General features: G+C 35.7%; 13 protein-coding genes, 1 long non-coding RNA gene, 1 other non-coding gene and 2 pseudogenes across 27 annotated transcripts; 11 read left to right on the forward strand and 6 right to left on the reverse strand.

Moving 5' to 3' along the window:
* Positions 1-49,339: 49,339 nt before the first annotated feature.
* On the reverse strand, positions 49,340-51,391 carry LOC122301759 (desiccation protectant protein Lea14 homolog). Of its 2 annotated transcripts, XM_043113146.1 has the most exons (3): positions 51,259-51,391; positions 50,023-50,219; positions 49,340-49,731 (listed from the first exon to the last, which is right to left on the reverse strand). In XM_043113146.1, exons 1-3 carry the CDS (start codon positions 51,262-51,264, stop codon positions 49,482-49,484), a joined length of 453 nt encoding a protein of 150 aa, XP_042969080.1. In that variant the 5' UTR covers positions 51,265-51,391; the 3' UTR covers positions 49,340-49,481. The 2 variants fall into 2 exon arrangements, with proteins under 2 accessions (XP_042969080.1, XP_042969077.1); XM_043113143.1 differs by lacking the exon at positions 51,259-51,391 and having other exon boundaries at positions 50,023-50,228.
* Positions 51,392-76,646: 25,255 nt separating this feature from the next.
* Positions 76,647-78,431, reverse strand: LOC122310580 (GEM-like protein 4). The gene is made up of 4 exons (XM_043124575.1): positions 78,116-78,431; positions 77,955-78,029; positions 77,507-77,781; positions 76,647-77,404 (listed from the first exon to the last, which is right to left on the reverse strand). The coding sequence occupies exons 1-4, from the start codon at positions 78,249-78,251 to the stop codon at positions 77,231-77,233; spliced, it is 660 nt and encodes a 219-aa protein (XP_042980509.1). The 5' UTR covers positions 78,252-78,431; the 3' UTR covers positions 76,647-77,230.
* A 3,868-nt stretch (positions 78,432-82,299) lies between these two features.
* On the forward strand, positions 82,300-83,220 carry LOC122301767. The gene has a single exon (XM_043113152.1). The coding sequence runs from the start codon at positions 82,402-82,404 to the stop codon at positions 83,059-83,061; it is 660 nt and encodes a 219-aa protein (XP_042969086.1). The 5' UTR covers positions 82,300-82,401; the 3' UTR covers positions 83,062-83,220.
* Positions 83,221-105,532: 22,312 nt separating this feature from the next.
* On the forward strand, positions 105,533-107,559 carry LOC122310593 (RING-H2 finger protein ATL67-like). The gene is made up of 2 exons (XM_043124598.1): positions 105,533-106,378; positions 107,422-107,559. The coding sequence occupies exons 1-2, from the start codon at positions 105,807-105,809 to the stop codon at positions 107,456-107,458; spliced, it is 609 nt and encodes a 202-aa protein (XP_042980532.1). The 5' UTR covers positions 105,533-105,806; the 3' UTR covers positions 107,459-107,559.
* On the forward strand, positions 107,431-108,974 carry LOC122310583 (probable methyltransferase At1g29790). The gene has a single exon (XM_043124588.1). The coding sequence runs from the start codon at positions 107,431-107,433 to the stop codon at positions 108,919-108,921; it is 1,491 nt and encodes a 496-aa protein (XP_042980522.1). The 3' UTR covers positions 108,922-108,974.
* Positions 108,975-110,700: 1,726 nt separating this feature from the next.
* Positions 110,701-113,030, forward strand: LOC122310600 (reticulon-like protein B5). Its single transcript, XM_043124612.1, has 5 exons — positions 110,701-111,035; positions 111,796-111,976; positions 112,101-112,242; positions 112,430-112,499; positions 112,592-113,030. The coding sequence occupies exons 1-5, from the start codon at positions 110,822-110,824 to the stop codon at positions 112,756-112,758; spliced, it is 774 nt and encodes a 257-aa protein (XP_042980546.1). The 5' UTR covers positions 110,701-110,821; the 3' UTR covers positions 112,759-113,030.
* Positions 113,031-124,305: 11,275 nt separating this feature from the next.
* Positions 124,306-137,670, reverse strand: LOC122310601 (golgin candidate 4-like). 5 transcript variants are annotated; one of them, XM_043124638.1, is made up of 16 exons: positions 137,096-137,670; positions 135,345-135,443; positions 135,102-135,233; positions 130,971-131,168; positions 130,502-130,634; positions 130,353-130,417; positions 129,615-129,782; positions 129,377-129,487; positions 128,988-129,134; positions 127,521-127,817; positions 127,320-127,385; positions 126,225-126,427; positions 125,953-126,007; positions 125,102-125,284; positions 124,622-124,965; positions 124,306-124,537 (listed from the first exon to the last, which is right to left on the reverse strand). In XM_043124638.1, the coding sequence occupies exons 1-15, from the start codon at positions 137,312-137,314 to the stop codon at positions 124,651-124,653; spliced, it is 2,391 nt and encodes a 796-aa protein (XP_042980572.1). In that variant the 5' UTR covers positions 137,315-137,670; the 3' UTR covers positions 124,306-124,537; positions 124,622-124,650. The 5 variants fall into 5 exon arrangements, with proteins under 5 accessions (XP_042980572.1, XP_042980583.1, XP_042980562.1 ...); XM_043124649.1 differs by having other exon boundaries at positions 124,536-124,965; positions 137,096-137,348; positions 137,426-137,670; XM_043124628.1 differs by having other exon boundaries at positions 124,536-124,965.
* A 1,937-nt stretch (positions 137,671-139,607) lies between these two features.
* On the forward strand, positions 139,608-141,657 carry LOC122310614. 2 transcript variants are annotated; one of them, XM_043124680.1, is made up of 4 exons: positions 139,608-139,839; positions 139,977-140,103; positions 140,187-140,274; positions 141,254-141,657. In XM_043124680.1, the coding sequence occupies exons 1-4, from the start codon at positions 139,812-139,814 to the stop codon at positions 141,521-141,523; spliced, it is 513 nt and encodes a 170-aa protein (XP_042980614.1). In that variant the 5' UTR covers positions 139,608-139,811; the 3' UTR covers positions 141,524-141,657. The 2 variants fall into 2 exon arrangements, with proteins under 2 accessions (XP_042980614.1, XP_042980622.1); XM_043124688.1 differs by having other exon boundaries at positions 139,624-139,839; positions 140,202-140,274.
* Positions 141,658-159,802: 18,145 nt separating this feature from the next.
* LOC122310625 lies at positions 159,803-162,038 on the forward strand. The gene is made up of 4 exons (XM_043124700.1): positions 159,803-160,099; positions 160,238-160,364; positions 160,475-160,547; positions 161,650-162,038. The coding sequence occupies exons 1-4, from the start codon at positions 159,856-159,858 to the stop codon at positions 161,926-161,928; spliced, it is 723 nt and encodes a 240-aa protein (XP_042980634.1). The 5' UTR covers positions 159,803-159,855; the 3' UTR covers positions 161,929-162,038.
* An 8,102-nt stretch (positions 162,039-170,140) lies between these two features.
* Positions 170,141-171,658, forward strand: LOC122301774. The gene is made up of 3 exons (XR_006240222.1): positions 170,141-170,252; positions 170,340-170,413; positions 171,447-171,658. It is a non-coding gene; the product is annotated as an uncharacterized LOC122301774 (long non-coding RNA).
* Positions 171,659-181,693: 10,035 nt separating this feature from the next.
* LOC122310631 (delta(8)-fatty-acid desaturase 2-like) lies at positions 181,694-183,729 on the forward strand. Its single transcript, XM_043124710.1, has one exon. It carries the CDS (start codon positions 182,063-182,065, stop codon positions 183,404-183,406), a length of 1,344 nt encoding a protein of 447 aa, XP_042980644.1. The 5' UTR covers positions 181,694-182,062; the 3' UTR covers positions 183,407-183,729.
* Positions 183,730-185,006: 1,277 nt separating this feature from the next.
* LOC122310639 lies at positions 185,007-185,999 on the reverse strand (annotated as a pseudogene).
* Positions 186,000-197,892: 11,893 nt separating this feature from the next.
* LOC122301778 lies at positions 197,893-199,208 on the reverse strand (annotated as a pseudogene).
* Positions 199,209-203,051: 3,843 nt separating this feature from the next.
* LOC122310646 (protein ABIL1-like) lies at positions 203,052-219,811 on the forward strand. 4 transcript variants are annotated; one of them, XR_006242652.1, is made up of 10 exons: positions 203,052-203,577; positions 207,273-207,355; positions 208,269-208,419; positions 208,511-208,610; positions 208,722-208,811; positions 208,929-209,013; positions 209,162-209,214; positions 209,325-209,431; positions 209,672-209,880; positions 219,376-219,811. XR_006242652.1 is itself a non-coding variant. In XM_043124747.1 (10 exons), coding segments are annotated over exons 3-10 (747 nt in total). In that variant the 5' UTR covers positions 203,053-203,577; positions 206,686-206,749; positions 207,273-207,353; the 3' UTR covers positions 209,831-210,148. The 4 variants fall into 4 exon arrangements, 2 of the variants coding, with proteins under 2 accessions (XP_042980667.1, XP_042980681.1); XR_006242651.1 differs by having other exon boundaries at positions 219,389-219,811; XM_043124747.1 differs by lacking the exon at positions 219,376-219,811 and adding an exon at positions 206,686-206,749 and having other exon boundaries at positions 203,053-203,577; positions 209,672-210,148.
* A 38,450-nt stretch (positions 219,812-258,261) lies between these two features.
* LOC122310663 (UDP-D-xylose:L-fucose alpha-1,3-D-xylosyltransferase MGP4-like) lies at positions 258,262-262,108 on the forward strand. Its single transcript, XM_043124759.1, has 4 exons — positions 258,262-259,021; positions 259,724-259,885; positions 260,709-260,924; positions 261,566-262,108. The coding sequence occupies exons 1-4, from the start codon at positions 258,542-258,544 to the stop codon at positions 261,773-261,775; spliced, it is 1,068 nt and encodes a 355-aa protein (XP_042980693.1). The 5' UTR covers positions 258,262-258,541; the 3' UTR covers positions 261,776-262,108.
* Positions 262,109-262,758: 650 nt separating this feature from the next.
* Positions 262,759-262,830, reverse strand: TRNAG-UCC. The gene has a single exon. It is a non-coding gene; the product is annotated as a tRNA-Gly (tRNA).
* A 14,099-nt stretch (positions 262,831-276,929) lies between these two features.
* Positions 276,930-287,557, forward strand: LOC122310671. 4 transcript variants are annotated; one of them, XM_043124771.1, is made up of 14 exons: positions 276,931-277,778; positions 277,956-278,042; positions 279,265-279,374; positions 279,993-280,043; positions 280,803-280,974; positions 281,738-282,055; positions 282,138-282,341; positions 282,993-283,481; positions 283,695-283,904; positions 284,710-284,898; positions 285,546-285,709; positions 285,852-286,004; positions 286,086-286,164; positions 286,841-287,557. In XM_043124771.1, the coding sequence occupies exons 1-14, from the start codon at positions 277,335-277,337 to the stop codon at positions 287,264-287,266; spliced, it is 3,096 nt and encodes a 1,031-aa protein (XP_042980705.1). In that variant the 5' UTR covers positions 276,931-277,334; the 3' UTR covers positions 287,267-287,557. The 4 variants fall into 4 exon arrangements, 3 of the variants coding, with proteins under 3 accessions (XP_042980705.1, XP_042980710.1, XP_042980719.1); XM_043124785.1 differs by having other exon boundaries at positions 277,635-277,778; positions 277,966-278,042; XR_006242657.1 differs by lacking the exon at positions 286,841-287,557 and having other exon boundaries at positions 276,930-277,778; positions 285,546-285,729; positions 286,086-286,165.
* The last annotated feature ends 801 nt before the right edge of the window (positions 287,558-288,358 follow it).

Below are 288,358 nucleotides of genomic sequence, written 5' to 3' on the forward strand. Positions count from 1 at the left end.
ATCGAATTTGAAGAAATTGCCTCACAAGATGCTATTTATTTTTCAGTTCAAAATGAAACTAGTTGGCTATGGCATAGAAGACTAGGTTAGGCAGCACTTGCTTATTACTTGAAATTTCCACTCTTGCTTGAACTGCTATCATCCATTTCAGTTGCTGCATGATGGAAAAAAGAAGAGGAAAGCAAGAGAGGAAGAGCCGTGGACTTTCGGTTGAAGGAAGTGAAGATGATGGGATTTGTTTTGGGGCTTAAGGTGTCAACCGATTGTGGGTGTTAGGGAAATATGTGGTTGAAAACAAAGAAAAAGAAAGAGATAAGGATGAAGATGACGAGTACCTGGTAGGATCACAAAGAAACATTCAAAATTGTATGGACTCAACAGAATACGTTCTTATTGAAGGGTGTGGATGTGCTGAATATTCCTAGCCAAGAGGATGAGCCAAACCAAAAAAGGAATTAGAAGTGGATTTGCATTAAAGCTACAAAATCAAAATACCGCATTCGTTTTCACTAGAAACAAATTATAAACATATATTAATCAATTTTCACTAGAAGGATTGGGGAAAAGAAAAAGTAAAACAATTACTGCATTCGTTTTAGATATGAATTAATTTGAAGATATAGAGGGAACAGAAGAAAAAAAAAAAAACTAAAGATACATTGTAAATCGTTAATGGTAAAATTTTCTCCCATCACCTACACTTACATATGTCCCGTAGAGCCCTTGCAGAACTACGATTGTAGTGGGTCTACCTTGCCGTGAAATCTTTGAGGTGCTTCTCACTGCAAGATAACTAAGGACCTGTGAGGCCAAAAAGAAAAAAAAAAGGCATTAAAAATCATGTAGACCAAATAGAAAAATGTGAGGAATACTTTTAACTAAGAGGAAGACGCAAATAAGAAAACCCTGGATTGCAAAAGAACAAGAAGCGTATGCTCATCAATCCAAAAAGGAGAAGAGAAAGGGCCAAGCATATCGCAAATCTTTAACCCAGAGCGCAAAACGGAGGAGATAAAAAGGTGAACATACCAAAATCTTTAATTCGAGCAAACAAATGAATTCGTGCTTGAGCACGTCTAGTTCCAATGATTCTCACAACCTTGACTTAGATTAGAACTCACAGCTTGCATTCAAAACAATTAATCGAGAGGCAATTTTTTGCACTAGAAGTACACCAATTTAGCAAAAGATCAAACCGACACAGGTGAGGAATAATGAGCAAAATCAAGCTACTGAGATAAGAGATAAGCGATGATCGATGAGAGATGAGAGATGATCGATGAGAGATGAACGATGAGCGATGAGAGATGAGAGATAAGAGCTAAGCAATAAGCCATAAAAAATAAGAGATAAGGGATAGCCGATAACAAATAAGAGATAAGAGACAAGCGATAAATGATAAAAAATAAGAGATAAACGATAAGCGATAAGAGACAAGTAACTAGCGACAAGCGATAAGAGATAAGAGACAACGATAAGAGAGACAAGCGATATAAGAGATAAGAGATAAGCGACAAGAAATAAACAATAAGCGATAAGAGATAATAAGCGATAAACGATAAGAGATAAACGATAAGATATAAGAGATAAGAGATAAGGGATAAACGATAAGAGATAAGAGATAAGCGATAAGGGATAAGCGATAAAAGTGCAATAAGCAATAAGTGATAAGAGATAAGCGACAAGTGATAAGCGATAACCGCTACAAGAGAAGCAATAAGAGATAAGCTATGAGCAATAATAGATAAGAGATAAGCGATAAGCGATAAGAGATAAGCAATAAGCAAAAAGACATAAGAGGTAAGCGAAAAGATATAAGAGGTAAGAGATAAGCGATAAGAGATAAGGTATAAGAGATAAGCGATAATCGATAATTGATAAGAGATAAGCAATAAGTGATAAGTGATAAGAGATAAGTAATAAGTGATACGCGATAAGCGATAAGAGATAATAAAATAAGTGACAAGAGATAAGCAATAAGAGATAAACCATAAAAGATAAGCAATAAGAGATAAACGATAAGAGATAAGCTATAAGAGATGCTTCAATAAGCGAATAGAGGTAAGCGATAAGTGATAAGAGATATGACAGTGAGAGATAAGAGATAAGTGATCAGATATAAGAGATAAGCTATAAGAGATATGCGATAAGCGATAAGCGATAAACGATAAGAGATAAAAGATAAGAGATAATATATAAGCGATAAGAGATTAGCGATACGCGATAAGAGATAAGAGATCAACAATAAGAGATAAGCGATAAGGAAATAAGCAATTAGAGACAATGAAATCAGAGATGATGAGTTGAAAGATAATGAGATGATGAGATGAGATGAAATATGCGATATATGATATATGATATAAGATATAAGATGATATTTGATAGTACCTGGTAGGATTGCAAAGAAACAATCAAAATCGTATGACTCAATGTATGTTGTCATTGTAGGGTGCAAGTGGGTTGAATATTCCTAGCCAAGAGGATGAGCCAAACCAGAAAAGAATTAGAAGTGGATTTGCATTAAAGCTACAAAATCAAAATACACCCGTGGAGATAAACATATATTAATCAATTTTCACTAGAAAAGATTGGGGAAAAGAAAAAGTAAAACAATTACTGCATTCATTTCAGATATGAATTAATTTGAAGGTATAGAGGAAAAAAAACTAAAGATATTTGCATATCGTTAATGGTAAAATTTCCCCCATCACCTTTGCTTACATATTGTAGAGCTACGAGGGTCTGCTTTTTATGAGAAATCTTTGAGGTGCTTCTCACTGCAAGATAGCTGAGGACCCATGAGGACAAAAAAAAAAAACCATTTAAAATCGTGTAGACCCAACGGAATAATGTGAGGAATACTCAAGCTAGATGGAATATCTTACTTTGCATTTTCAGAAGAGCTGAAAGCAGAACAAAAATTAAATAATACAACTATGTTCCAATATGAAGCACACATCATACGATAGAAAGGATATGGGTAACTGAATAGCAACTAGTTAATAACAAGATTGGAGTGAAGAATTCATAAGTTTGAACCAGTTAGGATGGTTCTCAACGTCTAAAATGCTCATTTTATTCTTTGTAAGTATGTCTATAATATTCATATTATGTAAGTAAATGATGTTTATAGTTACAACAAACTTGACTCACACTTTGGCCCAGAGATTCAACTTAAACCAAATATGTAGCCTAAAACTCATATACGGCAAGTAAGGTCTAGCATGTGAAAACTACTTGATCCATCACAAAATACAAGTCTTTACCAGAAGAGAAAAATAAAATAGTAAAATACCAAGAATCTACAGAAAAATATTAACCTCTAGTAGTTTTTAAGCATTGCTTGCTTGCTAGTGATTGGGACCACAAAAAGTATCTTATGACACCAAGGAACATAGGATCATGTCTTCTGTATAGCATGTTGTTGCTGCCGTTGTTGCCATTATGGGGACTGAAGTGGGTGAACAGGAAATGATGGGTATGATGCAGTTTAGATAATCAAATGACCAAGTTAAAGATAATGATAATATGTTTGTAAATGAAAGCATCTTTAGATTAGGGTACCTTTCGGTCTAAAATGTTTTCTTTTATGTTCTTTTTTTATACTCTAATTTTGGTGAACTGCAAGGCTGCATGGCAACTAGTGGTAAAACATGGCTAGGTTTTGCTTACTGGTTACAAAATGTGTAGGCTAATAGCGGTGGCTAAATGAATCTCTAAGAATATTGTTTCTTTCATACTACAAATAATTGAGTTGTGTTGAGGGTCCACCACCCCATGTGTTGTTGTCTACCTATGTGCTTCCATGTGCATTGGAGAGCATCTCCAGCTAAGGTGTCCCTCCACTACATAATGTTTTGTGGAGGGAGGAGGAGCTCAAAAGGAAGCAAAATCCATCCCAAGAAGAGAAGAAAGTGTGTGAGTGTGCCATTTGAGATAGAGAGTTGTTTTGAGAGTATTTGTAATCGTGTACAAACACATTGAATATAGTGTTTCCACTCCAGTGGACGTAGGCAAATTGCCAAACCACTTAAATACTGTCTCTATCTATTTTGTGTTTGATATTTGGGCGGCTTTGGGCACAACAATTGGTATCAGAGCTTCAGTTCGTGCTACCCAAAAAATTTCAATTGATTGAAATAAACTTTTGATGACACCACAATGTTCCTCTTGTCAAGACAGATCCGTTGCCGCAAACGGTATTGAAAATGAACATCGGAGGAGCTCGCACATGCCTCTAGAAGTTGGAGAGTGTGATTAATGCGCCTCAGTCACAGCCAAAAGAAGAAGACGACGCGCCCACGCGCCACCACGCACACTGGAGGTTGAAGACACGTGACTTACACCTTCCCACATGCCCCCACGAGCCCTAGGGAGCTTCTGCGCGTGTTCTGCACGCGCCTCATGTGCCCCCCACACGCACAAGGAGCTATTGCGCATGTACACCATGCGCCGACCAGACGCCCTACGCGCCAGTGATCTACATCGTCCATTTTTTCAAAACCTTGTTGCGCTTGATCTAAGCCATTTGGAGTCTGATTTCAATGATCAAATAGTGTTTTTCAACTATTTGGATCATTCTGGACTCATCCATACGGTTAGAATTTTAAAATTTTTTGTTAAAAGTTTTCTAAATTTATATGAAAGGTGGAAGAAATAGGAATTTTGGAAATCCCAGTAGTTCTGGGTGTAGGTGCACAATGTCAAATGGTAAATTTGAAGTTAAAAAGTTCGATGGAACTAGCAACTTTGGCATGTGGCAATGTAAAGTCGTGGATATTTTGATCCAACAAGAGTTGGATATTGCGTTGGACAATAGACGAGATGATATGACTGAAAAGGATTGGAGAAAGCTTAATACCCAAACTTGTAGTATAATCCGGTTATGCCTTACCAAAGAACAGAAGTATTTTGTCATGAGAGAGACAAATGGTAAGAAACTTTGGTAGAAATTGAGGATAAGTTCATGAAGAAGAGCATTGAGAGCCGTTTTCACTTGAAGAAAAAGCTCTTCAGATTCCAATTTCGTGAAGGTAATTCTATGTTTGAACATCTGAGTAGTTACAATCAAATTGTTGCTGATTTATTAAACTTGGATGTTGAAATCCAAGATGAAGATAAAGCATTACTATTGTTAAATTACTTGCCTGAATTTAACATAAATCATGAAGTGGTCCAGACGGGCATCTTGAACAGTGACGAGCATCTTAAACAGTGTTCTGATAATGGAAGAAAAGGACGATAATCTTTTGGAATTACATAATCTGAGGGTCATAATTTGCCAGTTCCAATTCATACGGATCTTGAGAATCCGTCATCTGTGAGGGATAATATGGTGAGTTGTCATGAGAATGAGAGGCATGTTGGGATGGAGAGGCCTGCTGTAGTGGCGATGATGTTGTCTGCTGTGCTGGAGATAATCTGACTTGATGGTCTTCTTCTTCATCACTGTCTGATACTTGTGACATTGCTTCTGCTAATTTTTTCAAGTCTTTTTTATTGGTAATTGTTGCTAATTGAGCTTGGAATATGCTTCTCTGAACAAGAACCTCAGGAGCCTTGGTAATTTTTGAGAACATTTTTACAACATGATCATAATTATACTTTTCCCACCATTTTACAGAGACTTGGTGGGCCAAGAACATAATATTTTTGAGAGAAGGATGAGGTTTGATGACATATTCCCACTTCATGATCCAATTTAATTTAGTTTTAAGAAAGAAAAGGAGAAGTGGTGAACAGTGTGATAATGAAGGTGGACAATCGTTCTGTAATGTGAAAGCCTGAAGACTCTCCTGGAGAGGTGGAGGAAGAATGAGAGATTCTGGTCCAAATTGATCCCACCATAATAGGAACCATCGCGGTAGAGTCTTAATTTCCTGTAATTTATCAAAATGGAGAAACCAGGAATGGCGCAAATTCTTATTCTATCGTAAGAATGTTTTGTTCCATGCTTGTTGATAATCGTAGTAATCGAAATAAGGAGGATCATATGGCTGAGAAAATCTTCTCGTCAAGTACGGGCTTTTTCCCCACTGTTCTAAGGTAAGAACCTGTTTAATAGTAACTTTGTGGAATGCAATGATCGGAGTTGCAGGTGGAGAAGGTTGAGATTGTAGAGAGCAGGGGATTTCAGAGATAATAATAGAATCAGTGTCTACTAAAATAAATTCATAAAAGTTCTGAGTCTTGGTAATGTTCTGGGGAACATAATGCCAATCTGGTAATAGAAAAGCGTCAAGTAATTTTTGAGGTTCAGATAAATGCTGTAATTCTGATTCAATAGGAAAGACTAGATGCCAATGGGATTTGAAGATAATAGGAGTTACAGAGGGCTAAGATAAAGGTGGAGGATTAATAATTTGAGAAGGAGAAGAGCTAGTAGAAGAAACAGCTTTTGAGTATGTGGGCAATTTTGAAGAGGATAATGATGAAAATGGATTATAGGATGGCCTAATGTTTTGTGGTAATGTCCCTAGTACTGTATAGGGTTTTGGTGTGACGGAAGGACATGGTGAAGGATAAGGAGGAGAAGGTGATTTGGCATAGGAGGATTTGGTTTTCACTCTGGACTTTGAGGAAGACATGATTTTCCCTGTAAGAATTCTCGGGATAGAAAATCAGGAAGAGAATTAGAATCTCCTTTAATATGCTCAATATCAAAATCAAAAATACTTAAAATAGCTTGCCATCTTGCAAAAATTTGTTTAGCAGCCAAGTTTTTAACATCTTTTACTAAAACTTCCTTGGCTGATTTACAATCAATTCTAAGTAAAAACTTTTGATTCAAAAGATCATTTTGAAATTTAGAGATGCATAATACAATAGCTAAAATTTCTTTTTTAATAGTACTGTAATTCTTTTGAGCAGGATTCCAGCATCCTGAATGGAATCGAGTAATCTGTTCTTTTTCATCTGATAATTTTTGTTTCAAAATTCCTCCATAACCAAGATCAGAGGCATCTGTTTCAACAATTTTAAAGGCATCAGGTGATGGGAGTCCTAAGCATGGTAATTTCTTAACATGAGCCTTTATTTGTTTTATAATATTTGTATGTTCCTCTGTCCATGGAGGTGGATTCTTTTTTAATCTCTTGAATAATGGTTCACATAAAGGTCTAAGTGCTTGATAAAAATCAGCAACATAATTTAAACTTCCTAGAAATCTTTGTAGTTGTTGCTTATCTTTTATTTCATCAGGAAATTTATTAGCAAATTCTATAGCCCTACTTATTGGGGTAATAGTTCCTTGATAAATATCATGTCCGAGAAATCTAATCTTGTCTTGGAATAATTTGACTTTAGATGATGAAACTACTAATCCATTTTGTTTAATGATTTGAACAAAGGTATTTAAATGTTTCCAATGTTGTTCAATTGATGAAGAGAATATTAATACATCATCTATATAAACTATAGAAAAATGGGTGAAAGGTGTAAATATTTTATTCATAATATTTTGAAATTCATTAGGAGCATTTTTTAATCCGAAAGGCATAACATTCCATTCATAATGTCCAAAAGGGACTGTAAATACAGTTTTGTATCTATCTTTTTCAGCAATCTGGATTTGCCAAAATCCACTTTTCATATCAAATTTTGAAAATATAGTAGCTGCATAAAGTCGGGATAATAAATCTTTTTTATTAGGAATAGGGTATCTAATCCATTGTAAAACTTTATTTAAAGGCTTATAATTTATAACTAATCTAGGAACACCTCTTTCTAATTCTGCTTGTTTTTGTACATAAAAAGCAGCACAGCTCCATGGTGATTTGCTCTTTCTAATAAGTCCTTTAGTTAATAAATCATTAATTTCTTGTTTACAGAATTCTAATAATTCTTTATTCATTTGAATGGGTCTGGCCTTAGTAGGAATACTCTTTTCAGAAAATTCTTTTTCATAAGGTAATTCGACTATATGTTGTTTTTTACTCCAAAAAGCATTAGGTAAATTAGAACATACTTCGTTTTCAATTATATTTTTGAAATTATTAATTTTTTGGATTAATAAAGGATCTTTTAATTGTTCTTCAATTCTTTTGTATTTTAATTCTTGTTTTAAGAAATTTATTTGTTTTTCTTTTCTTTTGATTTTGACTTTTGTTAAAAAATTAATTTCTTTAGTTAATGATGCTTCTTTTAAGGAATTAATCTCTCTTGAGACTGGAGGGAATAAAAATTTAAATTGAATTTCTTTTCCTAATATTTTAGTAGAAATTCCTTCTTCTGTTACAGAGAAAGGGTAAAGTAAAGCAAGAAATGAATTTCCTAATATTACTTTGGTGTTGATGTTTTTTTACTAGAATGAATGTTGTTTTAAAGCAAATTTCATTATTACATATATGTGCATTTGATAATTTATAATTTATATTTAATTTTGCTCCATTAGCTTGAGATAATGTCTCTTTTATTTTTTCAAAATATTTAGAGGGTATTATTCCTTCTTGTATGCAGTTTAGATCTGCACCTGTATCTAATAAGGCTATTGCAGAAAAAGAGAATTTTTCATTAATGGAAATAGTTATTTCAGTATACCATTTTTGAAAATTCATCTTATTAAGTATGTTTATAAAATTATCTGATTCTTCTTTTGTAATTTTTACTGAGCTTTCTCCTTGTTCTTTTTTATGAGTATCATTATTTTTATCTATTTTTAATAGTATAATTTCTTGTAATAATTGCTCATTAGAGACTTCAAGTTTGGTGTTAGAAGCTTTCAAATTTCTAATTTCTTTCTTTATTTCATTAATTTCTTGATGTAAATCCTTTAAAGTAATATTTTGTTTTTCTGATTGAAATCTATTTACTATTTCCAGAAAATCATATGACGAGGGGGTTGAATTGGGTTCAAAAATCTTGGGATTACTAAAAGTATCTTTTAATTTTTCTAAATATTCTTTTCTTTCTTGTGGATTATTAATTTTATCTATTAATTCTAATATAATATTTTCATGTGACGATAATACGTTAATAGTTTTATTACAGATACAATTATTTCTATCTAAACAATTACAAACATGAATTTCATCTTCTTCTGACTCGTTATCAGAAGATTGTTCTGAAAAACTTGATTCTTTTAATTGGTAAATTTCATCTTCTTCTGAAGAAATTTCATCTTCTTCACTTGATTGTATAAAGATATTTAATAATTTTTCTTTTACTTCTTCAGGTATATCTAATTCATTAATTTCTTTTTTAACCTTACAATTTGATGCATAATGTCCAACCTTTCCACATTTATAACATACAATTTGTTTTTTCTTCTTATTAAACTTTTTTGTATTCTTTACTGGTTTCTTATATACGGATTTTTCATTGGGTTTTTTATAAGGTTTCTTATAATTTCTTTTCTTAGTTGGATAAGTTTTATAAATTCTTTTTCCTTTTTTGTGTCTTGTAGAAGGAGCTAATAATGGAGAATAACCAAACTGTTCACAAAAGGTACCTAATTCTTTTGTAGCAAATTTCTTTTCTTTTTCCATTTGCTTTTTTAATCTTATATCATTACACATAATCAGACCAGTTCTATTAATAGAAGATATTATATCTCCATATGTAAGATTAATAAAATCAATAGTACCATATGATTTTACTAAAGATTCTCGTACCTTTTGGGCGAAGTAATATGGAAGTCCGGCTATGAACTTTTCCTTCCAATATGGTTGTTGGCAATCATCTCTGATCATAACTTTAGTTAGAAAGACATCTTTATACCATCTAAAATCAGATAATCTAGGACATCTTAAATTGATTAATAAATCACTAGTTCTTTCTTTAAATTGGGAAGGATCACCTACAAAATGTTTTGTTAATATAAATATTAGAGTATTAACAGCATCTTCTATGGGTTGACCATCTTCTGTCTTAATCTCCTGCAGATTTTCATCATGTGTGATGACCCGTTTTTTAGTGTATTTTCGCTGAAATAGTTGTTTTTATTTTAATTAATATATTAGTTATTTATTTTAATTTATTTGTGTTTTAAAATTAGTTTTTAATTTATTTGATGTTGTGTTTTATTTCTTTTAGTTGTTTTGTGGTTTTTAATCTTTTTCGGCGTTTAGTTTAGTTTTCCCGGAATGAGGATTAGATCTCCTCTTTTCCCTACATCTCTTTTCCTTTTTCCTTTCTTTTTCTTTTTCCTTCTTCTTTTTCCTTCTTCTCTTCTTTTTCCTTTCTTTTTTTCTTTTTTCTTCTTTTTCTTTTTTTTCTCTTTTCTCTCTCCCCGATCGTCCCCCCCGGCCTCTCTCTCTCCTCCCTCTCCCTCACGCCGAACCCCTTCTCTCTACCGGCCCACCGCCGTCCGGCCACCACTCGACCCACCACCGGTCCCAAAAGTTTCCCCTCCCTCCGGCGCACCACCCCACCCAAGCTCACCCCCAACCGGCCGGCCATTTGGCCGGAAAAAGCCCAACAAAGCCGCACGGTTTTGGCTCCGATCCGCCGCCGTCGCTCCACCTCCGGCCACCATTTCTTCACCACTTCATCACCGGTCCCTTGCCGTCCTAACCCACCCATTTCCGGCCTCCAACGACCACCGGAGCAGCTCCTACGAGCTTGCTTTCCGATTTGGGTATTTCGGCCATTTTCCGGCGATTCCGCCGCCACTCACGGCCGTTCATCACTTCCAATAGTTTCACAACCATCCCTTGAACACCCCCTATCAATCTCGTGTCCTAGTTTGTCCCCGTTCAAAAGTGGATTTTTCAGACCCACGGCCACAGTGAATTTTCACTGTGACGTTGCTGTTTTTCCGCCGTTTGCATCGCCTCGTGTTTTCTAAAATTACCATATAGCGCTGTAAGTATTTTCCAAACCCTATTTTCAGATTTTAATATATATTGCTCATTCAATTATTTAATTGTTGTTGGTTGTTGATTCCGGACTGAGTCCGAGGAGTTTCGGGGGTCGGATGGATTGAGGACGGAGTGCTTTGTTTGGTTGATTGTGATTAGTTGATTTGGTTGTGCCGTGAGGCGTGCGTTGCATTTTATTTGCGTGCGTTGCATAGTGCATACATGTGCATTTTGTTTTATTTGAGTAAATCATGTTTATCGGCGTTTTTGGTTGTTGGGTGCGTGTGTCTCACGAGCCCAAGCCGGGATGGGTTATTATCACGGTGGAGCTCCTCTGGTCACTCGGGAGCGGATAATACTGAGTGACATCCCCTGGGTTGTCGCAGGGCAACGACCGGATCGCACGATATGGTAACGATGTCGTGTCGACTCCGTGGTCCTTCTAGAGGCGGGGACTAGAGAATGGCCCGGCCCGGTACGTGCAGGGCGCGAGTCTGGGCATCTCTCGTGTAGGTGCCACATGCGCAGTCGTTACCTGCGGTGTGGTACAGAGCCATGTATACGGATGATCCCTAGGGGAGATCATGGTGTATGCGTAATCGGAACTCCTCTGGTCACTCGGGAGTGGTTAATACTGAGTGACGTCCCCTGAGTTGTCGCTGGGAGATGACGGGAGCGGAACTAGAGGATGGGTCTAGCCCGGTACGCGCTAAGCGCGAGTCTAGGCATCGCTCTATTCACCGACTCCGTGGCCCTTCGCTGGCGAGGGCTAGAGGATGGCCTGGCCCTGTACGCGCTGGGCGCGAGTCTGGGCATCGCTCGTTTAGGTGTCACACGCGTAGCCGTTCTCTGCGGTGTGGCACTGAGCCAGGGTGTGCGGATGATCCCTAGGGGAGATCATGGTGCATACGGAGCGGATTGTTGTTATGGTTTTCGGTTATGGGCCATTTTCTGGGAAAATGGTGGTTTGGGCCATTATCTGGGATAATGGCGAGGTCTGGTTTTATGGTAATGTTTTTATGGGCCATTTGGGTTTTGGCGTGCGTGGAAAAAAATTTGTTTTGCGGGGCATGTGTTTTGGTTGTTCTTGCATTCATGTTGTTTGGATTATATGTGTTTTTATCTGGTAGTGTTTGGGTTATACTTACCTGCGGAACCATTTTTGGTTCCGTAGCTTTTGGTGCAGAGTTCGAGGACGAGGAGGAGGAGGCTGAGCCCGAGGATGCGGCTCCGCCGGGTTGCTGATGCTGTGTTTTATATTTGTTTTAAATCTGTATTTGTGGTTTTTTGTAATATTTTATTTATGTATGTTTTAAACAGCTTGTATCACATTAAGAAAATTCTGGTACTTAGTTATTGACTTTCTTTCGCTGCGTTATTCTCGTGCACTTTTTGTCTTTGCACACACTGGGCACGCGTCGTTAGGGTGGTGACCCGTGATGTCACCATCCGGACGTCTCGATTTCCCCGTGTCCGTGCGTGGGGATTTGGGGGCGTCACATCATGCTTATAGGCACTCAATATTCTTATTCTTTGTTCTTGTGTAAGATAATGATCCCACAGCCTTTTAATTGGCCAGTGAATCCTGTAACTAGAACATGTGCTACTTGATGATCTGATCTTCTACTGGCTTTATAAACATTAGCTACCATAATCATTTCTTGAAAATGATTTAATATTTCATATTCAGATAATCCATCTATATTCCATTCATATAATGCATCTGATGCAAAAGCAGATCTCACTATATGTTCTCTTTCCTCGAATTGTATATCCGGAGGGGTAGGCCTTGGATACCAATTTTGAGTAGTAAAAGTATGAGTTGCTGATTCCCTAGGATAAAATTGCCCACTATGATTTCCTTTAATTTTGTTTATCTGTAGTTCTTTAAATTGATTTTCAATATTATTAATTTCAGAATCAGATAGATCAGGTGAATCTGTCTTACTTAATACATTAATATGAGATTGTCTTGAAGTGGATGCATTATTATCAATATTTAATTTTTCTAATTTGCTAGAGATCTGTTCTAATAAATCTTCTTTAGTCTTAGAAAAACTAGATTTTAAGTGAGCAGGTATTTCATGGGGAATAAACAAAGGAATTTCTTTAGCTTCTTTAACAGGAGTTTTAATAGGAGATATTAAGTTTTCAATTCTTTCTAATTGTTTACTCATGGTTTTTAAATATAAATTAGTATAATTATTTTGTTGGATTATATTATCAGTATTTTTAGTTTCTGGAGAAGTTAATCTCTTTATTGGTGATGCTAATATTTGTGTATTTCTTTGATTATATTTAATAGCCTCAAAAGGAGGGTATTCTTCATAAATAATTTGATTATTTTCTACTTTAACCCATTGATTAGTAGTCCTATTTATAGTCGACAACTGATTTGATTTATATATTTCAAACCATATGAAGAAAGGTATATTAATTTTTATGCTTTCTAAATATTCATAGTATTTTATTTGGATATAATCTCTTTCTAATTTTGAGAAAGTAGAGAAAAACAAAAGTCTTTTCTGCTTATTTTCTTCTTTCATATAATCTTGTTTAAGATATTCTTTATTGATTTTGAATTCTTCTTTACTCAGGGTAAATATTTGGGCATCATCTCCAACTACCTGTGAATAGGTTGGAGAAGAAGGTTCAGGTTCTTTATTCTGATGAGGATTAGAAGAGGATGCTGAATCAGGGTGATTGACTGAATATACAGGTGTATCAATAATATTTCCAGGAATAACTCCCCGGACTTGTGTATCTAGATTTTGTATTTTATTTCTAGAGATTGAAGTCATTGCAGATCTATTATCAAAATTTTGAGATCTATTCCTACTAATTGTAGATCGTGGTGTATGGTAGCTGGAGGATGCTGGAGAAGAATAATGAGAAAATGATCTCCTAAAAGGTTGGAAGGCAATTTGGACTGTTCCGTCCTGGTTTTGATCTATATAATCTAAATCATCTTTAGAATTATTTTCTACATTTGGTAATGGAATAATATTTTCTAATTGCCATTCATTAGGAAGAGTAACCTGATTCCGATGAATTTGTTTAGGAATTTGTATACTAGAATTTGGTGTACTAGATTGTAATAATAATGTATAGCCCTTTGGACTAGTAATGAGAGCCTGTGGCTCTAATGTTGTTTTCATTAATTTATAATGGATTCTATATACTACAGTTAAAGGATGTGATCCTTTCATCATATGATAGCCATTTGTTTTAATATTTAATGTTAAGGCATGTAGAATATTAGAGTCAAATAATGAGAGTGAATAATTAGGATAACAGTTAAAATATACTGGGCCTTGGAATAAACTAGATTCAACCATGCCAAGTAATGAATCATGGAAATTATAATGTCTTCCATCTCTTAAACAGAGTAATACTGAAGCATTTAGTCCATTTCTGGTAAGTGGTTTTACAGCCACTTGTACTAATCCAATATGTATAAATGAATATTTCTGTTCCTTATGGTGTTTAATGGCTTCTTTTGTTAATAGTTGTAATGATTCGTAATCATTATTTAGGCTAATAGTCTTTTCTACTGTTTTAATTGTATAATTTGTAAGGAATGATAATTTTGAAGAAAAAGTTGAATATTTATATATTTGGTTTTTAGGTACATTAGGAATTGTCCAATCTTGTAAATTTCTTTCTATGTCTATAATACTATAATCTTCTTGATTTACATTTTCAGTTTCTAAGGGTGTGTTAACCGTAGATGTTTCAGGTTTGAATAAAGAATTCATTGAAATAGAATTTTTATGCAAAGATCTCCTATATAAAAGAGAAATAAGTAGATTAAGATCTTGAGGGAACACCACCGGGACCACCCTTAAAGCCTCATTGGCAAGATTGGGCTGACCAACGGATTTTTATGGCTTACCATCACAAGATTCTCAATATACTCTATTTTCTTTTATGTAAGTTACCGTTGATAAAATTCTATACCAACGAATTTTTACTCCTTTTTTTTTTTTTTTTTTTTTTTTTTTTTTTTTTTTTTTTTAAAGCAAGAATACTTAGGTGATTTTTTAAACTTTTAATTTCAGATCTTAAGAAGTTACAGTGATCTTCTAATTCTTCTATTGCAGCTTGCCTACTTCTATATACGTGATATCTTTCCATCATTGAGCAATAATCTAGTTTCATTAATAATTGTTTTTCTTTAAGATGTTTTATCCTTTCTTGTAAATTTTTTTAATTCAAGTCTCAAATTATATTCTAAACAATTTAATTCAAAACGATCACGGAAACCAATATTATGTGCGTAATAATTCATCATGAAATTAAACATAAACAGAATAAAACAACAATAAAATAAAATAGCTATAATAATAACTATATATATAATAACCGTTGGCTCTGATACCAACTACGTATACCAGGATATATATAATATATATAATAGCTAATATAATAGATATATTAACAGATAATAGAATAAATAATAATAAACAATTGCATGAAGTGCAGGAAATAAAGACATAAATAAAAGTAAAGATCAAAATAAGATAAACTCAACTTTATTGAAAACATAATACTTACAAGGAGATTAATTCTCAAAAGTTTGAAAGGCAGGAGACATGGAAATGAGTTTACAAGAGAGAAGTTTTGAGAGTGACGAAAGAAAGGGACTAGGACTGGCTTCAGATGAGAATTTCTGAATGCCTTTCCTCACTTACAAACTGCCTATTTATAGACTCCAAAACAGTACCTTACAATAATATTACTGACATGTACAGTGACTCATACACAGTAAATAGGCGGCTACATATATTAAACATGGGCGGCTAAACAGTAACTAGACAGCTGGATGATTCTGGACTGACGGGCATCTTGAACAGTGACGAGCATCTTAAACAGTGTTCTGATAATGGAAGAAAAGGACGATAATCTTTTGGAATTACATAATCTGAGGGTCATAATTTGCCAGTTCCAATTCATACGGATCTTGAGAATCCATCATCTGTGAGGGATAATATGGTGAGTTGTCATGAGAATGAGAGGCCTGTTGGGATGGAGAGGCCTGCTGTAGTGGCGATGATGTTGTCTGCTGTGCTGGAGATAATCTGACTTGATGGTCTTCTTCTTCATCACTGTCTGATACTTGTGACATTGCTTCTGCTAATTTTTTCAAGTCTTTTTTATTGGTAATTGTTGCTAATTGAGCTTGGAATATGCTTCTCTGAACAAGAACCTCAGGAGCCTTGGTAATTTTTGAGAACATTTTTACAACATGATCATAATTATACTTTTCCCACCATTTTACAGAGACTTGGTGGGCCAAGAACATAATATTTTTGAGAGAAGAATGAGGTTTGATGACATATTCCCACTTGATGATCCAATTTAATTTAGTTTTAAGAAAGAAAAGGAGAAGTGGTGAACAGTGTGATAATGAAGGTGGACAATCGTTCTGTAATGTGAAAGCCTGAAGACTCTCCTGGAGAGGTGGAGGAAGAATGAGAGATTCTGGTCCAAATTGATCCCACCATAATAGGAACCATCGCGGTAGAGTCTTAATTTCCTGTAATTTATCAAAATGGAGAAACCAGGTATGGCGCAAATTCTTATTCTGTCGTAAGAATGTTTTGTTCCATGCTTGTTGATAATCGTAGTAATCGAAATAAGGAGGATCATATGGCTGAGAAAATCTTCTCGTCAAGTACGGGCTTTTTCCCCACTGTTCTAAGGTAAGAACCTGTTTAATAGTAACTTTGTGGAATGCAATGATCGGAGTTGCAGGTGGAGAAGGTTGAGATTGTAGAGAGCAGGGGATTTCAGAGATAATAATAGAATCAGTGTCTACTAAAATAAATTCATAAAAGTTCTGAGTCTTGGTAATGTTCTGGGGAACATAATGCCAATCTGGTAATAGAAAAGCGTCAAGTAATTTTTGAGGTTCAGATAAATGCTGTAATTCTGATTTAATAGGAAAGACTGGATGCCAATGGGATTTGAAGATAATAGGAGTTACAGAGGGCTGAGATAAAGGTGGAGAATTAATAATTTGAGAAGGAGAAGAGCTAGTAGAAGAAACAGCTTTTGAGTATGTGGGCAATTTTGAAGAGGATAATGGTGAAAATGGATTATAGGATGGCCTAATGTTTTGTGGTAATGTCCCTAGTACTGTATAGGGTTTTGGTGTGACGGAAGGACAGGGTGAAGGATAAGGAGGAGAAGGTGATTTGGCATAGGAGGATTTGGTTTTCACTCTAGACTTTGAGGAAGACATGATTTTCTGTGACGCCCCCAATTCCCCACGCCCGAACACGGGAAAATCGAGACGTCTGGATGGTGACAACCCGGGTCACCATCCCATCGACGGGTGCCAAGTGTGTGCAAAGGCAACAAGTGTGCACAAGAAAAACGCAGCAGATAACGAAAGTCATATAACTAAGTACCAGAATTTTTTTCTTAATATAATACAGGCTGTTTAAAACATACATAAATAAAATATTACAAAAACCACAAATACATTTTTAAACAAATATAAAACATATCATCAGCAACCCGGCGGAGCCGCATCCTCGGGCTCAGCCTCCTCCTCCTCATCCTCATCACCTGCACCAAAAGCTACGGAACCACAAATGGTTCAGCAGGTAAGTAAACCCAAACACTACCAGATAAAAACACATAGGACTCAAACAATATGCATGAAACATGCCCAATGCAAAAAAGCCCATAAAACATAATTTTTTCCACACACGCCAAAAATCCCATTTGGCCCAAAAACATATCATTTCCGAAAAACACGCCAAAAGTCACATTTGGCCCAATATCTCGCCAGAAGTCCATCTGACCCAATATCTCGCCAGAAGTCCATCTGGCCCACGCCAAAAGTAACATTTGGCCTCACAAACCATCATCCAATTTTAACCGTATGCACCATGACCTCCCCTAGGGGTCATCCGCACACCCTGGCTCCAGTGTCACACCGTAGAGTACCACCACGCATGTGACACCTAACGAGCGATGCCCAGTTCCGCGCCCCGCGCGTGCGTAGCCAAGCATCCTCTAGCCCTCGCCAGCGAAGGGCCACGGAGTCGGTGAGTAGGGCGATGCCCGGTTCCGCGCCCGGCGCGTTCGTAGCCAAGCATCCCCTAGCCCCGCTCCCGTCGTCTCTCTCGACAACTCAGGGGACATCACTCAGTTTATTCCGCTCCCGAGTGACCAGAGGAGCTCCACCGAGATAATAACCCATCCCGGCTTGGGCTCGTGATACACACGCACCCGTAAAACCACTCACGCCAATACACAGGCTTTTCACATAACTCCACAACACACGTGCATGCACCATGTAATGCCACAACAATGCATAATAAAATAAACCAACAATCATAAATCAAATAAACAGGCAACTCCGTCCTCCATCCATCCGACCCCCGAAACTCCTCGGACTCAGTCCAGAATCAACAACCAACAACAGTAAATAATTGAATGAGCAATATATATTAAAATCTGAAAATAGGGTTTGGAAAATACTTACAGCGCTATATGGTATTTTTAGAAAGCTTGCGGCGTTGCAAACGGCGGAAGAAAAGCAACGTAATAGTGTATTTTACACTGTGTCCGTGGGTAATAAATTACCCACTTTTGAACGGGGACAAACTAGAGCTTAGGATTGATAGGGAATGGTCTAGGGATGATTGTGAAGCTATTGGAAGTGGTGGTTGGCCGTGGGTGGCGGCGAAAACGCCGGAAATAGGCCGGAAAACTCAAATCAGAAAGCAAGCTCGTAGGAGCTGTTCCGGTGGTCGTTGGAGGCCGGAAATGGGTGGGTTAGGACGGCAAGGAGTCGGTGATGAAGTGGTGAAGAAATGGTGGCCGGAGGTGGAGCGACGGCGGCGGATCGAGCCAAAAACCGTGGGGCTTCAAATGGCTTTTCCGGCCAAACGGCCGGCCGGATGGGGGAGATATTTGGTGGGAAGGTGCGCCGGAGGGAGGGGGTTCGAACAAGACCGGCGGTGAGCCAAACGGTGGCCGGACGGCGGCAGTCTGGGCTGAAGAAGATTCCGGCGACAAGGGTGAAAACAGAGCAGGTGCAGCAACTTCCGGCGGCTCTCGAAAGCTAACGGCTGGTCTGATGGCTCTAAAAATTGGTGGGGATGATCTATGGTGGAAGGGGAAGAGAATGGTGGTGACGGCGCACCAAACGGTGGCCGGACGGCGGAGAACCGGCCGGTCAAAGTGGAGGCAACGGGAATGAGAAAAAGAGGGAGGACGCACGGGGAGAGGGAAACCGGAAAGGAAAAGAGAAAGAAAAAGAAGAAAAGAAGAAAAGAAGAAAAAGAAAAAGGAAAAAGGGAAAAGAAAAAGAGAAAAGAAAAGAAATGAGGTCCAGTTCTCACTCCGGAAACCAAAATTGATCCGCCGAAAACGATTTTAAAAACCGTAAAACGACTAAATAAAATAAACACCACATCAAATAAATTAAAAACTAATTTAAAACACATTAATTTAAAATAATAAACTAATATATTAATTAAATTAAAAACAACCCTTCAGTGAAAATACACGCAAAAGCGGGTCATCACATTTTCCCTGTAAGAATTCTCGGGATAAAAAATCAGGAAGAGAATTAGAATCTCCTTTAATATGCTCAATATCAAAATCAAAAATACTTAAAATAGCTTGCCATCTTGCAAAAATTTGTTTAGCAGCCAAGTTTTTAACATCTTTTACTAAAACTTCCTTGGCTGATTTACAATCAATTCTAAGTAAAAACTTTTGATTCAAAAGATCATCTTGAAATTTAGAGATGCATAATACAATAGCTAAAATTTCTTTTTTAATAGTACTGTAATTCTTTTGAGCAGGATTCCAGCATCCTGAATGGAATCGAGTAATCTGTTCTTTTTCATTTGATAATTTTTGTTTCAAAATTCCTCCATAACCAAGATTAGAGGCATCTGTTTCAACAATTTTAAAGGCATCAGGTGATGGGAGTCCTAAGCATGGTAATTTCTTAACATGAGCCTTTATTTGTTTTATAATATTTGTATGTTCCTCTGTCCATGGAGGTGGATTCTTTTTTAATCTCTTGAATAATGGTTCACATAAAGGTCTAAGTGTTTGATAAAAATCAGCAACATAATTTAAACTTCCTAGAAATCTTTGTAGTTGTTGCTTATCTTTTATTTCATCAGGAAATTTATTAGCAAATTCTATAGCCCTACTTATTGGGGTAATAGTTCCTTGATAAATATCATGTCCGAGAAATCTAATCTTGTCTTAGAATAATTTGACTTTAGATGATGAAACTACTAATCCATTTTGTTTAATGATTTGAACAAAGGTATTTAAATGTTTTCAATGTTGTTTAATTGATGAAGAGAATATTAATACATCATCTATATAAACTATAGAAAAATTGGTGAAAGGTGTAAATATTTCATTCATAATATTTTGAAATTCACTAGGAGCATTTTTTAATCCGAAAGGCATAACATTCCATTCATAATGTCCAAAAGGGACTGTAAATGCAGTTTTGTATCTATCTTTTTCAGCAATCTGGATTTGCGAAAATCCACTTTTCATATCAAATTTTGAAAATATAGTAGCTGCATAAAGTCGGGATAATAAATCTTTTTTATTAGGAATAGGGTATCTAATCCATTGTAAAACTTTATTTAAAGGCTTATAATTTATAACTAATCTAGGAACACCTCTTTCTAATTCTGCTTGTTTTTGTACATAAAAAGCAGCACAGCTCCATGGTGATTTGCTCTTTTGAGATCATTTTCTCATTATTCTTCTCCAGCATCCTCCAGCTACCATATACTATATATTACACTATATTTGTAGTATATATACTATATTATATACAAGTAGTATTTATAACATAGTACTAGTACTATGTTATATCTATAATATATTTACTATATAATATATTATACAATATTATATAGTTATTATATATAGATAATATAGTATATAATACTTATACTATATTATAGACTATAATATAGATAATATAGTATATAATACTTATACTATATTATAGACTATAATATAGATAATATATTATATAATATTTATACTACATTATCTAATAACTATATTACTTTAATATAGTTATTAGATATACTATTAAGTATACTATACTAGGATAATATACAATTTTTCCTATATAATATATTATAATATACTTGTTATAACTATAATATATAATATACTTATTATATATTATAGTTATAATATAATATATATTTTATATTATTAGTTTATATAAAGTTATAATATATATATAGTACGTTGTTATATAATACTTATGTTATATATATTATAATTGGTACAAATTATATATTAATTATTATTGTATAATTTATAATTTAATTAATAAGTATATTATGAGGAATATACTAAATATATAATATGTAAATAATAATATTAACGTTCGAACCTTAATGAGAAACGTTCGGACGTTATAATAAATTCGGAGGAAAATTTCCCGCTTAAACCAAATTTGCACAGTACGTTCTAACGTACTATATAAACGTTCGAACGTTACTGACGAATAAGTAGGATGGACAACAATACGTGCGAACGTACTGTATAATTATTGGGCGGGATAATTTTACGTTCGAACGTTAATGCGTAAACGTTCGCACGTAAAATGAAACGTTCGGACGTTCATTAATGAACGTCCGAACGTTAATCGCATAACAAGCAGAAAATAAAACTTTCACGCACGGGAAAGCAGATTCATTTCTGCTTTCCTCCGTGCGTGTTAGAGTGAGAGACAGAGAGAGTTTTAGAGAGACGGAGCTGGGAAGTGGAAAGCAGTGGGGAGAGACAGAGAGTTTTAGAGAGAGAAAGAGAAGAAGTGGAGGGTTATAGTGAGAGGGAGGTTGCAAAGGTATTTTTTAAGCAATAAGGTAAATGGTTTTTCTCATTTTTTTTTTGTAATATACATGATAATTATCAATGTTTTATTTCATATATATTTAACTAACTAGTATTGTGTATTTTTTGAAGGATCATTTGTTGTGAATTGTTGAGAAGTTATTTAAAGCACAAGGTATATATACTAAACTCTATTGTTACATTTTATTGTGGATATAATTTGTGATTAAGTTTGTGTTGTTTGGATGAATTAAAAAGAAAAATTATTGTTATTGAATATGTTTATTCTTAATGTGATAATGTTTTAGTATAGTGTATGTTTTTGAATAATAATTATTTGTTAGTTTATGTGTCTATTTTAGTAATTTGCTGTTATAAAAGAATATATATAACAATTTTTTTAATAAATAAATAGTGTGATTATTTGTGTAAGAATAAAAATTTTAAAATATAATTTATTGGATGATGAAGATTATAAATTATAATATTACAATTATAACTATTATATATAATTAGTTAAATAACTAATATAATAAATTATCATATATTACTAAGTGTCAATAATAAGGCATAACTATATAGTATATATAAAAAATCGTATTACTAAAATGATAATATAAATAAGTATTATAAAATAATAATACTTATTTATCTAATAGCTCAATAATCCTAAATATTTTATCTAATAATATATAGTATAGAGTATATTAGTATTAATCAATAATAATAATTATCATGTAATGTATAGTATTAAAAAATGATTAATAAGAAATAGATAAGTAATTATAATAATAATTACTTATTTAATAATAAAAATTATTATAATAATTATAATAATTTTGACAATAATAGTTATAATTATATAATAACTGATAACAATTAAGTGTTATCAATATATAGTATAACTAGTAATTATAATCTAATTTACTATATATTATATTAAATACGAGATAAATAAGTAAAAATTGTTATTTTATGCTATATAATAACAGATAAAATATAAGTGTTATCAGTAACTTATAATAGTAATTATAAGATATTTTATAGTAGTGTTATATATTATATAGCTGATAAATGACATATAATATAATAAATTAGGAATTATATAAGTCTACAAATAATTTCTAAGTGTTATCAATCATTAATAATATAAATATTATTAGTACATCGGGATAATTCAAACAATGTGCGCTAATTTATTTGTAGACTTTTTTGTTAGATATTGTATAACATTGCATAAATAACCTTAGACCCGTTTGGGAATTAGTGTACATTTAGGTGTACATTAATTCCTGAATTGTCCAGTGTGGACAGTTTGAGATTATATTATTTGTATTGCACATAAACGTTATTCCTACTTTGAACGTTTAGTACGAAGTTTCGGTATCTTCCTCATTTGTTCTTCGGGTATACTGTTCTTAGGGTCATAATCCCTATATGTGAACATGTATACTTGGAGAACTATGGGGAAGTGCTGCCGAAATTTTTACTAACGTTCAAAGTAGTAGAGTGACGGGACTTGTGCAATATGGAGAATATAATCTCGAATGGGATAAGACCAACTACCTTGGGAAAGAGTACTTTGAACATGATGTATCATGACATGCATGTGTATTTAACTTTACCTTAATTACTAAAAAATTAGATGTTTTTAGAAATGGATAAAAGTTGGATGCGTTTACGCGATAGACTTGGAAAAGATTACATACCCTATGCGCGTGGAGTAAGGGCCTTCATTGATTTTGCAAAGGCGTCTGCTGATAGTCGTGGTTACATTAAGTGTCCATGTCGAGGTTGTAAAAATTTGTGTGCGATAGGATTGGATGAAGCTGAAAGTCATATATTTGTGAATGGTATGGATTTGGGCTATACTTGATGGGTACTGCATGGTGAGCCGTATGCTGAATCAGCGGATGACTTATTCAGTCAGTGGGAAAATTTGCACAACGTGGATGATGATTATGAGCGAGATGAGATGGAGGAGATGTTGAGTGACATTGGAGCTGGGATGTTTATGGATGAGGTTGACGACAATGGCTCAAGTGGGCGACGGAATGATTCAGATAATTTTCCAGAAATGTGGGAAGATGCAAAGCGTGAGCTTTATCCAAGTTGTACAAAACATTCTAAAATGTCGTTTATTGTGCGGTTGCTTCACATAAAATCATTGTGTGGAATGTCAACCAAAGCAATTAACATGGTATTAGACTTATTTAACGAAGTGCTTCCCGAAGGATCTGCATTGCCGAAGAACTTTTATGAAGCGAAACAGTTGAGAAAGGGATTAGGATTTGAGTACAAGTCCATACATGCGTGCAAGAATGATTGTGTTTTATTTTGCAATGAGAACGAGGAGAAACAAGCATGTCCTGTATGCGGAGAGTCGAGGTGGAAGGATAAGAAAAGCGTTCCGGTTAAAGTATTGCGATATTTCCCATTGAAACCCCGATTGCAAAGATTATACATGTGTAAGAAAATAGCTCACGATATGAAGTGGCACAAAGAGAAAAGAGTTCAAAATGATGGATTTATGAGGCACCCTGCTGATTCACTTGCGTGGCAATCTTTCGATAATCAATATCCAGAGTTTGGGATAGAAGCAAGGAACGTGCATCTCGGACTCACAACTGATGGATTCAACCCTTTTGGAAATATGAGTACAAGTTATAGCACTTGGCCTGTAGTGTTGATTCCGTACAATCTTCCACCATGGAGGTGCATGAAGGCGCCTAACTTTTTGTTAACTTTGCTTATCCCCGGCCCGAGATCACCTGGGAATGACATTGACGTATATTTGCAGCCGTTGATTGAAGAGTTGAAAAAGTTATGGGAAGCAGGCGTCAGAACTTATGATGCATCCACATCAACAACTTTTCAGATGCATGCTGCGGTAATGTGGACGATAAATGACTTTCCGGCATATGGGAATCTTTCTGGCTGGAGTACTAAAGGAAAGTTAGCGTGTCCGACGTGTAATAAAGAAACTATTAGTGAGTGGTTAAAATATTCTCAAAAGTTGTGTTTCATGGGTCATCGACGTTATCTACCAACTAATCATGCATGGAGAACAGAATCCGCTAAGTTTGATGGACGCGTAGAAGATAGAATTGCGCCAAATGAGTTGTCTGGGGAAGAGATCCTGGAACAATTGGTACATGTGGCAGCGAACAATTTGGCAAAGGTCGGGGAAAGAACAAGAGAAAACGAGGCGTAGCAGAATTGAATTGGACAAAGCGTAGTATTTTTTTTGAGTTGTCGTATTGGTCGTCCTGCATGTTGCGACATAGTTTGGATGTAATGCATATTGAGAAGAATATTTGTGATAATATACTGGGTACATTGATGAGCATCAATAAAAAGATGAAAGATACGATTAAGACAAGGAAAGATCTTGAGAGAATGAGAATTAAACATAATTTGCATTTACGAGTGGATGGTGAGAGGGTGGTCATGCCGCATGCGTGTTTTACAATGAAAAGGGAGGAGAGGATGGACTTCTGCAAATGGTTGCAAGGTGTGAAGTTGCCAGATGGTTATGCTTCAAATATCAGTAGATGCGTAAGTCATGATGACTGGAAAATTGGTGGATTGAAAAGTCATGATTGTCACGTATTTTTACAGAAGTTATTACCGGTGGGAATTCGTGGGAAGCTAACATCTGCTGTACGTGTTACCATAACTGAACTGTGTATGTTTTTTAAGGATTTGTGTGCTCGGGTAGTGAAGAGAAATATGCTGCAGAAACTGGAAGAAGACATTGCTACTATACTGTGATGACCCGTTTTTGAGTGTATTTTCGCTGAAATAATTGTTTTTATTTTAATTAATATATTAGCTATTTATTTTAATTTATTTGCGTTTTTAATGTTGGTTTTTAAATTAATTTATTTTATTTCGTGTTGTGTTTTATTTAGTTGTTTTGTGTTTTTTTAATCTTTTTGGCGGGTTAGTTTTGCTTTCCGGAATGAGGTTTGGACCTCATCTTTTCCCTACATCTTTTCCCTTTTTCCTCTCTTTTTCTTTTTCTTTTTCCTTTTTTTCTTTTTTCTTCTTCTTTCTTTTTTTTTTTCTTTTCTTTTTTCCCTCCCTTTCTCTCTCCCCGATCGGCTCACCCCCCCCCCCGAGCTCTCTCTCTCTCTCCTCCCTCTCCCTCACGCCGGACTGGTCTTGCCCCCGATCTACCGCCGTCCGGCCACCGTGCGGCTCACCGCCGGTGCCATTCGGTTCGTCCACCTCCGGCGCACCTCCCCACCGAAAATCACCCCCATCCGGCCGGCCGTTTGGCCGGAAAAGCTCTCCAAAGCCTCCACGGTTTTTCCTCCGATCCGCCGCCGTCGCTCCACCTCCGGCCACCATTTCTTCACCACTTCATCACCGACCTCTTGCCGTCCTAACCCACCCATTTTCGGCCTCCATCGACCACCGGAGCAGCTCCCACGAGCTTGTTTTCCGATTTGCCATTTTCGGCCATTTCCGGCCATTCCGCCGCCACCCACGGCCGTCCGTCACTTCCTATAGCTTCACAACCACCTTTAGACCATACCCTATCAATCTCGTGTCCTAGTTTGTCCCCGTTCAAAAGTGGGTTTTTCGGACCCACGGCCACAGTGAATTTTCACTGTGACGTTGCTGTTTTTCCGCCGTTTGCAACACCGTGAGCTTTCTAAAAATACCGTATAGCGCTGTAAGTATTTTCCAAACCCTATTTTCAGATTTTAATATATATTGCTCATTCAATGGTTTTATTTAATTAATTATATATTTAATTGATTATTGTTGGTTGTTGATTCCGGACTGAGTCCGAGGAGTTTCGGGGGTCGGATGGATTGAGGACGGAGTGTTTGTTTGGTTGGTTGTGTTTGGTTGTTTTGATTGGGCCGTGTGGCGTGTGTTGCATTTTATTTGTGTGCGTTGCATATCGCGTGCATGTGCATCATGCTTATCGGCGTTTTGGCGTTTGGGTGCGTGTGTCTCACGAGCCCAAGCCGTGATGGGTTATTATCACGGTGGAGCTCCTCTGATCACTCGGGAGCGGTCAATACTGAGTGACATCCCCTGAGTAGTCGTCTGGGCGCTGACGAGTTCGGTACTAGAGGATGGGTCTGGCCCGGTACGTGCTGAGCACGAGTCCAGGCATCGCTCTATTCACCGATTCTGAGGCCCTGCGCGATGACGGAGTAGTATTAGAGGATGGGTCTGGCCCGGTACGTGCTGAGCACGAGTCCAGGCATCGCTCTACTCACTGACTCCGGGAGCGGAAATTAGAGGATGGGTCTGGCCCGGTACGTGCTGAGCACGAGTCCAGGCATCGCTCTATTCACCGATCCCGTGGCCCTTCGCTGGCGAGGGCTAGAGGATGGCCCGGCCCGGTACGTGCATGGCACGAGTCTGGGCATCGCTCGTTTAGGTGTCGCACGCGTAGCCGTTCTCTATGGTGTGGCACTGAGCCAGGGTGTGCGGATGATCCCTAGGGGAGATCATGGTGCATACGGAGCGGGTTGTGGTATGGTTTTTCAGTTATGATCCTTTTTCTGGGAAAAATGGTGGTTTGGGCCATTATCTGGGATAATGGTGAGGTGTGGCTTTATGGAGGTTGGTGGGCCTTTTGGGTCTTGGCGTGCGTGGTAAAATATATATGTGTTGCGGGGTGTGTGTTTGTTTGATCTTGCTTTCTTGTTGTTTGGGTTATATGTATTTTCATCTGGTAGTGTTTGGGTCATACTTACCTGCGGAACCTTTCTTGGTTCCGTAGCTTTTGGTGCAGAGTTCGAGGAAGAGGAGGAGGAGGCTGAGCCCGAGGATGCGGCTCCGCCGGGTTGCTGATGCTGTGCTTTTTATCTGTTTTCAAACTTGTATTTGTGTTTCTTGTAATATTTTATCTATGTATGTTTTAAACAGCTTGTATTACGTTAAGAAAAATTCTGGTACTTAGTTATGACTTTCTTATCCGCTGCGTGTCTCTCTGTACACAATTGCTGCCTTGCACACACTCGGCACCCGTCGATGGGATGGTGACCCGGGGTGTCACCATCCGGACGTCTCAATTTCCCCGTGTTCGGGCGTGGGGATTTTGGGGGCGTCACAGGTGGTATCAGAGCAGTTTGGCTCTGGGTAAAACCACATGTCCCGTAGGTAGTACCAGAATGTTTTAAAGTTGTGTTTTAAAAATTATGTTAAGTATAGTTGTTTTATTTGTTTATTTGTTTGAGCTTGTTTGCTTGTTTTTATTTATTTAGTTATGTTTTAACATGCCGGTTTCTTTTGTTTCTTGTTGTGTTGTGTTGTTTTTGTTTATGTTGGTTTTGTGATGGTTTTATTTGTTTTCTTAAAGGAGGGTCAAGTGTGGTGTTGTGTCAGGAAAATGGGAAGACCAGGAAGACCAAGGAAAAATACTCAGGAACCGCAAGACAATACCTCCAGAGATGACTCCTTAGCCGAGGCAATAAGGCAGATGACGGAGTTTATGCAACAGAATATTAGGCCACAACAGGCAGGGCCTTGGCCACCACAAGGACCTTGGCCACCACAAGGAGGTCCTTGGCCACCACAAGGAGGGCCTTGTCCACCACCCGGAGGGCCTTGTCCGCCACAGGGAGTGTATTGGCCACAACCAGGAGGTCCTTGGCCATATCAGGGAGGGCCTTGGATGTATCCGGGCGGGTCAAGTAGCATGGTGCAAGCCGGATGCACCTATGAGCGCTTCCTAGCGCATCGGACTCCACACTTCACTGGAAATGAGGATCCTCTTCAGGCTGGAAGATGGATCAAAGACTTGGAGAAAACCTTTGAGGTGTGTGGATGCACTGAAGCTCAGCAAGTACTCTACGCCAGCTATCTGTTGCAGGGTATCGCTTCTGATTGGTGGGGTACCAGGAGGGTGATGCTGGAAGCTGAGTTGGGATCTTTCGCTGCAGTGACCTGGCAGCGTTTCAAGAAGGAGTTCAATGACCGCTTCTTTCCCGCCTCAGTAAGAAAACAAAAGGCAAGAGAATTCTCTAATTTGATCCAAGGGGGCGCAACAGTGGAACAATACGCCCGGAGGTTCATAGAACTTGAGCAATTCGCTCCTCATCTTGTTGCCACTGAGGAGTTGCGAGCAGAGCGTTTCCAGGAGGGACTACGCCCTGATATACGCCGTTTGGTGGTCAGCCACCGGATATCCACTTTTCAGGAGTTAGTGGATGTGGCCACCCTTATAGAGCGGGAAAATAATCTGGGTATGGGCTCCCCTCCAGGACAAAAGAGGCGGAGTTTTTCTGGTGAAGGAAGTAGCTCGGGTTCGCCCCAGAAGTTTGTTCAGCGGTCCGGGACTCGATCGCAAGCATCCTCAAGTGTTCGCATGGGAGGACGTGTACCTGTATGTGGAATTTGCAATAGAGCTCATGCGGGCGAGTGCTCTTCTGGTGGAGCTCGATGTTTTACTTGTGGCCAGCCGGGCCACTTTTCCCGAGAATGTCCAAGAATGGTTCAAGGGAACCGTGGAGGTAGGCGCGGTGGAAGAACCAACCCGAGACAACCAGTGCAAGCCCGGGTTTATGCTGTCACACCCGGAGAGGTAGATGATGAGGCACCAGCGACCCATGATGCTGGAGTAATCACAGGTATGGATTAAATTAATTTTAAGTTGGATTTAATTTTTGGTGCATTTGGCTCTTTCTTTGTTTTTTGGATTTCATGGGTTGTGTGTTTGGTTCAGGAAGAGTTCGTTTGTATGAGTTTTATGCTTGTACTTTGTTTGATTCCGGTGCTTCACAATCGTTTGTGTCTTCCACGTTTGCTCGGGTGTGTAACTTGGTCATGGAACCGTTGCCGAAGGCTATGGTAGTGGCCCTACCCGATGGTGAGAGGGTGTGGTGTTCCAAAGTTGCTTTGGGATGCCCGTTAAATTTTGAGGGAAGGTTTTTGGATGCTGATCTGGTAGTGTTCAAGCTGTTGGGCTTTGATATCATACTCGGGATGGATTGGCTATACCGATATTCTGCGACTATTAATTGCAGAAGTTGGACAGTTAGCTTTCAGCTTCCGGATGGTGATTGTCTGGAATTCGCGGGGAGTAAATTGAAAGAAAAACAGATGATTATATCGGGGATACAGGCAAGAAGAGAAATTGCATGGGGAGCGGATGCATTCTTGGTCCAGATGGTATCCACGCCGTCTGAGAAGAAGTCCTTGGCAGACATTCCAGTTGTGGAAGAGTTCCCCGATGTGTTTGTGGATGATTTGCCCGGACTACCCCCCGTGCGAGAGATGGAGTTTGTTATAGATTTGGAACCTGGAGCGGCTCCTGTGCATAAGGCTCCTTACCGCATGGCACCGGCTGAATTGAAAGAGTTGAAGACTCAGTTGCAAGAATTAGTAGAGAAGGGATTTATTCAGCCTAGTACATCGCCGTGGGGTGCCCCAGTTTTATTTGTTAAAAAGAAAGATGGAACTCTTCGTATGTGCATTGACTATCGGGAGTTGAACAAGGTGACCATCAAAAATAAATATCCTCTCCCGCGGATAGATGATTTATTTGACCAGCTTCAGGGAGCAGCCGTGTTCTCTAAAATTGATCTGAGGTCGGGATACTACCAGCTGAGAATCAGAGAGCAGGATGTGCCTAAAACTGCCTTCAGGTCGAGGTATGGACACTATGAATTTAAGGTGATGCCGTTTGGGCTAGCTAATGCTCCTGCTGCTTTCATGGATTTAATGAATCGGGTATTCCAACCTTATCTGGATTCTTTTGTGGTGGTATTTATTGATGATATACTGATTTATTCTCGAGATGTTGAAGAGCATGTGTATCATCTTAGTCTGGTACTTGAAAGATTGAGAGAACACCGGCTTTATGCCAAGCTTAGCAAGTGTGAGTTCTGGTTGGAAGAAGTTAAATTTCTCGGGCATGTAATTTCCAGGGGCGGGGTGGCAGTTGATCCTAGTAAAATAGAAGCCATTTTGTCATGGCTACGCCCGACTACAGTACGGGAGATCAGGAGTTTCTTGGGGCTCGCCGGTTATTATCGAAGATTTGTAGAAGGTTTTGCTCGCCTATCCGGACCTCTCACAGCCTTGACTCGGAAGAATACAGAATTTGTATGGTCAGATAAATGTGAGAGAAGCTTCCAGGAATTAAAGAACAGGTTGACGACGGCACCAGTGTTAGCACTCCCTGAACCGCATAAGCCTTTCGTAGTCTTCAGCGATGCGTCCAAGTTTGGGTTGGGTTGTGTCCTTATGCAGGAAGGACGGGTTGTAGCCTATGCATCTCGTCAGCTTAAGGACCATGAAAAGAATTACCCGACGCACGATCTAGAATTGGCTGCGATTGTTTTTGCACTCAAGATCTGGCGGCATTTCTTGTATGGGGAAGCTTGTGAGGTATTTACTGATCATAAGAGTTTGAAGCATTTGTTTTCCCAGAAAAATTTAAATATGAGGCAAAGGCGGTGGCTGGAGCTAATCAGTGACTATCAGTGTGAGATCAAGTACCATCCAGGAAAGGCTAATATAGTTGCTGATGCTTTGAGCCGGAAGTTACATTTGGAAGATGAAGCTGAGCCGTCGGAAGTGGATTCGTTACTTTGTGGGATGAGAAGGCTCCTACTAGAGAGTTCGCAGCAAGTGAAGATTTTATCATCAGTTCTTGATATTAGGGTAACCGATTTTGAAGAATTGAAAGCTCTCCAAAGAAAGGATTCGAAGCTGCTGAACATCAGGAAAAGAGTTCGAAAGTCTCGAGGGCCGTTGCACTATAGCTTGGATAGTGATGGGATTTTACGGTTCCGAGATCGCAGAGTGATTCCAAAGGACTCAGATTTCAAAGAGCGGATCATGGCGGAGGCTCATGCGGCCCCTTATTCTGTTCATCCAGGCAGTACAAAAATGTATCGGGACTTGAAGAAGAATTACTGGTGGGATGGAATGAAGAAGGACATCGCCTTACATGTTGAAAAATGCCACACATGCCGACAGGTAAAGGCCGAACATCAGAGACCTGCAGGTGTGCTCCAACCCCTCCCTATTCCTGAGTGGAAATGGGATGACATCACGATGGACTTTGTTGTGGGTTTGCCGAGAACGCCTAGTGGGAAGAATTCTGTTTGGGTGATTGTGGACCGATTAACGAAGAGTGCTCATTTTCTGCCTGTTAATAACACCGACTCTTTGGGTAAGTTAACCCGTTTGTATGTCAAGGAGATAGTGCGGCTACACGGCATACCAAAGAGTATAGTGTCGGATCGGGACCCGAGGTTCACATCGCAGTTCTGGAAGAGTTTACAGGCAGCTTTGGGTACTAAATTGAAGTTCAGTACTGCCTATCACCCGCAGACAGACGGCCAGTCAGAACGCACCATTCAGACTTTGGAAGACATGCTGCGAGCGTGTGTCATGGAATTCCAAGGGAGTTGGAAAAATCATTTGCCGCTCATTGAGTTTGCCTACAATAACAGCTTCCATGCGACCATTCAGATGGCTCCCTACGAAGCTCTTTATGGGAGAAAGTGCAGGTCGCCCTTGTGTTGGGATGAGGTTGGGGAGAGTAGGGTGATTGGACCCGAAATAATTCAAGAGATGCAAAGCCAAGTCCGGATCATCAGAGATAAAATGGCGGCAGCTCAGAGTCGCCAGAAAAGCTACGCTGATACCAGGAGGAGAGAATTGTCATTTGAAGTTGGTGATTGGGTTTATCTTAAAGTCTCTCCCATGAGAGGTGTCAAGCGTTTTGGTAAAAAGAGGAAGCTAGATCCAAGGTATGTCGGCCCTTTTCAGATTCTGGAGAGAGTAGGGTCCGTCGCCTACAGAGTTGCTTTGCCAGATTATTTTGGGGATGTTCATGATGTCTTCCACGTATCATCCCTGAAGAAAAGCTTTGGACAGCAAGAGCCACGCTTCGTCGACCCAGCAAGTATTCAGTTGCAACCGGATCTCACTTATGAAGTTGTTCCGTCGCAGATTTTGGATTGGAAGGAGCAACAATTGAGGTCCAAGACGATACCGTTGGTTAAAGTGGCTTGGGGAGATCCGCTAGCACAAGACTTCTCTTGGGAGCGAGTGGCGGACATGAGGAAGCAGTATCCATATTTGTTTGAATGATGAAGGTATGTATTTTAATCTTGGTCTCAGTTGGTTCATGTGCGTTTGTGTGGCTTGGTTTAAGTTGGTGGTGATCTTGCAATTTCGAGGACGAAATTGTTTTTAAGGAGGGGAGGATGTGATGACCCGTTTTTGAGTGTATTTTCACTGAAATAATTGTTTTTATTTTTAATTAATATATTAGCTATTTATTTTAATTTATTTGCGTTTTTAATGTTGGTTTTTAAATTAATTTATTTTATTTGGTGTTGTGTTTTATTTAGTTGTTTTGTGTTTTTTTAATCTTTTTGGCGGGTTAGTTTTACTTTCCGGAATGAGGTTTGGACCTCATCTTTTCCCTACATCTTTTCCCTTTTTCCTCTCTTTTTCTTTTTCTTTTTCCTTTTTTTCTTTTTTCTTCTTCTTTCTTTTTTTTTTCTTTTCTTTTTTCCCTCCCTTTCTCTCTCCCCGATCGGCTCACCCCCCCCCGAGCTCTCTCTCTCTCTCTCTCCTCCCTCTCCCTCACGCCGGACTGGTCTTGCCCCCGATCTACCGCCGTCCGGCCACCGTGCGGCTCACCGCCGGTGCCATTCGGTTCGTCCACCTCCGGCGCACCTCCCCACCGAAAATCACCCCCATCCGGCCGGCCGTTTGGCCGGAAAAGCTCTCCAAAGCCTCCACGGTTTTTCCTCCGATCCGCCGCCGTCGCTCCACCTCCGGCCACCATTTCTTCACCACTTCATCACCGACCTCTTGCCGTCCTAACCCACCCATTTCCGGCCTCCATCGACCACCGGAGCAGCTCCCACGAGCTTGTTTTCCGATTTGCCATTTTCGGCCATTTCCGGCCATTCCGCCGCCACCCACGGCCGTCCGTCACTTCCTATAGCTTCACAACCACCTTTAGACCATACCCTATCAATCTCGTGTCCTAGTTTGTCCCCGTTCAAAAGTGGGTTTTTCGGACCCACGGCCACAGTGAATTTTCACTGTGACGTTGCTGTTTTTCCGCCGTTTGCAACACCGTGAGCTTTCTAAAAATACCGTATAGCGCTGTAAGTATTTTCCAAACCCTATTTTCAGATTTTAATATATATTGCTCATTCAATGGTTTTATTTAATTAATTATATATTTAATTGATTATTGTTGGTTGTTGATTCCGGACTGAGTCCGAGGAGTTTCGGGGGTCGGATGGATTGAGGACGGAGTGTTTGTTTGGTTGGTTGTGTTTGGTTGTTTTGATTGGGCCGTGTGGCGTGTGTTGCATTTTATTTGTGTGCGTTGCATATCGCGTGCATGTGCATCATGCTTATCGGCGTTTTGGCGTTTGGGTGCGTGTGTCTCACGAGCCCAAGCCGTGATGGGTTATTATCACGGTGGAGCTCCTCTGATCACTCGGGAGCGGTCAATACTGAGTGACATCCCCTGAGTAGTCGTCTGGGCGCTGACGAGTTCGGTACTAGAGGATGGGTCTGGCCCGGTACGTGCTGAGCACGAGTCCAGGCATCGCTCTATTCACCGATTCTGAGGCCCTGCGCGATGACGGAGTAGTATTAGAGGATGGGTCTGGCCCGGTACGTGCTGAGCACGAGTCCAGGCATCGCTCTACTCACTGACTCCGGGAGCGGAAATTAGAGGATGGGTCTGGCCCGGTACGTGCTGAGCACGAGTCCAGGCATCGCTCTATTCACCGATCCCGTGGCCCTTCGCTGGCGAGGGCTAGAGGATGGCCCGGCCCGGTACGTGCATGGCACGAGTCTGGGCATCGCTCGTTTAGGTGTCGCACGCGTAGCCGTTCTCTATGGTGTGGCACTGAGCCAGGGTGTGCGGATGATCCCTAGGGGAGATCATGGTGCATACGGAGCGGGTTGTGGTATGGTTTTTCAGTTATGATCCTTTTTCTGGGAAAAATGGTGGTTTGGGCCATTATCTGGGATAATGGCGAGGTGTGGCTTTATGGAGGTTGGTGGGCCTTTTGGGTCTTGGCGTGCGTGGTAAAATATATATGTGTTGCGGGGTGTGTGTTTGTTTGATCTTGCTTTCTTGTTGTTTGGGTTATATGTATTTTCATCTGGTAGTGTTTGGGTCATACTTACCTGCGGAACCTTTCTTGGTTCCGTAGCTTTTGGTGCAGAGTTCGAGGAAGAGGAGGAGGAGGCTGAGCCCGAGGATGCGGCTCCGCCGGGTTGCTGATGCTGTGCTTTTTATCTGTTTTCAAACTTGTATTTGTGTTTCTTGTAATATTTTATCTATGTATGTTTTAAACAGCTTGTATTACGTTAAGAAAAATTCTGGTACTTAGTTATGACTTTCTTATCCGCTGCGTGTCTCTCTGTACACAATTGCTGCCTTGCACACACTCGGCACCCGTCGATGGGATGGTGACCCGGGGTGTCACCATCCGGACGTCTCAATTTCCCCGTGTTCGGGCGTGGGGATTTTGGGGGCGTCACATATACTATATAAATTTGAGCAAATCTTTCCACCATCATTTTTTGATGTCATGGTCCATTTAGCAATACATTTACCCCGGGAGATCATGTTGGGTGGACCAGTACAGTTCCGTTGGATGTATCCAGTTGAAAGATATTTAGGTCGACTGAAGCGCACTGTTGGGAATAAAGCCAAAGCTGAGGGTTCAATAGCAGAGACCTATATACACGATGAATGGTTAACATTTTGCTCTTTATATCTTCGTGGTGTTGAGACACGATTTATTCGTCAAGAACGAAATGCTGATCTTGCTGCTCCGCCTTCTCGTGGGCTATCAGTGTTTTCTCAGAATGTACGACCTTTGGGTGCACAAACGGGTTACGATTTACTTGATACAGAGTTGGGTAAAGTTCGGTGGTACGTACTAAATAATTGTCAGGAGATTGATCACTATCTCAGGTATGTCGTTGTACAAGGTTTAAATAATTCTAAAGATTATATACAACTTTAACTATTGTTATGTAAAATAATATGATAATATATACTATACAGTAGCACATGGACAAACTTAAGATGGAAGGCGTCGAGGATATAGTGGCAAGACACGAGTCAGAATTTTCTGGATGGTTTGAACAACGTGTATGAACTAAACTCTATACTATATGTTACATGATGAAAGTTTTAACTCTAACTAATATTTAATAAATGACATTATTTAAATTGTTAGATATTGGAACAACGTGCTCATGATCCCGGATCAGTCTCTTTTGAATTGTATGCATTGGCCCGTGGTCCATCAAACAGAGCACTTCGATACACTGCATGCACAGTTCGAGGTTATAGATTCCATACTCTGGACCATGGACGTAATAGAAAAACTCAAAACTGTGGTGTCTTGGTCGAGGGGAGTCATGGAACAGATGATATTGATTATTATGGTGTCATTCGTGATATTATCGGATTGAAATATCTGGGTGGGTCTATAACATATGTCTTCAAATGTAATTGGTGGGATCTAGGCGGTGGTCGGGATTCGATATATAGGGATAATCATTTTACGAGTGTCAATACTGCATCTAAATGGTACGAAGATGATCCATTCGTATTGGCTTGTCAAGCTACTCAAATCTATTACTTGATTGATCCAATGAAAAGTGCTGATGAAGATAGTGGAGAGATAACTTGGCGAGTTGTACAAAAATTTGTCCCTCGAAATATATATGAAGTAGGAACGAGTGCAGATTACGATAATAGTAGAGATGAAGATGACACTCTAAATATAGAGGCCTACCAGGAAGATGGAGGAGGGGATATTAACTTATTTGTTGACCTCGGTGTACTCAAGTTGCTCCCCTTATGTAGAGATGACGTCCCACTCATCCATCTCGACCCGTATTCATTAAATTATCACTCATTTGAAGAAAGTGAGAAAAGTACAGAAGAAGAGTCAGAAGAAGAAGACGAACAAGAATCCGGGGGGGAAGTGGATAAGGATGACAAACAAGAGCTTGATGATGATGATGACGAAGATGTTATATAGAGAGATTCTGAAACAAACATGGAAAATACATCTGAAGATGAAGACTAAAAGTACTAAAAAGTTTATTCATATACAGCCATTATAGAATTTTATAATAAATATAAATTTATTCTAATAATATTTTTTTGTTATATATAATCATTTCCAAGTATGCCGCCAAAAAGACAAAGGAGAAATGTGCCTCCTCCACCGAGTCCAAGTCCTGAACCCATTGAGGACTCCCCACCTGAGGAGTCTGTTCCCGAAGATGAAGTTAACATTACAGAGAACGATGCACAGTCGACACCTACCGGTAAGGAATCTTTACGTTAATACTATATATACTTGAAGATGTTTGTTTCAATAAATAATATATATAACCTTCAAAATTATACTATCATCTATTAGTTGATGAACAATTGGCTCGTCGCGGTCGTGGCTATACACGCGGCATCTCACTTGAGAAAAATCGAAGGCATGGTAAATTGAAAATCACAATTCCTGATAATTCCACTGGAGGAGTGAATGATAGTGCAGCAGCGCTTTCCTCCTATATTGGCACAGTAATTCGAGCTTACGCTCTATTTTATGTGCGCTCCTGGAGAGATGTGCCAAATGAGATTAAGGAACACATTCGGAGTCGTGTGCTGGTGAGTTTACTTATTACATCATTTTTTTCACCTACATTAGTTTATTATATTTTTAACGTAATTAATTTATAATTAGGATGAATTTGACCTCGACTTTGGTCGTAGCGAGGATTTGAGAACTGTGAATGAGTTAATGGCTACACTATTCCGACGTCACAAGGGACGATGTCACGACCATTTCAAGAAATTTGAGACGTTTGAAGAGGCTGCACAGTCCCCTTTCCAGCAGATGAAATTAGACGACTGGATAAAGTGTTGTGATCTTTTTGCCTCTCCACAATATCAGGTATTTTAGATTTATTTTCTATAATTATTTACATTTATATTTGTTGTTTATATTATATGTATGTACATATATTACAATTAATGGTGAGAATTATTTTTGTAGCACTTAAGTTCTACAAATGCAAATAATAGATCTGCTCTGACTATTCACCATCGTGCTGGTTCAAGATCATTCCATTGTCTTGCTGAAAAAATGGTAATTAATAAACGCAATAATTCATATTTTTTCTTATTATTCTTTTATATAAGTACTAATATTGTCTTTTTCAAATTGCTAATGTCGTTTTCTTAGAAACGTGATGATCCTGAAAACTTTTCCCTCATTCATGTCTATGCTGCTGCTCACACTAATGAGCATAGTGAGTGGATGGATCCTGCAGCTGCAATTAATTATGTAAGCGGTGTTCCTTTTGTTGAATAAATTATGTAACATGTGATTAAATTATTTTTTATTTGTATTTCTTTTAATATGTTACTTATTGTGTGTTTTGATCTTTCAAACTGCAGGGAAAAATGATGGAGATGCAGTCAGCTTCTGGGGATTCCTCTCCTAGTGACTTGGACATTTTTTCACAGGTGCTTGGGCCCAACTCTAGTATGGCAAGAGGTTTGGGAAGATCTTTCAAGCATTCCGGTTCATCTTCCTCAACCTCATCGATATCACAAATTAATAATCTTACCAAAGATTTAGAAGCTGCACGACGCGAGAATGAGTATATGAGGTCTAAACAGCAAGAGTTGGAGTCCCTCTTAGAGCGACAGTCTCATTTAGAGACGCGTTTGCAGGACCAACAAAGAGAACATGAGGAAAGAATCCGTAGTGAGGTCCAAGAGCAAGTGCAGCGGGAGATGATGATGCAAATGGAGCGTGTTATGTCATTGCAACAGAATAGTGCTGGGCGAGGAAAGAAAAAGAAATGAATTTTATTTCTGTATTACGTTTTAACATCTAATTTGAAAACAGTTTCAAACAATATTGGTTGTGAAATATGTACTGTAATGTGAAACAATTGGTTTGTTTATTAAGTGGATGAGTTTAGCATTTTTGATATGTACGTTCGAATGTAAAAAAAATACGTTTCAACAGTATTAAACGTTCAAAAATACGTTCGAACGTAACCATACAAAATAGTAACAAAACGTTCGAACGTTTAAACCCAATTTAAAAAAACGTTCGAATGTCAAAAAAGTTTAACGTTCCAAACATCCGAACGTACACTTTACGTTCGAACTCTACTCTCTTAACATTCGAATTAACGTCTGAACGTCATGTTACAAACGTTCGGACATTATTTCATTTTCGTTGGATTCGAGATTCGAACGTAACGTTCGCACGTATAAACGTTCGAATGTTTACATTATACGTCCGAACTATAATCAACAAACATTACCTTTTCTCGTTCGGATGTCAGCTCGTCTTATTTACGTTCGAACGTATAATTTTACGTTCGAACATTATATTCTGTGACAGATTCTAACCGTCATAGAAAATAATACGTTCGAACGTTATTTCAAACGGCACATCTCCAACCGTCACTAAAAATATTTTTAGTGACGCTTGTACAGTAAACTGTCACCAAATGTAATCCGTGACGCACATTACGTGACAGTTGTGGTAATGGTCAGAAACCGTCACGAAATATATTTCGTGACGTTTTTTGCATTTCTTGTGACAGTTTCATCTGTCACTAAAACCTATTTTTGTTGTACTGGCGGTGGCTGGCCACCTGTGAGCAGTTCAGATTGATCCACCCTAGGGGGCCACTATCGGCCACCCTACCACCAGCTGCCATGACCTGGCCTTATATATGGTGATTGCTGTTCTATTTATTTACTTTTTTTATGAATTAATGTGTATTTATAAAATATATATATATATATATATTCTTCATACAGAGATGAAACATATATATGGAGACGTGGAGTTTTATATGTATTAATTGGAAGAAGTTGAAGAAAATATTTTACTATAGATCCAAAACATCCGCATCCAAACATGAATTTAGTCTTTATTTAGTTACATGAATACGAAGAGATAAAGTTAAAAGTTAAATAAAATTAAATTGTTAATTATATTTTGTATGAGAATTTCAGAAAATTATAATGATATATGAGATTAGATAGTTTGGTTTAGTTCTAATAATTTTACTTATTATACTTTCTAAGAAATATAATTTACCAAAATATTATAATATTTTAATGGATATATGACATTCCAATTAAAATGGATATATTTTAGTTTTAGAAAAATTTAACTTTGTATCTTTAAAAAATTTAACTTCGTATCTTTAAGCTTTTAAAATACTAAAATGATACATTTGCAACCTAAACTATTATAATTAACATATGGCAACCTTAAACAACAATAAACTTAGGACTAGGGCTGAGTACCAGAGTCGGTATTGTCATCCTCCGACTCCGACTCTGACTTGTTAGAGTGGAGTCGAAGCGGAGTCAGAGTTAGGCTTTTTTATTGGACTTTTTTCTTTAATCCATTTGATATTTTAATTTTACAATTTTGGACTCTAATCAGATTTGAGCTTCCATATCAATTTTAAAAAAAATATAATTTCTAATTTGTAAAAAGAAATCATTCACACAAGGATCCTTCATCTTTAGATCCTTAAAACTTGATACACACATTAAAATCTTGGACACTGTAAAATAAAACAAAATTCAAACTTGTTAGAAGAAATTTTCTAACTATAATACACATTAAAAATACATAATCAAAATTACAAATTAAAATCATTTATACAAAATTACAAATTAAAAACACATAACCAAAATTACAAACTAATTATCCATTATCATCTATCCTCCCAAATTATCCAACCAACTCATGGCTCATCATCCATCAAGTTCTAATTCCATCAATAAGTTACAACTTACTATAAAAGAACGGAGAACCAATACAAATTGCAACGAATTTCATTCCAACAAGTTATTAGAGAATCATAGATTGATTACTATAGTCTATACATTACTACTACATGGTATATTAGGTACATTAGTGTTACATATTATTATAGTAAAAGTGTATTATTTTAGGTACATTTGTTCGTACTAGTATTTAACTCACTATATAAGTTATAGTTATATAAAATATATATGATTAATGTATAAAGAATATAGATATTTTATAATAATAATTAACTCATGCTAGTATATATATTATTGAGTTTAACTAACTATATAAGATATAGTTATATAAAATCTACATAATCAATACTTTAGTTATTATACATTAGTATTACATGTTATTATAAATTTATTATTTATATATTAGTGTTTATCCATTGGTGTTACATGTTATTATGCATTTCGGTGTTTATACATTATTATTACATGTTATTATATTTATATGATTAATATATAAAAAAATACATATATTTTTATTAAATATGTACAATATCGGAGTCAAGTCGGAACGGAGTCAGATTTTCATATTTCAGCTTAGCCCTACTTAGTACATTTCATCCAACCCTACCTAGCCTAATTGGAGGCTTCCGACCCGACCCGAATGTAATCACTTTTGATTGGTTTTTTTTAGCCTAATTTCCATTCCGAAACTAATTCCGAACATGATCGATTTTCTTATATATATATATATATATATATATTAAAGATACCTTTTTGTAATTGCAAGTCCACAAAGGCAAACAAATTCCTAGAAAGCAGTAATACATATACCTAAATGCACAAATTGAATCATAAAAAGCCATCCCGATCCCTGAACAAGGCTAGTAGCTTGAAAGCAAGAAAAATTCCTACTGTTGTTAAACCAAATTAGATGTGCTTCGCATGGTCAACAATTAGTGGTAGAGCCAGCGATTTAATCTGGGGGGGCCAAACAAAAAACTAGAATAATATACATAAAATATTTTTTTATACTTTTATACAATTTTTTTTACAATATATAATATTTTGATAGGAAGATTTACAATAAAAATAACATACGTTTAATATAACTTATGTATTAAAAAAGTATTTGACATGTCAAAAAAAATATATTATTGAAATAATATTATAAAGACATTCATACAAATATATTAAAAAAAAGAAATACAAAATGTCTAAAATTATAATTTGCATTCTTTTAAACAAACAAAATCATTTCCAGTTTTTTGATATCAGGAAACTGGAAATGGGTCCACCGCACCTCACAATCGAGCATGTAAAGCGTCTATTTCTTTTCTTCGTTTTGATGTTGGAAAATAGAGAAAATAAAATGTGAAGTATGATGTGTCGTGTCGTGTGCGAAAGAAATGTCAGTCTATAAATGGCAAATTACTGTAAGCCATAACATGGAGATTGAAATGTTCTAGAAAATCGAAAGAGGTTAGAAATATTACCGGTTATAGTTATAATTTTTTTTAAAAAATATTATTTATAAGAAAAATATGTATTTTATTTTATATGAGATGTGTTTTATTTCTTTCATTTTTATATCAGATTAAATTTTATAGAGAGGCCAAAATAATTTTTAGAAGAGAGGCCAACACATGATAAATTAATATTATTTTATTAAATAAAAAAATTAAAATATATATATATATATATTTCTTTTTTCAAATTTCTTGGGAGGCCATACCCCCCCCCCCCCAACATGGCTCCACTGCTGTCAATGATAACAATCTAATTATAGTTGAAAATTTTAGAGATTATCTTCCTCTTTCTCCTAGAAATCTCCATTTCCACGCACCGAAAAACAAATAAATAAAATTTAACAACAGAACGAATGAAGGAATTTATATATTAGCCAAACATAAACCAAAATCATCTTCTTAACCAAAAAAAAAGGGAGAAATGCTAGGAAACAAAAGCATGATGAGAGATGGAGAAGAATAATTAAAGAATGAGAAAGAGAAATTAAAGAAGAAAACCTTCATAAAGACAAGCCCAAAGTATCTTCTCTAAGACCACAAGGCATGTTGGGTCATCATTGATGACCAACACATGTAACCTGGCCGAGATCTGGCCTAAAACAACATCATCAACTTTCCAAGCTCCATTTGAACTGGCCGTTGAAATAAATTCCTTCTCGTTACTCGAATTCATTTCTCAAAAACAAAACAAAATACCCAAATGATAAATCCCAAAAAATAAAAGTAGAGAGAAAGAAAGAGACAAATGTGATAGAATGAAAATGGAAATCGATTAATAACCCAATTTCAAACCATTTTTTCATAACAGTTATAGAAGATTCCGAATTCCAAGCCAATTCTTTTCGGACCAATTAAGTCAAATCGGGTTGGGGGCTTACTTTCATCTCAGGTTGGCCGATATCAACTGTCCATAGCTTTCATACTAGAGTCTAGAGATGTATATTTCTCTGTCCTCATATTATAAAGAGTTGTGTATATACTTGACATTTCAAATTATCAAAACCCAACACATTGCACCAGCCAACTATAAAAATTTACATTTCTCATCCTCATTCCATTTTTCCCACTTAGATAAAAGAAAAATAACTAAAGCAACACAATTTTAACATGACTAGAATATTAATAGATAGTGAAAAATGTCACTTTTTTATATAGTAATTAGGGAGTATAATGTGTCATCTTTTAAAATAGACGGGTAGGGAATTTAGCCACCACAAGTAAGGATGTAATCGATTCAGTCCGATCAGTGCAAATGAGGATTTTTGGACCAAACTGAAACTTTCTATCCATCCATTTCTCACCCCAAGATAAGATTGATTATACCTATAAACCGGACCAAATCGTTATCTATCGGTCTGGTGGATCCATGTCGGTCTGGACCAATGCAAAATGGGTCACTTTTTATTAAAGGCCATCTTACCTTTTAATGTGTATTTTGGTCCAACTGACCAAACAAAAAAACAGAAAAAAGAAAAAAGGATCAAAGCAAAATAGTATATTTAACATTATATGGTCAATAGTGAAAGGTTAGATGAAAATTATATAATTAATTTATAAAACTATTATACAAAATAATATGTAAAAAATATTTTAAAAAACTATATTTAATATTCAATTGGTCTAGGGTGAAAAAACTACACTTCAAAACCAGACCGAAAATCAAAACTGTAAAATTATATGGACCGAAAATCAAACTTCTAATGTTTTCCATATTTTCTTATTCTTTATCTTTTCTGTGCATGACTTTTCTTTATATCTTCTTAGAAAAATAGTTGGTCTACTAAGAGATCTTATAAAAGAAAATTTACAAGTTAATGTGACTAGATATGATTTATATATAGATATTTTTTTATTATAAGCTAAATATAACACATCGCATTAAAACACGTTAGTTTGTAAACTTCTTTATATAAGAACTCTTTGTAAATCTAGCAATTCTCATCTTCTTATAATTTTTCTTCAAACATCTTTTATTCTAGTCAATGATAAACATATTAACCTCTTTCTTTAAAAGGAAAACTTGTCTATCTCGAATTACTTACTATAAATATGCATGTGCCATGTTTTTGTATTATGCTTATAATAAAAAAAATATTATAAGCAGAATTTGAGGTATAAAGAAAGTATGTATGAAAATAATATAAAAAAATATTTATAATTATTTTAACACTAATTCACCCCTTAAAGAAAATTTTCTGAATCTGCCATTGCTTTGCCAATCATATATACCATGTGCCTCCATGATCCACTATGCGTAGATGAATTAATCCATTTCTCTTCTATGGTTTAGATTTAGTTGATCTCAACTCATCTCATCTCATTATTATAACTTTATCAAGTTTTCACACAGAAGATAATAAACAATTCAACTTTTTCAAATCTCAAAATAATAATAATATTAAAAAATAATATTCTAACAATATTTTATTCAACTTAAATTTCATCTTAACTCATCTCATCTCAACTCAATATCCAAACTGCACTTAAGAAGTTATTGTTTGGCCATAACATCAGTCTTTTTATTGGATTCTAGCTTCGATCATTGAAAAAATTATTTTGAATTTCTAATCTCTTTTTTGGCCTCTCTTTTATTTGTTGGTCAAGGCTCTCTCTCTCTCTCTCTCTCTCTCTCTCTCTCTCTCTCTCTCTCTCTCTCTCTCTCTCTCTCTCTCTATATATATATATATATTCAAATGATCATGACTAGTACTGCTAATTGATGAAGCTGGCATGGCCTGAAACTTAGGGTATAATAAGAGGTTGGAGAATTAATTAGAAATTATTCAACTGATATAGAATTGTAAAGCATTAAAAGTTCCATTAATATAAAGTATTATGCATCTATGGGTTGGTCAAGGGGTATTGTGTAGAATCCTTTAATTACTGAGCTTTTAGCATTGAAAGAGCTGCTGATTTTAGCATTGAGCTTGGCTTGCTGCAGGTGATCTTTGAAGGCGATGCATTTTGTGTGATCAAGGATGTGTAGAATCCAGTGGCTAATTGGGCATGGTATGGGTATAAAGTTGAAGACTTAAAGCTGTTCTTTGCTTCTGAATTTGATGGCTTCCGAAAAGTACAATATACTCTAATTAAGGGATGGGAATCTTGCTACTCATATTGCTGCAAAGTTAGCTGTAGAGTTTGATGTAGAGCATGTATAGATGGAGGAGGGTCCTCCTCAAGTTATGCAATGTATTGAGAACAATTTGTGCATGAGTATTGATGTTAATGCAATGAAATGGAAGGATGTTTTATTTCAAAAAAGAAGAAGGAAAAAAAAAAAAACCACAACCATCACACACGCACACACATCTATATATCAATGCTGGCGACACGTGATGATCATATAATTTTTGCACGCAATTCTCCATTGTTTTGAAAAGTCTGTGTTGCTCTCTCCCTTGTCTTTAGAGTATTAGGTATTGGAGCCAGCCTTAGACATTTCTAAAGAGAGAAGCTCTACATTCTTTCTAGAAAACCACCGAAACCAAAAACAACCCAGGAGAAAGGAGCTCCTCCCTTCCTCCCTCCCTCTTCCCCGCTGCTGCCCCTCCCCTTCTGTGTTCTTGTATTTTTGTGTTTTGGTTTTATTTTAGTTTTTTTTTTTTTTTCGGTTAAAGCATGGAGAAGTGATGTTTTGATATTTTTTGGTGGTCTCGCCCCATAACGGGGTTCCTAAGCCGCCAATCTTTTAGACTGTTGAAGGGTTGGTCAAAAGGAGAGGCACGTGCTCCTCACACACAGGTCAAAGTGCACTTGTGGCCTCTGCGTGCCATCACCCATAAGGGTTCTGTTACCGCCACGCACGACATTTCTAGGTCCTGCGACTTCGATAACTTCAAGATTGACGGTCCTGCACACTCCTAACGTGGTGCATGTCCTTCACGCGCCACTACAACCTCCTTACACTGTTTTTTTCAATTTTTTGTGTATTTCTAGTTGTTGTTTTTGTTGTATTTATGTTTTGTTCGGTATTCCTGTGTATGTATGTTTTGTTGTTTGTGTTTAGGTTAAAATAATAAGAAATAAGCTATTGAGCATATTGTCTACAGGAGGAGAACCCTCTCCTCCTTTGGGTTGGTGTTCACTCTCCTCCATTGGAGGATGGGGGTTTGGATACCCTCTCTTTTTTTGGAGGTTCGAGATAAATTTATATATCTGTTTATACAAAGTGGTGTTATTTTCAGACAAACTAGGATGAACATCTCTATTATTACAAAATCTCGCATCTTACAAGGTTTTTTTATTAGAGAGTTTATTGAAATTAAGACAACACCTACCACAAAGGAATTTGTGTGCGGGGAAGCCCCAACTGGTGAATAGTTTGGTTTGTAGTCTGGATTTTTCCTTGTAATTATCAGTTATAGCTGTAGCTTCATTCATGAATGAAATGAAGTCTATTATCCATAATAAATAAATAAATAAATAAATAAATAAATAAAAATAGAGAAAAGAAAAAGAAAAGCCTATGTCTTACCTAATTAGAAGGATTGAAATTTTCAGGTTGAGACAATTTTTTGTCTATCCAAACATGGGCTAGGTCTAGTTTCACCTTGATTAAAATAGATATGAGAAATATTTTAATTATAAAGAGATTACAAAAGTACTTGAGATATTTGTATCATGTGCATGTGTATGAGTGAAACATAAAATACGGTGTAATTTATAAGTATATTGTATTTGTTCTTGTTCTTATATATGTAATATACCTATACTAGCATGCATATATAAAAATTAATAATAGTTACATACATTAATATTACAACTTCTTTTTGTTTTAATTAATATTATGTAAGCGGATACTACAATGAGAATATGCTATTGCTCTAACTACATGACATGATTAATGTGGTATATACTCTTCTTGTATAAGAATGAATTATGGTACTTATGAATGTATATTTATATATATACTAGTAGTTGGGCAACGTCCAAGGGACGTTCGTCCAGTGTATAGAAATATTATTTTTATTAAGGAAAAAATTTTGAATAATAATATAATATTTTTAGAAAAAAAATATATAAATTCTAACATCAAATAGTAAGATAGACTTAAATCAGTTTTAAAGCATTTAGAATTTATAAAAAACAAAAAAAAAAAAGAATCTTGAAACAAACATGTGCAGCACAGGAGATAAACTGTTAACAGTAAAGGAACGTGCATAGCTCGTTTTCTTAATTTAATAAAGCGATTATTTTTAAAAAGTAACATAATTTTTATAAAGAAATAAAATACTAAGGTTTTTATAAGATATTATTATTTGATTTTAATGTTTCATAATGAATTTAAATTGATAAATAAATAATATTTTATTAGGATAATTGTATTCGTAAATGTAGTTGGTAAATAGATTTAAACTTAATTATTTTACATTTCTCTTTGTTTATATAAGGAATGAATAAAAATTTTAAATCACATAAATAAATTGATATATAAATTATAATTTATATAAAAGATCATATATATATAATAGAATATAGAATATATATTTATATAATTTATATAGATATATATAATAGAATATATATATATAGATATCTAATATACCTCATAAATAAATGATCATCAATGCATAGGTTACAGGATCATGCATGCTGCATGAATTTTAATAATTATGAATTTATTCATAAGTGATTGGGGAGAGAGAGATTAAAAAATTAAGAACTTTTAAGAAGAGAGAGCCACTTTAATTTATTCATATAACTAACGGCGTTAATTTTAACGGTAAAACAACAAAAACCGTTAAACCAATAAAATTCCATTAGATAGCCACTTTATATATATACTAGGTGGGAGTAACGTGCAAAGCACGTTTGTCTAATTTTATGAAATGATTATTTGTAAAAAATAATATATATTTTATAAAAATTATTGATGTCACTTAATAATTTAAGCCATATTGGAGAAAATAAAAAAATTAGTTCAAAATATCATATAATCTAATACATGTTTATAACATCTATAATTTTAGCAAAGATGTATGCGAAAAATTTAATAAAAGTCTAACACAAACGGTAGTTCAAAATATGTGTTGTTTGATGTTTGTATTATAATTCATCAATTTATGTCATCCTGTAGACAATCAATAGAGACAACATTGAAATTCTTATTTTGCTGTTGGTTGAGTCGATCAGGGACAACACAAAGTTAAAACATAATCTTTTTATAAAATTTGTGGTATAATATTTTCTATATATAAATCATAAAATATATTTTGAAATTATTGACCGAATTTACTCTTTCTTGATTAGCTCAAGGATCACGGCCTTTGTCACGTGCCTATCATAGCAAGCCTACGTATGGAATATGACTTAGCGGAAGCTACGTCCTACTACCATGGGAAAAAAAACACTTGATTAAACACATTTGTATTATATATTATATGAGATTTTTAAATTTGGAATACTCAATAATCTAAGTTAAGAAACGTATAATATATGTATATTATACTTAGGAATTCACGTCTTATGCACCTAATACACGTGTATATGTTAAGGAGAAAGAGAAAAATATAATAACTAATATTTAATTACTTATTATTATATAAACTATTAAGTATTATAATTATTGAGATTAATAAATCATATAACAACATTGAATGCTATCTCTCTCAACATTTATGTCTTCATTTTATGTGTCAAACCGTTAAAACAAACGGTGTTAACTTTAACGGAAAAACAAGAAAAATCGTTAAAACAAGATTTTCCGTTTCATACACACTTTTTATATATAGAAGATAAAGAAAAGATATATAAATTATTATTTGTTATTGTAAGTTAATTAATTACTATAAATTATAAAGTGTATATATATATATATATATAGAGAGAGAGAGAGAGAGAGAGAGAGAGATCTTAATAAATAAAAAAATTAAGATCTTAATAAATAAAAAAATTAACTTTTCCGAAAGCATGCATGCATCTATGTTTTGCATTTGAAGCGACGTCGGATCCTCAGAGTTAATATATATTTTGCACATGACCCGTAAATTATTTGCTGGAAAGTTTTTGTACGGTAAAAAACACATATTTTAAGGTAATCATTAATACAACTATCCAAACGGCACACAAGAAGTTGCTGTTTGGTCCAAAAGAGTCTTTTATTGGGTTCTTCGTTGAACAAATTATTTTGAAGCTCTAAACTATTTTTTGGCCTCTCTTTTATTTGTTGGTCAAGGCCCCTCTCTCTCTCTCTCTCTCTCTCTCTATATATATATATGTATTCTACTGATCATGACCAGTAGTGCTAATTGATGAAGCTAGCATGGCCAAAAGTACTTAGGGTATAATAAGAGGTTGGAAAATTAATTAGAAATAACCGATATACAATTGAAAAGCATTAAAAGTTCCATTAACATAAAGTATTATTGATGTTAACCCACAACCATGACACACACACGACATAGTTGTAGACAGAGGCTACATCGAGCAAGATGATCAGAAAGAAAGTACAGACAAATACATCCTGATCATACAGACAACATTAATTTAGAACATATCAGAGATGGTGGGAAGCTTGATTTCTCCCTTGTTGGAGAGGGGAATGGTAAAGTTTCCAATGATGGGGAGGTCTATGGTGAGACCCAATTCCAAGACATAGTCTATGTCCCAGTCTCCAGCAATGTCCCTTGCCAAACTCACCAATATACTGTGTGGCACCTTCATTGACACCTCCAGCAACGTCGTGTCGCTCGCCTTTAGTGACCCTGGGTCAGGAATCGTCCCCGATGCAATCACCCTGATGATCCACACGTACGTAAATGAATAAAAATCACAAACATTATGATCCAAAAAAAAAAAAAAAAATTAAATGCATGAACGGGAAAATAAGGCATACTAGCATTATTCAAACATTATATGCCACCGATCCCAAGAAGGGAATTCAGTAAAAATTGTCGTGTTAAACTTTCTAGGAATTCAGTGGATAATTAAGAAGAAAGCAAGCAAACGAAAAACAACCCAAAAAAGCTAGCGATCAGAAGATAAGAGAAATAAGATGGATGGATCATGGATGGACGAATATTGAAACCTGCCAGCACTCTTGAGGATGTAAGAGATCTCGCAGATGGGGAGGGCATGTCTGTAGGGGTTGTTGACGGACACCTTAGCAACATAATCCACCGAGTCAAGGCTGACGCGTTTCAAATCAACGTCAGTGATGGTGGCCTCTGGCTTCTTGATGTTCACCAACTTCTCTGCCACGAAGTTCTTGGCCTGGTCTAGCAGCTGCGACATTTCGGATCAATTAACGAAGGGATTCAGAGAGAATTAGATGCAAGATCCAGTCCAAAAGTCTTGTTGCACAACGTTAATGGGACATAATATTATTTACACTTCGCAAGACATATGTATACGCAGGGGCGGCTCGTACAAAGTGTGGCCTAAGGCAATCATTTTAAAAGGAGTTGTGCTATTCGGTTGTGCTATTCGAATAAATTTACAAGTCACGCCATTGACATAATTTAATTTATAAGATTCAAATTTTAAAATTTACTTTCAAATCAAATTATGACACGTGGATGCAGGTGTATGATAATACTATATGAAGGTCTTTACACCACAAATTCACGTGTCTTAACGTGATATATTAGATTGTAAATATACTTTTATTATATAGTAAATTCTATATATTTAACGTATCATATAAAAACATATTAATTTGTGAGTTTACTTTAATGAGATTTTTGTAACTGTAACACTTCTCTAAATTTTTATAATAATAAAGATTTCTATTTTCTAATATATATATATAGTAATAGAAATCTCTATATTAAGTGTAGGCCGATACTCAAAGGTTATCTAAAAAATTATTAATATACTAACTTTATAGAGACAAATTAAAGTTACTTATTAGAATTTATTTTCAGATCTGTTAATATTATTTCTCACATATAAACAAAAATTCGGATTTAGATCGCTGTTTATTATTTTCGGATCATCAGAGTAATTAATTATATTTTGCACATGACCCGTAAATTATTTGCTGGAAAGTTTAATTTTGTGAAGTAAAAACAATATTGAGGCCGGGCTGTATGCTTAATTTTCCACTTAATTAAGGTATAATTATTAAAACATTTTTCTAATTGTAAATTAATATTGGGAGAGAGATGGGATCCATTAAATTCAGATTACTCCAACTCTTTCAAAAGAAACTATTCAAAATAGTAATCCTGGTGACAATGATCATGATAATTAATGATATTCATAAAAGAAACATACACATAGGGTAGCACTATTCAAAAGAGAGCGGAAAAACAAAACTGACCGCCATTGATAATAAAAGTGGAGGCCCTTTGTGCAGAAACAAGAGAAGCAAACCCCAAGAAACTGTGTCAAATTAGTTTTCTGCAAGAAAGAAATTATATAACCTCCGGTCTACTACTCGATCCTAGTGGTGTGGTGTGATAATTGACAGCACCCTGCCTTTTATAACAAAAAGGAAGAGAAGTGATTTGCAAGCCTCAAATAGATATTAAGTCTTGCATAAACCTTTGTAAAAAAGTGAACTCCTCCTCGAAAAGTGAGAAAAAAAAAAAACTATTCTTTATTAGCGAGACTTATTTTTTTACACAAATTTTGTATGGAGTTTACTTTCACCACGTCGACTCTCCTTCCGCAGAATTAATAGCCTAAAGTTTTTATGCTGATTCCATGTGTCATATTATATAAATGAAAATAAGATAAGAATGTGATGCTTAGCATTACCCATTAAACAATTCTCTCTTTTGTCTTCAAGTTTGGACGTCCACATCTATAATATTTTGATATTTGTTTAGGAATCATGACATCTCCTTAAAGCTTTTAAGGGAATAGCATAGAGAGGATTTGCTTTTGATTGGATTCTTTCAATCTAAAAAAAGCAAATTCGAACCAAATCAAAATTTTGAAAATCATGAGATTCAAAACCGAAATCGACTGACAAAGAGAACCGGATGGAATCGGTTTGGTTTTGCAAATGAGAATCAAGTTCAAACCCCCACCCCTATATATATACACACATATAAACGTACTATCCAAACTTGTTCATGAGAAATATCCCCATTCCATCTCTAGGAGATGGAAACTTTAGTGGGATCTACAATTAATATTGCTTCGTGTAAGGGTTCTATATAAAGGAGAACGTATAAAACTTTGGGTAGGGGTCACAACAGATCATCTTAGTAAGCCAGGGATGTAATAATATATTTGAAAACAATAATCTAACAAGCCTAGCTAATGGTGAGGAAGGTAAATTTTATATGCCGTTTTTTGTTTGAAATGATAACATGCTTGTTCTGTTGCTATCGTGAATTGCAAACAAAAATATAAAACCAAACCAAATCTGTTGTCACCACAACTTGTGTTGTGGCATCTTTGGATCTTGACCAATTCAAGACCCATCCAGGTTATGGTACAAAAAATTGTATGCGAAATCAAATAAATTTGAGGTTTGGCTTGATCTAGTTGTTTTTCTTGGACACATATTATCTAAGTATGGTATTGTGACAGATCCTAGTATGATCAAGGTCATAACTTTGGTTGAAGAATATTATAAGTAGAGATTAGTAATGTGTTGACTACAACATGATCTAGCAGCGGACCTCTCATTATATACAATAATGCCTCACATAAAAGGATTGGGTTAATGTTGGGCCTAAGCGATGCAAGGGGATTTGGATATGGTACTTTTGAGATGACAGATTCTACATGCATAGCGTTGGATTATCTCGAGAAGACATATAAGTGCAAATATGGCAAGAAAATATGAAGATTCTAGGAATTGGGGCAATATTTCACATGCATCAGTATTTTGAGTATAACTTTGACTACAGATATTGGAATTACGTATATGACCCTAATTCAAAAAGCTCTTTTTGGCAAACATTTCGTTGTAATTGGCTGTTGTCCAGATGACTAACACAAAAGGGGGGGTGAATTGAGTTATATTTAAAAAAAAATAACAATTATAAATCAAATATACAATATAAAATATAAACAAAATGCGAAACAGTAATAAATATAAAGAATAAGGGTAAGAGAGAAGCAAACTCAGTATGTTAACGAGGTTCGGCCTCACTGCCTACGTCCTCGCCTCAAGCTACCCCTTGAGGATCCCCAAATTCACTATTCAACCTCATTCAGGTGGAGATAGAAACATATTACACATTTGAACAACACCGCTACAAAGGATCCGTGTAGAACACCCTCTACACTTACAATCACCTTACACGTGATGATTCAACTATTTCCCATGTAGAACACTTTCTACACTCACAAAGGTTATACACACATTTTTTCTAATACAAGAGCTGATAGTGGATAGGTTATCAGAAAACACTACTCAATGAGTGAAATAAGAATAATACAGCGCAAATTATATCTCTCAAAATGAATAAGGATTAAGGCTCAATGCTTAGAGAATAGAGAATGAAAGTTTTGAATGAATGTTGTATGCTCTGGATATTGTAAATGTGAAACTCTCAAATGATCTATTTATAGGCATATGAGACTTCATATTCAAATTAAAAAAGATTCACATGTCAAAGATAACATCATTCACTTTTTCAAAAAATTCAAATAAAAGGTTCTTCTTTTTCAATTGTTAAAGACAACATCATTCATTTTTCAAAAACTTCAAACCTAATCTTTTACTTTTGGCATATGACAAAAGGAGCATACTTTTCTTTTCAAATAAATCAAATCTAATATTTTACTTTTTGCATATGACAAAAGGAGCACATTTTACTTTTCAAAAAATTCAAACCTAATCTTTTACTTTTTGCATATGACAAAAGGAGCACATTTTACTTTTCAAATATTTCAAATAAAATCATCTACTTTTTGCATAAGTCAAGAAAAGCATCAATCACTTTTGAAAATATTCAAATAAAACATGCACATGTGAAAGATAACAATCAATCATCTTTAATATTTTCAAAATTTAACCCTTTAATCAAGGCATGCACATGTAAAAGATGACAATTAATCATCTTTCAAAATTTTCAAATTTAATTTTCAAAAATATTCATGCACATGTGGAAAATATATTTTAATGCTTTATGATAAAATATTAATTTTGAGCATTAATCCTAATTTCAAATTTTGAAGAGATTTACAACATTACTCTATAACTTTAATGTGAACTTGTTCCCTTCTTGCCCATGCTTGTTTCCTTGATGTGCTTGACTCCATTGTATAGACAACTTGAGCTTGAGACTTCTTTATTCTTTGAATTCATTTGTTATCATCAAAATTCATGTGTAGATATATAATTACACAAAACTTGAAATCTTGGGTTCAACAATCTCCCCCTTTTTGATGATGACAAATACTTGATAGAACCTGAAACCTGTATTAATACTTAAGCTCCTCCTGAAAATGTGCGTTAGTTTTTCAAACAAAAGTATAAATATAATTCCAAGCATATATAATAAGTTTAGCAATTCAAACTGTAAAGGCAAAAATTGACTAGGATTAGATGACTAAATGATAAGGTTTATCTTATCATTATTTGATTAAATTTGGATAAATGATAAGGTTTATCTTATCATTATTTGATTAAATTTGGATGAATGTAAAATAAGTATTGATTTGTATCTAAACAATATTGAGTCTATCTAGAAGTTTTAGGCGTTGTTTAGATAAGGCCCTGAAGTCAAAATCGAGTTCTGATAGTTTTGCCCTTATCCAGAAGAAATCTGAAATAGAGTTTAGTATATATCAGAAGAAGTCATCACGAAATGTTAACAGTCCGTCGGGACGCGTTTTCGCGTCTGTTGCTAATCGTCAGCAGAGTCCTACTGCAACTAGAACTCTTTTCAGACTTTCTATTTAAAGGGATTCGGTTTTGTATTTTCTCAAGGACTTCAAGCCACGAATTTTACAGAGGAGATTCTGAGCGTTTATGAGAGAAAATTCACTTGAGAATTTTCATGGGATTTTTCATATCTTCTTGAGTGTGATCGTGCTTTGAGTGTGAAGTAACATCGATTGGATTTCAGCCTCTGAAGTTCCAAAAGGGAAGTCAACATTTGAAGATCGCCAGAGGTTCTGGCTGCTACTGCGGTAGAAGACAAACGGGTCGTTTGTCTAGGCAAGTAAGAGAGTCGAATTGCAAAGGTTTTGTAATTGATTATTGTTTGTAATTTCTTCAAATAATAAGATTGATTTTCCTGGGTTTGGTTGCCCCGTAGGGTTTTACCTTTAAAGAGTTCTTTAAAGGGTTTCCCTTCATAACCAATCGTTGTGTTTTACAAGTTTGATTATTTATTTTAAAGTATTTGATTCGTTTCATAATCTTAATAATTGAGATCTAACTTATTTGTTCAAGGAAATTGGTAGACAATTTCGTGGTTTTACAGGGGTACGTTGGGAATTTCACAAACAATGTTAATGTTCTAGTCTAACACTTCTCCCCCTTTTGACATCATTAAAAAGGATCCGCAACAAGTAAATGGACATGAAAAAAACGGTGCGTTAGTAGACACTATAAATAGTTAAAATAAATAAATAAATAAATTTGATCCATCCGTGACCCGACAAGTGCGGCTGGAGATTTGAAAAAATCTCCTGATGTTTTTTACAAACGAGATTGAAGGCTCCGAGTTTCTAAAAAATGTCATTTTCACCGATCGGAAAAAAATCACATTGCCCTTTGACTTGGATGATAGCTCGTCTTGGTTCTTTATGCTATCTCTATAAAATCAGTCTTAAAGTTCATCCAATTCGCATCAAGTTTTCTTCTCATCTCTATAACTCATCTGCATTCCTTCAACATTCTCGTTTTAAGCCTTCTATTCTTTTCTCAATGACTCATTCTTCTAACATTTTTCTAGATCCATCCATGAGGCATTCTGCACCTCAACCTCCTGTCCTTTTTGCAGCTGCCATTGGTGCCGTGTTGCAGCAAGAAAATAATACTTTGGCTAATAAGTCAGATTCGGATGCTATCTATGACTTGGTGAGTCTTGGAACTCGCTACTCTTCCTCTATTGTTGTTTTTTCCCAACGGCTACAAGCCAAAAATCATGAAGTTGAAAAGCTTAAAGAACAAATTGTTGTACTTCAACGAATTGTTCAAGAGTCTCATACAAGGGAAGGAATTACTCGACAGAAGAATAAACAGTTGAAATCTTTATTAGATTCTTCATTCTGCTTGCCGGTTACCATGGATAAGAATGACATGATATTGTATGAAGAGAATGAGCGTCTCAAACATGAGGCTAAGAATCTCAAGTTTATGTAAAAGTATTTAAAAAATCTATCTCTATTTTTATTGACTCTAGTCTATCTTTTAAGAGATATTCATAGCATGCATCATATCTATTTCTCTTCTGATCATACATAATCTATCTTCTGGTAAAGATTTTGTGAAAATATCTGCTAACTGATCGTGTGTGTTTGTGAACTCTAGTACTATATCGCCTTTCTGCACATGATTTCGAAGAAAATGATATCTTATTTCAATATGCTTAGTTCTAGAATGTTGTATTGGGTTCTTGGAAAGATTTATAGCACTTGTATTATCACATTTGATTGGAATGTGATTATACATGAGTTTAAAATTTTCAAGTTGTTGCTTCATGTAGAGAACTTGAGCACAACAACTACCCGCAATAACATATTCTGCCCAGCAGTAGATAGTGCAACAGAATTTTATTTTTTACTAAACCAGGAAACTAGTGCATGACCTAAGAAATGGCATGCTCCACTAGTGCTTTTTCGATCTATTTTACAGCCAGCATAATCTGTATCTGTGTAGCTGATTAGATCGAAAGATGTGTGCTTAGGGTACCATAACCCTAAGTTAATTGTACCACTAAAATACCTAAAAATGCGCTTAACTGCAATTAAATGTGATTTTTTTGGAAATGATTGAAAGCGTGCACATAAGCACACACTAAACATAATATTTGGTCTACTAGCTGTTAAATATAATAAGTTACCAATCATACCTCGATATATTTTCGAGTCAACTGGCTTATCGGATTCATCTTTATCAAGTTTAGTTGATGGGCTTATTAGTGTTCCAATTTCCTTAACACATTCCATCTCAAACTTTTTCAATAATTCCTTAATATATTTTGATCGATTGCTAAATGTCTCACTTTTTTCTTGCTTAATTTGCAATCCGAGAAAGAATGTAAGTTCTCCCATCATGCTCATCTCAAATTCTTCCTGCATAGTCTTAGCAAAAACTTGACATATATTTTTATTAGTAGCACCGAATATTATATCATCAACATAAATCTGAATCAAAAGAATATCATTATTTTCATCTTTAATGAAAAGAGTTGTGTCGATTTTTCCTCTTGAAAAACCTTTTTCAATCAAGAAACCACTGAGTCTCTCGTACCAAGCTCTAGGAGCTTGTTTAAGTCCATATAGTACTTTTGTGAGTTTGAAAACATGATTTGGGGAAATATGATTTTCAAAACTTGGAGGTTGCTCAACATATACCTCTTCATTTATAAAACCATTTAAGAAAGCATTTTTAACATCCATTTGAAAAAGTTTGAAATCTTTATAACAAGCATATGCAAGTAGCATTCGAATAGCTTCTAATCTTGCGACTGGTGCATATGTCTCATCATAATCGATTCCTTCTTCTTGATTAAAACCTTGGGCTACAAGTCGAGCCTTATTTCTAGTAATGACTCCGAATTCATCTTTCTTGTTTCTAAAAACTCATTTTGTTCCAATAATAGTACGATTTTTTGGTCTAGGAACAAGTGTCCAGACATTATTTCTTTCAAATTGATTCAACTCTTCTTGCATAGCTAGAATCCAAGATTCATCAAGAAGTGCGTCATCAATATTTTTGGGTTCAATCTGAGATAGAAAAGCAGTATGATTGCAAATATTTCTAAGAGATGATCGAGTACTTACACCTTGTGAAGGTTCTCCCAAAATTTGTTCCACTGGATGATCTTTCACAAATTTCCACTGTTTGGTTGCATCTTGTATTAAATTTTGATGATCTTTCCTGATGGTTCCATGTTGAACTTCTTCTATTGTGTTCTCTTTGTTGAGATTGAGACTTTCCGTGTTATTTATACCTCCTGTTTCTTCATCAATAGATTTCTTGGAGAGTGGAGAATTAGATTTACCAAATACTACATGCATAAATTCTTGTACAGTTAAAGTCTTTTTATTGAATACTCTATAAGCTTTACTATTAGCAGAATACCCAAGAAAAATACCTTTATCAGATTTTGCATCAAACTTGCCTAAATTATCTCTGTCATTCAAAATAAAACATTTGCATCCAAATACATGAAAATAACCAATGTTTGGCTTTTTCTCATTCCAAAACTCATAGGGGGTTTTATCTAATTTAGACCTTAGCATAACTCTATTTATAATATAACATGCAGTACTTACCGCTTCGGCCCAAAAATAACTAGGCAAGTTGTTCTCATTGAGCATTGTTCTTCCCATCTCTTGAAGAGATCTATTTTTCCTCTCTACTATCCCATTTTGTTGAGGAGTTCGAGGAGCAGAAAAACTATGCACAAAACCATTTTCATCACAAAACGTTTCAATATTTTTATTAACAAACCCTTTTCCCCTATCACTTCTAATACTTGAAATAGTATAGCCCTTTTCATTTTGAATTCTCTTGCATAACTTGGTAAAGACATTATGTGCCTCATCTTTATCAGAAAGAAAGATGACCCAAGTATATCTAGAGAAATCATCAACAATAACAAATGCATAATATTTTCCTCCTAAACTTGCAACTCTATTTGGTCCAAAAAGATCCATGTGTATCAGTTGCAATGGTCTAGTAGTGAAAATATGTTTCTTGGTTTTAAAAAAAGTTTTTGTTTGCTTACCAAATTGGCATGCATCACAAATTTTATCTTTAAGAAAATTTGTTTTTGGTAAACCTCTTACAAGATCATTTTTTGAAAGTTTGGAAATAAGTTCCATGTTGGCATGACCTAATCTTCTATGCCATAGACAACTAGTTTCATTTTGAATTGAAAAGCAAATAGCATCTTGTGAGGTAATTTCTTCAAAATCAATTGTATAAACACTATTGCTTCTAAAAGCAATAAAACAAATATTACAATCATGATCATTCAAAATAATGCACTTATCCATTTTGAAAGTAACTGTAAATCATTTATCACATAATTGACTTATACTCAAAAGATTATGTTTTAGACCTTCAACAAGTAGAACATCTTCAATTATGAGAGAAGATTCATTACCAATTTTACCTATTCCCACGATCTTCCCTTTCGAGTTGTCTTCAAATGTCACGTGTCCTTCTTCTTTAGATCTAAGATCAAAGAACATAGTCTTGTCTCCCGTCATGTGTCTTGAACATCCACTATCTAAAAACTACTTGTTTTTGCTTGTAGATGACTTCATGCATACCTATAAAAACAATTAATATGATTTTTCTTGGTACCCAAGTTCTTTGGGTCCTTTATTTATTAGTATTAGAAAAAACAAGACTTTTAGGTACCCATATGACCTTAATAGTCATTGTACGATTTCTTCTAATAGGACAAGTATGATAATTATGACCATTTCTATTACAAAAATTGCAAATAGCATGTGACATATATGAAAAACTTGAATGATTATAATAATATCCTTTTTTGACAAAATTATCTTTATGAAAAGAATTTTGAATATTAGTCTTTGATGTGGAAAGATTATCAAAAAAATTTTTATAAGGTTTGTATTTTTGTTTTGGCATATATTCCAAACCTGCCTTGTCAAAAACACATCTTTGACTACCAAGAAGTTTTTCAAAATTTCTTTTTCCATTCGTAAAGTTTTCAACAATATTTTCTAAATCGGTTTTCTTCTTATTCAATTCAAGATTTTCATATTTCAAAATGATATTTTCTTTTCTTAAAATTTCAATTTCGTTTGTTAAAGAAGAATTTTTCTTTTTCAAAGTAGTATACTTGATACCCAATTTTTCAAATTCCTCATATACCCCTTCTAAAATATTTTGCAATTCTTCATATGAAGGATCTTCAATATTATCAAGATTTGTTACTTCAATGTCATCTTTAGTCATAAGACAAAGATTTGCTAATTCTCCATTGCTTGCTTCACTAACTGAACTACTTGAATCATCATTCCATGTAACTTTCATGTGACACCCCCAAATCCCCACGCACGAACACGGGGAAATCGAGACATCCGGATGATGACATCACGGGTCATCACCCTATCGACGTGTGCCAAGTGTGTGTATAAGCAACGAATGTGCATGAGAAACACGCAACGGATAGCAAGGTCAATAACTAAGTACCAGAATTTTTTTTGGTTTAATACAAAGCTGTTTAAAACATACGTAATAAAATATTACAAAACACAAATATTATTTCAAAACCAAATACAAAACATAAACTCCACTCAGAACTCCGGCGGAGCCGCATCCTCGGGCCCAGCCTCCTCCTCCTCCTCGAACTCTGCACCAAAATCTACGGAACCAAAAATGGTGCCGCAGGTAAGTAAAATCCAAACACCACTAGATAAAAACATATAAAACTCAAACAATATGCATGAAAGAAAACCAATGCACATGTCCCATAAAATCATAATTTTTCCACGCACGCCAAAAAACCCATTTGGCCCAAAAACATTACCATTAAAACCATTCATCGCCATTATCCCAGATAATGGCCCAAAATCGCTACCACCATTTTCCCAGAAAATGGATCAAAAGTCTTAACACATTCTTGCCATTTTCCCAAAAAATGGCCCGTACCCGAAAACCATAAAAACGATCCAATTATGCATGACCATGATCTCCCCTAGGGATCATCCGCACACCCTGGCTCTGTGCCACACCGCAGGTAACGACTATGCATGTGACACGTAAACAAGCGATGCCCAGACTCGCGCCCGGCGCGTACCTGGCCAGGCCATCCTCTAGTCCCCGCCACTCTAGGGACCACTGAGTCGACACGACAGCGTTACCGTATCGTGCGATCCGGTCGTCGCCTTGCGATAACCCAGGGGATGTCACTCAGTATTATCCACTCCTGAGCGAACAAAGGAGCTCCACCGAGATAATAACCCATCCCGGCTTGGGCTCGTGAGACACACACACCCAAAAACCATTTACGCCAATAAAACGGGATTTTCTCGATTAAAATAAAATGCACAAATATACAATATGCAACGCACGCCTCATGGCACGAATAACCAACCAAATCACAAACAAACATAACCAAGCACTCCGTCCTCAAACTATCCGACCTCTGAACTCCTCAGACTTAGTCCGGAATCAGCCAACCAGCAGTTAAATATTTATTGAATGATCAATATACATTTAAATCTAATAGTAGAGTTTGGAAAATACTTACAGCGCTATATGGTATTTTTAGAAAGCTTGCGACGTTGCAAACGGCGGAAGAAAAGCAACGTAACAGTGAAATTTCACTGTGACCGTGGGTTGTAAAATACCTACTTTTGAACGGGGACAAACCAAAGCTCGGGATTGATAGGGAATGGTCTAGGGATGTTTATGAAGCTAAGGGAAGTGGAGTTTGGCCGTGGGTGGTGGCGAAAACGGCGGAGGAAGGCCAAAATACCCAAATTGGAAAGTTAGCTCGTGGGAGCTGTTCCGGCGATGGTTAGAGGCCGGAAATGGGTGGGTTAGGACGGCAAGGAGTCGGCGATGAAGTGGTGAAGAGGTGGTGGCCTGAGGTGGAGCGACGGCGGCAGATCGGGGCTAAAACCATGTGGCTTGATGGTGGTTTTCCGGCTAAACAACGGTACAGTTGAGGATGAAAGTTGGTGGGGTGGTTCATCTGAGGGAGGGGAAGAAAACAGTGGTGGTGGTGTGGCCCATGGCGTGGGCGAGCGGCGGTCCTGGGTGGCTGGACAAAACGGCATGAGGGAGAGGAGAGAGAGTGTGTCACGCAGGAGAGAGAACCGGGGAGGAGAGAAAAGAAAGAAAGAAAAAAAAGAAAGAAAAACAAGAAAAAAGAGAAAGAAGAGAAAAAGAAAAGAGGAAAAGAAAAGATGATGGAAAAGAAATGAGGTCCAGTCCTCACTCCGGAAATCAAAACAGGTCCGCCGAAAACGATATTAAAAACCTTAAAACGACTAAATAAATAAAACACAACATCAAATAAATTAAAAACCAATTTAAAACGCAATAATTTAAAATAAATAAACCAATATATTAATTAAATTAAACACAACCCTTCAGTGAAAATACACGTAAAAGCGGGTCATCACATTTCATTGCTTTCTTGCCCTTGTTTCGATCTTTCTTTAGCAGAGGACAATCTGGTTTGATATGACCAGACTTATTGCATTTATAACAAATTAAAGTGTCATTTTTACCTGAATCTTTTTTAGAAAACTTTTTGAAAGATTTACTCGGAGGAGTTCTATTTTTCTTCAAGAACTTTTGAATTCTTCTTGTTATCATCGCAATTTCTTCATCTTTATCTTCATTTTCGTCATCTTCATCACTTTCACTTTCATGAGGAATAGCTTTAAGTGCTAAGCTCTTCTTTGGCTTTCCTTCTTCTTCTCCTCTTTTCAATGTGTACTCATAGGTGATAAGTGACCCGATGAGTTTATTGACTTCGAGCTTCTTGAGGTCTCTAACTTCAAGAATCGCTGTAACTTTTGATTCCCAACGTTTTGGTAAAGAGTTGAGAATTTTTCTTACCATCTCCACCTTAGAATAAACTTGGCAAGAACTGTTAATCTGTTTATGATGTTAGTAAAACGAGTGTGCATATTAGAAATAGATTCATCATCATTCATCTTAAACATTTCATATTCATGAGTAAGAATATAAATTTTTGATTCCTTGACTTGCAAAGTTCCTTCATAAGTTACTTCCAAGTTATCCTAAATTTCCTTTGCTGTAGCGCAATTCATTATTCTATTAAACTCATTTCCATTAAGAGTATTATATAACAAATTCATAGCAGTTAAATTTAAAGTATAAAGTCTATCGTCTTCACGATCAAACTCTTCTTCTTCCTTTTTGACCTTTACTCCATCAACCACTTTTGTTGGAATATAAGGTCCATTTACAATACATTTCCAGATTTCTCTACCTTGAGCCTGAAGAAATATTCTCATTCTAACTTTTCAGAATGAGTAATTATCTCCACAAAAGAGTGGAGGCCGACTGCTAGATTGACTTTCACTAAATGAAGCTGTAATGTTAGCCATACGATCTTAACTCAAAAGATAGTTAATTTTATAATAGAGCTCTTAACTCTAATACCAATTGTTGCCCAGATGACTAACACAAGAGGGGGGTGAATTGAGTTATATTTGAAAAAATAACAATTATAAATCAAATATACAATATAAAATATAAACAAAATTCGAAACAGTAATAAACATAAAGAGTAAGGGTAAAAGAGAAGCAAACTCAGTATGTTAACGAGGTTCGGCCCCACTGCCTACGTCCTCGCCTCAAGCTACCCCTCGAGGATCCTCAAATTCACTATTCAACCTCCTTCAGGTGGAAATAGAAACCTATTACACCTTCAAATAACACCGCTACAAAGGATCCGTGTAGAACACCTTCTACACTTCCAATCACCTTACACGTGGTGATTCAACTATTCCCCGTGTAGAACACTTTCTACACGCACAAGGGTTATACACACCCTTTTTCTGATACAAGAGCTGAGAGTGGATAGGTTATCAGAAAACACTCCTCAATGAGTGAAATAAGAACAATACAGTGCAAATTATATCTATCAAAATGAATAAGGATTAAGGCTCAATGCTTAGAGAAGAGAGAATGAAAGCTTTGAATGAATGTTGTATGCTCTGGATGTTGTAAATGTGAAGCTCTCAAATGATCTATTTATAGGCATATGAGACTTCATATTCAAATTAAAAAAGATTCACATGTCAAAGACAACATCATTCACTTTTTCAAAAAATTCAAATAAAAGGTTCTTCTTTTTCAATTGTTAAAGACAACATCATTCATTTTTCAAAAACTTCAAACCTAATCTTTTACTTTTGGCATATGACAAAAGGAGCACACTTTTCTTTTCAAACAAATCAAACCTAATCTTTTACTTTTTGCATATGACAAAAGGAGCACACTTTACTTTTCAAAAAATTCAAACCTAATCTTTTACTTTTTGCATATAACAAAAGAGCATACTTTACTTTTCAAATATTTCAAACAAAATCATCTACTTTTTGCATAAGTCAAAAAAAGTATCAATCACTTTTGAAAATATTCAAATAAAACATGCACATGTGAAAGATGACAATCAATCATCTTTAATATTTTCAAAGTTTAACCCTTTAATCAATATATGCACATGTAAAAGATGACAATCAATCATCTTTCAAAATTTTCAAATTTAATTTTCAAAAATATTCATGCACATGTGGAAAATATATTTTAATGCTTTACGATAAAATATTAATTTTGAGCATTAATCCTAATTTCAAATTTTGAAGAGATTTACAACATTACTCTATAACTTTAATGTGAACTTGTTCCCTTCTTACTCATGCTTGTTTCCTTGATGTGCTTGACTCCATTGTGTAGACAACTTGAGATTGAGACCTCTTTATTCTTTGAATTCATTTGTTATCATCAAAATTCATGTGTAGATATATAATTACACAAAACTTGAAATATTGGGTTCAACATTGGCTATGTCTGGTGATCTACATTTCAACCTTAAAATCAGCCGTTTTTTCATTTGAATTATGATGAATGTATGAAAGTATAGTCTATATACTTTATTATTGGACTAGAATGTTAAAATGTGAATAGAAATTATAGGAATTAATTTATTTTTTTGAATGTAGCTTTTATCTATTTTAAGATTTTTCTAAGCTCAATTTTTTTTTTTTAAAAAATTTCAGAGTCCATAAAAGAGGAGGATGCATGCATTTTCACTTGAACAGAACGGACGGAAGTGGATTTTGATGATTATTGTTCTAGACACTAGAAAAGAGGGAATATTTAAAACTGGATTTGGTGGACGCTGGGCACTACATATATATTTGAAGGAGTTGTGGTATGTTGCTTTTTGATTTCAAAGCGGGACACGGACCAGCTTTATTTCTCTTCTTGGTTTAAGGAGAGACTAGGGTTGGGCTCCGACTCCGTCGGAGTTGGAAAGCCCAACTCCAACCTCCGATTCCGACCAAAGTTGGAGACCGAGTTGGGCTCCGACTCCGACTCCAAATTAGAGTAGATTTTGACTCCAATCGAAGTTGTTGGAGTTGGAGTAGAGGGTTGGAGCTCTAATCAAAGTCAAATGAAAGAACAAAAAAGAACAGAACAGATGAAAATCCCAACAAAGAACATTCCACAATTCACAACTTGTTTTCTCTTTTGCAACCAAATATCAAAATCTCCCAACAAAGAACATTTCACAAAGAATAGATAACAGATTGTCAAATTAATAGAAGATTTTTGCATCCTAACAAATAAAAAATAACAAAAATTATAAAAAATAACAAAAACTTCAAACTATAACAAACAAATTCACAAAAGATTTTCACATCCTAGGGTTTTGGATTGCAACAGACTACAGAGGAAGACAAGTGTAGTGTAACAAGTCCACCTTGGAAGCTGATCCTTCATGCGGTGGAAAAGAGGGGGCTGCTGATAGTGAGAAATGGCGGGAAGATGTTAGGGATGAGACCCTAACCCACGTGCAGTGGAACTCGAGCAGATTCAAAACTGAAGTGAAGACTTTAGTTGACTAAGGGAGCTCAACTTCCCTAGAGGAAATAAGGATGAAAGAGTTGCGTACATAAAAGAGAATTTGTGAGAAAATAGAGGAGGAAGAGAGAAACAATGGCAAGAGAGAAAAGAGAGAGGCTTTAGTTTTGAGAAAATGATGGAAGATGAGAGAAACGGCGTAGGGTTTTTAACCTCATTCCTAAAGAGATAAATATATAGGAGGCAGAAACGACGTCGTTTTAAACTTTTGAGGATTTTTAAAATAAAAAACTTGTCAAAAGACACCATTTCATACATGGGCAGGCTCGAACACGGGTCAATTAGTTGGCAAAACACTACATTGCACCATTAGGCCACTCAACTACCTATTACTCATGTTACAATATCAAATATATCAAGTCTTAAGTGTTGGAATTCAGAGCTAGAGTTCAAAGCCATTATAGACTTCGAACTCTGACTCTGATTCTGACTAAGGGAGTCGGACTCCGACTCCGACTCCAATTTCTGAAAACTCCGACTCCATCGGAGTTGGAGTCTTGTCGAAATTTGGCCGAAGTTTGGAGCTCGAAAATTTTGCCCACCCCTAGGTGAGACACAAGCTAGCGAGGGACTTCACTGGACACGTAAGAGACGTAACGGGAATGGATTGGAAATTCTTCTTTTTTTGGGTTTGGGCTTTAGACGCACGAGGAGGCAAGTTGGGAATTTCATAATTATTCTGGACTTGCAAGGGGAGAGAAATTTATTTATTATTATTATTATTATTATTATTACTTTTTGAGTTCTTATATAGAAAACTAAATCTTGAATAAAATCTACGGTAGACATTGATTGATAAAAATACTTTGACTTTATTTCAATTCATAAATTAAGTTTTATTGTTTAAGATTCTAGAATTGAATTCTTTATTTGTTTTAGATTTTTATAAGTTTGAGACAATTATATTAAATCTTGATATGGTTTTTCGTGAGCTATAGGATTATGAATATGAGCTTTAATACATATAAGCCCACACATCACACATCACACATTTATTTTTTCAATTTTTTTTTTTAAATTTTTTTGAGTTTATTTTTCTTAAACTAATTGAATTCTTTTACTCATTGTCCATATACTAAACATTTGGTAAAAGAAAAAAAAAACATATGGTGTGTGGTGTGGGGGCTTATATTTAGAATTTTTCTATAAATATATGATTGTAACTTAAACAGTTATTTTTCATGCCATTGATGTGATCTTTTATTGCACTATTGTTTGTAAATATAGTGTCGTCTCTAGATTTGATATTCATTTTTATATATGAAAATTATAGTTTATAAATGGGGAATAGATTATAGAACTAAATTTGAGAAAGTAGGTGATTATAACGTCATATTTTTCAATTAGGAATTTGGTGCAATAATTCTTAATTGTGTATATAGTTTGGATTGAAAAAGTTAGAGTATTGGATATGGTTGATTGAAGCCCAAAGCTTTACTTACCATTTTATTCGTGCCCTGATCTCATTTTAATTGCTTGCTTTAGGTAGAATTTTCATATTCTTGTCATATTGTCATTTAATTTTTTCCCTTAAGCTTGCATCTTGTAACATTTTTTCTAACTCCCAGTGAATTGACACCTTGAAATATATACTATACCATCGCGTAATAGTTTGGGTGTAATCAAATCAATTTAAGTTATTTTTTTAATTTTATAAAAATATCTCACTTGCACTTTTAGAGATGAATTTGATTATGACTTGGACCAAATTCCTTGGAAGATTCTATTTTATTACGCATTTTATTTTTAAATAAAATTGAGATTTGCCTTTGGGCAACATTCTCAAAATCTCGATTTTCCTTAGTTATTTGAGCTCGGCATGTTTCATAATTAGTTTTCAAATTTTATGAATAAACCTTATTCTCAGTCTCAATTCTTAGTTTCTCTTAATTAACTAGCTACCAGAATAATCTTTATTTTGTCAGGAGTCAGCTGGCATTAGAGCTTTAGCGCTTTCCTAGAGTAATTGATTTCCATGACTGGTGGTAGAGGTTGTCGTCAATGTGGGTAGATTCCAACTGAGGAAGCCCCTCACTGCAATTGTAATGCACATGATGTGATGATTGCAAATTTGCAAAAGCAAATAGCAAAATTAACCCAGCTTCTAGAGGCACAAAACCTAGAAGGATAGATGTATGATCGTGATTCTGACTCCAATTTCAAGAACATGTGTCATAACCATGCTCTGTTTCAGGAGTACTATGGTAGGGAGGAGCAAGGTAGAGACCTAGGCTTTATAGTTGATCTACTAGAATTTTGTATTTTGCAAGCTGAGGGCTTCATTGGTTACTTGCATGAGGTTGAGCATATTTTTTATTACAAGAATATCCAAAATCGTATAAACGTGAAACTAGTCGCCATCGAATTGGAGGGCCGAGCATATACCTGGTGGGAGCAATTGAAGTGGTCTCGAGAGTGACAGGGTAAGGCCAAGATTGGCGATTAGGAGAAGATGAAAAAGAAGATGAATAGTCACTTTTTGCCCTTTGGATATACTCAAACCTTGTTTCAGCATCTTCACACATTGAGTTCGGGAGTGAGATCCATTGATAATTATACTGAGGAGTTCTACCAGTTGGTGGCTCGAAATGATTATTCTAAGATTGAAGAGAAATGGTTTGGGTTTCTTGCAGCAACCTTTGCAAGACGTCCTCAACCCTCCCTCTTTGTGGATTGTTTATAAGGCTTATCAGCGAGCCTTATAAACAACTGCCAAAATGGCTGAATTTTTTTGTATCGGCTCAAATCCCGGTCGGTTTAAGTCCATTCCAGCCAAGTTTTGATATGTCAGCCAGAATGGTAATTTTTTACAGAAATTAAGGTAAATGGAATTTTTTTGGATAACTTAAAAACGGAGGGACAAAAGCATACTTTACCCTCTTGGTCTAGTTCTCTAGTCTTCTCCCCCATTCCTTGCAAAATAAAATCCGAAACCCTACCTTATTACTTTTCTCTCCGACTATCTCCCTCCATTCCAATCACCAACACTAGCCACACTCCGGCAATAGGAACCTACCAAAATCAACAACATCGCAAATTTGCAGCTCAAAGCTCTATCCACTCTAGTCACATATTCATTTTGATTTAACTTTATATTGAAAATATAAATGAAGGAATTGAAAAATAATTGAAAGTATATACAAAATGGTAAAGGTAAAAGCAGTACCTGAAAACTGCTCGAGTTAATATGGGTTTGCGACCGTTAAGTGTAGCACCCTCGAACAGTAAATGGGAAATATGCAAGGAAATTGCTCTCTTCAAGGGGAGCTCCTCCAGAGAGAGAGAGAGAGAGAGAGAGAGAGAGAGAGAGAGAGAGAGGAGATTAGGATTTTTTTTATATTACTTTTCAGATGATGCACTACAGCTCTGACAACACCTCATATAAGGTTACCATCCTTACATTCTGAGAAAAAAAGAAAAGGCCATGGGCCGACTCATTGGACTGGACTTCACATGAAAAGTCTAAATAAAAGACATGCAAATAATAAAAGACATGGACTAAAAATTAACTTAGACTCGGGCCCAAACATAGACCCTTAATCATATACTCTGCTGGACTCAAAGTAACCCGTGACAGGGCCTAAGCCCAACCCAGATCATTTAACACAACAAGTACGTTGACCGAAGCTTCCTCCCTTCAGATTCACTTCACCCCTTCACTTCTTGACTTAGGGTTTCTGCCTCTTCACTCTCTCCTTCTGTAAGCCACTCTCTATTGCTGCTCCTCATCCTTCTTTAATGGCCTTCATCGGCGGTTGTGTTATAGATCCTCTCTGTTTAAAACACTTTGCCTGCAAGGTGTGGGAATTTGTCCTTCAATTAGGAGTACATCTCCCATGTCGTGTCCTCTAGCCCATGTCCCCACCAACACACAAGCAACTCCACCTTGGCCTTGTTGCCAGTCTTCTTCATATGCCGGCTAAGTATCTCTGTGGGTTTTAGGATTAAAACTCCATGCTTGTCCATAGGAGGCAAAGTAGGTAAGGCTGTCACATGGGCTTCCAATTTCTGTTTGAGCTGGGAAACGTGGAAGGTAGCGTGGATCCATGAGTTCTTGGGCAGATCAAGCTTATAAGTTGTGTTGCCGATATTTTGGGCCACTTGAAATGGTCCAAAAAATTGAGGGGCCAACTTGAGGTGGCATAGTTGGGCTACGGATGTCTGTCGATATGGTTGGAGATACAGGTATACCCACTCCCCTACTGTAAACTCTTGCTCCTTCCTTTTTTTTTTTTTTTAAAAAATGTGAATTCATTCATCATAACAAAGTTACAAATGTGACTTATCAATACAGGAAAATCCAGACCATAAGCCAACCTCCGGATTTGTTCTAGAGCACCCCCGCACACGAAGTGGCGGATATTGTCTTAACTTATAAACAGCTCCGAAGAGAGAGAGCACTCTGTATGAAACAGAATGACCAGGCCCCTCCGACCTTCTAAGAATGTGGAGTAAGGGATGGACACTAAAGCCTATTACTAAACTATTACTAATAGAACAACATAAAAACTATACTACAAAACAAAAATAAAACAACAGAGAAACCCAGCAGCGGCGAGAGCTCGGCTGCACACGCACTCCAGACGTCGGCATTAGGAGCCCAAGCACAGCATGAATACCCAGCTCACGTGCGAACCATAGAACCTTCACCAGCCATAACATCATCTACCTTACTCCACAGCACAAGCCTCAGGTTGTGTCCGGTCAAAAAAACTCATCACTCACTCGGTTTAAACAAGGAATACAGAAAAAAAAAAAGCTAGAAAATAACACTGAAAAATAGAGGAAAGAAAAACACAAATCAGTGGTGCATCCTAGAAAAGCCAGGTTTTGAGTCAACAGGTGGCTCCCCGGTGGCGCGTGACAGCCATGCTCTGGTTTCGTCAGAGACTCCATCCCGCGCGTGTAGGCTACGCTCCCTCTCTTTTGGCACCGTGTTCGGTGGTTTTGAAGATCGGCAGCTGGCCAACGTCCTGGTGGGGTGCGTGTTGGCACTCAACAGCTGGAATCAACCCCGTTGGAACCCCCCTTTATTTGCCTGAAAAACACAACACAAACAGAAAAGAAAACAGGAAAATAGAAAATAAAGAGAAAAAGAAGGGGGAAGGGAGGGGGGGGGGGGGGGGGGAAGGAGCCAAAGCTCCCACCCCCATCAGTCACTCTAGTATGTTAGGGTTTTTTTGGGAGAGAGAACGGAGGGTTTTTTTTTTTTTTTGGAGCAGAAAAAAATTTCCATGGCCTTGCTTCTTCCTTTTCAAGTCAACGTATTTTTTCATCCTTTGTTGGGCCTTGTGTAAATTGTGTTGGAGAAGTTTAGATATCTAGTCTCTTGTGCGTAGAGTAGAGTCCACCGTGTCCACTCTAGTTGTTCCAGGTGTATAGTCCATCCTCCTGGGTGGGGGAAACCCATATAGTGCCTCAAAGGGGGTTATTTTTGTTGAAAGGTGCTGAGTGGAATTGTACCACCACTCAGCCAATGGGATCCATACTAACCAATCTCTAGGTCTGTCACCAGTGAAGCAATGCAAATAATTTTCAACCGTCTTGTTAACGGCCTCTATTTGCCCATTAATCTAGAGGTGATAGGCGGTACTAAGAGCCATTTGCACTCCCTACAATGAGAATAGCTCCTGCCAAAATTGACTGGTGAATGTGCTATCTCTGTCTGAGATAATGGACAAAGGCAAGCTATGTAACTCGAGTATGTTCTTTAGGAACAAGTCAGCCACCACCTTAGCTGTGTAGGGATGCTTCAGGAGCACTAAGTGGCTGTATTTAGTCAGTCAATCCACCACAACCCAGAGGCAATCAAACCTATGTGAATTGGATAAACCATCAATTAAATCCATGGTTATGTGGGTCCAAGGCTAGGTGGGTATGGGAAGAGGCTGCAGTAAGCCGCTAGGTAGCGTGCTATCCACCTTGACCCTTTGGCACATATCACAAGCCCTTATGGATTTCTTGAGACTTGTTTTTAATCCATGCTAATAGAAGTCCCTCCTCAACCGATGGATGGTCTTGTCATACCCTAAATGTCCCCCTCAGGGGCTGCTGTGTGTCAGCTCCATGAGTTTTCTCTTGAACTTCTCATCATTAGGGATGTATAGCTTGTTTTTGTAGAGGAGTAACCCTTCCCTTATGGTATATTTCGACCCCAATTTGTCCTCTGAGTACGGCTGTAAGAGCTCCTTGAGGTGTGCATCCATGTAATAGACAGATTTTAGCTCTCCCATCCAATCTATTGTGGGGAAGGAGATTAGCATTAGGGTCCCTTCTTGTTCCTTCCCCTTCCGTGACAAGGCATCTGCTACCCTATTTTCTTATCCCTTCTTACATTCTACCACAAAGTCATAACCAAGCAACTTAGTGATCCATCTTTGCTACATAGGCGTACCTATTTTCTGGTCCAAGAGATGTTTTAGACTTTGTTGATCAGTCCGGACTACAAAAGTCTGCCCCAATAGGTAGGGTCTCCACTTAAAGACAACTGAGACGAGAGCAGACAATTCTTTTTCATACATGGACATCCCAAGGGCACATCCCTTCAAAGCTTGGCTGAAAAAGGCAATAGGTGTGCCCTATTGCATAAGGACCACACCTATGGTTGTCTCGGATGCATCACACTCAATGGTGAAAGGTGTGCTGAAATCCGGTAGCACTAGGATGGGTGGTTGAGTTACCGTCTCTTTCAGCTTATGAAAAGCCACCTTAGCTTCCTCACTCCACTAAAATCCATCTTTTTTAAGCATTCTAGTCAGTGGGGCAACAATCCCTCCTTATACACTAATGAATCTACAATAGTACCCCGTTAGCCCCAAAAATCCTCGTAAGGCCTTTAGGGAATTGGGTAGGGGCCACTCCACCATGGCCTGAAGCTTCTCAGGATCAGCTCTCACTCCTTGGGTTGAGATCAAGTGTCTAAGATAAGCCACCTCCTTGCACCAAAATGAGCACTTGGACTATTTTGCATAGAGTCGGTGCTGCCTAAGGGTCTCCAAGGCAATATGTAGGTGCTTAAGGTGTTCCCTTTCTGTTGACTATACACAAGGATATCATCAAAGAAAACAAGAATAAATTTTCTTAAGTAAGGATGAAATACCTCATTTATTAAACTTTGGAAGGTAGAGGGGGTGTTAGTCAGCCCAAATGGCATTACTAAGAGCTCATAGTATCCCTCATGAGTTCTAAAGGCTGTTTTGGGCACGTCATCAGGCCTTACCCGGATTTGGTGGTACTTGGATATCAAATCCAGCTTAGAAAATCACCGACCCTTGCAACTTGTCCATCAACTCCTCCACCACAATGATAGGAAATTTATCCTTAATTGTAACGTTGTTTAGCCCCCTATAGTCTACACATAGCCTCCATGTGCCATCTATTTTATGAACCAGCAACACCAGAGAAGAGTATGGGCTTTGGCTGGGTTGTATGACCCCAAATGCCAGTACTTCCTTCACTATTTTTTCAATCTCATCCTTTTGGTAATATGGATAGCGGTAGGGTCTTATGGAAATGGGCTTGGTGTTGGGTATTAGGTTTACGGAATGGTCATGGGTTCTAGGTAGGGTTAGCCCTTTTGGTTCAGAAAAAACTTCTTTAAACTACTCAATAAGGGTCATTACGGGTTTGGGTACCACACCTTCAGTTTGTTGCACTTGTGGTTTAGGGGTCTCCATTAACTGTAAAATTAGCCCGTTAGACTCAAGTTTATTGGACCTGTTTAAAGGCCCATTTTCTATCAACTAGACAGCTGCCAAACCTTGTAGCTCTACCTCACTTCCCTTATACAAAAATTGCATCAAGAGTTTCTCAAAGTCCCACAACACTAACCTCAGCTCCCTGAGCCATTTAATTCCAAGTACCATGTCAAAACCAGCTAACACAAGTACCTACACTTCCACACTGAAGGTCGTTCATTGAATAAAAACCTTTACATCACTGCACTTGCCCTCACTGGGAATAATTTCTCCACTTGCTACTTTAACTTTGACTGTTTCTTTGTTATCCACAGCTAATCTTGTTGTTTGGCTGGATCCAGAAAGTTGTGTGTTGAGCCCGTATCAATCAAGATCGTCATCCAACTGTTCCCAATCTACCCCTTTACCCCCATGGGCCATGGATTAAGGGAGCCTGTTATATCATGGAGTGAAGTCTCTGGGTTTAGTTGAGGTGCACATATATCCAGAGTAGATGTTTCTTCTATCTGGTCAAGTTGTTTGTCCTCCACGACCTCCTCAATGCCCTGTTCCAGCAACACATCTTCCAGTAGGTACAACTTAGGAGTTTTGCATTTATGTCTGGGGCTCCATTTAGCATCACAATGGTAGCATAGTCCCTTCTCCTTCCTTTCTTTCATTTGGTTTTGATTAATCTTTTGGATTGGCAAGTTCGGATTCTGGTTGGTTTTGTGGTTTCCTGTGGAATGGTGAGAAGGAGTTTTGAGGATACTTGGTTCAAGTGAGTAGGCCGAAGGGTTTGAAAAGGTTCTAGGCCCTTTTTTTGGTTAAATTTATGTTTTCTTCCTGGAGTTTATCTAAGCTATAAGTTGAAGATAGGTCCATAGGATTGAACATCCTCACAATAATTCTTATATCATCCATGAGGCCACTTAGGAAACAACTAAGTTTGTAAGAGTCTGAAAGGCCCCTCAGTCTATTGGCCAAAGTTTTGAACCTTGCCTTGTATACCTCAACATAGTGGGTTTGCCTTAATCTCGTGAGGGATTCCATGGGATCGTCATAAGCATTGAGCCCAAATCTCATTAGTAATGCGTTAATAAATGCTTCCCAACTAGAAATCTATCCATTTTCTTCCATCCCTTGAAACCATACCAGTGCTTTTCCCTCAATGTGAAATGATGCTAATTTTATCCTGTGCTGTGGAAGTGTATTATGGAATGAGAAAAACTTATTTACCTTGTAAATCCACCCTGCAGGATCCTCCCCATTCAATACAGGAAAGTCTAGGTGCACTATCCTAGTTTGAACCTCACCCATAGGTTGCTGTAGTAGGTGTTGTTGCTGTTGTTGTGGGATTTGTTAATGCTGTTGGCCGGGATTCTCTTGCAAATGGGCATCAGAAAATGATTCTCGGGGACTGCCATGAGAGTTCCTTTTCTGTAACTCTCCTGTCATGATAGCAAGTTGCAGTACCATTACTTCCATTTGTGTCTTAATACTTGTCATTTCAGTCTCAAAATGAAACATTGGGATTCCGTGGACTTTTTGAGAGTCAGTAGACTATTTTAGGGTAGTGAGCCCATCCTGGAGTTGGTTTAGTCTAGTTAATTCTGCAATAAGTTGAAATCTGAGGCACAGAACCTTGTCACTGGATACCACTTGTAACAACCCCAAGCAATAAATGGGAAATACACAGGGAAATTGCTCTTTTTGAGGGGAGCTCCTCTAGAATATATATATATAGAGAGAAAGAGAGAGAGAGAGAGAGGAAACTAGGGTTTTTTTATATTACTTTTCAGATGATGCACTACAGCTCTAGCGGTGCCTTATATAAGGTCACCATCCTTACATTCTGAGAAAGAAAAGGCCATGGGCCGACTCACTGGACTCAACTTAACATGAAAAGTCTAAATAAAAGACATGCAAATAATAAAAGACATGGACTCAAAATTAACTTAGACTCAAGCCCAAACATAGACCCTTAACCATATGCTCTGCTGGACTCTAAGTAACCCGTGACAAGGCCTAAGCCGGACCCAAATCACTTAACATAGCAAGTAAGTTGATCGAAGCTTCCTCCCTTCAGATTCACTTTGCCCCTTCACTTTCTGAGTTAGGGTTTCTGCCTCTTCACTCTCTCCTTCGGTAAGCCACTCTCTGCCGACGCTCCTCTTCCTTCTTTAATGGCCCTCATCGGCGATTGTGTTACATTGAATTTTGACTGTGAAAACCTACAAAAAAACGAAGTTTTGAGGTGAAGAACTAGATAGGGGTCTGGGTTAGAGGAAGAAAAAAGGGGCAACGGGTAGAAATTGCAAAGAACACCATTGGAGAGAAGGGAAATGTTTTTGTCTTCTCCTTTATATATTTTCCTAAATTAGAGAATATATTTTTGTGATTTTTTTGGGGGACTGGACGGTGCTATAAATTTATCAGAAGTTCATGACCGTTCAAACTTCAAATGGTGCCTGAAGTATATCCTATGGTCAATGCAATTTTTTTCCCCTTTTATAGTTAGGGTTGTGTTTTGAGTTTACTTATTTTTTCCAATATATGTAATTTATTCATTTAATGTCTATCCCGAAACGGTATACTGAAACTTATCGGTATTGAAATATTTTGTTCTAATGCCTCAACTAGAACAATTACTGGAAAGGATTTCAAAACTTTGATTACTGCATTAAATTTTCAAAATCAGGTCCTCAAAAGCATTGTTGTGTTAGATGTCAAAAGATAAACACTCAAAGGGACATCGCCATACCATACCTCTCATCACCTATAAACAGATTGACAAGTGCATCTTGTAATCTCTCCGGATTCTAAATTCTCAAAACTATTATCACTCATTTTAACTTAACCATCGAAGAGTTCTCAGAATTCTATACCCCAATCCGTGATATCCTTACAAGTTAATCGTATGACCGAAGATAAGAAGCAATTGCATCATCTGGGTTAAATGTTGATGAAACATGGTAGAGTAGTCACAACATGATAGAGTTGTCTAGTGATGCATAGACAACGGTAAATGCACTTAGCAGTAGATTTTCTAAGTTGATGATTAGTTTAGGGAATCGGAGAAGCAAATCATTTTAGATTTTGGAGGCATATGGCATTGAGCTTGAGTGTTCAAACTCAAGTTGATATAAAGAATAAAGCGGAAGCAATATAGAGCCCCATTAAGAATTATAAAGCAATCACGCAATGGAGAGAAGTTTAAAGTTAGCATGTCTGATGATGGTGTGTTGAGGATTAAAAGTAAACTTTGGCTAATTCAGAAACAAAAGAGTGAGAATTTTTAAAAATCCCTTCTCGTTACAAGGGAAACTTGGAGAGTACAAAATGAAATTGGAAGTAAACAAATTCACATAACAATGTTTGCTTGTCAAAAAGTGAACTTGAGGTTTGCAACCAGTGAAGATGGAACCTCTCTTCCCTCTTTTTCACTGTTTTATTTTCTAACAGTTTTCCCTTCCTCCCTTCATTTTCAGCCTCCTCTGCCTCCTACCCTATTTTCGAGCTCGCCATTGAAGATCTCTGAACACATTTTTAGTTGAAACTCTGCCTGAAGCCGCTCTAGACTGGCTGCCATAGCCGCTAAGCATAGGCTCTGAAGGATTAGAATACCTGTCCCCCATCTTGTCTCTGTGGTCGTTCTGGCTTCTTTACGGTCGCCCTTTTCATCAGAGTCCTCTTCTGACATAGCATTGTAAAGGGTAGCATTCTTTCTGAATCTATCGAGTCAGGGTTTGTGGATAAGCTGTAACGAGAGATTTCGTAGCTGTACATATGTAAGAAGCAGATGGGAATGAGCATTTCCATTCCCATCTGCTTCTAGAGTGACTACCCAATTCCTCTCAAGCTTGTGAAATTGCTTCCTGAAGATAGTTGAAAGCTTTCTTATAATTTAAGAAGCCCATAAACCAGAAGTCAAAATTGTCCACCGTAACTATTTCCATGTACTTTTCTGAAGGTTTCTTCACATTCTCGCTTTGATTAACTCTCTCTATCTTCCTCAGTGGAATCAAGACCTGTACCAGATGGATATATTTTACTTTCAATATTAGCAAAAGAATGAGCCAGGGAGGGAGAGACAGAAGATTGAATGATTTTTTTATTTTTTTGCAATTTACCTTGTAATGGATCCTTTTCATGTCTCCATCTGGAGAGGAGATTTTCATTGATCTCTCACTGCAGAATGCAACCTTTTCCGTGGAGATAAATAGTTGGCCTGCAATAGGACCTGCTGTAGTCGATAAATAGCATTGGGAAACCTTCAGCAATTTCTCTCCTTCTTTTACACTGAAGAACCGCTTGAAGACTTTCTCCACACCACCTACTTTAAGAATTCTAGCCCCCAAGCTCAACTTCCCCTTCACAGTTTCAGAGATCTTGGGTCCATGTCTCACTGCAGATTCACACCAATTAAAAGAAATCAAATTTCTTGATCTTGTGTTATAAAGTAAAACCATCCTATTTATTCTGCCAATTTCTGATATATGCTGCTTTTCCTTCATCTTTCCACCAAACAAATGAAGCAAAATGAAATTTGAACAAAAAGACATAACCAAAACTGCTTACCATGCTCTCTAAATCCATGCACAAAACTATGTCCTTTTTTACCAATCTTGTTCTTCCTTTTAGAATCTGCAGCACCTGAGATAACAAGATTGCTTCATTATTAAAAACAACCTTAATTTTGACTTTTAGTTGATGGATTGAAAGAGAAATTATAGGCATACCCTCGAGTGATGGAATACGGTATTGACAAGCAGAATCAGTCAAGTATCTCTTAGGTGCCCTATCAACTCTGTATGCTGCTGAACGGATTGGCATTCCAGCGACAAGCTCTTGAAGAGAGAATTTCATGTTTGCCATGGTGCAAAAGTTCTGATTGGAATAGCTGGTTGTGTGCAGTAGGGATCTCAAATGAGGAAGAAATGCTTACTTAGGATGATCAAGTATTGTAGTTTGCAAAGGTATTTAAAGAGATGGGAAAATGCATGGTGGGTTAATTTCGTTGCATAAGTCAGCTATGGCTCATCCAGAAAAATAAAGGTGCATCCAAGCACTCTTTAAAGTTGGTCCTTAAAGAATATAAAGCATGTTTGATTGCTTTTAGAATATTAGACATTGTGAATTCCCCAATATATTAGAGAAAAGCTTGTTTTAGGTGTTTTAATTTAGAATGATTGTTCTTCTGCAAGAGTACTTCAACATTGCTCCTAACTAAATTGTCCTGATTAATGGGAAAACCTTTTCAATCGATCACACAATCGTGGCAAGCGTCATCTGTTGCCTCCTTTCTCCTATCCTGACTGTAAGAGGGTGGCCCTTGAAGCTTTCTGAGCTGGAATTTTAGCTTTATGATGCCATGCAGCCTCTTTGGTACCAAGTTAAGGTAAGATATATTATAGATCAAACTTCCCAACAAACAATAATAGACAGACAATATTATAAAGTACTGACGAATTGCCTTGGCTTTAGATGTTTGATAGAGGAATATGAACAAAAACCTTATCATAAGGTTTGCATGTAATAGGACAGCCACCCCATTTGCTGATCTGGAACACCACCAACCTTTGCAAATCCCATGTCAGCAATCAGTATTGTCCAATGAAAATGCAAGGTCGATTTCAACAAAAAATTGTAGGCACATCACAAAGTGTACCATACTTTTGCGTTTCTGGGAGAAAGAATTGCCGCCCATATCCACGTACTCCCTTTTACCTGCACATGCCAAGTTGTGTGGACTCTTTGCAAGTTGTTATAAAGGTGTTAATTGGGGCGGCAAAAATGTTTCTGGGTTTTTGCTAAGGATCTCAGCAAATGTTGAAAATGGCCTTAAGAAAACGTCACTTAACTCTAAGCAAGATCTTGTGTTGTTTCTTGTCGTGTGAACTGGTATTTAACGAAAAAAAGAAGAAAAAGAAAAAGAAATCTCAACAGTAAACACACAACATGTGAGAAGTTCTTTCCCCAATCCATTATTCTATAAATATGAGTCATATATAGTAGAAATTAATGGAAAAATAAGAGTAAGATGTAAGTCTCGTTTGGCTACATAAATTATCTCATCTAATCATATAATTAATTTCTCAAACTTTCACACAAAATACAATAAACAATTTAACTTTTTTAAATTTCAAAATAATTAAAATTATATTAAAAAATTATATTTTAATAATATTTTATTAAAATTTCTTCTCATTCTATCTCATCTGTAGTTTTTACTGCCCGTGCCTAAACCATTTGACTAGGGAAGCAGAATATATACTCACATGCTGGCCACCAAATAAAACCCAAACAAATAGGTTTCTAGATCTAGAAAGTTAAACAATCACGTGCGGTTGAAACTTAACTTGAGACTCCCGACCAGGTAACCAATTTAAGTATTAGTGTTAATAAAAAGTTATGGAATTTATTCCTTGAAAATATGAATTAAATATTGCACGTACTCTTTGATAGGAGAGTGTCAATACTGTTCTAAATAGAGTTGAAGGGATCGCTAGCCTAACCTGAAAGACAAGCATATATACTCCACCTATATATCAAGGCTTACGTCGATATAAACAATTAAATAGGCTAGAAGAACCCTTTGAAAAGTCCATGAAGTGATCGTGTGTTCTAGTCCTCAAGATCTTCCCGTAATTCTTGAACAGATCTTGACTTTAGGTACATATACTATCATGACTGCGATTTAAATACATCTTTTTGTTTAAAGATCTCCTCAAATCTCCAAGGGTAGCTAGCTCACATTCCACCCTTCAATTTACCTTTCAGGCTGGGCTCGATCCTAGCCCATCATAAGATTAATGGTCATCTTTTAATGGTAAACATGCATATGCTTCTTCCATTAGCATCAGCAGTTTAGGACGCATAATGTTTTACAGAGAACATCGAGTATGTTAGGGTAAGATCGGTGGAGACAACTATCCCCAATGCAACACTACATGACTGATCCTCTATATAGTAACTGTATTGTTGAGATCTCACTTCGGATCGGGTTTGAGTTTATGAACCGGACTCAGTTCCTTCGACCCATTGTGCAAGTGAGTCCTTAACTTACTTACTTGGGTCTAATCCAACATATGTCTAATATAAAAAAATCTATTCACCATTTTATGATGTAGTATTAGATGATAAGTTCATAAATTAAATATAATAAATAATTTTTAATTATCTAATACTACATCAGATCATAAAAAGATAATAAAAATTAAAATGATGAATAATATTACTCATCTGATACATCAATTACACGGACTTGCCATGTTTGACAAAGAGTTGCCGGGAAAAGAAGGTTGTTTCCATTTATATTAAATGTGGAGTAGAAATTGGTTAGTGGTTGGTGGTGGGTGTGTCACACTTTATTATGCATTTGTCAAAGTCTAAGTCAGGAAAATTATATTACTCGTGAATTTAGAATGTAAGCAAAAGTAGGCGCCATTCTTGACATTGGCAAGGAGAAAATAGGTTTTATTCATATTATAGAGGCATTCGAGGAGAATATATATGCACTAATAAAAGGTCAACAAGTGTCATTGTATCTTGGGCCCCACAACACGAGCAATCATGTCGCAATTTTTATCATTAAAGTAGGATTGGATGAATGAATGTAATACACTATATATATATATATATATATATTTTCAGATGCTTGAATTTGTCGATCGTGGTAATGTTCCTTTCAGATTGTGGGTGGTTTGGAATGAATAATATCTCAATTCATTTAATTTTATTACATTCTATTATTATAATTTTTTTAAAATTTTTTTACACAAAATATAATAAATAATTTAATTTTTTTAAATTTCAAATCAACTTTTTTAAATTTTAAAATAATAATAATATTAAAATATAATATTTTAATAATATTTTATTCAATTTTCTACTTTTATTTAAAATTATTTTATATTATCTCACTGTCCAAACAACCTGGTCTCTCAAATTTCAACGGCTGCGAAAAACCAATTTCTAACTTTGCTCTGGTCAATCTTTATCCTAATAATATAAATAAGAGTGTTTTGATTAAATGTTTTATCTAAGAAAAGAAAACGGGAAAAAGTTAATAGCTTATTTATCTAAAATAAGAAAATATAATGTTAAATAAAGGCAAAGAATCAAGATAAAAGAAATTAAACTTTAATAAAATATGAATATTAGTCTGCATCGATATTGAATTATTTATTTACTCTCTATATAATAATAAAATATTATTAATTTAACAATTTTTAAATTTTTATTTTTATCGCATTTTATAGTTCTACTAATTAAAATATTAATAATTCTATTCTAATTAAATTAATAATTAATATTATATATTGAGTGTTTTAAGTATTTTATTAGTTAAATTTACTTAAAATTGAATTTTATAATAAAAATACTCTAAAACGTTTTTTTGTTCTAAAGAGTTAAGTAATTTAATTTTTTTTATTTAAAAAAATTGAACTAAAAAGAAAGGAAAATGAGTACATGATCAAAACAAAAAATATATATATATGAAAAATAGACGTCAATTTATGTGTGCTACGGGACTATTAAGGGCCTTTTGATAAAACGGAATCTATTATTAAATTCTACAAGAGAGCTATACGTCAAATGGTCAATAATCTTTTGATAAAACAAGACTTAACAGACTTTACAGAAAAATAATAAAAGTTAACGAAAAAAAAATAAAAATTACTATTTAGAGTTAGATAGCCATTTATTATAATAGAATAGATATATATATTCGATCAAAACTCTCAAATATTGTAGAGTTAAATCTTTGATGTATCTATATTTTTGCTTGAAAAGGATCCGAAATGGAAAAAGGATCCAAAAGTCAACATTCAGCAGCCTGAAAATTGAGCAGGACACGACACAAATTATCATAGCAATGTCAACAATGTATAAAAGTTCTCCCACTAACGACGACTCGCACTCGGTACCATACCATGCATCAAAAACATTATAAAAGCAAAGTAGTAATCAAGCAGACGTTTTCAAAAACCCTCCCAACCTTCTAGCTCTAGCCCAAGCAGCCATGGTGGAGAGGGATCAAGCCAGACCTCTAGCCCCAGCAACGGACCGCTGGAGCAGCGACAATGATGAGGCTGCCTTACACATTCAGAAACTCCGTCGCAAAAGGTGCGTCAAGTGGTGCGGCTGCGTGGCAGCCCTCTTGCTAATTCAAGCCGTGGTGATCTTGATTCTTATATTCACGGTTTTTCGCGTTAAGGATCCGGTCATTAAAATGAACGGGATCACAGTCACCAAGCTCGAGCTAATCAACGGCACGATTCCTAAACCTGGCACGAACATGTCTTTAACAGCAGATATTTCCGTGAAAAATCCCAACGTCGCGTCTTTCAAATACAAGAACACCACCACAGCTTTGTTTTACCATGGCAAGGTGGTCGGCGAGGCACGAGGGCCACCCGGCCAGGCCAAGCCAAGGCGAACCTCGAGGATGAATATCACGGTGGATATTATCACCGATCAGCTTTTGTCCAATCCGAACTTGGCAGCTGATGTGAAGTCAGAGCTGTTGTCAATGAGTAGCTATTCAAGAATACCAGGGAGAGTGAAAATGATGGGTATTATCAAGAAACATGTGGTTGTGAAGATGAATTGTACTTTGACGGTTAATATCACAAGCCAGGCAATACAAAGTCAGAAGTGCAAGCGGAAGGTTAGCCTTTAGATCAATTATAGATCGAGTAGATTATTTGTAACTTAATACATGTGGTTATATAAATTAGCTAGCTAAATGGATGGTACTGTTATTTGTAGTGGATATTTACCTCATGATCTATTCATATATCTTTTGCGAATCACGAATAATATCAGTATATTGTATTTATATATAATATATATGTGTGTGTGTGTGTGTGTGTGTGTGTGTGTATGCCATTCATGAATTATGAAGATATAGCAGCAACATGAAGGCCTTAGGGGTAGCTGCCTCTACCCCACTAACGACTACTCGCACTTAGGGGTGGCTGCCTCTCATACAAAAACCTTACTGCAGTGACTGCAGTGCTAAAAAAGAGAGTAAACAAATGAAAAGGGCAATAAACCGTGAGTTTGGGGTCATATTCAGCTGAGCTAAGGAGAAGACCGCAAAAGATAGACTGCTTTGATCCAATAAGTGGATTGATTGGTTGAAATTAACTTGAAACTATAGCTAGGAAAAAAAATTTTGTAATTATTTGTTTGGGTGCATTCACATCATGAGAACTCTACTTCCACTACCTCCAATATGTAAGCAAAAACATGGTGGATTAACAAAAGACGAAAAAACTCGATCTTTGGTGGGCACCTAATGAACACTGATGATTCATGTACTGGGACTTGAGGCTCAGACGTTGGTGGGAATGGGTGTGATGAGATGCATTTTGGAGCGTTAAGGTTAGGGAGTCCGTACGTTGGTACCACACGTGTGGCTAGTGGAGTTGCGGATTCATGACCGCGTGTGGAACTCATGTGCAACATGGGTGCTGTCTATCCATTGATGAGACGGGAAAGTAACCAAAGTTTTGAATACCATTTCGGTAATCATTTCGGTTAAGATATTGGAATAAAAGATTTTGGTATCGGTATATTTCGGCGTATCGTTTTGGAATTAATTATATATTATATATAAATATTTATATGTATATATAAACTAACAACTAATAAAATAAATACATACATATATATATATGTAAGTGTGTATTATGTATATGTGTATATATATAGAAGAATTGAATATTTATAAAATGAATATATGTTGAAAAAAATCACAAACTTGAGTTAAGACACAAAAATAAAGAAAAAAATAAAATAATAGATAAATTATTAAAAATAATGATATTTAAAAAAATAGAGAATGAGGGGACATATTTAAAATTATAAAAAAAATTAAAAAAAATATAAATATATTTATATTTTAGAATTAATTAAATACCATTTAGATTTAAAATTTACAAAATTGTCATCTAAGTATAAGAAAATTACAAAAACAGTCCGAAGCGGAATGCAGACCGAAATGCTCAATTTTGGCCGAAATAGTTGAAATTTGACCAGAATGACTGAAACGGGATCGGAATGACCTGAAGTTGAAGCGAAACGGAACAAGGTGATAGAGTGGTATATTTCGGCGTATCGTTTTGGAATTAATTATATATTATATATAAATATTTATATGTATATATAAACTAACAACTAATAAAATAAATACATACATACATATATGTAAGTGTGTATCATGTATATGTGTATATATATAGAAGAATTGAATATTTATAAAATGAATATATGTTGAAAAAAATCACAAACTTGAGTTAAGACACAAAAATAAAGAAAAAAATAAAATAATAGATAAATTATTAAAAATAATGATATTTAAAAAAATAGAGAATGAGGGGACATATTTAAAATTATAAAAAAAATTAAAAAAATATATAAATATATTTATATTTTAGAATTAATTAAATACCATTTAGATTTAAAATTTACAAAATTGTCATCTAAGTATGAGAAAATTACAAAAACAGTCCGAAGCGGAATGGAGACCGAAATGCTCAATTTTGGCCGAAACAGTCGAAATTTGACCAGAATGACTGAAACGGGATTGGAATGACCGGAAGTTGAAGCGAAACGGAACAAGGTGATAGAGTGTATTGGACACTACACCGGAATGGTAAATTCTGGCTATTTCGGCCTGAACATAACGGAATTCAAAACCTTGAAGGAACCTAATTGATGGTATAGATAGCAGTGAGGCCCGTTGCTTCACTCCAAGACATTGAGGGAGCTAGAGATGTAGATATGAGAAGAGAGCAATCGAACGGTGTCCAAAATATGACGATGTTTACATTCTGCACAACCATTCAGTTTAGATGTAAGGGCACAATCGGTGAGAGACAGTACCATTTTGTTGTAAAAAATAAGGATTTCTCGTTGTATTCCATGGTATTGTCTGAACTAAAAATCTTGATGATACGAGAAAATTAAGTTTGTACTATGTTGTGAAAGTTTTTATAGACTTTAGAAAATTTAGATCGATGCTGTAATAAATATATTTATGTAAAATGAGAATATTCATCAATAAAAACAACAAAATAACAAGATCTTCTCTTAGTGGGAATGGGTAAGGGTCCCCATATATCATAATGAACAAGGTCAAAATATGTAGAAAAAAATGACTCACTTTATATTAAATGGTAAATGAGTTTGTTTCCCTAAGTGACAAAGAATACAATCAAATTTATGGAAATCAATTGAACCAAATGACTACTAGAAGCTAAGAAGTAGAGACAAGGAAAACTAGCATGACCAATATGAGAATGCCACAGGGCTTGAGATAGTGGTGAGAACAACTAATGAGATAGAGATTGTGGGAGGAAGGTGTAAGTAAGAAAGTTCAAATAGACGTCCAATCTTACGACCGACTCCCAAAAGCTGACCCGTTTGTAAGTCCTACATATCACAACCCTGGTTAGTGAATATAACCTCAAGACCTAGTTCACACAGTTGACCAATAGAGAGAAGGTCAAAAGTAGATTTCAATATTAAATATATGTTTGCTATAGGCTTAGTGGAAGATAAAATGGACCCAATATGAGTGATAGGCATGTGAGAACCATCAGTAATGTAAATAACAGGTTTGGAAGTAAACACGATTTTATTGGAGAGCAATTATGAATCAGGTGTCATGTGGTTGCAATAAGCAAAATCTAGAGACATATTTGGGGTGATAGATAAGGCAATAGAAGAGCCGGACAGAACCTGGTGGATTAAGGTCTCAACATCAACTGCGGTAAGATGAGTAGGCTAAGATGTACTCTTAAATGCCAAAAAAAGACTAAAAAACAGAGGATGTAGAGGAAGTGGTAGCAACTATCTGGTGGACTAGATCATGAGACTTGTTCTTGTTTTGTAACTTACGACAATCACTAACTTGATGACTATGATGCCGCAATATATGCAAAAGAGTGATAGAGAGGAGGATTGTGATTATGACAAGTGTTTGGAACGGCGAAGGAGTGGCAAGCTCCATATCAAGAGTAGGGGTGGGTGGCGGGGCCCCAACTCCCATCCATCCACCCAACCCCCCCCCCCCCCCCCCCCCCCCCCCCCAAACCCCACCTCCTAGTCTGGTCCCTAGCTGTCATAATCCCATGAACACCTATCCATTCTCCCATTTTTTTCATCTTTTTCAATATTACTTTTTGGTAGATTATAGGGGTGATATCCACATGTGCGAGGGCTAGGTAAACCCTTCCTTGCACCCCGTATCTACATCTACGGGAGGTAGTATTTCCACCTTCGCCCCCTGCCCACATCAATGGTATCGATGGCCCATTGGGTCCAAAAATCATTTTTAGAACCAAACTATTGTTTAATTTAAATTATAAATTAAAATTTGTAAATATAACCATAATTTTAAAACTAATAAAATAGTTTTTAAATTTGTTAGACTTGTGTCTACAGGATTATATTTTCTTGACCTCGTAGACCAACCTTTATATAGAAGGTCAATACAATACACTAATCTTATTTAAACAATGTAGAATTCATTATAACAAATTGTAATATATACAATTTGTATAAATATATAAATATATATATATAAGGTGGCCAGCCAGCCCCCCACCCTATTTGAGGTACCAAATGCGGGGCTGGTGGCCTCACCACTCACATCTGGCGGCAGGGGTCCACCCCACCCATGTGAAAGGGGTGTGGGGCCTTGTTGCCCACCCTAGTTGATTGTCTCTTCATTTCTTGAGTCTTGTGCATGTTTTATCTCACAACACCATTTGCAAAGTTCTCAAGAATTGTGGTGGGGTAATGTTATATATATAGTTCTACAGGGTGTAATTCTCACGTACTCCCTTCTAAAAAAAAATGAAAAAAAAAAACTGAGGACCACCGTTAAAAAAAATAATTTTTTATATGAGTTTTAGATTTAGCTAATTTTTTAAAAAAGGGCATATGATGACGGCACACTCTTAAGGATTTCAAATATCATTTTCTTTGTAGTGAGTTGTGCTACTGCATAAACCAGTAAAAATTAGTAGTCATCCGGGCTTTCCTTGATTATTTTGCCTGTACCTCATTCAATTCCCTTTTGTAGTACTCATGACGCGCGATCATTATGCACATAATTAGTTCTATTTGAGAGTAACTTTACTTTCACGCTTCGATTACTTTAATATATTCAGTCTAGGGTAATGCTACATTCACAGAAGAAAGCATTCAAAATTAAAGTTCTTGCCAAACGTGCAATTTTTTTCAAAAAAAATATTTTTTAAACCCTTTATATATTTAAAAGAAAATCACAAATTTACTAAAAAAATATTTACTTAACTATTAAGTAAAAAAAATTATAATTAATGGGTTGTGTCAGTGACTTTCCTCGATAGGAATATCATTTCCCTTCTGTTTATATTGGATATTTGGTTTATAAAATAAAAGAAATGTGATCAACCAAACTCATAACCAAAATAAGTACAAATATTTTTAATTCTTTTAATAAAAAAATGGGGAATCATGTGAACGTTTGACTTAAATGAAATAATTAAATCTTCAGGCCAAGAAAATATAATAAGTAGAGAAAATGTAAGCATTGGACCATTGACTACAACTATACGGGACCTGAAGTGGTTATTTGTGGAGTATGAGGATTCTAGATGCTCAAGTGGTGCCAAAGTAGTCAAGCCATTCACATTGACTTAGAAATACTTCTAAGTATGTGTTTCTTCTCCTTGACATAAATATATATAGTTATATCTTAACATTGTCCGATCCCTCACTACTTATGTGGATTAGACTCTTAATACGTTGAAATATTTAGGCATAATTTAAATTCAGGATCATGTTTTTAAAATCATCACTTATTTTAAAAAAAAATTAAATTGATGTGAATAGATTAATGGAATTACTTCTGTTGTGTCTGAAAAATCTCAGAGTGAATTATAATGGGAATTGTCTTCTAGTTCCATTTTCCCCTATGTAATCAATATGTAATCGTTGAAAACTTGAAGCACGATGGCTGCTGACTGGTTTTAATGAAGTCAACCATCTTGCAAGGACTTTTCTAACATAGGCCAACTTGGTATTCAAAACAATAATGACAACAATACTAGTTTAGAAAAAAATCAACAACATATCTCAGTGCTATATACTCACCCCTTCATCCCAAAATGGTCGTGGATATTACTACCTACCTCCCTTGTTTCGCTTTTTAACTTTATTTCTTTTTATTAAGACGACAATATTTCATTAAAATTTATATTATGTATAATTCATAATATGCAGCGGCATATGGTTTATGAAATATAATAATGTCTTCATTTGTAATGAATGACCATACCAAAATAAGGGAGTTGTTAATGACGTGTTTTGTGCACCCAACCCGAGCTAGGACCTTTTTATCTGCAATCACAAAGACAAAGATGGGTTTTGTGGTGGTCTAAGAAGCCTCCGATGCCAAAGTTAATATTTCTTCTTAGAGAATTCTGGGAGAATCGAAGAGTTCATTCGTACATGGAGTTGGGCTTTTATACAAAGTATTGGGGGAACATCTCGTACTCTATTCAATGGGTTTGTGTCATGCCCACAGTTGCCAGACCACGATCTTTAATGTGGCATGACTTCCAAAGTGGCACCATTAATATGGTGTGGCTCCTCAAGTAGTGTCTTGATGGCAAGCAATCGGTGCGGTTACTTCCCATCTGTATCGTCATAGAATGAAGGGTTGTCTGTGTTCCCCATCCACTTATCGGTGTAGATCTTTAAATGCTAGGTACCACAAGAGGGTGTCATGGTCGGCTTGTCCTATTTGTGCCCCCCTTCCCTGAATGGTTTCTCGTGTGATGTATCCCCTTTCCTCTAATAGAGCTGGTGGAATGGGTTCTATTGATGGTTCCTAGCCCATAGGAAAGGAGTGATCCAGGCCAAGATGGGCTTTAGTGTCTTTTCCAAGCCCAACCCAGGGGCTGGGATGAGAATATCCCCTCTAATTATCCTGCCAATTCTTACCGAACGTGTACTATGGAAATTCTTCTATTTTCGAGGACGTTTCGGCCGCATGTCTCTGATTGGCTAACATGCGCTTGAGTGCACCTGGTTGGCTTCCCTAGTTTGGGTAATGACTGGCAGTTCTCCTTTAGCATCACTTCGTGCGGTGCGTATCAAGGGATCTGTAGTCAATCACTTTGCCTTACGCCACGAGTGTCAGTCCATGCTTAGGGAACTCAAATCAACGTGAATGCTTATTTAAGTCCAGCCCCCTTTTATTCTTAGTCTATTTGTCTTCATTCTCTCTCGGAGCCTTTAAATCCTGTCTTCTTGCTCTCCCGCCTCCTTGCTTTATTCTCCTTTCTGCTCCCTTCCAGCCAGCTCTTCCACTTTCTTCTATGCTGTCAAGAACGCTTCCTGTGCTACTCACCAATGATCAAGCACTACTCACCTGTCGAAGCCATTTAGGACTCCTGGCGGCATAGACCCCCAAGGTCCGTACTCAGTCCTAGCATTTTGAAGGGTATAACTGGAGGTCGGAGGTGTCTTTGATGACCTTGAGATGGCTGAGGGCATCCTACTTGTCCCTAAATCCATCATGTTCAAGGTCCCACTCCCACTCCTAGCCGGACACAGAAAAATCTCCAAGTCCAATCTTTGACCAGGGAAAATCATAGCTCTAGATAGGAAGCTGCAGCAGTTCCCATTCTACCTTAATAGGTTGTGGGTAAGGAGGAATTCTCGAGCAATGAAGTCTGGGTGGTCTATACTAGTCTCCTTTAGTGCTAGCTCCAAATGATACAACAACGTACTAGAATTCTCCACATGTTAGGGTACATCACATCCTAGACTGACCAGCCAAAAGGAGGTCGTAGACTGTTGGAGAATATGGCAGGGTACAGCGCCATCTTCGTAGTGTAACCCTCAGAATCCATGGCTCGTTAATGACCGGCGTATCCCTATGCGCCCCCTATCTCATCAGGACTATAAAATGCCTCTGAGCCTATCGTTGGAGGGGAAGGGGAAGAAGCCCCAGGCCGAGAAGTCTAGAGACAACACCTTTGATTCTACTCCACCTCCCCTTGTTAGGTAGTCTTACTGTGGCAGGCAACCACAGTAAGACTACCAGGACCATCTCCTCTGGTGTTCCTATCATCGTCTCTCGGCCAGGACCATCTCTAACCATTGTGGGGGTCGCCATATCCATCCCGCCATCTTCTACTCCCAATACTACATGCCTCTCGACCCTCGCCGAGCAATGCAGGCGCAATGGGCACATCCCATGGGTTCTAGATCATGCCCAGGATGGCTAAACTTCCCCAGCCCATCGTCCCCCCTCTGGTCTCCCAGGCTGTGTCATCTCCTACCCCACTAAGAAACACAGGGAGGACTGAGATCCTCTCTCAAGCAGAGGAGGAGCTTAAGCTGCAGTTCCACTGGGCTCTTTTGGAGCCTACTCCTAGGGAGTCTTAGGTCGTTTCCGCCACTTGAGATCGACATAGGGATGATTCCCTCCTTGAAAGCCGACAAGCACATTGTAGAAGGTGAGTTGTTCTTAGTTGTTGAGAAGCAGGCATAGATAGGCAAGGGTAAAGATGTCTTCAGTCTCAGGGAGGATAGGGTCTCCATCCCTGAGTCCCCCTTTGATTTCTCTCTTGAGCAAGAAGTTGCCTCGATGGAGGTGCCATTGGAGGTAGCCCTCTCAACTGAAGTTGGGGCCTCAAACGTCCTTCTAATGAGAGGGGGAGTGAGCTCAACACTGGATTTGGTGACCAAGAAGGTGGTCCTCAAGGTGGGCGAGGTTCCTACTGTCGTGCCTAAGGTGGAGGTTGTGGTGGTGGTAGTGGAGGTCAGGGAGGTTTCTACGATCTTGCCTAATACTAGGGTTGTAGTGGTAGTAGTGGAGATTGAGGCTGTAGTTAGAGTGTCGGGGACTGGTGATGTGGAGCAGTTAGCAGGCAAAGACTTAAAGCACGTGTCCAAGTAGGTGCTGACTAACAGCGTAATGGATAAGATGAAGGTTCCTGACAAGTTAGTGAGTGAAGGGGGCGCCGAAGACGTCAAAGTCCCTCAGGAGTATGCTTCTAGATTGGATCTTTGGGATGGTGCCAAGGGAGAGGCTGCCGAAGCACCCAAGGATGACACATCGAGCCATGTTGGGACCTCGTTTGGTCCTCTGCCTAAGGGGCGGTGTTGAGGCGCAAAGGATATCCCAGCGACGCTCCATGAGCCTAGCTGGGGTTCAAGAGGGCTCATGTTGAGCCCATCTAGAAGATGGCCAACAAGCTCAAGGCCTTTTTCTCTTGGGTAAGTTTTGGCATGCCTCTTATCCTTCTCTCTTTTCTCTTCTTTCATTATATTTTTTGACTTGTCTTGCTTCTATGACAAAGGGTGGAGCAACTGGCAACCCTTATCGTGGAAAATTGGGGAGCTCTAGAAGAAGATCACCTTGCTCTACTAGCAAAGGCCCAACCTTACGTCAAGTCTTGCCAAGTCAAAGGAGGAGACTGGGTAGTATCACCTTGAGGCTAAGCTCTTCGAGGAGGCGCAAGATAATCTATAGGGCTTGTTGGAATGGAAAAGGTTGACAAGCTAAAGGAGTGGGTCCAGGAGCTTCAAAAGGATAACTCAAGGGTGATGAAGCGGCACGATTCTGACACTCCGTCTTATGACTGACTTCAAAATAATTTTCTGACTCTCTCCAACTCCTTGAAGAGCAAGTAGACACCTCTCAAATCCTAAACCAAACAGATAAGGGACCTAGATGTCAAGGTAGCCCTAGTCCGGGCCACGATGCATACAAAGAAGCAGCAGGCAAAGGAGTTGAAAGCTAGGCTAGCCAAGATGGAACGTAAGTTGGCCTCCAGCGACTTCCTCGTCAAAGACCTAAAGTTGGACTTGGCCTACATCTAGGACATAGGCCCCCGCTATCCCAGAAGTTGTCATTTGTCAAGCTCGCCTGCAATCGAGCATGATCCTACGGCTATACGAAGGGCCCCACAAGGATGTGGGACCATGTTTTGGTGAACCCATAAGATGACCTGAGGTCCCTCTACCTGAAAACTTTCCCCATAGACTCTACAGCGTTGCAGTATGTGACCTTTATAGGCAAGGAGTTGATGCCGAATGACTTCATTTACAACCCTGTCGGTTGATATTGTGCTTTTAGTTTCCTTGTATTTTTATTCTTTGTGTAAAGAAATATTGTAAAGGAATTCTTTTTCTACATATGTATACTTCAGTTGTGCAATATATATACGTATGGCATTCACCTTTCGTCAGCAATCTTCCTCTGCCCTCTTCTCCTCGTTGCTTGTATGTAGGTTAATGCCTTTTATTTCTACTCCATGTTGCTTTCTTTTTTATTTTCTATGGATGTGTTCAAAAGTTAACTGACTTACCCCCACTTGTTCTCTATGCTTCTGTCTTTATCATGACCTTGTAGTGAGAGTGATAGGGTAGTTAAAAGCCACCTCTCAACTAAAAGGTCAAACAATCAAGAAACCAAACCCACGACTTTGCCACGAGAGAAATCGGGACTTGTCTTTTGTTTGAAAGAGGTGTGTGACCATGCTAAGACAAACCGAATAAGTTAGCATAGATAATCCAAACCATTAATACGGTATTTGCAATCCTTAATTGCTTGGTGAGGTCTGAGGCATTTTGTGACTTTGCCATGAGGAAGGTCGAGCAATCAAAAGGCAAGACCCGCCTGTTGACTCTCAACAAGAAGGTAAGTAATCAGGCAGCCAAGAGGCTGAACTTGCGCTTCGCTATGAGGAAGGTTAGGCAATCGAAAGCAATGTTTTGAATACCATACCTAATGTTGTACCGGTTAAGGTACTGGAACGAAATATTTTGGTACCGATACTGTTTCATGTACTGTTTCGGGATAGTCAATATATGAATAAATTATATATATAATATATTAATTATATTCTAAAATAATAATCTACATATGAATAAATTATGCATAAATACATATATATATATATATATATAAATTAAAAATAGACTGGTCTGAATTGGGGACAAAAAATGAGCTTGTAGTTTGAAGAAAAAATAAAAAAGAGTAAAGGCTGAAATACCGGCTAGTATGTAGCCCAATACAAGTTGAAATATTGGCCAGTATGGCCAATATTTGGACTGATACAAAACAAGTACAATTTTTGTACCAGACCAGTGGCCAGTACGACATATTTCGATCGTATCGACCGGTACGGTATGAAATTAAAAACACTGGTCAAAAGGCTAGACCCGCTTGTTGACTCTCAATGGGAAGTTAAATAGTCGAGCAACCAATGCTTCACCATGAGGGAGGTGGGGCAGTTGAAAGGTTGGACCCGCCTATTGACTCTTAATAGGAAAGTAAGGAATCTGGCAATCAAGAGTCTGGACCCGTGTTCGTCGTAAGGGAGGCCAAACAATCGAAAGGCTAGACCCACTGATTGACTCTCAACAATAAGGTAAATAGTCTAGCTGACAAAAGGCTAAACCCATATTTCTCCATGAGGGAGGTCGGACGGTCGAAAGGCTAGACTCACCTGTTGACTCTCAACAAAAAGGTAAGTAGTCGAGCAGCCAAGAGGTTGGACTCGTACTTCGCCGTGAGGGAGGTCAAGCAATCAATAAATTGGATCCGCCTGTTGACTTTCAATGGAAAGTTATGTAGTCATGTGACGCAAAACACATAGTTATGAAAGAAAATATAGTTTTTTCTTCATAATTTGTAAACATGTTTACATATTTAACAGAAGAGTTACCTTATGTGCTTTGCATTCAACAGGTGCGATATCTCTTTTCCTTGGTAGTCTCGAAGTCAACATAAGCCTGGGCGGTTGTTGGTGGTGACAACGTAAGAACCTTCCCGTCATGGCCCTAGCTTTCCTTCTTCTCGGGTAGTCATCCCTGTCTATCTCAGCACTACGTCACCAATCTTGAAAGATCTTGGTCAAACTCTCTTGTTGAAGTAGTGCTCAGCCTTCCTTTTGTTGATCGTTGTTCTCATCTCGACCTCTTGTCTTTTCTCCTCCAGCATGTCAAGTTGTGGATCATGTAATTGGACATCTCGACTTCAACTGACAACATCACCTCATGTCTGTAGGTGAGGATGAAGGGGGTTTCCTCATCTGAGGTTTGACAATGGTTCGATAGGCCAGAGGACCCTAGGGAGTTCCTCTGCCCAGTCCCCTTTCTTCTCGTCGAGCTTCTTCTTTAGTATCCCAAGCAGTGTCTTGTTGGTTGCCTTAACTTGCCTGTTGGCCTGTGGGTGTCCTAGGGACGAATATCTAAACTTGATTCCCAAGTCCCTGCACCAATCGGGGTAATTATCCGAGTTGAACTGCCTCTCATTGTTCAAAATTATACAATGGGGGATACCGAACTTGCATATGACTATCTTCTATAGGAATTAGGGGATGTTGTTTACCGTTATTGTTGCCAGTGCCTCGGCCTCCACCCATTTGGTGAAGTAGTCAGCATCAATGACTACCAACTTCATACCTCCTTTGCTAGGAGGTAAGAGGCTGACTAGGTCAACTCCTCATTGTGCAAAAGGCCATTGTGACATGATCAACGTCAACTCCTCTAACATGTAATGAGGTATTGAGAAGTAAACTTGATACTTTCAAACAAACTCTTCTGCATCTTTGAGGGCGTGTAGCTAGTAATATCCAGCCCTTACTACTTTTCCTACCAATGCTTTCCCGCCCAAGTGGTTGCCGCACACCCCTTCGTGTATCTCCACCAAGATGTAGTGTGCTTCTTCAAACAAGACACACCTCAAGAGAGGTGTGGAGTAACCTCGCCAGTACAAGACTCCATCCACAAGGGTGAAGCGTGCTGTCCTATTCTTGATTTTCCTCACCTCCCCTTTATCTTTGTGGCCCATTCTAGAGCTCTTGGCCTTACTTTTGAGATCTCAACCCTTATCACGGGTGCATCTACTGTTCTAATCACCATCTATTTTGGCATATGGGCATTTTCTTGCCTGGATATACCCCATGCCAACTTATCAGCCTCTGGTTCTTGACCCTAGGCACCTACTGAATTTGAAAATACTGAAAGTGGTTGCATCTTTCCCCCACCAGCATCAAGTATCTCTTCATCTTCTCACTTTTCATGGTGAACTCCCCTCAGAATTGGTTGATGACCACTTGGGAATCGACTTTTACTTCCACTTAGTCAATGCCCAGTGCTTCGTACTCTACTTCATTGTTGGTGGTTTTGAGTACTAGTCTGATGGTGTAGATTTGTTCTTCTCCGATGTTCGTAACAATATGCACCCTCACTCCCTCACTAGTCTGGTAGGACGAGCCATCAAGGAAGACCTAGGCTTCACGGGAGATGCATCTCAGACTACTTTTGGGAAGTCGGTGACTTGTGACGAAGTCTGGTAGCACTTCCCCTTTCACGGCATTTCTAAATATGTACTCAATGTCGAAATCACTCAGGTCTATAGCCTAGTTCATCGACCGACCTGAGACATTTGCTCATTGCAAGATCTTTTTCAGGGGGGGCTTCGATCAGAACCTGTATCGAGTGTGCCTAGAAATATGGTCTCAATCGTCACACATTCACTACCAAGGTTAAGGCCAATTGGTCCATTTGGGGCTATTTTGCCTCTGCTCCCCGAAAAGCATGGCCGCTGTAGTATATCAGCTTTATGAAGCCCTTCATGTCCTGTACCAAGGCTACGGAGACTGCGTGTAGAGATAGATAGATATAAGCTCAAGGCTTCTCCTAGTTCGGCTTGACTAAGCAAAGGCGGGCTGGCGAGGCACTGATTGAGGGTCTCAAACATTTGCTCTCACTCATCATCCTAGGTCTACACCTTCCACAGCACCTTGAAAAATGGTAGGCACTTTTCCGTTGAAAATGACATGAATATATTGAAAGCCGTCACCCGGCTAGCAAGTCTTTACACGTTGTTAATGTTCCGAGGTGAGGCCATGTTGAGTATGGCCTCCACCTAGGGGTGTGCTCCGATTCCGACTCTGTCGGAATCGGAATTCCGACTTCCGATTCCGACTTTTGTCGGAGTCGAAATCGAGCTCCGATTCCGATTCCGAAAGGAATCAGAGCTCGACTCTGTTCGGAAGTCGGAATTCAGAATTCCGATCGGACTCGGAATTCCGACTTCCGACTTCTTTATTTTGATAGGTTTTATCTTCTTTTAAATTTAATTATATACTAATTTATGTATTAGTTTAATGTGATTAATCAAAAAGAAATTTTTATTAAAAATAATATTAATTTAAATTTTAAATATAAAGAAATCAGTATTTATACGTAGATTAATACACGACTCTGCTTATAATTTATATATAGTAAAATTCTTTATAAAAATATAGGTCTTGATCAGTTTTTCTCGGTTTTTTATAATGAAGTCAATCTTTTTATAAAAGACTTGAATTTGTACTTTTGAAATTAGTACATGGCATTTCTCTTTTACCATTTATGATTAATTTACTAATTAAGGAGACTTGCATTACGGGAGATATAGTACTTATATATATATATATATATATATATATATATATATCTGTGTGTGTGTGTGTGTATAGGCGGCTCATGATCTAGCTAGCTCCCTTCACATTTTCGAGCGAAAATCACAGAAATTTCCTGCATGCTTGAGGCAGGTACTACTAGCTAGTACTATTTTTTTGGAAAATCTTATAATAATTATGGGCATGTATGCAATGATTTGCTTATTGCTTTTTTCTAGTGATCATGATCAGATAGATCAAGATGAGTGCATACAACGTCACAATTAATACCGTTTACGTTAGATAGGTGCGCATACTGGTATACAGAATCGTTTACGACAATATATTTCCTTTATAGTTAGCTAGGAGCTAATTATATATAATTCAGAAGATCATAAACAATGAATAATAGAAATAACAGCCGAGTTCAAAGTTTGATTAAACAGTACATAAGAATAAACATTTTGATTCGACAAAAAAAAAAACATCATTTGCAGCATTGTAGTTGGTCATTTAAAGTACCTGAAATTAAGATGAAAAAATATTCAATCAATAAATGTAACCAAATACTGATCCAGAAATTTGAACACAGTAAAAGTTATTTTTAATTACCATTAATACCAATAAAGATTAAGTTAATTCTGATATATCAACTTATCAAAATTCCATACTCCATTAGTCATCGGCAACTATACTGGAGTTTACAATTACATCTGTGAAATGATAAAAAAATATAAATTAAATAAATTTATGAAATCATAAAAACAATTAAAATGGTCAATAGTAAAAAAAAAACAAGTAAAATAAGGCTATCATCTTCAAGCCTATAGCTCTCATCATCAATGCCAATGCTATCTAGTCCAAGGGGTGTATCACTGATCCAGTTCTGTGTGCAAACGAGGGCCTCCACGGTTGACGGTGACAAAGAACTCCGGAAAGTATCCAACACTCGACCTCTAGTGCTAAATGCCGACTCAGATGCAACCATCTTCCATAAAATACCGTTCAACCTCTGAAATACACCCCATAATATTCTTCGATGCAACGAGCTGATGATACTCATTCATGATGTCGTAATTCCTACGGCGTCAAGGCAATGCACCTACTGGGCTAAAGTCATCAGAGGGAGGTGTCGGAGTCACGTGTGAGGTACCCGCTGAAGATGAAGGTTGTCCACTATTTTTGTAGTGGTTGTACAAGTCATCGATATCAGTTTTAAACGATGCAGCCTTCATTGCCCCAAGGACAGAATTTGCCCAATATTCTATCACGGCCAACTTGATTCGAGGGTCAAGGATCACAGCCACAAAGAGTAATCTATTTATCTTATCAATTTGCCCCTAATATTTATTATATTTGGACAGCATCCTCTGAGCCATACCAGATAGAAGTCCGCTAGGGTCATCACAACCATCTTCCAAGTGGTGGTGTAGTGTCGAGATCTGACTGAACCACAAGTTTGCAGTCGTATGCGGATCCAAATGTTTTCATTGTAATATCATAAAAATCTGTAAAAATGTGACAAAAAATCCCACACTCGTCCAATCATGTGTGCTCGGCGGACCGAGCCCCTTTCCGGCAGGCTCCAGCAAAGCATACTTAAGGCCCCCATCTTCCACCTCCATCCGCTCAAACACTTTTTGGTACCTCTGTGGCACATCCAGTATCATATATGTAGAGTTCCATCGAGTGGGAACATCCAAGCACAACGTCCGTGAATGTTTTATCCCAAGTTGTTCTTCTATTGCCCTGAATTTTTTCAACCTTTGGGGGAAAGCCCTCACATACCGCACAATGTTGCGGACTTTTGTAATGGAATCATCAACCTCTTTTAACCCCTCAGTCACAATTAGGTTGATTATGTGAGCACAACAACGAACATGGATAAACTCATGGTCCCGGATGACACCATCTCTCACTCTTGTATTCCTCTTAAACCATTCAATTGCAGTATCATTAGCACTAGCATTGTCAACTGTAATGCACAAAACTTTCTGAATTCCCCAATCTTTCAAGCAATCATCCATGGTCGCCCCAATTGATGCACCCTTATGATCACTGATTTCTTTGAATCCAATAATCCGTTTTTTTAAAGTCCATGAATTGTCAATGTAGTGTGCTGTAATACACATGTAGGAAACATTCTGTATAGACGTCCATGTGTCAATCGTAAATGAGACTCTCTGGCCAGTCCTTACAAACATTTGTCTCATCTTAGCCTTCTCTTTTAAATATCTTTTCATACAATCCTGCATGACTGTATACCGTGACGGCAATGGGAATCGTGGCTCAATGAGCTTGATAAACTTTCGAAACCCTCTTTTCTCAACTGTAGTGAAAGGCATCTCATCTTCAATGATCATCTCGGCAAGCGCATCTCTTAACATCTTCTCATTGTATTGAGGGATGATCATTTTCTTAAGTTACGTACCATCAGTCGCATTAGAAGCTTCATAACTTAGTGTTGTCTGATCTTTGGCCGCCAATCTCTTCGCTATCTTATACCTCTAGCAACCATTTAGATGTGATATCAAACAAGTAGTGCCTTGTTTCTTTGAATGACATGCAACTTCTTGGCCACAATGGTTGCAAGCCGCGTGCGGTTCCGAGGGATCACCGTCAACCTTGGTGAAATGTTCCCACGTCCATGACCTTTTTTTATTTGATCATGGACGTGGTGGCTTGGCCCTCGCGGATGGAGGTGGTGCATCCGGCTCATCCCCAATACCCATCTCATCCTTCTCATTAAATGTATCCTCATCTTCTATGTTTACTGGGAGTGGGAATCGACTACTTGCACATGAAGTTTGTGTTCTTGAAGTGGGTCTCGATCTCAGTGCTCGGGACGGAATTGTGACATCCTGATCCTGTTCTGGGGTCCCATATCGTTCTTCCTCCATAGCTTGAAATCTGACACATATATAGAAGACCAAATTAAGAAGTTTATTAAAAAAAAAAAAACGAGACTAATACTACGTGGTTTGAAATTAAAGCTTGAATCCATAGTCTAGAAGAGAAATTCACTACGAATCGACTATGTGCTAAATACAATCATGCAGTCTTGATTTTTGCCGTTGTTACAAGTTGAAATAAGTCAAAACTATTTAAATCAATGATTTCAATGACATAACACATTCTGACAGGATGAGAATATGACACAATTCATATATAGTTGGAGGTTATTAATTAAAAATTCTCAGTTTGTTGCGAGCTTATTTGCTACTCCTTCTAACAAACAACTCATTGCACGTTTAATCGTTGATTGAAAATTCATATGATATTCAAGCAATTTTTGTTACATAGTTACAGTTCTTTTTTCCAAGTAATTAGGAAATTAGAGATGTAGATTTGAATTAATTAGGGAAGTAGTCCATACTAAACTTTCAGTGCACGCTAGGTGTTAACTATATATATAATTCATTGCCTTTCAACTAGTTTCAGCATGCTATTATAGCTATCTAGCTAGAGCCGTTTTAGGCATATATCTTTCCTCCCTAAACATGGCATGCATCTTGTTCGAACCAACTCTAATGATCATCTAATTTACGTACACACACATATCTTGTGTACTCAAGTCTGACATGCATCTAGCTGCCCAAAAATAATAAATATATAGTTTCATTTTATTATAAGAAAACAAGGAAAACTTGGCAGGGAGGCAAAACATAATTAATACTTGGAACCCGGACTACTATATGGTGTATGTGCCACTACATAATGCTTTGAAAAGTGGTGATTGAAATTCTGCAGAAGAATTCCTTAAGCTCCAACCCAATTCAAAGAGAGCAAAAATTACTACTTTGGGCAAGACCGCTCTTCATGTGTCTGTCGAGGCGGGACATGTCCATATAGTGGAAGCGTTGGTGGATCTAATGTCGGAAGATGACTTGGAAGTACAAGACAATTTCTCCAACACAGCTCTAATGGAGACAACATATAGTGGACAGTACAAGATGGCGGAGTGCATGCTTAGAAAGAACAAAAAATTGGTAAGCATGGGAAAAGCTTTCCAAAATGGGGGCCAACTTCTTCCAGTTGTTACGGCTATTTCAAATGGATATATAAAAATGGCTCGCTATCTGAATTTTGCACACCGCTGAAAGATCTAATTCCAGAAAACGGCAGGAGCGATTCAACACTTTGTACCCAAGCTATATATACTAGGTAACCAGAGCATTACTAATGAGTATTGAGGAACCTGTTTTCTTTGTGACATTTTCACAAACAGGTTGCCTTCAATGGAAATCACCAGCAGTACGTAGTGGCCGATCGAGTACGTACCCACCGGGCCACCAACGCAGGACTCTATTAGATATGAGATCGATACTCTAGTCAAGATCTAGTAGAGACTAGAGAATATGAGTTAGGCATGATCGTTGGCCAGGTACTCCCTCTAGTCAGGTTTGAGTTAGAGTCTAAAATATTCACCGATTGGGAAAAATATACCTGGATTTGGCACTACGGCCGTGCGGCGATGCTACCTCTGGCAGTCTACGGCTGATGTAGGTCTGTCAGGGGCTGCAGCGTGCGGCGTGAGAGGAACGAGCTACGGAGGTGTCAACTGTCAAGGTGAGACCGTGAGACTTGAGAGCACTGAGAACAGATTGTGTTCTTGCAGTTGCAGTGATGGACCCTCGCGGCTTGCAGTCAGGAAGAACAGTGCCGTGATTCAAAACGGCGTCGTTCCCATTTAAATGGAACGACGCCGTTCCAGTCAATAAGATTTAAATCCAGGTGCAAAACCTGGATATTTTTTGAAAAAAAATAAGTTGGAACTCGGAAATCGGAACCAAAACGGTTACCGATTCCGATTCTGACTTCCGACTTGAAATCAGAATTACTCCGATTCCGATTCCGAGTTCTGAAACTTTCGACTCCCAGGAGTTGGAATCGGAGCGGAATCGGACGGAATCGGAAGTTTCGAAATTTTGCACACCCCTACCTCCACCTTCTCCAGGTTGACCTCTATTCCTCACTTGGAGACATGAAGCCTAAAACTTTCTGGACTCAACGTTGAATGCACACTTTGTCGGATTGAGCTTCATATAGAAGCATCGCAGCACCACGAAGGCCTCATGTAGGTCGACTAGGTGTTGCTCTATAGTTCTGCTCTTGATGAGTAGGTCATCCATGTAGACATCCATGTTTTACCCTATTTACTCCTTGAACATGTGATTGACCAGCCTCTGGTAAGTAGCCCCCACATTTTTTAGGCCAAAAGGCATGCCCATGTAGCAATGTAGCCCCTTGTCCATGATAAATGATGTTTTCTTCTCACCGTCTAAGTTCATGCAGATCTGGTTGTACCTTGAATAAGTATCCATGAAACTCAGCATACAGTGGCCCATAGTGGAGTCCACTATCCAATCAATCCAGGGTAGCAGGAAGTTATATTGTAGGCAAGTTTTGTTTAGATCGGTAAAGTCAACACACATTCTCCATTTTCTATTGGCCTTCTTCACAAGCACGAAATTGGATAGCTATTTCAGGTAGTGTGCTTCTCATATAAACCATGCCTCTAAGAGGCGGTCCACTTCCTCAGTTATGGCGGCGTATTTCTAGACGCATAAACTCTGCCACTTCTGCCTGACCCTTTTGGCTTCAGGGTACATGCATAGATGGTGCTTGGTTATGTCGGGATCGATCCCGAGCATGTTCTCATGGCCCCATACAAACACATCTTGGTGCTCTATGAGGAGCTACTTCATGGCTTGCCGCATGTCGAGTCCCATTCTACTACCAATTGGCAGCTTTGATCCAAGGGAGCTAACTCCAACAGTCCGTTTGGCTCCACTTGTCTAATGGTCTGCTCGTCCCTAATCTCTTCTTTTTTAGTGGCAAACTCGGGGAAAGGTGGTGGGATGTTGTCGTTGCCAGGAGCTTCCACCACATGGACCTCCCCCTTCGCCAATTTCAATTCCTACACATAGCACTCACATGCTAACACTTGTTCACCTTGGATCTCCCCCACTTCCATGGTTGTTGGGAACTTGACTTTCAAGTGATAAGTTGAAGTTACTGCCTTCAAGCTGTTAAGAGTTGGTTGCCCTAGTATGGCGTTGTGTGATGAAGAGGCCTTCATCACTATGAAGATGGTCATTGTTGAGGCTATATGAGGGGCTTTGCTAGCCAGAACTAATAGGGTGATGGTTTCCATTAGTTGAACCATGTCCCTCGAAAACCCTTTCAATGGCATAGACATTGACCGTAGTCAAGCAAGATAAATCTCCATCTGAGTAAAGGCATCCCAAAAGAGAATGTTCGCAGAGTTGTTGTTGTCAATAAGGATTCTCCTTGTTGTGAAGTTGGCCACAAGTGTGGTCACCACTAAGGTGTCATCATGGGGGTAAAGGACCCCCTCTTCATCACCTTCCCCAAAGGAGATGACTGGTGTGTTCACACTTCTTTGATTGGTTCAACGATAGTTAACCTGGTACACTTCCTCATACCCCATCTTTCTAGCATGTGCTTTCTTGCTATAGGAGGTCGGGTCGCCACTAATAAACTCCTTGACGATGGTTTTAATCTTGCCCAAGGGGCTGTTTCAGTGGGCTAGTGTTCGAGGGCAGTTCTGCAGGGGCTTTCACTTTACCCACCGTCTTGTTGGGCTTTTGCTCTTTCTTGGCTTGCCAAACCTTCCTTGGCTCCAATCTTGTTCCCCTTTCTAGTCAGTTTGGCTCAAGGGGGTGGAGTGATTTGCCTCCATACCTCTTGCCTTAAGGGAGATGCAATCTATGGTATTGTGAGATGTGGTCCAATGGTAGGTGCAATAAAGGCGGCCTCTGCCCTGGTTGTTAGTTTCTAGGTAGTTGGTAGGAGCGCGCCTCATCCCGACACCTTGGTCTTCCTGGCAGCCTATTCTAGTTCTATCTTCCTGAGCTTGATCAGGACCAGGAGCATGTCTTCAGCGTTGATTAAGTCACCAGCCTGGTCCTTGAATTCCCACAATGTGGTGAGAGTTCCTCTTGCCAACTCTGCCATGAACAGGTTCCAGGACTATATACCTCCCAAGAGCACCTCTGGGGTGCTTTTTTCATCCTGGTCGTCCATCGTCATACGCTCTCTATTAAACCTAGCCACTATGCTTTTAGACTTTCGTCGTCCCTTTGTTTAAAGGTTAGGAAGTACCTAGCTGGGTGTTGTCTCCTCCTGCTGGCCATGAACTAAGTGAGGAACTGGCGAGCCAATTCCCCGAAGCTGTCGATCGACCCAAGTGCCAACAACTCGAACCATCTTCTTATGGTTGCCTTCAAGGTCAATGGAAAGGCCGTGCAAGCAATTTCTCTAGAGAAACCATGCAGGGTCATATGAGCCTTAAATGTTTCCAGGTGTTAAAGGGGTTCCTGGACCCATCATACATTTCCATATAGGGGACTTTGAGCTTTGGTGGTACCGAAGTAGCCATCACCTCAACACTGTAAGGTAAGTCTGTGCTTGTGAGCAGTTGGTCCACCAATAAGGAGACGCCCATCTTCCTCGCCATCTCCTCATATTTTTCCATGAGGCTACACAGCTCGTGATGGATCTTCTTTCTTTCTTCCTCACCAGCGTCTACACAGCTCCAAGATTCTTCCCACTCATTCCTACTCGACCTCAGCTGATCTTGCAACTCACTGTCGTTTCTCCTCAAAGCTTCATTCTCTCAGCGAAGATTCTTAACTTATTCATCCATCTTTCTAATGTGTTCTTCCATTCCTACAAAATGTCCTTCCATGTTTGTTGATGTTACTTCTTGTCCACAGGTTGTCTATGAACACATAGTAGCCTGTATACAAATGACACATTGAGTCTATAGACCACCCCACAAATGACACTATGATAGTGACATATTTTGTACACTTGGGCTAAGCTCCAGCAACCTAGGCTGAGACCTTTCTACCTGTAATTGCAAAGACCAAGGCGAGCTTGGCGGTGGTCTAAGGAACCTCCAATACCTCAGTATTTCTTCTTGAAGAATTATGGGGGAATCAAAGAGTTTATTTGTACCTAGAGTCAGGCTTTTATATGAGATATTGGGGATCCCTAAACCGAATCAGACCAATAATTTCATGAACCAACCAAACCGATAGCTAACAGTTCGGTCTAACTAAAATAATGGATCGAATTTTTGATCTATGACCTCTCGGACCAAACCAGACCAGTTACACCCGTAAGCAAAATGGTTGAGGAGAAATCATCCTTCTTGATGCAATATCCTTCACTACTCCAATTATCATAAAATAACTATGTTGAATCGGTGATGACATCTACTTAGTCTCCTTTAAACCTTTAAATATGATACTGTTTATTATGTGACAACATGCTTCTTTAACTACTAGAAGGAATATTTTTGCCTTGCCAAATTGAGGAGCATTTGGTTTGTATATTAAAGTGCATAGAATAATAATATATATAATTTTAAAATATATAAGCCTTACCTAAGCTTTTTATAAAAAAGTAAGACTGTGCAACGAATGAGTTTTTTATACTTTTTCTGCGTAGGATTTACTTATTTACAAAATAACTATGCGCGATTTGTGCATCTAGAATTTATCCTTAGCATTATTGAAGTGCATAAAAGAGATTCCAAATTCCTCTAGTGGACCTTGGTTTATGGGCAACAACCATAAACAATGATTAGTGATGGTTATTATGTTCTATCTCCATTGGAATTAATTATTCCCCCGTGACAAAAGCAAAGATCAAAAACATGTAAAGGTCCATCCAAAAAGGATGCCCAAAAATCAAAGCCTAGACCATAAACTCACTGCCCATCTCCTCACAAGAAAATATTGAAATCTACCGTAGTCTTCTCACTTCCCCAAGACCTAAAAGAATTAAATGCAGCAGCTGGAATACCCACCGACCCTCTCCCCCCAAAGCCAAATCTCGCCCCCCTAATTCCCTTCCCTCTCCCTCAACAAATGGCTAAATCCCTTCCTTCTCCTCCTATTCTTCCTCCGTCCTCCTTCTCCCAATGTCCACCCCAACCACAACCAGCACAAACTACCTCACCAACATTGGCCTCGGCTACGCCATCGCTATCGCTCTCGGCTTCCTCGTCCTCCTCTCGACTCTCCTCCTTGCCTCATACCTTTGCTGTCGCTCCTATCGGTCTTCCAATAACCCCATCAACAACGGCAGAAACAACAGTCATAACGCCAACCCCAGTGACGGTATCATCCTTCCCCGCATAATCTTCGTCGCCGAGGATGAAGACGGAGAGACGCTTGATGAGAACGTCGCCGTCGGGCTCGACCAGAGCGTCATCAACTCGTACCCCAAGTTCCCGTACTACTGCAACGATGGCAACATGGGTACCTATAGTACGACCTGTTCGATCTGCCTGTGCGAGTACAAGGATTCGGAAATGCTCAGGATGATGCCCGAGTGTCGCCATTACTTTCATTTGTACTGCATCGACCCCTGGTTGAAGCTCAATGGATCGTGCCCTGTTTGCCGGAACTCGCCGCTGCCGACCCCGCTGTCCACGCCGCTCTCGGAGGTCGTGCCACTCTCGCAGTACGCCGCGGATCGGAGGTGGAGGAGGTGATAGATTTGTGGGTTTTTTCGTTTCCCTTTAAATCTTTCTTTTTGAGTAGTGGGTGGTTTGGGGTTTTGCCGTTTGGGTTGTTTGTTTGTATGGTTGCTGACCGGGAAAATTGTATATTTTTGGATAGTTTAGGTATTCAGCTTTTCCTAGGGTCTTTGTGTTACTGAATCATGGTTTCGGTAATCGAAATTAGAGAGCATAAAGTCTCCTTTTTTTTTTTTTTTTTATCTTAGAAAGAGATGGTTGTCTGTGTTTCACAGACATGGAATTCTGGAATTTTATCATTTTTTTAACTGGATTGTACATGTGCATCAGTTTAGTTTAATGCTCTTGAATATGGCGTATGAAATTCCACCAGTTAAACACATCCTTCTACATGACGAGTAAATTCATATTCAGTCTTTCTGTAAGTTTAACGGACAACCTAAGACAGGGAGGTGTTGGATGGAACAGTTCTGTAAGTTTAGGGAGTACAACGGGATGCAGTTCCTCGCTAGTGCTTGCTCCCACAAGATCATGATGGGGCCTCTAGATTTGTATCATTGCCAGAAGGCCCAGAACTGTTGTACTCTGATGGTCTTGTTTACATAAATTGAGCGACAATGTGCAGTTTGAGTAAAAGACAAAGTACCTACCCCGAGGGGAAAAACAAAAAAAAAAAAAAAAAAAAAATAGAAGAATATTGAAGGGGTTGACCAGTTATCTTGAAGTAATACGAAGTTCTAATTAATAACTACTTGGATAATCCTACCGAGAAGAAAACCAAAACAATAAGAAAATGAAATCTGTAGACTCTGATCTCAATATCCATTTCTTCAGCAACACTTAAAACTACATGGTATAAGTTTACAACTTAAGTTAAGATCAAAGGCCCCCTCCCCCTCCCCCTCCCTCCTCTTTTCCTGGCAAATTTTTCAGCTTAGAATCTCAGGTATATCGTTCAAACCATTTTGCTCTTTTACTTTTTTTCTCTCCGTCCAAATTCTGTTTTTTATCGCTTTCAAGGATTACTTATTTATTGCTGTAAAGATCATTTCAGATTCTGTAAATGCTGTTGTCGCTGTTCCTTATGCTGAAAAGAACTCCGGGAAATTCCGAAGTCCAGTATAGTGCAGAGATGCCAAAACCAAACAATTTTATGAAGTTAAAAGCGTGGAGAGGGCGGCTTCACAGGCCAATACTTTTATTGGTCATCTTTGCTCTTCTCATGTTCATTATCACCTTATCCAAATTCTACTCTGTCAGATCTATATTTCCTACCGATACTTTCTGCAACCACATGAAGCCTGAGAGCCGAAATGGAACTGGAAGTGAAGTAAGAATTACTATGCAAACAGTGATTCAGAAAATCCAACTAGAAATGAGCACGATGAGAGATATGCTGAGCAACTCATCCTCATCAGCATCTCTATCGAGATACAGTGCATTTCTTGCGGATATCCTTGCGCTCATCGAGTCGACACAGTCGTCTTTACCATTCAGTGAAGATCCTCATCAGCATGACAGTGAGAGGAGTAGTCTCCATCCTCTATCCAATGGACCTGCAGATTATTTCTTCATTGAAGAGATGCGCAAGTATGTCAGAATGAAGCCCAACAGACTAGGTAAAAAGAACTTCATGGGAGCAAATGGAACTTTCACTAGCGTTGGCCATGCTTGTTTTGCTGTGAAGAAAGAGCTTGAGGAGTATATGGATTACGATATTGGTGAAATCTGCAATGATGATTGGAAACTGGCTCAAAAGCTGATGATACATGGCTGTGATCCGTTACCAAGGAGGAGATGCTTCTCAAGAGCCCCAAAGCTATATAGCAGGCCATTTCCCATCAACGAGTCCTTGTGGAAGCTCCCCAACAATAGAAATGTCCGATGGAGTCAATATCGATGCAAGAACTTCACTTGCCTGGCCAGCAATTCCACTGGAAAGGGATTCTTCAAATGTGCAGATTGTTTCAATCTTTCGCATCATGAAATTCCCAGATGGATTGAACAGGTAAACTTGCAGCCAAACTTGAATCTGACTGCAGATTTCCTTATACCTGAAGTGCTAGAAATTAAGCCTGGAGAGATCAGAATTGGATTGGATTTCAGTGTTGGAACTGGGACTTTTGCTGCGAGGATGAGGGAGTTCAATGTCACAATAGTCTCAGCAGCTATCAATCTGGGGGCACCCTTCAATGAAATGATAGCTCTTCGAGGACTTGTTCCTCTCTACTTGACAATAAATCAACGGCTCCCCTTCTTCGATAACTCTCTCGATATGATTCACACGACAAGATTTCTTGATGGCTGGATTGATTTTGTGCTTCTGGACTTTGTATTGTATGATTGGGATAGAGTTATAAGGCCTGGGGGTTTGTTGTGGATTGACAGCTTTTTTTGTTTGAAAGAGGATCTGGATGATTATTTAGAAGCCTTCAAAATGTTAAGGTATAAAAAGCATAAATGGGTTGTGGTTCCCAAGCTGGATAGAGATGATAGAGAGGTATTCTTTTCAGCTGTATTAGAGAAGCCACCTCGACCGTTCAGAATCATGTAGTGTTGCATCCATTCATGCTCATGATGATAATTCTACTTCTTTGATTTAGTCTAGCTGCCATAATGTTGATGCTTGAATATTTGACAGGAGTAAGCATCTAAATCTCAAAGTTGTTGCAACTAATTGAAACAATTGGAAGATATTGTGAATGTGGTCTAATAATTTTGGTATTCCTTCAAGGTGTATAAGAAACATTATATTTGCAAGTTTGTACGCAAGTATGCTCTCTCTAAGTCTAAGGTCCAAATACTCTTAGATGCAAACAATCTCTAGGGGCTATCGGATTAAGAGATTTTCTCTTTGAATTATTCAAGGTGCACTTGTGGAAAACTTCTTGCCGAGAACCTGTGCACTCCGGGATTAGTCGGGACATTATTTCTGGACACCTGGTACCAATAAAAAAATAAAATGAAAAAAAAAAATCTAATTTTAGAAGAAGTTCAAAATTAAATTCTCTTGCAAATTATAACATGTATTGAATTATTAAACTAAGTAGCAACCACTCAATCATTATTTTGCATTAGTGTCAAAATAGTCCATTATTAGTGAATGAATGAGCATCCAATGAAGTAATATACCTTTTGGTTAAAATGATAGGATAGATCAAACAAGTAGAAAAGATTCTAGTAAAAGAGAAATCAAAACTGTTCAATTACAAGTCGTATATAATGATGGGTGACACTTGAAGAAGCAAATCTATACTCTCTCTCTCTCTCTCTCTCTCTCTCTCTCTCTTCCCTGCATACATCACCCCACAAAAGAACAAATCAACATTAAAAAAAAAAAAAAAAACCACCGAATGAGTAATACAGCGTTACTTCATGCAACCAAACATATTCTCTCAAATTAACTTGATGTCTAGTCGTAAACTAGATAGATACGATGAAGATATATACGATGGAGGAGCAAGTTGCAGCCCTTGAGTTAACACACCTGTTATGAATTGTTTTTTTTTTTTTTTTTTGGGCATTCTACATTTTATACATTAACATATTTTATATGGTTGTTTCTATTCATCGTAATTATATTACAAAAAATATTCAGTTTTATCGAAATATTTTATAATAAAATTTAATTCTTTAATTGAGATCCGATTTGTGTATTGTGTCTCAATCTCTCATACATGTATCTAAACATTTTTTATTATTTAGTTTAAAATAAAAATAAAAAATCAAGTTATAGTTTGTAAATTTTACATTGATGGAGGTTTTTTTTTTTTAAATATTTATTTCATTTTCATAAATTTACCATATAACATCTATTATCTTATTTTTAATATATTTTCTGCAAATTAAATACATGTAAAGTCAAAAAAAGAAGGCATACGAATCAAGTAGAGTTAGAATTTGCCAAGAAAAATAAAAAGTAGAGTTAGAATTTGGGACGATTCGGGGAGTAGCCATTGGCCACTGACCTGTGGAACCCACCCTGATTTAACCCCACCGACCCTTCAAAAGGGCGGGAATCAGCCGTCCCCTTCCAACATCTATCCACTCATATTCAGCCACGTGTCTTTCAATCGGTGGCTTTCCGTAACAACCACCGTCCATCACCGTCCACCACGGCATGTACTCTATTGGCAAAAAGTCGTTTAAAGCTGGATACAATGCAAAAATGCGCCGTCAAATCTAACGTCGCCGCATCTAGAACGTAACTAATCCAACGCCGTCAATTTTAGCGGTCACAAATTCTCCGAAGCACTAGGCTCGTTTGCCAAACCTCAGGTTCGGGATCGGCGTGATTACCACCCAAACGGCCACGATCTCACCCCATTACTCGCCTTTTATAAATATCTCACTGAGATTTCTCATTCGAACCCTATTTTTTCATTCCAATTTGTTTATGGTTTTTTGATTATCTTCTTTTGCTGTCGGATTTGGAGCGTTAGTGTTCGGAAATAATGGCTGATCAGTCTGAGAGTGCCGGTTCGAATGTCGAGTCGGCGATGGATAAGATAAGCGAGAAGATTCACGCTCACGACACGTCTTCATCAGATTCGGATTCGGATTCGCCTGACGAGAAAACGGTCTCGCCATCCTCCTCGGCGAAAGCCAAGGTTTTCCGTCTTTTCGGGAGGGAGAAACCGGTTCACGAGGTTTTTGGCGGAGGAAAGCGTACGGTCATAGTCTCCCTCATTTAGATTACATCTTGATATGATATGGGAAATGTTTCAGATTGAGTAGGCATTACTTGTCCGTGTTTTCAAATTATCTTTTGTTTTTTTTTTTTTTTTTTTTTTTTTTTGGGAAATATTAATGCTTTTTGAAGCAACAAGGATGATCCGATATGCGTGCCAAAAGAGTGCTTAGTCCGATTTCTGCTTTTTTTCGAAAGTGATAGGAGTACTTTTGAAATGAGAGGAAACCTATGCGTTTGGACTTGTAGGAACATAAGCTTAGTTTTGTTCTTTGTCAAATTTTGCTCAATGATCTATATCGGCATTGAGCTAATTTGGCGAATTGTGTTTTTAAATCTGTCATAAAGCTTATAAGCCCGGTTTTCTTGCTGGTGAAATCTTGAAATTGGTGTGCAAGAATTGGATTTGAAGTATGTGTCTTGAGAACCCATCAGAAAGTGATTTTAAAATTCACGTTAAATCCCTTTTTTTTATTTTTTTGCTATCGATATTCACATCAAATCTTAAAAACCGGATTATAGGTCAGAAAGTTAGCTGAATGAGCGTTTTACCAAATTTCTGAATTTGTTGAGACGATTAATATTTCCCTGGTGACTTTTAATGTTTCCCGGAAGATTGCAATTCTGAAGTGAAACAATTTATCTTTTTCTTCAACTAAGGTACTAAGAAGCAATGCAAGTGTTGATTATGTCTTTAAATTGTGTACTTTTCCTCAGTTCTTTGATGATTTGGTGCAGCTGCTGATGTGTTCTTATGGAGGAACAAGAAGATTTCAGGCAGTGTTCTCGTTGGAGCCACGGCAATCTGGGTTTTCTTTGAATTGCTTGAATATCACCTGCTTACTCTTGTGTGTCATGTTCTGATTCTAGCTCTTGCAATCCTGTTCCTGTGGTCCAATGCCCATACCTTTATCAAGAAGTAAGCCTTATGGTTCTTCACATTATGAGCCCTTAATCTATATAAAGTTCTGTTCTTAGGAATCTAGGCCGTGATTTTCACCTATAGTTCTTTTTAATTTATCGCTTAATACGTCTATCTGTAGGACTCCACCCCGCATCCCAGAAGTTCAATTTCCTGAGGAGCCATTCTTGCAAGTTGCCGCAGCCCTGAGAATTGAAATTAACCGCGCTTTTGCAGTCTTGCGTGATATTGTGACTGGAAGAGATTTGAAGAAGTTTCTCATTGTACGCATTGTCTATATGTTTCTTTGGAAAAAAAAGTTCACCTTGTAGTTTAGAAAAGTCTTCAAGTCTTTAGTGGATTAGCCTGTTGTGATCTTTTAACTTGGTGCGCTTGATGCTTTAGCAAGTATATAGTTTTTGGTTAATTTCTGTTGCATGGTTTCTAACGAAATTGTGTTTTCCATGTCAGGTCATTGCTGGCTTATGGGTTATTTCAATTGTGGGGAGTTGGTGCAATTTCTTGACCTTGTTCTACATATGTAATATCCACGAAACTTATGTTTATGCGTATGCTATTGAACACAATTTTTATTTTGTGTACTGAATTTGGAGAATATTGATGTGGAAACAGCTTTTGTTTTGCTGCACACCGTGCCTGTTCTGTATGAGAAGCACGAGGACAAGGTCGATCCATTTGCAGAGAAGGCAACAATCAAGATTAAAAGGCAGTATGCAGTGTTTGATGCCAAGGTATTGAGCAAGATTCCAAAAGGTCCATTGAAAGGAAAGTTGGCGTAGAGTAGGTAAGGCATTTTCTGTTGTTGGACACCCATCTAGGCAATGGGTTTTGTAGGTTGTGATTGGGCTTGCACTTTTTTATATTTGCCAGATCCTCCCAAAGTTGTTTATTAGTGTTCTGAGTTCCCATTTGGTGGATTTGGTATGTGAACTTAGTGGCAAGTTTCAGGTGTGAAATTTGCTATTGTACTTTTTCAGTGACAATCTAATGGCACCTTACTATAGGTGTTTTTGTGAACAACTTTTATTAGTATATTGGAAGCCTTCTTTTACTCTGGGTTTTACTAGTGTGGATGGGGGGGCTTGATTCTACCAGTCATTTTTTTAGTCAATACAGTCTATTTTTATTTTATAGACCCATTAATTTATGGAAAATGTTTTGTAAAACTCCTCTGGGAAAAGAAATAGGACCTAGTAAAAAGCTCGCTTTTCTAGGGTCGGTTTTACTGTTTTTTAAAGGCCATCCGTGTCTAGTCTTGATTAAGTTCCCTGGATGTCTCTATCTTTGGAAGTGTATGCAAATACTTCACATCCTTGGAAGTGTATGCAAGTACTTCACATTACAACTATAAAAGAAAGACATCTGTTTTTACGCCTCACATCTCTTTGAACCTCATGTGCAAAACTAAAGTATCTGTCTTTCGCACAACCACATAGACTACAAACAAGGTATATAAGGACGATCTTCTCTTGCCGACATAACACAGCAACATAATCCACACATGAAATTAAATCAGAAGTGCATGACCCTGTTTTTGAGAATGCAGTGGTGTAAAAAATTGAGGGCAGTAATAGAACAGTTTCTTTCAAAAACCCCAATTATAATATTTGAAAACTCTCCCTACGGCAAATTTAGTAGCTGCTGGTAACCTAAATTTTATAAGCCAACTTGAACAAGATAACAATGGTATATAAAAAAACAAAGGGTGAAAACGCTTGAACATAAAAATTCTTATAAATTATGGGATCAATAAAAGGAACCAAGATGGCTGGTTACCGAAAAAAAAATTCATGTCCGGTATAACGACGCATTACCAGTGAAGGAGCCAAGATTTCATTATAATCTGAAAGCATCGTTTAACTTGTTATAATGGCACCACCAACCACGAGTTCTTATATGGATAATGCTACTTTGACCGATATCCCTACCTACAAATCCAATGGATAAGTGCATTTCATTTTTTTTTCGTTTTCTTTTATTCATTTTTTTAAGATCTTCAAATAAATTTTTTTTCCAAAAAAGACATAAACTCAATAATATTTACTTAATCACTAAGAAAAAAAATTTAAAAAAAAAAATAGGTCGACTATCGGTCCATAATCGGTTCAAATAGCATTATCTTCTTATACATCTAAAAAGTAGAAAATGGGATCCTAAATTATTATGTTATAAAACTAAAAATAGAAATGATATTACAAAAGAAAAACTTTAAAGTGTTATTACTTGACTCAGAAAACTTGATACTCATGCAATGGATCGATGCCCATATATATAAGGTGACTAAATCGGTTCATGGGCATCTGGCTTAAGTCAGTTTTGATTGCTTAAGTCGGTTACAACATTTCCCTTTGGATAACCACTTATAAAGAATATGTCTCGTTAAAACCTTATCAAGGAAAAACATAGTGAGAAAAAAACTAATGACAAAAAAAAAAAAATACAATATTCATATGTATCACCAAGTGCTTTAAGATTGCCTCATTAAAATCTTGCAAACGAAAATCCAATGGGGCAAGACCTTAAGGAAGGAAAAAGAGTATAATCAGTATAAGTCTTCAAGATATTTACTCTCCTTAAAAAGTGCATGATAATAGGTTTGTAAGTCTTCGCATTCCAATATTCTACACAATCTTCTTAAATGTTACAATTGATAATGTCTTAGTAAATAAATTTGCTAGATTATCACTTGACCGTCTCTGTTTGACATCAATTTCACCTTTCTCTTGAATTTTGTGAATATAAAAGAATTTATGTGAAATATATTTAGTTGTCACCTTTAATATATCATCTTCTGATTTGAGTGATACAAGCATCATTATCTTCCTAAAAAATTGTTGGGCTATCATTGATCACGGAAAGGCTACACTTTTCTTGAATATGTTGAATCATTAATCTTAGTCAAATACATTCTCAATTTGTCTTTTGAATTACAATGATCTTTAATTGATTTGAAGAGGTGGCAGATAGTATTTGCTTGACAAATCTCGATGATATAGCAAAATTTCTGTAAGTAAATACATATCCAGTTTGAAATCTACATCTATATGGATCTAAAAGATAACCTGCATTCGCATACCCAACCAATTGTGGACTTGATCCATGTTAATAAAATAATCTCATATCAACCGCACCTCAAAGATAACGAATAACATGTTTAATACCATTCCAATGTTTTCGAGTTAGTACGAAACTATATTTTGCAAGTACATTAACTGAATATGCAATATCAGGCCGAGTGCAATTTGCAAGATACACCAAGACTCCAATTGCATTGAAATAAGGTACTTCAGGATCAAGAATTTCTTCATCATCTTCACAAGGATGAAATGGATCTTTCTGCATATCAAGTAATCGAACAATCATTGGAGTACTCAGTGGATGAGTTTTGTCCATATAAAAGGGCTTCAAGACTTTCTTTGTATATGTTGACTGCTAAATGAGAATTCCATTTAGCAAATGCTCGAGCTACAAGCCGAGACAAAATTTTGTTTTGTTAAGATCTTTCATTTCAAATTTATTCTTTAAATATGTAGCGGTTCTCATGATTTCTTCGGGAATTCTAACAAGATTTAGATCCTCAACATAAACCAGAATAATAACAAATCTGGATTCTGATTTATTAATAAACACATGGGCATATTGGATTATTCTCAAACCCTTTTTTCAATAGATATTTGCTAAGGTGATTATATCACATGCATCCGGATTGCTTTAACCCATATAAAAATCTTTGAAGCTTGATAAAGCACATATTTCTGTATGTATTTAGATTAGACGCTTCAAGCAATTTATATCCTTTAGGGATTTTTATATATATGTCATGATCCAATGATCTATATAAATACGCAGTGACCACATCCATCAACTGCATATCTAATTCTTTTGTAATTATCAATTTAATAAAAAATATGAATGTGATTGCATCCATAACAGGAGAATATGTTTCCTAATAATCAATCCCGGGTTTCTGCTCGAAAATTTGTGCAAAAAATCGTGCTTTGTATCATACAATTTCATTTATCTCATTACGCTTTCATATAAATACCCACTTATATCCAACAGACATTACACCCTTTGGTGTTTATACAAGTCCAAAGACCTCTCATTTTGCTAGCGAGTTTAATTCAATTTCAATAGCTAATTTTTATTTTGGCCAATCATTTCTACGTCAACATTCTTCGACGGTTCTTGGCTCGCTTTCTTCATTAATTTTGGTAATGTCAAGGACCATTTTATATGAAAATATATTATCGACAATAGTTTTATTTCTATCTAGGATTTTTCTAGCACTCGTGAAATGTATCGAGATCTTGTTATTTTCAGGTACCTGTTCCTTTTCAATGGAAGACATTCCATGAAATATCTCTTCATGAGGTTCATTTTTAGGAGATCTTTGAACACGAGATATAGTCTCTTCAAGAGCACCAAATTCATTTTCTATTTTTCTCTTCCAAGAAATTTTGTTCTTTGCACCAATAGGTTGTCCACACTTTAGGCGTGTCTTAGACTCACCTATTATTATTTTGATAACTTGTCCTTCAGAGACTGTAATCCTTGCTTGAACATTAACAGCAAGAATATGTAATTTTGCCACACCTTTAGTGTCAGAAATACATCCGATAATTGATTTGCAACACTTTGCAAATGAATAGCCTTTTGAGTCTCTAATTTTCACTCATTTGTACATGGATCAAATTGGCAAAGGGCTTTATTTTTTCAAGTAATTTCCTATAGTGCTTCAGGCACCGACTTCTCGTTACCCAATATTGGAAAAATAGATTCGTCAAAATGACAATCCTCAAAATGTGCCTTGAACATATCCCATGTAAGGGGCTCAAGGTATCCTAATAATAAATGGATAATCAAACCTAACATATATCACAAATCTACGTTGAGGACCCATCTTTATACGTTGTAAAGGTGCAATTGGAACATATACAGTACATCTAAAAATACAAAGATAAAAAATATTTGGTTGTTGACTAAATACAAGCTGTAATAGAGAATATTTGTGATATGTTGATGGTCTAATCCGAATCAATGATGTTGCATGAAATATAGCATCTCCCCAAGCAGAAACATGTAATTTTGATTTCATAAGTAAAGGTCTAGTAATTAGCTGAAACCTTTTGATTCATGATTCAGCTAAGTCATTTTGAGTGTGTGTGTGGCAATTGGATATTCAACATCTATTCATATTGACATGCAATAGTTATTAAAAACTTAAGATGTAAATTCACCTGCATTATTTAATCAAATAGTTTTAATTGGATAGTTAAGGAATTGTGCTCATAGTCTAATTATTTGGGTAATAAGTCTAGCAAATGCAACATTTCTAGTAGAAAGTAGACAAACATGTGACCATCAACTTGATGCATCAATTAAAATCATAAAATATCTAAATGGTCCACTTGATGGTTGAATAGGCCCACATATATCCTCCTGAATTTTTTGTAAAAATGATAGAGATTCAAAACAACCCTTGAAGGAGATGGTTTGATAATCAATTTACCTTGAGAACAAGTAGAGCACAAATATTCATTGGGTAAGATAATCGCCTGATTCTTTAGGAGACGCTTATACGAATTATCAATGATTCGCCTCATCTTTATTGATCCCAAATGTCCAAGGCGATCATGCCAAGTCATAAATACTTTGGGGTCAATGCACTTTTGGTGCATTACCACATGTGATTCAATTATTCTTATTTTTGTATAATACAATTCAGTAGAGAGAGAATATAGTTTTTCTAATACGAGTTTCTAGCTCGAAATCATTTTAGTAATGAGAATATGCTCTTTACTGCCTTTATTGATAGTTTCAATATAACAACCTTTACAACGTATAGCCTTAAAACTCAATAAATTTTTTCTAGATCGTGAAAAAAATAGAATATCATTAATATAAAATTTGGTGCCATTAGGCAACACAATATAGGCTCCTCCGGACATACATCTCTATCATGACGTAGGTTTTGCTTAGTGTTAGATTTTAAAAATATTTCTTATTTTTAAGAATTGTGTGAGTTGTAATATTGTCAGCCAGACATATATCTCTATCATTCATCTTAGAGATAAAAAGTTTATCAGTAAAATCCATGATTCGACAAAATATATAAAACTTTTATTACTTCAAAATATCTCAAAATAATAAAAAGTTTTATTATAAGATAAAGAAAATATATTAATTGAAATGAACATTTCCATCACCAATCAAATGATCAACTCTACCATTAGGATCCTCAAAAAAAATCGAAAATATCAAGGTGTGTAATATCTTCTCCATCTATAGAAACTAAAGGATCTGATGGTTCAGTAAAAACTTGTTTCAAACTTTTTTGTTTTCCCTTTTATAGAAGTTTGGTATAAGTCAACCAAGTGTTTAGTCGTACGACAGGTACTAACCCAATGTTCAGTCATACCACATCTATGACATCCATCTTAATTTTTATTTGAAGATTTGTTCTGAGGGTCTTTACCCTTCTCTGAGTTGAACTACTTCTAATGATACGGTGTATTTCTATTATTATCCATTTTAGTGTAGTTGCTTCTAGGACCCAACTTCTATAATTTTTGCTACCGCGTCCATGCCCTTAATTTCTTTGAAAAGATACACCATTCACTTTTAAAAATGGTGTAAATCGAGTAACATTTACTCAAGAGAATGATATGGAACCAGTATGATGTGATTGATGATTTCTTAACAAAAACTCAATATTTTTCTCAGCCACTAGAAGACAAGATATAAGTTCAGAATATTTTTTAAACTTTCGTTTTCGATACTGCTGCAGCAGGAGCACATTCGAAGCATGAAAAGTAGTATATGTCTTCTCTAACATGTCATCATTAGTGACTTTTTCACCTCATAATTTCAATATTGAGCTAATTTTAAATAGTGCAGAGTTATACTCACTAAAACTTTCGAAGTCTTGCAACCTTAGGTGCAACCAATTACGATGAGCTTTTGAATGGATTACAGTTTTCTAGTACTCATATCTCTCCCTTAAATCATCCACAAAGTAAGAGGATCTTTTACCGTGAGATACTCAGTTTTTAATTCTTCATGAAGATGGGGGGCGAAGAAAAATCATTACCTTAGTGTAGTCCTGCCGAGACTCGTGATTTCCTTCTTTGACTGTATCACCCAAGTTCATCGCATCCAGATGGATCTCAGCATTAAGGATCCAAGATAAATAATTTTTTTTCAAAAATGTCAAGAGCAACAAATTCTAATTTTGTAAGATTTGACATTTTCTATATATATGAATCAGGAAAATAAGTATGTTTATCTTGTAAATAAGAAATACGTTCACAAAATCATGAGAATAAACACATAGTTTTATCAAGTAATAATCAGTAATATAACCTTTCATATTCATCTTGGGGACTACAAATAATATATTGAAAAATTTACTTGAAGTAGAAAACTATTAGCTTCATAATCGACAGAACCTTCATACTGATAACGTGTTATAAAACTAAAAAAGAAATAATATTGTAAGAGAAAGACTTTAAAATATTCATTAACTTAGAAAACGTGATACTCGTATAATGGAACGATACCCATATTATAAGGTGACTAAGTCGGTTTATGGGCATATGGCTTAAGTCAGTTTTGATGGCTTAAAGCGGTCATACATATATGAGTTGGTTACAACAATTATTATTATTATTATTATTATTATTATTATTATTATAGCACCAACTATTTAAGCACAAAAAATAAAGCAAGTTAAATTTTCAATAGTTTAACTAACCATATTTGGAGGTAAAATTTTGAATGACCTAAACTGATTTTTTTCGTTCTTTTTGGAAAATAAAATGATAACGTGAGAATCTTCATTAATTAACGATTGTTTTTTTTTTTTTAAGTAAAAAGTATTTGTATTAATCAAGTAATCGTTTCAGAGTTACATCTTTTTTCAATCTCTATGCATTCGGCTATACAAGCTGGTGTTTCTTCCATCCATATAACCTCTGTGTCTAACTTTAGAGCCTCCTTAGCTAAACTATGTGCAGCTCCATTAGAACTTCTGTGTATGTACTGAATCTTCCACCCCACCTGTTGCTCTAACAGCTTCTTCACGTCTAACACAATGCTTCCATAACATGGGAAATCTGGCATCTCCTCATTAACAGCTTTGACTATTGTCTGAGCATCACCTTCAAACCAGACTCGGCAGAAACCAAGGTCTCTACACAATTCCAAGGCTTTCCAAAGAGCTAAACATTCAGCCATAGCTGGAATTTGAACATGAGGTCTCTGATCACAACATGCAGTGAGAAGCTCTCCCTTTTCATCCCTTATAACAATCCCAAAACCAGCTTTTCCTTTTTTTTGATCTAGAGCTGCATCCCAGTTGACTTTCACACTCCCTGCAGTAGGTTTAACCCATCCAACTTGTCCCAACAGACCTCTAATAGGATTTGGGTGTTCTGCCACAACTTGGGCCATCTGAAATTCTCTGAGCTGCTCTGTTGCTATATTGATAAGTTGCTTAGGTGGCATAAAACTGTTTTCAAAAACGAGCTGGTTCCTTCTTAGCCAGATTCTCCACATTACCACTGCTACTTCTTCCATTTCCTCAGTTGTTAGGTTCTGTGCCATCTTCTCAATCAAGTCCATTAGGCTCTCTTCCCTTATACTCCATTTCTGAACTCTAGCACTTGATTCTGTCCACACATCAGAGGATGCCACACATTGCCACAAAGCATGCATGACAGACTCCTTATGCACTTTGCAAACTGGACATAGATCACTTTCCATGACTTTTTTTAAATCCAGGTTGCTTCTTGTGGCTACATAGTTGTTCCCTGCTTTCCATAAGAAAAGCTTAACTTTCTCTGGCACATTCAGTTGCCAAATTTTGCCCCATCTCTGATCTTCTTTGGCTTCTATTGAAGACTCCCCTCTAGACCTTCTTCTTCTTTCCATTTCAAGAAAATATGCACTCCTAACCGAGAAAATTCCTTTCTGTGAAGGGCCCCACACCATTTTATCTTCTCCACCCATCTTGCTCAATGGAAGGCTGAGAATTTGCTCCACTTCAGTTTCCACAAAGATCTCTCGAATAAGGGCCTCATTCCAGATTTTTTCCCCTTCCACTATCAACTCTACCACCTTTGCCTCTCTTTGTAACTTTGATACTGGAGATTGTACACTGAAACTAGTGGGGATATTAAGCCATTTGTCTTCCCATATCTTTATGCTCAACCCATTTCCAACTCTCCACCTCATACCTTCCCTTATTAGATCAGAAGCCTTGCAAATACTTTTCCAGATGAAAGAGGGACTTCTTCCCACTTTAGCTTCCAAAAAAGAGGACTTGCTAAAATATTTTTGCTTGAAGATCTAGGCCACTAGACTTGTAGGGTAAGTAAGAATTCTCCACCCTTGTTTGGCTAGCAAGGCCAAATTGAATGCTTCCACATTTCTGAATCCCAATCCCCCTTTATCTTTTGGTTGCCCTAATCTGTCCCATCTAGCCCAATGCAAGCCTTTTTCATTTTTCTGATTACCCCACCAGAACTTGGCCAGCAGACCATTTAATTCATAACATAGTCTTTTGGGGAACAAAAAGACACTCATGGTATATGTAGGTACGGCTTGAAGGACTGCTTTGATGAGGACTTCCTTCCCTGCAGCTAATAGGAAGACATTTTTCCAATTTGACATTTTTCTCCACACCCTTTCCTTAATGCCTCTGAAAGTGAGATATTTTGATCTCCCAACTACAGCAGGAAGCCCTAGGTACTTCTCATATGACCCCACCATTACTGAACCACCAGCATCTTTGATTTGGGACTGCATTGTCAACTTAGTATTTGAGCTGAAGAAAATGGCAGACTTTTCCTTGTTCAACACCTGACCAGAGGCCTTTTCATACACCTGTAGGAGCTCATGAATCCTGAACCACTCCTTCACTGTTGCTCTACCAAATAGAATACAATCATCTGCAAATAACAGATGATTGATTCTAAATCCTCCCCTGCCCACACTCACCCCTCTTACATCCCCTCTCAAATCTGAGAAATTGAACAAAGTTGAGAGACCTTCGGCACACAGCAGGAAAAGATAAGGAGATAAGGGATCTCCTTGTCTTAAACCTCTTGAGGGATGAAAAATGGGGCCAGGCTGCCCATTAACCAACACTGAGTATGATACTGATCTCACACATCCCATTATAAGGTTGATCCATTTAGCATCAAATCCCAGTTTCTTCATGACAGCTTCCAGGAAGCCCCACTCTACTCGATCATATGCTTTTGACATGTCTAGCTTGATGGCCATTGTTCCAACTCTTCCTTTTTTCCTAGCTTTCATAGAGTGCAACAGCTCATATGCTATCATTAAGTTGTCAATAATCAGCCTCCCGGGAATGAAAGCACTTTGGTTTTGAGAAATAATAGCATTCAGGAACTTTTTCATCCTATTAGCTAACACTTTTGACATGACCTTATATATAACATTACAAAGACTAATGGGTCTATATTCACTAACTTTTACAGGGCATTTAACTTTAGGAATGAGTGCAATGAAGGTATGATTAATAGAAGGGGCAAAAAGGTTACCATTCAGCCATGAGAGAACTGTTGTACTAACTTCCTCTCCAACAATAGACCAATACTTTTGAAAAAAACAAGCTCCAAAGCCATCGGGTCCCGGGGACTTGAATGGTGCCATTTGATGGATGACTTCTTCAATCTCCACTCTAGTAAATTCCTTGTTCAAGCTTTCATTCATTTGGTTGGTAACTTTAGTATCCATCTGAGCAATGCACTTCTCTACCTCTTTTGAGTTAGGATTTGTTGAAATGAACAGCTTCCCAAAATAAACATTGAAAGCCACCTCTATCTCTTCTTGACTAGTCCAGCTTCTACCATCTTCATCACTGACTTTTAAAATTCTGTTCTTGCTTCTTCTTTGAGAGGCACAGCAATGAAAGAATTTAGTATTTTTATCCCCTAGCTGGTACCAGTTTTGCTTAGCTCGTTGTCTCCATTTCAGATCCTTCTGTTCCAGCAGCTTTTCAACCTCCCTCTGCAGATTCTTAATTACTTGAATATTCTCTCTACATTCCTCTACTTGCAGCCTTTCTAGTTCTTTTGTCTTTTCTTCTAGTACCTTCTCTGTATTAGCTCCTTTATGTCTACTCCACCTTATTAATGATATCTTACTTCTCTCTAAGAATGACTGTAGGTTGTGATTCCCTCTATCTTTCCAAACTCGCTTCAGAACCTCAGTACATTCCTCCTCTAATGCCCAACTGGCTTCATATCTAAACATCATTTTCTTTCTACCCCCCACCTTCCTATCTTGGTTAATAAACCATAGTAGAGGTATGTGATCTGAGCATCTAGCAGCCAACACCTCAACCCAGCTTTCCTTGAAACAACCTTTCCATTTTGCATTGACCAGGGATCTGTCTAATCTCTCTTTGGTGAAAGTGTCATCCTCATGTCTATTACTCCATGTAAACTTATCCCCCCTCCAACCCAAATCAAACAATTCACACTCCCCTAACACATTTCTGAATTTTGCCATTTGACTTTCCTTTCTTGGTCTACCACCCATTTTTTCATCATGTGTTACTATTTCATTAAAATCTCCAATTATTCCCCAGCTTATGTTATCATCTGGTTTGAGAGAGGAGAAAAACCTCCAAGATGCACCTCTCTTACTCACATCAGGTTCTCCATAGTAACCTGTTAGCAGCCATTTGTCTTGCTTATTCTCATCTAAGATCCAAAGATTTATATGTCTTTGTGAGTAATTGGCCACCTCAGCATTTATAGATCGATCCCACAGCATGATCAAGCCTCCCTTCCTTCCCAAAGGTTCATCAGCATTAATTAATGATTGTTGAACTCTTGAAATCATAGATCTATAATAGCATAGAAGAAGTCTATTCAACAATAATGGTTTTGTAAAGCTTGACCTCGTGATTGTCCATGTCATTAAATATATCTTCTATCTTTGGGATCCCCAATATTATGTCCATCACAGAATAATGAAACTTAAATTGGACAAATATTCTCATCTCATTTCACTTGGTAATCTTTGCTTAAAACTTTTTACTAATTTTATAAATTGATAATATGTTGATATTTCTTTCGCGAATATAAGGACATTAAGAACAAATAAATATCCCCACTCTTTCTCGCTAAGAGGGAGCTACACAAAGTAATGATTTTTGTACAACCCGATAAACGTGTAAACCCATAGCCGGAGGCCATGGTGATTGATGTGGTTGCATTTGTTTTGAAATGCCCGTTGGGGAGATTCAGTTTCTCACCGCCATTGGACTAAAGAATGTGGTGATCATGGGCCGCCAACGCTTCGAATTTTTACTTTACTTTCTAGATGAGTATCCCAGCAACTAAATTAAGAAAAAACAATAAGATATGCGCATTGCAGTAAGATATGCGCACGCATGCTTATGCATGAATACAATTTCTGAAAATAAGAAATAATTACGGGAACAAGAAAAGGCTTTTCCCTCTTTGGCTGGTCAATCCCGCAAAATGCTCTTGAATTTTGGGATCCAAGAAACGAATACTACACGCAGCCAAACGAAGAAACTTTTATTTCAATGTAAAAGAATTAATTATAAAGATAACATCGACAAATTGTAAGCTATACCTTTGATTAATTACATATCCAACACATTTTCAGTATTTTGGTAGCAGTCTTGAGTTCGGTGGATCCGACGAAGTGAGAGGAACTGTTGAGAACTCGGATTCAAGACTTCCACGAGAGGTTAAGGGGCTAGAATTCTGGCTAGGCGAGAAGTTTAGTCTTGAGAAACTCGATGCTGTAATAGAAGTGTTTGGTCTTTGGTCGGCCACAGGTGGACCAACAATCGCAGCATTTGAACCTCTTCCATGTGAATCTTCCTTAAATCTATTGGCATTATTGGCCATTTCCCTTCTCTCTCTTTCTTCGGTTTCCTTGAGAAGAAAATCGACCCATAGATCTGCAAAGGACTGGTAGAGAAGAGGATGCTCTTTAATGCACCACATGCAAACAGTGGAGGGGAGAAAAAAGCAATACAAAAAACACCCAAATACTAGATGCATTTATGTGAACAACAGACAATTAATCTCTGGATAAAAATATTACTTGGTTGTCAGATGCTGTGCTTGCAGATTCGGCCGAACCCCCTCCCAAGATGCCACCAACTAGGCGGCCAGGTAGCCCTAGCACTCCACGTACAACACCTTTGCCTGCACCTTGTTGAGCACCACCTATCCTCTGTTTGTCTTCATCAGAGAACCCCAACATACGAACCATAAGATCCAGAACCTGCCCAAATATATAATAAACCTGAGCTAGCAAGATGATTTAATTTTTTGACAAGCCAACTTAGGCAAAAGCTGTCAACAGGACAACTACTTCAATCGGGATGAAAGATCTGTAAGCAACTACATTCCCCTGTAAAAACAGTCCATAAGACTCAGACTGGTGCTCAGCTGTGGATAATGCAAGATGCATATTCTATATTGGTTGTTGCGGGGAACTGTCAAAGTCAAGAACTTTTTCAGCTCAAAAGGGTTCCAGCCTTGATAAAGTTTGGTCTTGAAAGAATTTGCCCATGAAGGCGTGGGATCTCAGCTAATTTGTGTATTCTCTGGTTTTTGTAGTTCCTTGAATTTCTTTTCTTTTCCCCTTAGGTTTCCCTCCTTCCCTGAGAGGACAGTCTTTTGTATTAAACTATTTTTCAATAGGTTCATTTCTTTTGCTATAATGATGCCCAACATATATGCATACAAAACATTCTTCAATAGAGCCAAACCATGAAACTTGATAAACCAGACAAAGTCAACGATGACAATCAGGTTCAAGTCATCCAGTGGTATAACCCACATAAATTGGGTATGAACAATCCGTTGCATGTACCACAGATGACGAGAGTATCAATATCCCAGCATGCATCCATAAGCAACTAAAATAGTATTATGAAATATACATACCTCTTTGCTGTGGTTTCTTTGGAAGTAGGTCACCAGTAACTTGATGACAATCCGCCTGCACACATCACCAGTCATATAAACTATATGTTTTCCTCACATGAGGCAATGTGGTAACGACAACCAATTAGTAGAAAACCAATAGTTAAAAGAGGTTTGCTGAAACTCATTGAGACATCTACTCTGTATTTTGATTGCAACTAGAACAGTGGGAAACCCAGAAATAACCCATGTTGAAAAGCAAGAATTTTAATTCAAAATTAAATCCAGCTAACCTGTCAACAAGAAAATCTGAGTCAATTGACATCCTATTAAGCCTAGTCATACTCTGCTCAAGGGCACGCCGCAATTTTGCATTGTCTTCCTCAAGCTTATTTACTCTGCTTTTCCATTCTGCTAGTGTTCTTTCAGATTGGGAAATTGTGGCCAAAATTTCATCCTTCTCCCCCTTCAATACCTCAGCTCGTTGATCTGCATCCTAGGGATGATACAGAAAAGAAAAAACCTAAGGCCAAGAGTGACATTTAATGACATGAAAAATATTCCCAGCCTATAGAAGTTATGATAACCTTAATTTCGACAGGACAAATAAGCTTAAAAAGTAATGAGAATTAAAATGATCAAGGTAGCAGGAAAAAATGCATCTATTCAACAGAAGAAATATATGACTAGTACAACAATGTCATTGTAGGCTAATATAGGAAAGACTTTTAACAGGGGAACTACGAAGAGTTGTGGTCTGAGTTGTTCAAGGGAACCCAAGTCCTTTTAGGCTACTTTGAGGGAAGCTGGCCATTTAATTATTTTTTTAATCTGTAAACAAAATTTTATTGATAGTAGGAATTGGCAAGAGCCCAAGCATATGTGACATACACAAGAACATCGCCTAAGCGTGCTAATTTGGTGATATAAGGAATTCAGGAAAAGTCGTGCCATTAAAATCAATTACAATCGACCAACGTAGTAAAGTAATGAAAAAGAAATTTCTAAGAGGAAGCTGGCAACTTATAAAATAATTTCGATGAGAAACTGATCTATATACTATCGATGACCACTTTTACTAATCAATGACAATGAAAAAGCTTTTATGACACAAATTCCCCACACTCCCAACTGAATATAGCTGTAGCTTCAAATAATTTAATTAAAAAAAAAAAAAAAAAAAAAACCTAGCTACAACAAGAATCCTTATAAACAGGAAAGAAATAGTGTTATTTTAACTAATCAACTGATTGAATCCTAAAAAAATGTCAAATAACCAGCTTGAGTTATAACATAGTTATTATGTTGCATCAAGAGGGTGCAATGAACTTTCAGCTAGCTCAGAAATTGAAAAATACAGAAGTAACACTGAAAGAAGGGACGCATACTTTCAACAACTTAGAAAGTTTAGCTGACTCTTCCCTTGCCCACGCCAAATCTCCTTCCAAATGTTCCTATAAAAATTTATTCAAACTGGCATAAAAACCATCTTCTAGAAAAAGCATGGCTCTTACTGACATGTCCAAATAGCTTGCTTTATAAGGTGAGAAAAAAAAAAAAAAAAATTCATTAAGTATTAATGTGCTTACCTTAGCTTCAATTTCAGCATAGTACTGACCAAGAGCAGTTTGTAGATTAAGAAGCTCAACATTTTTGGCATCAATTGTGGCCAAACGGTTGGCAAGCTTTTTATTTAGGTCATCAATAATTTCCTTTGACTTCTGAATTTCATGGTTGTTGATCGTCTTAATTTCCTCCTGACTTGCAATGGCCTGCTTCAGCGCTTTCTCCAAGTGCAATATTTGAGCTTTTTGATATTCATTATTTTCACGCAGCTGTTCAATGATTTTGCTGTCCTCATCCATTTTCTCAGACTCTTCAGACTCCTATATTATCGGAGAAAGAAAGCTTGAAAAATATAATATATTGTGATGTAGAGGATGCCAGATCTACCTAGAATCTCACACAAGCAATAGAAAGTGAAAGTGATGCAGTGAACGAAGTGAGAGTTAAGAAACCAGTTCATGGAAACTTGTGGTCCATAAAGGAAAATTCGAAACATTTTGATGTACGCTGGCTCTGAGAGGAACATAATACCAGTCAAGTGTGAGTTCTATAGGAAACTGGGGCATTAAAAACCAGCTTATTAGATTAAAAAAAAAAACAAAACAAAACTTCTTACGTGGCTGCCTCCTTCCAATGGTATTTACAAGCTGACAGAGCTCTAGAGGCAATCCTGGAGAGACAGATTGTGGTGATGTGATTAGATATAGTGATGGGTCCTTTGCAGCTGGTTTCTTTTTGTATCTTGGAATTGGCACCAACACATGCAAAACTTTCAGCTTTGAAGAATGGGCCAAGTTTATGTTATCACTTGGGCATTTTGTTATTGGAGGTGGAGTCAGATTCTCTTCAGGTGGTAAAATGGTTTCTACATGATAATATTTGGGAAGGCATCATTGCTTTAGGAGAGGTTCTAAATTTCAGATTAAGTCATGTCTATCGAGAAGGAACTAGTTTGGTAGATGGTTGAGCTCCTCTTGGGGATTCTAATTATTCTGCTTCTCTCCTTACTGCTCAGAGCCTTCCAACACCTCCAGATGGTGTCTCTTTTTACACTGAATAGCAATATTATTATAGGACATAGGTTTTTCTTTGTTATTTCAACCAATACCTTAGTTGGGTTCAGTGATAAGTTTTATTTGTAACAACATGGCATCCTGCTGATAATAAAAAAAAGGGTATATTGCTGCTATAACCACCGCATTCCTCCACCACAAGTGAGAATTTTTTATAAAATTTCTGAGGTAATCTCTTTTTATAAAAATAGTATAGAAATTTTATTGTATTTAATGTTTTTCGAAAATGTCACAACTGTAACAGAAGTGCCAAACTTGCAAACCAAACAAATAGGAGTACAAGTATTAGATTTCTGCTTTAATATATTATGTTAAAGCAGAAACCAGAAATTTCACATTGCAGCAGATGTCATGCACAGATGGACAAATTGACGGGTGGTTCTGCTAGAGATAATAAAAGAGTTATAGACACTTGACCTTTTCTAACAAATGCTGCTTAAGACGGGCCAATTGTTGCAATGCTTTGTCCCTTTCCTGGCGTGTTTCCTTCAAATCTTTATCCAGTTTTTCCAAACTTTGCTCCATTTGTTCCTTTCCAGGGAAACTTCCAGATGAATAGTCCTTCTGTGAAGAAAAATAAGTAATTAACTGCTTTAGGAGACAAGAAGATGATACAAGTGCATACCACAATGATGTATAACAACGCCAACATCATTACACACACTTACAAGGAGGAGGAATGTGGGGAGAGGGGGAGAGAGAGAGAGAGAGAGAGAGAGAGAGAGAGAGAGAGAGAGAGAGAGAGATCCATCTTAAGCACAAACAACAGAAAAATAAGGAATGATGTTCCCCAACAATTTCTATACCTCATTCAAAGTAGTTGTATGTTTACTTAAAGGCTGGGAAGCATCTGATCGCACCTCAGTTTGAGCGTTCCTGCTCATTTCCAGAGCAACCTCGAGTTCATTTTTCTCCATCTATAAAATTATGACATTAGAGTGAATTTGGGTGCACCGTTTAATAAAAAGCAGTATAAAATATTGAGTAATAAGACATGATGCACTTCATAAGTGAAACACAAACGGATATCTACAAATTAACAACCTTAAGACTATTGTTTTCCTTCTCTAGGCTTGCAATTACTCTTTTCAAACTTTGTGCAATGTCATCAGCGCCTTCCTCCTTCCGTCCTTTGAGCTCCCTTTGCAGTTGCTTTATTTCTGAAATTTTCTCATTCAACTCGTTTCGTATGTTGTTCATCTCCTCAGAGGTCTGCTAACAAAGAAGAGGATATGTCAGACAAAATACATAGGTCAGGACAGCAATGGGTCATCTAGAAAAGTAAATTGAAAAAATAATTAAGAAACAAAATTTTTTTATCAGTAATTAACATGCAAATCTTGAAAAAAAATAAAGAAAACAGAACGTAGAAATCAAACATGAGAATGTGTGCATTTAGAATCAGACAATACACTAGTTTATATTTTCATACAACATACTGAATATAGGAAAACTTATGGGTTCTATGGCCTTAGAAGTTAGAAATGACAATAAGAGCAGTGCTACTCTGCCGCCTGAGTAGCACCACTCATTGTTACCGCTAGCACACTTTTGCACTTTTTTTTTTCAGTTTTCTTTTCACATTTTTTTAATATATTTAAATATTTAAAAAAAATACACCAATGCACTTAAAATCACTTCCTTAATCATTAAGTTAAAAAAAAAAACTGACGAGCGGTCAACTATAGCAGTAACAATGGGGTGGCATGGTAGATTTATCCATGACAATAATAATGTCAGCCAAAAGTATTAAGCCAATCATCAACCAATATCAAAACTCACTCTGTCCCTGTCGAATTTCAGTGATTTGAGCTCCCCCTGGAAAGATTCCTTCAATTTCTGTTCCTCTGAGGATGCAAAAAGAAAAGCAGGCATCACAAAACAAAAGATTGTTGAGAACCATTTCTGGATTTTCAGACCAAGAACTGTACCTTGTAATTTTGACTGAATATTTTCCAACTTTGTGCGTTCTTTTTCAAGTTCCATCCTCAATTGTTTTAACTCATGAGTGACCTGCACTGCTGCAGGAGACCTATTTTTCTCTTCTAGCAAATCTGCAAGCTCCTAGAAGGCATTCATATATCTGTTGTCAAGTTCATTCATCATTAAAAGAAAAGAGTACAGCAAAATGGGAAAAAAATGCATTGTGCCGAAACACATAAATACATTTGTCAAATCAAGTGCCATTACCACCCCCCCCCCCCCCCCCCAAAACCAAAAAAAAAAAAAAAAAAAACGCATTTGCATTTGTAGTCTGAGTAGAGCTCTAGATACAGCCAAAGGTGCTTTAAAAAAAGGATCAACGAAAAGTAATGAAATAGTCCATGCAAATAAAATAAAAATGAAGTTGCTCAAACTTCCTAGGAAAATACAAGAATTCAGAATGAAAGGTGCAATTACCTTCTCCCTCCCAAGCAAGTTTGAATGTTTTGCTTCCATCTTACTTTGAGTGACAACAGATTGAACAGCATGTGTGATTCCATTGCTTATTCCATCCTGTCTGGAGACAACACCATTGTGTATCTGGTTTCCAGCATAACGGTTTTTTGCTTGAGTTGTGATTCTATGCTGTCGGTTGGGTGATTGATCAGCACTCCCCTGAAATTCGCCAACAATTCAGTCAATACCCACTACCAAATCTTTATATATATATTTGATCAGATATATATATATTAATCACACATGGGATAAAACCCCACATTGTAACAACAGGGCAAGATAACTTTTATCCTTTGCCTCAGTCTCTTCCAGGACACAGTATGGATGGAAGAGAAATAACAAAGGGTCGCAAAGAAGAGAATAAAATCATGTAGTAACGGCAAATCTTGATTGACTTTTAAACTGAGAAATAAAATTAAATGCCCTTACTGTCACATACTAGGCCGTTTCAAGAAAGAAGACTAAAAAAGCTCTTCTGATATTGCCAAATGCAAACGTTCTTTTGTCCTGTTATAAGGATGAGGCTTTTCGGTATATGGGAGATTAGGGTTTACATTTTTCTCACTACTGTTATCCTATAACAACATAAGAACACGCTCTTAACTCAGACACAACCACGTATCAAAGTCTTATATTATCTGAACATGCATGCAGCTACAATACCTGCCATTGTACTACCCTGTAGGAAATAAAGGTTCCCAAACCTTTTGCTCTTCTTCACAAACATGGCATCATTTGTAACCTTCAAGGTTCTAACTTCAATAGAACAAAGGAGCAATCTTATCAAAGCGCTGAGGGGTGCAACGCGTGTATAAATGAAGTATATAAAAGGACAAATCCAACTAGCGAGAAGAACAAGAGGAAGAAAAATCCTTGAAACCTAGAAAGCTAAAAATTGGAAGCTGTAATGAAGGGAGTTAAATATTATGACTTCTAACTTTGTCATTGTCCTCTCACAATCTTAAATAGTATGGAAAGGAAGTAACTTCCAAATATACCACATTAAAGGTTGTGGGAATATCCTCCAAACTTCTAAATTTTTGTGACTTCCAAAAGGATTCAACCAACATACCAACTACTCCACTATCTGCTATGACATGAACCACTCAATCCCAAAAGTTCTGAAAATCACTAGACATCTCACAATGTAGCAGAAGATTATCGATGCTGCCCCATTCTGCTTACACATAAAACACTAACCCATAATGACAATGTTCTGCTTCCTCAAGTTATCCATTGTTAAGATCTCCCTAAAGCTGTCATCCAAACCAAAAATGCTACCCTTGAAGGTGCCTTGTTTCTCCAAATACTCTTCCAAGGAAATGATGAGCCAAGTGAAGGGATAATCACACTGAAGAAGGGTTTAAACTCAAATATTTTCAAATTCAAGAAGTGGGGATAACTGGTCTAACAAGGATCTGATAAATTTTATCATAACCACCTCTTCTCCACCTAAAGGAATGCAACCTGTTAAAGAATGAAGAGAACAACTCCACCTCCCAATCATGTGTTGATCTGATTGAAGTTATGGCATGTTGTCGGAGATTTGCAGATGTTCCGCAACCAAAACCTTCTCATAACAAGATATATGAAACAACTTCAAGAAAACAGTCTTCAAAAGCTGGTCCCCGCACCAAACATCGTACAAGATCTTGTTTTAGACCCATTACATACATCATAACAATACGAGATAAGCCCCCCAGCTACTACTTTTTTTCCCACGCCCCAACCCCAAAAGGTCCATTGACCTCATTTGAACACCATCCTCACGTCATGCTATCATATTTGGCTTCCAACACCAATCACCACGAAGCTTCTCTCTCCATGTCATAACGCAAACTTTGTTATACAAAAGAAAAATCCTAACCACCAAACCACCTAACTAAATTAGAGTGCAAATCTTGGACCACTGGATTGGGTGGAACTTGAACTTATTGTGAATTCTTCCCCACAAAAAATTCCTTTGAAGCTTCTCTAGATGTTTTGCTACACCAGCAATGGCGAAAAGACACAATAAATATGTTGGCTTGTTAGAAAGATCTTAATCAAAGTAACCCACCACATTTGGATAAATATAATGTCTTCCACCCAACTAGGTGACGTTCCAACTTCTCCTAATGCTATAATCAATGGATTTCATCTTAAACGATGCCCTTGATGGGAGACGCTGATACTACTTGGGAAAAGATGACCCTACCTTCATGTTAAACACTCAATATCATCTACCACTCCAGTTAGTACTAATTCTGACTAGGCCAAATTAATTTTCAGTTCTGAAACAACCAAAAATTTTAGGAATAAATAGCGCAATAATAGATTTGATCCTTTATAGCCTAAAAAATAATCAAAGTACCATCAGAAAATAGGAGATGAGATAGGATAAGCTCTTCATTTTATCTCGTCCCCATCAAGAAAACTGATAGGGGCCCCCTCTTTACAACAGCTAACAACTTTATACTCAGTGCCTCCATTAAAAAAACAAGTTGGACTTTATTAACGATAACAAGAAGGTTTTTCCCGAGTATATATATAAGGCCTATACATGAGAAACACCAATCAAGAAAACGAGCAAAAAAGTAAGAGGTCCTGAAAACATGAATAAAAAGACAAAATGAGAAGACATCCAGTGATAAAGGTTTTTAAAGAAGAAATCCTTAAGGTCATGTCTGCCCCCGTCTTCTCCTTACCCTCAAAGCTTGAGTTGTTCCTCCCTCTCTAATCACTGATCATACTAAGTTGTGACCGGTGCTTTATCACCATCCAAAGCATTCACCACTTGAAAAAACTAACTCTCATCAAAGGCTCTTTCCAACCACATCATCCTCTTCATCGATGAAGTCAAAGCTAAGACAATCCAAAATTGGCCCCAGTAAGCCTTTATATGAATCACATCAAAAATACCCCTTGTGCAGGATTAGTTTATCCCATTATCTCATCCACTCGTTTGTTATCCAAAATTAGTTTTTCATGATACACAAACAGCCTAAGATATGCAGCCCATTTTGACCAAATTTTGGTTTTTGAGAAGGGCAATGCTCAGTTAGTTTTTTTTAATTTAATTCTCAGTTTGATGCAGAGTTGTTCATTACCAAATGAATAATAATCTAAACTGGCCCCAAGGATAGAAATTAACTTAATTTGGCTCCGCATATTATCAAGTTATTTTTTCCTGTCTCATCAAGTTGTTCTCTTTCCTTGATTTCCAAAACAAGAAATATCTCCCATTTGTGACCTTTCTTGATTTTCCGAAAATTCTTCCAACCCAAAACTAAAACAAACCTACAATCTTCCCAACCCAACTAACTCAATTTATGGGATTTTTTCAGCTGGTGTCTATAATCAATAGGTGATTATAAGCTTTCTCCTTAATTTCCCAATAACAATTATCACATAATAAATGACATTAGCTACTCATTAAAAAAATGGCATTAACAAAGGCTATATAGGCAAATGTCTAACAACTCATTCACCAAATAATGTCAAGGACTCAACTATACACGTACAACTCAGCTACAATGAGCAAAGAGCAAAGGCACCTCTCTAAGTGACACAGAAGAAGTTGAGCTCCCCATGACATTAATGCCGTCATTGTACACATTAAGCACAACATTGTTTAAATTCTCCTCCCAAAGCCGCAATCACGTTCCACATCATTCATGTTTTCCCATAAGCCCAACATCAAATCCATCATTATCTCCAGGTTTTGTAGGAAAAGAATGCTGAATTTACAGGCTATCAAATAAGTTTCGAAAATGAGTGCCTTTAGATGTGTGTGATACATAATTGGATGGGAGGAATTTTGGGGCTCAATGTTTTGGTAGGAACTTTAGAAGATATGAGAATCAGTGATAAGAGTAGCGTAGAGTTTCACAAATCATAATTAAATGAGATATGCAAGTTTCTAAGCAGAGGAGATGTTATGTAACTAATCAAATGGGAGATTTGAGCAAATTTAGTTTGGCCAGTTACTATTTTGCAACCTGATAATAGAACTAGACAAGAACCTAAGCTGTGTAATAAATGCAAATCTAGGAAAATAAAATAGTAGCATTCATGCAAATACATAATACACTTCACTTACAACTCAACAACTACCTTGTGCACATTAATGCCATTTGCAAGTGCTTTGGCACCTTCATTTCCTGATGCATTCTGAGCTGTATTGGTTGAATCCAAATTTTGTTTCAAAGATCCATTTTCTTTATTCAATCTAGATATCTGATCCTGCCAACATGGAGGAGGGGGGAATTTTATTTTTTATAAAGTCAAATGCCTTTAAAACAGCAGTAACAAGTAATTGGATAAATATTGAGATTCTTGCTGGCATTGGAGTACCTCCTTTTCTTTCAACAAAGCAGCATAATTAACTGATAACGCTTTAATTTCCGCTTCAGAATCCTGAAGTCTCTTGATTTCAGATTTGTACCGCTCAATCTACAATAAGCACAATATCTTTTAACCAAAATCAATAACAGAAAAATTGATGCTTGATCCGCTTTTACAGCTACATTTTGCAGCATACCCACAACGGAAGCCAAGGTATGCATGAATCATACAACAAGCAGATATGAGGATAATATAAAAACTAAGATTTAACCTTCTCCAGGGCATATCTCAAAAAAATAAAATAATATCACATCTAATTCCTACTAAGCTATTTGTATTGGGATGTGGGCAGGCAAGTGTAAGCCTATCCAGATGGTGCACAAATTATAACAGAGGCTACAACGAGTAACATCACCCTTCCAAGTCCAAACATGAGAGACTCCAAATTATCTCATGATATAACACACTTTTATCATCGTGGGCCATAAATTAGCTGAAAGCAAATCTGAGAAGTTCACAAAAACTCACTTGATAAAAAATTCAAAATATACAGGCTCAACACTCACAATTGCAACTGTAAAATTAAACACTTAGAAGCAACTGTCAAAATACACATAAAGATTACAAGTGGAATGCATTATAATTTCTTCATTGAATGTTTCAAAAACATCTACTTAATTCCTGGCAACAATCCACTTATTTGATATGCATCATGATTGACTCTGATAGACAACCAAGCATCATCTGAGCTTCCTACTACTTTTATCACAATTGCAAAGAAGAATTCACCTGATCATAAACATATAATCTGAAACGAATATGTTTAGTCATAACACATTTTTTTTCTTTTTTGATGACAAGAGATCCACCCCGGGGAGGCTAGCACAGCAACCCAGCCATGACCTCCCACTTAAATCGCAGTTTGATCCCAGGCGGAATCGGACCTATGACATGGGGCTCATGCAAGTTCGCCCTTACCCACTTGGGCTACCCACAAGTGGGTGTTTAGTCATGACACATTATATCATATGAAAGTCGCAGCTCCTTCAACATCAAAAGATCTTGAACATCTTAACCCTTGCTCGAGAAAATGTGTGTATCAATATATAAAGAGAAAAACGGGCTCAAAAAATTTTTTGAATTAGCTGTAGAGTGATGAGGATAATTCCCCTTTCTGGTCTGCCTGACCAATCATTCCCAAAAGGTCCTATTATCGTTCTGTACCATTATGGTAGGAGATTTGGGCAAAATATGTACATCATCGGGAATGAAAAAAAATCAATTAATTCTCATTTGGTATTTTGGCTTAAATTCTTTGACTACTCGAGACTCAATCAAATCCTCTCTTTTGAGGATTGAATGCACTCCTATAGCTCCATATTTTAGTAATCTCTTGTTTTGTTCCTGAAAATTCATGGAGTAGCCCATCCCCTAGCTCCAATTCGGAAGTGAAATGTTAGCTTAAATACTAAGCAAAATCCAAAATGAATTCCCCAATAAATCCCATAATGACAATCGCATACATTCTAATCCCTACGAAACCAAAATGGCTTACATATCAAAACAAAAACAACCTTCTTACAGTTCACCTTGCCACAAATAAAAATAAAAATAAAAATAAAATTACAAAAAATTACAAAAAAAAAAAATTGATAAGTAATAAGATATTTTATTGAAAATAAAATTACAAAATTAAACCAAATTCCTTACTAGAAAAAAAAAAAAAATAATAATAATAATACAAGAGCTCAGGGCTATACCTCGAAATCAGACGGGGAATCGATCCCATTCGCCACCGGAGACCGCGAGACCGAATTAGAATGCGCGAAACTGTGGGAACTCCTCCGATCAGAAACCGGAGAATCGTCTACTCTATTGCGGGAGACATAGATCTCGAGCTCCCCATCGTCATCGTCGTGGACATCGAGCGCGATCTTGTTCAAGCTCTCCTTCAAATTCGCAATCGAGTTCCACATCATCCAAAGGTTTGCCCAACGCACAAAGCCACCAAATCTACGATTATGCGCAGGTTTTGAAGGAAAGTGACGTTGAATCTATAGGCAATCGTATGAGTTTGAGTGGAGAATCACCTCAGGGGTCGATGCGAGAGAAAACTGAACCGGCGAGGATTTCTTTGGGACTCAGATTCCGGAGAGTAGGAAGTTCTGATAGATCTGAGAAGAATAGGAGCGTGGGATGGAGTTTCGTTTCATAAATTGTGAATTACGTACGTAAAAGGAAATTAATAATTTGAGGAGAAGACAAGTTATGCGACTAATCAACATATGGGAGATTTTCCATCCAAAAAAAAAAAACATATGGGAGATTTTGGTAGATCTAAAAGCCTGACCCGTTACCGATAATTTCACAACCCCATTTTGTGTCGTAAACGACAGGCTTGTACAATTGCTTAGCATTTTATACTTGTCGTTTTGCCCCGTTCGTTACTTTTTATCGACAAAAGCAAATGTCCTAATGTTGTTGGAAGCAATCAAGTAAATGAATTTACGAGAATTTATCCTCTAATGGGATTGGGGAGGTAAATGAACAGGTTCATACAGTTGTTCACATGATACTTGCTTAATTAAACTAACTGAATTCAATTTTTGAAAGAAAAAACACAATTGTGAAAGTCGAAACCCGTTTAATTAAAAAATGGCACATATTCGATTAAACTAAATTTTTGAAAGAAAAAGCACAATTGTGAAAGTCGAAACTCGTTTGATTGAAAAATGGCACATATTCGATTAAACCTAACTTGACTTGATTACTAACTAGCTCCTTAATCAATATATAAGACCAATTAATCGTCTTAACTATTATATAGGAATCACAATAGCCTAAATATTTTTAGAAAAATAAGCTCTACCTTTTCTCTCGAAACCCAAACCGAAAAACCACCCTAAAGGGGACTGGGAGCTTCGATTCCTCCCTCCCTTCTACCTCTCATATGTAGTTTTCTCCAAGTGTTTTAAATAGTGCTTGTAAGAAATGGGTCTGGCTACTATGGTGTCTGCCATCAAGAAGGAAAGAAATACTTGCACATGGTCATGCTATTGAAGATGCTGATGGCTTAGGTAAGGAGATTATATGAGAGGTTAGCATTTATGCTTAAGTATAAACTCATAATCATTTTCATAATCAACCCATATTCACAACAAACAGCATATGGGCCTATGAGAAAATTTATGTTAACACACACGTACGAGTCTTTGCGAAAATTTGTCAAATACTTTCCCTACAGAGCATGTGATTTAATTACCAAAATCTACCATTACATTTCATTGGTTCCCTTATTACAAGGTTCATAATCTACCTAGATTCACAATAAACATCTACATTTCATCCTTTTCGATTTCAAGCAATAATTCACACCAAACTATTGCAAAACGTACATAATTAAAAACTATGAAATGCCTTTCTCAAATCCTATCTTAGTCCAATTTGATACTAAATAAACATTCTATGAAATAAAAATAAAAATCCAACGCAAAATATACCACCAAGGCTAGTTGGTGTCGATGGGTATTTGATGAGAGAGAGAAAGAGACGAGCAAGAGAATTTGTAATGATTATTTGATGTGAGAGAGAGAGAGAGAGAGAGAGACATAAGGTTTTTATGCCAAGGTTTTTTTGACTTATGGTATAAGGCTTGATCTCTAAATAGGAGAATCAGATTCAAACCTCCCACCATCTGTATATAAGAAATATATATTATAAAAGCTTCATTAAATTTAATATTTTTTGTAATTTGGTATTTTTTTAAATTATTCAATTTATTTAATAATAATTTTTTAAATTATTCAATTCATTTAATAATAAATGAAAGTTATTTAAAAGAGTTCAAACAAAATTTGAATAATAACTCGACTTAACTCGAGCTCGAGCTCAGTTATTTGAGTTCAACTCAACTTGATAATCCAAAATATCAACTCAATTCGAATCAATTACAACCCTAAATCAGATGAATTATTTCACAATAATATTAAAAAATAAATTACAAAACCCATATACCAGGTTAAATTGAATTTTTCTTATTATTCCATAACGTTGCATTTAATAATTAATAATTATTTGTTATATTGTATTTATGAGTCACTCATAAGATACCACATCAAAGAATGTTAAGATAATACTAATAATAAAAAGAATAATAAATAAATTTTTTAAAACATGGTACATATATATATATATATATATATATATTTAGCACAAAGAATGTCAATTTTTTCCAAGAAAAAAAAAATTCAACTACAATAATAAGTGAATATATTTTGTGATTTTGCTTTTGTTTTCTTCGATTTTTTTCATCAGCCGTTTTTTTGTCGCTTGTAGGTCACGATTCAAACTGGAAAATAGAGAAGTCTCCCTCTACAAGAATTCTTTGTTCATCGAGTGGAAGAATTTCGGCGTTCGAGGCCATCCGATCCGATCCGATCCTCAAGCTGGCTATATATCTTCTGTTGGTACAGCGCCATGGGACAGGTCCTTGGCAGACTTCAAGGTACTCTAATCTTGTTCAAGTTCGCGATATCCCTCTTTCTTTTTCTCTTTCCCCTTCTCTTTATCTTTCTCTCTCTTCTCCAAGAAACTTGGACAGAATGAGTTAAAAACGGGAATTTTGATGAACCTTGGGCACAGGTAAGCTGTGGAGGCAAAAGATAGTGAGGCAAATAACCGATAGGGTCTTCGATCGTATTAAGAATGATTCAGGAAGCGCTAATTTGAAATTCGAAGATTTATACATCGCTGTCCTACTTGTGTTCAAGTAAGAGGAGAAGCTTTTGGCTTATTAGTTTATTTATTTACTAATTTTCATAAAATTAAAAACAAAAAAGTTTTTTCAATGAGTTTTTCATGTGGTAGTGATATCAATAAGCGTTTACCCGGACCGCATTTTGATCCACCCTCCAAAGAGCATGTCAAAACTATCATTCAGGTACATTCCCGTTCAGAACTAAGAGTAAGACCCTTTTGCATATAAGGTTTTCATTGATTGTTGTTTCCCATTTCAAACTGAATTGCGTTGCAAGCTCTTGTGAATAGTAGAACAAGATTATAATGGCTGATGATAATTAATGACCATTTTCTTCTATATATATATATATATATTAGTAGCATTTGAATGCAATAGTTGATATTATTTCATGATCTCTAATATGAAGCAACTCTGTTATAGCCAATAATGGGAAACTATGTTATCTGTTATTGCTTGTACATTATCTTTCCTCAAAACAATTGTTCTCAAAGATCTATAGACTACTTATAGTTTGACTAAACCTATGAAATTACAGAAGATTCTATGTAATACTTTTTTTTTATTCAATCAGTATTTGCAATAGCTTGGTTGAAATTGAACTTTGTGTTATTGTCATGGGAAAATGTGTTATTGTGTTCTGTTGGTGCCTGTTGAATTTCTATGACTTATAGCATGGGGATAATTTTAAAAATTGTTTGGGGTGTCTCTTACAGTACACCTAGCTTGCGAGAGCTTGATCGCTTTTACTCTTTCATGAACCGCACTTATCCTCTCCCCTCCCCCCCCCCCCCCCCCCCCCCCAAAAAAAAAAAAATCGGTTTCATGGTTCCTTCCTTACATGGTATGGAAGATGAGGCAGCCAACTGATCTTTCGGCATTGGCACAAGCTTGTTCCTGTTGTCCTTTATAGGAGTCAGGCTACTTTTTTATTGTGCGAATACCAATATAGTAAGAGATAAGAAATTAAGTTAAAATGCATGGATCAAGATTTTGTTTTCTTTTTCTATGGTATTTAAACAAAACCAAAGTACATTCCGAGCAAAGATAGTACTTTGAATTCTTTAAAGAGATAGTACTTTGAATTTTTTAAAGTTATCATTGCTCAGAAAGCATTCTGCGTTCCCGTTAAAGTCATGATTTTTTACTTTTTCATTTGCAGATCTGTGATCTCAACCTTGATGGAGAAATTGATCGTGAGGAATTTGTGGGATTTATCCTACAGCTGACAACTGAGACACTCATGGTTGTTAGTCAGGGACTGATGCTCACTTTGGTTATGGCACCTACAATTGCAGTGGCCACAAAGAATGCTACTGAGGGTGTCCCAGGATTTGGAAAGATGGTGAAGAAGTTGCCTAATCCAGTTTATGCATCCCTAGTGACACTTGCAGTTATGTTGTTTCAACAATCATGTCTGCACTCCAAATAGAGTGTTATTAAATTTAAGCTGAATTGATCTATATTGGACATGCAAGGATCTGTATTTATTTTCATGCTATTTGTAGTTTGGATTGTTTCAAGGATTATGGTCCAAAGAATTTTAATCTTGCTTTTGAATTTTAATTTTGCTCTCTCTTTGTATGTAATTGCAATGTACAGCTATATGGGACCTTGAATCATCCACACCATATAGGATTTTTAATGCCTATCAGTCTTGTTATTTATTTGTTTTCTTAATGTATAAGCAAATAGATATATTGAGTGAAAGTTCAAAAGTTAAGGGTAGGAGAACACAACTTAGATTTCAGGCTTGCACCTAGTAAATTAGATGTCTATCACCATCATACTAAGAAAATTAGTTACATTTACAGATGCTATCAAACTCTGCAACATACCAACATCTTTAGAGCAAAGTCTACCACAAACTCTGCAGTCAACTTGATTTTGGTGTCATTAGGTAGGATGTATTTCAATCAACTAGAGGTAGGGGTGGCCAATCGTGTTTGTGTCGTGTCAAGTCATGAACATTCAACTATATAGATACTCGTGCATCCTCTCTGCTTGGTCTCGCCTCTCGTGGTCGTGTTGGGTCCTCTCAGGGGGGGCCATCGTGGTTGTCAAGGTGGGCATAATGGGTGTAATCCTTCATCATCGAACTACTTCAACAATCAAATTGATACTTGCCTAATTTGTCAACTTTGTAACAAACCAAGCAACTCTGTCATCTCATGCTACTATAGATTTGATCATGCCTTCAGGCCCCTCCACCCTTCTCCCTGACTACCAACTACACTCACCTGACACCTCCCACCCTAAAACTCCAATTCATCTAATTGGTTTTCCAACATAAATGTGACAAATCACTTCACCCCTGACCTCTCTTCCCTTAATCTCAACTCTGTGTCTTACCAGGGGTGGAACCAAGTGACAATTGGTGATGGGTCTTCCTTACCAATTCAAAATGTTGGCTCGGCTCAATGGACTATGGAGTGCTCCCTCTGGCAAATTTCTCTTAACTCATCTTCTTCATGTTCCCATGATTTCTCACAATTTACTTTCCGTTAGACAATTTTGTCTTGACAATGATGTTTTCTTTGAATTTCACTTTGGTTTTTTTCTTGTAAAAGGATTTACATTCCTAGGAGGTGCTCCTTCAAGGTCCAGTTGAGACCGGTCTCTATGTTCTACCATCCGAGCCCTCTGTTCCACCTTCTCCCTCAGCTCCACAAGCTCACCTCGGCACCACAACTTCTTCTCTCCTTTGGCATCAACGCTTGGGCACCCCTTCTCCCAGATCACTCGCCTGACACTTCAAAAATTTCAACTTCCTTCTACGCCCAATTCTGGGCCTTTCTTCTACTCGGCATGCTCTCAGGCTAAGGCCCATGTACTCCCACACCCCCCTCCCCTCTCATGGTCCACTAGGCCTTTTCAACTTATTTACTTAGATGTTTGGGGTCCAGCCCTAGTTTTATCCACTATGGGTTGTCGTTTTTATTTTTTCATATTAGATGATTTCTGCAAATATGTATGGCTTTTTCCAATAAATGTTAAATCTGATGTTTCCTCCATTATCATTGCTTTTCTTAAATTTGTTAGTAATTCCTTTTCTCGCAATATTATTTCGGTCCAAACCGATGCAGGTGGGGAATTTCACCCACTTTGGTCTATTTTTCAATCTTGTGGCATTTCGAATTCCAACCACTTTGCATTTCCCATCAAACCACTTGTCTCCATTCTCATCCACAAAATGGAAGTATTGAGAGACGCCATAGACACATCATAGAAACCAGTTTATTCTTACTCTCTCACGCCTTCATGCCCCAAAAATACTGAGCTGAATAGTTCCTAACTGCCACATACTTAATTAATCAGATGCCTACTCCTATCTTACAAAATAAATCCCCATTCAAAATTTTAATGGTACATGCACCCGATTATCTTTTCCTCTGTGTGTTTGGGTCCACTTGTTGGCCCAACCTAAGGCCATTCAATCGCCACAAGCTAGACTTTTGGTCCAAAATGTGTCTTTATGGGCTACAACCCAGACCATAAAGGCTATAAGTGTCCCCACCTTCCCTCGGGCCAGGTCTACATCTTAAGAGACGTAGCCTTTAATGAGCTCCTTTTTTCCTTTGAGCCCAAATCCACTAATCCAATATCATGTCATCCTTCGCCTCCCTCAAATCTTTCTATTTCCTTCCACTTTCCCAATACATGACCCAGCCTAATGGCCCACCTCCTCAAGCATCTAGTCCAAGTGACCCACCCCAACCCATCTCAACTTCTCATTCAAACCCTAAACCATCGTCTCCTACCTCTGCCCACACTGCCTCTCCCACTCCCTCAATCTCTTCTTCGATACCCAATCACACCAGAGCTTCCTCTCCTTCCCCTGACCATGTTCAACTCCTTCCTCCCCATCCTTTGACTACTCGATCTCAAACCCATACCTTGTGCCCTCATGTGTGGATCGATGGCACAATCCTGTGGCCTTCAAAAAATCCTTCTGTGTCTCTCACCACTTTCCCTACCATCCCTATTAGCTTATCATCCTTCATCTATTCAAGAGGAACCTTCCTTAATAATCGAATTAAACAAATACCTTGAATGGCACTCTGCCATGTTTGAAGAATTTCGAGCCCTTCTCCTTAACTAGACTTGGGATTTGGTTCCCTCTATACCCAATCTTGACATCTTAGGATCCAAATGGGTTCTAAAAACCAAGATAAGAGCTGATGGAACCCTTAAAAGCCGCAAAGCACGATTTGTGCCCAAGGGATTCCATTAGCAACCCGGTTTAGATTACACTGAAACCTATAGCCCTGTTATTAAGCCTGTTACAATTCATCTCATCATCTCCATTACAATGACCTCAAATTGGCCCCTTCATCAACTCAATGTGCAGAATGTGTTCTTACATGGGGACCTTGATGAAATTGTGTTCATGTAACAGCTGCTTGGTTTGGTAAATCCGGACTTCCCTTCTCATGTGCGTAAGTTAAAAAAAAAAAAAATCTCTTTATGGGTTGAGAAACAAGCCCTTAGGGCTTGGTTCTCTAAATTATCTAATAAGTTACCTTCTTTGGGTTTTGTTACATCTCATTCTGATTCTTCCCTATTTTTGTTAAACACTGGTTCTAATTGTCTCTATATACTAATATAAGTTGTTGATCTAATTGTTACTGGGTCAAATTCTAAACTCATGTCTGACTTCATTGCTTCCTTGAGTTTTCACTTTCCTGTTAAAGATTTGGGCATGTTGCATTACTTTCTAGGGATTGAGTTACTCGGGATTCCATGGGGTTGTATCTTTCTCATTCGAAGTATATTTTAGATATGGTACACTGCACTAACATGCATATGTCCAAGCCAGTCACTACACTCATGTCCTCATCGACTAAGTTAAACTCCCTTAATGGTTGTACCTTTGAAAACCCTTAGCTATACCAAAGTGTCGTAGGTAGTCTTTAATACCTTGACTTTACCAAACCTGACATCTCTTTCGCTATAAATAGAGTTTACCAATTCATGCACTGCCCAAGAATTACTCACCAATGGGCAGTGAAGAGGATACTTTGGTATCTTCGTCATACTCCATTTCTAGGCTTACATTTTTCTCCTAAATCATCCTTTAATCTTTTGGCCTTCTATGATGCAAATTAGGCAGGTTGCCCTAGTGACCGCAAGTCTACTAGCAATTTTTGTATTTATTTTGGTAGTCATCTAAAAACAAGCTACCATTGCTTGGTCTTCCACTAAAGCTGAGTACAAGTCCGTTGCCAATAGGGCTGTTCATTTAGGCTAGATTTTACCGAGCTTGGTACGGAACCTGGATAACCGGATTTCGGTCTCGGGTTTCGGCTCAGATTTGATTTGGGTTGAAATCCGTATTATAAAACCCGGACCAATCCAGTCTAGGTACGGTTATGAAACCCAGGTTATGGATTTAAAACCTGGTACCCGGGTTATATATATGAAAAAAATGCTTCGGTCACTCTTTAAGTCGTGCATCTCTCTATCGCCCAAATTTCAAACCCTAGCTCTCATCTCTCATCTCTCTCTCTCTCTCTCAAGCCCAGACCGCATACCTCTCTCTATCACCTGAAACCAATCTAGAAACGACCCACGCGGCACGCTCGAGATGGCCATCTTGTGAAAGGTAGTTCATATCCGTATGTATACTTCCTTTTTTTTATTATATGGGTTTTAGCCTTGCTGCATGTATACTACCCTGTCTGGGCTCACCATTTCTTTTGCTTGAGATGTTTATTTTGTGAAAGGTAGTTCAGAACTGCATGTATACTTTTGTTTATGGGTTTTTGAGAGTCAAATCTATGCTAGCATCTGTTCAATTTCAAATCTGCAACAGTTTTTTAGGATTTTTTCTTTTTATTACTTTGTTGATTTGGATCTGTTTTGTTTTCATTTATTTGTGTTTTATGCCCAGATCTAGGGTTCTTTCATTTTTTGTTTTGATCGTTGGAGTCTGTTGGGCCTTTCATTTCTAAGAGTGTATTGTTAGTAGTGGGTATTTTTAACAGAAAATTTCTATTATTTGTGTTTCCCTTATGTTTTTTGTTTATCTGTTTGGTTACTGGGAAAATGAGGGGAAAGAAAATTTGTGCTTGGTTTGTAACTTTTTTTAAGCACAAAGTATGCCTTTTTTTTAAACCATGATAAGCCCAGTTGAGATATACGTAATAACTAAATTCTTTCAAATGCTCTAGTTTTCCTAGTTGACTTTGTTTCCTAAGTTTTTATTGAACTTACGCGCGTATAACAATGATAAATGTTGAAAAAGGACAAATAAAATAGTATTGTAAATCCACTTTATATCATGCATGGCTATCGCTCTCCTACTTAATAGTGGGTCTCAAATTTGAGGACATATTTTTTAAAAGAAGAAATGAGATATATGACAGCATATTATGAGTCTATTAATAAATTAAATAGAATAATGAAAGCTGACTAATTTGTTGAGTGAAACCGGGCTTTTGGTCTGCTATTTAGCCATTATAAACTATATTTCCACTAATTAAGGATGTAAACTAGGACGTTTGGGGCTTTCTTGCTAGCTAGCTACCTTAAATCATCGTCAACTTTTGAAAGCAAGCAGGACTACTTCTTGAGTTGACCATTCTTTTTTTTTTTTTTTTTGATTTATCTGCATTAATAAGGCTTCTATGCCTTATTGCTAGCTTATGATGATCTGGATATATATATATATATATGCATCTTCTATAGATTCCAATAGTTTCTTTACTGTGTAGTGAGTTATTTCTCTTTGTTGCCTTTGCTACTTTTTGATCTACTATTGCTCGAGAGAGAGCGTTTGTAGATATTACTTTCTTTGTAATGTGATGTTGTGTTGGAAATGTAATTTCAAGGTTAATTAATGTTCTAGTGGCTTTGAGAAGGGTTTTTCTTGCAGCAAGTTCATCCCATGGCTGAATAGGATCAAGGTTTCTTATTCTGTTGGGTGCTGTTCATTCTGTTCAAGAGTAAATTTGTCATTTCCTTTCCTTTTTCCCCATAGAAACTGATAATTTTGTTGAGCTTTTCTAAGTAATTAAAACTTTTGTTTTTTGCAGGCTCTCTTTCAATCAGATTACTTGAAGTTGCTACTTGGTGTGAGATTAAATTATTGATAGAAGACCATGCTAATGATTTTGTAATTCATATTTTGTAATTTTGTATTTTGTAATGTAATGTGTAAATAACAAAATAATGTAATATGTAGTTGGCTTGCAGGCATTTTAATTTTTCATTTTTATATATTTTTATTATTCTAGAAAATGTTAGTATTATGCTTTTTTGTGATGTAGAAAAACTTTCACATAATATAGGCTTTTATAAAATAGTATGTTTTTCAATAATTTTTTAAATTTTTAAAATAAATATAGCAGAATTATGCTTTGCAACATTATTATATAAATATGGGTTTTAATTTTTCATTTTTATATATTTTTATTATTCTAGAAAATGTTAGTATTATGCTTTTTTGTGATTTAGAAAAGCTTTCACATAATATAGGCTTTTATAAAATAGTATGTTTTTCAATAATTTTTAAAATTTTTAAAATAAATATAGCAGAATTATGGTTTGCAACATTTTTATATAAATATGGGTTTTTATTAATATTAGATGCAATGTTTGAAGATAAAATACTAGGCTTTTATTTTTTTTAAAAATATGCTTCAAAAACTAACTTCTATAAAGGGAAAAGATATATATATATCTAGGTACAACCTGGTACCCGGGGATTCATCCAGGTTTCAGGACCGGTTTTAAAACCCAGATTCCCGGTCTAAAACCCGGGTGAACAGTCCTAGTTGCCAACATGACTTGTGAAATTCTCAAGTTGCAATCTTTAGTCAAAGAACTTTGGATTTTCCTTACACATTCTCCTACTGTATGGTGTGATAACCTAGGAGCTACCTACTTGTTTGTCAACCCTGTGCTCCACTCTTGGACCAAGTATGTGGAGCTTAATTACCACTTTGTTTGAGAACAAGTTGCAGCCAAGACACTCCAAGTATCCTTCATCTCCACTAAGGATCAAATTGCGAATATTTTGACCAAACCATTATCATCTACATGGTTTCATCTGCTATGATCAAGCCTCACTTTGACTTCAGTGCCCCTTGGCTCTTGGAAGGGTATTAAGGCAGCTCAGCATGTGGCACAACAACAACCAACTTAGTCGCATAAGCATTCAAGCAACCATGAACCAGTAGAAGGCAAAAAGCATATTCTAGAACCTACTTTCATAACCAAATGATTCTTTCTCTTAAGCTACCTATCATCACATGAGTGGCACAAATTGTAAAGTTTGTAAATAGACACTCTATTGTACACAAAATAGAATGAGAAATCATGAATTTTAGTGAGTATTGATTGGTTGTGTTGACTTTGGACTTTTCTCAAATATTTTCTCTGCATCTTCTTTTCTAAAGCTTTAACAAACCCGAACCTAATACATTAAGCTAAATGTGTCAAACTTTTAAATTCTAACCTAACCTATTTAGGTCACAGGTTGTGTCATGTCACCCTATTTAACATGACATGACTCATTTCAACCCATTTGTTTCATATAAATAAGTTGAACTAAAAAACATAACTCATTTGATCTGATTAACATAATTTTACATAAAAGTTAAATTCTATATTTATTAATAACTAAAATATCTTAAAAACTATATATCAATATTTTTCAAATTTTAACATTTAATAAAATCAATATTACAAACCATACAATAACAAATATAAGCATAGGTATAAAATTACAATCTCAATAAAAAAAATGATAAAAACATAAGCATACTGAAAAATATCAATATCAAAACTTAACAATAACAAAATACTAATTTTGAAATAAATTTTAAACTGGTCAAAATGGGTTGATTTTGTGTTAAACAAATTGACCTATTATTGACTCGTTTATAAATCTTGTCTTAATGGGTCAACCCGTGTTAACCTGAATCCATTAACATCAAATTCAAACTTGCTAATTTCATATCATGTTCATGTTGGGTTCACAGCTCGTGTCACCCATCCCTAGCTAGAGTTGGTGGTTAAACCCAATGCCCTAGTAAACAACTGCACCAAACTTAACAACAATAAGAAATTATGAAAGTAGCATAAAAATTATAATGCAGCATGAATGGAAATTGTATTAAACTATCAACTGAGTTAATTGAACTTAAATTGGCCTTGTCTTGGATTGAAGCAAGTAGCTAGGAGTTCGGTCCGTTCATTCTTTGGAACATCAACCTTTTTCTGGAAAGGATTGCAACATCAGCCAAGTTTTGCAACTGACTGATAAAAAAGAAAAAACCTTCAAGTTTGATTTTAAATGAAGCCTGACAGATGCATCCTAAGTGTGCATGCATGGTTTTATCTCCTAAAATTAATTTCAATCGTAGAAAATGGAAAAACTTCCTCAATGTCATTCATTTTCCCAGTTTGTGGGCTGCTCCATTTGCTTAGCCTCTCTCCTTTTGCATCTTCAACTAAAGCTATCCCAACTTTACCCCAATTTTCTTTAACGTTTTCTGGGCTGAGACTATCTGAAGTGCATCCCCTTCATGAGTACTCTTTGCAGCCCAAGCCCCAAGGCCTCTCTACATTAGGTCAGGACCAGAAAAGCAGGGAGCAATCACAGAGGAAATTATAGCATTTCCAGTGCAAAATGTAAACTCCTACCTCAAATACTATCTTTGTTTAAATATACTGAATATCAATTTATTTATTTATTTATTGTTTAAATCTTCTTTAATATTCATTTCAACTATTTTCTCTAACTACTTAAATAGTGGGATAGTGTTGAAGAAAGAAAGGAGAATATATATATACTAGTAGTAATAAAACGTCCAAAGGACGTTCACCCAGTGGAGAGAGAATTTATATGTTAATTATATATATATGGAAAAGTAAATTAATATACACCAAAAACCAACACTACCCAAAATTAAAAAATAAAAAAATACTGCATTATAAGAATGCAATGCTGACATCTCTTTATGACCATCATGTAAATTAAATCGTAGAAGATGCATATATATTGTGATCAAGTAACGTCTCACAAGTACATATTAATTTAAACATTTCGTACCTAGAATTCGTTTTTTTAATCATGTTATGTCCCTTACATTTCAATTTTTTTATGAGTTTAATTCAAAGACAACACTTTGATAATTCTGGCAATTGATTTTTGAGATATCCTCAATGAGATTTCTGCATTGTTCTTCTCAAGGTGGGTGTGGAAAACGTATGGTTGCAAGCAAAACTGTTGTTGTGTATATCTCCAACTGTCTAACCACTGTCAGCCTATCTGGGGTAGCCCAAACTTTTCTGGTACCATTTCTCCTTGCTCAGTTGGCCGAAGGGTACCCTGCAAAATTTCATATGCCATCAGAGAGACTAGGTCATATTCAATATAAATCCATGGATGAGATGAGTTCAATTCCAGAAATATTTTATAAGATATTGATAACCATTGGACACAAGGTTATTAACTTGAGTCAGATTAAGCACTGAATTTAAGCAAAACTTACAAATGAAACTCAATGCAAAAAATCACCAAAAAAGAAAAAAACAAAATCAAAGTGGTAGAAGTTCTCATTCAAGCACATCAAAAGTTTTAAGAGTTTTACAATTACTTTTAGTTGTTGTTAGTTAATAATAGTTTATAGGAATTAAAATCTAAATAACAAAAACAATGACATTTATACAAGTATCAGTTTATACAATTGAATGACATAAAACACTTCCGGGTATAAACATTTTTTAAGTTGAAAATAAAAGAATATGAAGAAACCAAGGGAACTGGACTATCATGGTTTTATATTTCACAATGACTCAGATATTTTATTTGATTGGAGCATTTGAAGTCAAGATATACACCACTTTTTATTGGAGAAAATGCGATGCAGAAAATTATTGCAAGTACTAAGATCTAAATTTAATAGATCACTCACCATTACAAAGCCAGGTGGTTGGGATTGGTTGGGTTTTGTAAAGTTCCGAAGCAGCAGTGAAACACCTGCTCGGCATCTTTACCAGAATCAGAGAATCCAACCATAACCCATCCGTAATAACTTCCTATGCTCCTCAAATATTCATTGGAAGTTTACCCAATTTAATCCTAATATTAGCAATGTGGAAAGAATACCTCTTGGTGGCCATTATGGTTCTTTATTATGTGCTCTCGATATCAATCAATTGACTCTGATCTCTGCCTTTTGCCTTGCTCTCAAGGTTCTATAAGTTCTCTTCTAGCTTCCTTAAATATTCATCTTTGGATTTGGATTCCTACCTTACTTTTTCAAGTTTTATGCAATAGAAAGAAATAAGTAAATAAATCAAAGTTGAAATATAACTTAATCATTATTACTGTAACTTAAAAAAGTGTGAATGGTATAGAAGAAATGTAGCTCTTCATCTAGCTAGAGTTATCAGCCCTATGGAAGCTGCTGTTCAGTGAGCTTTAAACAACAAAGTATTGTAGAAGATACAAAAAACAGAAGCAACAAAGAAACATTAATTCATCAAGCAACAATGAATTAAGATGGGATATTTATGGTGGCATTAATTTCCTGGTGTGGTTAAGCAACAAAGAAATTGTGTTGTCTTTAAAAAAAGGAGAAAATAGAAGTTGAACTATATATAATGGACTATAAATAATGGAATTGAATTCAGAAGAGGGGAATTGATACTAAAGCTGATACCAACATGCAAAGATAGCCCATGAACAATGGATAATAGAGCAAATAAATTGGATAGTGTGCTACAAGAACTAACAGAGCATTGTGAATTTATAGATAAAGACACCATTTAATTTTCATTGTATAACCAATGAATCCATTTGTATTTACAACATCCAAAGTTTAGAAAAGGATTCACAAACAATAACAAGTGAACTTACCATGATACTCTCATTTCTATTGGACAACCAAATGACCAGTTTGTATGAATACGACTACCAAATCTATCCCTTGATTCTAGCAAGATCACATGAAAAAAAAAATTGACGATATTAAGAAATTCCAGAAAGCAAGACAGAGTCTTGCCTACCTAAAGCTTTTAGTAAAGAAAAAGAGATATAATGCATTACATATGATCGCCTCAAATGATGTATCATTGAGGATATGTGCATCAGCTACACCCGATATATATACCACTATCAATGATTATAACTTAACCTACTGAACCCTGTTGCCTCTGAATATGGGAGGCAAATGTGCCTAGTCATCATACACATGCATATTAGTGTGGGAACAACTTTCTCAAGCACATATAAACTTAATACAACATGAAAAGAGACACCCTAACTTAATTAGAATAAATCTTGACTTAATTAGTTCAATTAATTGCTCCATCTTTTTCTCCACATGAATTAAAATTAAATAAATAAAGAAACAACTGTTAATATTGCAACTTGCTTAAGCAAGAAAAACCAATCTAGATTTCTTTTCTTTTTTTACATTCAAATATACAATTTTTCTTTTTTTACATTCAAATATACAATTGGCACCCAGAGACAAATCACATTAAATACAAGAACAATGTTATATTTTTCATCGCAATAATGCCAATTAAAAAAAAAAAACCAATTTAATCATGACTGATCTCTACTCCTGAGTAAAAACTCATCTTGACTACAACAAATAATAAATCGTGTTTATTTTCGACCCTAAAACAATATAGAAAGGAACAAGTTGTCAACACCTTATTAAAGGTTCATTTCCTTGAAGAACACTTTCCAGCTGCTCAAGGAATAACCTTTTCTTTTTTATAAGTAGGAATAACTAAGAATTGTTTTTCACATGGAATAGAAACAAAGCGTGTTAAAAATATGAGAATATTGAAACTTCCATCATAAAATTACAGACCACTAGTCAGCATTTTATCATTTAAAACATCATAATTTCTTTTAAAAAAAATACAGTTTTTATAAGTAAAGATTTAAAAAAAATAAAAAATAAACCCAACCAACAGCATATCTATTCTTCCTGCAATATATAGGTGGAAAATTAAATTTTGAAAAAGGCCCACGCAAATGATTGCCCAATACCTTATGACCCGCTCATGTTCTATATAATACATGTCCTAAGCACTCTAGCCAAGTTTCGAAGCAGCTTATGTTCTTGGATAATAAAATCAATTATTTCCAAAACCAAGGAGATGTCATTTATTCCCATAGTCAATTCATACAAGAAAATAAATAAATAAATAAAGGTTCTATGTCATTGTCTGCCCAAGGCTTCATGACCCAACAATACTTATAAAAAAAATTCTCATTGAAAATTAAAATTAAAAGAAACTAAAAAAATGAGGGTCTTAGAGGAAAATACTTGTGTAAAAGAAAACCATGACATGCAAAGAAAAAAAATCTAAATCCATTTATTAAATTGCTGCATGACATGCTTTCTAACTGTGTCGTGATCCAAAGCATTTATAATTAAATAAGGCGTTTTTATAACCTAGATTCAACACCATATATATTCGCAACCAGATCGCAACATTAGCCCCTATATACAATAAAAATATATGAAATAAATCTCTAGGTTAGGGCATTGTAAGATTTATAGAGCAACTGCTTATGGAGCAGTAATATCCGCAATACTTACAGAGCAACTAGTGACAGAGATCTACTGTAATGGAGATTGACAGAGGGTTTTCTTCGTGTCCCTCGTGTAGATATCTTGAAAAATAAAATTATAAGAAACTAAGAAAATGAGGATCATAGAGGGAAATATTTGTTTAAAGATAAACCCAACACTGCAAAAAACCACGACATACAAGGAAAAAAAATCTACACCCATTTATTAAATTGCTTTTAGTGGGAATCTGCGTGTAACTTTGCATTGAACAAAAAAATTCTCAATGAGCAAATGCTTCAGCCATCAGGGCCTCCAACATCCTATTCAAGAAAAACCAAGAAAAACACCCTATGTTTTTCCTTCTTCTGCAAACAAAAATCAAAGATCATCAAATTCATAAACAAAATAATACATAAATTCAAAAATGTGAGAGAGAGAGAGAGAGAGAGAGAGAGAGAGAGAGAGAGGAGAGTAGATTGGCACGATGGGGAGAGAGAGAAGGGCTCTGGCTTCTACTGAGAGGAAAAACATAGGCTGCTTACAGAGGAGAAAATCTGGAGAGAAGATCAGAATCTTGGATGATCTACTGCTGCATGCAAAGAAATAAATAAATAAGTAAATAAATCTATCTATTTTGTTTCAGAAATACGAAGAGAATGTGTAAAGGAGAGAGACGAAGAAAAGAAGAATTGAGAAAAAGTAACTTTCAGAAAGAGAAGAAGAGACCAAAAATGAAGAGAAGATAGAAAAGCAAAAGAGTAAAAAGAGTGAAAGAAAAAAAAGTATAGTTTCGGAGAGAGGACAAAAAATGAAGAGAAGAGAGAGAAGCAGAAAAAGTAAAAAGGGTGAAAGGAAAAAGTAAAGCTGCCAACTCTGACACAGTTACTTTAAAAATATCAAAACATCTTTATTTAACTTTAAAATTACTATATTTTGGTATGGACGATAAACGCATGGAACACGGAATAGTTTTAAAATCAAATATACAAAACACGCACAGAAACAGAATGAGAATTTACTGTTCATTCCTGTAGTAGTAGGATAGATGCTTATTATTATAGAAAAATATATAAATAGATTGATGACATGTGCAATCTCCTGATGCTCTTGAACACAAGAAATGACTCCAATGGCTACCTTCTTTTGTTTATTGTTGCATCCTAATTGGTATTAACAATTTGCCCTGCGCCTCTCATTTCTACACTATTTCTAATATTCAGAAAAAAAAAAAAATATTAAGCTTTTGTTATTAAACTTAAGCATTAAGATAAAGATAGATAATGAAGTTAACTCTACAATATTTTTTCTATAAATAATGCTAGATATATTAATCCTATAAATATTTTTCCAAAAAGAACTTAGAAAAATTGGGTCTTAATCTGAGATGATGGCCTTAGGCAAGCCATGTAGTTTGAACACTTCCCTTAAGAAAAGCTAAGCCACTGTCAAGGCTGTGTAAGGATAAGCGAGGGCCACAAAAATGGCCATACTTAATTAGCCTGTTCACCAGTACTAAAATCACACTGGCTCTTTATGAAACTCGCAGCCCTTCTATAAAACTAAGGAAATTTTTCCCCAAGCCCTCTCAGATATAGGTAGTGTGGTTGGAGAACCCTGGAGTTGGTACCATTTCAGACTTGTTAACCTAGCAAATATCACACTCACGCACCACCCTTTTTATGTCTTTCTTCATACACTTCCACCAAAAATCCCCTTTAACCCTAATATAAGTTTTGAGATACCCAAAATGTCTTGCCTAGTGGTCTTCATGAATGAACAACCCTCCCTTTTTTTAGTATAATACCTTGCTGGACAGTAACTCCCTTAGGAATTTCTTCCTTAGCTTGGAACTTGGACAAAATATGTTGTAGCTTTGTGGAGGAGCAATAACTTTCCTTTAACTCTTCAATCCAACTTGGGGTAGGAAACATAATGAGGGCCGACATACTTTCTGAACTGCCGTAAGGTTCATGCCTTCTAAAGAGGGCATTGGCCACCTTGTTCTCTTTACCCACCTTATACTCAATTTGAAAACCATACCCCATTAGTTTGGTAATCCATTTTTGCTGGGCTATGGTTCCCACTTTCTGTTCCAGAAGGAACTTAAGGGCCTACTAGTCCATTTTGATGATGAATGCTTAGTCCAACAAATAGGATTGCCATTTTTGAATCGTTGTTACAGGGTCAGCAGTTCTTTTTCATAGGTGGAGAGGTCCAGCGCCTTCCCCTTTAAATCCTTACTTAGGAAGGCTATAGACTGCCCATGTTGCATTAAAACAACCCCTATTCCACACCCACTAGCATCACATTCGATGGTAAAGGGTTGAGAAAAATCGAGTAGTTTGAGTACCAGGGGTGTTGACACAGCATATTTCAGTTTATGAAAAGCATTAGCTGCCCAATCATCCCACATAAATGCATTCTTTTTTAAAAGGGCTATTAAGGGCGATGCAATGAGCCTATACCTACATATAAACTTGCAATAATACCCCATCAAACCCAAGAACCCCTGTAAGGACTTGGTGTCCTTGGGAGTTGGCCATTCAACAATGAGTGCCACCTTCTTAGGATCTGCCTTCACTCCCTTTCCAATCACAATATGCTCCAAATACTCTACTTTAGTCACCCCAAAATGACATTTAGATCTTCTAGCAAACAAATTATGGTATGACAGAATTTCCAGCACCTGTCTCACATGCTCAATGTGCGTATCCCAATTTCTACTGTAGACTAAGATGTCGTAAAAAAATACCAGGACAAACATTCGTAAAAAAAGTTTGAAAATTGCATTCATCAGCCCCTGAAATGTAGAGAAGGCATTCAAAATCCCAAAGGGCATTACCAAAAATTCGTAGTGGCCTTCATGAGTACAAAAGGCTATTTTAGGGATATCTTCCAGCACCACCTGGATTTGATGATACTCAGACCTTAGGTCCAACTTTGAAAATTCTTCATCCCCATATAATTCATCCAACACTTTATCAATGACGGGAGTAAGAAACTTGTCTTTAACGGTTTCTTGATTCAAGGCCTGATAATCCACGCATAGGTGCCAACTACCATCAAATTCTCTCACCAAGAAGACAAGGGATGAAAAAGGATTGGAATTGGGCCTTATCACCCCTGTTTTGAGAAGCTCAGTCACTATCTTTTCTATTTCTAACTTCTGGTAGTAAGGGTATCTGTAAGAGCAGGTAGAAATTGGGTTGTGCCTTCCTTTAGCACTATTTTATGATCGTGATCCCTCTTAGGAGGTAGCCGCACGGGTTCTTCGAATAATGGTTCAAAGTCAAGCAATAGTTGGTCCATTTCTTAGCAGTGTTTGTTGTTGTTTTCCTAAATTTCTTGGGAAACCAATTGTAGCAGTATAACTTTTCTCTTAGTTAAACTATTCAGTGCAATTTAACTTCCCGCCACAAAGGAAGTTCCTGTCAGCTTTAGCCCTGTTAGTCCTACAAGTTCCCCCCCTCCCCCCCCAAAACCGAAATTCTTTGTGCAAGTTTGAGAAATCCCAAGTGATGGGACCCAAATTTTCAAGCCATTGTACCCGCAGGACAACATCACAATCTGCTAGAGGTAAGACACAATAAGATGGGCTGAACCAAAACCCCTGAATTTTAGTCATGACATTACTACAACTAACTTGGCTTTATATGACAACACCATTAGCTGATTTCACATTTAAATGTTCACTCCACGTTAATGGTATATGATTCTTTCTAACAATAGAGAGATCAATGAAGTCTTGGGTACTTCCCTAATCCACCAATATTACAGCCATGTCACTTCTAATTTCCCTATACAATCTCATAGTATTATGACAAGGTGTACCAATTAACACATTGAAAGAAATTTCAGGCTTACCTTCGAGCACCGTGGTCAGAGCCACCTCGCTGGAACCATAAAATACCTCCTCAGCCTTGTCCTCATTCCCATTCTCACCAAAAAGCATTAAGTAAACCCTTAGGGTCTTGCATATGTGGGAGGGTCTCCACTTCTCATCGCAGTGGTAGCATAAACCACACTTTCTCATCTCATCCATCTGAGTAGAATAAACTTTCTTGGGCTGGGGTGCGTATTTTTGGATATTTTTTACAGTTTCTACATTTGTAATTCCTCGACCTCTTGAATTACTTAGTGGTGTGTAATTTGTTTCTGTTGCTATTTGCATATGTCCCTGACCTCTTGAGCTTCCAGATTGAGGGTAATTCTTCTTGCCTCATCCTTTAGCTAACTTCTTAATACTAACTAGATATTCTTCTTGAATTTTTGTCAGGCCAAAGGTAGCACTAAGAGTCAGCGGCTTTGGAATCTTGATGGGAAGCCGGATCTCATCTTTCAAACCACTTAGGAAGCAACACAACTTGTGTGAATCAGTAAGTCCCCTTAGCCAACTAGTCAGCACTTTGAATTGGGTCGTGTAAGCTATGACAATGGTGGTTTGTTTAAGCTTAGTGAGTGCCTCCATGGGATCATTGTAGGTTGTGGGACCAAAGCGAGTCAGAAATGCTCCAGTGAAAGTCTCCCAAGAAGTGATTTACCCACTATCAAAGACCCCTGGTACCATAGTAAGGCTTTCCCCTCCATATGGTAGGAAGACATAAGAGGTATCTGTGCTGGTGGTGTTTGGTGGAAGTTGAAATAATGGTTGGCCACAAAATCCACCCAACTGGGTCCTCTCCTACAAAATGGGGAAAACCTAGCTTTACTCCTCTGTTGTACCTGCAGGTATCATGGGAGTCCATCTTAGAGTCCAAGTTAGTGCCATGGCACTGGTTAATGGCCATGTTGTAGACCAACTTAGGGAGCTAGGCAAGGTCATCGTGCAAGGTTTGTAAACGAGCATCCTGGACCTATTGCCTACGGTTCTACGCATCTTGCCTGAGGACAATCTCTTGGTGCTTAGTTCTAATACTTTCTGCCATGGATGATCGGTGTTCTGATTACCACTTGTTATGGACCTTGTTTTGCATTTGTTGTAGTGTGGAATGTAGTTGCCGTATTGTATTAAGGGAACCAACAAAATGTAATGAAATGCTTCAGTAATAAAATAAGAACAAGGCAAGGAAGGTGTTTGATAAATGTTCTCATAGACTCATACGTATTAATAAGGAAGACTTCGAGGGTTTCTAACATCCATACAGCAGATCAAACTTTTACAAAATTCCAGAATGAATATTCCTTCTGATCTGTCCCTCCTATACGCTTATGCAAAATAAAAAACCAAACAAATAATAAATTGACACGTGGACACTAAGTAACAAACTACTAAAAGATAAAATACAAGAAGGAAACTATAAAGTCCTTCAGATGCCAAAACAGTGCACTAAATCTCTGTGCTAGTTGTATTTGGTGGAAGTTGAAATAATAGTTGGCCTCAAAATCCACCTAGCTAGGTCCCTTCCTGTAAAGTGGGGAAAATCCAGCTTTACTCCTATGTTGGAGTACTTGCGGGTATCATGAAGGTATATCTCGGAGTTAGTGTCACAGCGCTCATTAGTGGCCATGTTGCTAACCAACTCAGTGAGCTAGGCAAGGTCATCATGCAAGGTTTGTAAATGGGCATCCTAGACCTCTTACCTACAGTCCTGTGCATCTTGCCTAAGGACAATCTCTTGGTGCTTAATTCTAATACTTTCTGCCATGGATGATCAATGTTCTGATTACTACTTGTTATGGACCTTGTTGTGAATCCGTTGTAGCATGGAATGTAGTTGCTATATTGTATTGAAGGAACTAACGAAATGTAATGAAATGTTTCAGTAATAAAATAAGAGCAGGATAGGGAATGTGTTTGATAAATGTGCTTATAGACTCGTACGTATTGATGAGGAAGATTTTGAGTGCTTTCAATCTCCATACAGCAAATGAAACTTTTCCAAATTCCCGAATGAATATTCCTTCTTATCCATCCCTCCTATATGCTCATGCAGGATAAAAAAACTAACCAAATAACAGAATGACACGTGGACACTAAGTAACAAACTTCTAAAAGATAAAATACAAGTAGGGGAGAGTCCTTCAAATGCAAAAACGGTGCGCTCCACACTGGTTTATTAACGGTGCGTTTCTTCTGAGTCCCCGAAACGGTGCGCTGCCTTCTTCCACTCTTCAAGCTAAACGGTGCGTTTCTCCCCCTAATACGCTGCGTCTCGAGTTCCCTTTCAGTTCACTGCATTCCCTCAGTTTCTCAGTTTCACAGAAGCCTTCGAATATGTCTCTTCCCTTCCTCGACTGCAACCCATCCCTATTTCTTGCATCTTCTCAACCCTTCTCTAGAAGACTTCATACCCTCAGTTTCTCATTTTCACAGACTTCGAATATGTCTCTTCCCTTCCTCGACTGCAACCCATCCCTATTTCTTGCCTCTTCTCAACCAGTCTGTAGAAGAGGTCATAACAGACTGCATATCTTCTGTTGGTACAGCAACATGGGACAGGTCCTTGGCAGACTTCAAGGTACACTAATCTTGTTCAAGTTCGCGATATCCCTCTTTCTGTTTCTTTTTCTTTTTCTTTCTTTCTCTCTCTCTCTTCTCCAAGAAACTGGGGACAGAATGAGTAAAAAAGGGGAATTTTGATGAACCTTGGGCACAGGTAAGTTGTGGAGGCAAAAGCAAGTGAGGCAAATAACCGAAAGGGTCTTCGATCGTATTAAGAATGATTCAGGAAGGGCTAATTTGAAGTTCGAAGATTTATACATCGCTGTCCTACTTGTGTTCAAGTAAGAGAAGAAGCTTTTGGCTTATTGGTTTATTTATTTACTAATTTTCATAAAAATATTAAAAAAAAAAACAAAAAAAGAGTTTTTTCAATGAGTTTTTCATGTGGTAGTGATATCAATAAGCTTTTACCCGGACCGCATTTTGATCCACCCTCCAAAGAGCATGTCAGAACTATGATTCAGGTACATTCCCATTCAGAACTAAGAGTAAGACCCATTTCATTGATTGTTGTTTGTTGTTTCCATTGATTGTTGTTTCCCATTTCAAACTGGAATTGCGTTGCAAGCTCTTGTGAATGGTAGAAAAAGATTATAATGGCTCCTGATAATTAATGACCATTTTCTTCTCCCTTCCCATTAGTAGCATTCGAATGCAATAGTTGATATCATATCATGATCTCTCTAATATGAAGCAACTCTGTTATAGCCAATAATGGGAAACTATGTTATTATGTTATTGCTTGTACATTATCTTTCCCCAAAACAATTGTTCTCAAAGATCTATAGACTCCTTATAGTTTGACTAAACCTATGGAATTACTGAAGATTCTATGTAATACATTTTTTTTTATTCAATCAGTATTTGCAATAGCTTGGTTGAAATTGGACTTCGTGTTATTGTCATGGGAAAATGTGTTATTGTGTTCTGTTGGTGCCGGTTGAATTTCTATGACTTATAGCATGGGGATAATTTAAAAAATTGTTTGGGGTGTCTCTTACAATACACCTAGCTTGCTAGAGCTTGATCGCTTTTACTCTTTCATGAACTTATCCAGCTCTGATGATTTGGTTGTATCAAACTATAGTCATGAATTGTGTAGAACGCATATGTGAACTTCTATGATTCACTTTAGTCAAGGGTGAATGAATGTCGTTTCAGGGCAGAACTACCTATTACATTGAAGCCCCCAAGATTTTTAGTCTGTTAAGAATTTTACATAAGAAAAATTTAAAAAAAATAATATTTGCCCCCCCCCCAACAAAAAAAAAAAATCGGTTTCATGGTTCTGCCCCTACATGGTATGGAAGATGAGGCAACTAACTGCTCTTTCTGCATTGGCATAAGCTTGTTCCTGTTGTTCTTTATTTCAATATAGTAAGAGATAAGAAATTAAGTTAAAATGCATGGATCAAGATTTTGTTTCCTTTTTCTATAGTATTTAAACAAAACCAAAGTACATTCTGAGCAAAGATAGTACTTCAAATTCTTTAAAGTTAACATTGCTCGGAAAGCATTCTGCGTTCCCATCGTTAACATCGTGATTTTTTACTTTTTTATCTGCAGATCTGTGATCTCAACCTTGATGGAGAAATTGATCTTGAGGAATTTGTGGCATTTATCCAGCAGCTGACAACTGAGACATTCATTGCTGTTAGTCAGGGACTGATTATCACTTTGCTTGTGGTACCAATAATTGCAGTGGCCACAAAGAATGCTATTGAGAGTGTCCCAGGATGTGGAAAGATGGTGAAGAAGTTGCCATATTCAATTTATGCATTCCTAGTGACACTTGCAGTTGTGTTCATTCAACGATTAATATTCTCTTGTCTGGACTCCAAATAGAGTGTTTTTGAGTTTAAAGCTGAATTGATCTATATTGTACATGCAAGGATCTGTATTTATATAATGGCATGAATGGAAATCGTATTAAACTGTCAACTAAGTTAATTGAACTTCATGGTTCGTTAATTCTTTGGAACACCAACCTTTTCTGGAAAGGATTGTAACATCAGCAAGGCTTGCCAAATTGAAAATATTTTAGCTACAAAGGGATTACACAAAAATAAACCGACAAACTGATATGGGTTGACGTGATACGTCAAATTCTAAAGTTACTTTTATAATTTAATAGATTTAATAGATTTCATAAAACCACATTAGTTTATGAATTTATTTTGTGTAATTTCTTTGCAAATAATTGATAAAAAAAAGAAAAAACCTTCAATGTTGAATTTAAATGAAGCCTGACAGATGCATCGCAGGTGTGCATGTAGGTTTTATCTCTAAATAAATGATAGTTACAGTTGTGAGTGCGTATGCGCTGTGCAATCAATTTAAAAAAAGTGAATAAATACGATATCTATGTAAAAAAAATTAATTCTTTAATAGTAGACCTCACTTTTTTTTAAAGTGACTAGACAGTACTTGTGCACTCTATAATTATATATAGCATTACTCTTATCTCTATATACATGGTAGATAAATGCATTGTGATGCTCCTAAGATTAATTTCAATAGTAGAAAATGGAAAAACTTTCTCGGTATCAATGATGTCTTGTTTTAACTTCACGCCTTCCTTTTCCAGTTTGTGGGCCGCTCCATTTGCTCAGCCTTTCTCCTTTTGTACCTTTTACTAAAGCTAGCCCAACTTTACCCCAATTTTCTCTAACCTTTTCTGGGCTGAGACTATTTGAACTGCATCCCCTTCACGTGTATTCTTGGCCAGCCCAAGCCCCAAGGCCTCGCTACATCAGGTTTGGTACCAGAAAAGCAGGAGCAATCAGAGAGGAAATTATAGCATTTCCAGTGCAAAATTTGAACTCCTATCTAAAATAATTTAACTAAAACTTGTTTTATCTAATACAAAGCATGTTGCTTTTTTCAATATATTGAATATCAATTTATTTTTTTATTATTTAAATATTCTTTAATATTCATTTAAACTATTTTCTCTGACTACTTAAATAGTGAGATAGTGTTGAAGAAAGAAAGAAGAAACAATATATATATATATAAAAGATTGATGACCAGTGCATTCTCGTGATGCTCTTGAACACAAGAAATGACTCCAATGGCTACCTTCTTTTGTTTTTTTGTTCGCTGTTGCATCTTAACTAACATTAACGGCTTGTTTGGAAATAAATCTTATTTCAAAATCTTCATCCCATCTCATCTCATCTCCTTCTTAAACATAATTCAAATACAAAATTTTTAAACTAATTATTACAATTTTTTTAAACTAATCATTACAATTTTCTTAAATTTTCAAATAAAAAATAAAAAACAATTCAACTTTTTCAAATTTCTAAATAAAAATAATATTATAAAACTATATTCTAACAATATTTAAATTTATAATATTTTTTATTCAAATTTTTCTATCTCCTTTCTCAAAATTCAAAAAATATTCAACTCAAACCAACTCACTATTATTTACAAAATATCTTATTACTATTTACAAAATTTTTATCTCATCTCTCCCCAAATGAACCCTTAGATATCGTGGGTTTGATAAAAAAAAAGGTAATGAATGCCATTTTATCTATTTATAATTTTATGTGATTTTTTGTTTTAATTTCAAAATTTTTAATCTTACACGTGAATAATTAAATTTTTTGTAGAAATTTTTTATGAAAACAGAATTCGATTTTACGTTTAGAATATGAAAATAATATTATAAGAATTTAGAGAGTAAAACACATATTAGATAGTTTTTAAAAACAAATATATGATTTAATCAGTATAACAAACCAGTACCATAGCCACCGTTCCTCTCTTGCCAACTCACGTGCATAAACTGGTGGAGTTATTATTTCAAAATCTTTATACTAAACATTATTCATATGACATAATCTAATTTATAAGATTAAAATTTTAAAATTTATTTTTAAAATTAAATTATATCATATATATATATATATAAAATACGTAGAATAAAATCTTTTAAACACAACCACAACCACAACATTACACTTGATGCCGTTACGCCCTAACATTCAGAATTTTAGTTCCATATATATTGATTATTGAGTAATGTTAGGTACAGTTTTTATTTGAAAATTACAACATAGGTTTAAATAATTTTATCTTTAAAATTTTTTAAAATTATAAAAATATTCTTTCTAAAATGATTTTTTTTATTTAATAAAAGACTTACAAATATAATTTTTACTTGAAAGCTACAAATAAAATAAGGAAAACACTAAAGCCATCGTTGGTGGCTCCTGCTAGGGGCCACCGCTGACCCAAATTTTTTTTTTTCATTTTTTTTAATATTATTATAATTTTTTTATATTTTTTTAAAATATTTAAAAATATTAAAAAATAATTAAAAATAAAAAATAAAAAATTATTTTTACCTAACGGTGGCTCTCAACGGCGAGAGCCACCAACGATACAGGGTGCCTGTAGCACCATCCATAAAACAATTCATTTTTGATATTACAACGGTTAGTCTGTTACCTCCTTTTACGATTGCCCTTCTCATAAACATTGGGCTTTTGAGGTCACTTTTTAAGGGCCTTGTTAGCCTATTTCCATATAAATATTTTTTTTATATATAATCATTTGGAATTTATTATTATATTATTAATCCTGTCTTAAAGAGAGTAAAACCTTCTCAAGTTCATTGCAGGAGTCTCATCTAATTGGCAACAACCTCCTCTTGCCTCTTGGGAAAGTGAATCTAAATTTTGATAGTGTCTTGTAGAGGGATGAAGGTAAGGCTAGAGTGCGAATTATATTGAGAAATTACATGGAATAGGTGTTTTTTTATGTTAAGCCGAAAGAAATACGATGTTTTTAAAGTGGTCGAAATTGAATATTTGACAGTGTTGAGAAGTTTGCAAATAGTTTTTGATATGGATTTCCAAAGTATAAGCATTAAAAAAAAAAAAAACTCTACAAGATTTTTACTATAAATGATGCTAGATATAATAATCCTAGAATGTACAAGCTTTGCATATTCTTTTTAAAAAATGGTAGAATCCACTATTAAAAAATAATTTTTTTGTTAATATGAGTTCTAAATTTGTCCAATTTTTTTTAAAAGAATATACTCGAGACGTGTATATCATATAATTGTATAAATCATTTCTTATTTAATATTGGCAATTATAACATTATATAGGTCCTTAAAAATTTGAAATCTCTAGGCTTAGTCTGGATATCAAAATCCTCCAAACTCACGTTATATCATTTCATTTCATTTCAATATCCAAACATCATAAATATAAACACTTTTTAATTTTAAATTTTTAAATTCTCTATTAAATCATTACCTAATCATTACTATTTTTTTAAACTTTCAAATAAAATATAAAAAATAATTTAATTCTTTCAAATTTTAAAAAAAAAAAATTATATTAAAAAATTATATTCTAGTAATATTATTTTATTTTTATAATATTTTTATTTAATTTTTTTCTCATTTTTCAAAATTCTATAAAATATATTAACTCAAATCATTTCACTATTATTCATAAGAAAAACACTGGATTCACATATGATTTCTACCAAAATCATCTACCGAATTTATTTTTTATTTTTTATTGTTTTAATTTTTACTTAATGATTAAGTAAGTATTTTTCAAATAAATATGTAATTTTTTTATTTTAAATAACATCTAAATGATTTTAAAAAATGGTGAAAGAAAAAATAAAAAATAAAATATTTGAAGTGATCGATAAAAATTATCTATAAAAATCATCTATGGATATAACAACACCTTATTCATAAATTATATCACTATTATTCATAGATTATTTCATCTCAACTCGTCAAATTAAAAATGCCTTAAACGTCCGAAGGGAAGAGATCCTCCAAACCTGTCGGTCGAAGTGTCAGCTAGGACTGTTCATCCAGGCCGGTTTTTAACCGGCCCGGACCGGAACTCGGAAAACCGGGTTCCCGGTTATGGGTTTCGGCCCGGATTTGACCCGGGCTGAAACTCGCATTCCTATGACCGTACTACCCGGTCTGGACCCGGTTATGATACCCGGGTTATAATCCGGAACCCGGTTAACCGAGTGTATATAAAGTGAAAAAAAAAAAAAAAAAACCCTACCCTCTGAACCCGTCTCACTCACGCCAAACCCATCTCCTGCCTCTCTCTCGCGCCGAACCCTCTCTCAATCTCTCCAAAACCATAGCCATCGTCCCTCTCTGAGTCTCTCTGAAACTCTAGCTTCTTCATCCTCGTGCCTCATCGTCATCCCCGTGCTGATCTTTGTAAGTAGAAGCTTCTATAATGTGTTTGTTTAGCTTAGACTGCCGATAGCATTAGGGTTTATTTTCTTTCTTCTGTGTTTGTTTTCTTCTCTGTTTTTTTTCCTTCTCTGCCGATAGCATTAAGGGATTTTTCTTCTAATATGTTGCTTTTTTTTTTTTTCCCATCTGTTTGGGTTTTCTAGAAATAGAGGTACCAGATGTATGGCTTTGGTACATGTAGTATTATTTATTTTTTGTCTCTGCTCATTTGGGTTGAGAGAGAATTGAAATCCCATATGTAGAAGAATGGCTGAATGAAATTGGAAATTAACCCACTATGATAGAGCTGTGACGTTTGCTTTTATGATAGATAAATAAATTCTGTTCACAGCAGATTTTGCTTTTATGAAATATCAGACTATGTCAAAGTCTCATGTTTTGTGTTAAACAAACATATCCATTTTAAGTAAAAATGAGAAGATCTTACTTATTACTAAATCCCACCAATTAATTCCTAGAAACATTCATGGACATTAGCCTTTGCATAGAATCTCTTTATTTATTTATTGTTCAATTAATTGGGACTTTCACATTTGCCAATCTTGCACAACCTTTTTATGATTTTGAGGAAATATAAGAAAATTAATTGGGACTTTCACATTTTTAATGGTTTTTATTGCCAACGAAACGGTGAAACCTTATGAGCGTGAGAAATTTAATTTGTAATGCATCTTGTACTGCTTTCTTTCCAGAGACTGCTTTCTTTCCTTCTCTGGATTATCTTGTTTGAGATTTTGAGAATATTAAGTAAAGCAGTGTAACACTATTCAAATTTTCAAAGCTTTATCAAGCTACTTTCTGTATATCCCAATATAAATAAGAAGATTTCTGGATGGAAAATGCTTCACATTCTTTTTAATACCTATTAAGATCATGCAAAGCATATAAGAGATAAACCCCCCTTGCCAAGTTGAAGCAAGGTAACCACACCTTCCCACGACACATTAAGTATGATTCAACCCTGTACTTCAATTTCTTAATGGTTATCAAATATCATAGGTGTGTATATTTAGTACAGTAGAAGAGAATTATGTAAAATGTTATGTTTAAATTATATGTAATTAGATGATTACTTGACTGCCATGTCCATCAATAAATTTCTTGATTACTTTTGTAAATAAATTGACATGTTGCATTATACTCTAATAAATTGTGTTATTCTACTAAACATGTTACCATCTTGTTTTTAAAACATCTTTTATTGCTTTTGAGATGATAAACATGAATTTAATTTTGAGATAATAAATTTTAGAAATAATATATTTGAGTTAAATTGAAATGATATTCACATCCAATAGACTTATTTGCTTACACGCTTAATGTATATATTTTATACAGAGATTGAATTAAATTAATAAAAACAGGAAAATATATTTCATTTTGTACTGAATAAAATGCATGTTAATGTTAAAGTTTAGGAAGATGTTGAGGACATGAAAAAGGTGGCGAGGTTGTAACCTTTAGGTTTGGTTTGCCTTCACAAATTTATGAAATTATCTCATCTCTTTTTATATTAATATTTAAATATAAATATTTTTTAATTTTTAATTTTTAACTTTTTTATTTAATTATTATAACTTTCTTAAACTTCTAAAAAAAATAAAAAATAATAATAATTTAACTTTTTTAAATTCTAAAATAAAAATTATATTATAAATCTCTCTTTAAAATAAACAAGGGCCAAGTGCCCCTTATGACCAAAGTTTGAAAATATTTCTTTAGTCTCTGAACTCAATATTATTTTTTTTGTTTATATAATGTTCAATTATTTGTTTGCTGTGTTTAATTTTTTATTCTACTGTGTTTGTTACTCAGTAACAGATGGAAGAAGATTCTGTGAGTTGTAATGTCGGTACAACTCAAGGGGTTGGTAGTGACTCCATTTCTCTTTCAGTTGATGTGGAAGAGCATGAGAATCTACCAACTTCTTCATCCACATATACACAATAGCCTACCCATTCTATCCCACCTTTACCCAAAAAATCCAAGAAAACACCTAGTAACCAATCGGTGGTTTGGGAACATTTTGAGATAGTGCTACCTCTTGACCCCAATAACCCAAAAGCTAAGTGCAATCATTGTAGTAAGCAGTAGAGTTGCCACTATAGGAATGACACTTCTTCTATGAATCACCACCTTTATAATGTATGTGAAAATTCCCCTCTTAGGATTAAAGGAGTTGGAAAAAGTAAATCCTCTAGTGGTAAAAGGGATGCGGAGGGAAGAGTATGTAGCCCACAAGGTGTAGTAAAGTATGACGCTGAAAAACTTAGGGTGTCAACCGCTAAGTTTTTTATTAGGTGTGAATTGCCTTTTAGGCTAGTGGAGCACTTGGGGCTTATTGAGTATGTAGCTGATTTAGAGCCTCGATTTTCATTGTCATCCCGACTCACTCTAAAAAGGGATTGTATTAAGCTGTATAACGAAGAAAAGATACAGCTAAAGAAATTATTAGATGGTCAAAGAATTTGTCTAACCACCGATACCTGGACATCGGTGCAAAACATGAACTACATGTGCATTACTGCACATTTTATTGATTGCAATTGGAAATTGCATAAGAAAATAATAAATTTTTGCCAAATTCCCAATCATAGGGGCGAAACTATTGGGAGGGTGTTAGACTTGGGGTTGCATGATTGGGAGATTAATAAGATTTTGACCATCACAGTTGATAACGCCTCTTCTAATGATGTTGCTGTTGATTACATGAGGAGGAGGATAAAGGATAGTGATTGTACCATATTGGGTGGTGAGTTCCTTCATATGCGGTGTGCTGCCCATATATTGAATTTGGTTGTTAATGACGGTTTGAGAGAGGTTAATCAATTAATATCAATGATTAGAGAAGCCGTCAAATATGTGAAGTCTTCACCTTCAAGGTTTTCCAAGTTCAAGGCTTGTGCAATAGAGGAAAATATTAGCGGGAGGATGCTTTGTTTGGATGTTTCCACTAGATGGAACTCCACATACTTGATGTTGAGCACCGCTATATAACACAAATTAGCCTTTGAACGCTATTATATGTATGTAGATAATGAATTCGTGAACCCCACTAGTGATGATTGGAAAAAAGCACAGATTTTTGTAGAGTTATTGAAAATATTTTATGATGTTACATTGAGCATTTCTGGTTCTTTGTATGTGACAGCTAATGTATATTTCCAAGAATTGTGCACAATCGAAGATACATTAATTGATATGTGCATGAGTAATGATAGCATCACTAGGACCATGGGCATGAATATGAAAAATAAGTTTGAAAAGTATTGGGGTAGCACAGATAAGTTTAACTTGATGATATATGTTGCATTTGTGCTTGATCCAAGATACAAAATGTTGTCAATGAGGTTTTGGTTGCGACGATGCAAAGGGGATGAGATGGGGGATAAGATAGAGTCCAAGGTTAAACTCTTGTTAAGCCGCTTGATTGAGCAATATAACAAATTTCGTGTGGCTATTGGGCGGAGTTCTAATGTGGTTCAAGAGAGGCCAAGCACTACTTCTACTTCTTCTAGTAGCTCGACTAAATTTGATAGTGAGTTAGAGAAATACCTTGAGGAGCAAGGGTTCATGGAGTTTAGATCAGAACTAGATAGGTATTTGTCGGAAGGATGTGCACCAAAATCACTCAATTTTAATATCTTGGATTGGTGAAGAGTTAATACTGCCCATTATTCTGTTCTTGCTGAGGTAGCACGTGATGTGTTAGCCACCCCCATTTCCACTGTTGCCTCGGAGTCCGCATTCAGCACTGGAGGATGCATCTTGGATCCTTTTAAGAGTTCATTGTCTCCAGAGACTGTCGAAGCTCTCATTTGCACCCAAAATTGGTTAAGGACCAAACCTGTCGACATCCAGGAGTTGGAAGAATACATAGAGTTGATGGACCTTGAAGGTAAGTTTGAGACTTGAAATATTTTTTTAATATCTATCTAACTTAATTTAATATATATCTAACTCTGTTTTTTTAATATTTTTTTAGATGATTATCTAGCTTTAGCTTCACAGCAGGCTGTTGTGAATCAGCCTTTCCAATCATGTTGAAGAAAAACTAGAGTAAGTGAAACTTTTTTTTGTTCTGTTTATCTTTTAATTAATTCTCAGTAATGGTGTTAGTCAAGTAGAAGAATGGCTGTACAAATAATCTAGAAATTGATGTTGTGGGAGTTGGAGTCCTAATATGGAAGAAATCTATAAGTATTTTCTTTTTTGTGAAAGTAAAGAAATCTGTGTAACTAATGGAGTCCTAATAACTAATGCAGCCCATCTGTTCACATCTGAATCCTTGATAGGATTCATTTTTATAAATAGAAAAATGGGCAATGGGAAGGACTACCTCATATAAATTGATACATTTTTCAGAAGTTTCCTTTGTGTTTACAAAAATTGTTTTGAATGGATATAATCACCCTATGTTTTGAATGGATTGAAAATAACTTTGTTTCTGTTCTTCACATTTTCAAACTTCAGTGCAATTTAGTGGGGTCTGTTCTAGGATTCTTCTGTAGATGAGAAATATGCCAGTGATCACTCTCTCTTTTTAGTTTTTTTGTCTATGGTAGCACTCATTTGGGTGCTTTTGGATTTTTTATCTCTCTGCATAAAGAAACAAAAACTGTTATACTGAATGATCATAGATTGAATCCTAAGTAGCGCAATAAATTGTTTGAATATATATGGCTAGTGAATCTGCAGTGAGATCACTACTTTTTATCGGTTTCCTATAAAACACAAATGTGAACATCCCCAAGTTTCTACAGGAGAAATCAAAGCTCTTTATACTATGTCAGCATGTTGTAGATCTTAGCAGCAGTGGCCTTCTCAGCTGAAATGGTTTTCTGCATCTTCTATAGTATTTGTAAACACAACCAATCAATATATCTGCTTTATCATCATGTAAAATGCAAACTGTGGGCCACATTTGCCTTTGTCCCTTTATTTTTTCCTAAGTTGTGGGACAGTTCTCTATAGTTATAAAATTGCCAAGGTTTTATTAATAATGAAATCCAGTGTTTTAACAGTTCTATATAAGTTTTGTTTCTGAAAAACAACAACAAATAATATCCTTTATGTTTCTTGACTAATGCAGCCCATTTGTACTTTGTCTTTCTGTTTGATGGGAGCGCTATTTGGGACAACTTATTCCAAGAACCTTTACTGTTATGTTGGCTGATTACTCAACTCAGTAACAGGAGCACATGCAATGAGAAACATCTGATAATTTCTGATTATTTTGGAATTGGCTGCTTGCTCAAAATTGCCATAATCCACTACAGAGCTCTCTTCTTATTGCTAGCTTGTTCATACCTGGTTTATCTATATTTAAGTTAAATAATTTAACATACTTGTTTTTCCAGATTTATTATGGATGTGTTTTTCCAGATTTAATTTGTTATTTTGTTTGTTAATCAAGTGGGTGGTTGTAACTTTTATAGCATTTCATTTTTATGATTGGTTTGTATCTTGATAATTGTTGTAAAAATGAAAAAATGGAAAAACGTGATCAATTTATAGTCTTAATCACATAATCTATGGCCACTGAAAAAAAAAAAAAAAAAAAAAAAAAAAAAAAAAAAAAAAAAAACAAAACAAAACAAAACAAAACAAAAAATCCGGGTTCAACCCGGAACCCGGAATCCGGTTATTTCAAAATCCGGGTACATCTGGGTTTCAAACCGGGTCTGATCCGGATTAACCCGGGCCGGGTTCCAGCCCGGATTTCAGACCCGGTTTCCGGCCCGGGTGTACCCGGGTTCCCGAGTTGGAATCCGGATGAACAGTCTTAGTGTCAGCCCAGAAATCAGACCGATTTGTATTGACATTATCTTCAACACCTTTAGGTTCAACACGACAGCTATATATGGAAAATATATGTATTGATCTCATCCTTATTAAGTATTAAAACGACTTGATTTAAAACTAATTTAATTAGAAACGACCTTTAGTTTTGCAGTAACCATGTACGTACGTACGTCAAGCTATCGATCATATGGATCCAATGCATGCATGCTCATGTTGAAGTAGGTGGAAATTGACATGCACTTGTCAAAGAGAGGACTAGATCAAGATCGGATTCGGATCGAGCTTCGTCCGATGTTGACCCGGTAATTCATTTCTACTTGACCTTACTGCGTGCTTAGCCTACAATATGGACCAGCAGCGGCCGGCGTGTTCCCCCGAAACTTCCCGAAACTTCTCCTCAAAATATTTGTTCCTTAAAACTCGCTCAGCTTGTCATTGCCTCCTATCATTTATATACACGTGTAGATGTATGTAAAAGCTTTGAAGAGTTACATTTGTATGGAGATCTTATAATAAATTAAAGAGTATATCATGTTGTAAAATATTTTTTATTATAAAATAAATCTAATATTTCATATTAAATTTTATTAATTTATTAATTTCTTTTTGTATAATTTGTATTGACCAAACATCTCTCGGTGTATGTATATATACGTGTTTAACAATTCATTATGTAAGCATAGACTAATGCCCTTTTAGATATTTTGAATATTTTAATATATCTGTAAAACGTAGTAATATAGTTTAACTTAGCATGCATTACATTGTCAAGGACCTTATCATATAATATTATCACATCGATAAATATAATTAAAAATAATAATATGAAAACTGACTACACTAATACACATAAAATATCTTATGGTAAAGTTGGAAGTAAGTAGGAATTAGCCATCAAAATGGACATTTAAGGATAGAAAAGCTGGATGGGGCCCATCACTGGAAGAAATATTGAGGAGATCGTCCTGGGTAACCACGGCCACAAACGCGTCCAGCGATTTGACGCGGTCCCCTAAAATATCTACCCCTTTGTTGAGGGGTGGGACGGTCTTTCAGCTGTTCAAAGCGAGACACATCGAGAGAGAGAATCTTTTTCGAAAGGAATATGCCATTAATTAAAATTAAAAAAAAATAAAAAATCCAGCTCACTTGGGTGTACCGATTTCCCGTCTCGCCTGATTTTTTTCAAACAGGGACGGGATGGGACTTTGTGTGCTTCATCGGCAGCATGGTGTCGCTGACTCGCTAGTCATCCTCACGAGGTTCACAAACTTTAATGATTCTCGTGTTTCTTTTAAGCCAAACAGGACCGTCCTTCCCAGCTGGGGTAAAGGAAAAGGGTTCAATAAAAGTGACTTAGCATGAAATGCACATGTAAAGTGGGTTAATATTAATGGCATTACTTTATGTATCCGCTTATTTTTTATCATGCTTAGAGTATTCACATCCACATAAATAAATTTTTTCTCAAATTTTAGTTAAAGATCATATTTTCCTAAATTTTTCTTAAATTTTTCTTGTTATTCGAGTCATTCCAAAACCCCGCACATTTCACTCTTTATTTTTTTTATCTATTTTATTAAAATAATTTTTCTCTATTTTTTATTATTTTTTACTTTTTTTAGAAAATAGACTTCATTTTATTCATTAAAAAAGTTACAACTCTGATTGATAAATACATAGAAAAATTCAGATTACTGACCAAACTATTCACTAGTTGAGGTTTCCCCGTACATAAATTTCTTTATGACGGGTATTGTCTTAATTTCAATAAATTCTCTTATGACAAAACATTCTGGGATGTGAGATTCTGTAACAACAGAGATTTCCATCCCCGGTTTGTTTGAGAAAACACAATTCTATATAAACAGATATATCCATCTCTCAAACTTCCAAAAGATGAGATGGTATCAAACACCCATCCTCTAAATGAGGAGAGGGAAAACTCAACCTCCATTCTTCAAAGGAGGAGCAGGAAACACCAATCCCATCCTCCATAGGAGAAGAGGGTTCTCATGCTATGGATAACAAGTCTAAATAGTCTATTTCTATTTATTTTTACCTAAATAAATTACAACAAATAACATAACATAAATACACAAGAAGAACTGAAATATCAAAATACATCAAAATAGAAACTAGAAAAACATAGAAAATCGAAAAAATACCAAGCAATTAATCTATAATGGTGCATGAAGGACATGCGCCATATTGGGAGTGCGCCAGACCATCCATCGTAAAGCTACTGAAGTCGCTGGCCCCAGAAATGTCGCACATGACTACAACAGAACCCCTCTATGTGGTGGCACGTGGAGGCCACACATGCACTTTTGACCCCTGTGTGTGGTGCACACGCCGCTCCTTTTGATGAAACTTTCAGTAATTCGGTAGTCTGAAAGATCGACAAATTAGGAACCCTGCAGTGGGGCTTGTGGTAATTGTAGGCCACCAAAATATCAAAACGCTACTTCTCCTTGCTTTAATTGAAAAAGTTAAAACAAAACCAAAACACAAATACAAAACTACTTACAAGAAGAGAGACAACAACGAGGAGGAGGAGGAGAGGGAGGGAGTCCCTCTTAGACTGTTTTTGGTTTGGGTGGGTTTTAGCTTCTCTCTATAAATTTAAGGCTGGCTCCCCATTAGTTTGTACCTGACAATTTTTTTTTTCTTACTCATTTATTTGTACATCTTTAATTAATTATTTATTTTTTCTTTTGGTAGAAGAGGGGAAGAAAAATTTTTAACTTATTTTTTCACATTTTCGTAATTACTTAATTATTTATTGTACCCATATTTTCCATTTTCATCTGTCACAAATTTTTTTAAAACCACTTATCTTTCTAAACGATAATATTTTTAAAATCAGTGTTTTCATAAAATAATATTTATAAAAAAATCATATATTCACAAATGGACAATTGTTTTTTTAAAAAAAAAAAATTGATAATCTCATTGGTGACATTTTATAAAAAAATTTCAACTATAACAAATATAAGTATAAGAGAAAGTATAGATGATTGGAAGAAAAATTTATTTTAAGTTAGAATAAAATATTTGTAAAATATGATTCAGGGATGAACAAAAACTCTCCATATTTAGGAGTCACTATTCAAATCCTAAACCCCTCCCCTAAAATAGGCAACCAGATGGAGAGAGATTTTTGTCAAAAGGTTAAAATTTTTTGCTAAGATTTAGGGAATTTGATAGGGGTGGGCAGCGGGGGCCCGCCCCCGTCCGCCCCGCCTCCTCATGGGCGGACGGGGTACCCCGCACCACACATGCCGGGGCGGGTGACCCCGCCCCGCATGAAAAACACTAAGCTGGGGTGGGGGGCGGGCAGGGCTCAACCCCGCCCCGCATTTTATATTTATATTTATAAATATATATTTTATATTTATAAATATATATTTTTATTTTACAAATTGTATATATATATAATATTACAATTTGTTACACTGTTAAGTCCCACATTGCTCAAGTAAGACTCTTGTATGGCCTTAGAGTTCTATATAAATGAGGCCTAGGGTGCCCATGGCATATGCAAGCTTGTGATGAACAAGTCTCACTCTCTTGTGATTCTTGTGAACAAGTTTAACAAATTTAAAAATTAGTAACATAATTTTTATGTTATTAGTTTTTAAATTATTATTATATATATAAATTTTAATTTAAGATTTAATTATATAATAATTTGGGTCTAAAAATATAATATTTTTAGACACAAAAAAATTTTTTAAGCCCATTGAAATATGAGATTTTTGAAGTGGGCGGGAGGCAGGGCGGATGGGGTGTTCGCCCAGCCCCCGTAAAAAAATTTTTTAAGCCCATTGAAATATGAGATTTTTGAAGTGAGCGGGGGGCCATCCGCCCTGCCCCCCGCCTCACGGGGGCGGGGTGCGGGATGAAATTTCATCCCCCGCATCATGCGGGGGCGGGGTGCGGGGAAGGGGTGCACTCGCCCTGCATGATGCGGGTAGCACCCCTAGAATTTGATGGTATAGGCATTCAAATGCGGATGCTTTTATTGATATAATATTTTTAAATAATTTTATAAGTCAATTACTTAAATTACAAATCAATTATGAGAGATTTGGATAATGAATTGAAATGAACGTTGAAATGTGAATAAAATATTATTAGAATATTATTTTTTAATAATATTATTTTTTTTTAGATTTAAAAAAGTTAAATTATTTATTATATTTTGTGTAGAAATTTAAAAAATTTGAAATAATTAGATTAGATAAGATGAAAGTTGAAATTGAATAAAATTATGTACCTATATTGGAAGTAATTTTTCGTATTTTAAGGCAAGATTTGGATACAAAAGATATTTTATCTTATCTCATTTAATTATTACAATTTTTTTAATTTACATACAAAAATACAATAAAAAATTTAATTTTTTTAAATCTAATACAAAATTAATTTGACGTATTTCATCAAAATCACGTCACTTTTTCATTAATAATTTTTCTCTATTGGTTAATTAGATTAAATAAACAAGGAACTGCAATAATTCTACATGAGGAACTGTTAAATCTCTTTATCTATCAATGTGGCATTTTATGGATATATAAAAGAGGGTGTGAGTTTACATTTATTTGGATAAATTATGTTCTAACTTTTAATTAGAAAATTTATGCATTTAGAATGAAAAATACATAATATATAAAGAGATTTTGTAGAAAAATAAGAATTTACAAACCGACTTGTTATAATATAAAATTATTTTTATAATAAAAAATAAATATAATGTGTGACATTAGTGTCGTGCTACACCCGATAAGGCCATTTGGCTTTTTTTTTTTTTTAATAATTTTTTTATACCTTTATGCAATTTTTAAAAAGAAAAGAATTCATAATACCATTCAAAAATCCTTACTTAATTATTAAATAATAATTGAAGAAAAAGTTGTTGAGACACATGGTGGGACCTATCTGTCAGGAGAAATAGCATTATTTCTGACTTAGTTTATCTGCATGCGCAATAAAGACTAGTTATTTTTTATTATTTTATACTAGTATTTACCTTATTTAATATTTTTTATTAATTTTTATTATTATTTATAAAATATTTAAAATCACTTCACTATTCAAATACAACTGAACTTCTTGAGCATGATCATAAACACAGCAGCGGCTTAAAATACTCAAAACTTAGTCTAACATTTAAATTTGGTTTGATTAATGATATAAGATAATATGTTTTATTGAAAATTAAATAAAATATTATTATAAAATAATTTTTTTATTTTAATATTTAAAAAATTAAATTATTTATTATATTTTATATAAAAATTTAAAAAATTATAATAATTATATGAGATGAGATAAAATAAAATAATTTAATTTTATATAATCAAAGCCCCCAATTATTCAATCAGGAACGCTCCCACAATAATGCATTACAATAAGCAGTTTTTTTTTTGGAATAACATTATAATACGCAGATAGTGGTGACATGAATGCCCTTTCATCCAACTCTATAAATTATTTATGGCTGTATGCAGAGATGTCTCTAGAGACTACAGAGGGCCCTCCCTAAAATTTATGGAAAAAATAGGAGGTGAACTCTATTAATCATATTGTATTTGAATATATTATTTTTTGTGCGTTTGGTGGTAGGGAGGAAGAGGTGAAAAGAGAGAATTGTTAAGTTCTATACTCGTTTTTCCAACTACCAAGAGAACTGAAATTTTCTTTTTCTAATTTCTTTCAAAAGTTAATGGAAAATTGCTAATAAGTAGTCATTTGACTATAATATCAACACTGAAATCTTCGGTAATTGACTCATATAAATTAAAAAATAATATTTGAAATGAATAAAATATCTCAAGCCCATATAATTAGGCTAATTAGTCCATCCCATCAAAAGATTCCATTAGAAGACAAAAAAACAAGAGAGAGGAAGAAGAGACGAAGAGAAGACAAGGAATAAGTGTAGCGGTAAAAGAAAAAATGGACTAAAAATAGAGAAAATAGAAAAATAATAAAAGCAAGTTAGGCATGCCAACGAGGAGTAGAATAAAGCTATCATCGTTCACCACTCCCAAGGTCATAGGTAAAAAGGATTATACCAGACGAGAAGGTGGCTTCGACTGGACTTCTTCTTTTTCATCTTCTTCATCCTCACGACGAGAGCTCTAGCGTGAATATCTCCTCCAACAAATAGATCACTGGTTTCTATTATACAATGAGACATGAGTTACTATAAGAGACTGTACAACAAACATATTATAATATATTTGCCCTCCCTAAATGCTTTTGGATGTAGGCATTATACATAATTATATAAATCTGTGCGCCCAGTCTCATTATTTTTCTTGCATTTTCTTCCTATTCATTGCCATGGACATGGGTGGAACCAGATTGGGTTTTTGGGGTGTGGGGGGTGTGTGCCCACTCTCATTATTTTTCTTGCATTTTCTTCCTATTCATTGCCATGGACAGAGGTAGAACCAAATTGAGTCTTTTTTTTTTTTTTTTTTTTTGGGGGTGGGAGGTGTGTGCCCACTCTCATTATTTTTCTTACATTTTCTTCCTATTCATTGCCATGGACAGGGGTGGAACCAGATTGGGTTTTTTTTTTTGGGAGTGGGGTGGAGGGGGTGTTAAAAAAGAGTTTTGCTACGTACAAGCAAGGTCGCGTACTAATCTGCATACCAATACTGATTCGTTTATATTCAAAATTTAAATTAGTATTGTTTTCAATAAAATCTACTTTTTAACCAATTAGATTGATACACATATTAGTACATAATTATGCTTACAACTAGCACAAATTTTATTAAGACTAATCTAGTTGCAAGCACAACTAGATTTTTCTGTTAAAAAATAATAATTTAGGGTCTAATACTAATTTTCATATAATCTACTTTATAAAAACTGTTAGTAATTTTGTTGGTCATAGATGTACGTACCAACATAGTACAACAGCACTAGACTACTGTCGAAGATTTCAGACCACACTAATAGAGACTCAAATCGTCACAACAGATCAATAATGACCATTTCTCTCGTTTCAACCTATTGTGTAATTTATTCGACATTAACAATATTTGTGCTCATTTTATTTATCATAATTTTTCTTTTCATTTATCTGTCGATATTTAAGAACATCATTTTCTTAGAAATGTAATTTTTTTGTCGTTTTCTTTCTTTCTTTCTTTGTTTTACAGTTTACTTTCCACCGAAATATTTAAAAAAATATAGGAAAAATGTTTTTCACGCGTAAAGACCTGGCCAGGTCCCATCCTTCTTCTCCCCAATGAAACAAGGGAGACAAAATATTTCCACTTTTGTTTTTATTTTCCAAGTTTTCTGATTCCTTTTCCTTTCCTCGTCTTTTCCTCCCAACCAAACATAACTTTTCATAAATTTATTAGGCATAATTTACTAACAATATCAATTATTGGCAAGTAATATGAGGCCAAGATCCTTAATTTATTCACTTACTAATATTTGACTTGCTATTTTATTCATCCAAAGAAATTAATAATATCAGTGTTAGTAGTTTTTTTTTTTCTTTTGACAAGTAGTATTTAACAGATAAAATAATACTACTCATCATCTTAATTCTCAATATCTTCTCATCATCCCATGATATATCATTAGATGATTAAAAATTATTAATTATATTTCACTTGTAAACTTATCATCTAATACTACATAATATGTTGATAAGATGATGATAAAATAATAGATAACAAATATATTTTTTCTTAACAAGCATGAGACTTGAGAGTGATAGCATGTGCCCATTACCATATTTGAAAATGCTTAATTCTAAAATTGCATTTGCATTGAAGATTTTCAAAACAAATTATAACTAAATTGACAATAAAAATAACATACACAAAACTATTTTACAATAAAATATTTTTTTTTAAACTATTAAATTCCAAAAATAATATTTTATGGAAAGAATTGTATAAAAGTCTTAAAATAGTTGTCTCTTCCCCGACAACAAAAATGAAACATAAACAATTGAAACATTTTGAAATTAGTTGTTCATAGGAAGGTAAGAAATATATTTTTTAATTGCTAGATTAAATAGGAAAAATTCCAAAGGTCAAAAGTTCAGTTCTGCTTGGTCATTGAGAATTCTCAAATAAGAATTTTGAGTTTTAAAATTAAATATTAAAATATTATATTTTAATATTATTATTATTTTGAGATTTGAAAAAACAAAAAAAAAATTAAATTATTTATTATATTTTGTGTGAAAATTTAAGAAAATCTTAATGATGAAATAAAAATTTTATGTTCGAGATAAAAATTTTGTATGATCAAACAGTAAACAAGCATATATAACCGCATTAGGGGTAAAAGATTAGTGAATTTTAAATCAGAAAGTGACAAGAAATTATAAAAGAAAATACAAGAGAGAGATGGTTTTTTAGTTAGATGGATTGAAAAGGATGTTAATTTAAGAAAGTCACTTGTTGTTAGCATACCTTTGAGGCTTTTTTTTTTTTTAAAAAATATTAATTAAAAGAGCTTGGAGGGATCAAAGTGTTCATTCATTTGTCCATCCCTCTCTTTAGATTCATTTCTTATAATAACATATTATTATATTAAAAAAGAGTAATGTTGGATATAATGTCAGACTGTATAAGTTTTGTATACTGCATTAATAAAAAAGTTTCACTATTAAAAATCATATGAATCCTAAGTGGGTGTAGTACGATAATGGCTACCGAGAAGGCTTAATGATCTTTTTTATATTTTGTTTCATATTTTTAAACAGTTTTTTTTTTTTTTAATTTCATAATATTAATAAAAAATATTTACTTAATCACTAAGTAAAAAAATTAAAATATTCAAAATCTCTTATTAGAATCTTAAAAATATCTTTTAAATTTATTTATTTTTTTAAAAACAATACACGAAATTTATATACGATATGACTGTATAAATATTTTCTTTGAAAGAATACAAATTCAAGGAAAAGAATTTTTGATACACATCTTGTGTCTCCCTATAAGAGAAATCAAACAATATTTAAAATTCAAAATTATAATTGCGTAAAAAATCATCCATCCACATACTTTCCTATTAAAAAGAGAAAAATTATGAATTACGAGGATCCCTTTAGTAGATTCAAAAAAAGGTCATGCCTTTCGGTACATTTTCAAATAAAAAAAAAATAATAAAAGAATTGGGAAACCTTTAGTACCTTGTTTGGCTGGCATTTCTATATCGGTGCAGGTGCTAACATGTGAGCTGTGCGCATTTCCCGAAAAGAGTTTCATTTCATTCACCTGTAGCCGGTTTTACATTAATACTATCTTCTCCCCTCGTTTTTGCCGTCAAAAGGCTCTCCATCGCGGGTCCCACCGAGCCGAGCAACGAATAAAGCCATCTTTTTAAGAAAGCCAGAGGTTGTTTCCGTGGACTTTCACGACCCGACGCTGCACCCAATTGTTGTTTTTTATCTGTACATTCCCAACTTGGTCGTGGGTTTTGATAAGACCACTGCATGCAGGACACTTAATTGCGTGCCTCGCACTGAACCTCTCCTCTGCTCTTCGTGTACGCTCTCTATTTAGCCACACAGCATGAAGCCGTTCCTTACATCTGAACTCCTTCATACGGGCAGAAAAAGGACGGATAGATAGAAAGAGAGAGGGAAGAGACTCAAAAACCAAAACCCAAATCAAGGGTTATCCCTGACAATGGGGTGTTGGTTTTGATCTTCAAAAACAAGATCAACCCTATAGATCGCAAAGAAAGACTCTTTCTTTTCGCATATTGAAAGGGGTTTTCTTGATTTAATTTGTTTGTCTCTGTTATCAAATCTCTAGCTCTGTTCTATATATTTTTTCACTTAGGATTCTTTATACTTAGATATATATATATTTTTTTCTTGTTTTCGATTCGAATATTCTACTAAAAATGGGGGACAAGAAGAAGTACATCACCACAGAGGAGCTCATGGAGCACAACAGGCCAGGGGACTTGTGGATCTCTATTCAGGGTAAGGTTTACAATGTCTCTGATTGGGTTAAGGATCACCCTGGTGGCGACGCTCCTCTCCTCAATCTGGCTGGCCAGGATGTGACTGACGCTTTCACGGCGTATCATCCTGGAACGGCATGGAAATACCTAGACGAGTTCTTCACTGGGTATTACCTCAAGGATTTCAAGGTCTCCGAGGTGTCCAGGGATTACAGAAAGCTTGCCTCCGAGTTTGCGAAACAGGGTTTGTTTGAGAAGAAAGGGCACGGGACTCTGTACTGCCTTTTATCCGTTGCTTTCATGCTTTCCCTTGTTGTTTATGGTGTTCTGAGGTCCGAGAGCGTTTTGGTTCATTTGTTTTGTGGTATGTTGTTGGGTTTCCTCTGGGTACAGAGTGCATATATAGGTCATGATTCTGGGCATTACCAAATAATGTCAAGCCCCGGATACAACAAAGTTGCGCAGATCCTTTCTGGGAACTGCTTAACTGGTATCAGCATTGCTTGGTGGAAATGGACGCATAATGCGCACCACATTGCCTGCAATAGCCTCGATCACGATCCCGATCTCCAACACATTCCCGTCTTTGCCGTCTCCACAAAGTTCTTTCATTCCATGACATCCTGCTTTTATGGAAGAAAGCTCGATTTTGACCCTCTGGCTAGATTCCTAGTCAGCTACCAGCACTACACATTTTATCCTGTTATGTGTGTTGGAAGAGTCAACTTGTTCATTCAGACATTCTTGTTATTGTTTTCTAGGAGAAAGATCCCTCAGAGAGCACTAAACATTTTTGGGATCTTTGTATTCTGGACCTGGTTTCCTCTCCTGGTGTCATGCCTACCCAATTGGCCAGAGAGGGTGATGTTCGTGTTGGCCAGTTTTGTTGTAACAGCAATCCAACACATTCAGTTCTGTCTGAACCATTTCTCTGCTAATGTCTATGTCGGACCACCTGGTGGGAATGATTGGTTTGAGAAGCAGACGGGAGGAACTCTGGATATTGCTTGCTCGTCTTGGATGGATTGGTTCTATGGCGGATTGCAGTTCCAGCTCGAGCACCATTTGTTCCCACGATTACCTCGGTGCCAGCTGAGGAATATCTCTCCTATTGTGCAGGAGTTATGCAAAAAACACAACTTGCCTTACCGGAGCTTGCCCTTCTGGGCGGCCAACTTTTCCACCATTAGGACCCTCAGGACCGCCGCCTTCCAAGCTCGCGACTTCTCCGGCCCTGTCCCCAAGAACTTGGTTTGGGAGGCTGTCAACACTCATGGCTGAGTATACTAACCACTAATTTTCCTTTCTTTTTTTATTTTTATTTTTTATATTTCCATAAAAATCCCATGGCTTGCTAGCTTGGGGTTGGTAGGACGATTGTTTATTCCAGAAGTGATATCATGTCTCACATACTATGCTTAGGTGTTTATGAGATCCAGATTCGTTTTTCTTTTTCTGAAGTATAACGTTGGATGTTTTGACCTCCATTGACACAGGGTGTTATATGTTTATATGCTTGATATGTCTTCATATTGTCTGTCTGTTGTGTAGATTCTTGTTAGGGAATTCTAGATGATAAGAAGAAAGTTCAGTTTACTTGTCTACTCTTTACAGTCCTTCTATAAGCCTTATCCCTGGAATTGGTGTATTTCAAGATTGATTATCTCGGGTCAAGGATAACCTCCTTTGAGATGTTGTTGGGGCGCCAGGCTGAGGCTATTGGATGGTTAGATTGCAGCTGAGCAGAACTGCTTATTACTGCTGTTCTTATTATTAATGGACTTATTTGTTAGGTAAATGCATGTAGAAAATGGATATAGTTGAAATTGCAAACCTTAAAGTTTGTCCCATGTCTACCAGAGTGACTAACGAGGAATGATTTTGTCATGTGACATTATCAATACTTGTGCCAAGGTATTGCATCTTTGTGCTTGCCAGAGCCCTTGATGTAGCGAAGTACTCATTCAAGTCAGCTCTCTTGCTGGAAAGCTACTCTGAAAGGCATCCCAAAACAGCCGTGCTGAGATAATTCTTGGATGCCTCCTCAAAAACTTAAAAATATCTCCGGTCAAATGTCTAGTGTCTAGGAAATTAAGTTTTGCGGTTTTCATGTCCGTATATAAATACAAAGCTTACTGTGGGCCTAGAACATTACTTAAATATTTTGTAATTATTTGTAAGAAAAGGATGTTAATGGAAATTGAACTGAAAGCTGGACCTCTTATTTGGTATTTTTCAAAATAAATTTAAAGACTGCATGGTGGAAGTGTTATTATATTCGGAAAAAAATAAAATAATTGTCCAGTTGTGGTCCATAATTCTACAAAAAAGAGAGAAAATTCTCTCCTCCCAAGGAAAAAGATGTTTGTTTGTGGCTCATTTGAAACATCAACTCAACTCGTCTTCAACTAAACTTTTCCAATCTCTAATTATGGTAAATGTATTCGGCCAATTATAGCAAGATTTATATTGTCTCATCTGTACTTATTAGACAAGAAATGTTGCAATTTTTTGAGAAAAACAGAGGGATCATTTCGAACATGCTCTGCTCTGCTTCTAAGAAAAATCGTAAAGGATACGGAAACAAGAAGACAGAAATCCTTCAGTTGGTCTGTAAACTTGCATCTAGTTGGAAATGTTTAATTGTTTAGACACCAAAAATAATTTGTTCTTTTGATATCAGTTTATAGAAAATGTATTTTATCATTATAAATATACACATTGCAGAACTATATTAATGATAACTCGATATTTAGTAGTAAGAAAAGTTTTGGGAAAAATGAGGTTGTTTCTCAGCATGTCATCAGGATTGAGGATCAAGGGAGAAGAGAATCAAACGGAAGAAGAAGGGAACACGTACTCATAATAGCACTCAATTTTATATATATTTATGCATGAAAATAATACACATATGGATAGAACTCAAGTACAACATACATCTAGGGAGTTACTGGGATATCACAAATCTCAAATAGTGATCAAGATTTTCAAACATCGCTCTTGATGGAGGAAGGGTATCCAGATTGATCATCGTAATATTTGGACCACAACACAATCCATACTTGGGAGAATCCTAGATGGCTGGAAGCACTTGCGAAGTGAGATCGGTTGTAGGAATGAAGCCACTTCCAGCTGCTGCAGGAGCAGCAGGAAGTCCTAGGAAAGTCTTTGTAGCTGGGATATCTGATGTTCACTGCGCCCAGGCACTTTCAAGATCATAAATACTACCAGGAGTGTATTGGCAAGGAGGGTTGTTGTAGAATTGAACCCAGACATAGTCAAACAAACCAGTTTTGAGGGCATCTCCAACCCAAGCATCAGGAAAGGGACACTGAGGAGCTAAGTACACTTTCTTACCCTGATTATTGTAATCAGATAGGTACCTTGCCAAATCATCCCAATATAGGTTGCTACCTCCTTCGATATCAAAGTCGATTCCATCCAAAACAGCGTCGCCAAGTGGGCGAGAGGAGGATTGTCCCCCCAAGAAGTTGTTCCAAAGATAAGTAGCAACCTGTCTAGCATCATCGGACGAGGTAAGGGAGTAGCTCCCCGCCCCTCCTCCGATCGAGAGTATCACCTTAATACCTTTGGCTTGACATGATTTGACGGCGGAGCTTATGCTGGTACACCCATTATTGGATGGATCACAATGACCAGCAAGGTTAATGACAGGAGTCTGACCATTTCCGAAGGTGGCTAGAAAAGCTATATTCACGTAGTCATAGTTTCTTGTGGCACAAGTCTCTACCAAGGTACCCTCATTTCCATTTTGACCCCAATAAATGGCTATTCCTCCTGCATTCGAACTCACTGCCAATGCTAGCAGTTCTAAGCAGAGAAACACTACTGCAATTTCGGACTTGAATGCCATCTTTTTCAAGCCTGCTGGAATTTGAAGCACTAAGATGAATAGGGTTTTAGTGACTTGTTTTGCTTGACTATTTCAAAGAAAAGCAAGTGCTTTTTATAGGGTAATGGTGGCCTAATAATGATGTTTAGAATCTTGTTTTGGTGCCAGGAGTGCGTGGCTGATGGGTTACTTGGGCTACATTAATTACAGCTCATGCTTGTTTTTTCTAATCGCAATATTGTGTTAAAACTTACGTACACAGTCGTTTAGATTTCAGGCAATTAATTTTTGGATCTCCACATGTTCATGGTCATTTTAAGATTGTCGCATCTCTTTGTTTTTCAGTTTGTGTATTGACTAATGACTTGGTGTCGTTTGAGTCGCATGCTGTTCTGGAAGCCCTGGTCTCCAACACCAACCACATGAAAGTTCTTTATTTTATCTCTTCTTGAATTTTAAATTGGAGTGACCTAATTGTTGTTATCTATACTGTCCAATACTAATTAACTGAACAATCAATATGATGATGGCAGAATTGACTTATCTTGAACCTTGGAATGGTACTGTTGTTTGTGAAACTTCATTTTTTTTTTCACCCTTTTGTACAACCGATCACGCCCCTGTTGATTTAGCCTTTAATCTCGAAAGTAATCATCAAAATCATGTCATGTCCCAAATTTTTCCTTATTTTGATGATCAAATCTTAATCAGTGGGATAAACTAAGAATCATTTTCAAATTGGAAGTTCGATCAAAGGACGTTCCATAATTTCAAACTAAAATTAATATCAAAATTTTTAGTAGGGATGTAGAATGAGATTCGGATCTGGATATCCTGCCATAACTGGATCCAAGTTTTAAAAACCGTGTGGATAACCGCTCAAATAAATCTGAAACTGGGCGATATCCGAATGTAAATCCACATATCCAGTTTTATTACTTTTTTTTTTTTTAAAAAAAAAAACTCTTTTAAAAATATTTTTACATTATTATTTTTTCTTAACTCAGATATCATGTTTATTGTTTAATACCCACATTTGTTTTAAAAAATATTTTAAACACTTTTTAAAAGATATTTTTTTTTCTAAAAAAATCTTTTTAACAATTTAAAATTTTTTTTATTGGCCTTTTTTTTATACAAATAAATAATAATACATCTATACACACAATGCATGCATACTACATAACTTGTTAAAATGAGATGAGATAATTTGTTAAATATAGTGAAATAATTTCTGAATAGTAATAAATGATTTAAGTTAATGTGTTTTATGGAGTTTTGATAGAGGAGAGATAAAAAATTGAATAAAAATATTATAAAACTAAAATATAATTTTTATATATTATTTTTGTTTTGAGATTTGAAAAAACTGAATTAAATTTTATGTTCTTTATAGATAAGACCCGGTTACGGATAACCGAATCCAGTTTTATATTACCCGCCCGGGTCTAATGTGGGTGGATAATTGCTCGAATTCACTTGAATTTTTGGGTTCCAGACCGAATCGGAAAAAAATCGAGTCCGGTTGCTCACTCCTAGTTTTTAATAAGTACTAGAATAAGAAATTATTATCAAAACTTTGTCAAAAAGATTAATTGTAAAATCAGCATCTGTGTATTCACGTCATTGTAATTCAAGGTCTTGGTTTTCAATCTTTATAAAATTAATTCTTAAACTTGAAGACACTTGAATTAGGTACTTCTGCAAATCTCTAGTAAGAAAATTAGTGAGAAGACTGCCAATATACCTTATGTAAGTCTTCGATTGCTAACGTAGATGTTGATGCCATGTGTCAACAAATCAAAGACGAACACGTGGCATCCCTCAATTTACCGTTAGGAACTTGAGAGAAGTATATATCTAATTGTGAGTTTCTTAAAGTTTAGGTATCAATTTTATGAAAATTGAAAATAGTGGCTTCAAATCACAAAAAGGTGAAAATCCAGGTATTGCTTTTGTAATTAACCTAGAAGCTGATTTCAAAGTAAAATACTTGAAATGATAGCAAAGAAACACGATAATATTTATAATGATTTTTATCATATGATCCAATGTATGTTATACTTATGTCCATGAGAACATTTCACTAGCAAAGAAAGTTGAAAAGAAAAACTCACTCACTCAAGAGAAATAATCAGAATAGTCTCTCAACTAGGTAGCAAGTGGCAAGCTACAGAACCACATCCATTTTAAACAATCTCACCACGTCCAATGGAGTCACGCTAGCTCGAGACTGCAAGACACAAAATGCACACACACTGCTCATCTCAAATCATCCAAATGCTGGGGTCCATGATCTTTCCAACTCATAATGCCTTATATTAGTAAATGGGTATCCCATGATCGATCCATGTAATATTTATATGTATGAAGAAGTTACAAACAATTAACTAATTATTCAAAAAATAAATAAATCTCAAAGGTGTATGCCAAGGTGCCTCTACTGCTTTGGGGTTGGAACGGATAAAAACCCCCGGCCCAGTGGGCCAAGTCTAATGGGCCATAAGAGGCCTATCCCGCGACCAAGAGATCCATATGACCCGGCCAAAAGGCCCACGAGGTGGTAGAAACGAAGATCAAGGGAAACTAGCGTGGAAAAAGGATGAGGTACCGATAGAGTTGACAAGGCCTGACACGCACAGACCTTTTAGACAACTCAGGCACTCATGAGCTGCGTTGCTGGAAGGCGTGTGGGAGAAGCAACTACTACCCATATCCTGAGGGAAAAAGTGGGCGATGTAGGCACTGGCCAAGAGGTCGCCAAAGCGTCAGTCATAAAGTTACGACTGCAAGAAGGCACTTGGCAGAAGAAATCACCACCCACACCTTGAGGGAAAAAGTGGGCATTGTCGACATTGGCTACAAGGTTGCCGAAGTGCCAGTCATAAAATTACGACTACTAGAAGGTGTGTGGGAGAAGCAATAGTGACCCACACTTTAAGGGAAGAAAATTGGGCATAGTTGGCACTAGCTGAGAAGTCATTGAAGTGAAAGTCAGGAACCCATACCATGGTGCATTGAATGCTTTGGCAGCCAGAGTATGAAAGTGATGGGACTACCTCTTGACAACATGTGCTAGTTGGTCTCCCCACATCTCGTATAAAAGCTGATCACAAGGTACATTAGGCATTGGAGGGTTCCTAAACCACCCTCAAGCCTCCCCTAAGTTTGTGTTTGCATAGGAGAGGGAGCCCCTCTGGCTGTCCTAGGAGACCCAATTGTGCGTATGAAACACATCCAAAATATTGGCATCGTCCAAAAGAGCAAACGACCTTGAGCCAAGCCACAACTAAAAATGGGAGTTACGTAGAGTAGCCATGGTGGAGGACGAGGATGATGAGAGGAAAATGAGGCACCATCTCCAGAAAACTCCAACATAAGTACAAGGAGATGCCTAAGAGAGTGGGGACATCCTCCATTGTGGACTAGATGCTCACTAACACCGGCTTGCCCTATAGCATGGACATGATGATAGTGCCTCTACTACCGAAATTCAGAGTCCCCCAATTGGATCTGTATGACAAGTCCAAAGACCCTTTGGAGCACCTAGATACTTTCAAAGTGCATATGACCTTGCACAGGTTTTTAGGTGAGGTCACTTATTATTGAAATCTCCCATGCATGCCCAAGGACCCGGGTAGTTTTGATGTATAGAGTCGAGGTGACTCCAAAATTTTTCTTTTTGATTCGAGTGAGCCGGGCTATATACATAAGTAACCAACTAAGGATGGTCTGAAAAATTAGAGTAAACAAGAACTGAGATAGCATTAACATTAATATTTACAGGTTCCAGATCAACTCCCGGACGCCATAGCAACAACAAACCCCCTTTTTTACAGACTGCAGGAAAGTGCATAAAAAGATGAAAACTGAGACTATTTACAACAAAATTAGTGCAATCATCTGACACTAAGGTTTCCGATAAGAAAATGACGTTCGAATTATGTATCCTAATATTTGTCCTTAAGTTTCTAATTGCCTTGGGACGGGCGAGCCCTCGACAATTCCACGCTAAAGTCCTCATGAAATTTTTGGAGGCACGTTGAAGCTTGCCTCAAGAGCTGACTTGAACTTTTTCTGGGACTGGATTGCTAGTCTAGAGTATGGGTTCATTTTTCCTTTGCCTTTGGATTTTTTTTTTCTTTTCCACCCGAATTGTTTTGCATTACCATTAGAGTAAGTGCTGAAATAGCTTCCTCTAATTTAGACTGACTTTCACCCTTTTTCGTTTTTTTGACTCAATTTTCTCCAATTTATCAAACGTTGTGACTTGCGCTTAGGGGCCTCCTTACCCTCTGTTAAATGCAGTCTCTTCAAAGGAAAGATTTGGCTGAGCTGACCCTTTGGTGGGGGGGGGGGTATGGGACGATTCTGAATCAATTATTATAACCTCATTAGAGCTGAACGTGGAAAGTTGTTGGCTTGGTGGGTTTTCGTTTGGTGCTGGGATGATTTCTTGTGCTTGAGTTGCCTCTTCACTTTGATTATTCTCTTCTGTTGTAACCGGTTCCTTCTCTTTCCGAAGCAAGGATATGGATTTCATCTTCATGCTTTTCTGTGGTGACTCAAGAGAGAGATAGCTACTGTATTGCGGAAGATGGGAAGTTATGGAGAAGAAATTCTGTGATTTTACTTCAGGACTGTCCATGAAGAGTGGACGTGTTTCGATGTTGCTGGGCTGAGGCCGAGGAGATAGTCCTTCCAGTTTCGACGTAGATTCAAAAAAGTGCTTGACTTTATCTTCTTTTTGACTCTGCATAGCCGAATAAACTTTCTTCCACTGTGCTCTCCATGTGGCGTTTCTCCTAGTGGATAGAGACTTTGATGGGAGGGGTTTGACAGAGTATAGTAGTTGTGAATCTATTAGAGGCTGCGGCATTACTCCTTAAGTCAATAAGGGAACATTACTTCGGTAAGTACATGGATGTCAGACTGGGTAGTTGAGATAACAGTAAAAGATATTACTCCGGTTGGTGGAGTAATGAATGATGGAGTAATGAATGAAGAAATATCATTGTAGCTGGACTGAGCATGCAGAGCGTTTGGCGATTGTGGAAATGAGAGGATTCTGCTCGTGTTTGGGTTCCCATGCAGTGAAGATGAAGGAAAAAAATTCCTCAGTTCTAGGTTATTCTCAAACAGGTGAATGGCTTCTTCCTCGCAACTATAGGATTGCAGGTTTAATTCTGATGAAGATCCTCCTTGCTCTTTCCCATTTTTGCTACTAACTTCTTCCTGTTTTTTCCAAATTCCGATTGCCAGTTCAGCAATTGGCATATAGTTTTGAGATGGCAGAGTTTCTTCTGCTTCTATATTACCCGCTTCATCTTCGGTATTTTGCATTAAGAGGAGATTTTGCAGAGAATAATATTCAGCTCTTAGAGCTGGCCTGAATTTGATTCTTGATTGTGTTAAAATGGGAAAACCACAAAATATTTGGGAACGACTAAGTCTACTGCATGTATAGCAGAAATCGGCTAACTTCTCATACTTAAAAGCAATCCAAACTTCTTTGTTTTCTAGACGCTTGAGAGGGAAACCTTTTTTCAAAGGGTTTGTTACATCAATGACCACTTTTATACGGATGAACTTGCGAAAAGCCAAGCCATAGATTGGGTCAACTTCTACTTTTATAAGATTTCTGTTGAACCCAAGATTTCAAGTTTTGTGTAATTATATATTTACACATGGATTTTGATGATAATAAATGAATTCAAAGAATAAAGAAATCTCAAACTCAAGTTGTCTACACAATGGAGTCAAGCACATCAAGGAAACAAGTATGAGCAAGAAGGGAACAAGTTCATATTAAAATTATAGAGTAATGTTGTAAATCTCTTCAAAATTCGAAATTAGGATTAATGCTCAAAATTAATATTTTATCATAAAGCATTAAAATACATTTTCCACATGTGCATGAATATTTTTAAAAATTAAATTTGAAAATTTTGAAAGATGATTGATTGTCATTTTTTACATGTGCATGGCTTGATTAAAGGGTTGAATTTTGAAAATATTAAAGATGATTGATTGTCATCTTTAACATGTGCATGTTTTATTTGAATATTTTCAAAAGTGATTGATGCTTTTTTAGACTTATACAAAAAGTAGATGATTTTGTTTGAAAAATTTGAAAAGTAAAGTGTACTCATTTTGTCATATACAAAAAGTAAAATATTAGGTTTGAATTTTTTGAAAAGGAAAGTGTGCTCATTTTGTCATATGCCAAAAGTAAAAAATTAAGTTTGATTTTTTTGAAAAAGTGAATGATGTTGTCTTTGACAATTGAAAAAAAAGAACCTTTTATTTGAATTTTTTGAAAAAGTGAATGATGTTGTCTTTGACATGTGAATCTTTTTAAATTTGAATATGAAGTCTTATATGCCTATAAATAGATCATTTGAGAGCTTCACATTCACAACATCCAGAGCATACAACATTCATTCAAAGCTTTCATTCTCTCTTCTCTAAGCATTGAGTCTTAATCTTTATTCATTTTGAGAGATATAGTTTGCGCTGTATTGTTCTTATTTCACTCATTGAAGAGTGTTTTCTGATAACCTGCCCACTATCAGCTTCTGTATCAGAAAAATGGTGTGTATAACCCTTGTGCATGTAGAAAGTATTCTATACGGGGAATAGTTGAATCACCACTTGTAAGGTGATTGCAAGTGTAAATGGTGTTCTACACGGATCCTTTGTAGCGGTGTTGTTCAAAGGTGTAATAGGTTTCTATCTCCACCTGAAGGAGGTTGAATAGTGAATTTGGAAATTCTCAAGGGGTAGCTTGAGGCGAGGACGTAGGCAGTGGGGCCGAACCTCGTTAACATACTGAGTTTGCTTCTCTCTTACCCTTACTCTTTATATTTATTGTTATGTCATATTTTGTTTATATTTTATATTATATATTTGATTTATAATTGTTATTTTTTTAATACAACTCAATTCACCCCCCTCTTGTGTTAGTCATCTGGGCAACAATTTCCTATCACCTTTCCAATGTTCACTGCATTTTCCAGGTTAAAATGGTCTAGGGGTAGTCCGTGCAGCTGAATGTTAAAAATGGCCTCATTCAAGCTTATTTCTTCTACGGTTGCCCCAGGTGACCACTGTTTTAAAATCATCAGATGACCCTTAAAGTTCCAAGGGCCTTGGTTTAGAACTCTAAGTTTGTCTTAAGGAGTTCTAAACGTGAATATAAATTTGTTTACATCCATGTCTTCAATCAAAAAGTTTTGAACAAATTTCCATGAGGCTTTTATGCATGAGTATAGCAAATTTATTCAGGGGTCTATCAGCAACTAACCTTCTAATCAGTATTTTTTCAGATGATGACTTTGCCGCTTCTGGGGTTGTTTTGAGATGAAGGTCCTGTCATGATAATACTTCCGTCTGAGTGATGAGTGCTTCAATGTCCATTTATTTTCGTTTCTAAAAGTTGAAAATTACAAAGATGGGAAGCTGCTTTTCATGCCAACTTTAGAGGATGTACACGATCAATAATAGCAGCAAATAGTGCAGATGGGAAGAGAGTATCTCCTAGTAAGGAAAACTCAGGAAAAAGCATCTGGAAGAGATAAGGGGGGAAGGTGTTTGATCGGTTTAGAGAGAGAAGCGCCATAGAACGAAACGCAGCTTAAGAAGATACATGTGAAAACAATCAATGTTTGCTTGTTGCTTGTACATAATTGCTTAATTCCCTATGAGAGTGTATGCACACCCATTGTCAACTCTATAGAGAGAATTCTCGCACAAAACACTTTTATGCCCGTGAGTTATGGTGTTGAACCTTTCGCTTGAGATATTCTTGATGTTGCATGTGTCAGGGCTTTTGGTTAGATGGATATAGTTTGGAACACGCACACTTTGTGGATTGCTATAGGTGGATGGCTTGTGATAAGGTTATTGGATTTCTAAGATTGTTTTGATATGTGAATCTAAAAAGTATAACTAGGTGACATTTGTATATGATTTCTTTTGATTTCTTTCGTTGTTTTGGCATAAAAATTGTTAGGGACTAACAATGAGTAAGTTGGGGGGTGTGATGAGTGCTCAAAAGTACACTCTAAATATCCTATTAGTAGATTAAAATACTAAAATGTGAATAGAAATAATAAAAATTAATGTTTGAATTGAGTTTCTATTTATTTTGGGATACTCTTAAGCAGATTTTTATATTTAATTTCAGAATTTATAAAAGAGCAAGTCAAAACCTAGTCAAATTCAAAGGAGGACTTTCTTGAGATTTGAGAACAATTTAGATCAAGAAAAAAAAGAAAAAAAATCACAAAAAGAAACTGCAAGAAGTCCAAGTCTGAAATTCGCTAAGAGACAGCCTAGACATATTTTAGTATTTTAATCGTAACTTTCCACTCACATATTGGATTGATGAGATTCTTAGTGAGTTGGAAAGCTATCTTAAATAATTATAAATTTATCTCTAATTAGGATTTCCAAATTCGAACTCTTGAAGCATGTACATGACTATCAAGATGAGTCCTAAATTTTAGGCTTTTTTTTTTTTTTTTATACAAGAATCATGAAGATATTAGGGTTTCTTTTATACTCTATATAAGTATATTATTAGCTCGAAATTAGGGGAAGAACCAATAGCGTCGTGGTAAGAGGACAGATTGAAGAACGAAGAGACAAAACTAATTTCCATGGCCGTTGTTTGCTTTATTTTTCTCTTGAGATTTTTGTTGTCAATTATATTTATGAGAAACTAATTTTTCAAGTAGGGCTAGAGATGAACTTGTACATTAGATGGTATTTTTAATTTATGTATTTGATTTTCAATTATTAAAACTCTTTTGTTTTATTATTCTTAATTCATTGTTGATGTTTTCTTCTTCGAATAATTATAGAATTTATTTTGTTTATGAATTCAGTCATACTTTTTCTATTGAATGAATTAGTTATTTGATTATGTTTGGATCAATTATTTATCTATATTAATTTAATTCTTTGTTGCAATATCGCTCTCTAAGTATGTTATCGTCGTCCAATTTTCTCAATAATGATAATAATTTATATATTTTAAAAGTGGAGAATGATTTTTTAAAGAGTTACATTTGGTTTACAACTGATATATACCTTCTGATTGAAAATTTTAAAAATTAAGTTCCCAATTGAGTTATTCAATTAATTAAGAGTAATTAAAATATCAGATTTGTGCAAATGATTTATGATATTTTACTGTTCGTCAAATTTATTTGAGTATTTTTTTTCATTAGTCACTTTATTTCACTTTAACTTGTATTCAAAATTAATCTTTATTCTCTATTAATCATTTAATATTTTTCTTTATTTTTTTTGTTGTTTATGCTATTCTTTTAATTTATCTCATTGCGGAATCAACACTTTAAAACTGTGCTATAACTACCGTGTTATTTTTTGGACATAATCAAATTTTTCTCTTGTTCATCTCTGTTTTGCACTAGCTTTGTCCAATAATCCATGCAATTGAAACCAAAGTTCATGGCTTTTAAGAAAAGTTTGAATAGACTAAGATCACACCAAATAGTTTCTACCATCTAGTATAACATTAATAGGAAGAAGAATCTCATTGTTTTGTGCCATTACGAGACTATATATGCAAAAAGAGTTTTGTTACATACAAGCACAATCGCGCACTAATCTGTATACCAACACTGATTTATTCATACTTAAAATTTAAATTAATATTATTTTCAATAAAATCTACTTTTTGACCTATCACATCACATTAGTGCATAAATTAGTACATAATTATACTTGCAATTATACTTTTTCATGCAAAAATAGATTGCAAAAATGAGATTAGGCTGACATGGAAAGCAGCTGATATGGTGGGATGATATGGCAGTCTGATGGCATGCAAGATGATGTGGATGAAGTCAACGAGTAGATGCTCGCATGTGGCGCGTGGCTGTGGGGTGTGTGAGGGGGGTGGTAGGAAGTTCGAATGGAGTGTGGAGACACGTTCAAGCTTTGATTTGACTGAGTTTGATGGCGCTGAGTTGGTCTCAATGTGACCTTCCCAATAGTATGCCATGCGATTAAAATAGAGCTTCAGGTACAATGATTATAAAATTTTGTAATGTCCTTACAACGATTGCAACTGTCTAACAATAGTGACCAACACTTGGATGGCTCAGCCATAAAAGACAGAGGTAGTGAAAGAATACTGAGAAAGACAACTTAAAAGATCATAATAATGGCTCTGATACCATTTTAGAATTGTATTAATCAATTCTACAGATATCTAGTGCTATACAATACTGACCTATATATAGGAGACCAAAGGTTATACAAAGGCCTCATTCAAGTAATGTGGAACTAACATAACACATATACACTAACACTAATATATACACTAACGGTTAAAAACAACATACAGTTCTTATTCCTCAGCTAAAGCAAAGGATAGATCCATGGCCACTGCAATGTGTGAGATTACATGGATCATGTCTTTGCTTCGAGACTTGCAAGATCATCCACAAGTTGCTTTGCATTTTTGTGATAACCAAGTTCACGTCGCAAAAAACCCAATACTACTTTTGCATGAGCGTACAAAGGGAAGTTGGACTATCACATATTTAGAGAGAAATTGCAAGCTGGTGTCTTGCGTACTTTACATGTTTCTTCCAACAATCAGACATCTGATAGATTCTGATTTACTAAGACCATTAGTCTCTTCTGTGTTCAATTGGCCTGATCAGAGTCAATGTACTCCTTTACCTATGGCAAAGAAAACCAAGACATGCATATTAATTTCACTCATTAATTTCCTGCTTTATTTTATTTCATTTTTTTATTGGTGCATCTCTGGTAATAGTATTGGAATTTTTTGGGCACCCCACCCCTTCTTTTGCCATTATAAATATACGTGAATTGCTTATCAAATAACTTATATCACACAATGAGTGAGGAAAAAGAACTTTCCTTTGAACAAAAAATGATGCACATTTTTTAAAATTATATTAAAACAAGATGCGGTGTGAATGAGGCTTTTAAATTGGTCTCCAACTAATTAAAAGCTGCCACATCAGCTATTTTATTATAAATAAAATGTAATCATGTAACCAAAATTTGTTCAAACTCAATTTTTTTTCTATGCAAAGGGGAAGGCGGGGGCGACCAGCGTAGCAACCATTCCTAGGCTTGACTATAGGAGCCTCTCTCCATTGCGAAATGTCCGATTTGAGCATTAGCTACTATCTCCAGGGTGAGCCTATCATCACAGTACCCCTAAAGTACCTAGTTGGTCCAAAGCCTATCTTATAACACGAAGATTAAGGTTTATTATCACAAGTGGTTTCAACTTATGTCCTAATTCGAACTCCTGACTTCGAACTCATAAAATACCAGCTCATACCAACTGGATTATCACCTTGGTGGTGGTCCTTCAAACTGAATTATTATTGCATAATCATCTTTTGATGTTGGAATATGAAAATGAAAGACAAAATTACTGTGCTATATTATATTGTCCAAAGGAGTGCCATGCGCGCAGATTGTAGGGAGTGGTTTCTGAATATGAGCCATTGGCCCATTTTAATTATATATGAAATATCTGGAAGGTATAGGGACGTGGAGGAACAAGAGCCACTGGCCCATGTTGATTTATTCTAGAATGTCTGGCCCATGTTAATGGAGGCCAGACATTCTGGAATATTAAATCAATTTGATTTTTTAATTCAATATTTGGTTGACATTAAAAAATTCCTCGAATATTTGTGTTCAATATATGACTTGTTGATGTACCGATATTTCTGATTTGATCTCTTCCAGGGATTCTCTCACAACAAAACCTTCACTATTTTTTTCATAAAATCTGGCCATTTATATGCTCGTTTATAATTAGAGAGGATTACATTCATTTATTTTCTTTTTTTAACTGGATTAAAGAGAAGGATAGATGATCTACATAGGTGCATATTCAGCATTTGGGAGAATTAGATATGAAAGATGTAGAAATCATGAAATTATTACATGCATGATCAATTAAAGATTTCTAAACATGACTCCTGATGGAAGAACTGTATCCAGTCTGGTCATCAAAGTATGTGGACCAAAGCATCACACCCCAATATTTGGCAGAAGTTTTAATGGCTGGAAGCACTTTAGAGGTTAGAACAGCAGCCGGAATAAAACCACTTGCTGCCGCCTCAGGTGCTGCGGGAAGACCTAAGAATATCTCAGTTTCTGGAATATTAGAAGTCCATTGCTTCCATGCATGCACTAGTTTGCCAATATGATCTGGGACCGGAATACTCACATTTTTTACTGTTATAGAACTGAACCCAGACATAGTCAAACAGACCAGTTTGAAGGGCACCTTTCATCCATATATTAGGAAAAGGACACAAAGGAGGTGCAGTTAGATACACTTTCTTTCCTGGTTGTTCCATGCTGCCGCCTCAGGTGCTGCAGGAAGACCTAAGAATATCTCAGTTTCTGGAATATTAGAAGTCCATTGCTTCCATGCATGCACTAGTTTGCCAATATGATCTGGGACCGGAATACTCACATTTTTTACTGTTATAGAACTGAACCCAGACATAGTCAAACAGACCAGTTTGAAGGGCACCTTTCATCCATATATTAGGAAAAGGACACAAAGGAGGTGCAGTTAGATACACTTTCTTTCCTGGTTTGCCATATTTAGAGAGAAAAATTGCAAGCTCGTTCCAGTGTTGGGTTGTTCCATGCAAAATAGCAAAGTCAATTCCACCCAAGAATTAGTTATTCCAAAGATAGCCTGCAACTTTTCTAGCATCCTTAGTTGAACTAAGGTTGTAGGTCCCTATCTCTCCTCCGAGAGAGAGCATCACCTTAATTCCTTTTGCTTGACATGATTTTATGTCAGAACTGAATCTGGTGCAGCCATTGCTGTCTGGATCACAATGGCCAGCAAGGTTGATGGTTGGTTTTTGACCATTGCCAAAGGTTGGAAGGAAAGCTATGTTTACAAAGGCATACTTACCTGTAGCACAAGCCTGGGCTAAGGTTCCCTTATTTTCATTCTGACCCCAGTAGATTGCTATCCGACCAGCACCAGTACCAACGATTTGTACTAGGATTATTGACAAGATCAGGAAAGCTAGTGAGATTGCTGAATTTGAGGCCATAATGCACTGGGATTTGGAACTGTTCAGGAGCCAGACCTCTATGTTAGATACGTTCTTGCATGTATGTGTGGTGTTCATAAGAAGCACAACACTCACTTATATAGAAGAACGTTGATGCCTCATTTCTCATTTTAGTTTTGCCATTCAGAAACTAAATTTTTACTTTGCATTTTAGTGGGATTGTGCATGCGTGCATGGGGTCACTTGGTCCCACCATATTGGCTTAGATGTGAATGTTCAGTGCGTGGATCACGACAAAGTAAAGAAAAACAAGGCATGATCTGAATCATCTTAAAAGTAACTTAATACAGGTAAATGACAAGTAGTCGCTAGGTGGTAACACCCCAAATATTCCTTTAGATGCTTATGCATGGCCACCTGCACCCAAGATTCCTTAGCAACTTGCATGCGGATGCCATTATTACCTTAGCTGCATGGGCCCCTGTTTAGTGTTTCCCCATGTGGCCAGCATGTGAAAATATGGGAATTCCCACATCTATAACGCTATATAAAATGTTAAATGATCTTATTCCAAAACAAAGCACAAAAATAAAATAAAAAAAAACCAATAGGTTTGGTTTTTCTCTTAGCACTAAAAATATTTTTTGTTTTTTCTCTTGACCAGCTTATTGTTGGAGCAGTCCGTTTGGAGTAGAATATGTGCATTTTTAAATGGTCTTGTGATCACTTCAATTACATGACTTTCAATGTTGTGCTTTTATGTTTTTTTTTTCCCCTTCTCTTAGATGATTATCCAAGCATTACAATACATATTAAAAGCTCCCTACAGATGTTTATTTTGTTTGTATATATATTGTTCTTCGATTGATGGTACTCCTGCTCCATGCATGCTATCATGTTGGTACTCCTCCAAATGGACAAGTCAATGTTGAGTGGTATCCGGTTTTCGTCTTTATTTGGGTTCAAGTGATTAAAGGATGAAATTTAGTAAAAACGATTTACTGATATTTCGAATGGATTAAGGTTGCGTGAAAAACTAAAATAAAAAAAATATCACGTGTAATGATAAGCCTATAACGTACTATTTTATAACTCATTTTCAATCAATGCAATCGTGCGCGCAACTTCATTAGACATGAATTTCAATTTTTTATAACTGGTTTTCATTTCATATAGAGTTGTAAAAGAATTGTAAGTTGATTTTATTTTTTCGAACATTATAATTTATATAGGAGCATGACAGGTTCAGTACCTTATTGCTAGTACTAGATATGAAATTGTCTGATATACCTCTTCATGCATACTCAAGAAAAATGCTTATTTGTAACTAATTATTTAATACGTATATCATGATAATTTTCTATTAAAATGAGTCCATTTTGCCAATAACTCGTTATAAATACTTATTTTTTTTTAAAATACTAGAGAATGTGATTCCTCTAGTATGATAATTGTGGCCTCCCTAATCCGCTAGTTTCTCACGTGAGAAACTGCACTTAGACGGAGAATGCTTTCAAGGCTCTAGTTTTGTTGTTTGTCATCTTGAAATTACGCTTGGAGTTGATATTTATTGTATTTGAAGATAAAGGAATATTGCTAGAATGTACAATATTTTATTTAATGCCATGAATTTTGTTCTTCTTTATTTTGATCTTCTCTATTACATCAAACAAAGGATGAATTCTCCAAATTAAGGGGTTGTGTGGCTCTCAGCCAAACAAGAGGTTGGCATCTAGCTTGTTGGGTTTTTTCTTAAGGAAAATATTGTTCATTTAGAATTTTGTTATTTTTACTGATTTTAACTAATATGCCATATTTTAAATAGTTTTTTTTATATATTTAAATAATTTATATATAAAACAACTTAAAATGTGTCGCATCAGTTTAATTATTGTAATTAAAAATGACAAAATTTAGACTAGCATTACTCGTGTTTGAATAACCTTAGGGCTTGTTAAGTGTACATTTAGAATATCTTAAAATATCTATAAATAGTAATAAAATGGTTTGAGTTACAATATTTTATTGATTAAAAAATAAGAGAGAGAAAATTAAAAAAAATATTCCAAAGTTAAAAAATTTGAATATAATTTTTTAAATTATTTTTGTTTTTAAATTTGAAATTTTTTATTATTTTGGTGTTTTATATTTTGTTTGGAAGTTTGAAAAAATTATATTGAATTTTGTGTTTAACTAATGATTAGATGAAAGGGTTGAAGATTTGAAATTAAAAAATGCTTTGTATTTAAGTGATGCTTGAGAAGAAAATATATATATAAAAATATATGAGAATATTTTGTTACACAAACAATACCTTAGCCTCACCTTTACCTTGTGCCTCCCACATCACTACAAGGTGCACATTCAAGGAAGTTGAAATAAGTGGTCTTAACTAGATTACAACATCATGTCCAAAAAAATTATTTGTTTCTTTACCCCATGCAGACATCAATGTCAATGCAATTGCATCTTTTTTTCTTCATCCATGATACTCACATTATGTAGTCTTAACTAATGCTTATGGTATACAAGATCTCATCTTGGAAAGTGACTCATTGTTTATAATAAATGAAATTAAAGATGTTGGGGATTCAATATCCCTACAAGGAAATCTCATCATTAAGATAAAGGAGTTGATGAGAAAATTTGAGAGTTGCAATATACAACATACTGGGCGAGATAGGAATGAGGTAGCTCATAAACTTGCTAAACATGCTTGGCATGTAAATGATCGTTGTATATAGTGGGATTCTTTCCAAAATTGTATCTCACAAGTCATCTGGTTTGAAAAACTTAGATAAGGTTTTGATGGAATGAATACTTTGCTATAAAAAAAAAAAAAATACTGCTCATATCCAACAAAGACTACCAAATATTACTCTCATTAATTACTACTTTGATAATAATTAATAAATATATGTAGAATTTCTTTGGCTAACAGATTAACTTCTCTGCTAATTTTCATTGTAACGTTGACTTAAGTTGGAATATAATTTAAAGAAGGGTAATACGTACTTTTCTTTGTTTTAGATCTCGTCATTTCCAATCATACTTGTTTTATGATAAATTCTAAATTGATAGAAACAATTATTTAACAAGAGAAATGTTTTAGCCATAACAAATTTTTATTAAAATAAATTTATAAATTGACGTAAATTGATATAATACGTTAGTTGTAAAACTAAAAAGAAAAGAGAAAAAAAACAAGATTAACATATCAATTGCTTTTTTTTTTTTTTTTTTTTTTTTTTTTTTTTTTTTAGCGAAGAGCCGATAGCCACCGTCCGTGAATGGATACGTTAATTACAAACCAAGCATATGAAAGTATACAAATAAAGAACTAAAAACCTCCCAAATATAAATCAACCAAACCAAACAAAAAATACAAATAAAACCAATAAAACTAAACAAGAATGCAATAAAATTCTAAACAAGCCTAGATAAAATCAAAACTAACAAACTAATAAAAAAACCATAAACAGATATTTATAAATAATTAAAAACAAAACGAAGGAAGTCACAAATAGTCATTCTGACGATGCTTTTTAGGTCCCGTTTGGTTATACAGATGAGATGAGATATTTTAAATAGTAATGAATAAAATATTGTTATAATATAATTTTTTAATATTAAGTTTGTATTGAGATTTGAAAAAATTAAATTGTTTATTATATTTTATATGGAGATTTGAAAAAATTATAATGATGAATTGAAATGAGATGAGATAAGATTTTTTATTTTGTGTAACCAATCTAAATCTTAAAATATAAGGAAATCTTTGAATGCATCGTAGTTTGCGAGTATATTTATATAAAGAATTATTCTATACACATTTTATATATTTTAAAAAAATAGTTTTTATTTTTTATTTTATTTTACTTTTAATTTAAGATCTATATATTATATATTTATTAAAAAATAAATAAAAATATAATACGTGTATAGGAATATAAGTAGAATTTTTATTTTATAAAATCTCTTTTAACGTACTTGGCATCAGACAAAATGTAGGTTTGACCAAGTCAACTGGAGTCTGGAACGGAGAAGGAAGTCTAGATAATCCGACTTAACAGGAGAACGAAGTCAACTTGAGCATCCCATTGACTTCGCCGCCGGATGTTCTCACCTGAGAGTGGGCGCAGTTCGTTATTGCGGCGAGCAATGGCCTTCGATTTCCCGTTCGTTTTAATAATGGATGAAACCAGTAAAAGCCCGTCAACTACCCGCATAACTCTCGCATTTAATATCTATCAAATATAGACACACGCACTCTCTCCCTTTCTCTCTCTGAAAACCACTTGCTTGCTGGCTCTCCCACCCACCAGAACCTAACCCCCATATCTGACCCTTAATATATTCCTAATTTTTTTTTTTTAATTTCTATATGCTCTAATTTGAAAATCAGAGGTTTGGTAATTTGTACCATGATGATGGAAGTGGAGCAACAGAGGCCAGTCAATCCGGCCATGACCTTCGACGAGGTCTCCATGGAACGCAGCAAGAGCTTCGTCAAAGCTTTGCAGGTTCAATAACTCTCTTGGCCTAATTTATTTTTTATTTTTATTTTTTTATAGCATTTAGGCCTATGTTTCTGTAAGTTTAAATGAATTTCTTGACAGGTGTTTTGGAGCCACATCTGATTCTTGTTCTTACGTTGATTGATTTTGCTAGGCTTGGAATTCTTAGCGTTCAAATTGTGTAAAGAACTTTCATAGATGGCTTTGCCTTTTATAATTTATGGTATGTTTGGTTGGTGAGAAATTTAAGGAAGAAAAGAGACCTTGAATTACGGGAAAGTATCAAATTAACTGGGTCAAATTATGGGATATATTTATCCTTATTATGAGCTTCTATTCTCTTATCAGAAAAATATTATTTTTCAACGTAGATTTTATCATCTCTAGCCACACCGTTCATAAGGTACATTTTTTAAGGGATTGTCCTTTAAGTAGTTTGACAAATATCCTTATTATGTTCATAAAATCACTTAATGATGACAAGATTTAGAATGAAGAGCATGATTGCTCATATTTTTAAATATTTTCTTGGCAGTCGAGACGCGTGAGTTGATTATTTCACTTTACGCTCTGCATATTTTTTTTACCCCTAGGGGTTGGCTCAAGTGTTAAGAACCTTGGTTCAAGTGTTAAGAGCCTTGGTCTAGGTGGTATGCTCCCTCTAGGTCTAAGATTCAAACTATTTGATACAAACTATTTCTAAAGGCCATCAGATTTGGAGAATTTTCCATTGAATTACTTGAGGTGTACTTGCAGAAAACTCTTTGCCGAGGGGATTAGTGGGGACTTGCTCCGGACACTTGGTGCTGATTAAAAAAAATTGTTGTGCGGTCAACGTGAGTAGCTGCTGGGGAATTATTTTGATGGGATTTGTTATGGAGTAATGGGTGTGTTGTAATAATGTGAGTGGGTAATTAGAAGATGTTACGGTTATTTTTGCACATAGGATGGTTGGTTCCCTGAGTTTTCCTTGAATAATTGGGATCGATTATTTTCCCATTATTGCTAGCCTTTGGATAAATTTGACAAGGTTTATGAAGAGCATATATATGACTAGCTTATTAAAGTGGAAACGGTACTGAAAATATTACTGTTTTCTAGGTGTATTACGCTTTATCATCCAAACTATCACTTTTTCTTAAACAAAAATTTCACTTTCTACTTATCAAAATAAAAATAAAAATAAAAGATTATGTTTTCTTTTATCATCTTCCATCAAATTCAGCTATTAAATCAAATGAAAATTATGTGAAATAACCAAATTGCTCATGATATGAGAGCAAAATTTTCTATCAAATTAAGAAAGGAAAAAAATTCACTTTCCTCCTTCGGAAATCAAAAGGAAGGTGGACTCAAGGGGTGTTTTCTATATATATGTATGTTATGTATTTTTATTACATTATCAGCTCTGCCGAATGGCATGTCATTCATATGAGGGACATATCCATCATTTCTCTCTTTTCCATCTAATTAAATTTCTGAATTTAATGTAAGGGGGTAAATTGAAATAGAAGCATTTGATTTAGAAAGCAAGTTGTAGTAATTTAATGTTTATTAATGCGTTTGCTTATTTATAAAAAAAAAATGTTTATTAATGCGTTTGCAAATGGGATGGTAATTGGAATGCTAAAGTGCAATTTACCCTTGTTTTTCAACCACATTTTTCTTAGTAAACATGGGTGTTGCCAAGTTAAAAATGAGATTGACCTTAGTATAAGTTGTAGACTGTGAGTGGATTTCTACATAGTGTATGCAATTAAGGTAAACTTGGAGGCATTGGATTTCAATGGCTAGAATTGCCCAAGAGTTACAATTTCAACTAGCTAGTAACATAAGCAATGGCTGATGGGGAGGGGGAATTTTGAAAAGATGTTACTAGTGATGAACCATAGAGCAATTAGTGAAGCAAAAAGTGCTTCTAGAGTGTTCTGAACTTGATGTTATGTTCTGAAAAAATCTTGGTGTTTGACATGTTTAATAGTACAAAATGCAAGACAATTGATATACTCTCTGAACAATAGAATGGTTCAAGAAAGATAAGTAGCATTAATGTATGAATCCATCCTTGGAAAGCTGGAGGTAGCATGCTAACACAGGGAGAGATGCATGCAGGTGAACTGGAATTGCAAGATTAATAGAGATAAATCCACAACATGTCTCCATAGACTTGGATGGCTTTTTTGGCATTATTATATCTTAATTGAATTTGAACCTTCAATTTCTTGATGTGCTCAGACAAAAAGAAATCATGATGTGACTATGACATATTACTGGAAAAGGCTTATTATCTCTTCTTTCTACAACATTAGAATATTATTTGATAATGAAAGGTTAAAAATATCTCTGTGGCTTGATATTCCTAAATTGAGTTTACCCATGTTAGGCAATCACTACATGAATCATGACTTGTAGAAACTTATAGCTTTCTTTTATTAGATTCATGATATATAGCTATTCTTTCTTGTATGATCTACGTCAAATTGTACTTGCTTATTTTACAAATGGAAGCACTAGTGTTGTTAAAAGCGCAATAAAGTGCGAAGGCCAGAGCACTTGGCATACCAAAAGTGAAGGGCATTTTCACAAGTGCACATTAAGCACACTTTTGACGTTTTTTTACGTGAGCTTAAAGCACGAAAAACATGTTTTTGTAGTTTTTTTTATGTTATTGGATGCGCAAAAATCTCTATATGTCAACTATGGTTTGTCTTGCTTATGTTAGCATAGATGTCAATACCTACAATTCTTGTGCTTGTTTGGTCATTGCCTTTTGGGTTGTTTTGATTCAACCACTTTTTTGTTTTGACTGTCAAATAACATGGTTCTGTATATTTTGTAAAGAGCAAAACTGATATAAATGCTATTGTATTCTTATCATCACTCCTAAAAACAATTATATAAATGCTATGTTTAAAACTTATGTAATCAGTTATTCATTTGGCTGTCTTGTTGAATAATACTCTTAACAAATTGAGTTAATGGGCTAAGTATATTACTATCTTACTTTCTTTAAACCTGCTTTTTTATTTTTATTTATTTATTTATTTTTTATTTTATTATTTTGGTTTATTCTCTGAATACTTTTTTTTATTGGCACCGGGTGTCCTGGAACAGTGTCTTGACTAATCTTGGGGGTGCACAGGCGCTTTGCAAGGAGTTTCCCTCAAGTGTAACTCGGGTAATTCAAGGGGAAAATCTCGCAGTCCGATAGCCTCTAGAGATTATTTGTACCCTAGGAGATTTGAACCTTAGACCTGGGGGGAGCATATCTCCAAGCCCGAGGCCTTTACCACTTGAGCCCCTAGGGGTTTTCTCTGAATACTTCGCTATTATACTTTTTTCTCCTAGGCTTTAGGCAGTGCTTGGCTTTCACCAACACTGGGCAATACCAAGTCCATGTAATATGGTCTGAAACATTGCATCTGATCAATTGCTTTGTTGATAAGTGCATCTCATCAAATTATTTTCTAAGATTTCTGGGATTTCTTCAATTTTTAGAAGGTTTTTTTGCCTATTCTTATTAAACTCTTTGAAATATTTTGTCCCAGATGCCCTATGCCAATAAAAAAAGACTCTTTAATATACTGTTCTTATTAGTGGTTTTTCGTCTTCTATTGTGGTTCTTTTTTTCTTTTCTTTTCTTTTTTTTTTTTTGTAGCAAATTGTATGGTTCTAATTTGGTTCTTGCGTTGTTATTTCAGGAACTTAAGAACTTGAGACCTCAACTATATACTGCTGCAGAATACTGTGAAAAATCATATCTTAATAGTGATCAGAAAGAGATGTAAGGCTATGCATTTGATTATACATTATTTGGAGAGTATATTACATATGTGAATTGATTCATGAGTGAGTTGCTGTGAGAGGTTATGTCCTGTTCCACAGCTGTCCTGTTCTACGAGAAAACAGATGACCAAATCATCTTTGAGATTTGCATAACTGAACCGGTGTAATCCTGGCTGAGATTCCTAATTGGCACTCTTCAAGAATTATATGATGTTATTTCTTAAGCAGTTGGGAAGTCAATTAAATACCGTGTAGAATCTAATGAAAAACTTAGATTATGCATAGTGAAAGCCTTTCAAAAGTACATTTGTCATAAGGTTCTCGCATACATTGAAGAATAGGACACAAAAACTTGTGAATTCCACATAAATAATTATGTAAGTAGAATAAAGGACATAATGTTAAGCCTGTGATTTAATTTGGTCTAACATAAATAAAGTTTTAAATCATTTTGAGAATTCTTACAAATCAGATAGGGAAAAAGTTTAGGCATGTGGGTCAGCTTATGTTGTGTTGTCCTGGCCTTTCATTTATTACCGATGAAAATAGACAGTGACATGTCATCATCCTAGATAGAGTTGGAGGCTTGTGTAGATAGCCCCAAGTAGTCAGGACATTGGCTATAAGGCTTTGCTTTTAAGTTTACTGAGAGAGAACGATTACATCTTCATCTAGAGATCACGCTAGAAATGAAAAGATGGCATATATTTCCAAGTGAATGAACCATGACTAGCTATCATCATTCCTCCCTGACGGTATATGCTATAGCGGCCTACTCTTTTCACATGTTGATCTTTAGTTTTGAACCACTAACAATAGGCATGAGCAAGAACTTGCACTCTGTGTCTGGATCACATGCCACTCCTATTGCTGCTCATGGCAGAAAATGAATGTTAATATTTTTGCGTTAGGGTGCTGGACAACCTGAAAGATTATGCTCTAAGAGCCCTGGTAAATGCTGTTGATCACCTCGGCACAGTTGCTTACAAGTTAACTGACCTTCTTGAGCAGCAAACATTAGAAGTCTCAACCATGGAGCTCAACGTTTCTTGCCTAAATCAGGTAACTTCCTCATGTTAGTCTGACTCGATGTGCTATCATCAAGACAATATTGAATGGATAAAGCTGACCTAACATGATTTCTTAATATCAGCGACTTCTGACGTGTCAGAAGTACATGAATAGTGAAGGTCTCAGGCAGCAGCAGTTGTTGGCATTCATTCCCAGACATCATAAGCACTACATTTTGCCAAGTAAGCGTAACTATGATTATCTTCTTTAGGTATTTGTAATATGATTGATGAACTTTCTAACTTGTTTTTACTCTTTTTTCATTTTTTGAAATGGTTTTACCTCCAACCTAGATTCTGTCAATAAAAGGGTACACTTTAATCCACACATACAGACTGATATGCAAAACCAATTTCAAGCTAGAGCTCGTCTTCAGCCTTCAGGCATGTGCTTTGTAGTTTTTCAGTAGGGATATCTTTTCTTTGCAGTTCTCCACGTTTTTTTAAGTTACTTCTCATTTGGCTGTAAGTGAATTCTGCATCTCATTATGTACTAAGTAGGTAACCTTGCACCAAAAAATCTTTCCTGGCATTTAGCCTCAGAAACAAAGACTACCTTAAAAGGGATCCCACATGCTTCAACCAGGTAAGTAAAAGAGTTTCTTACATAAAGTTAAATGGTGGACACATATCTCCTTTTCTGTTTTATTTCTTTTGCACTTGATATTTCCAAGGTAGCATAAACTATTTCTATTCTATTTCTGGGTTTATGACCTTTTTTTTTTTTTGAACAGTTCTGAAGACCCAAAAATTTCTGGGAAGACTTCTGGGGTTTTCCATCTTTCAGGTATGTAGAATCAAAATCAAGCCTTGTCTTATGATCTATTCCAGTTGCCATTGCGCTTTAGATGAATATGCCAATGATAATACTTATGTGTCAAGCTCGTATGCTTGTAGATAATGAGGAGACTACCAGGACTAACTCCCCAGCAGCTCATCTTCATTTACCAAGTGGTGGCTCTGCTTCTAGTGCAATTATGCAAACATTGAGTGGCACAAGAAGGGTAATAATGTCAAAGTAGAAAAGAACACATACATGTCTGATATTCTTCTAAGTGCATGCTTGATAATCAAAATTAAGAATAGTTGGATTTTTACTGTTTGCAATGTTGTTTGCTTGAGTTTCTTTAAAATTTGTTGATCTTTTATAATTAATCCAGTCTGGTAAGGCTCATCTGATGCAAACATGTATTTATAGGTACACATGGGTAAATTAGGAAGCTGACAGAGGTCTATTTTTGTAGGATGGATTGGAGAGTTCCCAAGCATTGACAAGATACAGGTCATTTGAAAACCAAAATCGACTTGACATTGCATGTGTCCCTGTTCGCAGCAAAAGTATACTATCAGCTTTCTTTGTCAAACAGAAGACACCAAAGCTGAAGGCTGGTTCTGTTCTGTGAATCTTCAACAAATCAAAGAAGCTGCCCTTTAAAGCTTCTCCCTTTGTGAGGCAAGTTGCCACTAAATGCCTTCTAAGTTGATGAGCTCTTTGCTTGGATAGTTGGATGTTAGTTCAGCAATTGCTTTAAATCATATTTTACTCCACTTCCAAATCTTTCATTTTGCTGTTAATAATGAACAAATTTGCCTCCTGTGATGAAGATGGTCAGGATCTGCTCACCCGGGTATGATCTCTGATCAACAATGTCATAGATGTTTCTTTGTCCAGAATAAGCAAATACTATGCCAGTGTCTATGATTCCACTGTTCATATTGTACATACGAGAATATAGCAAACTTACTGTGAAAACCTTTTATTCCTATAATGCCCATTGATGATGGTGGATGGCATTGGTAGTGCTGATGCAAATAGTTGGGACCATATACACATATATATGTGTATATATGTATGTGTGTATATATATTTGAATGCCAATGAGAGCAGATAAAATTACGTTTGGGATACTCTATAGTCCTTTGGATCAACCATGCTTCTTAGTCAGGGAGGGGGATATGCCTGGTCTGAGAGGGTGAAAACCAGTAGTAGTTTGATTGTAATGACTGTCTTTTCAGCCACGTGGCCACAAGTCTTAAGAGAGCTCAGAACCCTATTTATGGGGTAGACTCTTAGATTATAGCTGAATATTGAAACCATTGACGTATCAAATATTAGAGAGGGTGAGTATTGGCCATTGAGGCCGAAAGAAAACATGAGTTGTGCTTGATTAGATTAGGGAAGGGACTTCTCAAATGGATAGTGCTGGACCACTTGGTCCTTTGCAAATACAAGTATTTCCGACAATATTCTCTAGTTCTTGGTGATATATTAATTTATTTCTAATTACTCAATCCGAGGGGTTTTTTATTTTTTATTTTTATTTTTATTTTTTAATCATTTCTATTTCAATGGCATTCTCAACTGTTGTTACACTCCAAGCCGCCACTGTCAAAGGGGTTATCAGGGTGCCGCTAGAGAGGGAAGGACTTAGGGCTTGGGGAAGGCAAGAACTAAAGACGTGGACGGGAAGGGGTGTCGTTAGGTTAAGCTGTCGTGGGCTTATGGGCTTCCATCTGTTTGGGCCCGTTTATCTAAATTTTGTAGAAATAAGAGTAAGTTCCATTAGCTATTGGGTGTAAGGGTTTAGGCCCATGTGAGTTGGGTTTTCGCATTATGGTAAGCCCATTATTGGGTGTCTTTTTCGTTACTTAATAGAGTTTGTTACAATCTAAAGACATAGCTCACAGTGTAGTGAGTATTCTTCCCTTATACAAAATCAATACAGAACCAATCTCTCTCTCTCTCTCTCTCTCTGGAGGCACTCATCATCGAAGTAAGATCTGAATTTCCTTTCTTTCCTAGCCATGTAACAGGTTGGCATCAGAGTCGGTCATCTTTGACAACATTCCACGACCTCCATGGCCAAGGGTACCCTATATGAAGTATTAGCATTAAAGAGACAATATGATGTTGTGGTTCAGCAACTTGCAACATTGACTTTAGAATTGCAAAAGAGGAATTCAAGCCCTCACGAAGAAGAATCCACTTTAGGGGTGAACCCTATAGCATAAGGCTATGGTGAAGTTAATGGAAAAGTAATCCCCAGGTCAATGAGGATTGATTTTCCTTTTTTCCAAGGAGAATACCCCTTAGGTTGGTTTAACAAGGCTAACCAGTTCGTTTTACTTTATAACACAATGCCACAATACAGATTGAGATTGGCTTCCTTCCATGTTGAAGGAAAGACCATGTTATGGTTTCAGGATTTGAAAAATATGAGAATCATAACTGATTTGAAAACTTTTGTAAAAGCCTTTGTAATTAGGTTTGGCCCTAGTTCTTATGACGAACCCATGGAGACTCTAACCAGATTAAGGCAAACAGGATCTGTTGAGGAGTATAAGGTGGAGTTTGAACTAATCTAACAGCTGTGTAGATAATCTAGCTCCAATAAGTTGAGCTACTTTTTGAGTGGTTTAAAAGATGAAATCAGACTACAATTCTGAATGTTCAATCCCTCATATCTCTTGACAACTTTTAGTTTAGCTTAGTTGCAAGAATAACATGTGAAAATCAGTACGAGGGGGCTTAAAAACCAACCCTTAGGTTACTCAAATTCAGGAAGTAGCAAAGGGTGTAACATCCACTGAAGTAGCAAAGGGTTTAACAACCACTTAGGGTAGGGAATGAGTAAAGCTATAGTACCAATTTAAAAAATAAACCCCAATCAAATGAAAGAAAGAAGGGAGAGGGGACTGTACTATTACTATAATTCCAAATAGAATCTAGGACACAAGTGCAAAAAACCCTAGTTATTTTTAATTGAAGAAGTCGAAGAGGAGGAAGAAGGGGAGGCGGATACAAGCCAATAGTTAGTAACTACTGATGAGATTAAAGTAGTGAAAGGTACTGAAATGACTTCCAAGCCTGAAATATCCATGCATGCCCTTATAGATTCATTGAATCCTAGAACAATAAGGGTGAAAGGGAAGGTGGCTAGCCAGTGGGTTTTGATATTGGTAGACTCTGGCAACACTTACAATTTTCTGGATAGCACTATGGACAAAAGGGCCAAACTACCCATATGTGCAAAAGAAAAAGTGAGGGGCAAGTAACAAATGGAGACCAACTGATCAGTGAATGCATGTGAAAAAGATCTGCTGGGAAATTACTTCACCTTAGACCTGTTTGTGTTAGAGTTGGGGAGGTGTGATATGGTTTTGGGAGTGCAATGGTTGCAGTCTCTAGTCATTGTGTCTTGGAATTTTAATAAACTTTCCATGGATTTTTCTATGCATGGGCAGCTTGTTACATTGCAAGGATTGGTACCTACTCAACTGCTGGACGAAAGCTCCTGCAAAAAGATAAATAACTTAGAAATGAGGGGTGAGATTTTGCAAATGGTAAATGAAGGAGATTGTACCTGTGAGAAGGTGTATGCAGAACCAATAAAGGTAGTGTTAGACCAGTATTGTGATGTGTTCTAGGAGCCCAAGGGACTCCCCTCTATTAGAGCTCCTCCATTAACTTTCTGCCAGGGGCTAAGCCAGTATCTGTGAGGCCTTATAGGTACCCATTGTTTTTCAAAAAGATGAGATAGAAAAAATAGTTAAGGAGCTACTGGGTTTTGGGGCAATACAGTCCAGTCAAGGTCCATATTCCTCTTTAGTCTTGTTTAGGAAATATATTGGTCTTGGAGGATGTGTATTGACTATAGGGCTTTGAACCAAGTCATGATCAAAGATAAATTCCCCATATCCTTAGTAGAGGAGTTGCTAGATGAGCTAAGTGAGTCTAAACTATTTTCCAAGTTGGATTTTAGGTTTGGTTATCACCAGATTAGAGTGAAGCATGAGGATGTACACAAAATGGCCTTCTGATCCCATGAGGGCTATTATGAATTTTTAGTCAAATCTACATTCCAAGGCCTGATGAACGAGATTTTTATGCCTTTTTTAAAGAAGTTCGTGCTGGTGTTTTTTTATGACATCCTAATCTACAGCAAGGATAAGGGGGGAACACTTAGAACACATCAAAATGACTCTTGACATGTTGAGGAGGCATCGATTATTTGCAAAGGAGTCAATGTATAAATTTTGGTGCTAAGAGGTGGGTTATTTAGGCCACATAATTTTTGGTTAAGGGGTTAGAGCAGATCCTGATAAATTGAGAGCAATGGTGGATTGGCCCCAACCAAGATAAAGGCTCTAAGGGGTTTTCTAAGACTTATGGGTTATTGTAGGAGGTTTATAAAGAACCGTGGGGTTATGGCTGCTGCTCTTACTACATTGTTGAGGAAAAATAGTTTTCAGTGGAATAACATATGAAGTAAGCGTCTTCATAAGAAGCTATGAGATATATAAGTAGCAAAAATTAGACCACTCTTTTCCCAGTGGGTTGTTATAGTCCCTCCCAATCTGCTCTCAGCTATAGACCCATATTACCATAGATTTCATAATTAGGTTACCTAACTCCAATGGGTTTAGCACCTATGGGTGGTCGTGGACAAGCTGACTAAGTACAACCATTTCATAGCTTTGGGGCATCCCTACACTGCTAAGTCAGTGGCTCGGCTATTCATTAAACACATGTTTAAGTTGCATCGATTGCCACAATCGATTGTCTTGGACAGAGATGGCACATTCACAAATCTTTTATGGAAGAAATTGTTCAAGGCCCAAGGGGTACAATTGGAATTCAATACTACATACTACCCACAAATTGATAGACAATCTGAGGCAGTGAACAAATGTATGGAAACCTATCTACGGTGTTTCTTGGGGAATAGGCCCAAGGATTGGGTAAAGTGGGGGCCTTTAGCCGAGTGGTGGTACAATAGCACCCAACACTCAGTGACAAAGCTCACTCCTTTTAAGGGATTGTATTGGTATCCCCCACCTAAACTAACATTCTACGTATCCAAGACTACAAGGGCAGAAGAGATGGAAACAGTACTGAAATCTAGAGACTACATCACATAACTCCTCTGTCACAATCTTTACAAAGCACAAGAAAGGATGATTAGATATTCGAATTTAAAGAGGAAAGAGCAAGAATTTAATGTGGGGGGTTGGGTCTACCTTAAGCTCCAGCCCTACCAACAGACCTCAGTTGCTCATTGATGGGATTTGAAGTTGGCTCCACGGTTCTACTCACACAGACTTCATTTTTTCAAAACAAATTCTAGAATTTGGATACCCCAAATTCAAAGAGTTATTCAGGAAATATTATTGATATACTTGTTTATATTGTTAATACAAATATATCTTCTACCACACACAATCGTGACCAACAAAAAAATCATTTTCTCAACAATCACTCTCTGTTTTCTCTCGAAAGAAATTAGAGGATGGAATTTAGTCACCCTTCTTTAGTAAATTAAGGGTGTGGTGGATTAGGATTTTTTATATGGAAATGGAAGGACTTGAGGATCATTGGTGAAAACTACATCTTACAGAAGAGGAAAAATGCATAATCGAGCTTGATGGTGAGGCAATTTCTGAAGTACAAAGGAAAGGGGAGAGATGCTTGGTGGAAAAGGTGAGCACTAAGAGAGCTATCAGTAAAGTGGTAATTGCAACAACCATGGCAAAGTTATAGTGGGTTAGCAAAACCGGCAGTTTTTAAGGAGATGAGGAACAATGTGTTTATCCTTCGAAACACATGTAGATAAACAAAAGGTTGAAGGAGGCCATCCTTGGTTATTTGTACTTGCTTATTTTGCATCAAACAATCTGATGGGGTTATCCAACATAGTCAAATGTGTTTTAATCATGAGTAATTTTGGGTTCAAGTTTATAACTTGCTGTTTGTTTGTATGTCCCGTGAGGTGGATATGAAAATTGGGAATTCTGTTGGGCTGGCTATGGAGCTGGATGTGCAAGAGAATGGGGTTGGATGGGGAGATTATCTTTGGGTACACATTGTAGTTGAATTCAATAAAACCATAGGTAGGGGAAGAAAAATTAATATTCTAGGTAATAAAGTTTGGGTTTCTCTAAAGTACGAGAAATTACTAAGATTACGCTTTTTTTGTGGGTGTATAGTTCATTTATCATGGGGATGTGTTGGGAAATAGGGGTTTGGGGAGAAAGAGGAGACAGATCAATTTGAAGCTTGATTAAGGGCAGAGACTATGGCAAGAAGAATGGCAAGCAAAATTTCATGGGTGGTGGAGTGGGAGAAGCCCCTTGATGTAGCTTGAAGAAGACAGTTATAGAGATTGCCATACAATTTGAGAGGGGACTAGAAATAACCAAGAAACATAGAGGGGATGAGCTATGAGTGAATAGAGCGGATTTTTCGAAAGGGATGATGGAAGGTAATCAAAATCTTCTAACTAGTGAATCTGTCTTGATATAGCAAAGGAAGGAAGTGGAGAAATTTATAGAGAAATATGAAAAAGAGGATGAAAGAGCAGAGTGTGTTTCAATTACTAAGACAACTAAGATAAGTCTAAAGAAATATAAGCCCAATAGTGAATTACACTCTACTAGTGGGCTAAAGATCCAAGATGCAAAACATGAGAAGAAACACTGCCTCATTGGAGAGTGCACCTCAAGGAAATTGGAAGAGGAGGACTTGAGATGCAATTTACATTCATACTCAATTAAGTGTTAATTTTGAAAAGAAAATAGTGCTTGATTTTGAAAAGAAAAGAGTGTTAATTGATGAAGATGAAGTTGATTACCTGTTGCCCATTAATAAAAAGGTAAGTTTGGGTGGAAGCAATGATCTTAAACAATCCTTGATTGAATTGGTAGGGGCTATTGGATATCCCCATCAATCACAATGAAAACACTGAGTCGGAACTGTGGGGTACTTAGAAACCCTCGAATAGGTTAAGACCTTTGCTTGACAATGAATGATAAGTTCCCAACTAGGATTTCCTTATGGAAACCAAGACAAAGGTAGGAAATACAGTTTATTTAAAAAAGAAGTTGGGAATGGATGGATAGTTTGTGGTAGATTCAGTGGGTGGAGGTGGAGGATTAATATTGATGTGGAAAAGATGACATGAATGTGGAAATAATCAATTATTATCAAAGGCATATAAATGCATGGATTAAGGATGAGATGAACAATGTGTGCTGGCTTCTTACTAGCTTCTATGGCCATCCAGACTCCAACAAAAGGAATGTGGGGTGGGAATTATTGAATCCATTCAAACCTAATGAAAATATAGGTTGGTGTGTGATTGGAGGTCTTCATGAGATAGTTGTGCAATGAGAAAAACAAGGAGGAAGACAAAGGTGTGAGGCAGATATGGATAATTTTAGAAGAACCTTAGAGAACAATTACTTATTTGACTTAGGGTGGAGTGGAGATAAATACATGTAGAGTAATTTGCATTGTGATGAAACATTTAGCAAGGAAAGATTGGATAGGGTGGTGGCTAATCCAATCTAGTCTGGGATTTACAGTGAGGTTAAAGGGGAAGTTTTGACAGCAAGATGCTTAGATCACAAACCTTTGCTTCTTCATTATGTCAAAGGTAAGGAGAATAAAAGGAGTAATATGATGAATTTTAAATGTGAAATGAGTTGGGCTTCTAAATCTGTGTGTGGATAGATGATTGATTAGGTGTGGAGGAAAGGAACAAGATCTAGAGAACCTTTGTTCAGGGTATAGGAAAGGTTGGATTCTTGTCGAGTTGTTTTAGGAAATTGGAGTAATTCAAATTATAGAAGAAGGAATAAGGATATTAACTCATTAACTGCTTATTTATTGAAGTTACAAGAGGAAGAGGGTCCAAAAAAAATAATAGAAATAAAGAAGATTCAATAGGAGTTAAATAAGCTATTGGATCAAGAAGAAATCAAATAGAGACATAGCAAAGTCTCACTGGTACAAGTTGGGAGGCAAGAATACAAAGTATTTTTCATGCAAGTGCATCTCAAAGAAGAAAGAAGAATCTGATCAAGCAAATAAGGGACAACAATGGCAGAGTTCTTACATAAATTGGAGAGATTGATTAGGCTTTCAAGAGACAATTTGAGGCAATCTATACTTCCAACTTACCTTCCCAAGATGCTATAAATCAATGTTTACAATCAGGAAGTTAAAGTTACTAGTGAAATGAATGAGTAACTTATTAGAGAATTCACAAAAGAAGTAGAGGAAGCACCAAAGCAAATGTCACATTTAAAGTCACCTAGTCCAGCTTTGGAGCTAGATTCTACCAACAATATTGGAGCATAGTGAGGGATGATATCTGTACAACAGTTCTAGAGGTTCTAAATTGTGAGGGGACGCTCTCTTCCTTAAATTAAACTTACATTACTTTGATTCCTAAAGTCAATAGTCCAATAATTGTTAATGACTTTAGACTGATAAGTTTATGTAATGTAATATACGAGATAGTCTCCAAGATGGTAGCCAATAGACTAAAAATAATTATGCATGATGTAGTTTCAAGCACCCAAAGTGCTTTTATCTGGAAGGTTAATTTCAAACAATATTATGATTGTATATATGAAGTGCTACATACTATGCAAAATAGACAAAAGGGAGAAAAGGGTCTATGGTAGTGAAATTGGATGTGTCTAAGGAATACAATAGAGTAGAGTGGAATTTTTTGGAAACGATTATGAGGAAATTGGGTTTTGATGAGAAATGGATACAACTACTTATGAGGTGTGTTAGTTTAGTTTCATTTCTATTCTAGTCAATGGAGTACCTGGAGAACCCTTTAATCCAACAAGAGGTTTGAGGCAAGGTGATTCTCTCTCACCTTACCTATTTATAATTGTGCTGAAGGCTTAAGTAGTTTGATTCAATAGGATGAGGTAAAAAAGGAAATCTATGAAAGCAACTGGTAGTTTGAGAATTAGTCATCTATCATTTGTTGATGACTATATTTTGTTTTGTAAAGCTCAAATGGGTGACCGAGAGAAAATGCAGGAGCTGTTGAGTGTGTATAAGATGGCTTCTAGACAGGCTTTAAATAGACAAAAGACATTAGTTTTATTCATAAAAATTACAAGCTCTAGCATGAGGGCTTTAATCAATAGGGAGGTAGGAGTGGTTGCTAGTGGAAGATATGAAAAATATTTAGGTTTGCTCACATTAATTGGTAGACCTAAGTATAATACATTCAAGTATATAAAGGAGAGGCTTTGGAAGAAAATTCATAGTTGGAAAAATATCTTTTTATCAAAAGCTAGGAAAGAAGTTTTAATGGATATGCATGGGTGACTTTAATGAAATCACATGCCAAAGTGAAAAAGTAGGAGCTGCATTAGGGCCTTCTAAGCAGATGGAGGATTTTCATGAGGCCATAAACTACTGTTCACTACATGATTTACCCACTAAAGGTCAAAAATTTACCTAGTCCAATAATATGCCTAGTCAGTAGTTCACTAAAGAAAGGCTTGATAGAGCTATGGCCAACCCGGATTGGATGCTAGTCTTCCCTAGCAGCCTCTGTCATGTTCTCCCTGCAATGAAGTTAGACCATTCCCCTCTCCCCCTAACCTTGACTAGCTTTGAAATGAAAAGAAACAAAAAGCAACATGTGTTTAGATATGAAGCTTTCTAGGCTTTAAGGACTAAATGTCAATATATTATCAAAGAAGCATGAATGAATGTGGCTACTGGGACTCAATGGATGAGATAATCAAAAATAGATTGATAAATTACTAAAGGGCCTTGCAGAGATAGAAAGCAGTAAATAATAAGCAAGTTCCCCAACACATCAAGAGGAAGATGAAGCAAATTGCAGACATGCAGAGTACTGGTAATTGAGATCATCTAAGTTATATTCAACAACAGCAAGCAAATGTAGAAATGTACTTAGTTAAGGAGGAACTCAAATGGAAACAACGAGCCAAATAGCATTGGCTGCAACATGTGATAGAAAGTGGAAAACAAAGAAGGAAAAAAAATTTCATCAGGCAACTGCAGGATCAAAGTGGAAATATGATTGATGATCAGGGAATAATTAGTGACATGTTTTTAGAATTTTTTTCTACTTTATTCACATCTTTTAACCCCACTGCTGTTTAGTGCTGTCTCTCAGGAATGACCCAAAAGTTACTGAAGAAATGAACACAAGGCTTCTACTGCAATGCACTGCAATTGAAGTGAAAAAAGCTATCTTTTATATGACTCCATTAAGCTCACTAGGTCCAAATGGCTTCCCAGCCCATTTTTATCAACAAACTGGGATGTTCTTGAGAAGGAAGTTCATAGATTTGTACTCCATGTGCTGAACAATGGTGGTTCTTTAAAAGGGGTGAATGACACCTTATTACATTGATACCAAAACTACAGGAATCAAAGAAAGTGAGATTTTAGACCAATCAATCTATGTAATATTATTTATAAAGTGATTGCTAAGGTGTTAGCAAATAGGCTCATAGCTATGTTGCCTGACATTGTTTCACTTAATCAGAGTGATTTTATTCCTGGCAAGTTAATTACAGATAACATATTAATTGCCTATGAAACTCTTCATTTAATGAATACTTGTATGCTGGGACAAGAAGGCTATAGGGCTCTTAAATTAGATATGAGCAAGGCTTATGATCGAGTAAAGTGATGCTTTTTGGAAGCTATCATGCAGAGATTGTGATTTGATTCCAAATGAATCTCTCTTATTTCGAAGCATCACTTCAGTCTCCTATTATATACTGCTCAATCGTGATCCTCAAAGTTCATTTTCACCTTCTAGAGGATTAAGACAGGGGGATCCTCTATCCCCTATCTCTTTATTCTCTGTGCTAAAGCCTTAACAACTATGTTGAATGAAGTAGAAGTAGTTGGCAGCATATCAAGTGTCCCAATTGGAAAGTGGCCTATCTACATCAACCACTTATTTTTTTGCGGATGATAGCCTTTTTTTGCAAGGCTTAATCTTTGGAGTGGATTAGGATCATTCATATCTTAGAAACTTATGAGAAAGGCTCAAGTCAAATGTTAAACAAGGAGAAGCTTCAATATTCTTAAGCAAAAATACCCCTAAGGACAATCAACAAACAATCTTACAGATTGCAGGGATAAAATCACATGGCTCTTTTGAGAACTATTTAAGACTTTTTGCACGCTCAAGAAAACAAAGAAAGGGGGAGCCGGGGGGAGGCCGGGGAGTCTCAGATGCTTAAGTCAGTATATCTCCTTAGTAGTTTGTGTGAAATGCAAGAGCTTAGAGAATCTTCTTTGTAAGGGATCGACTTTCATACGAGGTTTCTAGGAGGACATCTCGTACCTAGCCTTAGGGGGCTCATGTCACTTCGACTGTTGTTTGGTTAGAATCGTTCAATACGATGTGGCTCCTAGGTTGGCACCATTAATGTGGCGTGGCTCCCTGACTAGACTTTAGCCTGCAAGTGATCATTGATAAGTCTCTCCATACCTTCTGTCAGGAGATCGCGGGTCCTTTTCATCTCTTGCACACTGCATGTACAGGTTCACAAGGACTAGGTCTGCATCTTTCGCCCACCTGCCTGTACAAGTTCTTAAGGATCAGGTGTCATTCTGGAGTGTTAAGGCGGTAAGTCTCGTTTGTCCTTACCATTCGTCTTTCCCGCATGAGGGTTGCTTCATGGGTTGGTTTTCCTTATGGTCTGAGTACTTCGCATAGGCCAAGTGACTTCTTTTAAATGAGGGTTGTTGGGGCAAGTTGAGCTCTCCCCCCTTCCCTCGAGGTCCTCATGTGTTTGTTACTGGGGCCTAGAGGAGGGAAAATCTCCTCACAATTATCCCACCTAGTCCAATGGGAATTTATTCTTACCTTTGTTTTCTTGTTCATATTTTCATGTGGTCACATCCATTAAACTTTCATGCCTTTAAGATGGGCGGTAATTACTCTTCCCAGCTCTATGGCACATCTTAGGTTCTTGGTACTTGATTGTACTCGTTTGGCTTTTCTACCATTAATGGTGTCAGGAGATTGCTCCTCTTCGACTTTAGTGGCATGTGCTCTAATAGTCAGATTTGGCACTTGACTGTGTCCGTTCAGTTCTCCTAGCATTAATGGCATCAGGTGGCTCTTTCTCTCCACTTTGCATCATATAGCATTTGTGCTTTGTCTCGCTAGCCTTATGAGGCGCATGTGCCCCCATGATCTAGGATCCCACCCGTCTCTGGGGCCTATTTAAATCTCAACACTTTCATCATTTGGCACCTACTTGCATTCCTTCCCCTCTTTTTTCCTCATTTGAATCGCTTGTGTTTCTGTGCTTTCCTTTCTTCTGCATGTTTCTTGCCTCTTCTTTCTCTGTTTTCACATCCCATGGTTCTCAAGAACTCTTCTTGCGTTGTTCCTAAGAGCTCTCACTACATCAATCCCTCTTATTCCTCACAGGCCCCAGAGGGTTTGGACCCTCCTGAGGTTTGAACCAAGTCTTAACATTTTGACGGGTTTTCTTGACAGTCAATGATAATTTCAAGTGAGTTGGAGTCTTTGAAGTCTACTTTCAAGGTACCCTAGATCATGGAGTTTGAGGTGTCGAAGCCCAAAAAAGGAGCAGTGGACTCAGAAAGCTACGCCTCGAAGGTAGCCTTGTACCCAAGCATGTTCTCTAGCAGCCTTCGACTGCCCTTTCGCTACCCGATTCACGACATACTTGACTACCTAAGTTTGGCACTAGCACAAATCCATCCAAACATGTGGAGGATTTTGGTGTTCTGTTACATCATCTGGGTGTCCTTCACTAACACCATCCCCGACCTTAACGGCGACAGGAGCTGGTGTCAAGGTGGAGATAGGAGCGGCTATCAGAGAGAATCTTGAGAATGTTGTGGAAGATAAAGGTGAAGGTGAAAGTTGGGGTGGTCCATTCCTGGTGGAGTTCCTGGGGCGAGTTGGCACACCGAGTGGCGCTGGAACTTTTGCCAGGAATTCCTCTAAGGGAAGGGATTACACTACCCCGAGGTTGGCGATACATGGGGCCTATTATGAATCTATCCAAGAGATGGTCGGGAAGTTCAGGGGGTTCTTTTCCATGACTATTATCTAGTTGCATTCCTCTTTAAGTCTTATTGGCATATTTTTTTTAGGTATTGACTTGAAAACTTTCTTGGCAGTGTGTGGAGCGATTGGTGGCCTTCATTGTGGGTGAACGGGAGGGGCTAGAAGGCGAGAACTGGGCACTATGATCCTTAGTGTGATTGACCTTGCACCATGCCAAGGGGGATTGTGTGTATGTGTGTGTGTGTGTGTGTGAGAGAGAGAGAGAGAGAGAGAGAGAGAGAGAGAGAGAGAGAATAGGAGTTAGAGGAAGCCCTAGTTAAGGTGTGAGTCAGTCACCAATGGAGGCAGAAGAGGATACTCCAACTTTGTCATCGAAAGGACTAACTCAAGTATGACCTGGCGAGGTCATAGAAGGAAGCCGGTTTCCATCGACCTCGAAGCAAAGCTTACTAGGGAAGCGGGGGACAATCTTCACGACTCCCTCAATCAACAATTAGAGGAGCTGGACAAGCTCCGGGCTGAGAAATCAAGCCTAGAGATACGAGCAGCTTGCCAAGTCCTCAAAGAATAAATTGGACTCTCTCAAGGCCAAATCCCAGATGATGAAGGAGTTGGAGGGTGAGAATGCCTTGGCCTGTGCCAAGGAATCCAGCAAGAAGGGTCGGGCTAATGCATTGGAGATCATGTTGGTTGAGGCCGATCTAACGATAGCTGCTTGTGAAGCAACTATGAAGTACCTGCATTCCTGCCTGGATCATGTTGAGGCTGCAGTCCCTTAGCTACGCGCCTAGTTGTCACATGCCCATTTGGCTCATGATGATTCTTGGTCTTACTACTATCTAGAAGGCTTGGAAAAGATGCGGGACCATGTGCTTGTTAACCCTCATGGTGACTTGAGGTATCTGAAGGTGAAGAACCTGCCTCCAGATCTAATAGCGCTAAAGCTAGGTGCCTCAATAGGAATTGACTTGATCCCAAGCATTCTCTTAGGCAAACTCTCCAGTTGAACCCTGATTGTATCTTTGTATTCTTTGAGCATTTCTTTATCTTCTCATACTCCTTTCTCCTTTTCTTTTTTGGGGAGTGTAGCGGGCAAGAGCAATTGAGTGAAGTTGGCGAGTAGAGGTCATGCCACCCGTCTTTACTGGCCTGCCCATATTTTGCAGATTCAGTGAGGGGGGGAGCTATACGAAAGGATCAACACAAATAACAGTTAATTGTAATTGTAATTGTAATTGTAGAGTTTGCAAACCTATGTCATTTTGATGGGGTGCGAAGGAAGTTTGAGGTGCTTGCTTAGTTACCACCTCCTCGTTAGGGGAGTTACATCTGAGAGTTAAAGTCGGGCAGTTGAGATACTAGACCCACACTCTTCTAGGGAGAGGTCGGGATGCCTTAGGCTAACTTGCCTGTTTGGTTTTCCCGGAGAGGTAAGTTGTCAGACAGTTGAGGAGTTGGTTCGCTCTTCATCGTGACGGGGATTGGAGCGAGTCATCCCCCTCCACGAGGGGGAGAAGTTACTCCAAGATGGACTCTCCCTTTAGTTCCTCATGGGGAGGTAAGCCTGGTAGTTTGAGACTGGACTCACTCCCACCCACTACCATCACAAGGAATGTAAGTGTTGGGTAGGCTGAGAATAATCATGCTTTTTAGCATGGTGGAGGTTGGAATAAGTTGCATGATAGCTGAGAGGTTGAACCCACCCTCCATTGAGGGAGGGATATGATGGCCATAAGGCATAACTCATCCCTTTGTGTCCAGCATAGAGGTAAGTGTCGGGCAACAAAAGGCTGGACCTGCTCTCCACCGCAAGAGAGATAAAGCAGCCTTAAGGCATAACCCATCTCTTTGGATCCCACGGGGAGGTAAGTTGTTAGATAGCTAAGGAGTTGGGTCTGCTTCACGCCGTGATGAGGTTGAAGTAAGTTATCGGGCAGCCAAGAGGCTAGACCTGCTCTCCTCCATGAGGGAGGTCGGGCCTCCGAGAGGGCAGCTGTTGACCCTCTTGGGGAGGTAAGTTGTTGGGCAGTTTAGGTGTGGACCCATTCCCGCTCATTGATATCATAGTGAAGGTTAGTTATTGGTAATGGAGATTAAATTTTTGGAGACGGGACTTAGAACATAGCTGTAGAGGGTGCTTTAGGGTAAGACACAATTCATTCCCGGAAAACTATAATTACACATCTTACACTTTTCAACAACAAAAATTTCGTAGATGCTTGGCTTTCCAATGGTGTGGCAGCTCATTTTCATAAGAGTTTTGGAGCTAGTAGGAGCCCAGGAGGTTGTTGGTAGTAACCACATAGGGGTTCTCCCACTGGGGACCAAGTTTTCCTTAGTCTTAGGCGGTCATCCTTGTTTGCTTTAGCACCATGTTGCCTATCTTGAATGCTTATGGTCGTACCCGCTTGTTGAAACATCGTTTAGCTCTCCTCTTATTGACCATCATCCTTATTTCTGCTTCAAGCCTAAACTACTCCAATAAGCTAAGCTGTTCTTCTAAACCCTCATTGTTGGAGCTTTGCTCGAAGTGTTGCACCCTATAGGTAGGGATCCTGACTTGACAAGTGACATCGCCTCATGTATGCAGGTGAGAGTGAAGGGAGTCTCTCCCATCAAGATTCTCACTGTGATCCGATATGCCCACAGCACATTGGGGAGTTCTTCTACCCAAGCCCCTTTCCTGTACTTGGGTTTCTACTTGAGAATCCCCATTAGCGCCTTACTGGTTGCTTCATTTTGCCCATTAGACTGTGAATGTCTTGGAGGTGAGTACCAGAATTTGATTCTTCGGTCCAGGCACTAGTCTTGGTAGTGGTTAGAATCTTTCATTGTTCTATATGATGATTTGGGGGATGCTGAATCTGTAGATGACCGTCCTTTACAAGAAACGAGTGATGTTGCTTGCCTTGATTGTTGCCAATGTTTCAGCCTCTACCTACTTAGTGAAGTAGTCTACTATTACTACCACAAATTTTACTCCCCTTTTGCCTGGAGGGAGGGGGCTTCTAGGTTAACGCCCCAATGGGCAAACGACCAAGGCGATGTGATTGATGTCAACTCCTCTGGCGAGCAATGATGTACTTTGGAGTACTTTTGATATTTCTTACACTTCCGAACATATTCTTCTGCGTCTTGGAGGGATAGAGGCCAGTAGTACCCTACCCTCATCACATTTCTTACCAACACCTTTCCCCCAGAGTGGTTATTACAGATTCCCTTATGTACCTCTGCAAGCATGTATAGGGCTTCTTTGAAAGAGCTGCACCTTAAGAGAGGTAATGAGTAACCTCTCTTATATAGGACTCCCTCAAGTAGGGTATAGCATGCTTCTCTCTTCCTGATCTTTCTAGCTTTCCATCTATTATCGGGTAGCTCATTGGCATCTATATACTTGATTATGTCCAACGCCCACTCCAGGGCTCCCAGTTTTACCTCTACAACTTCAATCCCCATGGCAAGTACTTCAATAGTCCTGACCACCATTTGTTCTGGCAAAGGAGAATCTTCTTGCCAGGACATTGCTCATGCCAACTTGTCCACTCTTTGGTTCTCAGCTTTTAGTACTTGTTGGATCTGAAAGTATTTGAAGTGGGCATGCTCACTTGCTATCAATGCTAAGTACTTCAATTTTTTGCTCTTCATAGCAAACTCTCATCGCACCTAGTTGACTACTATCTGAGAATCGGCCTACACCTCTATCTCTTTGAAGCCCAAAGTCTTAGCGATCACCAAACCATAGAACAATGCCTCATACTTCTTCTAGGAAGCCAGTGAATTCTACCACAAAATCTACCAACATTGATCTCTTAACAGCATTTTGGGGTACATATTCGATGTCAAACTCGCTGAGCTCCACTGCCCAGTTTGTCAGGCACCCTAAGGCATCTGGTCTTTGTAAGATCTTCTTCAGGGAGGTTTTGGTCAAAACCCTCACTAGGTGAGCTTGGAAATGTGGTCGGAGTTGTTGGGTTGTTACCACTAAGGTGAAGGCAAGTTGGTCCATGCATCGATATCTAGGCTCTACTCCTCGGTAAGCCTGGCTGCTGTAATACATGGGTTTTTGGATCCCCCTTTTGTCCTGTACTAGGGCTGAGGAAGCTGCAGTCAGGGAGACTGACAAGCACAAAATTAAGGTTTCTCCACATCTGGGCTAGCTGAGTAGTAGAGGGCTAGTGAGGTATTTTTTTAGAGCCTCGAATGCTTGGTTGCACTCATCATCCCATGTTTGTGCCTTTTGCAACACTTTGAAAAGCAATAGGCAATTTTCGGTTGACCCTGATAATAATATGTTAAGGGCCGCTACCTGGCGGGTGAATTTTTGCACTTTGTTGATGTTTCGAGGTGGGGCCATATGGTATGGCCTCCACTTTTTCTGGGTTAGCTTCTATTCCCTATTCCGAAACAATGAAGCCTAGGAACTTCATAAAGAGCCCACTCTGAAGGCAAATTTCCCTGGGTTGAGTTTTATCTGGTACTATCTTAATACTACAAAGGCCTCGTGGAGGTTGACGAGGTGTTGTTCAGTAGCTCTAGACCATTTACTATCATTTATCATATGGGGTATTACAATAGACTTTAATAATAATCCATCTAAACTAGCTAACATATGCTAATCCTAATTTATAATCAAGTTACTTAACTCGTTGCTCTGCTTCCTGAATCTCACTTTGTAGTTCGTTACCTATACAAATTGTCACAAATGTTTTTTGAAAATGTGTTGTAGTATTCTACTTAATTAATTAACTATCATGAAGAATAATTTAATAAGCATTATGTTTCATAAAAAATCATTAAATACTAATATCATATAATAAATTAAATGCTAATAACATATTCTCACTTTAGATTATAATTTAGTAGAATAATTAGGCTTTATACAAGCTGTTAAAATAAATCGCAGAAATCTTAATTCATAAATAAGTTTAAATTTTTTTTAGCATTAACATAATTATTCAGTTTTACAAGAAATCTAATAAATAATAATATCATTTAAATTCTTAACACATTTCTTTATTTTCAATTCACAACTTAGTAGCATAATTATAACAAAATCTATTGAAATAAATATCATAATTTGGTTTAACAAAATAGACTTAATCAAACTTAAACATTCGAAATAAATTTAACACTCACTATTTACTACTAAAATAAAAATTGTAAAAATTTAATACTAAATAAGATAATTTAAATTCTTAATTATTTTCTATAGGAAAAAATAGTTTTTGTAAAAAAATTTTAAAATAATTGATTTAAGCTCATTAAAACTCAAGTTGAAATAAGAATAAGCTCATCTATAACAAAGGCCCATGTGAGCTCAGCCCATCTAAAAGGTCAGGATCATTTTGGTCATAACACTTAAGGGTTCAAAGCTTTTACAAGATGGCTATGCGACATGGGCTTTTTAATGGCAATCTTTGTGATTATACTAACATATGTTTGTACTTTTTGTCATAGTTGAAGACCTAAAAGCAATTAAAAGTAGCATAGATTTATTCTAGAACCAAAGGGTTGTATGGCATAGCTTACCCAAGGAAAGACAAAGGAAACCAAGCACAAGAGTCAGCATATAACAGAGACGGTGGCTAAGGCAACATCGACTTGCTCTTGACTATACGTGGTGGAGGGAGTGCGACGTGGGGGCTATCGTGCACAAGACTGATCACTTTGGGTGGTCTTTATTGCCCTTTGGGCTTGCTGAGCATGAAAAAGATAGGGTGGCTAACGCTGGTTTTGTGATGAAGGAAGTTTTAATGTGGGGCTATCGTGCTTGTGTAATGCTTCTTTCCCATTGGACATGGCAATTTGGGTTGGCACCAATCAACAGGTTGGACATCGGCTTGCATGGTATATGTGCTATTTGGAGAAAAGGCGAAGGGTCTATTGCGGTTTAAGAGGATCTTCATATGGTGGTCTCGATGGTTTTGGCTTATTTGCTTGTGTTTGACGATGGCTTCACTGTGGTTTATGACAAGGCAAGGGTTGAGACATTAGGGAGGCTTGTTGTTTTGTTTACCAAGGGCTGAGGAAGGAGTGTCATGGGGGAAAGGAAAATAGAGGATATAAATAATTGAGGGCGGGGTTGGTTACAAAATTGTCGAAAGCTTTTGGACTAAGAAATTAGCTGAGGGCGGGGTTTGTAGCTGATGAAGGTAGAGATGGTGATCAATGTATGATGGATTTGTACATGGGTTTGGGATGCCGAGTAAATGGGCTTGGCCCTCTTTGTGGGTTTTTGGGTCTTATGTTGGGTGCATGTTGTGGGCTTTTTCTTAATTAAAAAAAAAAAATTGTCTATTTAAGGATCCAAATAAATTTGAGAGTTTGTCTAAATATTATAGGCTAAGTCACCTGATAAATCCAATAGGCCGATCTTAAAGTTTAAAATTGAGCCCAACTTGTCCGATAATATTTTTGGGCTTATAAGTAATCTCTTAGGCCCGATACCAATTAATAGAACACACTTATCCATAATTACTAATAGGTTTTAACCTAATTATTGAGCCCAATAGAAAACTAACTTACCATATTAATTTATGGGCCCATGGTCTATTCAAAAGTATCAATAGATTGTAATTGAGTTTTCCAATATGGTCCATCTACCATAATTTAGGCCAAGTAAAATCATCCTTATAATTATTGGGCCAGATCTTTACAACTTTAAATTCTCAAACCAATATTCCTTTACCATTTAGGGGCTACTGCATGCTTATTGCATGTTACCTTATTAATCAAATTCTTTAACCACTTCTCAATAACAAGTCTCCCCATAAATAAATGGTTACATTTAAATCATAATAACATGCTCATTTAATTAACTCATCATATTCAAATTGACTTATAAATTACTCAAAGTCAGATAAATGATATGAGAAAAGCGTTAGATAAAGAGAGAATACTTGCCACATAATTTATAAAAGTTGCTAATGGCAGCCACATTGATGGAGAAGCTCAAGCAAAACTCAAGATAAGACTAATTGGCACCATAAAAGTTCAAAACCAACCATCCCCTTGGCTTACCCAATTGCATATTATTACAATCATACGTATCTTTTTTACAAACCAAAAGAGTCCAACCTAATATTAGGAATCGCTCAGAGTGCACCTCGCAGTCAACTTTGAGGAGATCATTGCAGAAGATATAATAATTTCACCAACAGTCAAACGCCTTGGGAATTTGGCAATAATAGAAATTATTGATAATATGATCTAAATGATTGCTGCATACGATTCAGTGTATTCACAGATACTCCCATATATTTGTCCATCAAATAGAAAGAAGCACCCAAAAGAAAACCTAGCATTTTTTTGCCTTGCATTCAAAGCAAACATCATCCACGTTATAAGACAACTCACCACAATAAATCCGAGTACCACCCACTTCATAGGCTTGTTATTGTTGAACATAATTTGTGCAACCTCTAATACAAATGCCAAAATGCAACAATGCAATCTAAAACATCCATTTGAACATTCAATGATCAACTTATTAACTCGTAATTAATAATTGAGTAATGTTATTATTCTATATTTTATTATTCTCTATCATACTTGCTATTGTGATATATTTTAAGTAATTTTATATATCAACTAATTATACAGGCAACCATTAAAAATGCACCATTTAACAGATGTGGCAAAATCATAAAGTTTAAGATTAGAACAATATTTTCCTAAACTTTTTTATACAAAATCAATCTCACCACTGGGTATATTGAGCTCTAACGAGGACTTTGTAGAGTATCTTGCCTAGCTTCTAGATCAAAATCCAAATTAATACTTGGGCTCCCATAAATGAAATTCGAAATGCTTTCATGAAAATTATGATTTGGAGTTTCTGGAAGATCATGTTCAGGTTCTAAATCATTATCTATTAGACTACTCAAAATCCCATCGCTCTTGTCAATAATCTGCAAAAGTTTAAACAAATATATGTGATACTAAGAATATCTCTATTGAAGATCGCCAACAAAGAAACAATCCAACTCAATTTTTTATGAAAACCAGTTCAAAACAGTCCATAAAAATATAACAACCTAAGCAATATAAGCCAACAAATTACCAAGGACTGTATATATATGATAAATACAGTCTATAAAAATATAACAACCTACTATGGACATAGGCTAGCTAGAAATAGGAACGAATAAAATATTTTGTACTACCAGCTCGAGCTCAAGCTGATCAACTCCCCTTGAACAGAACGAATCAACAGACTCAAGCTCCAAAACACCAACTCATTCTAGTAAAGCTCTATGACTCCAAGTACTCGATCGAGTCGAGCTCTATGACAGGGTCAAGCTCTTTGACGCCATCTTGATGGAGTCAAGTTCTCTGTTTGATACTATTGAGATCTTGGTGGAGTCGATTTCTTCTACACCATCTCGACGGAGTCGAGCTCTTCGACACCAGCTCCATGGAGTCGAGCTCTCTTTTTGACACCATTGGTGTCGAGCGCTTTGACACAATCTCGATGAAGTCGAGCTGTATGACAGAGTCGAGCTCTTCGAAACCGAACCCTCTCTAGCCAGGAGAAGGAACTGCACTACAAAGAAAATTTAACATAAAATTAACCAACATATGAAGAGTCCTCCAAGTTTTGGACCTCATAATTGGTTGACTTGCCAGCCTGATCAACCTCCTCTGTTTTAATCTTCTGGTTATGAGACTGGCTGTCTCCAGTTTCTTCAACCGCAATATGTTTCTTGATCGGATTCTCCATTGTTTCTGTTGGAGGCTGAAGTACCGTCTGCTCATTCTCCATTTCTGAAATGAAAAAGGTATGTATTGATGTACAGAGTGTGTTGAGAAATAGAGACAAAGGAAATAAAAAGACTACGCTTTGAAGATGAAGAGCAATATACTCCAGATGAAAGAAATAGCGATGAAAACTCTTTTTCTTAACAAAATACAAGGCTAAAAGAAATGCAATGAAAGTGTCTGATTACGAGCCAAGGGTGGCCTGGTGACCGGGCAAATACTTTCTCCGTTTTGAATAATACTTGCAGCGAGCATTCTCACCTGAATAGGCAAATATACTAATAAAATAAGTCCTCGAAATATTTATCGGTCAGAAATACTTCAGAAATCACAAAAAGCACTAGTGTTAACATAAGTCTCCTCCAAATAGACCCCACTAGTGTTTCATTTCATAGTCTATTGTTAGTGATCATATATAAGTCATCAAAACACTAGGGCCTCAGTGGTTTATACACCTCAGTGGTTTATATTGGTTTATATTGGTAGTGACCCTCAGTGGTTTATAAACCAATATAAACCACTGAGGGTGTATAAACCACTGGGGCCCTAGTGTTTTGATGACCTATATATGATCACTACCAATATAAACCACTAAATCGTATGAAGTAATTATTCAGATCATATTGTCATTAATTTCTATTATTGTCAAATTCTCGAAGCATTTGACTTATGGTGAAATTATTATATCTTCTGCAATGATCTCCTCAAAGTTGACTGTGAGGTGCACTCCGAGATTCCTAGTATTAGGTTGGACTCTTTTGGTTTGTAAAAAAAATATGTATGATAGTAATAATATAAAATTGGGTAAGCCAAGGCGATGGTTGGTTTTGAACTTTCATGGTGCCAATTAGTCTTATCTTGAGTTTTGCTTGACCTTCTCCATCAATGTGGTTGCCATTAGCAACTCCTATAAATTATGTGGAAAGGATTCTCTTTTTACCTAATACTTTTCTTGTATCATTCATCTGACTTTGAATAATTTAGGTAATTTGAATATGATGAGTTAATTAAATGAGCATGTTATTATGATTTAAACGCAACCATTTATTTATGGGGAGACTTGTTATTGAGAAGTGGTTAAAGGATTTGATTAATAAGGTAACATGCAATAAGTATGCAGTAGCCCCTAAATTGTAAATGAATGTTGGTTTGAGAATTTAAAGTTGTAAAAACCCGGCCCAATAATTATAAGGATAATTTTACTTGGCCTAAATTATGGTAGATTGACCATATTGGAAAACTCAGTTACAATCTATTGGATACTTTTGAATAGACCAAGGGCCCATAAATTAATATGGTAAGTTATGGGTTTTCTATTAGCCGGGCTTGATAATTAGGTTAAAACCCATTAGTAATTATGGACAAACGTGTTCTATTAATTGGTATTGGGCCTAAGAGATTACTTATAAGCCCAAAAATATTTTCGGACAACTTGGGCTCAATTTTAAACTTTAAGATCGGCCTGTGGGACTTATCAGGTGACTTAGCCTATAATATTTAGACAAATCCTAAAATTTATTTCGATCCTTAAATAGACTAGTTGTTTTTTTTTTTAATTAAGAAAAAGCCCAAAACATGCACCCAACACAAGACCCAAAAACCCATGAAAAGCGCCAAACCCATTTACTCGGCATCCCAAACCCATGTACAAAACCATACACATATATTGATCACCATCTCTACCTTCATCAGCTACAAACCCCGCCCTCAGCTAATTTCTTAGTCCGAAAGATTTTGACAATTTTGTAACCGACTTACATGCCAAACTCTTTTCCTTTCCCTCATGACACTCCTTCCTTAGCCCTTGATAAACAAAACAGCAAGCCTCCCTAATGTCTCAACCCTTGCTTTGTCATAAACCACAGTGAAGCCATCATCAAATACAAGCAAATAAGCTAAAGCCATCGAGACCACCATATGAACCACCCCCCCCCCCCCAAAAAAAAAACCACAATAGACCTTTCGCCTTATCTCCAGGTTGATAGGGGCCAATCCAAACTGCCATACCCAATGGGGAAGAAGCATTGCACACACATGAGAGCCCCATATTAAAGCTTCCTTCACCACGAAACCAATGTTAGCCACCCTATCTTCTCCATTCCCAGCAAGCCTAAAGGGCAACAAAGACCACCCAAAGTGATCGGTCACTTGCACAATGGCCCCACATTACACTCCCTCCACCATGGATAGTCAAGAGCAAGCCATCGCCACCTTAGCCACTGTCTCTGTGATGCCTTGCCTTCTTCCATATGGTGTCCTCTATTTTTCCTTAGGTAAGCTATGCTGCACATGTTAAATATTTAACATGAATATTAATAATTAGATCTTTGATTTTCTATAATCCACGATAATAAAGTAATAACAGTTAGAAAACATACCTCCCTTTATTACAATTTGATAGTGAATCTGACCGACTATATAAGAATAAATAACCCTTACAACTTTACCTACGAGTGTCCCTCTATGGCTAGAGGCACAATGATGTTGTAGGTGTGAACATTTTAACCCCTTAATGTTATTTATAGATTTCTAGCCATCATGAAATCTAGAGATTTTGTGTTCCATTGTGACTAGAATAGAGGTATTTATGTCTCACTGTGACCTCATTAATTAAGTGATAATATTTGAACTAGTCTAAACCCATCAAGATATGGGTGTGTGGGACATAGAGTTTTAATAAAATTCTTACATTCTCACACTTGGCCCATACGTCGATAAAATAACATTTTCTGTTCATGGGTTTATTACAGGGAAATTAACCATAATGCGCATATTCATTTCTAGAAAATTTTCCTAACTCAAAATACATTACATAAGTTCCATAATATCAATATCAAATCAACTACCAATGCGAAATATGGAGGTCATCTTTTATATAATTAACAAATTTCCTTCCATATACCACAACACCAATAACTTAATTTAACATGATCTTTAATTGGGATAATTAAGGCTAATACTGTGATGCCTTGGGTTTCAATTCATGTCTATTGTATACATTATATTGTCATCATTCATCCATACCATTTAATGTACATATAAATTGGAAGACAAGACAACAGAAACAATCATAATAGATATATATTTCAATGTCTAATAACAAAATACTTAGCATATCAATAATTTCTTTAACATGTTCACATCATAAGTATAAGCATATGACCCATCTTTTCAACATGTCCTTTAAAGTATAACCATTAACATACTATTGATATAGACATATTTGTTTCTGTCTTTTCTCCTACTATTTAAATATTTAAAATTTCATTAAATACTTATCATTTGAAGAAAAATACTCTGAGGAATTCTTGCAACACTTTCTTAGCAGCTTGGCTATAAGTCGACAATTCCAAGTCCTAAGATAAATTTCCTCAATCAGATACTATACACTGTAGCCTAAAAGCATATCACAAACTCAGCCCCTATTGCACGTGAAGTAGTAAGAGATTTGCCTCATACTTTCCAATAAAATAACTTTATTAGATAGCAAAATATATAACTATAACTGTATTTTCTATTATTAGAGTAATCCCATAAAATAGTGTATGAATATCTAGTTACCTTAAGAGTATCAGTTCTTCTTAAGACAACAATGTAGTCTTTAATTTCTTGCAAATAACTTTGCATTCTTTTCACAGCTCTTTAGTCAAACACCCTTAGGTTACTTTGGCAACAACCAAGGATGTCAATGGTAAAATTGATGTTCATCTATATACAAGTTTCTGCAACCATCAAGTTCCTTATAACCATCATAGACATAATTTCTTTAATAGCCTAATCAATTTGAGAACACTGTAAAATACTAAGCATGTGGCATTTTATTTTTAAAGCATTTATAGACCAACAATTTTGCATGTAAAGTTTTTCAAAACTATATGCAAATATACTGAGACAATCCTACACATTTTCATATTGGTATTAAAATTCAATCCCAATTACAAAGGATGTCTCATTCATAAATTTTATTTTTAAAGTTCTTTAGAGATATAACTTTAATGTCATACTACAAATCATGATTTATACTTGCCAAAAAGTCATATACATGCATGACCATAAATACAAATACACTCTCACTGATCATAGGGCATATACATTAACAATAAATGTTTTTCTTAAATCCAAAAATAGTATTGGTATTATCAAATTTTATATACCAATTTTCAAACAATTTGTTACATTTTTTAAGTGATCATTTTATTTGTTTCTTGTAGGCTTCAGACTTTCACTCTACAATTGTTTTCATATCCATTTGATGTAACTCTAGACTATAATGAGTTATTAATGTCATAGTGATTCTTAATAAGTTTTTTCAGGTTTATTTGAAATCTCTTTCTAATCAATGCTCATTTCTGAGTGAAATTCATGATTACAAGTCAAACTCTACATCGTTCAACATTGCATTTAAAGTTAGAATTTTGTCCCCAAAACCCATTTACATGTGACTTTTTATATTTTTTTAGACAATTAGATGAAATTACAGACTTTACATTGATTCATATATTTCAATCACTCTTTTATGCATTCGTCTTTTATAGAATCACTTATTTCTATAACTTGTGAAACATATTCGAACCTTCAAATCAAAAAGATCACATGAGGTTACCTTTTCTAATGTCTCCATGACCAATTCCTCAATGGTGTTTCTCTGATGAGGTAGATGATCATTTGCTTGTTGTTCTATGTTATCATTGAGATAAAAATTTAACTGAATTTCAACCATTTTCAAAGTAAAAGAATGCACTTCACAACAATCACATCTCTAATTTCTATACTCCTACTGATTTTGCCAACATTAAGATATTTAACATTTTAGTTTCCTCAAAATTCAAACTATAAATAAGAAATAATACAGCCTAAATCATTTGAATCTCCTTGAGTAATCAATAATATACCCATTAACTGTTATACAATCTAACTTCCTTTTATATGGATTGTAAAGTCTTACTTTAAATTGACTATTCATACATTTATTTGCCTTAATTAAGGTATCCTATCACTCCACAACTCCAAACGAGTCATTTAACTACTTACTAGGAACACAATATAAGATAAACACAATTGTCTTTAAAAATTTTATTACTCATTTTTTCAAGAGGTTAACAAAATAGGCTGGGGTTGTGACCCAACTTTTAATATTTTTCATGACACTACTTCAATTCAATTCGATGATTTTCACCTTTCTACCTAATTACATTTCCTGCCCCATGAGAAGTACCTCAAGAATTACCAACGACTTGAAACTTCTCATGTAGTAGATAGATACATCCATACCATAAAAATCATATATGAAAGTAATGAAAAACTTCTATCTAACAAACATTATAGAGAAAAATGTGTCTATATGCATTATCTCAAGAACCTCCCTATTTTTTATGGCATCTTTTCTTGATATGTTTGATTTTATACAAATTAAACCAACACACATTTTGAGATTAGAAAATCTAAATGCAGAAAATCTTTTATTTACTAATCTTTACAACCTTTATTTGGTGATATTCTCCAAAATTTTTATGCCACAAATTGTAAAATTTTTTCATAAATCATTTTTCATTTGGTTCCAATACATGCCTCATGAGTGATTAAAGGAAAAGCTTTTAACAAAAACACAAATATAAAGGCATGACAAATAAAAATTTTATTAGAAGGAAAAATAGAACAAACATAAATGGTATTTTGAAACAAATTGAAATTTAACATTTGTGCTCGAGTTCAACTAATAAAATAAGTATCAAAATTTATAGAGTTTAATTTAAAACTTATACAGAAAAAATAAGTATGAACATTTGCACTTGAGTTTAATCTAAAAAAAAAAAAGTATAAACATGTATAAGATCTTATTCAAAAGGTATATAGAAAGAAAAGTTTTACCATTCCCTTCAAATCAAGTCTTATGTTTAGGACATCTAAACCTTCATATGCCCTTATTTATTTCAAAATTCAATTGATAGAGATCTTACACTTTCGTGACCCCTATTTCCTTCATTTCCCAAAAGATACAATTATTTTTCTATACAAATTAGCAAAATCAATTTGTATCTAGCTAACAACCTTACTACTAACTTGTTCACATCTTATTGCTTTAATGAAATAATAATGCCCCTGGAGTAAAACATTATGTACAAAACTTAGGCCCCGTTTGAAACTTGAAATGAATTGAATTCAACTCAGTTTAGTCTAATTTTAAGTTAAGTCTAACGTTCAAATGTCCAACTCTCAAATCACTAAACTCATCTTAACTCAAAACCTCTTTACACATGAGACCCATAATCTTTTTCAACTCAACACTTTTTTACACGTAAGATCCACAACCGTTTTCAACTTCTCGTAAATATATCTAAATTCATCTTAACATCCAAACACATCTAAACTCATCTTAGGTGGAACCTACAAAACTCACTCCACCATCTCAACTCACTACTATTCATAAAGAACTCAACTCATCTCAACATCCAAACGGAGCCTAAGAAATTCATATAATTTGATACGTAGTAATTAATTCAATCTTCTTAAATAATGTACTTTTCTAACCCTTATCACTATTCTCAATAATAATTGATGTTAGACTTAAAATAGATAAACCAAGGTCCAACAGTCTTAGTAAAAATTTGAGATACTCATATTACTCTAAACTAGATTCCATTCTATACAAAAAACCTTGTAAAAATATTTGTATACTTACTGTAAAAAAAGTATTTTAATTACATTAATGCTTTGAGTTCGATACTCACAAACAATAACAAAATTTAAACCATTATGGATAAACTAATAGTGTCATCGAGATTCCTCCTTGGAAATGAACCCAACACACAAAATGTTTCCTTCGGTTTTAAATTCAAATTTTAAATCATTATAAACGAACTAATAATGTCATCGAGATCCCTCATTTGGAGTAAACCCCAACACATAAAGTGTTCCCTCTAATTTTAAATTATGTGAATGAATTAATTGTATCATCAGAACTCTGCTTTAAGAGTAAACTCTGACAACAAAGTGTTCCCTTCAACCTTAAATTATATAGATGAAATAACTGTATCACCAGAATTCTCTTTTCGGAGTAAACTCTAACATACAAATTATTCACTTCAACTTTACTTTGATGGATGAACTAGTAGTGTAATCAAAATCCTTTTTTGGAAGTATATCTTGACATGCAAATTGTTCACTCCAACTTTACTTTGATGGATGAACTAGTAGTATCATCAAAATTTTCCTTTGGGAGTCGATCAAGACACAAAATTTTTCACTCCATCATACCTATTTTTACTAAGGAGTTTAATCGTTTTTCATCCAAAATTAAGAAAACTCTTGTACCCTTTGGGCAACTAATCTTTGCCTTAATTTTGGTGCAAACCATTTGTCCCATATGGGATAAACAATTATATATGGCATAATAACAATAATTAAAATAAGAGCCAAAAATAAATATTAAAAAATCCATACATATATTTAACAGTAAGACCATGCACATAAAAGAAAAATAAAATTTCAGATTTTTTAATAAAAAATATTAAAATAATAATATTATATTATTTTATGATCCGACTGGTCTGAGTCTGGACTAGACCGGTCCAGTAACCCAGGCCGAAACCCAGTTCAATGATGAGGCAACGAGTCTAGTAACACAATGACCCTGGGTTGGGCCTACTATATACTATTTCACATTTTTTTTTTCATATTTTTGTTTTTGGCCTAGGCTAGATTTATGGTCCACTTTGTTGGCCCGTACCTTTATTACAATTTTAATCTTCTTGGACTGGGCCAAAGCCCACAAACCAAATCCTTTACATGTTAGAAGAAACCCTAGGCTTCTTCTTTCTTTTTCCCTCAAGCAATTGCTGCACCAATGTGTTTCCAACCATTGAGTTGACACAACTACGGGAGTCACCTGCTAGGAGAGGATGGCATGGCATCCTTGGCCTCCTCTTTCCATCGACGTCCACCTCTATTCACCGTTATTCCTTTTTTTTTTCTTTTGTTTTTACCAAATCACCGCAGCGGCTATTGGGCTTTAAAACCCTTTACGCCGCCATCACAAAGGTGACGAGCTCAACCTCCTTCCGGTGCCAAACACCCCTCCTTCTATTTTTGTACCAACTACAAATCAAGGAAAATACTATCAACAACACCCACTCGAGGCTTCACAGCCCCTTACGCCACCTTGCCATACGTGTCAAGTTACTGGCACGATGACACTAGCCAATTTACAACACACACTGCTAACCCACACGGCGACCCTTTTCTCAACTCTCTTTTCAAACTTGCACAAGTATAGTACAAACAACATGGGAAAAAAAAAAATAAAACCCAAGCAAAGACCAACACAATTCCATGTATATGCATGAATATCAAGACCAAAACATTTCATATGATGAACAATAGTTTTATGAAGAATGGAAACATTCACATAAAGTTCCAAGCAGCAACATATGTTCTTGTCTCAAACGAAAGAGAAAAAAAAAAAATAAACAGAGAGAAGCACTTTCACATATAATGAAATATGCATATTTTATATGTTTACAATGTATTTTACACAGATCATAAAAAAATCTATAACCTGTAGCTCTGATACTACATGTTAAATATTTTAACATGAATATTAATAATTGGATATTCGATTTTCTATGATCCACAATACTAAAATAATAACAATTAGAAAATGTACCTCTCTCTATTACAGTTTAATAGAGGATCTGACCTGACTATGAGAAAATGATCACTCTAACGACTTTACCTCTGAATGTCTCTCGATGGCTAGAGGCACAATGATATTATAAGTGAGAAACCTTTAATCTCTCAGTACTATTTATAGACTTCTGACCATCATGAAATTTAGAAACTTTGTGTCCCACTATGACTAGAATAAAGATATTCTTGTCCTACTCCAACTCATTAATTAAGTGATAATATTTGAATTAGTCTAAACCTATCTGGATTAGGTGTGTGAGACATACAGTTTTAATAAAACTCTTACAGCTCACCCCTCTAGTTCTAGAATAAATCTATGCTATTTTAAATTGCTTTGAGGTCTGCAACTTTCGAAAGAAGTATAAACGTATGTTAGTATAATTACAAAGATTGTCATTAAAAGCCTCTTGCGGCGTAGCCATCTTGTAAAAGCTTTGAATCATTTTAAGTGTTATGACCAAAATAACCCTGAACTTTTTAGATGTGATGAACTCACATGACTTTGGTTATAGAAGGGTTTATTCCAATTTCAACTTGAGTTTTAATGAGTTTAAATCAATTATTTCAGAAATTTCATACATAAACTTTATTTTTTCATGTAGAAAATAATTAAGGATTTAAATTGTATTATTTAGTATAAAATTTTTACAATTAGTATTTCAGTAGTAAATAGTAAATGTAAAATTTATTTCGAACGTTTAAGTCTGATTAAGTCTAATTTATTAAACAAAATTCTGATATTTATTTTAATAGATTTTGTTATAATTATGTTACTAAGTTGTGAATTGAAAATAAAGAAATGTGTTAAGAATTTAAATGATATTATTATTTATTAGATTTCTTGTAAAATCAAATAATTATGTTAATGCTAAAAACAATTTAACTTGTTTATGAATTAAGATTTCCGTGACTTATTTTAACAGCTTGTATAAAGCCCAATTATTCTACTACATTCTAATCTAAAGTGTGAATATGTTATTAGCATCTAATTTATTATATAATATTAGTATTTAATGACTTTGTATGAAATATAATATTTTTTAAACTATTCTTCATCAAAGGTAATTAATTAAGTAAAATAGTACAACATATTTTCTAAAAACATTAATGACGATACGTAATTCGTATAGGTAACAAGCTACAGAGTGAAATTTAGATAGCAAAGTAATGATGTAAGTAGTTTGATCATAAATTAGAATTAGCATATGTTAGTAAGTTTAGATATTTTACTATTAAAACCTGTTATAATACCCCATATGATAAGTAATGGTAAATAGTGTATGGAATCCCATACTCTTTGAAAAGTAGAAGTCCTTACTCTTTATAATGTTCTAATGAGACTCCAATTATATCATTGATTAGTTTTTTTAGAGTATAGGTTATGTGGTTTGGGTCTTCCATTTGAACATTACAAATGGTAGTAAAGCATATCCCAACCAGAAATGTAGAACTTGAGCCATGCCACCTAGGATAGACAAGTTCGACGAGGATGTTGGGAATTTAAGGAGGAGATTGTTATATCCCATATGATAAATGAGGGTAGGTGGTGTATAGTGTTGTGAAATTTTGTAAGTGCACGAAATCATACCAAGTAATATAATGATAAGAAAGATGTCGAATCCATGAGGACTATTAATCTATTAACTATTGAAATTGTTCTAATTCTAAGTTATTTGAAAATCAAGAAAAATTGTGGATTTTGAATTAGAAAATCAACAACAAATTAAATTAAATCAACAACTGAAGAATTGACCAATCACTTGAAAAAAAGAAGATTTTACCCACGAAGAAAACACTAACGCATCCGACTCACCTAACCAATCCATTCTCAAATCCTAACCATACAATCAATCAATTATTATCCTATTTGACGGCGAAATATTCTAACTTATCTAAGACACTCTCTCGAGTAGAATTAGAATTACTCAACATATGATAACCCGTAATATGTCTATGCAAATTTAAAAGTATTTAAGTACATTAAGATTAATAATATTTCACATAAAAGTCACACAAATCACGTTGGCATATTACTATCTTTTGTTCAATTCATAGCATACATTATACAGAGCTAAACTACATGCATCATCTCACGAATTAACATAAATAACAAATCATTCAAATATTGGCCAAATAATTCAAGACATTAAACTCAATGATGTATACTCAAAAGGAATGATGAAATTATGATTACAACGAAATAAGATTTGAGATTGTCATTAAGAGGCTACATCGTAGCCTTAATAATAGAAATTAGTTCATAATCTAATGAAAAAAAATCATAATAATTTTGAAATTCATAATGAGAATTATACAAAGAGAAGATTAAAGAGTTAAGAAGGAAACTCTATGTCGATCGAGAATTTCTATCATTGATAAACTCCAATTCTGCAGATTTTGAACCTCCTGCTTGAAGCATCGTTTCCTCCCTGAAGATGTTGGTTTTTAGCTCTACCTTAAATGCAAAGGTTGTAGGGTTTTATCTTGGCTTTCTGTAACACTAAAATTACCCTTATTGGAGTTATCTAAAAAAAGTTATCCTCTAAATACTGAAGGGTATTTCAAAAATTTTGAGAAATGAACATTTCCTATTCTCTTTATGACTCTTTCAATTTCCACGACTCATTTAATTTATTTATTCTTAAAAAAAATAAAATAAATAAAAATTCTAATAAATAAGAAAATTAAATACAAACTAGTATAAAATTAAGAATAAAAGTATGACAAAACTTATATAGAAATTAAGCACATCAAACATCCCAAACTTAAGATTTGCTAGTCCTCAAGTAAAAAGAAAAGAGAAAAGAAAAATTAAACAAATAGAATAAGTTGATTTCTCACAATGATTGCCTCATGGATTGCATAAAAAAACTGATTCAAAGAAAGTCTAAACATTTAATAAGTTTTTGGATTAATTCAAGAGTATGCTTAGGCTAAGAGAAAACCTTTGAGTGTGTGTGTGAGTAACCAATCTCAACTTGCTACTTTATTAATTCGGATCAATTTATGCAAACTCGATTGAATTATGATTGATCTCTATGAGGATGAAATTCTTGAACTTCATATGCCTATTTTTCAAATCACCTTTCCACTAATATAGTACAAACACACCACCAAATATCAAGGTCTTAATAAAAGTTTGTAATGTTCGACTTAAGGTGAAATCAAAAGAAAAAATTGGTATGAAAGTCAAAGTAAGAAAATTCAATACAAGCTTCACCAATGAAGAGAGAGACAAAGTTTAACATTTACTTCCTAGAGCAACTTATGAGTAATTTATTCATCTCTTTTTTTATTTTTCCTCTTTTTTTCCACAACCTCCAAACTTTTTTTTTTTTTTGTAATTCAGGTTGTATTATTTATATAATTTTTTTTCATTATTATTATCGTCGTCATCATCATCATCATTATCATTATTTTATGATAGAATAGCAAAACTTGCTCTTGCTCTTTTAACTCTTTAACAACCTTTTTCTCTTCTCCAATGACTAAGCAAGTAACAAATTTTCTTGAAAATGTAGGATAATTGTTTATGGGTTAAAATGTGTGGTAAATGTGGGTTAATGAAAGAAAAATGCCCAATGTATTTAAGGCTCAAAGGGGTGACTAGAGATAGATAAGTAGGGTAGGCTAGAAAAGCTAAACATTCCAAAGATGGTCTAGATCATTTCTCTAGTATTGTGCTGCTTAGGATTTCGCTTTGAGAGATTATCAAATAGGTTTTAGAGTTTAGGAAGATTTTAGAAAATATCTAATTCACATAAATTTACTCTAAGCCAATAAAATAACTTATTGATTATGGTATTGTGCAAAAGTGTTCAAAGGAATTCAAACAATCCAAGCTAACAAAAGAATTAAGCACAAACAGGACAAATTTAGTATTTCCAAAAAATTCAACTCAATTTCAATCAGGTAATTTCATAGGTTTATGATCATCAACCCAAAAACAAAACAAAAAGAAAACAAAATATTTTTTTTATTTTCAAAATTTTACAATTTTTTTTCTTTTTTCATTTGTGAAAATAAATAAATACTCCCAAATAAATGACACATGCCTCCAAACTTAAAGAACACATTGTCCCCAATGTGAAAAATCAAAAGAGATGAAAAATTGAAAGGATAAAAGTAAACTTCCCTGAAAATATTGCATGAGTGCAATGATAGGCCTGGGGAATATTTGAGGCAGTCATTTGGGCGTTGCGATGCTGACTCTCGAGTATGTGCGCTTGGGTGTGTTTCAAAGGAATGCTGTGGAAGGCTCTTCTAGCACAGCAACGAGAGCTACACTGATTGGAATACTTTAGCTACCATTTTGTTCACTCCATGGTGCCCACCAACCTCTAATGAATGGCAATGTCTTAAGATCAATTCTATCTCTTTCTCAGGTACAGATCTCCTAATCACTTGATCACTACAATACTTATAGAAGAAAGGTTCCTCCCAATAGTAGTGCTTAACCTCAGAAAAGAATTTCTTCCTTTGTTGGTATGTAAAATCCGAATTGATCATATTGCTTACCAAGTAGTTTACATAATCTGCGTACCAAAGAACTTGTGTTGAGATATAACAAAGAGTTATTCATTCAGGAATACCTCATTTATTGGAAAAAGTGGGGCTCCCTCTTTGGTTGTGTGCTCGAGTCTAGAGAGATGATAGGCTACTTGATTCTCGATTCCTTTTTTGTCTTTGATCGCAAAATCAAGTTCTTGTCGGAGTAAAATCTACCTAAGTAACATTGGTTTATCTTCCTTTTTAGCTAACAAGTATTTAAGAGCAGAATGATCAGTGTAAGCAATTACTTTTGACCTAATTAAATATGATCTAAATTTATCAAAAGTAAAGACTATAGCTAACAATTCTTTTTCTGTAGTAGCATAATTTATTTGGGCATCCGTCAAGATACTATTCGCATAGTAGATAACATGGAGAACCTTTTTCTTCCTTTGTCCAAACACAGTTCTTATTGCGTAATCACTTGCATCACACATCAATTCAACTGGAAGTGTCCAATCCAGTGCACATATTATTGGGGCTGAACTTAACTTCTTCTTCAAAAGTACAAATGCCTACAAACAATCATCACAAAAATTTAATGGGGAACAAAAAAGAACAAAAGAGTTTAACAATATTAGAAAAATCTTGAATAAAACGACGATAAAATCCCGCATGTCCTAAGAAACTTCTCTCGCCCTTAACCGTGCTAGGTGGAGGTAACTTTTCGATAACTTCTATTTTGGTTCAATCTATCTCAATGCCATGGGAAGAAACTTTATGCCTAAATACAATCCCTTCCTGCACCATAAAATGATATTTTTTTCCAATTAAGAACAATGTTAGTTTCTTTACATCTTTGTAAAACTAAAGATAGATTATTTTGAACAATTGTCAAATGAAGAACTAAAGAAGAACCAAAGACAAAAAAATCATCCATAAAAATTTCAATAAACTTTTCCACCATATCCGAAAAAATGGCCATAATGGATCGTTGAAATGTGACTGGAGCATTGCACAAACCAAAAGGCATCCTCTAAGAGGCAAATGCTCCATACGAGCAAGTGAAAGTGGTTTTCTTGATCTTCCGATGAAATGTGGATTTGATTGTATCTCGAGTATCCATCTAGGAAACAATAATAAGCATGACTCGATCCTTTCCAACATTTGATCAATGAAAGGAAGTGAAAAGTGATCTTTAAGTGTAGCATCATTGAGCTTGCGGTAGTCTATACACACTCTCCAACCCGTGACCGCTCTTGTTGGGATGAGTTCATTATTTTCATTCTTTACAACCGTCATTCCTCCCTTCTTGGGCACTACTTGCACCGGACTAACTCATGAGCTATTAGAAATAGAGTAAATAATTCCGACATCCAACAATTTGAGAACTTCCTTTTTTACAACTTTTTGCAAGTTCAGATTAAGTCTCCTTTGCGGCTGCACCGTAGGCTTATAATTGTCTTCCAATAAAATCTTGTGCATGCAAAATGAAGGGATCGTTCCTTTAATGTTGGCTATAGTTCATCCCAAAGCTTACTTTTGAGCTCTCAAAACTCTAAGTAACTTCTCTTCTTCAAGACCTGTCAAAGATGAAGAAATTATTACTGATAAAGAATAATCATGTAAATAAGTATATTTAAGATGAGAATGAAGATGTTTGAGTTCTAAAGAAGAGACCTCAATAATGGATGGCTTTTGTTTAGTAGTGCTTTCGTCTAATGTTATGTTTTCCAACTTTCCTTTAGGCAAGTAAGGTGGAGATGCTTCCAAATAGTGTGTACAATTGCTTATCTTGGAATTCTTAGAATTGGACGTATTGAATTGAACAAAACATGCCTCAAGTGGTTCCTTAGGATAACTCTCTTCAAAAATTTCTACCACAAGTTCATTAATCACATCTATGTTGAAGTATGTATCAGTTGTTGATGGATATTTCATTGTCTCAAACACATTGAATGTAACTTGTTCATCTTGCACCCGTAGTATTAGTTTTCCTTGTTGCACATCTATAAGAGTTCTTCACGTGACCAAGAATGGTCGACCAAGAATAAGTGGAGTTTCTTTATCTTCCTCCATATTTAAAACAGTAAAATATGCAAGAAAAATAAACTTGTCAACTTTAACAAGAACATCCTCTACTTTGCCTCTTGGTCGTTTGATGGATCTGTCTGCCAATTGAAGTGAAACGGTAGTGGCTTTGGCCTTTCTTATCCCCAATTGCCTGAAAATAGAAAAGGGCATCAAATTTACGCTAACACCTAAATCACACAAAGTGTTTTTGAAATAAGAGTTTCCAATGGTGCAAAGAATATTAAAACTCCCTGGATCTTTAAGCTTTGGTGGCAACTTATTTTGCAAAATGGCGGTTTACTCTTTAGTCAACATCATAGTCTCATACTCTCCTAGTTTCCTATTGTTTGATAGAATCTCCTTTATGAACTTCAAATAACTAGACATTTGTTCCAAGGCATTGCAAAATGAATGTTAATATGTAATTTTTTGAAAACATCAAGGAACTTAAATTGTTTTTCTAGCTTATTTTTCTGAAATCTTTGAAGAAAATGTATAGGAGGAACATAAAAAGAAGTAAGAGAAGAATACTCGAGAGGATTTCTCGAGTTTTTCACTGTTGGGCTCGGCATAGGGGTAGGCGATGTGGCTCTCATAGTCATCTCCTCTTTTCTAGAGTTTTTCTCTTTCTCTTCTAAATTAAACTCTTTTCCACTTCTTAAAGTAATGGCCTTCATTTGTTTTTTTGGGTTATTTTTTGTGGTACTTGGAAGTGATCTTTGAGGCATTTCAGACAAAAATGTTGCCAATTGACCAAACGTCTTTTCAATGCTCTGCATAGTATTCTCATTGTGTTTTATAGGAATGTCATGTTCTTGAAATTTCGCATCCACCTTGGCCATAAATTGTGCCATTACCTCCTCCATATTTGGTTTCTTCTCTTGTTGTTAATTTTGAAAACCTGGTGGAGGCTTGACAACATTCTGGGAGTTGCTCTATGAGAAATTTGGGTGGTTTCGTCATCCTAGTTGTAAGTGTTGGAATAAAGATTGATTTTCATTGGTAATTTGATACAAAGTTTGCTTGTTCCAAACTATTTTTGGTGAATGGATTTCCCACTTGAAAATCTACCCCCATATTATTTCTTGCACAAAATTCACAATTTATATTAGTAGATTGAATGGAACTCACATTGATATTTTCTAACTTTTTAGATAAAGTTGCAACTTGAGCATATAAAGTAGATAAAGAATCAATTTCGTGAACTCCCTAAGTCCTTTTGTTGTCACTAGATCTATTGGTAATTGATAATTGTTGGTTGACATCTCCTCCACTAACTCATATGTGTCTTCTAGTGATTTCTTCATCAAAGTTCCTCCCGCTGCTACATCAATTATTGTACATGTTTTAGACTACAAACCATTGTAGAAGGTTTGCACTTCAATCCAAACAAGAAGTCCATGATGTGGACACTTTCTAAACAATTCTTTATACCTCTCCCAAGTTTCCTAAAGTAACTCTATATCAAATTGGACAAAAGTGGTGATATCATTTCACATCTTCATGATTTTGGCTAGGGGAAAGAACTTTGCTAGAAATTTTTTACCCAAATCGTCCCATATAGTTATGGTTAACAGTGGAAGTGAGTTTAACCATGCATTTGCCTTGTCTCGGAGGGAGAATGGAAAGAGTCTCAATCTAATAGCATCATCAGAAACACCGTTATGTTTAAAAGTATCACATAACTCTAGAAAATTAGCTAGTGAGCATTTGGATCATTATGTGGCATGCCACTGAATTGCACTATTGAAGCCACCATTTGAAGAATAGCTGGATTTATCTCAAAATTATTGGCTTGAATGACAAGTCGTCTAATGCTAAAAGTAGCTCCGGTGACCAAAGGGACAACATAATCTCTCAAAGTCCTATTTCCAAGTTGATCTTCCATTGTTTCACTTTCAGTTGTAGAATCCTCATTCTCCTTGTTCAAACGATGAAAGGTGCGATCAATTTCAGGGTTAAAAGGTACTAAATCGAAGTTTTAAGTACGTCTCATTTACAACTCGGGAATCCTGAAAAGAAAAATAAAAACAAAATTAACAATCAAGACTTAAAAAAATTTAAATTAACTTAGAACTAGTTGGTATCAAAAGTAATAGAAAATAAATAATACCCAGCAACGGCACCAAAAACTTGTAGTAAAATTTTACAAATACACGAAATCATACCAAGTAATATAATGATAAGAAAGATATTGAACCCACGAGGACTATTTACCTATTAACTATTAAAATTATTCTAATTCTAAATTATTTGAAAATCAAGAAAAGTGGTGGATTTTGAATTAGAAAATCAGTAACAAATTAAATTAAATCAACAATTGAATAATTGACTAAACGCTTGAAAAGAAGAATATTTTACCCAAGAAGAAAACACTAAGGCATCTAACTCACTTAACCAATTCAATCCCAAATCCTAATCATACAATCAATCAATGATCATTCTATTTAACGGCAAAATATTCTAACTTTTCTAAGATCCCCTCTCAAGTAGAATTAGAATTACTCAACATACAATAACCCGTGATATATTTATGCAAATTTAATAGCATCTGAGTACATTAAGATTAATAATATTTCACATAAAAGCTATACAAATCACGTTGGCACATTCATGTTATTCGTTCAATTTATGACATATATCATACAAAGCTAAACTACATGCATCATTTCTCAAATTAGCATACACGACAAATTATTTAACTATTGACCAAATAATTGAAGATATTAAACTCAATGATGTATACTCAAAAGGAATGATAAATTATGATCACAACGAAATAAGATTTGGGATTGTACAAAGAGAATTCTAGAATTCATAATCAAATCAAAATAAACCATAATAATTCTAGAATTCATAATGAGAATTATACAAAGAGAAGATTATAGAGTTAAGAAAGAAACTCTATGTAGATCGAGAATCTCTATCATTGATGAACTCTAATTCTACAGATTTTTGACCTCGTGCTTGAAGCGCCTTTTCCTCCCTGAAGATGTTCGTTTTCGACTCTGGCTTAAATACAAAATTTGTAGGGTTTTCTCTTGACTTTCTGTTGACACTAAAATTACCTTATTGGAGTTGTATATAAAAAGTTATCCTCCAAATACCGAAGGGTACTTCAGAAATTTCAAGAAATGAATGTTTCATATTCTCTTGATAACTCTTTCAATTTCTATAACTCATTCAATTTATTTATTCCTAAACAAAGGTAAAAAAAATAATTAAAAACTCTAATAAATAAGAAAATTAAACACAAACTAGCATAAAATTAAGAATAAAAGTATGAAAAAAATTATATCGAAATTAAGAACATCATATAGAATCTCACATTGTTTAGAAATGAGAACTTCTTGTTCTTTATAAGGTTGGTGCTCTAATTTTATCATTAACTAATCATTTTGGAGTATAGGTTATGTGGTTTGGGCCTTCCATTAGAGTGTTACAAAAGGCCTAGTTTCATTGAGCAAATTTTGGTGTTTATGTTCTGCACTAGACTTTTGTTGACGCGTCTCAACAAGAGGTTTGATGAATGATGTCTTTACAACTAAAAAGTTATGTCATCCAAAGATTTTTTTTTTTTTCCAGAAGAGTCGGAGCCACCTGTCCACGAGTAGCCCTTTCCCACTTTTATTTATAAACCCTCACTTATGACAGAGGAAAACCATGGTTACAAACAAAACAAAGCCAAAACAAGAGACCAAAGAGACCTAAACTCTAATGCTGGGGAGGCCAATTTTATCAATCCGAATGATATCCCTAGCATGGCAGGGGAGAAACCCCCTCTCCTCATATCTACAAGCCAAAAAATCTGCAACCTAATTCGCTTCCCGGTATTGATGTCTAAGAATGAATTGAACCCGATGAAGCTCTTTAATAGTCTTCTCCCAAAAATTCCAAAGGTACCAAACTTTACAATTTTTTGAAAGAATCCAGTCAACTATTATTTTTGAATCACACTCGATTTCTAGATTAAAATAACCCAACTCTTTACATAAAACTATTCCCGCATGAAGAGCCCGAACTTCGGCCTCATTATTTGTGCCTTGCCCAAAAAATACTGAAAAAGCCCCTTTAACAGTACATGTAGCATCCCTAATTGCACCTCCTCCTGCACAAGATCCCGAATTTCCCCTACAACTCCCATTCACGTTCAACTTCATAACACCATTAGATGGCTTTTGCCACACAACCAGCCGTGGCATACGGCGTTGGCACCGAACCTGTGAGATATCAAGAGTAGCTAATAACCTGGCGTCACTCTGCGAAATTGACTCTTCCTTCGCATATTCCATCATCAACTGCCTGAGCCAAAACTTTGAATCTTTTTATGTCATCTAAAGTTTTGTTAGTTCTAACACAATGAATCTTTTTATGAGCTTGAGTGGCTACCATGCCATAAAAGGAGATAAAAACTAATCTGGCATCTGATTTAGATTTTAGAAGATAAATCCAAGTTGATCAAGAATGATCATCATCTATTGTCAATAAATATCTACACCATGAAGAAAGGGACCCCATATGTCACAATGGATTAGTTAGAATGGAAAAGAAGCATGATATGTATTACAAACAAAAGATGCTCTTTTTATTTTAACTAAGGGGCATACATGACAATGATCAACATTGTTGCTCAAAAAGAAACACTAGGTACAAATTTAGCTACAAATGACAATCTATACAAGGAAGAATGCCCTAAATGATTATAACAAAGTTCATATTGTGAAATTGAAATAGAATTGACATAACTGAAATTAGAAGTAGCATTCTTGACACTAATATAGGGTTCTTGCAGTAGGTTTATGCCAGCTTCTCTTCTATCATTTCCAATCATCTTCATGGAGTTAGGTCCTAAATAAAACATGAATATAGTAAGAAAATGAAACAACATTTATACAAATTAGTTAATTTGCTTACTGAGAGTAGTTTATATGAAAAATAGGGTACAAATAGAACATTTGTCAAAATGATATTGTTTGAAAGTCTGACAGTACTAGAATGGGTCACATTGACTATAGTTCCATTTGGAAGTTTAACATGGGTATTTGATATGGTGGTGATGGAAGTAAAGAAAGTAATGGAGTGGATTATGTGGTTAATGGCACCATATCTATAATCCAAAAATTGCAAGAGTAAGTCAAAGTAGTGTTGGAAGAAAATAAAGAAGAGACAACGTTAGAATAAGATTGGATGAGTTCACTTGAACAATTTTGAATATGAGATAAGATATTATAAGAAACATTGGCAAATTGGTGAACAGTTCATTAAAACGAAGGTGAAGACCAAAGTTTTTTTTTATTATCTTTTTCGGAGTCTAAGTTGGAGTCAAAGTTGGATTTGTGGTTTGGTCGACTCAGACTCTGCACTGACATTCAAATTATTATACCTCTAACTCGGATATTAATATACATCGGTTATAAAAATATGTATTATATATATATTGATCATATATACTCATATAAAGAGTTTAAAACTTATCTAGTTAAATTCAATACTATACTAGTATGTGTTAATTATTATAGAATAATATATTTGTACTATAATATAGATAGACTAGTATATGTATACATCATAGTATTACTGTCATACATTGTCAAGTATAGAAATAATATGCTTGAGTAGTTAATTAATAGTCTAGTATAAGGACATATAATTAGTAAAGTGAAGTAATATGCTAGTATAATAACATATAATATTATATTATAATGACATTCAATTAGACACTAGTAAATGAGTAATTCTTAATAATAAATACTAATAATTATATTTAGTGTTTAAAAAAATTATAAACTTGCCCAAAAGATGGGCTTCCCATAGAGCCCTTTGAATGAGCCCAAAAGTAAGTGCTTAAAAACTATGTAGACTTTAAATATTAAAGACATTTTCAATGGTTTGGCCCAAAAATTGAGGTGAAAAAATTGGTTGGAACATAGTTTAAAACATAGCCAAAAAAAAAAAAAACACAAAACATGTGCATGTCCCATATTCGCGCCCAAATCCGGCATCCAATCCGACTCTACTAATCTACTAACCATTCAACTCTGTCAAAGTCTTTCCAGATGTCCAGCTTCAATGCCATACTTCCGACTTTACCCTTGAACCTTATTTTCATTGAGTGCAAAGCCTCATAAGTTGCAATTATAGTGTCTGAGATTAGCCCCCCTAATATAAAAGTACTCTAGTTCTTTGAGATGATGTCATTTAAAACTAGTTTGAGTATGTTTGCAAGGGTCCAGCCTATAAGCTTATATAGCATGTTACATAAGCTTATTGGCCTATAGTCTCCTACCTTTTTAGGTTTTGGTACATTTGGTATCAATGCCACATGAGTGAAGTTTAAAGATTTTTCCAATTTACCCTCATTTAAAAAAGCTTAGAGCTGCCTTACACACATTGTCACCCACTATACTTCAAAAGGATTGATAAAAATAGGCCCCATACCCATCGGGTCCAAGGGATTTCATTGTTCCCATTTATTTCAATGTTGCCTCCAACTCTCCCTGGTAAAACTCCTCTCTAGCACATTATTCATATTAACTGTAATTCAAGTGTCAACAGATTGCTCACATTCTTCTATTTGTCTTCTTGTGGGAGCTTCTGTTCTATACCCCTTAGCAAAATGCTTTCTAAAAGTCTCAGCAATCTCCTCATACTCTACTTTCAGCTTTGAGTTGGAATCCACCACTGAGAGAATTTGATTTTTCTTTCTTCTTTTGTTGGCACGCATTAAAAAACTTTGTGGTGTTATCCCCCAATGAATGCCAATTCCTCTTGGCCCCTTCTTTCCACCTTGTATCCTCTTGTTCCAGTAAACTCCCAACTTCCTATTGTAATTTCTTTAGCTCTTTAGTATTATGAGTGTTAACATTGTGTTTCACACACCCTTAGGCCCATTGGCTCTTAGCAACTAGGGTCTTCGGTAAAGGGCCTGCAAATACAAAAAAAAAAAAAAAATGCTGTGAGACGAGGGCCATGGTGGTGGCTGGGGAGTCTCCAATGCCAAAATCAGTATCATCTTAGAGTTTTATAGAGTGAATAGAGAGTTCTGAAAGAGTTCCTATTACTTAGGGATTGCCTTATATACCTTGTTTTTGGGGGGTCAACTGCCCATACCCTGTATCAAGGGTACATGTCACCTCAGTTGTTACCTTAATCACGCTCCATAAATGATGTGTGGCCTCCTGGGGTGGCAAAATAAATGCAGTCTGGCTTCATGTCCCCTCTACCCAGTTGTAGGTGCACTCCGCCAATTTCTGCCCTACTTGTTGTTAGGATATTAAAGGCTCCATTTGTTTACTACTTGCCTGCCTACATAGACCCTCTAAGGCTAGGTGTCGTATAGAGGGACCAAGGTGACATGTTCCTTGCATCCTAGCCTTTGTAGACGGGGGCCCCTTATAGGCCGATGGGTCGTCTGGCCATCCCAGGCTCCTTGTATCTGGGCTTGTACTGTAGACCTCAGGATTGGAGAAAATTCACTTACAATTATCCCATCAATTCCTATCAAATTGGTCTAGTGGAAATTACTTCTTTGCCTTTGTTTTTGCGTCTTCCCAGGCTTTCAACCACTAACTATCCTCCCCTTTGGAGTGAGAGGTCATTTTTGCTTCTCGACCCTTCCACCATTCAAGTTGCAGGTTGCCCCCACTTGGTCTTTTCGTCTTCCAACGCATGGTGCAACGGTTCCCATTCCAACTTTATTGGCACGCCTCAGGTACTTGTTAGACTACACTTTTTTTCCATTCATATGTATTTGTCTTCTCAATAATTTCCTTGTTGTTTCCTACAACCAATGAAAGTAAACAGTTGAAGAAACACCAAACACTTTTTTCACTAAATACATCATGTAATTAGCAACTATGCAATTACCTTCTAGCTCTGGTATAGAATTAGCTAAAATAGAATCTTAGGTTGGGGCTACACTGCTTTGTGCTTCTCCTATTGGCTCAACTCCCCCCCTCCCCCGCCCCCCCCAAAAAAAAAAAGGTTCCTATTATTAGTGAAGGTGAATTATAATATTTGAATAGCACTGCACTACTTTCCCATTCTTCAGGATTGGGTGGATTCTTCACCATCCACTATCACTATGTTGTTTCCTATAAGTAGTAAGAGTAAACAATGTATAGAAACACCAAACACCAGTTTTTCTATCTACATCATGTAATTAGCAATGATATAGTTAGTTTTGGCTCTAGTATAAGGTTAGCCAAAACAAAATCTCAAAACAAGATTACACTACTTTGCCATTCTTCTATATTTGGCTACTCTAGCATCCCTCTATTGTTTCTTGCAATTAATGAGAGTAAATGATGCAGAGAAACACCAAAAACTACTTTTATTATCTACATAATGTAATTAGTAACGATGTAGTTACCTTCTGGCTCTAGTACAGGATTAGCCAAAATGCCATCTTAGGCTAGGGCAATACTACTTTGCCCTTCTCCTTCCAGCTCAATGGTCATTTCTTAGTGAAGCTAAAATAAAATATTGGGCTTGAGCTACATTGCTTTGCACTGATCCTTTTGGCTCAGTGCTCATCTTCTTTGGTCTTGCAATAAATGAAGCTGAATTAGAACCTTGGGCTAAGGCTACACTACTTTGTCCTTGTCTTTTTGGTTTAGCACTACTCTTCTTGATTCTTGCAATCAATTAAACTTAAATAAAATCTTGGGTTAGAGCTGTGCTGCTTTTTATTTTTCCTTTTGGCTGAACTTTCCTCATCTTCTTGGTTTTTGCCATCAAGGGAGTTGAAATAGAATCTCAGATTGGGGTTACATAGCTTTACCATTATCCTTTTGGCTCAACTCCTCCTCTTCTTGGTTCCTACCTTCAATAAGAGAATACAATGTAAGGGAAACTAACAATTAGACCTTGTTTCTATCTTTATTTTCTTTCAGAAAGGAAACATAGGCCATAACAAGTAACTAACAGTAGCACGGTTAACTTTTGGGACAGTTTCTTCCAATTAAGCAAATTTTTATGTGATGCATCCAAAAATTCCTCAACCGTTTTTCTTTTTCTAACTTGTTCCTTAAACTCATAGGAGAACACTGTATATTTTTCTGCTCCACTTCTATAGCGCAAGCTACTAGCTGTAGAACCGAGAAGTTTCTCATATGAAACAACTAAGAAGTGCTCCACTCTTTCAAATGTATATCTTTGATAAACCTTGGAGGAGAAACATTTCTTCGAATATTTTTATGTACAACTACTTTTAAGACAGCTAGGGTTGTAAATGAACCAGTCTGTTCGATAATCCGTTCGGTACTCACTCGATTAAACTCGAATCTTGAAAAAAAAAGCTTGTTCGTGAAAATAGATACTCGCTCGATTTGTAAATGATACATACCCAATAAAACTCGACTCGACTCGGCTAAGACTCGTTTAGGCTCGCTTGTTTATGCTCGACTCGACTCGTTAGCTCGACTCGATTAAAACTCATTCATATATTGATAAATATGTACATAAACCTATGCATGTATATATGTATTAGTTAATAATATAAGCATACCACTTTTATAATTAAATATATAATATGTATTCTAATTATTTATGTCTATATAATGAATATACTTCACGGGTATATTTTATAATTTGTATAATAATTAGTCAATAAAATTTAATAATTTCATATACTAGTACGTGAGAACCATATATGAAATAGATATATGCTATCATATTAAGTGTATGTATTGATAATATATATAGGCATATAATATATTTTTATTTTGGATAAATATTAACTAGTTAGATATTAATTATTTATAAATTTTATAATTTAATAGAGGTTCTACTTGTTAGTTGTATAAATTCAATATTAGTTCTTTTTTTATTTATTTTATTTATTAATTATTAAATCTTATTCCAAAACAAAAAAAATAATTCAAACTCGAACTCGAGTTCGAGCTCGGCTCGAACTCTTTTGTAGGATGAACTTGAGTTGAGAGTTTAGCTTATCGAGTTGAGTTCGAACAAAGAATTAGAAAAAAATTTCGAGTTCGAGTTCGAGTATTTTGAGTCGAGCCGAGCTCGGCAAGCCAAAAACCTGCTCGACTCGGCTCGGCTCGATTACAACCCTAAAGACAACATCCACTTTCTCTTTCACATTTTCCCCATATATTCAGATTTATGTGCTTGAAAAGAAGTATGTACCATCAACATAATTTACAATCACCAAGGAATAATTTACTATGTAATTAATATATATATATATTCATAAGCAACTCACTAAATTATCTCCTTCTAACGATATCTTGTTTGCCTTTTGAAATTTGCCTGGATAAGCCTCTTAGAGTAGAAAATTAACAACCTCAATGTTCAACCTAAACGTTTGGCGTGCCTTTTCATGGTGGTAAAACTGCATGCTTGGAAGATTCTATTGTGTATATACATATATGTACATATAATTTACCAAAATTAACTTTCTAGTTATCATCCTTTTCATGGTAAATAGATACCGTAGAATTTTAGATGTTCACGTTTGAATGGGTTTCATTAATAATTTGTTTTGCTTTAGAGTTAATACAAGCCAATAAAAATTAGTATTATAAGAACAAGAAGTGAACATAATTACCAAGTCAAATCTTCCATTACTACATTGCCTAAATGGGTGAGCAATGAAGCTGATCTTATAAGAATGTGGAAAAAGATGAGTAAGAAGAATCAAATGGAAAAAACTATCAGTAATCATGCACAGCATATGGTATAGAAGGAATAGACTGGTTTTTGAAGATAAGTTCAAAAGGCCTAAAATGGTGATGAATAAAGCCATTACAAATCTGGAGGGGTTAAAAAATGTTCAATAGGTTTCAGAAGACATCTCCAGCAGAAGAATTACTAGAAGAGGTAGAGATGAGTGGAAGAGTCCTGATGCAGTTTAATTTTGATGCTGCTATAGATTCATATAACAATATCATGGGTATTACCGTATTATTGGGATTATAGCTCGAGATTGGCAAGAAAAGATTCTAGTTGCTTTTCATGAATAGATGCAAGGGAGTTATAGTCCCAATCGAGTTTGGCCTTTGGAAGAGTTGTGATGTTGTGTCAAGAATTAGGATTCCATAGAGTTACTTTGGAAGGTAATGCAGAAGTTATCATCAAAGCAATGCCAAAATTTGAAGAAAGCTGAGAATGGAATGGAATGGACAAGTTATTGAGGATATTAAGCAACTGTTAAAAGCGAGTTGAGGATTGTGAATTGGCATTTATTCACAGAGAGGGGAATCAGGTAGCGCACACACTTGCAAAGTTGGCTTTAAGATCAGAAGAACATCATGGTGGGCTGAGGAAAGTCCAGAAGATACTACCAATTTGTAAGAAGTTGATAAACTATGTAATTTTGATTATATTGTATAACTCTATTTTTTTTTTTTTCCTAAGCTTGTATAACTCTATTTATTTAGTAATGAAAATTCCTTTGCTTTGTCAAAAAATATAAAATAAATAATTTCTCCAATATATTCAGAAATAGTTGCGGATGATGCCTAAATTTATATTATTATCAAATGAAACTCTCAAATTGATAAAAATTATCTCAGACAAGATTTAGTAAGATCAAGAAAATGTACAAAAAAGATTAAGGCATTGTTTGGATTGTAAAAGTATTTTATTACATCTCATCATTATAATTTTTTTAAATTTTTACATAAAATATAATAAATAATTCAACTTTTTTAAATTATAAAATAATAATAATATTAAAAATTAATATTCTAATAATATTTTTTTTAACTTTCAACTTTTATCTAAAATTATCCCATCTTATGTTATTATTTAAATTGCACCTAAAAATCTTTTCAACTTTTTCTAAATTAAAGGAAATTTTATTTTTAAAAAAAAGTATTATTTGGTATGAGGTGATTAAAGGAAAATAAAAATTAAAAAAAAAATTCATTTTTATACTCAAAACTATAAGGTGGGCATCGCTTAAAAAATAAAATTAAAATTAAAATTAAATAAAAAATAAAGTTGAAAAAAAAAAAAGGTGGGACTTCCATGGCTACTCGTTAGTACTGCGAAACGCTTTGGCTCAGCTCTCTCATCAGTGTTGCGAGATCCGATCCTCAACCATTTGTAAACCCACCGCGGACAAGTTAGCAGTTGATTCAATTGGATTCGATTCAAAGCGTTTCCCATATTTCCTTTCCAACTGAAAGAGAGTTCCCGATTTCCCTTGCAATCCCCCCTCCTTTCCCATATGATAGCCTGAGCATCTCTCCTGCCTGGTTCCGAAAAATCGAGACAATAATAATGTCGGCGTTCTTGCACCAAAGACCCATCCATAATCCGTTTTCGGATCAAGACCCGGTATCCCCTCGCTCTTCCTCAAATTCCCAGAGACCCATTTCGATTTTCAGCCCGACCGCGCTTCTAATTCTCTTATCTCTCCTTGTAGTCCTCGGGGTCTTCTTGCCCTGGGCGGGCATGCCCGATTTCATATTCTCGAGCGCCAGACCTTCACTTTCCAAATGGCGAGACTACACGCTGGCACAAGCCGCGTCGTTTGTGGCCAAGAATGGGACCGTGATTGTTTGTGCTGTGAGCCAGCCTTACTTGCCTTTTCTGAACAACTGGTTGATTAGCATTTCCAGGCAAAAGCATCAGGATAAGGTGCTCGTGATCGCTGAGGACTACGCCACGCTCTATAAGGTGAACGAGCGATGGCCTGGCCACGCCGTGCTCGTTCCACCTGCTCCCGATGCTCAGACTGCACACAAGTTTGGTTCTCAGGTAAAATTGTGGATACTAAATGCTGGGTGTTATTTGTTTTGTTGTCATCAAGTGTTAACATTGTGGATACTAAGCTAAGCTAATTGTGCTTCCCATTTTTTGTTTGCTTTAAGCACTTATACATTGATGCTACATCGGTAAATACTTGTTATTGATTGATTACGTAACAATGCGTTTCATATTAACCTTCTACACCACTTTTTATGACTGACTGTAATCTGCATTTTGTAAATATCTAGATAATTGCAATGGCTGTGGCGGAATTACAGTATGCACACACCACTGACAAATCCTTCTACCTGATTCGTGGAGGACTTGGGATTGATGTTAAAAAAGATCGTTGTAATGTTTATTTTTAACTTCTTTCTTTCTTTGCTGGTGCCTCTATTTTCTGTCGCGTGTTTTCAGCTTGATTCTGATAATATGAAAATAAGATGACTTGCCAAGGTTCTAAGCAGATGTTCGCTTTAGTAATTTGTTTTTTCCCTAGGTGTACCTTGTAGTATAAAGTTCGTCATGATTGAATGTTTCCTGTTTATCCTATTAGCTAGTAGAGATTGATTGGTAATGCTTATCTCCGTGGTTTAATGACTTCATTGCATTTTGTAAGTTTTTTTGATTGGCACCTGTTTATCGGGATAGTGTCCCGACTAATCCCGAAGGTGCATTTTGTAAGTAGTCCTCACTGGTCTCGCTGTACAGGGATTCTTCAATTTTACTTCCAGAAGGCCACGCCACCTATTGCACATTTTGGAGCTTGGATATAATGTTATGTACAATGATGTTGATATGGTCTGGTTGGCTGATCCATTTCCATATTTGCAAGGGAATCATGATGTGTACTTCACAGATGATATGAAAGCAGTACGTTCATCAATTTTTCTTCTTGGCTTTGCTGTGTGCCATTGCTGGAAAATAGAGTGCACTATGTTAGAGGTTTACAGTTAGTAAATTGTAGTACGCTGGATTTAGTATGAGAGGGTGGTGAATTGGATACTACATTACCTGAGAGGGTTAAGTTCTTGTGGTTTATAATGATTTCATGGGCTTCACGTGTAAGATTGACTACTCATTTTTAGAGTATTAGTCTAGATGTGGTTTAAAGTTTCCTTGAGCCATTAAACAAAATCATGGTCTCCTTGGATAACTTTTGAAATTTCTTTTGTAAATATATAGTTTTCTTTTGTTTTGCAACATCAAACCATCACATCTTTGAGCACATCTACTGGAGCCTGCTTTGAATTGTTGATTTATTGTTTATGAGATCTTTCAGATGCACTGCAGATACCAACTGAACGGTTGCTTTTGCATGCTCTTTCCCTAGCGTTTGGTAAAATCAAAAGATGAATGCAAAGAAATTAGAAAAGACCAGTCAACCTTGAAATATAAAGTCCATCTACACCTCATCCCTGCCCCCCGCCCCCCGTCCCTATGAGAGTCACTGAAAGTTATTTGGTAGGATTTGAGCTGTGTCAATATGACCAGAGAGGAACTCAGAATTCAGTCATCCAATTTTGTTAGCATCCCAACGTGTGCCTTGGATCTAAACAAGCAAACCTTAACAGATCAAATCAGCCTGGCTCTAAAACTTCTTGGATGTGGTATTTTCTTGAACTTGCATTATGGTCCATGACTCCAGAAACCACTTGTTAACCACATCAATCATTTCTTCTTTCTGGATGACCAGGTGAAACCATTGAAACACTCCCATGCTCTGCCAGCCCCAGGGAAAAAAGGGCGCACTTACATCTGTAGCTGCATGATTTTCCTTCGCCCAACTACTGGAGCAAAACTGGTTATGAAGAAGTGGATAGAGGAACTTCAAGTGCAGCCATGGTCCAAAGCGAAGAAATCAAATGATCAGCCTGCTTTTAATTGGGCATTGAACAAAACTGCTGGAGGGGTTTGTTATCTTTGCCTTCTCGTAATTTCCTATCCAGTTTGTTGTGTAGCCAAGATTTACCTTGGAAGAAATATATATATTTATGCGAATCTCTCTTGTTTTAATAATTCCACGGTAAAAGAATCTGAAAAGACCTCTGAGGGTTTTCTGCTTCTATTGAAAGTATTTTGATGTGGTGTTATAAACAAATAAGAAAAATACTTTAACCATAAATGGATTATACAAAAATAAACCCACAAACTGATGTGGCTTGATGTGATACATCATATTGTAAAATTACTTTTATTGTAAAGTAGATCTAACAGATTCCATGGAATCATATCAGTTTGTAGGTTTATTTCTATATAATATTTTTTGTATCTGTAACAGTTCTCACAAATCTGCATGTGGCGGGTTTTCTGCATAATCTGGTTAATTTAATTGGACACAATATGTTCTACGCGGGACCCGTGTTTGATGTTTAAAACCTGTACTTTTCTGAGGTCCTGTTTTGAAGGCTCCTGTTAGAGACACGAGTCTCTGTTACGAGACTGAATCTATATCTGCTTAGCTTTATTGATAAGCAGTATTGTTTTGGTACTTATCAAAAAAGGTATTGTTTTGGTTCTTTATACACCTTGATATTTGAAGTATTTGTGCAGGTGGATCTCTATTTGCTTCCCCAGGCAGCATTTCCAACAGGAGGATTGTATTTCAAGAACCTGACATGGGTGCAGGAAACCAAGGGAATGCATGTCATAATTCACAATAATTATATCACAGGTTTTGAGAAGAAGATAAAGCGCTTCCGTGACTTTGGCCTCTGGTTGGTGGATGATCATGCCCTTGAATCCCCTCTAGGCAGAGTATGATGATTGGAAACCTTGCATCTCCCTGTGGAGTTAAGCATGCCCTTGGACCTTGGTGATTGTGAAATGCCAATAGCCAGTGAGCTCGACTTTCTTGAACAATGACCACTGCCATGAACTCCGTGGAAGGAAACTTTGCATTAGCAGCTAAACTTAAGTATGTGCCGATGGATTTTTCGGCCATCCTTGGGGAGAGATTTCCTAAGGCTTCTATGGTGTCTCAGCTGGGGTCGTCGGTTAGGAACTTAGGATGGACATGTGAACCAGTTGTACCAATTAGATTGTTTTCAACCAATTTTCTATTATTTTCAATTCCAAAAATGTTTTTTTTTTTTTTTTTTTTTTTTATGCTGAAAATCAATTTTGTTAAAAAAAATTATATGTTATATTTTATAGTATATTTTCATGTAATATTCACCAAGTCAGTCATTTTTTGGGTTCATGAGTAGGGATGTAGCCCGGGGATATCCCAAGAAGGCGAAAAAATGTTTTTCTATTTTTTCTGATTTGTTTTCATTCATTTTTATGGAATTCTTAAATATTAAAAAAAAAACAATATCATTAAAGTTAAGATATTTTATTGAAAGTTAAATAAAAAATTGTTATAATATAATTTTTTAATATTAGTTTTATTTTGACATTTAAAGATGAGATGTTTTATTGAAAGTTAAATAAAATATTGTTATAATATAATTTTTTAATATCAATTTTATTTTGACATTTAAATATGAGATATTTTATTAAAAGTTAAAAAAAATATTGTTATAATATAATTTTTTAATATTAATTTTATTTTAAAATTTAAAAAAATTAAATTGTTTATTATATTACTTATAAGAATTTTAAAAAGTTATAATAATTATATAAGAAATAGTTTGAATTTTGTTAACCAAATCAGCCAAATGGGAGTTTGTCCATTAACACCATTATCTTTTGCTGTAATTTAGAAAAAGCGTTGGGAGCGGAAAGAGAATAAATCAAAAAACTGCGTCTGCCGGGAGTCGAACCCGGGTCTATTGCTTGGAAGGCAATTATCCTAACCGTTGGACTACAAACGCTTCTGTAAGGACGAAGAGATAAACATTTAAACTAAACCAAAAACAGTGTCTACAACAAGTGGATCATGGAGCCTTGAAGAAGCACTTCCAAATCGAAAGGATTAAATAATTGATAAGAAAACAAAAAAACTCATAATTGTGTTCTGATTAGGATAATTTTGATCAATAAATCAAGAAATCATATTACATTGTTATGTAGAAAAATCTGGCTGAAATTTAGAAAAAAAAAAAAAAAAGTTGGTTGTTAGTATTCTTTGTTATACCTGTTTAAACCAGTGTGTCTAGAGTACACATAGTAAAGTGTTTACGTGTCATAATTTGATTTAAAAAATAAAATTTAAAAAGTAATACTACATGTACTAACAATTTAATGCACGTCAACATGTATTTCATCTTTTTTTATTTATTTATAATTTAAATTTTAAATTTTAGATTTCATAATTTTTAATATATCAATAATTGACATGTCAACATATACTTTTATATGAGTAAAAATTATAAATATAAATAAAGCACTCTCAATGAATCTTATATCTTACATGTATATCGAAAATACCCACTATTTGTCCAAAATGGAGCTCCAATGGATCATGCATTTGATTATTTTACATTTTGCTAAGGTGAACCACCCCCTACATTTTTTGTTTTGTTTTGTTTTGGAAAGAAAACGTTATCATTTATTCATTCATCAAGAAAAAAATTATATTCATAACTGGATATATGTAGAGATATCCTTGTATCAACCATTTGGAGCTCCACCAATATACCTTTGGACTGTTTTGGATTTCACTATTGCTAATACTCTCTGCAGACAAACATCTAAGAGACAGTACTCTGTCTAAATACAGACTCGACCTCACCTTTCATAGAAAAAGGAGAACTCAACCTTTACAAATAAACCGTCCAAGAGATGAAATCATTTTTTATTTTTACTATACAATAAGGAAAACAAGAAAAAAAAAATTACAATTTGGATCAACTTCAGTAATCTTCGACGGCGCATGAATGCAATAAGTTTATTTTTATTTTTTTTAATCACAAAAGTCAGATCTAAAAAGATCTGGTGGTGGTAATTCCGGTAATCCACCACTTGTAGTGAGAAGAGTTTTTGAAATGGGTGGCACGTTAGGACCACGCGTAGTTGTGAGCAACTCGTGAGGATCATGTGCAGTTGTGAGCAATGTGTGAGGACCACGCTCGATGATTTCGCAAAATCGTCACTATCCTTTAAACAATTTATAGCATGTAAGTCTTCTTTGTACTACATGTGTTTCTCGAGATTTGTCTAAAAATTAAAAATCTGATTTTTTCGACATTGGAGGAAGAAAAATAAACTACAAAAATAAGAAATGAGATGCAGAAGGAGGATGAAAAAGGAGGAAATGAGAGTGGGAAAGACGATGAAGCCGATGCCTCATTCACCTCCAATGAAACTCAGATTTGGAGGTTTTTGTTTGTTTGGAGTGAGAGAGAGGGTTCGAGAAGAGAAAATAAGAAGTCTATAATTTTTACCCTCTACACAGTTGGCGGTATTCATCCATACAAAACTTTTTTATTCATTTCTCTTTTCACTTTGTCTACCTCTTAACTATGAATGAAATGATTTCATGCATTTAATATTTCTAAATTTTTTTCTCATAATATAGTCACATTTATTTTTATCTTTTGACTTTATTTTAATTTTCTTTCTTATATATATATATATATATATATATATTTTATTTTGTGTATATGACATAATTATATTATATTGTATATGAGTAGATATTACAAATGTCAAAAGACACAGAGATATTGCAAATTCAATGATAGTTAGAAAGAATATTTGAGATTAATTAAACAATTAAATGATATAGGAAAAAGATAAAATAATGTATGGTATATTACTAAAAAACAGACACAAATGATTAAGAATGTTTTTACAAATCAAGTCTTATTAGGTTAGTATAAAAATCAGAGATAAATTCAGGAAGACAAAAAGTAGGACAATAGGATGAGTACCAAATGGAAGGAAACAATGGAACATCGTGTTTGAGAAGGTGATTAAAGGCATCAAAGTCCAGACTCCAGTTGTCCATTTCTTTTAGAATACTCTTAATTTATATGTTGATTTGCTGTCACGCAAAGTAATTATTATAATAATAGTCATATTAATATCATTTATTATTACTTTATTACTATTGTTGAAAAATGTGGATGATCCCTTGCAAGACCTACCTATGTTTAACCAATTTTTGAACTGCCCATCTAATAAAATAGAGAGTTAATCTATATACAGTCTTAATTTGAAGATTATTCATATAAGCCCATACAATTATCTTTAAAATAAAATGAAATTCAAACAATGGTTGCTAAAACACTTTTATATGGTATGGTATAGATTATTAAGAAAAACAATGTCATTATATGTATTTATATATGTATATATATATATATTTAATGACTTTTAATTGCAGTAATTGTTGGATATGTTTTTTAAGTAATTTTACAAGTCGATTACTTGGGTCTCAAATGGATACACAGTGTAGATGAGATGAGATATTTTGAATAATAATAAAATTTTTAAGTTAAGATGACATGAAATAGTTTGTAAAAAAATGTGTATTTAGATAATTAGATGAGATGAAATAGTTTTTAACTTGAAAAATGTGTGAGTTCCACTATTTTAAAACAAATCGAATTGTGCACTGTTTTACGTACTGTTCACATTAGCTTTGCATTTTTCACGAGCTATTCACATCAGCTTTGCACTGTTCATATCAATTTTGTATTATTCACGCACTGTTTACTGTTAATTTTCATTTTTTATTATTGTTTATTTAAGTGGATATTTTTAAAATTTAAAAATGAAATATAGTGTGTTTGGATAGAAAAAACTATTGTATGGTACAGATGAGATGTCGTACAGATATGATGACATCTCATTTGTATTGGTTAACCAAATCGGGCCTTAGAATATAATTACAATGTATAATGATATTTTTTTGTTAAAAATTTAATTATCTATTAAAAAAATATGACTTATAATTTTACAAGTTAATTAAAAATTGATGTGATTTTATATATTACGTTAGATTGTAAAATTAATTTTACTATAAAGTCAATCTATATTACATAAAATCATATTAATTTTTGAATTTATTTGTATAAAATCTCGACTGCAATACTACTGAATAGTATTGCTTAATTTTTTTTTTTTTAAAATAAGTGAAACAAATGATTAGAATATTCTTTACCATAAGCAAAAAGAAAATAATATATTCAGTCGTAAAATAAGTAATGATCACAGAATTTTAAAAAATAAAAAAATAAATATAAAATTGAAATAAAAAAGAAAATTATAATAAATTTTATTCTATTTTAAAAAGATGATGCAAAGCTTAGTTACTCTTATAAGTAATTACTTTCGAAGAAGAAAAATGTATAGTCTCTGTGAATAGCTTTGCTTGAATAGTAAGATTAGGTTCCCTGCGGAAGAAGCGTGCTATTCTCGTGAAAGAACAAAAACTTTCGGACATCAAACTGTAAATCCCCCGTTAGATTGTACCCGAGTTTGTTGCACGCAGATTTTTTCTATCAAAAGTCACAAGAAAACCATTTTTCTCGGTTGACAAATTATGACTACGACTCAATACACGTTTTCATCGTCCTCATGACCCCAATCTCTGGTGTCGGAAGAGATGGTTGAGAAAATAAGGGCTTCGTCAGTTCATATATCCGGTGGTACAGATGTGCGCATTTGGAAGCCTAATCCGAATGGTACTTTCTCTACCAAATCTGCTTGGCATTTAATTAGAGAGACTGGAACTATTTGTCTTTGGAAAAAATGGCTTTGGCATAGTTTGGTTCCAAAAAAAAATGTCTTTTGTTTGTTGACGTGCTAAAAAACATGTTTTACCTGTGGATGATATCATTTTTAAGCTAGGTATTCCTCTAGCTTCAAAATGTCATTGTTGTGTTTTACCACAACAAGAATCCATTGATCATATTTTTTGTAGTGGTGAGTTGGCTGCTATGGTTTGGAGGTATTTTGCAGGTATTTTGGGGGTTCGGTTGCCTATCCTCCAAAACTGGACTGTGGTTATGAATGTTTGGTGGCTTCGAGCGTCAGAATCTTCTCAAGTAAGTTGTTGCCGTGGTATCTTACCTACTATTATCACGTGGGCTTTGTGGAGAGCATGGTGTGAGCATAGAATGGAAGGAAAGTTTACTCATTGGAAGGGTGTGGTAAGGAGGGTTAAATTGATGTTAATTGATATTTTTTCTCCGCATCGCAAATTTGATAGATTGCATGCAAATGATATCACGGTTTTACAAGAATTAAATTGCCCTTTTTCTCATGTTAGAAAAAAAAGTATGACAGCTATAGCTTGGATTAAGCCAAGTAGAGGGCAGTATAAACTCAATGTTGATGGTAATTCGCTCAGAAATCCTGAATTAGCAGGTGGTGGAGGGGTTATTAGAAATCATGATGGACAAGTGTTGGCGGGCTTTGCTATTCATTATGGGCAAGTCTCCAATAATGTTGCTGAGGGGAGAGCTTTACTGGATGGGTTAAAGTTGGCACAACAGTTGGATATTCGGGACATCTTGGTGGAGTCCGATTCAGAAGTTATTGTGAAATGGATTCAGGCTGGCAAATGCAGTTTATGGTATTTGTGGGATTTTTGGGATGACATCCAGAATTTGTTTGCTGATTTACAGTGTTCCATCCAACATATTTTTAGAGAAGCAAACATGGTTGCAGATTATCTTGCCAAAGAATGGGCTTTTAATAGAAGTAAGTTTTTTACAGGGCTGGATCTTGATAGGGGAATCCTTCGTGGCTTAGTTCGTATGGATATGTGAGGTCTTCCTTATATTAGGATGTAATTGTGTTATTCGTTGTTTTTTCCTTTGATCACAGGGATTTTTTTTTTGTTTTTTTAGTTTATTTTTTGTAAAATCCCTGTTGATAGTGATGTAACCACGGTTTTCCTCCGCTATATGTGAGGGCTTTCTTAATAAACTTGGGACGAGGCTGCTATGTGGGTGGCTACCGGCTATTTTTAAAAAAAAAAAGACTAATAAGTCAGATTCTGATGCTATTTATGACTTGGTGAGTCTTGGGACTCGCTACTCTTCCTCTGTTGTTGCTTTTTCACAGCGGCTACAAGTCAAAAAACACGAAGTTGAAAAGCTCAAAGAACAAATTGTTGTACTTCAACGAATTGTTCAAGATTCTCACACAAGGTAAGGAATCATTCGACAGAAGAATAAACAGTTGAAATCTTTATTAGATTCTTCATTCCGCTTGCCGGTTCCCATGGATAAGAATGACATGATATTGTATGAAGAGAATGAGCGTCTCAAACATGAGGCTAAGAATCTCAAGTTTATGTAAAAGTATTAAAAAATCTATCTCTATTTTTATTGACTCTAGTCTATCTTTTAAGAGATATTCATAGCATACATCATACCTATTTCTCTTCTGATCATACATAATCTATCTTCTGGTAAGGCTTTGTGAAAATATCTGCTAACTGATCGTGTGTATTTGTGAATTCTAGTACTATATCGCCTTTCTGCACATGATCTCGAAGAAAATGATATCTTATTTCAATATGCTTAGTTCTAGAATGTTGTATTGGGTTCTTTGAAAGATTTTATAGCACTTGTATTATCACATTTGATTGGAATGTGATTATACTTGAGTTTAAAATCTTCAAGTTGTTGCTTCATGTAGAGAACTTGAGTACAACAACTACCCGTAGCAACATATTCTGCCTCAGCAGTAGATAGTGCAACAGAATTTTGTTTTTTACTAAACCAGGAAACTAATGCATGACCTAAGAAATGACATGCTCCACTAGTGCTTTTTCGATCTATTTTACAGCCAGCATAATCTGCATCTGTGTAGCTGATTAGATCGAAAGATGTGTGCTTAGGGTACCATAATCCTAGGTTAATTGTACCACTAAGATATCTAAGAATGCGCTTAACTGTAATTAAATGTGATTCTTTTGGAGATGATTGAAAGCGTGCACATAAACACACACTAAACATAATATCTGGTCTACTGGCTGTTAAATATAATAAGCTACCAATCATACCTCGATATATCTTCGAGTCAACTGGCTTACCGGATTCATCTTTATCAAGTTTAGTTGATGGGCTCATTGGTGTTCCAATTTCCTTAGCATTTTCCATCCCAAACTTCTTCAGTAATTCCTTAATATATTTTGATTGATTGATGAATGTCCCACTTTTTGCTTGCTTAATTTGCAATCCGAGAAAGAAAGTAAGTTCTCCCATCATGCTCATCTCAAATTCTTCCTGCATAGTCTTAGCAAAAACTTGACACATATTTTCATTAGTAGCACCGAATATTATATCATCAACATAAATCTGAATCAAAAGAATATCATCATTTTCATATTTAATGAAAAGAGTTGTGTCGATTTTTCCTCTTGAAAAACCTTTTTCAATCAAGAAACCACTAAATCTTTCGTACCAAGCTCTAGGAGCTTGTTTAAGTCCATATAGTGCTTTTGTGAGTTTGAAAACATGATTTGGGGAAATATGATTTTCAAAACCTGGAGGTTGCTCAACATATACCTCTTCATTTATAAAACCATTTAAGAAAGCACTTTTAACATCCATTTGAAAAAAGTTTGAAATCTTTATAACAAGCATATGCAAGTAGCATTCGAATAGCTTCTAATCTTGCGACAAGTGCATATGTCTCATCATAATCGATTCCTTCTTCTTGATTAAAACCTTGGGCTACAAGTCGAGCCTTATTTCTAGTAATGACTCCGGATTCATCTTTCTTGTTTCTAAAAACCCATTTTGTTCCAATAATAGTATGATTTTTAGGTTTAGAAACAAGTGTCCAAACATCATTTCTTTCAAATTGATTCAACTCTTCTTACACAGATAGAATCCAAGATTCATCAAGAAGTGCGTCATCAATATTTTTGGGTTCAATTTGAGATAGAATAGCAGTATGATTGCAAATATTTCTAAGAGATGATCGAGTACTTACACCTTGTGAAGGTTCTCCCAAAATTTGTTCCACTGGATGATCTTTCACAAATTTCCACTGTTTGGTTGCATCTTGTATTAAATTTTGATGATCTTTCCTGATGGCTCCATGTTGAACTTCCTCTATTGTTTTCTCTTTGTTGAGATTGAGACTTTCCGTATTATTTATACCTCCTGTTTCTTCATCAATAGATTTCTTGGAGAGTGAAGAATTAGATTCATCAAATACTACATGCATAGATTCTTGTACAGTCAAAGTCTTTTTATTGAATACTCTATAAGCTTTACTATTAGTAGAATACCCGAGAAAGATACATTCATCAGATTTTGCATCAAATTTTCCTAAATTATTCCTGTCATTCAAAATAAAACATTTTCATCCAAATACATGAAAGTAACCAATGTTGAGCTTTTTCTCATTCCAAAGCTCATAGGGGGTTTTGTCTAATTTAGACCTTAGCATAACTCTATTTATAACATAACATGCAGTACTTACCGCTTCGGCCCAAAAATAACTAGGCAAGTTGTTCTCATTGAGTATTGTTCTTGCCACCTCTTGAAGAGATCTATTTTTCATTTCTACTACTCCATTTTGTTGAGCAGTTCGAGGAGCAGAAAAATTATGCACAAAACTGTTTTCATCACAAAATGTTTCAATATTTTTATTAACAAACTCTTTTCCCCTATCACTTCGGATACTTGAAATAGTATAACCATTTTCATTTTGAATTCTCTTGCATAACTTGGTAAAGGCATTATGTGCCTCATCTTTATAAGCAAGAAAGATGACCCAAGTATATTTAGAGAAATCATCAACAATAACAAATGCATAATATTTTCCTTCTAGACTTGTAACTCTATTTGGTCCAAAAAGATCCATGTGTATCAGTTGCAATGGTCTAGTAGTGGAAATATGTTTCTTAGTTTTAAAAGAAGTTTTTGTTTGTTTACCAAATTGACATGCATCACAAATTTTGTCTTTAAGAAAATATGTTTTTGGTAAACCTCTCACAAGATCATTTTTTGAAAGTTTGGAAATAAGTTCCATGTTGGCATAACCTAATCTTCTATGCCATAACCAACTAGTTTCATTTTGAGCTGAAAAGCAAATAGCATCTTGTGAGATAATTTCTTCAAAATCAATTGTATAAACATTATTGTTTCTAAAAGTAATAAAACAAATATTACAATTATGATCATTCAAAATAATGCACTTATCCATTTTGAAAGTAACTGTAAATCCTTTATCACATAATTGACTTATGCTCAAAAGATTATGTTTTAGACTTTCAACAAGTAGAACATCTTCAATTATAAGAGAAGATTCATTATCAATTTTACCTATTCCCACGATCTTCCCTTTCGAATTGTCTCCAAATGTCACGTGTCCTTCTTCTTTAGATCTAAGATCAAAGAACTTAGTCTTGTCTCCCGTCATGTGTCTTGAACATCCACTATCTAAAAACCATTTGTTTTTGCTTGTGGAAGATTTCATGCATACCTATAAAAACAATTAAAATGATTTTTCTTAGTACCCAAGTTCTTTGGGTCCTTTATTTATTAGTATTAGAAGAAACAAGATTTTTAGGTACCCATATGGCCCTAATAGTCATTATATGATTTCTTCTAATAGGACAAGTATGATAATTATGACCATTTCTATTACAAAAATTGCAAATAGCATGTGACATATATGAAAAACTTGAATGATTATAATAATATCCTTTTTTGACAAAATTATTTTTATAAAAAGAATTTTGAACATTAGTCTTTGATGTAGAATGATTATCAAAGAAATTTTTATAAGGTTTGTATTTTTGTTTTGGCATATATCCCAAACCTGCCTTGTCAAAAACACATCTTTGACTACCAAGAAGTTTTTCAAAATTTCTTTTTCCATTCGTAAAGTTTTCAACAATATTTTCTAAATCGGTTTTCTTCTTATTTAATTCAAGATTTTCATCTTTCAAAATGATACTTTCTTTTCTTAAAATTTCAATTTCGTTTGTTAAAAAAGAATTTTTCTTTTTCAAAGCAGTATACTTGATACCCAATTTTTCAAATTCCTCATATACCTCTTCTAAAATATTTTGCAATTCTTCATATGAAGGATCTTCAATATTATTAAGATTTGTTACCTCAATGTTATCTTTAGCCATAAAACAAAGATTTGCTGATTCTCCATTGCTTGCTTCACTATCTGAACTACTTGAATTATCATCCCATGTAGATTTCATTGCTTCTTGCCCTTGTTTCGATCTTTCTTTAGCAGAGGACAATCTGGTTTGATATGACCAGGTTTATTGCATTTATAATAAATTAAAGTGTCATTTTTACCTGAATCTTTTTTGGAAAACTTTTTGAAAGATTTCCTTGGAAGAGTTCTATTTTTCTTCAAGAACCTCTGAATTCTTCTTGTTATCATCGCAACTTCTTCATCTTTATCTTCATTTTTCTCATCTTCATCACTTTCACTTTCATGAGGAACAGCTTTAAGTGCTAAGCTCTTCTTTGGCTTTCCTTCTTCTTCTCCTCTTTTCAATGTGTACTCATGGGTGATAAGTGATCCGATGAGTTCATTGACTTCGAGCTTCTTGAGGTCTCTAGCTTCAAGAATTGCTGTCACTTTTGATTCTCAGCGTTTTGGTAGAGAGTTGAGAATTTTTCTTACTATCTCCACCTTGGAATAAATTTTGCCAAGAGCTGTCAAGCTGTTTATGATGTTAGTAAAACGAGTGTGCATACTAGAAATAGATTCATCATCATTCATCTTAAACATTTCATATTCATGAGTAAGAATATAAATTTTTGATTCCTTGACTTGCGAAGTTCCTTCATAAGTAACTTCCAAATTATCCCAAATTTCTTTTGCCGTAGCACAAGTCATTATTCTATTAAACTAATTTCCATTGAGAGCATTAAATAATAAATTCATAGCAGTTAAATTCAAAGTATAAAGTCTATCGTTTTCACGATTAAACTCTTCTTCTTCCTTTTTGACCTTTACTCTATCAACCACTTTTGTTGGAATATAAGGTCCATTTACAATATATTTCCAGATTTCTCGACCTTGAGCCTGAAGGAATATTCTCATTCTAACTTTCCAGAATGAGTAATTATCTCCACAAAAGAGTAGAGGCCGGCTGCTAGATTGACCTTCACCAAACGAAACTGAAATGTTAGCCATAAGATCTTAACTCAAAAGATAGTTAGTCTTATAATAGAGCTCTTAGCTCTGATACCAATTGTTACCCAGATGACTAACACAAGAGGGGGGGTGAATTGAGTTGTATTAAAAAAATAACAATTATAAATCAAATATATAATATAAAATATAAACAAAATATGAAATAACAATAAATATAAAGAGTAAGGGTAAGAGAGAAGCAAACTCAGTATGTTAACGAGGTTCGGCCCCACTGCCTACGTCCTCGCCTTAAGCTACCTCTTGAGGATTCCCAAATTCACTATTCAATCCCCTTCAGGTGGAGATAGAAACCTATTACACCTTTGAACAACACCGCTACAAAAGATCCGTGTAGAACACCCTCTACACTTGCAATCACCTTACACGTGGTGATTCTACTATTCCCCGTGTAGAATACTTTCTACACACATAAGGGTTATACACATTCTTTTTCTGATACAAGAGCTGATAGTGGGTAGGTTATCAGAAAACACTCCTCAATGAGTGAAATAAGAACAATACAACGCAAACTATATCTCTCAAAATGAACAAAGATTAAGGCTCAATGCTTAGAGAAAAGAGAATGAAAGCTTTTAATGAATATTGTATGCTCTTGGTGTTGTAAATGTGAAACTCTCAAATGATCTATTTATAGGCATATGAGACTTCATATTCAAATTTAAAAAGATTCACATGTCAAAGACAACATCATTCACTTTTTTAAAAAATTCAAATAAAAGGTTCTTCTTTTTCAATTGTCAAAGACAACATCATTCACTTTTTCAAAAAAATCAAACCTAATCTTTTACTTTTGGCATATGACAAAATGAGCACACTTTCCTTTTCAAAAAATTCAAACCTAATCTTTTACTTTTTGCATATGATAAAAGGAGCACACTTTCCTTTTCAAAAAATTCAAACCTAATCTTTTACTTTTTGTATATGACAAAAGGAGCACATTTTACTTTTCAAATTTTTCAAACAAAATCATCTACCTTTTGTATAAGTCTAAAAAAGCATCAATCACTTTTGAAAATATTCAAATAAAACATGCACATGTGAAAGATGACAATCAATCATTTTTAATATTTTCAAAGTTCAACCCTTTAATCAAGGTATGCACATGCAAAAGATGACAATCAATCATCTTTCAAAATTTTCAAAAATATTCATGCACATGTGAAAAATGTATTTTAATGCTTTATGATAAAATATTAATTTTGAGCATTAATCCTAATTTCGAATTTTAAGAGATTTACAACATTACTCTATAACTTTAATGTGAACTTGTTTCCTTCTTGCTCATGCTTGGTTCTTTGATGTGCTTGATTCCATTGTGTGAACAACTTAAGCTTGAAACTCCTTTATTCTTTGAATTCATTTGTTATCATCAAAATTCATGTGCAGATTTATAATTACATGAAACTTGAAACCTTGAGTTCAACATGGACCAACTTCAATAGACTTTGACGGCACGTGAAGACAATAAACTTGTTTCTTTTCAGCCACAAAAGTTAAATCTAGAAAGATCTGGTGATAGCAATTCTGATGATCTACAGCTTGTGGCGAGAATAGCTGCTGAAATGGATAGAGTGTGAGGACCACGTGCAGTTGTGAGTAGCGTGCGAGGACTACGCATGGTGATTTTGCAAAACCGCTACTATCCTCCAAACAATTTGAAGCATGTAAGTCTTCTTGTACTATGTGTGTCTCTCGAGATTTATCCAAAAATTATAGATCTAACTTTTTCGACCTTGAAGAAAGAAAAATAAACTAAAAATATAGAAAATGAGAGACAGAAGGAGGATAAAAAAGGAGGGAATGAGAATGGGAAGGATGATGCCTCATTCACCTCCAATGAAACTCATATTTGGAGGTTTTAGTTTTTTTGGAGTGAGAGAGAGGGTTCAAGAAGAGAAAATAAGAAGCCCATAATTTTTACCCTCTACAAGTTGGCGGTATTCATCCATATAAAACTTTTTTTATTCATTTCTCTTTTCATTTTGTCTACCTCTTAACACTTTGCTAGATGTCATGGGCTTTAATATTCCAACAATTCTATTTAATATATTGCTACATGCATAACTATGAATGAAATGATTTCATGCATTTAATATTTCTAAATTTTTTCTCATAATATATTCACATTTATTTTTATCTTTTGATTTTATTTTTAATTTTCTTGCTTATATATATTTTTATTTTGTGTATATAACAGAATTATATTATATTGTATATGAATAAATATTGCAAATGTCAAAAGATATAAAAATATTGCAAACTCATCAATAGATAGAAATAATATTTGAGATTAATAAAATAATTAAATAATATGAAAAAAAAATAGATAAGATAATGTATGGTGTATTACAAAAAAAAAAAAAATACACAAATCATTAAGAATGTACTTACAAATCAAGTCTTATTCTGACAGTATAAAAATCAGAGATAAATTCAGGAAAACAAAAAGTAGGACAATAGGATGAGTACCAAATTAAAGGAAACAACGCAACATCGTGTTTGAGAAGGTGATCAAAGGCATCAAAGTCCAGACTCCAGTTGTCCATTTCTTTTAGAATACTCTTAATTTATATGTTCATTTGCTGTCACGCAAAGTAATTATTATAATAATAGTCATATTAATATCATTTATTATTACTTTATTACTATTGTTGAAAAGATGTGGATGATCCCTTGCAAGACCTACCTATGTTTAACCAATTTTTGAACTGCCCATCTAATAAAATAGAGAGTTAGTCTACATATAGTCTTCATTTGAAGATTGTTCACTCCCCTACAATTATCTTTAAAATAAAATGAAATTCAAACAATGGTTGCCAAAACACTTTTATATGGTATGGTATAGATTATTAAGAAAAACAATGTCATTATATAAATATATATATATATTTAATAACTTTTAATTGTAGTAATTGTTGGATATATTTTTTAAGTAATTTTACAAGTCGATCACTTAGGTCTCGATTGGATACACAGTTTAGATGATATGAGATATTTTGAATAGTAATAAAATTTTTAAGTTAAAATGACATGAAATAGTTTGCAAAAAAATATGTGTTTGGATGGTGAGATGATATGAGATATTTTTTAATTTTTAAGATTTGAAAAAGGTGTGGGTCCCATTGTTTTATAGAGAACCGAATTATGAACTGTTCACACACTATTCACATCAGCTTTGCATTGTTCACACGCTGTTTATGTCAGCTTTGCACTACTCACTGTCAATTTTCATTATTCATTATTGTTTATTTAATTAGATGTTTTTAAAATTTAGAAATGAAATATAGTGTGTTTGGATAGGGAAAATTATTTTACAATATAGATGAAATGCTGTACAGATGAGATGTCATCTCATTTGTATTGGTTAACCAAATCGGGCCTTAGAATATAATTACAATGTATAATGATATTTTTTTTTGTTAAAAATTTCATTATCTATTAAAAAAATACGACTTTTAATTTTACAAGTTAATTATAAATTGACGTGATTTAGTATGTTACGTTAAATTGTAAAATTAATTTTACTATAAAGTCAATCTGTATTACATAAAATCATGTTAATCTATGAATTTATTTGTATAAAATCTTGGCTGCAATAATACTATGTTTGGAATAATAGTATTGCTTAATTTTTTTTAAAAAAAAAATAAGTGAAACAAATGATTGAGAATATTTTTTACCATAAATAAAAAGAAAATAATATTTACAGTCATAAAATAATAAGTAATGATCGCAGAATATTTTTAAAAAATAAATAAATATAAAATTTAAATAAAAAATTTTTATAATAAATTTTATTCTATTTTAAAAAGATGATGCAAAGCTTAGTTACTCTTATAAGTAATTACTTTTGAAGAAGAAAAATGTATAGTCTCTGTGAATAGCATTGCTTGAATAGTAAGATTAGGTTCCCTGCGGAAGAAGCGTGCTATTCTCGTGAAAGAACAAAAACTTTCGGACATCAAACTGTAAATCCCCCATTAGATTGTACCCGAGTTTGTTGCACGCAGATTTTTTCCATCAAAAGTCACAAGAAAACCATTTTTCTCGGTTGACAAATTATGACTACGACTCAATACACGTTTTCATCGTCCTCATGACCCAAATCTCTCTCTGACCTTTCACGTCTCTCATTTTCAACGCACCACCCGTGCCTCACTCGATGCTGAAAACATTTACTCTGTTTATATTTGCGGGTTTTCTGTCGTCTGATTTCAATGTTTGTATCGGATTTCAAGCTTTTATAGTCTAATATTGGATGGGATGCTGAATGGGGTCTCTGGAATCCGGGATTCCATTGAAGAGAGACAACCTTTTCCGCTCTCACTCAGCTGGTAGAACCGAGCGACACCAGTTTTTACAGAGACCTAGATCGAGGTTCTCAAGGTTTTTGATTTTCAAGAAGCTAGATTACCTCCTATGGATATGTACTGTGACTGTGTTCCTCTTCTTAGTGGCGCTCTTCCAGATTTATCTTCCTGGTTCGGTGGTGGAGAAGACAGGGACTTCATTAGGAGAAGATATGGAACTTAGTTATGGGGATTTCAAGGTTTTGAAGGAAATGGGCGTGATTGATTTTGCGGAGGATGTTCGATTTGAGCCTACGAAGGTTTTGGAGAAGTTTCAGAAAGAAGCTAGAGCGGCGAATCATTATTTTTCTGCTTCCAACAGGACGGTACAGCGTTTTGGGTACAGAAAACCCCAACTTGCATTGGTCAGTATTCAACTGCTATCAGTAATACCGCAATGAAAAAAACTACCATCAAGAATATTTGTGGTTTCTTTCATCGTATTTCATTTTTTCTGCTTTATCATTTTGCGTGGTTGATATTCACTTGGAGGATGGCCTTTCTTGTTTGCCTATCTGTTTGATTTCATCTTCTACTTGAAGGTTTTTGCAGATCTGTTTGTTGATTCACAACAATTACTGATGGTGACAGTTGCCGCTGCTTTGCAGGAGATCGGCTACAAAATTCAGGTTGTTTACTTTCCATCAATTTTTTCTAGTATTTGCCAAAGGCCTGTGGCCGCATAACCCCCAGCCTCCAAAATGGGGGATTGGAATTCGAAACTCCCCTCCCGTATTTATAAAAAATAAAAATAAAAATAAAAATAAAAATAAAATTCTACTAGTTTTTTTTAGTATCTATACTTTTAGAATATGTTGAAGAAAGTAAAAAATATTTCTAGATATAACGCTTTTTTATCGATGGGATGACCACGAAATCGTTAAGTTACGGACGGACGTAGTGGGTAGCCAAGAGGTTTGTGAGAAACTTTTAAACAAATGTTACTGATGGCATTTGAGCTATAATGTAAATTATCATCCCAAAATTTCAAGTTTGCTTTGGCAACCGTTTTCCACCGTGTTTTATGTTGCTGTGCTTAGTATTCTGGCGTTCCTTGTCATCTCATCTTCCATTTGTAGGAGTCGATTGTTTTTCATTTTCTCTGTGGTTTTTTATTTTTTATTTTTTTTTTATTTTTTAAATTTAGTATTATTTTTTATTTTTTGTCTCTTACTGTATTCTGAGATCAGAAGGTGCATTTTTCCCCTCCTCTTCTATGCCTTACTCTTGTTTTCTATATATACTAAAGGAAGTTGTGAATCAAAATTTGGCAATTTTGGAGAGAGACAATGCTATAAAAGCTAAGTACGTGGTAGGCCTTTATAGATGGAGTGGGAAAATTTAAGGACTCAGATAATGGGAACTCTACTTGAGCCTCAGAGAGTTGAGTGATAGTGCTCCCATTCCCAATTCCTAAAGTGTGGACAATTTGGGAACTGTGGGTATGAGGACTCATATATATGTTTTATGGATGTTTATGACATTTGGATGGTTTAAATCGTTCCATGCCATTAAGTATATGCTCATATAGTCATATGCAATTTTCATCTTTTTTTTGTTCATAATTTTTTTTCCATCTTCGTTTGTAAAAAAAATTCTTTTTATCTTCTAAAGAACTTTTGATATCTTCTAAAGAATTATATCCAGCTAATTCAGCAGAAATGACTTGAAGTCCTTTCTTTCTTCTGTTTGTAACTGCAGAGTTGCCCATCTCCAAATTAGCTGAGTCGTGTGTTAGCTAAAAGCATTACCTTGAATTCTCTATTTCCAACAATATTATATAATGAGAAGTTTTGTCTTTACATAAATCTAACTTCCAATGATGGCATTTCATTTCTTATAATTTTGCAGGTCTTCTCACTTGAAGACGGTCCTGTTCGTGAGATTTGGAGAAAAATAGGAATTCCAATCACCATAATTCAAACATGTGTTAACATGCCGAGTTTTGTAGATTGGTTAAAGTATGTAACATATGTTGAACTTTGAAGATAATGTTTCATAAAATGGATTGTTTGGATTGAATCAAATTGAAGATCCTTTGGCTCCAATTCTTACAAGAACTAGTATGTAATATAATTAATCCAGAAAGACGAAAGGAAAACCAACTCTGTTCTAACTTACTAGATACTTAACACGTTGGCACTTTGTCAGTTTCTGTACATTTGGAATCTAGTTTGATGTGCCTCGGCAAACTATGTAATTTGATTTTATTTTTTCTTAATTGGCAATCAACTGAATATTTCCTTAATTTAGTTTCTTTTTATAGGTAAGAATAATTTATTGATCCACATCACATAATTAGGCATGGCCCAGGTACACAGGAAGTATACAAGAGATGAACCTAATTTATTTCCTTAATTTAGTCTCATGATTCTCATGCAAATAGAATTGATACTACATCCATTATGATTTATTTTATCTATAATGATACCCTAAACGTTTGGGGGATAAATGTGACTGCAGTGACTATGCAATTATAAATAAATACGGTCTCTGCAGTTTATTAAGTTTTTGCTTATGTCATTTTATTGGATCTGTTAAACTTTGGATACATATAACAAAATGTATATCTTTTGCAGCTATGATGGCATTCTTGTGAGCTCTTTTCAAGCCAAAGGTGTATTTTCATGGTAAAATAAGTTATTTTATTTTTATGTTTTTGGTGCAATGAACTTCCAATTTTTTAGTGTTACCTGAACTCTCTGGTCTCTTCTCTCCTGTACATTCTTCAGTGCAGAAATTAGTTTGTGGAACAGTTGGATCTGAAGACGCTGATTTGCTACCATTACCTTGAGTTTTTAAAAGCATGAAGAAACAAAGTGACAAAAGCACATTTAGATGAACAATTTCCAATAGACCATGTCTTATCTTCATCCTTAGTTTATTGGTTACTTATAAGAAAATCCTTTGTTTATAAGTTGCGTGCTGTTTCTGGTTCTCCACATTTTCGTGGCCTTGGTCATGAGGCATTGGCTGTGTGCTGAGCTGGAGAGATGTGTGAAGACCAGAGGTTCAAACATAGGCCAAGTGGACCTTAGATCATTTGGTTTAATGCCTCCCTTGGTTGTCAGAACAAGGGTGGCCGATGAAGATGGCATGGCATGGTGTTGCCTAAGGGGCGACTGTAATAATGGTCCTAACTCGGGCTTCTAATCTTTCAGGCCAACATCTCGAACCCATTTACCAATTTACCAACTTTGATTATGCTTTTAAATCCATTTACCAATTTAATCACTCTGATTATGCTCCATCTGACATCTATCTGTCTCTGATCTGTGCTTTTTTGGCTTCTTTAGTCATATATATATATTTTCTGAACATGTTGGCAATGCTTGGAATTCCTTCCATCAGCATAGTTATCTTATAATGAATAATTTTACTTCTATCAGTTTTGAGCAGGAACCTTTCAAGTCATTACCTCTTATATGGACCATCCATGAAAGATCGCTTGCTACTCGTTCAAGAAAATATATTTCAGATGGGCAGACTGGCATTTTGAGTGATTGGAAAAGAGTATTCAACCGTTCTACTGTTGTCGTCTTTCCAAACTATGTACTGCCGGTAATATGTAACAGAATATATATATATATATTTTTTAAAGGAGACTCATCAGAATCTTATATTAATGATTTGTCACACCCATTAGTTTTGGAAAGGTGCTTCACTGTATTCACTTAGGCCTGTTTGGGAAGTGAGATGATCTCATCTCATTTCGTCTCATCTCAAAACTTCATATAATTTTCTTTCCAAATATCACTCAAACACGAAAACATTTCAATTTCAAATTTTCAACTTTTTCATCTAATAATTACCTAATCATTGCAACTTTTCCAAACTTTCAAACAAAACACAAAAAATACAACTTTTTCAAGTTTCAAAACAAAAATAATATTAAAAAATTACATTATAACAATATTTTTATTTAACTTTTTCTCTCATTTCCAAAACTTAATAAAACATCTTAACTCAAATCATTTCACTACTATTCACAAACATTTCATTGCTATTCACAAAATTCTCATCTCATCTTATTACCAAAACATGCCCTTAGAATCTTCTATGTGCAACATTGACACTATTCTTGGTTTGTGTATTCCCTTTATATTAGTTTCTTTATCAATTGGGAAGGATTATATCTGAGTCAGGATATGTAGTTAATGTGCAATTTTATTATAATCCAATGAAAATCATGTTATGCTGAGTAAAAATGTTGCTGATGTCAACTTTATCGTTGCCTAATTGGTCACACTTTTAAAATAGGTGCTGAAGCTTCTACTATTTCTTGTGGTCTGATATATATATTTTTTTTCTCTCCTTTCAACAGATGATTTATGCCACATTTGATGTTGGAAACTTTTTTGTAATTCCTGGTTCTCCTGCTGAGGCGTGGGAAGCAGACACAGTAATGGCCTCACATAAAGATAACTTGCATTTCAGGATGGGTTATGAGCCTGAAGATGCTATTATAGCAATTGTGGGTAGCCAATTTTTGTACAGAAGTTTGTGGCTGGAGCATGCAGTCATTTTACAGGCTTTATTACCAGTTGTTTTGGAGTTCCCATTAGATAATAGTTCCAATTCTCAGCTCAAAATCATTGTTCTGAGTGGGGATTCAACAAGTAACTATGGTGCAGTTATTGAGGTACATATCTGCAGAAATGTGGTTCTATCTACTTGTGGATATATTATTTTAAGCTTCTTATTAGTTATCTGGTTGTCCTTAGGAAATTGCTCTAAAATTGAAATATCAAAGTGGCATTGTGAAGCATAAAGCTCTTGATGTCGATGCAGACAATGTTTTAAGCATGGCTGATCTTGTAATATATGGATCCTTCCTTGAAGAGCAGTCTTTTCCAGACATCTTGATGAAAGCTATGTGCTTCGAGAAGCCAATCATTGCCCCCGATCTATCCATGATAATAAAATATGTATGGTTCTAAATACTTATCTCTTCTCTTCACACACCAATCCTAACCAGCAAGATGCTCCAGAGAAACTGAGTATGCTATGAAGTATAAACAACAGAAGTTTCATGCCGGGGAAATTCATTCATAATCTTCGTTCAACTCAGCAAATTCCCATCCCCAATACTTGAGGCGGGCATGGAAATCCTGTTTAGCCATTGAAATTTTATTTCCCATATAGTGCCAAATGTACTATTAAGTGTTGACATGCCCAAAATTGTTTTATACCAAAATAATTTTCTATCTTGTGCATGCATCTATCTAGTTGACTTGGAGACTTCGGCAAAGGTCCTCCTAGATCTAAAGTTTATTCAACTACTAGAACTCACCTTGAATTGTTTATCTTAAGATCGGGTGAGCCTGTCTAGCAGTTGTATAGTTTTTTAAAGAAGGAATCCCATAGGGAGGAGCTAACTAAAATGTGGCTTTTAATTTTTCATCTATTGTGTATGCTAGATTGATTGCTTCTATGGCACCTCAAACACTGCCCATCTTATTATTCTTGTTTCGTAGTGAAAACACCTGCCCATCTTATTATTATTATTATTATTATTATTATTACTATTATTATTATTTTCTAATGAAACAACTAACTTATTGGCAACAATAACTCAGGTTGATGACAGGGTGAATGGCTATCTTTTCCCTAAGGAGAATACTAAGGTTCTGACACAAATGATAAGGCAAGTGTTCTTGAAAGGAAAAATATCACCACTGGCTCGCAATATTGCCTCAATAGGAAGAAGCACTGCAAGAAACCTGATGGTTTTGGAAACTGTTGAGGGTTATGCTTCACTCCTTCTCAAGGTTCTCAAGCTCCCATCAGAAGTTGCTTCTCCTGGGGATGTTGCAGAAATCCCTCCCAAATTCAAGGAAAAATGGCAGTGGCATTTGTTTGAAGTAGCATCAAATTTGACATATTCAACAGACAGAACTTTGAGAAGTCACACATTTTTAGACAAGTTTGAGCAGCACTGGAACCACACTCAAAGAGAGAGATTTGGAGATGCAAAAGCTGCTAATGAATTGTTTGTTTATAATATATGGGAGGAAGAGAAACAAATTGCGATGGCTAATGCCAGAAAAGGAAGAGAAGAAGAAGAGGTAAATGATGAGTGGGACAAACGTAATTTATGTAAAATGTAGAATGAAATATTTTGGTGACCCTGACAATATTTTGGGTTTTTTTTTTTTTTTTTTCCTGTGTACTTGGACTATGCCTATTTACTTGCCTCAATAAATCTTTTCTTACCTATATAAAAAAAAAAAAATTTGGGTTTTTGTATAAAAACACACCTTATGTGGACTTTGATGCAGATAAAGGGCAGAACTGATCAGTCTTATGGAACCTGGGAGGAAGTATATCGAAGTGCAAAAAAGGCTGATAGATCTAAGAACGATTTGCATGAAAGGGAGGAAGGGGAGCTTGTAAGGACTGGTCAACCGCTGTGCATTTACGAACCTTACTTTGGGGAGGGTACCTGGCCTTTCCTACACATTTCTTCCCTTTATCGTGGGATCGGGCTGGTAAGTTACTAAACTATTTCACCACCTTTGTCTTCATAATAAAGACATAGTTGCAGTTTGAATATTGTAATATTTATATAAATATGAAATTACATTACTCTTTATCCCAAAGGTATGTCAATCTTAGAAACGATATGCCAGGGAAAAAACTGTCTGTTTATTCCTATAATCAATGGGGCAGGTTTTCCTCCATATGGTCTCTTTTGTTGTTGGTGATATTATATGTACCTTGTTTAGCAGTATACCATTCACCGTTCAGTATGGGGTGTTAATATCTGCTGACTATTTTAAAATGATATCTTTATTTTGTTAATTTCTATGCACCACCAATAGTTGGGCTTTTGATCAATAAAATCTTGTTTGCCAATCAAAAAAAAAAAAACTGTGCGCCAAGAAAGATTGATAATCAACAACTTATGGGTAGTTAAATAACTAAATTTCATTCTTGTTTTCTGTTGATTATTTTGGTGAGTTTTAAAGAGGACTGCAGTTCATTATGCTATGCCTCATCATGGAGGTTGTTGGTTTAATGGTGCTCTTCATCTCATATGTGCTTCTGAAACTCTTGCTAGACAACCCTCTGCAGTATGCACACTTGATTTTGAGTTGGGTCCATTGTGCATGGTCAGTTGTTTTGGTATTCTTGTTCTTGTGTATGTTTTTCTGGGAACCTTTATTCTGTACCCAGGCATGCATTAGTGCTTATCTATTAGTTATTGTGCTAGTTTCTTTTAAGTTGGAATTTGGATGAGATGAGCTATACTATCTTCAATCTCATGTGGATACATGGAACGGGTACTTGCAGTCCACTAAAGGCCGGAGACCTAGGGCAGAAGATATTGATGCACCCTCTCGTCTGCCACTTCTGAATAAGCCTTACTATCGAGATATACTTGGTGAATATGGAGCCTTTTTTGCAATTGCAAATTCAATTGACCGTGTACACAAGAATGCTTGGATTGGGTTTCAGTCTTGGAGAGCAACAGCAAGCAAGGTATGTGGTTGCTCTTTGTATTGCTTTTTCCAAGGCCTTTGTTTCTTGAATCTGCTTTGGCCCTCATCCCGTTTGAAGCCAAAATAAGAGTGTGATGATGTTGTGGGGCCTTGTGAGAAGATGGCACTTGGCTTTATTGCAACAAGCATATCGCAACCATTGAACCAATAGGTCTTATAAACAGGAATTTGGATCACTTGAAGTCAAATAAAGCTAGATTGGTATTCATATTAAAATTCCATATGGCTAAAACGTGAAACTCTTTTTGATTGGGGATGGTTGAATATGTATCCCTAGTATATTTATTACTCAAGCTTTGTAATCATTTATGCCTACTAAATACATACAATTTCTTTTTTTAAATTTTGAACTTTGATAACATTTTTGAAACAGAGAAAAGTGAAAACAACAAAATTGTGTAAGAAGCAGAATCTTTTTGTGTTGAGAGAATGAATACACTAGGTGTATTGAACACCCAACTTTTTGGGTTTGTTTTATTTGTTGATGGCTAAAAACTCCAAATTTCTTAGATAATCTGGGCTTGGATGCAAAACAAAGAAAAGCGATTACTCAAACAAAAGCAATGAAGTAGTTTTTTGTTATTGCTTGTTAATCCTGCTTTATATCTCATGTGGGGACTTAAACAGGCGTCTTTGTCTAGAATTGCTGAAAATGCACTGTTAGATGCTATCCAATCACGGAGGCATGGGGATGCACTGTACTTTTGGGCACGCTTGGATTTGGATCCACGAAACCCTTTCCAGCTGGACTTTTGGTCATTCTGTGATGCTATAAATGCTGGAAATTGCAAGTATGAGAGACTGAAAATCTGTGAGATGAATTTTGTAATATATAAAGAATGTTGCATATATTCATTCTCATACCCCATCCCCCCATTTCTCTCTGTAGTTTAACTTATAACCTGATTTTCTCCATGTTGCTTGCAATGAAAGGTTTGCATTTTCTGAGGCTCTTAAGAGGATGTATGGCATAAAGCACGATTTAGATTCTTTACCATCCATGCCTGTAGATGGCGGTACATGGTCTGTCATGCATAGCTGGGCTTTGCCAACTAGGTCCTTCCTAGAATTTGTGATGTTTTCTAGGTATGAACCATTAAACAACTTGGTTTTTCTAGCATTTGAGGTTTATTTCACTTTTTAACCCTTTGATATGAACTCGTGCAGAATGTTTGTAGATGCCTTGGATGCTCATATGTATGATGAGCACCATTCAAGTGGATTCTGTTATCTGAGTTTGTCCAAAGTAACTTTCTTACTTCAATAATATATAATTTTTATGACATGTTTTCTGTCAACAAGTTATATATCAAACTGCTTTTAAGTTTGTAGTCAAATTGAAGTTATGATAGATCAACAACTTGATTATTAGGTCATTGGTTATTGAGTATGTTCTTGTTTGAACGTCCTTGGGGAAGTCAGGAACCATATGGTAATGGAATGAAACTAGAAGCTTCTTCAAAATACGAATATAAAAAAATTATGTTCTATTGAGTTATGGTTACTGAATTGTATGGTGTCCTTATACATAGTCATAATTAGATTAGTTTTGGAGGATTAACTGTTTGGGATGAATATTGATATATTTGATCAATCTCCTGTGAAGCGATATGAAAGACACCATTATATAGGCATGTGCGTTTTGTTAGTAATTGGAATGATCTCTTTTCTTGGCTTCTGGATGCGCTAATCACTGGCACCTAAAGTTAAGGGGCAAAAGATACGGAAATTATTTATTCTCTAGAATCAATTAATTGTACGGATGGATACTTTAAGTCCTAGTCTTCCAAATTATTTGGCTGGTAACTCAGGTTACCTGTGCATTTTGTGGGTACCGAGTCTTCCAAATTATATGGCTGGTAATGCAGGTATTTGCATTTTGTGGCTATTGAATGAATGAATTTACAAGTTACAATATGCAGGATAAACATTGCTACTCACGGATTCTTGAGCTGCTTATAAATGTTTGGGCATACCACAGTGCAAGGAGGATGATGTATGTGAACCCCAAGACAGGTCAGATGCAGGAACACCATAGATTTAAAAGTCGTAAAGGTCAAATGTGGATTGGATGGTTCTCATTCGCCACGCTAAAGAGCATGGATGAGGATATGGCAGAGGAAGCAGATATTGAGAACCGTACTAGACGGTGGTTGTGGCCATCGACTGGTGAGGTCTTCTGGCAAGGTGTGTATGAGCGAGAACGGGCTTTACGACATCAGCAAAAAGAAACTAGGAAGCGAAAGAGTAAGGAAAAGATTGATAGAATGAGGAAGCGAACCCACCAAAAAGAAATAGGGAAGTATGTGAAGCCCTTACCGGAATCAAACTCGACTATGTTTAGGTAAAGATTACAAGTCATGGGGTTTTGGCATCATTCAAAGTAGTGTAAGTTGAAATTCCTCTCATTTTTTAACCCAATATATCTTTTTCATTTTGTAATTTTTTGCTTGAAGGATGCATAAGTTTGTATTTTGCATGAGGGTTTTGTATGCAAAATTGCATCCTTCTGGTCATCTTTTGTCTGATGCATAAACTGTAGGTTCACTTGTTCGCCTTTTCTTATCCCACTTGTTCAAAAGACAATACATTCTTTGAAAGAAAAAAAGAAAATGGAGACGCTCGGATATTTCTGACCATCAAGCACTCTTTTACTGTTGCCGTTGGTGAATGATCAGATACTTATCCACCGTGTTCGCATACAAGGGTACAAGGATAATCCATCTCTTACACCTTTTGTCATCTTTTCCATTGAATCAAGTTGCCATTGATTTTGGTGATAGGGAATGCATTATTGTTGACTCTGTATATGCGAACATAATGAGCTTGGAGGAAGCATAGTGCATTGATGTTGATTGTCATACCTCTCAACACTTTGTTAGTAACGATTCTTAAATATTTACTGATTTGAAAGAGGAACCTGGCATGGCACGTGCGATGAGAACCAGGTTTTTTTGGGAGCAAGAGGCTTTACAGAAATTCACAAGCACTTAATTTTTTTTTTTTTTGTAATTTTTATTTTAAAAGAATTGTAAGTGTATCATTACTCTATTTTCTCTTGACAATAGATATAACTCACTTAATTTCGATAATTAATTCCCTTTTTCTACTGTTTTAATTCCATCTTCTCCAACATCTATAATTAACTTTTGTTAAATGAGTTATATGCTTTTAGGTAAAGCATAATACCCTTATTCCTCCTATATCTCTATATAATTTCCACTCATTTCGTAAACGTTTTCTTTCAGCCATTTGAATTCTGAATAATGGTGATTTTTTTTCTATTATTTGACGAAGAACAATGATCCTTTCAGGTGTCATCTTTGTCTGAGCGCACCATTCTAAAGAAAATTCAGAATATCTAACTGAACTTTATTATTAACGTTACTCCCATAAATCGACAAAAGATCGCATCCTATCCTCAGGACCCATTACGTCGA

The sequence above is a fragment of the Carya illinoinensis genome, chromosome 1 (assembly GCF_018687715.1).
Source record: "Carya illinoinensis cultivar Pawnee chromosome 1, C.illinoinensisPawnee_v1, whole genome shotgun sequence".
Lineage (NCBI taxonomy): Eukaryota > Viridiplantae > Streptophyta > Magnoliopsida > Fagales > Juglandaceae > Carya > Carya illinoinensis.

Coding starts and splice junctions, on each gene's coding strand:
- LOC122301759 (XM_043113143.1), bottom strand. CDS start 50,228: ATGTCGCAGCTGCTAGACCAGGCCAAGAACTTCGTGGCAGAGAAGTTG. Junction 49,732..50,022: donor ATCCTCAAGAGTGCTGGCAG/GTTTCAATATTC, acceptor GTGGATCATCAG/GGTGATTGCATCGGGGACGA.
- LOC122310580 (XM_043124575.1), bottom strand. CDS start 78,251: ATGGCAAACATGAAATTCTCTCTTCAAGAGCTTGTCGCTGGAATGCCA. Junction 78,030..78,115: donor CCGTATTCCATCACTCGAGG/GTATGCCTATAA, acceptor TTGTTATCTCAG/GTGCTGCAGATTCTAAAAGG. Junction 77,782..77,954: donor GCATGGATTTAGAGAGCATG/GTAAGCAGTTTT, acceptor GTGAATCTGCAG/TGAGACATGGACCCAAGATC.
- LOC122301767 (XM_043113152.1), top strand. CDS start 82,402: ATGGTGGAGAGGGATCAAGCCAGACCTCTAGCCCCAGCAACGGACCGC.
- LOC122310593 (XM_043124598.1), top strand. CDS start 105,807: ATGTCCACCCCAACCACAACCAGCACAAACTACCTCACCAACATTGGC. Junction 106,379..107,421: donor GCGGATCGGAGGTGGAGGAG/GTGATAGATTTG, acceptor AGATCATTTCAG/ATTCTGTAAATGCTGTTGTC.
- LOC122310583 (XM_043124588.1), top strand. CDS start 107,431: ATGCTGTTGTCGCTGTTCCTTATGCTGAAAAGAACTCCGGGAAATTCC.
- LOC122310600 (XM_043124612.1), top strand. CDS start 110,822: ATGGCTGATCAGTCTGAGAGTGCCGGTTCGAATGTCGAGTCGGCGATG. Junction 111,977..112,100: donor GCCCATACCTTTATCAAGAA/GTAAGCCTTATG, acceptor GTCTATCTGTAG/GACTCCACCCCGCATCCCAG. Junction 112,243..112,429: donor ATTTGAAGAAGTTTCTCATT/GTACGCATTGTC, acceptor TTTCCATGTCAG/GTCATTGCTGGCTTATGGGT.
- LOC122310601 (XM_043124638.1), bottom strand. CDS start 137,314: ATGATGTGGAACTCGATTGCGAATTTGAAGGAGAGCTTGAACAAGATC. Junction 129,488..129,614: donor AGGAAAACAATAGTCTTAAG/GTTGTTAATTTG, acceptor ATAATTTTATAG/ATGGAGAAAAATGAACTCGA. Junction 129,135..129,376: donor ATACAACTACTTTGAATGAG/GTATAGAAATTG, acceptor TTTTCTTCACAG/AAGGACTATTCATCTGGAAG.
- LOC122310614 (XM_043124680.1), top strand. CDS start 139,812: ATGGGACAGGTCCTTGGCAGACTTCAAG. Junction 140,104..140,186: donor GCTGTCCTACTTGTGTTCAA/GTAAGAGGAGAA, acceptor TTTTTCAATGAG/TTTTTCATGTGGTAGTGATA. Junction 140,275..141,253: donor ATGTCAAAACTATCATTCAG/GTACATTCCCGT, acceptor TTTCATTTGCAG/ATCTGTGATCTCAACCTTGA.
- LOC122310625 (XM_043124700.1), top strand. CDS start 159,856: ATGTCTCTTCCCTTCCTCGACTGCAACCCATCCCTATTTCTTGCATCT. Junction 160,100..160,237: donor GGTCCTTGGCAGACTTCAAG/GTACACTAATCT, acceptor CCTTGGGCACAG/GTAAGTTGTGGAGGCAAAAG. Junction 160,365..160,474: donor GCTGTCCTACTTGTGTTCAA/GTAAGAGAAGAA, acceptor TTCATGTGGTAG/TGATATCAATAAGCTTTTAC.
- LOC122310631 (XM_043124710.1), top strand. CDS start 182,063: ATGGGGGACAAGAAGAAGTACATCACCACAGAGGAGCTCATGGAGCAC.
- LOC122310646 (XM_043124733.1), top strand. CDS start 203,479: ATGATGATGGAAGTGGAGCAACAGAGGCCAGTCAATCCGGCCATGACC. Junction 208,611..208,721: donor TAAGCACTACATTTTGCCAA/GTAAGCGTAACT, acceptor CCTCCAACCTAG/ATTCTGTCAATAAAAGGGTA. Junction 209,432..209,671: donor CATTGAGTGGCACAAGAAGG/GTAATAATGTCA, acceptor CTATTTTTGTAG/GATGGATTGGAGAGTTCCCA.
- LOC122310663 (XM_043124759.1), top strand. CDS start 258,542: ATGTCGGCGTTCTTGCACCAAAGACCCATCCATAATCCGTTTTCGGAT. Junction 259,886..260,708: donor TCACAGATGATATGAAAGCA/GTACGTTCATCA, acceptor CTGGATGACCAG/GTGAAACCATTGAAACACTC. Junction 260,925..261,565: donor TGAACAAAACTGCTGGAGGG/GTTTGTTATCTT, acceptor GTATTTGTGCAG/GTGGATCTCTATTTGCTTCC.
- LOC122310671 (XM_043124771.1), top strand. CDS start 277,335: ATGGGGTCTCTGGAATCCGGGATTCCATTGAAGAGAGACAACCTTTTC. Junction 279,375..279,992: donor AGTTTTGTAGATTGGTTAAA/GTATGTAACATA, acceptor TATCTTTTGCAG/CTATGATGGCATTCTTGTGA. Junction 282,056..282,137: donor ACTATGGTGCAGTTATTGAG/GTACATATCTGC, acceptor GGTTGTCCTTAG/GAAATTGCTCTAAAATTGAA.